Here is a 236759-nt window from a genome sequence, read left to right as displayed (position 1 = left end):
CTTTGAATCTTCCCTTTTCCCTTTGTTCCCCTTCCAAAACATACACAAACAGTGTCATTTCTACCCTCAAATTGTATACCATTTTTCCCACTATTGATTCCACTCAAATCCTATCCAAACTCTACAGCTCGTCTCTCCTTGTTGCCTGAAATGTGGTTGGGAGTGGGGGGTTGTGTTTCAGCCCTATTTGTGTTACAACTCTCAGTCCTACCATTTGGCAGTCCCTGAGTTCTGGTCCTGTGTCCAGGAAGAATGAGGCACGCAAACAACTGGAGGGTGAGCAAGGTGGACAGGAGCTTCACCGAGTGACAGAACACTTCTCAGGAGACCTGAAGTGGGTTGCGCCTTTCTGCAGGGGGGTTGTCCCGACTAGTGTCCTGCCCTCAGTGGAGAGGAGACCCGAAGTGGACAGCTGCTTTCTGTAGGCAGGTCGTCCTGACAAGTTGAGGAGACCAAACCGGGTAACTCCTTTCTGCAGCTGGTAGTCCTGACCTCTGGCTGAGTCTGGGTTTTTTTTTGTTTGTTTGTTTTTTTGTTTTTTTTTTTGAGACGGAGTCTCTCTCTGTCGCCCAGGCTGGAGTGCAGTGGCCGGATCTCAGCTCACTGCAAGCTCTGCCTCCGGGGTTTATGCCATTCTCCTGCCTCAGCCTCCCGAGTAGCTGGGACTACAGGCACCTGCCACCTCGCCCGGGTAGTTTTTTCGTATTTTTTAGTAGAGACGGGGTTTCACCGTGTTAGCCAGGATGGTGTCGATCTCCTGACCTCGTGATCCGCCCGTCTTGGCCTCCCAAAGTGCTGGGATTACAGGCTTGAGCCACCGCACCCGGCGAGTCTGGGGTTTTTATGGACCCAGAAGGGACCCAGAGCGTGTGCTGATTGGTCCATGGGTGGGCCCAGAAAAGGCACCATAAGTTCTCGCTCTGGGCTGCTTGCAGACTCTGCCTGGAATTAGCCACCGGGCCCCCCAGGCTTCAGGCCATCCCTGGCTTGAAGATGGGCAGGGAACTATCCCTTTCCTCCCAGGAAGGTGGCTGCCTGCCAGCATCAACATGTCACCCGTGGCGCCCAGGCTGTTTGTGCCGAGGGGTACCTGCAGGCCCACGCCGAGCCACCCTCAGCCCCACCAGCCTCTTTCTTGCACCCGTCGGTGCCCAAAGTCCAGAGGGGGCCGAGGCGGCAGGGGGCTGGTGTGTCAGTGCTGCCCTGAACACATGCACACCCAGCTGGGTTGCAGCAGTGCCCATGCTGGGCCACAACTTTGCTCTGCCATGGAGTGGGCCCTGGGAGTGGGTGGAGGGTAGATACCTGGCATCAGGCACATTCTTTTTTTTTTTTGAGACAGGATCTCACTCTGTCACCCAGGCTGGAATGCAGTGGCGTGATCTTGGCTCACTGCAACCTCAGGAGCAGGTACTTTTAAGCCTGCAGGGGCAGAGGCTTCCTGGGCCCCCAAGATTGCAGGGATGCCTGGGTCCAGAGCTGTGGCTGGACAACTGCAGCTGTGCCCAGGAACATGGGTCTCCTGCCTTGCCAACTTGATAGGGGACGGGGCTCTTGTGTGTTCCTGGGCCCTGCTGGCTCTGAGGAGTGTTCAGCTCTGGCTACGCCTTCCACGCTGCAGTTGGCATCCCCTCAGTGGCTGCTCCAGATAGGCTGCCACTGCCATCAAGACAATGAGCAAGTGAATATATATTCTATGACGATTAGTGATAGCAGTAAAGCAAGTTAAAGAAGATAGGAAGTACCAGTAGGGTGGATGGGATTTTGTTTTACATATTCAACAATTAAGCAACGTCTTATTAATAAGATGACATTTGAAAAGATCCTAAGAAAATGAGAGCTCTGAAGACCGACTAGGTTATTCCAAAGAATTCTCTAAAGTTTTGGATGTGGGGCACGAGAGTCAGCTAGAAGTCAATGATGACCTTGGGGTTTTTGGTTCAACAACTGTAAGGACAAAAGTAGCTATTCGTTAAAAGGAGAAAGACCTCGGGGGTGGGGGTGGGCAGGATGGTTTTAGAGGGGAAAGTGGAGGAGGTGGGAATGAGTTGTTTTGTTTTAGACATGTTAGTTTTGAATGAGTTGTTTTGTTTTAGACATGTTAGTTAGAATTTAAAATGCAGATTCAGGAGTGGCTGTTGGATTTGAGAGTCTGGCATTCAGCAGAAGAAACTCTAGCTCAAGAAATAAATGTAGCAGTTGTCAACATGTAGATGGTATTTAAAGCCCTGAAACTGAATGAAATCACTAATAGTGAACATAGGTAGGGATGAGATGTTCAAAATCGTACCTTGGCGCTCTCTGGTGTTCAGAGGTTCAAGAGTAAGAGGGGAACCAGCAAAGGAGAAGAGAAGAGCAACTGTAGCCAGTGAAGTGGGAAGAGAATTACATGAAAATTGTGTCCCGGAAGCCAAGTGACAAAGGGGTGTTTTTGAAGGAGAATGATCCACTGAGTCACATGCTCATAAAAGGTCGGGTAAGATGAGAACTGATAACTGACCATTGGATGTTCCAATGTTGTTTTATCAGTGGCATGGACTATTCTGCGGGGTGGTGAGTAGAAAGGTGCCAGGAGTGGGAATACAGAGAGACAGGTAGGCAAAGAATGGATTCAGACACTCTTTCCAGGAATGTTGCTGTACAGGAGAACAAAGAAGGAGCAGTAGTTCAAAGGGAGTTTGGTTTTGAAGAAAGGAGACACATGTTTGTCCGATGATGGGAATGAATTAGTGGAGAAGGGAACACTGATGGTACAAGAGAAGGAGGAGACAGTAGCTGAAGCCAATCTATAGTAGGTAGGTCAGGTTGGGTTCTCTGTAAGCAGAAGCTGAAACAGAATTTGGGACACCAGGTGTTTATTAGAGGTGAAGAACTGTGAAGGGAAGGGGGAAGAAGCAAGATTTGGCAGAGGAAGAGGTCAAACTGCAAAGCTGGCTTGACAGAGCTTCAGACAGCTACGAGGGGTGCTCTGGAGGGAGTGCTGCTCTTCAGGGTATCCTGAGTGGCTGAACTTTTATATCCCCATACTGCTCAGTCACTGCATGCAGGCAGCCCCAGGAAGGTGTGACCTCGACTGAAGTGATTCCACTTTAGTGGCTGTGGCAGATCCTGAAGGAGTTGACAGATGGAGGCTGCCTGCTAACTCTGGGGTCTGCAGCTGGGCAGCAGATTCTTCCTTGAAGAGGCATCTGGGTGACACATCTCCATGTCTGCCACAGGAGATGAGAGGACATGGGATCTAGTGCACAAGTAGAAGAGTTGTCCTTAAAAAGGACAACAGAAAGCTGTTCCATTGTAACAAGAGGAAAGACAGTGGACTTGAGTACCCATGCAGGGCAGGAGTTGGCAGATGTAAGTGGGAGTTTTTGAAGTTTTTATTCCTTTAAGTTTCTCAGTAAAATCCAGGGCAACATTATTGACAGTGAGTGAGTGTGAGAGAGCCTGTTGAAGGTTTTTGGACAGAGGAAATGTGAAGTGATCATGTAGAAGAATGGGAGATGGATGCATTAGGGAATGTTGTAGGCTTGCCATGTAGCTGCAAGGACTCTCTGGGATCAGTGACTGTAAAGTGAGAGTGAGACCAGTCAGCATTATTGTTTTTCTCCAGCCATATTCAGCTACCTGGGAGTAAGTACGAAGATGGCAACAACAACATCCAAAAAATGCATTTAACCAGATGGGGATTTTGCTAGGCAAGTAAGAAGGAAGGAGAAAAGGGTGAGTGAGTTGAGGATACACACAGGACAAGGAAGATAGTGATGGACTACAGAATCTGAGCTGAATAAGGAGGGAAGTAAAGACATGAGAAGGGTGAAGCTTAGTGAGAAGGGTATAGAACCAATCAGTAATAACTTTATTTCTGTTTATTACATTTATCACTACCAGAAAATTTTATTTATTTATTTTTGTTTATTTATTTACTACCAGACATATATATGGAGAAACCTCGTTTCTACTAAAAATACAAAATTAGCCGGGCATGGTGGTACATGCCTGTAATCCCAGCTACTCGGGAGGCTGAGGCAGGAGAAGCGCTTGAACCCGGGAGACAGAGGTTGCAGTGAGCCGAGATTGCACCATTGCACTCCAGCCTAGGAGACAAGAGCGAAACTCCATCTCAAAAAAAAAAAAAAAAAAGTCTGGTAATATCAAGTCAGTAAACTAACGTGGCTTGAATAAGCCGATGACCAGATTCTTTTTAAACCTGATTACACAAATGTAAACTCCCCGAGGCTGCAGGGACTCTGTCTTGTTCTTCACTGTATTCTCAGCACCCAAAGCAGTACCTACCACATAGTAAGTATTTTGCTGAATGAATGAATGCCAGCCAAAATAAACCCTTACTGTGAAGATCCAGAATATTTTTTGGTTAATGTGATGAGAAAGTATATTAGGATAAAACGGGCTATTTCAATGGCCTAACTGCCAAGTTTTTTTCTTGCTCTATAAATCTCTGTCAGTTCAGGCAATTCTCCAGGGCTACCGTTCATGTGGTTTACTCATTGCTCTAGGCTACTTTGATCTTGTAGATCTACTATCTTAACACAAGTCCATCGTGTTCATGGTGGTAGGGGAAGAGAGCAGGAGGAGAACCCATACCTGCTGTTCTGTGGTTCTGCTCATTGGTCAGCTCAGTCATATGATCCCACCTAACCACAAAGAATTTAGACAATATAGGGCACACAGGAAGTAGCTGATGAGTATTGCTGTCTCTGACACAGAAGGGCTAATTGCAACCATATCTGGGACAATTGGGATGAACAGAGGATGTGCCTGAGAATATGTTGGTTTTATTTTGTCAATTATGAAAACCCTGGTTCTTAAAACACTTCCCTCCTTTTGCCTGTGAGAAGTTTTTATATAAACTGCACACACATACCGATCTTTCTCATGCACATAATCTATCTCTTACATACACAGATCAATTTTTCCCAAAATGTAAGTTTCGGCTGGGCGCGGTGGCTCAAGCCTGTAATCCCAGCACTTTGGGAGGCCGAGGCGGGTGGATCACGAGGTCAGGAGATCGAGACCATCCTGGCTAACATGGTGAAACCCCGTCTCTACTAAAAATACAAAAAACTAGCCGGGCGAGGTGGCGGGCGCCTGTAGTCCCAGCTACTCGGAGGCTGAGGCAGGAGAATGGCGTAAACCCGGGAGGCGGAGCTTGCAGTGAGCCGAGATCACGCCCCTGCACTCCAGCCTGGGTGACACAGCGAGACTCCGTCTCAAAAAAAAAAAAAAAAAAAAAAAAAAAAATGTAAGTTTCAAGGGCAGAGGTCCTGTGCTTCCTTTTATTATTCCCTCCTGGTACTTGGCATGGTGCCTGACACATAGTAAATACTTTTAAAATATTTGTTTAATTAAAGTGCACTCCCTTTTGGTTCTTAGACAGTGGCATGAGTTTGTTGTCTGGATGCTATTTAAAGACCATCCAGGCTGGGTGCATTGGCTCACGCCTGTAATCCCAGCACTTTGGGACGCCGAGGCGGGCGGATCACCTAAGGTTGGAAGTTCGAGACCAGGCTGACCAACATGGAGAAACCTCATTTCTATTAAAAATACAAAATTAGCCGGGCGTGGTGGTGCATGCCTGTAATCCAAGCTACTCGGGAGGCTTAGGCAGGAGAATTGCTTGAATCCGGGAGGCAGAGTTTGCAGTGAGCCGAGATTGCACCATTGCACTTTAGCCTGGGAGACAAGAGCGAAACTCCATCTCAAAAGAAAAAAAAAGGTCCAGTGATACCAAGTCAGTAAACTAACATGGCTTGAATAAGCTGATGACCAGATTCTTTTTTAAACCTAGTTATAAATATAAATATACTGACACATTTGGTTCTTCTAAAAGCAAGATATCATACTCTATTTTGGTGGAGTGAGTTAGCCAAAGCGTACAGTGTAGCTATTTAAGATTGGGTTTGAAAAATATCTGAATGCAATAATATCCAGTCAGTTGATAATAAAGTAGATATTGTGACTCGACTATGGTCAGGGAGGACCCTCAAGGTAAGCAGTTGGAGGAGGTAAGGGAAATGGTGGTGAGGCTTAGAAAACTTGGAGAACAAAGGATGAATGGCTAGCAAACTTTTGCTCCTAGTAACTAATTTTGCTCTAACTTTAAGAGTATTATTTGTAACACATTTCTTTAGTATATCTTATCAACTGTTCCATGGAATGAGAATAAAGGAATAGAGAAGCATAGATCCTTGGTATTATTGCCGTTATTTGCTGTTAAAAAACAAAACAGGGAAGTCATCTCTATAGGAGGGGGATTTTCTGCTAAGATTCAATACTCAGGTTATATTTAATGCCCTTGGCCAAATCATAACATCAGAGTCAGAAAAATGATTTCTACTACAAGTTGGCTAGGTATCAACATTGTCCCAAGACTGTCAAAATGGGGTGTCATTTTTGAAAATAGATATGTGTAACTCTAAAATATTTCTATAAATCTTATTTTTTCTATTTTTAAATTTTCTTTCTGTCTTCATTTTTTTTTGGTTTGTTTCGTTTTGTTTTTAGAGGGAGTCTCACTCTGTTGCCCAGGCTGGAGTATAGCAGTGCGATCTTGGCTCACTGCAACCTCTGCCTCCTGGGTTCAAGTGTTTCGCCTGCTTTGGCCTCCCAGGTAGCTGAGATGACAGACATGTGCCACCACGCCCAGCTAATTTTTGTAGTTTTAGTTAGAGATGGGGTTTTACCATGTTAGTCAGGCTAGTCTCCATCTCCTGACCTCAAGTGATCTGCCTGCCTCGGCCTTCCAAAGTGCTGGGATTACAGGCGTGAGCCACCGTGCCTGGCGAAATCTTATTTTTTAATCTGGACTTTAATAAGTAAAACATTTCTTGTTATAACTCATTCTAATTCATTGAGGGCCCAAATAGAACAAAACAGTGAAGAAAGATTGAATTCACTCTGGCTGACTGCTTGAGCTGGAACATCAGTCCTCTCCTGCCCTTGGTGCTCCTGGTTCTCAGGCCTTCAGACCAAGGCTGGAATCTATACCATTGGCTCTCTGGCTCTCAGGCCTTTGAACTACACCCAGCTTTCCTGGGTCTTCAGCTAAAATAAAAAGAGGAGAGAATAAATAGAAATGAAAAAAAAAAAAAATACAAAGGAAATTGAGAAAAACCAAATTGAAATGATAGACAGAAGGTAGCAAATCATCTGAAAGAATACTATGAATTGAGTGATTGAGGGGTGAGATGTTTGGCTGTCTTGCTCTTGCTCTGCCCTCCTAAGGCCAGCCAGCCTTTCCCTCTTCCTTTCTTCTTGGCCTATTTGCTCTGACTCTGGTGGGAGGATCCATCAGGAGAGCCCTGCTACCTCCTAGCACCCTAGCCTGAGCACTCTAGCCTTCCATTAAGTCTTCTGAGTACAGCCCACCGTGGTTACAGTGAGGTAGCTCAGCTCCCAGGGACAGCCATAGCTGCCTAGACCTTAGTGAATCGAGAGAGCATGGCCTAGTGGAAGGAAGAAGCATGAACATTGGTTTGTAAAAACGTTTACATTATTTTTTTAAAAGCTAGTCAAGTGAAGCAATGACAATGGAGAAGGAACAAAGAGATCTGCAACTGGTTGTGATTAATTAGTTATAAACAACAATGCACTTGGACTAACCTAGCGTGGACTTTGACTTCAGACAGATGGGTGCAAATTGAGGAAGACTATAAAATGATTAGAGTGAGGGATAATAGAAATAGCTGGGCACAGTGGCTCACTCATTTACTTTGGAAGGCCAAGGCGGGCGGATCACTGGAGGTCAGGAGTTCGAGACCACCCTGGCCAACATGGTGAAATCTCATCTCTACTAAAAATACAAAAATTAGCTGGGTGTGGTGGTGGGTACCTGTAATTCCAGCTACTTAGGAGGCTGAGGCAGGAGAATCGCTTGAACCCGGGAGGCGGAGGTTGCAGTGAGATGAGATAGTGCCACTGCACTCCAGCCTGGGCAACAGAGTGAGACTCCATCTCAAATAAACAAAAAAAGAAAATAACTGTCTCAAAAGGAGAGGGAGAAGAGGCAGGAGCGTGCTGGTTTGCTTTTACATGGTAGGAAATTGGGGATATATATCAATATACCTCCTGTGTGTCAATTTCCCTTTAATTTATTCCACTACTCAGTTACAAATCAACATTCTTTTATCTTTGAACTGTGTGAGATAGCGTCACTGTATAAATATTTAATTTTAAAAAGCCATTTTCTCTCTAAATTCTATTTACCAATATGTTTCTCAGTTGTTTACCACCAGTGACCCTCCTCCCTCCACACTTCTCTTCCCTTCCAGGAAAGCTTGTCTCAGGAACTTGTCATGGGACTGAATTTAGATTCCACAAAGGTATGAGGATCTCTACATTGGTATTGATTGATTGATTTTTGAGACTGGGTCTCAATCTGTCACTCAGGCTGGAGTACAGTGGCATGATCATGGCTCACTGCAGCTTTGACCTCTCTGGCTCAAAGGATCCTCCTGCCTCAGCCTCCTGAGTACCTGGGGCCACAAACACATGCCACCATGCCCAGCTAACGTTTTATCTTTTGTAGAGATGAGGTATCCCTATTTGCCCAGGCTGATCGGTCTTGAATTCCTGGGCTCAAGTGATCTTCCCACCTCACCCTATCAAAGTGCTGGGATTATAGGCAGGGGTCACTGCACCTGGCCTGGTACTCATTGATTAAGTGTCCTTTACAGAGATACTCTTCCTGATTTATCCTCTTTCCTCTCATCCCTACCTCCCATCCTCATTAGTTCACTGCCTGCAGCCAGAAGTCTTTAAAAAAAAAAAAAAGATCTCATTATTATGTTGTCTATAACACTTAAATGCCTCCCCATCGTCTGTAGGATCAAGTGTAATTTTTCAGTTTTTTTTTTTAGAGACAGGGTCTTTCTCTGTCACCCAGGCTGGAGCATAGGGTGCGATCATAGCTCACTGCAGCCTCGACCTCCTGGGCTCAAGAGATCCTCCTGCCTCAGCCTCCTGAGTAGCTAGGACTACAGGCTCATGGCACCACACCTAGCTAAGTTTTCAATTTTTTTTTTTGTAGAGATAGGGTCTCTCTATGTTGTCCAGGCTGTTTTGAACTGGCCTTAAGCAATCCTCCCACCTCTGCCTCCTAAAGCAGCCTCCAAAGTTCATGGTGTGAAACACTGTGCCTGGCCTAAAGTATAATTTTTATTTTTATTTTTTGATTTAAGAAAAATATTTAAAAATTTTCAGTAGCTTTTGGGCTACAAGGGATTATTGTTACATGGGTGAATTGTATAGTGGTGAAGTCTGAGATTGCAGTGCACCTGTCACCTGAGTAGTGTACATTGTTACCAATATGCAATTTTTCATTCCTGACCCTCCTCCCATCCTCCCCTGTTCTGGGTTTCCAATATCCATGAGTACCCCTCTATATGCATTTGTATATCCATAGCTTAGCTCCCATTTGTAAGTGAGAACCCATGGTATTTGATTTTCCATTTCTGAGTTACTTCACTTACAGTAACGGCCTCCAGCTCCATCCAAGTTCCTGCAGAAGATATTATTTCCTTCTGTTTTTAATGACTGAGTAGTGGTCCTTGGTGTATATGTACCACATTTTCTTTATCCTGAAGTACAATTTTTAAAACATGGCCTAGACGACTCTACATGATCTGACTTCTGTTCATCTCTCTAGCCTTGTCTCTACATTGTTCCTCCCAGTCTCCCTGACTCCCACCCCAAAGAAAAGATCCTCCAGACATAGTGAATGGCCATGTTCCTTCTTACCTTTGGCTTTCTCTCCATGTTGGTGATCCTACTGGAAAACCCTTCTCCTATTTTCCTGTTCTGGGCCAAATTACCCTCACTCTTCAGGTCTCATTTATACTGCCCCAGATGTGTCATCCTCCACGAGAGCATATACTTTTAACAGCCTGTTTTCTTGTCTACACCCTCCCTCCCAATTGGCTTGATGGGAGCAGGAATGTTGTCTTTCTGATAGCTGTTCCATCCTCAGCACCCAGTATTTATTGAATGCTTGCTAGTGTGAGACTGGCAAACATTTATTCTGACAGAAGAAAAAAGAATGCCAGGCCAGGCGCAGTAGCTCATGCCTGTAATCCCAGCACTTCAGGAGGGCAAGGTGGGAGGATCATTTGAGCCCAGGAGTTTAAGATCAGCAAGGCCGACATGACGAAACCCTCTTTTTACAAAAAAATGCACAAATCAGCTGGACATGGTGATGCGTGCCTATAGTCCCAGCTACTCTAAGGCTGAGGTAGGAGGATTGCTTGAGCTCAAGGTCGAGGCTGCAGTGAGCCATGATAGCACCACTGTACTCTAGCCTGGGTGTCAGAGCGAGGCCTTGTCTCAAAGAAAAAAAAAGAATGCCAGCTTAGTCTTTGGCTGACCTCCTTCCTCCTCCCCCTTCACCTCTTCTTACATCAGCTAAGCTGGTTCTTTCAATTGTAGTAACTTGACTGGTGAGTTTATCTTCTGATATCTGCCTTCTATCTAATAGACAAACCTGACAGTTTTTAGTAAGTGCCCATTTTTCAGCCTTCAGATGAGAAACTTATTTGATAAATTTAGAAAAAGACAATGGATTAATATGGTGTCTCTTAATAGATATTTGCATTTTCCAGGGCCCTGTTATAAACTGGTTGAGAAGTTGATTCCTAGCAGCGTTTATAATGACTATAAATAATGCTTTATTGCCTTTAACATATTCCATAAATACATACTATTAATATATTGATAGGTGAATGAATGAGTGATTGGAGTGCCATTTAACAATTCAACTTCCACATTCCCAGCAGGGGTTATGTCACTTTCAGATTCCTGGGAGTTAGTGATACTGTCATGTTTGTTATTTTTAAATTACTTTTTATTTTTTATGTTATTTTTATTTATTTCATAGTTTTTATTAACTTTTAATTTTTTCTATTTATTCTTTTATAATTTATTTATATTATGCCCTCAAACATCGTCCTATCCAAGATTCTGTCATGTTTCCAGGATCCCTTCCCATCGTTCTTTTTCTCTGTATTATTCAGTAAATTCTGCCCTTTGCTGGTTTTCTGCATTAGAACTCTCTTCTTTGAACACATCCACCTGCTTCTTTCCAGAACCTAAGCCTCAGAACTGAGTCCTAAGTGAGAACAGAGGCTCCGGGCATGCTCGGTAACCAAAGCCAGGGTGTAATTAACCGCTCTTGCCCTGACGCAGGGCCCTTACAGGTGGCAGGTAGCAGCGCTGCTGGGAAGAGACTTGCTCTGTCTTGTGCAGCTGAACATCTGCTTTCTGAGGCCAATCTAACGTCCTGGCGACCCAAGTTTATAAAGTGGGGATGTCTGCATTCTCAAAACAATAAAGCGGAAGGAATTATTTTGGGAAAATTAAAATGCCTGGCAGGAGATTCTCAGAGTTCAACCTAAACACGAATATCAAGTGTTAAATAATGCTGTGGTTAAGACAAAAAAGAGGACGGAGCCAGGGAATGAATATACATGGTGCCCTACTTTGAACCTCATTGGGCAGATCAAAGATTTTAAAAGGGTTTTCTGAAGTTGCCCAGCGCCTGGAATTTCAAGGACCGCATTCGCTGCCTCCTTCCTAAAGAGGGTGCGTTTCTGGGGGAGGTGAGTGCGCGCGCGCCGGGGGAGGGCCGGCCGCGGAGAGGGGCCAAGGCTCTCTGGAATCAGCAGCCAGGGAGAGGCTCTGCGGGCGCCCGCGGGGCGGAGGGCCGCCGGGGCGAGGGTCGGAGGAGGGGTCCGAGACGCGCCAAAGGGTTGGTAGTTAGGCGACCTGAATGCCTTTGATACCTGAAGCCGCAACCTGCAGAAGCTGATAGCGGACCCCGAGCGTGCGCGCGCCCTAGCGGGAGCCCTGCGCCTTCCGGGGTCTCCCTTTCCTTACTCGGACCTCGGGCGCAAGGTAAGGAGGGGCGCAGGGTGCAGCGCTCGCCCTCGAGCTGCTTGGAGCCTCTGCGAGGGGCCAGTTCGGCCTCCCCCAGGCTGTCACCGCCTCGCCGCCTTCTCCCTCCCTTTCCTCGTCTCCAGGTCCCCTCCGCGCAGAGCTGAAGCCCCGGCCGGCGGCCCACTGGGGCTCAGACCCTCCGGCCATCTGCGTTTCCACTCCACCGTCCGCCGGACCCCCGCTTCCTCTCCACGCTCTACTCCCCACTTTCTTCCCCGCCCCCGGGAAGCTCCCGAAACCCGCACCCCCGGCTCTGAGGTCAGGGCTGGCAGGAGTAATCCACCCTCTCCAGGTGTGTGGCGCAAACACGGACGCAAAGATTTCCCCTAGGGTCTGTAACAATTTCCAGGCTGAAAGGTCAGAACTCCTTCTCCTTCCAGAACATACCTTCCCCCCGGACCCCCCCCTTCCTTTACTATCCTAACTTTGGGAGGAATATTGACTCTTGATCAAAGTAAATGCACTGTCGTACCTTTCGTATTGGTACAGGCTGAAGTGGTTGGTTTTTTTTTCCCCCTTAAGTATTATGATAAGTGTACAAGATTTTCAGGGTGACTGCGGTGCTAGAACTTTATAACAAAGCAAAAGCGCTTAGGCGCCAGGGAAAAAAGCTGGACCCCACCCTGAAATCCCGATTCAGAAATCTGGTGTGTGTGTGCGTGTGCGTGCATGCATGCGTGTGTGTGTGTGTTAAGGCTTGAGTATATTTAAAAAGCACCTCAGGTGATTATGATGCCCGCCCCTGCAACATACCCTCAAAGTATCTGTAAGGTCCGCAAAGAAGAGAGAGGGGCCACCCACTGTGGCTAAGCATCACTTGGGTCTATTAGTGTGAATTGAGAATAAAAACAGAGTGAAAGGGGTGAAAACCAGTTCCCCTCAAGTTGATTAATGGGATTGGTGCAGTATCATTGGATCTGACAAGGTAATTTTTAAAATTTTGTTTTTATTTTTTGAGACAGAGTCTTGCTCTGTCGCTCAGGCTGGAGTGCTGTGGCCCGATCTCCGCTCACTGCGACCTCCGCCTCCAGGGTTCAAGCAATTCTCCTGCCTCAGCCTCCCAAGTAGCTGGGATTGCAGGTATACACCACCATGCCCGGCTAATTTTTGTATTTTCAGTAGAGACGGGGGTTTCACCATGTTGGCCAGGCTGGTCTCCAACTCCTGACCTCAAGTGATCCGCTCGCCTCGGCCTCCCGAAGTGCTGGGATTACAGGAGTGAGCCACCGTGCCTTGCCCAAGACAGCAATTTTGGAAAGGGAGAGTTAACATTCATTTGAAACTCTGATATAACATTGGGGGAAATGCAGACTTCTAGGAGACCTGGTTAAACAGCTTTTAAATATCAATTTTTAAAATGTAAGAATTCTTTCACAAGTACTCTGGCATTTAGAAAGGGTTGAGGCCCATTCTCCAGAGAATCAGAAAATCTTCCTTCACTGCTCCCTTGACTTTTTGTCAATGATGGAATGCAGCCCGTTGACATTTTTACATTTTTCTTACTTTAAGGCTAAAGACCCAAATGGACTATTATCTCTAGGAACTAGAAGGAAGAGTGATCATATTAATTTAGATCCTGTTTTCACTCCTAATTATTTGAACGAAGTTATTCTATCCTGAATTGAGTAAGAGTCTGTAAATTATATCATATTTACAGAAATACGAAATGTTTCTCCATCTTGAACTTTGTCATAGATGCATGTCTGCTACTTTTCATATATTCGTATATGTACCTGAACCATTGTAAGTACTTATCCAACTACCAGAAGATAACTACCAGGGAAAATAAACATTTTTATTTTCTGTCTTTTGAAAATTGAGGTGAAGTACCAATTTTTAAAAGTACCCTAAAGTAGTTATAACATTAAAACTTACATTTCTTTTTATGAAACCAGATGCCTGTTATGAAATAGGGATGATATTCCATACCCACTTTCAAGGATATTAAGGGCAAGCAGGAGGCTGTCTGTAAAGCATTTTGAACTTTTAAGAAAAGAATCACTGTCTAGAGATTGAGCCAATGTGATTGTTTTCCTGGCAAACTTTTTCTCCTTTCTAAAATTAACTTTCCCCCAGGAAAAATAGTGCAGATGCGCATGATTCAGTCAACCAAGTCCAGAAAATACTGTCTGAATTTTAAAAGTGACCTTAATTCATCCCTATAGATCTAAGGTTTGCAACCTATGCCACAAAATATGCAGAAATATTCCTTGCTTGCTGACCTTTGCAAAGTGTTAGCTTAATAAGGGTAGTTATGGACAGAGCACAGTATACAATTTATTGGTTTAGGCAAAACTATCAACATTATTTTCCTAAGGTTTTTGTGTATGTGTGTACACTGGTTCTGGGACTTCCATAAATATATATGTCGCATATGTTTTTAATAGGAACAAAAACCCACAATATTTTTTATCTGTGGCAGAACACTGTAAGCATTAGGTTTTGATTACTTTTTGATGGCAATTTTAAAATGACAGAACTGAGAGCTTCAAGGAAATAATTTCATAAAGATCTGTTTGGAACAAGAAGTCCTTTTTGAAAAAAAGATGTTTGAAGCCCGAAGTCTGTGTGCTTAGCTTCCATAGAACGGTCTTTTGTGAGTGAGTAAGGGTAGTAGATCCAGTTCTGGCAACCTCAGATGATGGATGATTAGACCCTGCGACTCTTCTCCAGACCTTTAATTTGGTCTGTAACTTGATGCTTCACTGACCCTACACTATCTCAGAGGAATTGTTGGCACTCTGAATTGAATTTTTTCCCCTCCCATCAGTTAGAACATGTTTGCATAGGTTGCAGAATGCAGTTACATTTTTAGCTCAGTATTCTAAGAAATAACTTTGACCATGAAGAGTGTAGCCTTAGTGCAGCCTACACCACAAATTGCCTTATTTCATTGAGCTATGATAATGTACTAATGATTCAGCTATGTAGAAATAATAGTGTTATAGAGTATTAAAATTAGAAGTCACTTTAAAAGTCATCTAGATTTTAATCATTTCTTTATATAGAGAATACCGAAGTGCTTATAAGTATAATCCAAACTGAGAATAGACATTACATTTTATATTCTTTCCAATTCTTGTAGTAATGAGAATTTTGTTCATTTGAAATGAATTTATATATGAGTTTAATAATGTAGCAGTGACAGCAAAGTGGTTACAAATCTCAGCTAGATTTTCAACAAAACTCAGAGTGTGGCATTAGGCTGGGAGCAGTGGCTCACGACTGTAATCCCAGCACTTTGGGAGGCTGAGGCAGGAGAATCGCTTGAGCCTGGGAGTTAGAGACTAGCCTGGGAAAGATGGCAAGACCTGTGTCTACAATTAATTAAACAAAAAATTACAAAAAATGTGGCATTAAAGGCACTGTAAGTCATTTACAAAGGCAGTGAACTACTCTATACCAGCATCCTAGGTTTTTCATTATCTTGAATGGGACTTCTTCAACAGACTGACACAAGAAAAGAGTAGTACACGAAGAGAGGTGAGTGTAGAGGAGGAAGGAGTAAGGTCATGGGTGTGTGAAGAGCATGACTTAGTAAATCAGCAAATCATTCAGGAATGGTTAGCCTTCACACCCTAGCCCAGAGATTTTCATCTGAACTAATGGAAACTATCACTGGAGGTTCTAGCTCTCAAAATTCTATTTCCTTTCCTTCTTCTTCTTTTTTTTTTTTTTGAGACAGGGTCTTGCTCTGTCACCCAGACTAGAGTGCAGTGATGCAATTTAGGTTCACTGCAGCCTTGACCTCCTGGGCTCAAGCAATCCTCCCACTTTAGCCTCCTGAATAGCTGGTACCACAAGCATGTGTCACCATGGCTGGCTATTTTTTTTAAATTTTTTTTTTTATTTTTTGTAGAGACTGGGTTTTGCCATTTTGGCTGGGAGCAAACATGATTCAGCCAACCAAGTCCAGGCTGGTTCAGGCTCCCAGGCTGGTCTCAAACCCCTGAGTTCAAGCAATCCACCTGCCTTGGCCTCCCAAAGTACTGGGATTATAGGCGTGAGCCACTGTGCCCAGCCTCAAAACCTTAGTTAATTAAAGGTTGCCTCGGAAGTAGTAGTAGTAGTTTTTGTTGTTGTTGTTGTTCTTTTCTTCTTCTTTCTCCTTCTTCTCATTGTTCTTCATTCTTCTTCTTCCTCGTCTTCCTTGTCTTCCTCCTCTCCCTTCTCTTCCTCTTCTTCCTCCTCTTCCTCTTCTTCCTCTTTCTCCTTCCTCCTTTCTTCTTCTTCTTTCTTCTTCTTTTTATGTGAGAGACAGGGTCTTGCTCTGTTACCCAGACTGGAGTGCAGTGGCACAATCACAGTTCACTGCAGCCTCGAACTCCTGGGCTCAGGCAATCCTCCCACCTTGGCCTCCCAAAGTGCTGGGATTACAGGCACAACCCACCACACCTGGTCTGGAAGTCCTACTTCTTGATGCTTTTATCTTTCAAGATCATCCGTCTTGAAGATCTACTCTCACTAGTTATAAAATAATTTGTACTTATATACAGACATTGAAAGGATTGAATTCAATCTTGAGAGACCATTTAGAGAGGTATTCTTGCTAGTACCACAATCTGCTACCATTTATTGAGGTACTTTACCTACATTAAGAAAATATCTTCAGAGACCTAAGAAGTAGCGATTATTATTCCCTTTATACAGATCTGTGATTCAGAGAAGGGAACATCTTGATCAAGGATGCATACCCTTCTAACATGCCACATTGCTCCCCTAATAGGTACAAGCTGTAGAGTCAGTCTATAGATGATGATATGCTCATTTTAAGATATGTGAGCTATTTCTTGATTCTGAAAAGACTTTGCAAAGTCTTCATATGTTTTAAAATTTCCGTTTAGGTGTATTTAACATGTGAAACTCAGTAGTCTTGTATCGATTTAATGATTAAAGACAACTACTACATTTAAAATATGTGTTCCATAATTATTATAATATTGTAGAAGATACCACCTAATCAGACCTTTTTTTTCTTAGCTGTCTAACCTCATTTCCTCCTGTTCTATCCCTCATTCACTCAGTTCCAGCAGGAATGACCTCTTCGATGTGCCAATCACATGTCCGCTTTAGGGCCTTTCTCTAATTTTCCCCCCTGCCTGGAACATTGTTTCCCCAGATATGCACTTGACAAGTTTCCTCACTTTCTTGTCTTCACTCACTTCGCACCTTCTCAATGAGGTCAACATCATCACCCTATTTCATACTGCAACCCAACCCCACTACTGTTCCTACCAAGGTCAGAGACTCCTGACGTCATCTCTACTAGACTCTTTATTTTTTCTTCCATAGCACCTATCACCTTACAGCATATATACAACATATATACACACATATACAACATATATGTATATATCACCTTACAACATACAACATATATGTAATATATGATATATAGTTATATATAATATATAACATAGCATATAATGTTATATATAACATGATGTATAACATATATAACATATATGATATATAGTTATATGACACACAACATATGTGATATATAGTTATATATAATGTTATATATAACAGAAGTTATTTATAACATATATGTTATGTAATAATGTATATGTTGTATGTTGTAAGGTGAGATAGGTGCTATGGAAGAAAATATATATATTATATATAATATATATATTTTTGAGATACAGTCTCTCTGTTGCTCAGGCTGGAGTATAACGGCATACAGTGGAGTACAGTGGTGCAATCTTGGCTCACTGCAACCTCTGCAGTGGGTTTGGTGCAGGTGATTCTCCTGGCTCAGCCTCCCGGGTAGCTGGGATTTACAGGCATGCACCACCATGCCCAGCTAATTTTTGTATTTTTAGTAGAGATGGGGTTTTGCCATGTTGGCCAGGCTGGTCTTGAACTCCCTGCTGCAAGTGATCTTCCCAGCTGAGCCTCCCAAAGTGCTGGGATTACAGGCATGAGCCGCCATGCCCAGCTGACATACAACATATTTTCTACTTATTTATTTTTTATTGTGTGACTCCCACTGCTAAAATACAAGTCCCAACTAGGGCAGAGATCTTGGTCTGTTATGTTTGGTGATATATCCCAAAGGCCTAGAAAAGCACTTGACACATTTAGGGAATACTTGTGGAATAGTTTAGTTTGGTTTGATCCTTCCAGATGTTTCTCCATGAATTTCCATACATATACACAATCCTAGAAAAATAATAATAGCAAAAGGGTGTGTTTTTATATCTCATACATGAACTTCAAGACAATTCAGGTGTTACCTCCTACCAACCTGTTCTCAAAATTTCCCTTAATCACAGCACTTAGCTCACTGTATTGTCATTGTCTAATTACTTGTCCATCTCCCTCATTAGACTGTGAGCTCCTTGAGAGTAGAAAGCATGGTTTTTTTTTTTTTCATTTCTGCATCCCCAGGGATGGCTCATAGTAGGACATAATAAATGTTGAATGGTTAAAAAATTAAAAATGTGTTCCAAAGCAAAATGAATCCATAATAATCAAGATGTCTTTAAACACCCATTTTAAAAAGTAATTTCATACACTTTTGGTGATTTACAAGACATCTATAATATGACAAATTTGCACACTCTCAATTGCATTTTTTTTTTTTGAGACAGAGTCTTGCTCTGTCACCCAGGTTGTAGTGCAGTGGCGCGATCTCAGCTCACTGCAACCTCTACCTCCTGGGTTTAAGCCATTCTCCTGCCTCAGCCTCTGGAGTAGTTGGGACTGCAGGCGCATACCACCACACCCGGCTAATTTTTGAATTTTTAGTAGAGGTGGGGTTTCGCCTTATTGGCTTGGCTGGTCTCAAACTCCTGATCTCAAGTGATCTGCCCACCTTGGCCTCCCAAAGTCCTGGAATTATAGACATGAGCCACTGCACCCAGCCTCCATTGCACTTTGCAAGTGATTCTTTACTGCACAATAACTTTTTATTCGAGGCTTTTTAGGAGTTCTATCTTTTAGTGTCGTCATCCTGTCAGAGCAGTTCTAAATTAAAATGTGTACTACTTTATTAGAATTTACTTTATGTCTCCTTTATGTTATAATTAGGATGTTGCATTGTTTTGTTTTTAAAGTATGTATGTATTTGGCTATATTTTCTATGAATTTCACTTCAAGATAAAAAAGGGGTAGCTCACAAAATATTTGTTTTAAAAATGAACGTTAGTCTGGTAGGTTCGAGAATCATTGTTCTATACGAAATATTTCTTAATCTGAGACAAATCTAACAATTTAGTAGTAGTACAAACTTTACCTTCAGTTCCATGAATTTACACTTTTTTTTTTTTTTGAGATGGAGTTTAGTTCTTGTTGCCCAGGCTAGAGTGCAACGGTGCAGTCTCGGCTTACTGCAACCTCTGCCTCCCAGGTTCAAGCGATTGTCCTGCCTCAGACTCCCAAGTAGCCAGGATTACAGGTGCCATGCTTGGCTAATTTTGTTGTGTTTTTAGTAGAGTCAGGGTTTTACCATGTTGTCCAGGCTGGTCTTGAACTCCTGACCTCAGGTAATCAGCCCACCTCGGCCTCCCGAAGTGCTGGGATTACAGGCTCGGCCAGAATTTATACATTTTAATCTGCTTCTTTTGGCCTTTGTTATTTATTGGGCTTGGTTAATATTAAACTTTTACATGAAGAGGTGAACAGTTGCCTCATTACAATGGAATCTTACCGCTTCTACCCTAGGAGAAAGTCTTGCACCTGGAGAAGGCTCTCTTTCTCTTTCACTACGTTCTTCCAATGCATTTGTTTCCGTATCCCCAAAGGCAAAGGCTATTCTCTGATTAGGAGGTTCATGGAAAACCTTTGTAAACACTTTGAAAGGCCCTACTTTGGGCCTAGTACATAAAGCAATTGGCCCTCAGCCATTCTCTTGGCAGGGCTCAGCTTCCTGGTCTGCAGCTTGGGAAGGTTGACAGAATGTTTGCCCTTTCCCACCTTTGCCCCCTTTTTTGGAGAATGTGTAATTAGTGTCTCATGAAATCTTGCTTTAAATTTTCAAGGTAGCCGGGTATGGTGGCTCGTGCCTATAATCCCGCCACTTAGAGAGGCAGAGGCGGGAGGATCACTTGAGCCGAGGAGTTTGAGACTAGCCTGGGCAACATAGCAAGACCTTGCTTTTCACACACACACACACACACACACACACACACACACACACACACACCAGAAAAAAGTCAAGCAACTGCTTGTAACAATACTTTCCCATATAATATTTAATTAGTCATGACATTTTTTTCTTTTAAAAGTCATACTCTCAGCCGGACGCAGTGTCTCATACCTGTAATCCCAGCACTTTGGGAGGCCGAGGTGGGTGGATCATGAGGTCAGGAGTTCAAGACCAGGCTGGCCAACATAGTGGAACCCCGCCTCTACTAAAAATACAAAAATTAGCCAGGCATGGTGGCAATTGGGAGGCTACTTGGGAGGCTGTAATCTCAGCTACTTGGGAGGCTGAGGCAGGAGAATCACTTTAACCTGGGAGGTGGAGGTTGCAGTGAGCCGGGATAAGGCCACTACACTCCAGCCTGGGCAACAGAGAGGGCAACTCTGTCTCAGGAAAAAAAAAAAAAAAAAAGTCATATTCTTCATTAGCATACTTTATCATTGTTTAAATATTTTCTGGGAAACCATGTGAGTAGAAAGAGGTAAGAGTATTTGGAGAGTATTACACTTAAAATTGTTTTTATATAAATTTAAATTTATAAATAGGCTTATGGGCCAGACACAGTGTCTCACACCTGTAATTTCAGTACTATGGGAGGCCGAGGTGGGAGGATCGCTTGAGCTCAGGAGTTCGAGACTGACTTGGGCAACATAGTGAGACCTTGTATCTACAAAATTAAAAAAAATTGATGTGGGCCTGGTGGCTTATGCCTGTAATTCTGGCACATTGGGAGGCGGACGTGGGCAGATCACTTGAGGCCAGGAGTTTGAGAACAGCCTGGCCAACATGGTGAAACCCTGTCTCTACTAAAAATACAAATAAATAAATAAATAAATAAATAAATAAATAAATAAGCTGGGTATGATGGCACATGCCTGTAATCCCAGCTACTCAGGAGTCTGAGGCACGAGAGTCGCTTGAACCTGGGAGGCGATAGTTGCAGTGAGCCGAGATCACACCACTGCACTCCATCTTGGGCAACAGAGTGAGACCCTGTTTGAAAAAAATAAAAAAATAAAAAAGAAATAAATAAATAATTAGGTGTGGTGGTGCACGCCTGTAGTCCCAGCTACTCGGGAGGCTGAGGCAGGGAGATTGCTTGAGCCAGGGAAGTTGAGGCTGCAGTAAGCTGTGATCGTGCCACTACACTCCAGCCTGGGCGATAGAGGAAGACCCTGTCTCTAAATAAATAAATAGGCTTATGAAAAAGGTTAAGGAGCATTTCAGGCAATTACCTTATTTTACATTTTTGGTTGGGAAAATAGAGGACTTTAAAGATGAATATCAAAACTACCTCCAAACCTACCATCCAGAGATAACCACATTTAACAATTTGGTTTTACTTTCACAGTTATTTACTACAGTAATGTGTGTGAGTATATATGTGTACTAATTTTGTTGTTACAGAATTGACACGTTTTTCTATGCATTCTGCTTTTTGACCTACTTGGAAAGAATTTAACAATATATCCTAAAAATTGCCTGTGCTATTGAGACTGTTTCTTTTGTTATCTGGATAATACTATTATATTTGCTCACTTTCCCCGTGATAGTTTGGAAGGTAGTTCTCATATTTTAAATATCCACTACTGCTGCCTTTTGGGTTTTTGTTCGTGTTTGTGTATATACATGTTAATGTTTTTGTTTGTGTGCGTGCGTGTGTGTGTGTATATATATATGCACATGTATATGCATGTTTTCCCTAATCAATGCCAGGAGAAAATGGTATTTATTAACTTTATTTCTGCAAGATGGGAAAGTCGGCACATTTACTACCTCTCTTTCTCCAGCTCCCACGTTTCCTAGTTTTTTGTTGATACAATCTAGAATTATTTAAATCAATTATTATCATTATTAATGAATGCTAAAGTCATATTTTCTTTTTGTATTAGGTTATTTCTTGCTTCTGGCTTTATTATTATTTTAAAACTTTGCAAAATTGACGAATAATTGTAGATATTCATGCGGTACATAGTGCCGTTGTGATACATATAATTTATAGTGATCAGATCACAGTAGTTAGCATATCCGTCATCTCAAACATTTATCATTTCTTTGTGTCGGGAACATTCGGTATCTTCCTTCTAGCTATTTGAAACTATATAAGTTCAATATCTTCCTTCTAGCTATTTGAAACTATGTACTATTATTAACTACAGCCATCCTACAGTGGTATAGAACACTAGAACTTAGTCCTCTTTCTTAGCTGTAATTTTGTTCTGGTGAGCCCAGATCATGCCAGTGCACTCCAATCTGGGTGACAGAGTAAGACTCTGTTTCAAAAAAAAAAAAAAGAAAAGAAAAGAAATGCATTCTGATTTGCTTTACCACTTCAGGGAGAAGGGAGAGAGCAAGACACGATATTAGAGAAGGGAATTTGGACTTTACAAAATTTTCTTTACTATAAAATATCTGAATTTCATTGAAATATAAGCCTTTTGTTTGTTTCAGTCTGCAAATGTTTATACATTATTTTATCCTTAAAATAATTGCTTTAGAGTCAAATAATCATAACCTCTGGATTCAGAAGGTTGTGGACTGAATACTTCCTTAATGATGGAACTTCTTGCAGATTACTTGAGTTTTCTTAGCCTCATTTCCTTCACCTGGAAAGCAGCGTTTGAACTCCGGGAAAAGGTAACATTTACCTCATAGAGCTGTAAATATTGTGGGAGATAATTATATAGGAATTGTCAGAACTCAGACTGATGATAATAGCCATGCCCAGATAGCCCAGAAGGCGTGTGAAGCAGAGAGACCTTCAACAATGGAACCCTGAGGACATAGAGGAGAAGTCAACAGGAGGGTAAGAAGGAGTAGCCAGAGGGTAGAAGGAAGACCATAAGAGAGTGAAGTTGGGGAATTAAATGGAATATAGACATTTAAGATGAAAAGAATAGTCATTAGTGTCATGTGTTATGACAAAGAAATTTCCAGTAGCTTTGGCAATTAGGAGCTTAGTGTGAGCTCAGCCACAGGCAGTTTCAGTGGAGATATGCAGGTAGAAGGAAGACTGTAGTTGGACTGATTAATGAGGTTAAGGAAGCAAGGAAAGTGTAAACAGCCAATAAAAAAAAATATGTTTCTCCCTTAGAAGAAAGGGAAAAGATAGAGAAAGGAGAGAGATGGGTCAGTAGCTAGACAGATACTTAAGATTGGGAAACTGGATTTAGATTTGAAGGAATAGCAAAATTAAAAAAAAAATGTAAGGACTGAAAGTTTGCCATATTTAAATTTTTTCAAGTGAGGATATTAAAAATACTACTATCTAGGCTGGGCACAGTGGCTCACGCCTGTAATCATAGCACTTTTGGAGGCTGAGGCAGGCTGATAGCTTGAGCCCAGGAGTTTGAGACCAGGCTGGGCAACATAGTGAAAACCTGTCTCTACAAAAGATATAAAAATTAACCAGGTGTGGTGGCATGCACCTGTAGTCCCAGCTTCTTGGGAGGCTGAGGGAGGAGGATTGCTTGAGCCCAGGAGGTTGAGGCTGCAATGAGCCATGATCATGGTACTACACTGCTGCCTGGGCAACAGAATGAGACCCTGTCTCAAAATAAATGAATAAATAAATAAATAAAATTACTACCTAATATTATTTCAGAAAAGAAGGAAAATACTAACATTTAAAAATTGAATAACCTAACTTTGTGAGAAAGTTAGTATCTCAGTGAAGATTTTCTTTTCCTGCTTAAGAGTGTCTTTTTCCCCCTGGTTGAAGGTTCCATCTCTCCTTTTATAGGAATTTGGCTTCATCAATTGTCTTCTCTCAGATACTTTTAACCTCTTCTTCTCTATTGACTCTTTTCTATTAGCAAAGAAGCATAGTCTACTCACCTGTCTTAAAAAAAAAAGCACAGGTCAGCTGGGCGCAGTGGCTCATGCCTGTAATCCTAGCACTTTGGGAGGCTGAGGAGAGTGGATTACCTGAGGTCAGGAGTTCGAGACCAGCTTGACCAATATGATGAAACCCCGTCTCTACTGAAAATACAAAAATTAGCCGGGCGTGGTGGTGTGCACCTGTAGTCCCAACGACTCGGGAGGCTGAGACAGGAAAATGGCCTAAACCCGGGAGGTGGAGGTTGCAGCGAGCTGAGATCGCACTACTGCACACCAGCCTGGGTGACAAAGCGAGACTCAGTCTCAAAAGAAAAAAAAAGCACAGGTCAAAGTTAGTGAGAACCTAAATGAAAGTAGTGGCAGAGGGGATGGGAGGAGGGGCTAGATGGGACAGATGGTATATAAATAGTGTGAATGGGACTTGATGACTGATTGAATACGGCAGGTGAGAGACAGACGGAGGAATCTAAAATAAATCCTAGAGACCTGGTTTGGGTGATTATGGTACACGGTGCAGTCATAGAAAAGGATAAGCAGGGCTGGGAGAATGAAAACCTGTAACTTCAGTCCAGTGTGCCGTAGGGTGTGTAGGTCAGGAACTCTGACTCTGCCTTTGAGTCCTGCTCCTGTATCCTCTAAGCCCCCATTCCACCTCAACACCCATTGTCATGACTCCTTTTTATAGCTGGCCCTTAAGCCCTCATTTCTGGGGTTATTTAACTATTGGGAGTTCAAACCCTGCTTCCTAGGGTTTGTGTGCCAACAGAATGCATTTTTTTTAAACTAAAAACAAATAAAAATGAACTAGTTGATAGAAATATGAGTACTCATGTAAACACAGGATGTTAAAATGGAACCGTTTTAGTTTCCGTGTTAGCTGTGGCCTAAGACAATAGAGGCCACATTCCAAAGTCAGGTAAGAACACAAAGCAGGTGGAAAAGGAAGCACAAGAGAACAGGTCAGCATTGTCCTCCAACCAGGTTAGCTCACTGACCACATCTGGCCAATGAAACAAGTAGGAGAGGCCAAGAAGATAAAGACTAGAAGATGATTTTTAGAGAGTTGATGATGGGTTTGAGTCCCTCCCTCCTGGCCACCATGGGAGAGGGGTGTAAGGTCCTTGCCCCTTCAACCCACATCTAGAGATAGCGGTTTTATACAGACCTTTTGGAGTATTTAATGTGCATCCCGCCCCACAAGGAATGAAAGGCATAGTGGACCAGTTTGCATGCCTGAGAAATCTAAAGAACAAGAGACCTGCTGGCCAGCTCCTCTGATGGTGGAGCCAAAGAGATGTAGCACATCGTCTCATAGTTTGATAGAGCACAGAGTGCAGAGATGGTTTTCCAGAGACCAAAGGTAGACCACACAGGTCACTGAGGGGGCCTGGGGTCATCTCAAATCATGTGTAAGCATGCCTCCTGGACCCCAGCAAGAAAGAGCCATAAGTAACCATCTGCAGAAAGCAATCTGCAGGTGAAATATCTCTAGTGATGAGGGTGGGCTGGGAGCGTCTCTACTTCCCAACTTCACATCCCCACCACTACCATCCCACCTGGGGCTCAAGAGAAGTAAGCTTTAAATGCCCACCAAGCCTGTAGATCACCAGCCTTAGGTCACTGAATTGTCTTAATCAAGGAAGAACGTTCCTTCTGCCTCTTCCTCCCCCCACCGCTTCCCCAGAATGAGGGATTAGTATCAGAAACTGAGGTTGCCTAAATTAGCAATCTAGCTAAGGAGAATAGAATCTTTCCATGTCTACCTTTCCCAGTACAAGTGGCTAGTGTTCATTCAGCAGGCCACAGCTGAAGGAGAAAGGTTTAACTTCACATCAAGTTGGAAGAGTTGGAGTGCTGTATTAGATTGGACACATCGATTACAAAACTGGGATTGATTCTCCAGACTTGGGTGACTTGAAGTATCTTTATTATTTAAGAATAATTAGAAAAGTCATGGCAGCCTGGCTGCAGTGGCTCGCGCCTCTAATCCCAGCACTTCAGTAGGCCAAGGCAGGTGGACCGCTTTAGCCTTTAACTCCTGGGTTCAAGGAATCTGCCCACCTCAGCCTCCCAGAGTGTTGGGATTACAGGCGTGAGCCACTGCACACTGCCCAGATCTTCTTTACTCAGATTTACTCAAACTTCAGATGTTAATCGTTAATCTCTCTCTCTCTTTTTTTTTTTTTTTTTTGAGACAGTCTTGCTGTCATCTAGGCTGGAGTGTAGTAGCATGATCTTGGCTTACTGCAACCTCTGCCTCCTGGGTTCAAGCGATTCTTCTGCCTTAGCTTCCCAAGTAGCTGGGATTAGACACCTGCCACCACACCTTGCTAATTTTTGTATTTTTAGTAAAGATGGAGTTTCATCATTTTGGCTAGGCTGCTCTCAAACTCCTGACCTCAAATGATCCGCCCACTGTGGCCTCCCAAAGTGCTGGGATTACAGGCGTGAGCCATCGCAGCCAGCCTCACATGATAATCTCTTCCACAAACGCCCTCACAGATATACCCAGAAATGATGTTTGACCAACTATCTGGGTATCCCATAGTCAAGTTGACACATAAGATTAATCATCACAAAGAGACAATGGAGAAAACAGATCCCTTCAGTATAATAGTCATTTATGTAAAACCATCTATAGATTTTCAGTGATACATGATTAGCAAAAGGATAGAAGAGAAGGGCAGAGATGGCTATTTTGTGAATTAAACGTATTCACAGAAATGTCAGAATAACTATTTTCACTTCTTAAAATGATGCTAGGACTATTGAAATCAATTTACATATGCATTAGGTAATTTTATTTACTGTTTTTTTTTTTTTTTTTTTTTTTTTTGAGATGGAGTTTCACTCTTGTTGCCCAGGCTGGAGTGCAATGGCGTGATCTTGGCTCACTGCAACCTCCGCCTTGTGGGTGTAAGTGATTATCCTGCCTTAGCCTCCCAAGTAGCTGAGATTACAGGTGCGTGCCACCATGCCTGGCTAATTTTTGTATTTTTAGTAGAGATGGGGTTTCACCATATTGGTCAGGATGGTCTGGAACTCCTGACCTCGTGATCCACCCGCCTCGGCCCCTCCCAAAGTGCTGGGATTATAGGTGTGAGTCACCGTGCCTGGCCTATTTACTTATTTATTTAATTTTTTTGAGACGGGGCTCTATCTAGCTTCACCATATTAATCAGGATGGACTGAAGTGGTGCTATCATGGTTCACTGCAGCCTTGAGTTCCTGGGCTCAAGCGATCTTCCTGTCTCAGCCTGCTGTGTAGCTGGGACTACAGGCACGTGCCACCATGCCTAATTTTTAAATTTTTTTTTGAGATAGGGGTCTCCCTATGTTGCCTAGATGGTCTTGAACTCCTAGGGTTAAGCAATCCTCCTGCCTTTAGTGCTGGGATTATAAGCATGAGCCAACATGCCTGGCGTACATTAGGTAATTTTATTTTAAAAAATTATTTAATAAATTATTTGTGAGACAGGGTCTCACTCTGTCACCCAGACTGGAGTGCAGTTGCATGATATTGGCTCACTGCAACCTCTGTCTTCTGGGCTCAAGCAATCCTCCCACTTCAGCCTCCCAAGTAGTTGGGACTACAGATGCACGCAACCATGCCCAGCTAATTTTTAAATTTTTAGTAGAGAAGAGGTCTCCCTATGTTGCCTAGCTGGTCTTGAACTCCTGGGCTCGAAGGATCTGCCTGCCTCGGCCTCCCAATGTGCTGGGATTACAGGTGTGAGCCACCATGCCTGGCCTACATTAGGTAATTTTTAAATGAGGTTTACAATCTGTTCCACAGCTGGGGAAATGATCTGAGATATTGCCTGTGTGTGATAAGCACATAAGACATTCTTCTCCTTCTGTTCCAGAGAATCACAGAAGCAATAAACAGCTAAGATTTATTGTTCGCCATTTGTATTCTGCCACTGGTCAATTAAAACAAAACAAAACAAATGTGTGCGTTCCTGTAAAACAATAAAGATGATGCCCATTAGCCAATAAAATGTAGAATAAACAAGAATGCTAATGCATTTCTCTTTTCAGCTTTTAGGAATTTTAAAAGGGCTTTAAATTAGCTTTTAGGTTATCTTTCCAGAATTTGCAGCGTTATTACTCAATCAAAGTCTTTTAATGGCAAAGGAGTGACAAGGGGACAATCTAAATAACATTTCTATTAATGTGTTCCTAAAAGTTGAAAATACAGCTTGAAAAACATGTGTGAGTTGCACATAAAATACCTACAATGGTGGGAAATACTTGCAATTTATTTCATAGAAGTGGAACTTTGGACTCAGAGGTAGGCTATTAGATTGGCCTGGAAGGATGGAAGAAAGGTGATGACTGGGCATGAAGACATGACTCAGCCTTCTGTGGTTCTAGTATAAAACCTTCCTGTGCCTGTACAATTCTAAGGGCAATGCCGTGTTGCCCTGGTGCGCTGCTGAATGCCTGCTATCCTTTAGTATAGTGGTAAGAGCATGAGTGCTAGAATATGCCTTAGGCATAGTCCCTGCCCTGCCCTGCCCTGCCCTTTCCTGGTGGAGTCTGGCTGTGTCCCACAGCCTGGAGTGCAGTGGCGCGATCTCGGCTCACTGCAAGCTCAGCCCCTCGGGTTCACGCCCTTCTCCTGCCTCAGCCTCCCAGTAGCTGCGACTACAGGCACCCGCCACCATGCCTGGCTAATTTTAGTATTATTATTATTATTATATTTAGTAGAGATGGGGTTTCACAGTGTTAGCCAGGATGGTCTCGATCTCCTGACCTTGTGATCCGCCTGCCTTGGCCTCTCAAAGTGCTGGGATTACAGGCATGAGCCACCGCGCACAGCAAAGCATAGTCCATTTTCTATTACTGCTTTTTCCCTGTGGTAGGCAAAATGCCAAGGTGTGGCCCAGGATTCCCATCTGCTGGTATATATGCCCTGTAAAGGAAGGGTCCCCTTGAGTGTGGGTGTGACTTGTGAAGATGATGGGTGTAAAGACATGGGATAGTGTGACTCCCATGACTACATTCCATTGTGTAAAACTCAGCCAAAGCTCACTGGAAAGAAGTTCTCCCACTGGCTTTACAGAAGCAAGTCATTTTGTTCTGTAATGAACAAATGACTTGAGAGCCATGAGACCAGGACTCTAGAGCAGCCCCTAAGTCCTGCTCTAGAATTCTGTAGCCATGAAACAACTTGTCCTAAGTCGTTTCATGGTTACAGAGAATGAATACGCCCCCTATTTTCTCTAGTTTACACTCTCTGATTTATTGTAAGTGTTACCAGAAATTCTAATTCTGTTCTTGTGCTCCTTAACTTCATATATTTCCCATTAAATGTTTCTTCCTCTGTATTGTGCCCTGGGCTTTCTTCAGCTTTATCTTTAATCTTCAGCTGGCTCTACTGATCAGTCTCTGCTTTGATAATTCAGTGTAACAAACCCCCGCAGTGACTTACAGCCGATCCTGATTTCTTGCTCACTTTGCTCATCAGTGGCTGCAGGTGGAGAGCAGTGTCTCCGCTCCAAGGTCATGTTCAGTTGACCTCGCGTACCTTCTCACTCTGAGACCCAGGCTGAAGGAAGAGCGCGGCTCCTCTCTGGGACGGAGGTTCTCATGGTGGGCAGTAGGGCTGACTGGGGCTTGAAATGCTTCCTAAATCCCCTGCTTACGACTGGGTGCATTGTCATTTAGGCCATTGGTCCAAACGAGTTAGTGGTCCAGCCCAACATCAATGAGATGCAGAACTAGATTCCTCCCCAGGGGAAGAAGATAGGAGTATTTTTGAGTAACAATACAATCTGTTATAATGGCCTACTTTAGGTTTTTTTTTTTTTTCCATTAATGATGTTTTTAATAGATCTCTATTGGTTCTTTTTGAATCTCCTTTTATTTCATAATGTCCTTTTCTTGACTTATGTGTTCTATCCATCCTTTATCTTTTCAACCATTTTAAAGCCATTAGCATTAACATCTTAGTGCTCTATCATTTGTACTTTCAATGGAGTCAATTATCTTTTTTGTTTCATCTCTCTTTTTTTTTTTTTTTTTTTTTTTTTTTGGAGATGGAGTTTCGCTCTTATTGTCCAGGCTGGAGTGCAGAGGCACAATCTCGGCTCACTGCAACATCTGCCTCCCGGTTCAAGCAAATCTCCTGCCTCAGCCTTCCAAGTAGCTAGGATTACAAGTATGTACCACCGTGCCTGGCTAATGTATTTTTGATAGAGATGGGGTTTCACCATGTTGATCAGGCTGCTCTCAAACTCCTGACCTCAGGTGATCCACCCGCCTTGGTCTCCCAAAATGCTGGGATTACAGATATGAGCCACCACACCTGGCCTTCCTCTTTTTTTTTTTTTTTTTGAGACAAGTTATTCCTCTGTCACCCAGGCTGGAGTGTAGTGAGGTGATCATGGCTCATTGCAGCCTCAACCTCCCAGTCTCAAGCAATCCTCCCACCTCAATCCTCTCACCCAGCTCTCAGCTACAGGTGTGTGCCACCAGGCTGGGCTGATTTTTAATTTTTTTTTTTTTTGTAGAGATGAAGTCTCATTATATTGCCTATGCTTGTCTTGAACTCCTGGCCCTAAGCAATCTTTTTGCCTCAGCCTCCCAAAGTACTGGAATTACAGGCGTGAGCCACTGCACCCAACTTCTGTCTTACCACTAATTCCCTCTTTCTCAGGGTGATTTATTGGCTCATGAGCCTTATCATTTTTGACTGTAAGTTCATCAACAAGTTCCACATGTTCTGGGGTGGAGTGGTGTTCCTGTGAGGCAGTTTTATATTTCGTTTGTCAAGGCCTGCATGTTTTCTTAGTTTTGGACCTGGTTTCCAATCCTGTGTAGTTAAGGTGCACTTGAGATCCTTTCATCTACCTTGAACAGGCTTAAATGTCTAATCATGAGTGATTCTTTTTCCATGTGTAGTCCAGTGCAAGTGGCAAGCTTTTGTACTGCTTCCCTCTTGAGAGGAAGGTGGTTTTCTTTTTTTTTATTCCTTCCTCCTTTCTGACTTTATATATCAAAGTAAGAAAAAAAAATATGTATATGTACATATATATACACACACATATACATAGACACACACACATATGCATAGACACACATATAAACATAGACACACACACACACACATATATATATGTTTTCTTTATAGTTTACATTTTTTTAGACATGGGGGTCTTGCTGTGTTGCCGAGGCTGGTTTCAAATTCCTGGCCTCAAGAGATCCTCCTGTCTCATCCTCCCAAAGTGCTGAGATTACAGATGTGAGCCACCATGTCCAGTCTATTATTTATATAAGGTGTTTGATTTCAGCTCCATGTGGTAGATAAATGCCACACTGGAAAGTGAGTATCCTATTGTCATATTTCTACTAGGTCTTCATTCCTACTCAACATTGTGGGTTTTGAGTTTCTTTTCTGTTTCTGAGGGATTGCCCTTTCTAGCTTTCTGCCCAGCTATGCATTTAAAAGTATTTTGTTGGCCAAGCGTGGTGGCTTACTACGCCTGTAATCCCAGCACTTTGGGAAGCCGAGGCGGGTGGATCACCTGAGGTCAGGAGTTCAAGACCAGCCTGGCCAACATGGTGAAACCCCGCCTCTACTAAAAATACAAAAATTAGCTGGGTATGGTGGCACACGCCTGTAATCCCAGCTACTTGAGAGGCTGAGGCAGGAGAATCACTTGAACCTGGGAGGTGGAGGTTGCAGTGAGCTGAGATTGCACCACTATACTCGAGTCTCACTCTGTTACACACAAAAAAAGAAGAAAATTGTGGAACTTTGAGCAGACTTAGGACTATTGGTAGACAGAGGTGTTGAGTTTTAGGCAACAGACATTAAGTGAGCTGGGTGATCTTCATTGTTAGGGTGTGGTTAAGAGTCGAAGACACGACAGAAATTTTAACTTTCAAAGAGGCCTTGTAGAGGTGTCAGTGAAAACTCTCTGCCAAAGACCATCCCCTTTTCTAAACATGAAATGTGTGAAATACCATACGGATCCAATAGTAAAGCCTTCTCAACAGTTGTTCAGAAGATGGCAACCATTGTGTTTCTTCTTTCACTGCAATGCCGCTATGTAATCAATACACTATTATTGCTTACAGAGCCTTATTGATTTAACTCTATAGTGCTCTTTTCTCGTTGGCTCCATTTATTAATATAGACACTGAGAGCTGGAGGGAACTTCAGAAATTTAGAATTTACAAACTAAAGGTGTGTATCAGAATCTTTTTGTGGAACATTTTCAAAATACACACGACACCTTCTGAGTTAGTAGGTCTGGAGTATGGGTGGGTATGTGTGTTTGGAAGAGTTTCCTAGGTAATCTGACAAAGTGTTCTGGTTGGGAATTATTTCTCTAGTCTAACCCCTTAATTGTATAGAGAGTTTACTTGGAAGAAAAATGTTTCTAATTTAAGATTGCCTTCGTTAACATAGGTAGTTAGAAAATTTAGGCCTTAATGATTCAATTTCTCCAGTTCTTTCTGAGCTCCTATTTCACCACCATCAAGCTGTAATTTTGTTTCTGACTTAAGAACTTGGAGTTTAGGTAGATCTTTATTTTCAAAACAAATCTCTTTATTTCTATAACGTGATGAATGAACAATGCTCTATACTGTTTTGGGTTTAGAAATTGTGAGAAGCTCTTTAATTATAATAATTCAAGTTAGTTGTAAACAGGTGCAGCAGGGAGACGGCAGACAGACCCACTGGGCCCAACGCTGGAAACCATTCTGAAGTTTTTACAGTGTCTATGGGACAAAGACTTAGCTCTAGCTGGAGTGTGTGTGTGTGTGTGTGTGTGTGTATATATATACATGAGACAGAGTTTCGCTCTTATTTCCCAAGCTGGAGTGCAATGGCGCGATCTCGGCTCACTGCAACCTCTGCCTCCCGGGTTCAAGCAATTCTCCTGCCTCAGCCTCCCGAGTAGCTGGGATTAGAGTCATGTGCCACCACGCCCAGCTAATTTTGTATTTTTAGTAGAGACGGGATTTCTCCATGTTTGTCAGACTGGTCTTGAACTCCCGACCTCAGGTGATCCGCCTGCCTCAGCTTCCCAAAGTGCTGGGATTACAGGCATGAGCCACCGCACCTGGCCGGGAAATAATTTTTCAAGACCGATGAAGTTTATTTTACATTAATGTATATCTGAAGTAATGAATGACATGTACAATTTATGAGCTGGCATCATCTCCCGCCCTGGACACGTTTAATGACTTTTCAAGTCAGATTTTGGAAATATGGTTAACCAGACTTGGGGTTTATGCAAATATAAGTTTACTTTTTCAGATGGGTAAAGCAGGCTTCTGTAGACAATTGGAAAGCAAGAATGTCTGTCCTTTCCTCACATTGAATATTAGGAAGAAACCCCACAGAGAATCTTAACATTCGTGGAAGAGAAAAGAGTAAACTTTAATCCTGGTTTGGACCATTCACCTCAGTTTATTAGTAGCTAACCAGGCTCTTTTTCACATTGGGCCCCACATTCAGCTTCCTTAACTACACTCGTTGAGACGGGGTCACCCAGGCTGAAGTGCAATGGATCACTCATAGCTCATTGCAGCTTTGAACTCCTGGGGTTAAGTGATTTCGCCTCAGCCTCCTGAGTAGCTGTCACTACAGGTACGCACCACCCATGCCTAGCTGTTGTTTTATTTTGTGTAGAGATTGGGTCTTGATATATTGGCCAGCCGGTCTCAAACTCCTGGACTTAAACGATCCTCCCACATCAGCCTCCCAAACTGCTAGAATTACAGGAATGACCAACGATGCCTGGCCCAGATCAAGACGTTTACTAACATAGGATCTAAATAGAGTGTCTTGGCTTCAAGTGACTTGCTTCACAATCTACCTTTTGTTAGAATGGATTAGGGAGTCATATATCTAATTTCATATTTTCCTTTATCAGACAGGAGCTTATACTATTCTCTTTCCATATTATATAAAACCAAGTTTTTTTTTTTTTTCTTTCAAGATCTGCCTAATGATCACGAATAAATAAGAGTGCCCGTATCTCATAAACTGGTTGGACCGAACGACTTTAATTCACATTAAGAGTATGGGCTGATTCCTATAAGGGAAAAGTATAATGCTACATTATTGCTTTGTAGAATTTAGAATTCCCTCAACCCTATAAGAAAAGGGACAAATACAATTATAGATAAATAAATAATGAAAAAATTGTGTATCAAAACATAGTAAAGCACAGTCAGGTCTAGAATGAACAGAGAACTTTTGCTTTGGCTAGAAAAGCTCCTCCTAGATATTGGTGTAAGAGTCTTTGGTGCAAGCCAAACAACATACTATAATTCCTTGAACAAAGTGAGATTTTCTGCTTCTGTGACTATTAAGAAAGTACAATAAAACAAAGCAACAAAACAAAACAAATGCCAACCAAGAAATAATTATTTTTGCATGGTTTTTAGAAATTAAGACTTTTTTTTTTTTTTGGAGACGGAGTCTCGCTCTGTTGCTCAGGCTGGAGTGCAGTGGTGCAATTGTGGCTCACCACAACCTCCGCCTCCCAGGTTCAAGTGATTCTCCTGCCTCAGCCTTCTGAGTAGCTAAGACTACAGGCATGTGTCACCCTGCCTGGCTAATTTTTGTATTTTTAGTAGAGACGGGGTTTCACTGTGTTGGCCAGGCTGGTCTTGAACTCCTGACCTTGTGATCCACTTGCCTTGGCCTCCCAAAGTGCTGCGATTACAGGCGTGAGCCATCACGAGCCCGGCCTTTTTTTGTTTTTGTTTTTGAAATGGAGTCCTGCTCTTGTCCAGGCTGGAGTGCAATGACAAGATCTCAGCTCACTGCATCCTCTGCCTCCCGGGTTCAATAGATTCTCCTGCCTCAGCCTCCTGAGTAGCTGGGATTACATGCACCCGCCACCACACCTGGCTAATTTTTTGTATTTTTAGTAGAGACAGGGTTTCACCATGTTGACCAGGCTGGTCTCAAACTCCTGACCTCAGGTGATCCGCCCACCTTGGCCTATCAAATTGCTGGGATTACGGGTGTGAGCCACTGCACCCAGCCTAGTTGTTGCATTTTTAAGAGAAAATCTTTTGACTTTAGTATTGCTAATTCAGTAAAGAGTCCTTCTGAATACTCTCATAAATTCATGTAAATTAGGATTGTGGGTCTTTTTTTTTTAAACAGAGTCTCACTTTGTTGCCCAGGCTGGAGTGCAGTGGTGCGATCTCGGCTCACTACAAGCTCCGCCTCCTGGGTTCATGTCATTCTCCTGCCTCAGTCTCCCGAGTAGCTAGGACTACAGGTGCCCACCACCGCGCCTGGCTAATTTTTTGTATTTTTAGTAGAGACGGAGTTTCACCATAGCCAGGATGGTCTCGATCTCCTGACCTCATGATCCGCCCTCCTCAGCCTCCCAAAGTGCTGGGATTACAGGCGTGAGCCACTGAGGACTGTAGGTCTTATAAGGCCAGATAGGACCTCAGAAATCATCTAGTCTCACCCATTACATATTTTACAAATGAGGAAACTGATGTGACCTGCCAGGGTCATCAGTTAGCTGGTGGTGGAACAAAGGGTATTGCAGGAGGCTCTTGATTCTTCGTGACATTCTCTTTAGCTTCTTTTGGCTTATGATTTAAAAATTAAGTATTTCATAAACTGTTGTGTATTCAATCAGAGGGGGTCAATATTCAGTTTTTTATGTTTCAGAAATATAGAGTATGATAGTTACGCTGTTCTCCAAATATGTTCCGGCTTTCTGTCTTCTTGTTTCTGTTTTTTGAGTTTTAGAGGGTTGGGGTCTCACTTTGTTGCCCAGGCTGAAGTGCGGTGGAGCAGTCATAGCTCACTGCAGCCTTGAACTCTGGGGCTGAAGCCACGCCTGGCTAATTTTTAAATTTTGTAGAGACAGGGATCTTGTTGTGTTGCCTGGGCTAATCTCAAACTCCTGGCCTCAAGTGATCTTCCCTCCTTGGCCTCCCAAAGTGCTGGGATTACAGGCGTGAGCCCCTACCCCCAGCCACTGCTTTCTACTATTGCATTTACTGACCCCATGTGGTTGGATGGCACGTTGTGATCAGTTTGACCAGTGATTTGCAAGCAGAAGTGTACGTCACCTCTAAGTTATTTTTTTATTATTTAAATTGACAAATAAAAATGGTATGTAGTTATGGTGTACAACATGACGTTTTGATATATGTATATATTGTGGAATGGCTAAATCAAGGTAATTAACATACACTGAGTAGGGGTTCTTAATCCATGAAGCTTTCTGGGGATCTGTTTCTGAGTGTTTACTTGCCGCAGCATCCCCTGTTGAACCAGCACGGACATTTGGCATGACTGAGAAAGCCCTTTTGGTTTTAAGCCACTGGGATTTTGGGGTTATTTGTAACCTCAGATTAAGGGTGTTTTCTTAAAAGGAAGACAATGCTTCTAATTTAGGCTTTGGCATTAAAGGGAAATGAATTTAGGCCACACATTTGGCAATTTAGGGCAAAAAAAGTAATACGAAAATTTTTTTGCTTATTGAGGGTGTTTTTTTTTTTTTTTTGAGGAGGGAAAGTATCTGTAACTGTTATCTTTATTCTCCACTGCAGTTTTTTTTTTTTTTTTTTTTTTTAAATCTCCTGTAGTAGTAAACTAAGCATGGAATTACTGTCAAAATCAATCTCAAAATTAAAATTACAACCAGGATTCAGTAAATTAAGAGTCAAGGAATCTGGGTCCTGGTTTTCATCTTGCCACTGCATGACCTTCCATGTATCTGGATCTCAGGACACTCACTTATCTATAAATAGGTGTTGAAACAAATCATCTTGAATATCTTTCTAGCTCTGTTAATCTGTAGTTCCAGGAAATCAAGTAACATGCTGCTAGCTATTTTGGGTTAGGGATCTTAAACACAATTTTAAAATATAAGAACTAAGTCTAAAGGTATCTTGGTATAACAATTTAAAGAGTACTGAATACTTGGATTCATCTGAAACTTGAACTGCCCTGAAACATGATGTTTTGTACCTTCAGGGTCCTATGTCTTCTGTGAGTACTAGCCATGAATTTTAAAATGTACTTTCACTGGGCGCGGTGGCTCATGCCTGTAATCCCAGCATTTTGGGAGATTGAGGCGGGCGGATCATGAGATTGGGAGATCGAGACCATCCTGGCTAACACGGTGAAACCCTGTCTCCACTAAAAATACAAAAATTCCCCAGGCGTGGTGGCACGTGCCTGTAGTCCCAGCTACTCAGAAGGCTGAGGCAGGCAGAGCTTGCAGTGAGCCGAGATAGCGCCACTGCACTCCAGCCTGGGCGACAGAGTGAGACTCTCTCAAAAAAAAAAAAAAAAAAAAAAAAAGTACTTTCCAGGTTTTTCTGATATTTAAATGTATTTTTATTGTATTTAATAATTGTTTCTTTTTAGTATTCAGAAAATGTTTCCCAAGGATGTCGTGGAACTGTGCCTGTTTTGTTTAACTTGCTTTTTTAGTCTTATCAACATTTTCTTGTAGAGATGTGGATGAGGTTTTTCAGCTTTATCTAAATGTACCTTAGTCTTACTGAGTTCTAAGACTTTGGAAAAATATTGACAGGTCCAACATTAGCCTCTCTCTCTTTTTTTCTTTTGAGACAGCGTCTCACTGTCACCCAGGCTGGAGTGCAGTGGCACCATCATGGCTCACTGAAGCCCTGACCTCCCAAGCTCAAGTAATCCTTCCACCTCAGCCTCCTGAGTAGCTGGGACTACAGGTCCATGCCGCCACACCCAGCTAATTTTCGTATTTTTTGTAGAGATGAGTTTTTGCCACGTTGCCCAGGCTGGTCTCAAACTCCTGGACTCAAGCGATCCACCAGCCTTGACCTCCCAAAGTGTTGGGATTACAGGCATGAGCCACTGTGCCTGGCCAGCCTCTTTTTTTTTTTGGATGGAAGTGCAAAAATGGCTGCATTTAAAGGTTCAGCTGTTAAATATTTCGGAATGTTTTGTTTGCAAGTAAATTTTGGCTAGAAGGCTCAAGTGAAAAAACCATTAGGATCAATTGTCATGTGTCCTGATGGTAAAGTGGTATCACTGGTTTCTTACTCTGGCTTTTTGACTTCTGTCTTCTTAGAACAAAAAGTAAGCCGGCCACAGAGCCACAAAGCCATAGCCTCTGGCCGAAAGGTGCCATCTTAATTATATTAATTTCATTGTTAACAAATTGGTAAAGGGACTAGATGATCTATGGAAGCCAGTCCAGTTGTTTGCTTTTTTGTAGACAGTCTTCTGGATTGTTAAGTTTTTGCTTATTAATGTTTTATACTGCAGTTCACTACTAGAGTTAGTGTTGTAGCATCATACTCTTTATCAGAGATATTAGATGATAAGGAAAGTTGCTCATAATGTTGTCAGTACTCTTGATTATAAAGTATACTTTTCACAGAATCAGAAACTGCCTGAAAATATAAACCTATTCAATTATACTGAGCCTTGTTTTAATTCAATGGCAAATAAAATGCTGTTTATATAAAATTCAATTTTTAAGAAAGCAGAGCGGTGACATTTTGACTGGTGTTACTTATTTTGCATTCCTTTTTTTTAAATTATTGTGTTTTTTTGAGATGGACAGAGTCTTGCTCTTACTGCCCAGGCTGGAGTGCAATGGCTCAATCTCAGCTCACTGCAACCTCTGCCTCCAGGGTTCAACTGATTCTCCTGCCTTAGCTGGGATGACAGGTGCCTGCCACCATGCCCAGCTAATTCTTTGTAAATTTTAGTAGACATAGGGTTTCACCATGTTGGCCAGGCTGTTCTTGAACTCTTGACCTCAGGTGATCCACCCACCTTGGCCTCCCAAAGTGTTGGGATTACAGACGTGAGCCACCGCGTCCAGCCTATTTTGCATTCCTAAAACATTATTTTCATTTTCTGCTTCATCTGAATCTTCCCTCACCCTGCCCCCCCCCCCCACGCTTTTTTTAAGAGACAGATTCTTGCTCTGTCACCCAGGCTGGAGGTCAGTGGTGCCGTCATAGCTCACTGTAGCCTTGAATTCCTGGGCTCAAGGGATCCTCCTGCCTCAGCCTTCCGGGTAGTTGGGACTGCAGGTGCATGTCACCACACCTGGACTTTTTTTTTTTTTTTTTTTTGCATTTTTTGTAGAGATGAGGTTTTGCTATGCTGCCCAGGCTGCTATCAAACTCCTGGCCTCAAGCGAGCCTCCTGCCCTGGCATCCCAAAGCTCAGAGATAACAGGTGTGAGCTACCACACCCAGTCAGAATCTTAAATGCAAAGGCAGTTTTAGTGTTCTTACCCAAAGAAATAAAAATAACCTAACATGAACACAAACAGTACTCAGCCATAGGAATTCTTATTAAAAATCCTATGTACACCATTCAGTGCCTTAAAAGACTGGAAATGGTTATCTTAGAGATATAATCTTACCATCTTAGACCAGTAATCCTCCTTGCTTTTAAATATTGGCTTGTATATACAAATTATTTATTTCCATAGGTTTTTAGAGAACAGGTGGTATTTGGCTACATGAGTAAGTTCTTTAGTTGTGATTTGTGAGATCTTGGTGCACCCATCACCTGAGCAGTATACAAGGAACCCGATTTGTAGTCGTTTTTCCCTCACTCCACTCCCACCCTTTCCCTGAGTCCCCAGAGTCCATTGTATCATTCTTACGCCTTTGCATTCTCATAGCTTAGCTCCTACTTATGCATGAGAACACTCGATCTTTGAAAATATGGAATCCTTCACGAATTTGCGTGTCATCCTTGCGCAAGGGCCATGCTAATCTCCTCTGTATTGTTCCAATTTTAGTATGTGTGCTGCTGAAGCAAGCATGCTAGTGTAGTGTAGTGCAGTGTTGGAGAAGATGATTCAGTGTCTCCAGATTTCAGTTGACTTTGAAGAATGAACAAATCCCCAAGGCCAAGGTAATGTGCTGTAAGCTTTCTGTATATTTGCTAGCCAATATACAGATCTTGGGGTCACTGGATAGGTATGAGAGGCATGTGGGGTGAGGTATCTGGCTGACTCATCTATGCCACCACACTCACACAGCACTCAGCTGAGCTAAACCAGAATCTGCATGTCACAACTTGGGTGTCTTACTTGCCAAGGAGTGTGAATGGGGTGGAATGCAATAATGGAGGATGCCCTGAAAAATGGTCTGATTTGATGGTATGCAAGATATGTGCATTTTGCATGATTATTTTCAGCAGAACACTTGCTACTTTAGACATTTAATTTTAGCCTTCTAAAAGCAAATAATGTTGTTTGCTTGATTTGTTATCATATTCATTTCTCAGACTATTATTCAGGTTCAGTGAATAATATTAAGAAAATCCTAATAATTACATTATTCTGGGCTTTTAATTAATAGACCCACAAGATTTCTCTTAGCAACTACTCACAAAGGGAATCAACTATATTCTTATAGTACTTAACATCTGAGGTAAGTGCAGGTATTTTTCGTTCACATTTGGGAGTTTGTTTTGTTTTTTTTTTGTTTTTTTGAGATGGAGTCTTGTTCTGTCGCCATACTGGAGTACAGTGGCGCAATCTCGGCTCACTGCAACCTCTGCCTCCCGGGTTCAAGTGATTCCTCTGCCTCAGCCTCCTGAGTAGCTGGGATTACAGGCATGCATCACCATGTCTGGCTAAGTTTTTGTATTTTAGTAGAGACGGAGTTTCACCATGTTGGCCAGGATGGTCTCGATCTCCTGACCTCGTGATCTGCCCGCCTTGGCCTCCTAAAGTGTTGGGATTACAGGCGTGAGTCCCCACGCCTGGCCTGGGAGGTTTTACAACATGTGTAAGTAACTGTACCTAGCACACCCTAAGGGAATGTTGACAATAATAGGTCTGATGTTTGGGAAAAAATGTTTGAGCTCATCAAAATAAAAGCAAATAAAAGAACAAGGAAACAATAATTCTTGCATAAGTGTTCCGTTAACTTGTCTATGTTGGGCTCGGATGGCAAAAGCAAGCCACTTCTCCTGGCTGAGTGCTAGCTGCCAGCTTGCATCTGCCGCTGCTGCTAAATGTCAGTTACGCAGAGCCCCTGACCCTTTCCATTTTCAGAACAAGAATAGAACTAATTGTAGCATCAGGATGCAATGCATTCCAAAATATATTTCCTCTGAAGCAGTAATCTCTTCCACATCCTGCAAAGCAACTGAGAAGGACATTTTTTTTTTTTTTTTTTTTTTTTGTCACTGAGAATATTTTTGACATTGGATTTGAAACTCTAAACCTCAAATGAGCTGGAAAAAATAATTCAAAGAATCCAATTTGTATATACTTCAAGTATTTTAATAATGAATCCATGAGACCATCTCCATTCTTTTGCTATGGTGAAATTGTGCTGTGGTAACTTGCGCTTAAAACAAGAAAACCAGTTTTAGAGCGTATTTCCTCATAACAGTAGTTGCCATACTGGTGTTGGATCTGCATCCACATCTGACTCTAGCCCAAATCACAAACTTGGTAAAGTTTGCATCTTTCTTTCTCTCTTCCTTCCCTTCCTTCCTTCCTTCCTTTCTCTCTCTCTCTTTCTTTCTTTCCTTTCTTCCTTCCTTCCTTCCTCCTTCCTTCCTTCTTTCTCTCCCTTCCTTCCTTTGTCTTCCTTCCTTCCTTCTTTCCTTCCTTCCTTCCTTCCTTTCTCTGTCTTTCCCTCCCTTCCTCCCTTCCTCCCTTCCTTCCTTCCTTCCTTCCTGTCTTTTCCTTCCTTCCTTCCTTCCTTCCTCCCTTCCTTCCTTCCTCTCTGTCTTTCCCTCCCTCCCTCCCTCCCTTCCTTCCTTCCCTCCTTCCTTTCTTCCTTCCTTCTTTCCTTCCTTCCTTCCTGTCTTTTCCTTCCTTCCTTCCTGTCTTTTCCTTCCTTCCTTCCTTCCTGTCTTTTCCTTCCTTCCTTCCTTCCTTCCTTCCTTCCTTCCTTCCTTCCTTCCTTCCTCCCTCCCTCCCTCCCTTCCTTCTTCCCTTCCCTCCCCTCCCCTCTTTTCTTTCTCTTTCTTTCTAATATAGTCTTGCTCTGTTACCCAGGCTGCAATGCAGTGGTGTTGCAATCACGGCTTACTGAAGCCTTGACCTCTTGGGCTGAAGCAATCCTCCTGCCTCAGCCTCCCAAGTAGTTGAGACTACAGTTACATGCCACCCTGCTTGGCTAATTTGTTTTTGTTTTGTAGAGATGCTGTCTCACTATGTTGTCCAGACTGGTCTTGAATTCCTGGGCTTATGCAATCCTTCCAACTTAGCCTCCCAAAGTTCTGGGATTACAGGTGTAAACCTGTAGGGCATCTCTTTTCTTCATTATGTTTGTTCTTTAAGTTTCTCTCCTGCTCAGAAACCCTTACCCTCATTCCAATCAACTTCCATATTGGACAAAGTTCTTCCTTAACCACATTAAAAAATCTGATCTCAAGATAACTGTACCCCCATGTTTATGGCAGCACTATTCACAGTAGCCAAGATATGGAATCAACCTAAGTGTCCATCACCAGATGAATGGAGAAAGAAAATGTGGCGTATATACACACAATGGAGTACTATTCAGCCATAAAAAAGAACAAAATCCTATAATTCACAGCAACATGGATGAGCCTGGAGGACATTATAAATGAAATAAGCCAGGCACAGAAAGACAAACATTGCATGTTTTCACTTATATGTGGAAGGTTAAAAAGTTGATCTCATAGAAGTAGAGGGTAGAATAGTCATTTATAGAGGCTGGGTAGGGGAGTGGGGAAGGGGGGAGAGGGAGAGTGGTTAACAATTATAAAATCATCAGGCCACATGCAGTGGCGCATGCCTGTAATCCCAGCACCTTGGGAGGCTGAGGCAGGAGGATCACTGAAGCCCAGGAGTTTGAGATCAGCTTGGGAAAGATGGCAAAACCCTGTCTCTATTAAAAAGTAAATAAATAAGTAAATGCCGAGACCAGCTCGGTCGTGGAGACCCTAACCTAGTGGCGTTAGAGGAATTAAAGACACACACACAGAAATATAGAGTGTGGAGTGGGAAATCAGAGCTGAAAGCCTCGAACAGAGATTTACCCACATATTTATTGACAGTAAGCCAGTGAAAAGCATTATTTCTATAGATTGTAGATTAACTAAAAGTATTCCTTATGGGAATCAAAGGGATGGACTGAAATAAAGGGATGGGTCTGGCTAGTTATCTGAGACAGGAACATGTCCTTAAGGCACAGATCCCTCATGCTATTGTTTGTGGTTTAAGAATGCCTTTAAGGGGTTTTCCCGCCCCGAGTGGGCCAGGTGTTCCTTGCCCTCATTCCGGTAAACTGACAACCTTCCAGCATGGGTGTCATGGCCAGCGGCACTATTCACAATAGCAAAGACTTGGAATCAACCCAAATGTCCATCAGTGACAGACTGGATTAAGAAAATGTGGCACATATACACCATGGAATACTATGCAGCCATAAAAAAGGATGAGTTTGTGTCCTTTGTAGGGACATGGATGCGGCTGGAAACCATCATTCTCAGCAAACTGTCGCAAGAACAGAAAACCAAACACTGCATGTTCTCACTCATAGGTGGGAACTGAACAATGAGATCACTTGGACTCGGGAAGGGGAACATCACACACCGGGGCCTATCATGGGGAGCAGGGAGGAGGGAGGGATTGCATTGGGAGTTATACCTGATGTAAATGACGAGTTGATGGGTGCAGCACACCAACATGGCACAAGTATACATATGTAACAAACCTGCACGTTATGCACATGTACCCTAGAACTTAAAGTATAATAATAATAATAAAAGAATATTTTATAATATTAACAACAACAACAAAAAAGCATGTCACAGTGCTGTAGAGATTTTGTTTATGGCCAGTTTTGGGACCAGTTTATGGCCAGATTTGGGAGCCTGTTCCCAACAAGTAAAAAGAAAAAGAAAACAACTGATAGGAGGAATGAATTCTAGTGTTCTATCAGCACTGTAGGATGACTACAGTTAACATTAACTTACTGTATATTTTAAAATGGCTAGAAGGGGCTGCGTGCAGTGGCTCATGCCTGTAATCTCAACACTTTGGGATGCCGAGGCGAGTGGATCACCTGAGGTCAGGAGTTCGAGACCAGCCTGGTCAACATGGTAAAACCCTGTCTCTACTAAAAATACAAAAAAATTAGCCAAGTGTGGTGGTGGGCGCTTGTAATCCCAGCTACTCGGGAGGCTGAGGCACGAGAATTGCTTGAACCTAGGAGGCAGAGGTTGCAGTGAGCCAAGATCGCACTACTGCACTCCAGCCTGGGTGACAGAGTGAGACTCCATCTCAAAAAAAGGAAAATAAATAAATAAATAAATGAAATAAATAAAAATAAAACAGCTAGAAGAGAGGATTTTGAATATTTCCAACACAAAGAAATAATAAATGTACGAGGTGATGAATATACTAATTACCCTGAATTGATCATTATAAATTATATACATATATCAAAATACCACTGTGGTTTAAGAATGCCTTTAAGCGGTTTTCCACCCTGAGTGGTCCAGGTGTTCCTTGCCCTCATTCCGGTAGACTGACAACCTTCCAGCGTTGTCACAATATGTACAATTATGTGTCAATTAAAAAATAAATAAAAAGGAAAAATAGCGATAATTACATGGGCAAATAGAGCTTGATAGGGCTGTAAAAAATGTGGTCTTCAGAGGAATGTAAAACTAATACACACAAAGGCGTCATTAACCAATAATAACGAGCAGAAATAGGAAACCTCTAATTTTGATGCCCAGGACTAACTTCTGACAATAGGAAAGTTTTTGTAGTTTTGGCAGGACTTGGATCCACAACACCTGAGTCTAAGTCCTGCTTAGCAACACTCTCAGCACTCCGTCTTTCTCAGCTTCAATTTATATCTATTACTTGGGGGCTGCCGTGATTCTACGAGATAGCAGGTGTTGAAGTGTTTTATAAAACATGAGGCACCCTCACTCTGCCGTGTTTTTAGAAATTGCTTTAAAATCATGCAAGGAACTCCAACTAGGAAGTCAGAGGCCCAGGGTTTAGTCCTGCTTTGCCACTCCCTAACTTCAGAGACCTCAGAAAAATCTTCTAACCATGCCAGGCCTGTTTCTTTGTCATAAAAACCTGCAGGTTAAACCAGAATATCTCTAAAGTTCCTTTCAACGTGAGGCATTTTATGGTGTCATGAATTCAAATTGTTTGCAAAGAAAACACTATGACATCTAGTTCCAGGAACACAGAAGGTGGCATGAGTTTGAACTAGGAGGTGAGTAGAGGGATAAAAGAGATGGTCATAGTGGAGGAACTGGGGTTTTCCTCCCAGAGGAGGCTGATGCGAGCTATAGAACAAGAGATCTGTGTGGCAGGATGCCTAGTAAGAGGGTCTGGATGGGTTCATGGCTTTGGGGCAAAAGGTTGCAGGAATTTGGAAGCTGAATGAACAGGGATTATTAGGCCTTTGCGGAGGTGCAGTGTTGTCCTGTGGGTAGCATATAATGCTGTGGGGATTTTGGGGGTCAGCAATGCAGAGGTGAAAGTGGCAGGAGGAGGGAGTGAATGATGATGACAGTGAAGACAGAGACTACCTTCTAACCTTTTCTCACTCTTGAATCCACTGGGCAGTAAGAGTGATCGAGTTGGCCGGGCGCGGTGGCTCACGCCTGTAATCCCAACACTTTGGGAGGCTGAGGCGGGCGGATCACGAGGTCAGGAGATCGAGACCATCCTGGCTAACACGGTGAAACCCCGTCTCTACTAAAAATACAAAAAACTAGCCGGGCGTGGTGGCGGCGCCTGTAGTCCCAGCTACTTGGGAGGCTGAGGCAGGAGAATGGCATGAACCCGGGAGGCGGAGCTTGCAGTGAGCTGAGATCGGGCCACTGTACTCCAGCCTGGGCGGCAGAGCGAGACTCCGTCTCAAAAAAAAAAAAAAAAAAAGAGTGATCAAGTTAAAAGTGTAAATCTGTAAATCCCATACTTCTTTCTCTCCCATACTGCTTAAAATCTTTTCACGGCTTTCCTTGTATTGAGATTATGCAAATTTCCTTGTATTGAGATTATGCAAATTCCTTATCATTGGTTTTCAAGTCCCCAAGGGATTTGGCACTTGCTTATCTCTCCAACCACCTCCAACCCTCTGTTTCCATTCCACCTCTTCCTCAGTTCCAGCAACACTGAGCAGCTTGAGGTCACCAAGGTATACCTGCAGTAGGGCTGTTTCTCCATGCTTCTTCATAGGATTCACTGTGATTCTTGGGGAGTTTAGCTTAACTATTTCTTTTTTTTTTTTCTTTCTTTTTTTTTGAGAGGGAGTCTCGCTGTGTCTCCCAGGCTGGAGTGCAGTGGTGCGATCTCGGCTCACTGCAAGCTCCGCCTCCCGGGTTCACGCCATTTTCCTGCCTCAGCCTCCAGAGTAGCTGGGACTACAGGCGCCCGCCACCGCCCCCCTCTAATTTTTTTGTATTTTTTAGTAGAGACGGGGTTTTACCGTGTTAGCCAGGATGGTCTCGATCTCCTGACCTCGTGATCCACCTGCCTCAGACTCCCAAAATGCTGGGATTACAGGCGTGAGCCATCACTCCCGGCCTTAACTATTTCTTTAGACAGGCTTTCTCTGACCACGCTACTCTCTTCCCCTTGTCTAAGCCCTTTGTTTCCTAAACAGCTACCGCCACCGTCTGTAATTACGGTACTTTTTTTTTTTTTTTTTTTTTGAGATGGAGTCTCACTCTGTCACCCAGGCTGGAGTGCAGTGGCAAGACGTCGACTCGCTGCAACCTCTGCCTCCCGAGTTCAAGTGATTCTCCTGCCTCAGCCTCCTGAGTAGCTGGGATTACAGGCGCGCCCCACCATGCAAGGAGAATGTTTGTATTTTTAGTAGAGACGGAGTTTCATCATATTGGCCAGGCTGGTCTCGAACTCCTGACCTCGTGATCTGCCTGCCTCGGCCTCCCAAATTGCTGGGATTACAGGCGTGAGCCACCATACCCGGAAGATATACTTGATCTTTTGTAGCTTTAGCTTCACTTAACACATGTATCAATGTTTTTTCCCTCTTCATCACACTCATCCCCCTTCCATACAGCTCAAATTTGAAACATGTGTTTTATTATTCACTGTATTTATTGAAGAGTTTTAAATCCTGTTCATCTCCCTTCCCTGCCCTGCCCTGCCCTGCCCTGCCCTGCCCTGCCCTGCCCTGCCCTCCCCTCCCCTCCCCTCCCCTCCCCTCCCCTCCCCTTCCTTTCCCTTAGTCTCACTCTGTCACCCAGGCTGGAGTGCAATGGTGCAATCTCAGCTCACTGCAATCTCCGCCTCCTGGGTTCAAGCAATTCTCCTGCCTCAGCCTCCCACGCAGCTAGGATTACAGGTGTGCGCCACCACGCCCAGCTAATTTTTGTATTTTTGGTAGAGATAGGGTTTCACCATGTTGGCGAGGCTAGTCTCAAACTCCTGACCTCATGATCTTGCCCGCCTTGGCCTCCCAAAGTGCTGTGATTACAGGCGTGAGCCACTGTGCCCGGCTCTATTTTTCTTTTTGAGACGGAGTTCTGCTCTTGTTGCCCAGGCTGGAGTGACGACAGTGGCGTGATCTGGGCTCACTGAACCCTCCGCCTCCCGGGATCAAGCAATTCTCCTGCCTCAGCCTCCCAAGTAGCTGGGATTACAAGGCCCGCCACCAGGCCTGGCTAATTTTTTGTATTTTTAGTAGAGATGGGGTTTCACCATTTTGGCCAAGCTGGTCTCAAACTCCTGATCTCCAGTGATCCACCTGCCTCAGCCTCCCAAAATGCTGGGATTGCAGGCGTGAGCCACCACGCCAAAAAGCAGTTGAGGGCAGTATTTTCAACATTTAACAAAACCATGTTGCTCTTTCCTTTAAAAGACTGTTAATTAGTCAAGCCTGTGCATCCTTCCCAGGGAGCTTTTCCTGCCCTTGACATTGGTGGTATTCTTCTCTGCCTATGAGTTAGGCCGACCCTGCCTTTTTCAGGCATCATCCGGTATTTATCTTTGGTATAAAAAGTAACTGTTATTCTTGTCGTTCACTGCCAGCATTGCAGACTGGGCATTTAAATGCTTTGGATTGTGTGTTTGGAGAAGCTAACAGCTGCATGTGCTATTTCCAATACTCTTTAAGATCCACCCAGGATGTGACCATGGGAATGCTTATCATTTTTTTGGAGGAGAGAATCGATGTAAAATTGGTGAGTAGTATACAGAGGTGAAAATTAGGTGAGAAATTCTTCAACAGATTGTAGGCTTGCCATCTGATACCTAGAAAAAACTGTATTCCTTTGAGCAGCTCTCAGAATGCTCATCTGCCTGAACTTGGGGGCAGCCACAGATAGGGAGTGCTTTGGAGGCTCAGTAAGTAACATCAGTATGTTTCCAAAACAAGCAAGCAAACAAATCCCACTCTGTCCTGCCTTATGCATATATTGGGGAACAGCACTGTTGCATAGTCTGTAAATTACTAACCAACCAAACAAACACACGAAAACAAAAGAAAAACCTTGATTTTTCTCTTTAAAAAGAAAAAGAAAAAAAAGGCTGGGCGACGTGGCTCATGCTTGTAATCCCAGCACTTTGGGAGGCCGAGACGGGCGGATCACGAGGTCAGGAGATCAAGACCATCCTGGCTAACACGGTGAAACCCCGTCTCTACTAAAAAATACAAAAAAATCAGCCGGGCGTGGTGGCGGGCACCTATAGTCCCAGCTACTTGGGAGGCTGAGGCAGGAGAATGGCGTGAACCCGGGAGGCGGAGCTTGCAGTGAGCTGAGATCCGGCCACTGCACTCCAGCCTGGGCGACAGAGCGAGACTCCGTCCCCCCCCCCGCCGAAAAAAAACCATTTGGATCAACTAGGGAGCAGTGGGCAAAGCCTTCCCTTCATTGAAGCATTGAAATACACAGCTGAATTGCTTCTAGTTGTTTATATGCACCTCAAGCTCAATCAAGAAATGATTCATCGACACTGTTTGTTTGGATTAGGCTGAGAAATCCTTGTTATATTTTAATAGGGCCAATTTCATGGCTTTTTCTCAAATAACTTGCAGCCCAAAGTCTAACAGAATATAAAATATAAAATGTTTACGTATTCTTTTCTTTTTTTTTTTTTTTGAGACAGAGTCTCCAGGCTGGAGTGCACTGCAACCTCTGCCTCCTGGGTTCAAGTGATTCTCATGCCTCAGCCTCCTAAGTAGCTGGGATTACAGGTGTGGGCCACCACACCCAGCTAATTTTTGGAGTTTTAGTAGAGACAGGGTTTCACCATTTTGGCCAGGCTGATTTTGAACTCCTGATCTCACGTGATCCACCCGCCTCAGCCTCCCAAAGCGCTGGGATTACAGGCGTGAGCCACTGCTCCCAGCTGGAATATAAAATCTAGATTTCTGTCCTTTTCATGTAATAATATTAAATTATTTTATGTTTTAAATTTTTTTTTTTTTTGAGGCAGAGTCTTGCTGTCTCACCCAGGCTAGAGTGCAGTGGCGCGATCTCGGCTCACTGCAAACTCCGCCTCCCGGGTTCAATCAATTTTCCTGCCTCAGCCTCCCTAGTGGCTGGGATTACAGGCGCCGCCCAGCGCGCCCAGCTAAGTTTTGTATTTTTTAGTAGAGACGGGGTTTCACCATCTTGGCCAGGCTGGTCTTGAACTCCTGACCTCATGATCCACCCGCCTCGGCCTCCCAAAGTGCTGGGATTACAGGCATGAGCCACCGTGCCCGGCCTAAATTTTTGTTTGTTTGTTTGGGAATGTTTAATTTAGAATTCTCTTCCTTGGCTGTAATTACTTTAAAGCCCATCACTGCTAGACTTTGACCATTATTTGTCTGTTTTTTTGTGAGATGTAGGGTGGGCAGGCAGCATGATGGTATTTACTTAATTACTGGATATGAGAAAGTACTTTAGGCTTGGAGGGATGTAGCAGATGCTCTCAGTGTCCTGCCCACTTCCTTTAAGACCTTGTTATTCCATTGTGTTTTAGAGTTCCAACTGGTAGTATCTGGAAATGCTGGGGAGTTCGCACCAACCCCCAGAAGTCCTCAATCAGGAGCTGATGGGAGTTGGGGTATAATTACTCCAGATCCCCCATCCCTGGAAGGAATGAGTGTAAGGGCTATGTTTGCCTTCAGCGTTTCCTGCTGAGGTTAAATTCTAGCTTTGGTTTAACAACACATGCTTAATTAGCAATCTTCCCTTTCCTGCTCCCCTCCCAGCCATCCCTTACCTCCCTAATGGACTATTTGCAATCATATCTTTGTCTCAAGTCAAACCATATTAGGATTTGGGAGATATCTAAATCCAACACAAACGTCTTACTTTTAGGCAACATTTTATTTATTTATTTTTAATTTCAAAAGTTTTTGGGGAACAGGTGGTTTTTGGTTACACGGGTACGTTTTTTAGTGGTAATTTCTGAGATTTTGGTGCCCCCATCATCTGGACAGTGTATACTGTACCCAATATGTAGTCTTTTATCTCTCACCTCCCTCTGTCTCTTCTTCCCCACCCCGAGTCCCCAACATTTATTATATCATTTTTATTAGGTGACATTTTATTTATTTGTTTTTGAGACAGAGTCTCGCTTTGTTGCCCAGGCTGTAGTGCAATGGCACGATCTCGGCTCACTGCAACCTTTGCCTCCTGGGTTCAAGTGATTCTCCTGCCTCAGCCTCCCAAGTAGCTGGGACTGCAGGCACGTACCACCACGCCCAGCTAATTTTTATGTTTTCAGTAGAGGCAGGGTTTCGTCATTTTGGTCAGGCTGGTCTCAAACTCCTGACCTCAGGTGATCTGCCTGCCTCAGCCTCCCAAAGTGCTGGGATTACAGGCGTGGGCCACCACACCCAGTCTAGGTAACATTTTAATCTATTATCCTAGGTAGTTACATCCTTGGAGTAATCTACTTAACAGGTACTTTATGTATTTTCACTATCTGCTAGCATATATTGCTAATTGTCTACTAAATAATGTCTTTCTTTTTGAGGGGAAACCTTTTGTACATATAAGACATAACTGAAACAATTAAAATACGATGAAAGCATTGGAAAAATAAGTACCTAGGTTAAACACAATGGTATTTTAAGAGTTTACCTGTACAGTGGTTCACACCTGTAATCCCAGCACTGTGGAAGGCCAAGGCGGGTAGATTGCTTGAGCCCAGAAATCTGAGACCAGCCTGGGCAACATGGTGAAACCCCATTCTACAAAAAAAAAAAAAAAAAAAATTAGCTGGGCATAGTGGTGCGTAACTGCAGTTCCAGCTACTTAGGAGGCTGAGTGGGAGGATCACTTGAGCCCAGGAGTTCGAGGCTGCAGTGAGCTATGATCATGCCACTGTACTCCACCCTGAGTGACAGAGTGAGACCCTGTCAAAAAAAAAAAAAAAAAGGCCAGGTGCAGTGACTTATGCCTGTAATCCCAGCACTTTGGGAGGCTGAGGTGGGTGGATCACATGGTCAGGAGATTGAGACCATCCTGGCTAACATGGTGAAACCCCGTCTCTACTAAAAATACAAAAATTAGCTGGGCATGGTGGCACGTACCTGTAGTCCCAGCTACTCGGGAGTCCGAGGTAGGAGAATTGCTTGAACCTGGGAGGCAGAGCTTGCAGTGAGCCCAGATCATGCCACTGCACTCCAGCCTGGACAAAAGAGCAAGACTCCATCTCAAAAAAAAAAAAGAAAAAAAAAAAGAAAAAAAAAAAGAGTTCATAGTCTCAAGAATGACACTTAACGACAGAGGAAGAGGAATATGTACCAAGTGCTAAATATAGTACAAAACTTATACTTTTATTGTTACATTTCATAGCATAGTCTATACTATAGGATAGCCAGAGATGAAGAATTTATAATTTTAGCGATGCTAAGATCTGAGGTCAAATACCATTTAATTCAAATTAATGCAAGAGCTATACATTATGGTCTGCCCCTCGAGTGTCTAGGATACTATTTAAAGTAACAATAAAGAAAGATTTTCCAGAACTGGAGGTTACACATACAAAAGACATGTGTAGTTTGAAAGACATGGGGTAAGCGTGACTCCCTTAGGTATAAGGGTCATTAATTGCTTGGGTTTAGAGCTGTCTACCTAAAATAACCAAAAGGGTCAGAGTTCAAAGAGAGTTTATTCAAGTGCAAACTTTGAGATGACCACTCAACCACCCAAGATGCACATATTCCAAAGAATGGAAGCCAGTGTTCCGAAGTGTAGAATCTTGGTACCCTTTATATAGACATAGTTTAAGGAAACGTAATAGAATTTCGTGATCTTTCTATATAACGATTAATACATAGTTACAATGATCTGATGAACTGAGGTTGTCTTTTTCTTTCAAGAAAGGTATATTTAACATTCCATGCTGAAGATTTTTGCATCATCTGGGTTGAATTAGGTGAAGGACAATAAAGGAGGCAGTTAATCTGGAACAAAGATCAGTGATTGGAAGAGGAAGAGGTCTTGTCTCTGGTCCTTCCCGGTCATTTACAGAACAAGAACAATGAGGAAGAGACATGATGTAATTTAAGAAGCAGAAGTTACAGCTACATGCTATGTGACTCAGATCACAGTCACGTCTCTCTCAAGGTGTTTTCTGGGTTCTGGCAGCTTTTAAATTTTATTTATTTTCACATAGCTATAGTCTGCCTTCCAAAATGTGCTAGCTGCCCTGAAAATGCACAGCCTTGGCACATGGGTGATGGGGTCAGAGGCCAAGATGGACCTGAATTCGTGGTTCTTAACTGGAAGGGCATTCCACCTTTGGTGGGCCAGTAGTGTGTCCTGTTGATGTAGGGAAAGATGTAGTAGAAGATGGTGAGTGGGGAGTGTGGGCTGAGACTGGAGACACATTCTTGTACTGCACTTACTATCATCAGGTGGAGTTTTCTGTGAAACGAAGATGCTCATAACGACCTTTCAGAATGGTTGTAGACAGTAAATTGATTCAAGCACAGTGCCTCATAAATAGTAAGCTCTTAAGAAATGGTAGCTCTCTCTCTCTTTTTTTTTTTTGAGACAGTTTCACTCTGTTGCACAGGCTGGAGTGCAGTGGCGTGATCTTGGCTCCCTGCAACTTCCGCCTCCCCGGTTCTTTTCCTGCCTCAGCCTCCTGAGTAGCTGGGATTACAGGCACCCGCCACCATGACTGGTTAACTTTTGTATTTTTAGTAGAGACAGGGTTTCAACATGTTGGCCAGGCTGGTCTCAAACTCTGTACCTCAAGTGATCAACCCATCTTGGCCTCCCAAAATGCTGAGGTTACAGGTGTGAGCCACCATGCTCAGCCTGGTAGCTCTTTTTAGGGTAATTTATTTTCCAAACCAGTACACTTAGAAAAAGTACTAAAATAATACATACAATATAATTTACATATGTTTGAATATAATTTCTAAATTATTTATATATTGACTGATAAATTAGTTTTATTATATGCATAGGCCAATAAAATATAGTTCTATTTAAAAACTTTTGAAAATGAAATTCTTTCTAAAAAGTAACAACTATCTATGTATATTAAAGCAAAATAAAAAAATCTTTAGTCTTACCAGAATGAGGAAAATAACATAAGTGGTATGATTATTTTTGTTACATAGCAGATGCTTAATCAGCTTCTTAGTCTTTGTTTTTGTTACATAGTACATGCTTAATCAGTTTCTTAGTCTTTTTTTTTTTTTTTTTTTGAGACGGAGTTTTGCTCTTGTTGCCCAGACTGGAGTACAATGGCACAATCTTGGCTCACCGCAACCTCTGCCTCCTGGGTTCAAGTGATTCTCCTGCCTCATTCTCCTGAGTAGCTGGGATTACAGGCATGTGCCACCATGCCTGGCTAATTTCGTATTTTTAGTAGAGATGGGGTTCCTCCATGTTCCTCCAGCTGGTCTCGAACTCCCAACCTTAGGTGATCTGCCCTCCTCGGCCTCCCAGAGTGCTGGGATTACAGGCTTGAGCCACCGCACCCGGACTTTAGTCTTATCTGTCTCAAATATCATGTCATTTTTCTGACGCTGGCATTTTTTGGAAGAATGCATTTTTTTTCTTTTCTTTTTCTTTTTTTTTTTTCCAAGACACAGTCTTGCTGTGTTACTCAGGCTGGAGTACAGTGGTGCAATCTCGGCTCACTGCAAACTCCACCTCCCAGGTCCAAAGGATTCTCCTGCCTCAACCTCCCGAGTAGCTGGGATTACAGGCGTGTGCCACCACACTCAGCTAACTTTTGTATTTTTAGTAGAGACGGGGTTTTGCCATATTGGCCAGACTGGTCTCGAATTCCTGGCCCCCAAGTAATTCACCCACCTTGGCCTCCCAAAGTGCTGGGATTACAGGTGTGAGCCACCACGCCCAGCCAATACTGCTTTTTTTCTAAAATAGACTTATTTTTAACTTCTCCTTATTCAAGGAGTTTTTTGATGCTCCTTGAATTCTTTGATTAAAATTTCTTTTTTTTTTTTTTTTTTTTTGAGACGGAGTCTCGCTGTGTCGCCCAGGCTGGAGTGCAGTGGCCGGATCTCAGCTCACTGCAAGCTCTGCCTCCCGGGTTTTTACACCATTCTCCTGCCTCAGCCCCCCGAGTAGCCGGGACTACAGGCGCCTGCCACCTCGCCCGGCTAGTTTTTTGTATTTTTTAGTAGAGACGGGGTTTCACCGTGTTAGCCAGGATGGTCTCGAACTCCTGACCTCATGATCCGCCCGTCTCGGCCTCCCAAAGTGCTGGGATTACAGGCTTGAGCCACCGCGCCCGGCCCTTTGATTAAAATTTCTAACTGATATTGAACAAAACGCACCCTAAATCTAGAGGACTAATTTATGAAAAAATTCAGTATCATTGGTCAGACAACAGCTGATTTACTAAATAGTTCCAATGGACGATGGGTAGCAGAAAGGAAATAAAGCTCAGTACTGCCATGCTGAAGTGTTTTGGTTTTTTTTTTTTTTTTGCAATCAACATCAACTTATCAACTTTATACGAAAATTTTGTAGTTTAGTTGGCATCTTCAAAATTTGTAAATTTTTACAAATATGGTTTCATTGCAATTGATACAATAATGCAACTTCTTTGGAGAAATTATGACTCTGTTTACACTGTAACCAACTTCAATTATAGTTCTGCATCTTTAAAATTAGATGCCTTAATTTTTTTTTTTTTTTTTTTTTGAATCGGAGTCTCAGCTCCGTCGCCCAGGCTGGAGTACAATGGCACGATCTCAGCTCACTGCAAGCTCCACCTCCTGGGTTCACACCATTCTCCTGCCTCAGCATGCCGAGTAGCTGGGACTACAGGCACCTGCCAACATGCCTGGCTAATTTTTTGTATTTTTAGTAGAGATGGGGGTTTCACCATGTTAGCCAGGATGGTCTCGATCTCCTGACCTTGTGATCTGCCCGGTTTGGCCTCCCAAAGTGCTGGGATTACAGGTGTGAGCCACTGTGCCCCACCTAGATGCCTTAATTTAAGAAGATTTTTTTTTTTCCCCAGAGACGGAGTCTTGCTCTGTTGCCCAGGCTGGAGTGCAATGCATGATCTCGGCTCACTGCAACTTCTGCCTCCTGGGTTCAAGCAATTCTCCTGCCTCAGCCTCCCAAGTAACTGGGATTACAGGCACGCACCACCACACCCAGCTAATTTTTTTCTGTATTTTTAGTAGAGACAGGGTTTCACCATGTTCGCCAGGCCAGTCTTGAACTCCTGACCTCATGATCTGCCTGCCTTGGTCTCTCAAAGTGCTGGGATTGCAGGTGTGAACCACTGCGCCTGGCCAAGATATTGTTTTTACCATGATATCATGTTCCACCAAAATGTTTATATAGATTATCACTGCAGAAATAAATACTTTTATCTTAAATATTGAAAATTTAAACTAAATTTATAGCAAGATTCACAATTATGTCAGATATGTTTCATCTTAAACAGACAACAATTCCAGAAGCTTTACATTGATTCCATGAAGTAGATAAAAAAGTTAAACCATTATTGGAATTAATTGATCTTTCTTTCTAGGTGAAGCCTTAGTAACACTGTATAGAATTCTGCTATCAATCTTAACACATTGTAGGTTTTGCTTCACTTTTGGTACATGAACACAAAAGCATGAAATAAAAATTGGCAAAGTCAGTGTAGGACAATAATTACTGGATTGAAATGTCGTATGATCACCTTCCATAGCTGCATGTAATAACTTGTAAACTTTAAGTACAGGGTTTCCAAAATAGCTACTAATTTTATTTTTCTTTTAAAAATAGAAACAGGGTCTTGCTTTGTTGCCTAGGCTGGAGTTCAGTGGCACAATTATAGCTCACTGCAGCCTCGAACTCCTGAACTCAAGAGATCCTCCCATGTCAACTTCCCAAGTAGCTAGGACTACAGGTGTGTATCACTACACCTGCCTAGCATTTTTTTTTTTTCTGTAGAGATAAGGTCTTGCTATGTTTCCCAGGCTGGTCCTGAACTCCTGGCCTCAAGTGATCCTCCCACCTCAGACTCTTAAAATGCTGGGATTGCAGGTGTGACCCACTGCACCTGGCCACTACTAATTTTTGATGTAGATTATAACACTTCAGGCCCACGCCTGTAATCCCAGCACATGGGGAGGCCGAGGCAGGTGGGTCACCTGAGGTCAGGAGTTCAAGACCAGCCTGGCCAATATGGTGAAACACCACCTCTACTAAAAATAGAAAAATTAGCTGGGCGTGGTGGTGTGCGCCTGTAATCCCAGCTACTTGGGAGGCTGAGGCAGGAGAATTGGTTGAACCTGGGAGGCAGAGATTGCAGTGAACTGAGCCCAGTTTACGCCACTGCACTCCAGCCTGAGCAACACAGCAAGACTCTGTCTCAAACAACAACAATAACAACAAAACAAACAAAAAACAACCCAAGAAAACAAAAAACTTCTTCAGATTTGTGTTTTGGGGTTTTCATTTGGTTCTGGATATCACTTTGGTGATTTCATTTTGTTCTGGATATTCATTTGGAGGATATCACCATATGTCCTCCATGGGTGTGGAGAGTAGCAAATGATGACATTTTATGCAATTTCACATTCATCAACTTACTTGAGGATAGAAAAATTCCTCACTTAATATTTTATGAAGTGTAAACTTTCACTTTTATTTATTTACTTTAAAAAATAGAGACGGGATTCTGTTATGTTGCCCAGGCTGGTCTCAAACCCCTTGGGTCAAAGAATCTTCCTGCCTTGGCCTCCCAAGTGCTGGGATCACAGGTGTGAGTGATTGAACCTGGCTTAAACTTTCACTTTTGAGTATATTGTTATTGAAAGATTTCTTGCAAAATAAAAAATCACCACCAAATAATAACACAATACTTTTAGATGCACCTCATAGAAGAAATGACCAAATCATATTGGCCAGATTGGTTTCTCTATGTCCTAAGGCAGTACTTTCAGCCTTGTTTCCCTGCACATATTCCTCACACCCCTAACCTATGATTTCTCACATATCTCAGGGACCCCAGCAGCTGTGCCTTGGCAGTTGTATGCATTTTATAAACCTGAGCATGGGCCATGGCAGACCTAGTCGGTGAGTCCCAAGGGTTCAGGGCAGCAGCTGTTGGAGAGCTCTCTTGCCACCGTAAGTGCTGTCCTTGGACACAGAGTTGAACTTGGAGGCTCTTGTCTGAGGGTCTTTTTTTTTTTTTTTTTTTTTTTTGTAAACAGTGCCTTGCTGTTTTTGAAAGGGAAACGTGTTAGTTCCATTGCATGTGGAAAGGACTGGGGAAAATAGAAATGGGTCAATACTAGCCGCCTTACAGATTTAACCACATGTGGCATCTTGGCTTGTGTCTCATACAATACTAGACAAGACCATGGTAGAAGCTGAAAATATAAAGGGCTACTAAACCAATCCTAGCTTATTTTAGTGCAGATATTAATGGTGACTCTCCATCAAAGTGAAACAATCCAGGGAAATGTTAAAGCAGACAAAACAGCAGGACAATACCCCTAAACCAGTAATGTCCAGGGCAGAAAAAGACTCTAGTTGTAAGGATGGCATATTATCCTGGGAGTTTTTGCATAAGAACACTAGAGGGCGCTTTAGACTATAATTAAGAATCCTGCTTTGATTTACAGAAGGAAACTTACTGTATCAGATTGACGTTATAAGTTTCAGCAGTGGATGGTTTATACATTGGTATTCCTAGAACATGGAAAAATGCAATACAAATGTCTTCGTGTGGCCGGGCGCGGTGGCTCAAGCCTGTAATCCCAGCACTTTGGGAGACCGAGGCGGGCGGATCACGAGGTCAGGAGATCGAGACCATCCTGGCTGACACGGTGAAACCCCGTCTCTACTAAAAAATACAAAAAACTAGCCGGGCGAGGTGGCGGGCGCCTGTAGTCCCAGCTACTGGGGAGGCTGAGGCAGGAGAATTGCGTGAACCCGGGAGGCGGAGCTTGCAGTGAGCTGAGATCCGGCCACTGCACTCCAGCCTGGGCGGCAGAGCGAGACTCCGTCTCAAAAAAAAAAAAAAAAAAAAAAAAACAGATGTCTTCGTGTTCCTGCTTCCCATGCTGGAGTGGCTACGATAATACTGTTTGTTTTACTTTAGATTAAAATCTTCAGAAGTGCCCTTTAGTTGTCAAAAGTGTCAAACATTTGGGATAAAAAAGTCACACATTGTTAGTGAGCAATGAAAATTTAGTATGATTAACGGATTCAGATAACAACTTATTTTGAGTGCTCTTGATGTGCTAGGTATGTTTCCTAAACCTTTTACACAGGACACACTTAATTTTTTATTACAATTCTATGAGATAGGTATGACTGTTATTTACACTTTGTAGATGAGGAAACTGAGGCAGTTGGTGTTGAAAAGACTGCCCAGGGTCACACGTGTTGTGCATAGATAATGTACTGTTAACCATTGTATTGTGCAACTATGCAACACAGTTGCGTGGATAATAATTAGTGAATAATATCTCTATGAATGAATGAATAAATATTATGTTACAGGCCGGGTGTGGTGGCTCACACCTGTAATTCCAGCACTTTGGGAGGCCAAGGTGGGCGGATCACGAGGTCAGGAGATCGAGACCATCCTGGCTAACATGTTGAAACCCCGTCTCCACTAAAAATACAAACAATTAGCGGGGCATGGTGGCAGGAGCCTGTAGTCCCAGCTACTGGGGAGGCTGAGGCAGTAGAATGGTGTGAACCAGGGAGGCGGAGCTTGCAGTGAGCCGAGATCGCGCCACGGCACTTCAGCCTGGGCCACAGAGCAAGACTCTGTCTAAAAAAAAAAAAAAAAAAAAAAAGAATTATGTTACATAGATACTAAGCATATGGGAAAGGAGTAGGGAAAATTGCACTTCATTTTTTTTATTTTTCCTAGAGGCTGGCCCAATTATTTAATGAATCCCATTTCAGCTCTCAAGAGTCCTGTAGAATCTGCTCAGGGTTGGAAATGGATTCGTCTATGTTACACTATGGTTTACCTGAAAATAGTGAATGGGGGTTCACGGTCACTCAGTCATCCAGCTCTTGAGAGTTTGGCGTGGGGATGGAATAGAGGAGCATGAGGAACAAGAGTGGGAGGAATGGGGTCCACTTTTGGAGAAAACAAGAAAAATGCAAGGAGGAAAAGTTGCTTCAGCTCCCTGGTGGACTCGTTCTCTAAGACCAACTCAGGAGGTGGCGGAGGCTCTCTCTGTGTCCCTCCAGGGGCTGCTCCAGGAGCCAGGCTCCTTTGGGGTGATAAATATGTCCACCCCAGTAGAACCAGAGAGAATGAATAGATACTGAAGTCCTAGGACTAAAACCGGTTTCAGTGAGGAATGGGGAAGGTAGGGGTTGGGGAGGAATGGGTGAGATTATCCCCCTATGTAAACATTTTCTTTTGTTGTATTTTTTTTTTATTATGGTAAAATATACATAATATAAAATTGACCATTTCACCAGTTTCACGTGTGCAATTCAGTGCAATTTTCTTTTTTGTTTTTTTAGACAAGGTCTCGCTCTGTTTCCTAGGCTGGCGTGCAGTGGCACTATCTTGGTTCACTGCAGCCTCGACCTCCTAGATTCAAGCGATCCTGTCACTTCAGCCTCCTGAGTAGCTGGGATCACAGGTGTGCACCACCATCCCTGGCTAATTTCTGTATTTTTTGTGGAGACAGAGTCCCACTTGTTGCCCAGGCTGGTCTTGAACTCCTGGGCTCAAGCAACTCTCCCGCCTCAGCCTCCCAGAGATGCTGGGATTACAGGCATGAGCCTCTGTGCCCAGCCTGTGAATGACTTTTTCATAATCACAAATAGCAACTCTCCATTTCCTTCTCTCCCCAACCTCTGGCAATCACCATTCTACTTTCTGTCTCTGATGAATTTGACTACTCTAGGTACCTTGTGTAAGTGGAATCATACAGTATTTGTCCTTTTGTGACTGGCTTATTTCATGTAGCCTGATGTCCTCCAGGTTCATCCATGTTGAAGCATGTGTCAGAACTTAATTTTTTGGTCAATGTTAGAAGACTGGAGAGGAGATGGGAGGACATGGTCGGGCTTGCACTCCTTGGGTGGCAGTGGGAGAAAGACAGTAGGTGTGGGATACCTTTCTCCTGCCCTTCAAGAAATATCGTGCTTCCTTCCAAGGCCAGCAAGTGGTGTGACTGATCAGGCAATAGAAAACCAGCCTCCCATTCCCGAAACCTATCCCCCATTCCTTCTCCATACTGCCTAAAATACACAGACTTGGAGACTGGTTTCATTTAGCAATGAGAGTGCATGGGGAATTGAGGTGGGGAGAAGATGCTGTCAATTATTTACTTTATTAAGTATTACTGTAATGTGGATTAGAATATCAGATCATTTTCCAGCTCTGTCCACCCCAGCTGAACTAATGAAGCAGGAATTATAGAGTTGGAGTGGAGAGTAGAGAAGGGATGCCATTTTGGGCGTGTATATGGCAGGCTCATACCACACCATGTGAGCCCCAGGAATCCGGGGAGAATGGGAGAAAGAAGGAGAAGCAGTTGTTTTTGACAGCCCCCAGCTAACTTGGGGTTCTAGTACCAGAGCAGCTAACAATGCTGCCCTTATGGGAAGTGAAGGGGAGCTGGGTGTGAGTGTTCACTGTGTGCCTTTCACAGGATACGTCTACTTGGCGGGTGGCCTAAAGCCTACTTGTCCAATCTGTGACCAGGAGGGTTCTCTCACGGGAACCTTGTTTATACTGGCAGATACCCACGTGGCTCTTGTCTGATTGGGTCCAGTTTATGCCTGTCTGACTGTCACTCTGGTGCTGGGAGCCTGACTTTGTGTTCTCCTTGGTGTCCTGGAGAAAATCAGGCCTGGGGCAGCCTCTAGTTCTTCAGATGGAAGGTGCAAATTCAGTACAGCACCCTAATAGGAAACAAATCCAAAGATTTTCACTTAAACAGTTCCTGGGCCGGGAAAGCACCATGAGTCTTTGGACTCTTGGTCATGTGAGGCAGGAATGAAGGATCAGGTGGAGAGAGAGAGAGAGAGAGAGAGAGAGAGAGAGAGAGAGAGAGAGAGAGAGAGAGAGAGAGCGAGCGAGCACGAGGGAGCAACTAGCAGTATATTTTGCATAATACAGTGTGGGTCGTTTTCAGTTCGAGGGTAAATGCATGAATGGTCCTTTTACACGAAGCAATGGGAAAGTGGGGAGCCCAGTGGGCTAGCGGTGGAAATGTCTCTAAGTTCTTATCTCTGGCCACCAGCTCCAGCCATTTGGGTGTGATGCAGAAAAGAGAAAAAAGCAAGGACAGAGGAGCGCTAGGACCAGATGGGATACGCCCCCTTACGCACCCAGCTGCTGTCCTTGAACGCATTTAAGGGCTCTAGCTCACCTGGAGTTTTGAAGAGAATGGGGAAGAGCTAGATTTTGCAGCCTTCCTCTCTCCTTGGCAGAGTCTCTGGTGATAGAGACATAGAAGAAGTTTCGAAGGCTGGGGTAAAGCAATGCAAAACATAATTTATTTGTGGAGACAGTTTATGTTCCATTCAGCTATAAGTCATGATGGCCATGACTCTGAGAGGCTGTCTCATAGGTTTATATAATTTGACACTCATAGAAGGAGGGGCCTCCTTTCACCCGAATGTTGTTCTTTCCTAGCATTTTATCCTTGGATTGGTTGGTGAAAAAGCAGCCAGCATTGACTGAATTGTGTGTGGAGTTGGGAGACAGGAAGGAGGTTTCTAGGTCTGTATTGCTGACCTAATTCTGTATTATGTTTTCAGCTTTGCTGACCTAATTCTGCATTATGTTTTCATTGAATGAGCTGATTATTTTTATATCCCTTTCTGGTAACTGAATTACCTTTACTACTTTCAGTTTTTCCATGTCCCAACTTGCCACATTTTACATGCACTTGAAAATTCACTCCTTAAGCTGTTTTTCATTCTTTCAACCCAGTAGGAATAATATTACCTGCTTATTATTTGAATAGCAGCGTTGCTGCTGGTATTATGAACTTGCTGGTCTTGAGCATAATTTGTATGTGTAATAAGTTAATATTTGTTGTCAAGCCTTTAAAGGGGCTGTGTCTTTGGTGTTGCATTTTAATAGTTAATGAACCAATGGAATCTTTTTACTTTGATTGCTTTCCTTGGATAATTAGATATGCATCATCAGACCTGGTTTGCTTTCACCAACCCTGAAAACAGGTTTCTTGTTAAACAAGTCAGTTACTTGTTTCTGAAAGTTACATTTACCACATACTGTGATGACTGGCATTGTTTTTTGGGTTTTGGTTTCAATGTGAAAAAATTACTTAAAAAAATGTTCTCTTTACATTTTGAAATTGTGATACTCAGCTTGTGATTAGCACTGGCATTTGAGGAACATTCTAAATTCAATCTCTGAGGCATGTTAGCTTCTTTGTTTCTAAAACTTGTCCAATTATGTCTGATTTCCACTGGTAAGACATAATAACTCTTTTGTGCAAATTGGATGTTTGTATCACTTCCCTGCTTTTTAGTAAACTTTGAAATTCTTTTCAATTCCAAAAATAAGTGGGAATGGTAACTGGATTAAGCATGGCTTTTTTTTTTTTTTTTTTGGTGTTTGTTTTTTTTTTTTTTTTTTTGAGAGACCATAGCCTTGACCTCCCAGGCTGAAGTGATCCTCCTGCCTCAGCCTCCTGAGTAGCTGAGACCACAGGTGCAAAGCACCAGCCCAGCTAATTTTTTTTTTTCTTTGTAGACATGAGGTCCTACTGTGTTGCCCAGGCTGGTCTTGAACTCCTGGCCTCAAGCGATCCTCCTACCTCTGCCTCCCAAAGTCCTGGGATTATGGGTGTGAACCACCATGCTCAGCTAGCTTTTAAAAATTATGAGCAGGAGGCAGGTGGATCATCTGAGGTCAGGAGTTCAAGACCAGCCTGGCCAACATGGTGAAACCCCATCGCTACTAAAAATACAAAAAGTCACTCGGGAGGCTGAGACAGGAGAATTGCTTGAACCTGGGAGGCAGAGGTTGCAGTGAGCTGAGATTGTGCCATTGCACTCCAGCTTGGGAGACAGAGTGAGACTTCATCTAAAAATAAATAAATAAATAAATAAATAAATAAATAAATAAAACGAACAGGACATCATTGCTTGAAAATTATTTTCTAAAAATCAGGACATTCCAAAAATAATGGTTCGTATGAAAGTATTAAGCCCTTCTTGTTGCAGGCCTTGTGGGTGTGATTGGTTTATGTGTGAGAAAACCATGCTAAATGTAAATAAGTACATTGAGTAACTCTTTAAGGAACAATTACTTCCTTTTCCCAGGACAAATTTATTTTACAAGAAGTGATAAAGTGAATATTTTGTAAGAAGTATAATTTTAAAATTATTTAGTGTGATTTTTTGGCACATCAAATATGCAAATATAGTATTTGTATTTCTCTTTCCTGTTACTAAAGAGAAAAATAACTGTAGTGAAGAAAGCAGGAGAAAGGTCTTTCTGGTCTCTGCCCTTTCCTCTGACGGTATTTCTTTGCTGTAGCTGTATTAACTGAGTAGTTTGCTCTGATTACATAGTTCATCTTTGCAGCAGCCTCAACTGATTCAGTTTAAAATCAGATTAAAACAAAACTTCCTTCTCCTTGTGTGTGCAACCCCATCATTTAGACTGTTCCGAACTTTTAAAAGAATGCTTAGCCAGTTTTTTTCCTCCAACCGTAATTTGATATAATTTCCTTAAAAAGCAAGAAAATTGTGCCGCATTTGAAGATCCTAGATGTCGTTGTCCAGGGGCTGTTTCTGATGATCAGGAGAAATTCAGTGGACCGCCGTGTAGTGTTTTCTTGTGTGAGAGGTGGAGAGAGCCGGGGAGGGAGATGAGGGGTTCGTCTCCAACAGCTCAGCAGGAAGAGCCGGCAGAACTGGGATTCCGCATCTTTGACCTTTTAGCGTTTCAGTGGGTCTTTGTTTTCATACGGACTTTTCCCTCTACTTCATTTTCTTCCCGCTTTTTTATATAAACCTTTACAAAAAATTGGTAATATTTAGATGCCCTCTGAGCTTTGGAAAGGTATTTTTGTTTGTTTGTTTCTGTCCCTTGGGTACATTTAGTTCTGCTGTATCTACATCAGAAAAACCCTAAGTGTAATAAAGCACGCGAAGTATTAAATTATCTCAAGTTCCTTCTTGAGTCACTTCAGCTGTGGAGTTTCTCTTCCTTTTGCTACTTAGAAAATTGGGGCCTTTGGCTGGAGAATCACTTGAACCCGGGAGGCGGAGGTTGCAGTGAACTGAGATTGCGCCATTGCACTCCAGCCTGGGCGACAAGAGCGAAACTCTGTCTCAAAAAAAAGAAAATTGGGCTTTGGAATCAGAGTCCCCAAGCCGCAAAAAGCTCCACCATAGCTCCAAGTCCTGCAAACCAAACCAGTTTCCACTTCCCCATGTAAGTCCAGCATTTGGTTTATGGTTTGGTAAATGCTGAAGGGAGGAGCTTTGGCGTCAGCAATTGTCAGAAGGAAACTTAGCACTAGCTCCACAGCGTAGCAGAAAGAGAACTATGTCAACATGAAGATTGATATTAAATAGAGAAGCAAGGGACTGGTTTAGATATATAGGTGACTTGCATAAAGGAAGTTTGGGGTGGTGATTAAGGCCAGATCATTGGCTTTAGATAAACCTGATTCAAAATCTGGATGAGCATTATTAACAGTCAGAAAAACAGTAGATGTTGGTGTGGATGTGGTGAAAAGGGAAGACTTAGACACTGCTGGTGGGAATGTAAATGTGTATGGAAAACAGTATGCAGATTTTTTTTTTTTTTTTTGAGATGGAGTCTCGCTCTGTCGTCCAGGCTGGAGTGCAGTGGTCTGATCTCCGCTCACTGCAAGCTCCACCTCGTGGGTTCACGCCATTCTCCTGCCTCAGCCTCCCGAGTGGCTCAGACTACAGGCACCTGCCACCACACTCAGCTAATTTTTTGTATTTTTAGTAGTGATGGGGTTTCACTGTGTTAGCCAAGGTGGTCTCGATCGCCTGACCTCGTGATCCACCTGCCTCGGCCTCCCAAAGTGCTGGGATTACAGGCATGAGCTACTGTGCCCGGCCGCAGATTTTTTAAAGAACTAAAAGTAGATATATCATCTGATCCAGCAATCCCACTACTGGGTATCTACCTAAGGAAAAGTAAGTCATTATATGAAAAAGACACATGTACCATGTATTTACAGCAGCACGATTCACAATCGCAAAGATGTGGAACCAACCTAAGTGCCCATTGACCAATGAGTGGATAAAGAAAATGAGATATATATACACCATGGGATACTACTCAGCCATAAAAAAGAATGAAATAATGTCTTTTGCAGCAACTTGAATGGAGCTGGAGGCCATTATTCTAAGTGAAGTAACTCAAGAATGGAAAACCAAATACTGTATGTTCTTGTTTATAAGTGGGAAGTAAGGCATGTTCACACAAAGGCATACAGAGTGGTATAATGCACTTTGGAGACCCGGAATGGGGAGAATGGGTGTGGGGTGAGGGATAAAAAACTAGATATTGGGTACAATGTACACTACTCAGGTGACAGGTACACTAAAATCTCAGACTTCACCACTATACAATTCATCCATGTAGCCAAAACCACTTGTACCCCAAAAGCTGTTGAAATAAAAAAAAAATAAAGTGAGAAATGTAAAAAGAAACACAAAACAACACCCCACAAGATCTGGCTGAGTCATTGACTAGCCAGGTGACCTTGACCTAAGAGTTTTTCATCTATAAAGATAATATATAATGTTTAAAGGGGTTATTGTGGGAATAACATACCTATTGTGATGTCTAACACAAAGTAAGTCCTCAGTAATGGGTTATTTTTCATCAATATTTTGTCTGTGTGCAAAGTGAGAAATAGACATTGCAAATTTCTTTGTGGCTGTCTAGTTGAAATAAGAATGATGGATATTGTCTTCAGCATTAAATGTACCCACGGATACGGTAAATTGATGTGATATTCAGTGGTGTTGATATGCTTTAGGCAATTCTCCCACCTCCTGCCTGATGAACCCCTGGTTTTCCTTTAAACCCCACTATTGGTCAGTATCCCTGACCCTCCAGATAGCTCTTTCGTCTCCTCTGTGTGGCCTTTGTGCCCAGGCCACTAGTCTGTTGTTACCTTTATCATGGAGTTCCTGTGTTCTTCCTCCTGGACTGTGAACATTTGAGACCGGGATTATTTTATCCATATTCTCCCTCCTCCTACCCACTGTCTAGCACAGGACCCGGCATATCCATTAGTTGGATTGAAATGGATTCAATTTAATGGAATCAAATCCTGTGTAAAAAACAGGGTCATACCAAATATTTGGGGCTCACAAAGGTGTTGGCAGAGTCTGTGAGGTGCCCCATTTTACAGCCTTGTTTTTGATTCCAGGTCCCAATCTTAGCCAAGCACCAGATTATACCTCACATTTGATATCATTCAAGACTCTTAAATGTCATTGCAGACAAACAACGTGGTGGCATTCAGCTGCCAGCAGATGTCAGATTTCTTGAGGCTTTACAGTTGGATTTGCTGTTCTCTGGGATATGAACAGCTGTATGGTTCAGGCTTCTGGAATTAAGACAGCCAATGTAACAATAGGGAATAAGAGCTCAGGTATAAGTCAGGAATCATGCTCAGATGTCATGGATTGCCTGGTGAGAATGTCCAAATGGATTTAATACTTTATCTTGACCAGGTGCAATTCCAGCACTTTGGGAGGTTGAGGTGGGAGGATTGCTTGAGCCCAGGAGTTCAAGACCAGCTTGGGCAACAAGGTGTGATCCTGTATCTACAAAAAATAAAAAATAAAAAAATTAGCTGGGTGTGGTGGTTCATATCTGTAGTCCTAGCTACTTGGGAGGCTGAGGGGGGAGGATCGCTTGAGCTTAGGATTTTGAGGCTGCAGTGAGTTATGATCATGCCACTGTGCTCCATTCTGGGAAAGAGTGAGACCCTGTCTCAAAAAGAAAAAAACAAACAAACACACCTTTAACTGCCAATAGGAGTATTTCTTTATTCACAGCCTCTATCGATGCACAGGATTACCTTTGTATCCTTTAGTATCCTTTTTAATGAAAATAAGTTATTCCCCTTATGGTGCCCATTGCTATTATTTCCTTTTATAATTATAACAAAAATAATTTTGTCATATAGAGAAGGATGGTGTTACAAATTAATTTACATGAGGTCAAATTTTCTAGATAGGCTACTGCTTCTGGGATAATTTTCTGCATAAACTTTGCCATCTCTAATAACTTCCCTTGTACTCCTATACTCAAGTAAGCAAATCCTGCTTTTATATAATAACATGTTTCTGGAAAACTCGTATGTAATCAGAATCTTTGGAAAACATTTAAAATACATTATTTTGAACATGTGAGCTATCCGTTTTCTTTTCAACAGGCTTACACCCCAGTTACTTTCTCTTCTTTTTTATTCTTTATTTTTATTTTTATTTTTTTGAGACGGAGTCTCGCTCTGTCGCCTAGGCTGGAGTGCAGTGGCCGGATCTCGGCTCACTGCAAGCTCCGCTTCCCGGGTTTATGCCATTCTCCTGCCTCAGCCTCCTGAGTAGCTGGGACTATAGGCGCTCACCACCTTGCCTGCCTAGTTTTTTGTATTTATTTAGTAGAGACGGTGTTTCACCATGTTAGCCAGGATGGTCTCAATCTCCTGACCTCGTGATCCGCCCGTCTCGGCCTCCCAAAGTGCTGGGATTACAGGCTTGAGTCACCGCACCCGGCCCTTTTTTATTCTTAAAACAGAAAGAAGCGAGAAGCTCCCATAAAGGGATATTTGGTGTTCTGGGCAAAGGATGTCAGATGCTTCTCCCACCCATCAGATACCTTGTTTTGGTTAAGGGAGGCATAGCTTAGCTCCTTTCATCCCCAGAATAACTTGGTTCCAACCTCATGGGTCCTCCTTGGTCCTAAAGACAGTTTTAGATGCTGTCAGTTAACACCACATGTCAGACTTCTGCTTGCCATAACTTTGAAGTCACAGGCCAGCTTCTACCCAGCTGGAACCAACATAGCAAAAGGTTACCTGCCAAAGGCCATCCAGGAACCACTTAAGCCAAAGATAAAGACATGGTTTCTCTGATGCAACCTGAGGACAGGGTAGATGCAAATCATATCAAGAAACAGGCTTTGGGCATTGTGACTCACGTCTGTAATCCTAACACTTTGGGAGGTCGAGGCAGAGGATTACTTGAGGCCAGGAGCTCAAGACCAGCCTGGGCAATATAGCAAGACCCCATCTTTACATAAATAAATAAATAAAAAGCTGGGTATGGTGGTACATGCCTGTAGTGCTAGCTACTCAAGAAGCTGAGGCAAGAGGATCAGTTGAGCCTAGGGATTCAAGGTTACAGTGAGCTATAATCATGCTGCTACACTCCAGTCTGGGTGACAGAGCAAGACTCTATCTCTAAAAATATAAAAAATAAATTAGAAACAGGCATATAATATGTGCTTGAATAATATGTGTCGGCTAAATGAATGAGTGCCTCACTGTTACTGGTAAAATCAACTAGGAATTTCTGAATGTCCCTTAGACTGTTCTTAAGGAGTCATATCATCAAATTCTTAGATTCCCTTCATAGCCACATGCTTAGATATAGTCACTGCATTCAGTTGTAAATTTTCCCAAATGTATTTTCACAAGAGCTCTTTTAAGAGTGGTTTAGACAGAACTTCTCTGTAATTCATTCTAGTTGTTCGAAGTATGAAAGTAGTACCTATAATGGGATGCCTTGCAATCTGGATATCAGTGCCACACTGTTATAAGCCAGCCTTCCCCCAGATCCTTTCGTTTTGCTTGCTTTGCTTAGTTCAGGTGAAGCATCCCTGCCTCTTCCTGCAGAGCCAACTTTCTGCTGGATGGCAGTAAGAGATATGCTCTTCTGAGCACAAGCATCAGCCGAAGTGTGTGCCACTGTCTCACATAAAACCAAGATGTTTCCTGAAGATGTTTAAGGAGAGCAATTAATTGTGTGAATTTCAGGCTAATGGGGGAAAACTGTGTGGCATTTTCAGAGGAAATTTTGGCTTTGGCATTAGAAAGATCAGGATATACATCTGGCTCCTGAAGTTTATTTGCTAGCTGATCTTGAGCCCAAGCCTTCTGAGAGTCAGTTTCCTCATCTTAAAAATGGGAATGATGATTCTAATTGGCAGGATTAATTGTTTATTTATGTATTATTTTTATTTTTTTGAGACAGAGTCTCTCTGTCTCTCTGTAACCCAGGCTGGAGTGCAGTGGCACGATCTCGGCTCACTGCAACCTCTGCCTCCTGGGTTAAAGCGATTCTCCTGCCTCAAACTCCCAAGTAGCTGGGATTACAGGCATGTGCCACCACACCTGGCTAATTTTTGTATTTTTAGTAGAGACAGGGTTTCACCACGTTCACCAGGCTAGTCTCAAACTCCCAACATCAGGTGATCCACCTGCCTTGGCCTCCTAAAGTGTTGGGATTACAGGCGTGAGCCACTGTGCCCAGCCAGGCAGCGTTGTTTAGTTTAGGTGGAATAACAGATGTTAGCATGCCTAGCATATTATAGGCTCTATTGATTGGCAGGTATAATTGTGGTGTATAGAGCCATTTTAAGCTTCTCTGAAGTTATATTCTGTACATGAGTTTCTGCCTGGATAGCTGATGCCAATAACTGGTTTCCCTTGGAGTTAATAGGAAAACTCTTTCAGTCGGAATTGGTATCCAGACACTTAAGGATCATTACTCTGGATGTTGGTTTTATTATTTGCTTCATGTAGGTTGTTTTATTATTCTAAAATTATCTCCTTTGGATTTATTGGCGTCTCCTCCAGTGTATGTGATGCTGACCACAGAGTTACTTGATGGTTCAAGGGATGAGGCATTCACTTGGAGGCAATAGCTTTTCCCTGAAAGGAGGTCAATGTTTATTCTTAAATAAAGGGGTGGTTTTACATATGTTCATAATAAAGGCAAGAAAGTATTATTTTGGATGTATATTGAAAGTATATATTTGTATATTGAAAGTATATATTCAAAGTATATGTGAAAGTATATTTCTAGACCCTTACATTTACATGTACAGGGCCGAGAAACTACCCTAAAAGAGGCACACAATTATAACTTGAATATATGTTAAGATGGTAAGCCTTAGGTTTTTCTACTTGCAGGGCTTGTGGGTAGAGGGGGGAACTATTATTTCTCCTTACATGAAAAACCCCAATTAAAATGTTAAGGAGCTTTAGAAGCCCCTGCTAAAGGCTCTGAGAAGATGATCTGGACTGTTTGTTAACCCATTAATCCAGTGTACTTAATTCCTTTTGGCTAAGGGGGAATTTTTTTTATCCTTAATTTCCACACTAAATGAAACACTTCGACTCTGGTATCTGTTTTTCATGAATGAATATGACAGCTGCAAAAGCCATTTAATTTGCCTGTCAGTTTCTTTATAAAATGAGGGAGCTGGACCAGGCGGTCTTCGGCGCCACCATTCTCTGAATTATAATGCAAATCGGAAGGATTGAACGACTCTGCAACATCTGTCAGTCACTCCACACGCCTCAGACGTCTGGCCTCTAGGAAACTGTAAACTTCTAATATTCAAAGGGAAGAAGTTGTTTAAACTGTCATACATAGGGTGAAAAAGCAGTAAGAGAATTTTGAGTTTTCACTTTTTTTTTTTCTTCTCCACCAGCAAGTCATTGCTTCTTCATAAAGTTTAGAAAATGTTTCTGTTGAGTTGTTCTGGATGCCTTCTCAGGAACGTTGTGCTTTTCTGTGATAGAGAATGTGCTATGTTGGCTGGGTGCGGTGGCTCACACCTGTAATCCTAGCACTTTGGAAGGCCAAGGCAGGCGGATCACTTGAAGTCAGGAGTTCAAGACCAGCCTGGCCAACATGGTGAAAACCTCTCTCTACTGAAAATACAAAAATTAGCTGGGCGTGGTGGTGTGCGCCTGTAATCCCAGCCACTCAGGAGACTGAGGCAGGAGAACTGCTTGAACCCAGGAGATGGAGGTTTAGCGATGCCGTCTCAAAAAAAAAAAAAAAAAAAGGAAAAAAAAAAAAGTGAGCGAGAGAGAACATGCTGGGTTAAAAACTTTTTCCTGTTCCATGGAGTTTTTGTTTTTGAGATGGGGTCTCTGTCACCCAGGCCGGAGTACCGTGGTGCGATCATAGCTCACTGCAACGCTGAACTCCTGGGCCAAAGGGATCCGCCTCCTGAGCAGCTGGAACTACAGGTTCATGCCACCATGACTGACTGATTTTTAAAATTTTCTGTAGAAATAGGGTCTCGCTTTGTTGCCCAGACTGTTCTATGGAGATTCTTAAAACTCTGCCCACTGGCAGCCTACTACACTATTTTCTGTAGGTTTTGTTTTTTGTTTTTTGTTTTTTGTTTTTTTTTTGAGACGGAGTCTCGCTCTGTCACCCAGGCTGGAGTGCAGTGGCGTGATCTCGGCTCACTGCAAGCTCCGCCTCCCGGGTTCACGCCATTCTCCTGCCTCAGCCTCCCGAGTAGCTGGGACTACAGGCGCCCACAACCGCGCCCGGCTAACTTTTTGTATTTTTAGTAGAGACGGGGTTTCACCGTGGTCTCGATCTCCTGACCTTGTGATCCACCCGCCTCGGCCTCCCAAAGTGCTGGGATTACAGGCGTGAGCCACCGCGCCCGGCCTTTCTGTAGGTTTTGTTACAAATTTGCTTCATAAAGCTTAAAAATGCAAAGATCAAGTAGTCTGGAATTAATTTGTAAGTGACATGTAAGTTCAGACTTTCTATCAAATTTGACTTCCTCTTCTATTTTTAAAATGTCACTGGTTTTTACTATATATTTTGGTGGTAACTTTGAGAGAAACCCTTTGAGGAGAACATAATACCTCTCCCAAGAGTGTACAAAGAATACGTATATCACATTTTAACAGTTAAGGAAATGCTTTACTCATACTTTAACTCATTTAACCTTCACTTAAATTGATTTAAAGCCTCACAACACGTTTATAAGGTTAAACATTGTTATATTGATGAACTTTTTATGGATTAGGAAATGGAGATGTAGGAAGGTTATGTTAAAAGGGAAACTTTAGACAAATTAAATTTAGCAGAGCTTAATTGAGCAATGGATGATTCGAGACTAGGGCAGCCCCCAAAACCCGAACAGGGTCAGAGCACTCTGGCCTGCAATATGGTCAGGTGGCATTTATGGACAGAAAACAGGAGTGAAGTACTGAGACCACTGGATTGGTTGCAGCTCAGCGTTTGCCTTAGTTGAAGATGGTCTGGTTAGTTGGTTCCCTGTGATTGACTGAAGCATGGTGGTTGTGGTTGGCTGAGACTCAGTCATTTTTTTATAAAAGTATACAGATGAGAAAATGAGTCTTAGAAAGGCCAAGCCGTTTCCTAGGAAACCATGGCTAGTACGTGATGGCACAGTGATGCTCAGTAGGAACTGTGACACCACTCTCCTGGGTTTCTTTTTTTTTTTTTTTTTTTTTTGAGATGGAGTCTTGCTCTGTCGCCTAGGCAGGAGTGCAGTGGCACGATCTCAGCTCACTGCAACCTCCACCTCCCAGGTTCCAGTGATTCTCCTGTCTCAGCTTCCTGAGTAGCTGGGATTACAGGCGTCTGCCACCATGCCTGGCAAACTTTTTTATTTTTAGTGGAGGTGGGGTTTCACCATGTTGGCCAGGCTGGTCTTGAACTCCTGACTTCAGGTGACCCACCCGCCTTAGCCTCCCAAAGTGCTGGGGTTACATGCATGAGTCACCGCACCTGGCCGACTCCTGAGTTTCTTAGATGAGTGTCTTTAAGTGAGATGCCTCTCTTATGTCTTTTCAACTAAGCAATGTATATAAGTACCAGATGAATGTGAATGTGAAAAGACACTTGGGTGTTTGCTTGAGTGTCTAATCAAATTCCCTTTATTTGTATGGCTTTAGACAAGGATGTTTCACAAATGCATGTAAGTTTGGTTTTCACCTTAGGCAACTTCCATTCTTTTCACAAATGTTTATTGAGTATTTATGTTCCATGCAGCATATTAGGCACAGTAGTGAACAACTGTAGACACAATCTCCCCTCCTGTGACATTTGTCTAGAGTCATAGACAAATAGGTCTTTAAATACCATGTACTATTTGCTGTCATGAGGATTTGTCCAATTTGGGAGAAAGGTTAACTTCCTTAAGCCAACAAGTGTTTTCCACAGCATTTTTTTTTTTTTTTGAGAATTCACCAGATTTATTGCTCATGGATGTACATCAAATAGTTCTTACAAACAATAAATGTGTTTTTCATTAGATATGCCTGGGAATGTACTAAACATTTGGTGGTGTTTCTTGCTTTGAACATTCAGTGAGTTGCAAGCAGGTATTGCGTTTTTTGCCAGCAGAGAAGTCATCCTCAGCAGAGCACATAAAGGAGATTATGACTTTATAATATATGAAGGGAAAACAATAGGTATGGATTTTAAGTAGATTACACTAAAGGTGGGAAATGTGAGTACAATTCCCCTTGAAGCAATGTTAAATTACAAATGCTGTCTACTATTATTTCTTGGATGAAGGAAGTTTAAAAAAAAACTTGAAACATTAGTTCTGATTTTTCTGGTATACATGGTCTACTTAGCCCTACATGTCCAGGGAAAATAAAACATATAAAGGAAGGTTTGAAAAATAATAAACTCATCCATCAGCTTCAATCAGGCTTTTTTTGGCAATGCTTTACAAATTTGCAGATAAATCATGGTAGGAATCAATAAGAAAGAATGAAGTGCAGGACAATTTTAAATATTATTATTTATTGCCATCAGTGAAAGTCACTGCCTGTGTTTCCTTTTGTTCATTGGACCCTCTTTTAGGCATGACTGCATTTCACCTCCTTATCCACTCTCCTCACTCCTGTGATGCTGTCACTCACACTTGACCTAACTTACTTGCTCTTGGCGTTGTAAGGGAATGCATGTCTGGTAGAAATCCTAGCATCTCTATCTTTGCTTTGGTTAAGGGTGGAATTCATCTCCAGAACTGTCTACCTTCCAGTTCCAATGCCGTTGGGCCCAAAGCTGTCCGAAACGCACACAACACCACCCAGTAGCTTATATTCTAGGATCAGAGCTATAAAATCCAGAAGGCTCATGATGCTGCAAGTTCTCTGCCAGCCCATCTAGACATCCCTGCTACCGTCTGAAGTTTTGTGTTCTTCCAAAAATCTTATTGTTGGCTGGGTGCAGTGGCTCATGCCTGTAATCCCAGCATTTTGAGAGGCCAAGGCTGGTGGATCACTTGAGGCCAGGAGTTGGAGACCAGCCTGGTCAACATGGCAAAACCCCGTTTCTACTAAAAATACAAAAATTAGCCAGGTATGATGGTGTGTGCCTGTAATCCCAGTTACTCAGGAGGCTGAGGCATGAGAATCGCTTGAACCTGGGAGGTGGAGGTTGCAGTGAGCTGTGATCATGTCACTGCACTGCAGCCTGGGTAACAGAGCAAGACTCTGTGTAAAAACAAAACAAAACACAAACAAACAAACAAAGCAACAAAACACCCAAAATCTTATTGTTGAAACCCTAACCCCTAAGGTGATGGTATTTGAGGGTGAGGCCTTTGGGAGTTGATTAGAGTATAGGAGCAGAGTCCTCACGAATGGGATTCATATCACTATAAAAGAAACGCCAGAGAACTTGCTGCTTCTGTCTTCTGCCTTGTGCAAACACAAGAAGTCAGTACCTATGAGCCAGAGATTGGGCCCTTACCAGACACTGAGTCTGCCTTGATCTTGGACTTCCCAGCCTCCAGAACTGTGAGAAATAAACTTGTTGTTTATAAGCTACCCAGTCTGTGGTATTCTGTAATAGCAGCCTGAATGGACTAAGATTCTCTCCTTCTCCACTTCTCTGGGATTTGTCTTCATGCATGTAGTCCTGGGTTTTTTAGACCCTTTCTGTTTAGCCATTGGGCATAGAGTCCAGTATTGCTAAGGCCTCATTCAGTGTGTGCCCTGTGCCCTGGACCTCCAGAACCCTGGAGCTTAGGCAAACTTCCTTGAGGCTGAACTATAGTGTGGCTCTTCTTAGACAGATGGGTTGTTTGGGATTGGTATCATGTGATGTCCCTAAGCAGGTAGATAGGAAAAAGCTGGTGTTTAACAGCCACTTACCATTGTTTTCCCTAAAGACAGTCTCTTCAGGCCACTGGCCAAATGCTTAAAGTCCTTGGAGTAAGGCACTGGGTTTGTAACTCCTTTCTCCCCCTGTGCCACTACTCAGGAAGAAACCTAAGGCAGGACAAGGAAATTGTGTTGTGTTTCCCTGTATGAGTTAGAGACATCAGATTCTTTTTAAAGGCAGCATCATGTCTTGTCATTCCTTAAACTGGGTGGACCTCAGCTATTTGTCTTGACTTGTTGAGATTTGCCCTGAGAAGCAGTATGTCTGAATGAAACTCCTGTCCCCTACTGAGACCTCAGGAAGCCCTGTCTTTTCTCTGAGCCAAAGATCTTCACAGCTCCACCACCTCCAAAAATCCTTTTACAGCCAGCCACAGTCACCCTCTGCCCGGCCTCCTCTCGCCCCAGCACGTACCCCCACAACTGGCTCTTTCTTCAGTCTCCAGCCTGCCAAATCAACTTGGAAGGTTTCTTCGGCTGCTTTATTTGTTTTTGTTTTTTGCATGGTGCTCTATGCCATGCAAAACAGTTTGGTTCTCTCCATCACTGAGGCGATATAGTGTGTTCATGACAATAGGGATTATATCTGACTTACAGATTAAGTGAAGTAATATCCGTAAAGCCCCAAGCCCAACACTTGGTATATATGGTAGGGATGTAATAGACACTAACTTGCTTGATCCTTTCTCTCTCTCCCTCTCTCTCTCTCTCTCTCTCTCTCTGTGTGTGTGTGTGTGTGTGTGGGTGGGTGGGTGGGTGGGTGTGGGTGTGTGTTTCTGGCAACAAGTGATGTGTGGACAGGCTCTTCAACTTTTGCTTGGTGAGCAGCATGATAGTGTTACGGTTAAGAGAGCAGACCTTGGTCCTCCACTGTTTGGGTTCAGATTCATTCTCTAGGTAACTTTAGCTTTGACTAAGGAAACTTAGCCAATTTACTTAGCCTGTATGCCTCCATTTTTAAAAAAGTCTGTAGGACTAGCACTAAGAATAGTTCCTAATCATAGCACTGTTATGAACATTAAATTAGTTAATAGATGAAGTGCTTATGATACCATGTCCCTGATATGTAGCGCCAAGTGTTAAATCTGGGAGAAATGTCCTGTTATATTAGCAATAAAAGTGGGGCCACAGCGACCATGCTGTATAAAGCAGTGGGCTTTCAATCCTATGCAGCATCAAGGGAGGTGAGTTCCCTCTCTTGGGGAAGACCAGGTCAGATTGAAGCTAAATTCATGGAATAGGGGCTTCAAAACTGGAGTCAAAAATCCCTTGAGTTGTCTCAAAAAAAAAAAAAAAAAAAAAAAGCCTTTGAAGCAGCTTTGCTGGGATCAGTATTTCTGACTCAGTTGAGTTAGACAGACACATTTCTCAAACCCCATCATAAGAATCACCTGGGGCACTTGTCAGACACACCGACTAGGGCCTTGCCCCAGACCTACTGAATCAGACTTCAGGGAGGGGCCTTGGAATCTGATGTCTAACAACCTACACAAATAGTAACACCTGGAAACACTACGTCACCTGGGAAGCTTAGGAAAATGCCTGTTGCCTGGGTCTCATGTGCTGGATGTTCTGATTTGATTGTTTTGGGGTTTTCGCATACAGGCATGGGAAGTTTTTTGTTTTTTTTTTGTTGTTGTTGTTGTTTTAGAGCTTCTCAGCTGTATCTAATGTGAGCCAGGTTGAAAACCACTAAAATCATATATAAGTCAGTATTTTTCAGAATCTGTTGGGGGTGCGTGTTAAAAATGTAGATTTATAGCCCCAGCCTGCTGAATTGGACTCCAGGTAGTTGGGGTAGAATGAGGGTGGGAATAGAAGGAGTGAGGCCTTCGAATTTGCATTCGAAACACTTTCCATATGATTATTCTGCATGCAGGACTTTGAGAGCTACCTGCTGAATAGTGGTTTCCCTTAGTAGGCCTGTGTGAAAATAGCTGAATGAATGATACCTAATCATTGCAGTATTTCCTTTCCTTCTCAACCAATCTGTTAGAAATTTCTTTATTCAAGTCAGGTGCGGTGGCTCACGCCTGCAATCCCAGCACTTGAAGGCCGAGGCAGGCAGATCACTTGAGGTCAGGAATTTGAGACCAGCCTGGCCAACATGGTGAAACTCTGTCTCTACTAAAAATACAAAAATTAGTTAGGCGTGGTGGCAGGTGCCTGTAATCTCAGCTATTCAGGAGGCTGTGGCAGGAGAATTGCTTGAAACTGGGAGGTGGAGGTTGCAGTGAGCCGAGATCAGCCACTGCACTCTAGCCTGGGCAACAGAGCAAGACTCTTGTTTCAAAAAAAAAAAAAAGTGTTCATGTACTGTAGATAAATTTGTTACTTTCATTACTCGCTCTCTTTTGATTGGTATAGAGTTTCTAGTAGTTGCTTCATTTTTAATATATTCGGATTTACCCTGGCGGAAATATATGGGAGTTTTTTATTTACGTTCCTGGCCGTGTGAATGTATCAGTTCAGATGATGAAACCTGATCAACATACTGCAGAGCACAGTTGACTGGATGAACAGGTTGTGTAGCTTGGCACAGAGTAGCTGTGTTCTCAAGGCTGTTAAAGCAAGGGTCTGACACCACTGAGTGCTAGTTGATATCTATTATGGAAATGGATATATAGAGCAGCCAAAACCTGATGGCATGAAATAGTTCCATAGTCAACCTCTCTTGAGATCTAATTCGTATTCTGCTCACCAATGAGCTCTGATACTTGGACTTCCCATACAGCTTGTCTAGACCGTTGCTGTTTAAAGTGTGGTCCATGGGCCGGCAGCACTGGCATCACCTGGAAACTTGTTAGAAATGGAGACTCTCAGACCCCACTCCAGCAAGCCTAGCATGTTGGGTTTTCCTGATGATGTGGCATCCTGTTTTTCTATATCATACGCATTTCTATTAGTCTGAATCAGCATCTATGAGTTTGATTAACATCAAGACACGGATGAAGTCATTGCTGAGCTGAGAGCTGACCCTGGGCAGAGGTGAATTTACCAAGAGAATATCCCTAAAGGGGTGGCCAGTTGGCTGCCTTCAGGTGACCTCCCTTCTTGTGGGGTGTACTTTAATTTTAGCATCGAGACCCACTAGAAGTTGCCTCAGATAACAGCAGGGAGCTCATTTCCATTCTGGCACGTGCTCGCCAGTGAACTCCCCTTGTTCCCAGATGCATGAGCATGCTTCCTCCAGCTGCTTTTCAGCCAGCCTGGACTTCAGCAGTTGGTGAGAGTCTTTGCAGATGGTGGAGAAAGAGTCTTGTTGAAATCCTGTGAGGTACATCTGTCTGTGAATTATTATAATTTTTTTTTCAGGCTGGGTACCGTGGTTCACACCTATAATCCCAGTACTACGGGAGGCTGAAGGTGGAGGATCGCTTCAGTCCAGAATTTTGAGAGTGGCCTGAGCAACATGCAAAACCCCACCTCTAAAATTAAGAAAAAAAAAAAAAAGCCGGGCATGGCAGCTGTGGTCCCAGTTACTTGGGAGGCTGAGGCAGGAGGATCATTTGAGCCCAGGAGGTCGAGGCTACAGTGAACTTTGACTGCACCACCGCACTCCAGCCTGAGTGACAGAGCTAAAAACAAACAAAAAACAAACAAACAAAATAAGGATTTTTTTTTTTTTCATTTTAACGACTATTTATTCTGAGCAGTTTTAGGTTCACAACAAAATTGAGAGGAAAGCATGTGGGATATTCCATATACTCCCTGTCCCCACACATTCATGGCTTCCCCTGTTCTCAGTATTACCCACCACCTCTGGTACACTTAATGGTTTTCAATTGAAGTACATGATTTATTCACACTTCCTTAGTTTTTACATAATATCCTTTTTCTTTCTAGAATCCCATCCAGGGTACCACATTCTATTTAGTCGTCATCCTTCCTTAGGCTGATCTTGGCTAAATTCTTTTAGACTTCCCTTGTCTTTGATGACGTTTTAATATTGAGGAGTACTTTCAGACTATTTTTAGACTGCCCTTCCATTGGGATTTGGAATTTGTTAGATGTTTTTCTCATGATTAGATTGGGGTTCTAGGATTTTAGAAGGAATACTGCAATAGAGTGCCTTCCTCCTCACATCATATCAGGGGTACAGACTACCTCTATAGAGACCATATCTTCAAGTACAGTCACATTTTGTGGTGCTGGGGGTTAGGACTTAAACGTGTGTATTTTGGTGGAACACCATTAGGCCCATAACACTCCTCGAAGGAGTCTCGGATAGATACACATTTTTGCAAAACATTAACTAGAAAGGGCAATCATTAGTTATTTATTTTTTTGAGAGAGGGTCTTGCTTTGTCACTCAGGCTGGGGTGTAGCCTCAAACTTCTGGGCTCGAGTGATCCTTTCCCTGCTAGCCTCCCGAGTAGCTAGGACTATGGGAGTACATCATCATGCCTGGCTAATTTTGGTTTTTGTTTTTGTGTGGACATGGGGTCTCACTATGTTGCCCAGGCTGGTATTGAACCCTTGGGCCCAAGTGATAATCCTGCCTCAGCCTCCCAAAGCACTAGGACTACAGGTGTGAGCCACTGAGCCTGGCCTGGTTATGTTCTTTGGTTTGCCTTACTGACACTACCATTATTGCCATGAGGCAGAAGTCTGACCCCTCTAGGACAGTCTAAGACACGGGCATTTGGGGATGGGAACTTGGAAAGCAGCTGCTTTGCAATGGGAAAGCTGTGACTGAGGACTCTCGGCTATGGGCAGCATAAGAACACTGGGTACCCAGTGGGTATGAGGGAAGTGAGAAGAGTTTCAGGGCAAGCTGTATAAAAGAGGTTATGTGACATTAAATAGGAGGTTTGTAGTAACCTACATTCTATGCAACATGGCTCTGCCTATTATTGAAAAGCATCTTACTTTAGCTGCTTGACCACTGAGAATCTATAAGAATGACCTCAGGGTCAAATATATGTAAGAAAATTGGGTGATTTATATTGCAACAGTGACTACTTCTTTGCATACCTGCCCCTCAGTATGAGAGAGAAGAATCTCTGTCCCTGTTTTTAGCTTCGGATTATTTAAAAGAGACCTCCTGGCTTGATGCATGCCTCGCCAGAAAGGGAATGACTAGTGTGCACTGAATGCATATCCCTGGATCATCAGTCCAGTTTCTGAAGCGACGTTTGTTATGACCTCTTGGACAACAGATCCCGCCAGTAAATGTGGTTAAATGTCTTTAGCTTATTCAGCCATGGCAGAATGGTGTCGAGTTGTTTTGTGTTTGATGTCATACACTCGTCTTCTAAGGCCGGTAACAGCTTGGGACAACATACAAAAATGAGGTTGATTCAAGTCACAGAAAGTTTGAATGGAGAGAGCCTGAACTATGTTGCTGATTTCTTTTCATTTCTTTTCTTTGCTTTCTTTCTTCTTTCTTTCTTTTCTTTCTTTCTGATGGAGTCTTGCTCTGTCTCCCAGGCTGGAGTGCAGGGCACGTTCTTGGCTCACTGCAAGCTCTGCCTCCTGGGTTCAAGTGATTCTCTTACCTCAGCCTCCTGAGTAGCTGGGATTACAGATGCCTGCCACCACACCCAGCTAATTTTTGTATTTTTACTAGAGATGGTGTTTTGCTGTGTTGGCCAGGCTGGTCTTGAACTCCTGATCTCAGGTGATTTGCCTGCCTCGGCCTCCCAAAGTGCTGGATTACAGGCGTGAGCCACCGTGCCCAGTTGCTGATTTCTCAGTCTGTGGCAAGGACTACTAGTTGCCTTCCCAAATTCCATTTTCAACTTTTCCTTTAGCAATAGAACGTTAGCTCAGTTAAAGGCTATACTCAGCCTCCTTTGCAGTCAAGCTGATGTAAGTCAAAGTGTGTGGGAAGCTCCAGAAAGGCTATTGAACTTGGCCCTTTAAGAAAGGGCAGACGTTTTGTTTCTTTCTCCTTTCCTCCTTCTGCTGGTCCCAGACGTAATGGCTGTGGTTGTAGCAGGCATCTTGGACCATGAAGTGATATTGAAAATAGAAGCCTGATGTGAGATCACAGAGCGGGAAGACAGAATAAGCTCAAATCCTGAATGACTCAAGGAACTGCAATGCGTGCATGATTGTGTGCGGACTTGAAAAGTTTGTTTATTTAAAAGCTTTATTTATTTATTTTTTGATACAAGGTCTGCTCTCTTGCCTGGGCTGCTGGAGTGTAGTAGTGCAATGATAGCTCACTGCAGCCTTAAACTCCTGGGCTCAAGCGATCCTCCTGCCGCAGCCTCCCTAGTAGCTAGTATTACAGGCACACACCACCATGCCCAGCTAATTTTTGTAGTTTTTTAATGTAGGGATGGGGTGTTACTGTGTGGCTCAGTATGGTCTCAAATTCCTGAGCTCAAGTGACCCTCCTGCCTGGGCTTGTTAAAGGGTTGGGATTAAAAGCATGTGTCACTGGGCCTTGCCAAAATTTTTTTAATATGAAAGAGAAATCCCTCCTATCTTAAGACATTGTTCTTTTTTTTCTTTCTTTCTTCTTTTTTTTTGAGATGGAGTCTCGCTCTGTCGCCCAGGCTGGAGTGCAGTGGCACGATCTCCGCTCACTGCAAGCTCCACCTCCTGGGTTCATGCCATTCTCCTGCCTCAGCCTCCCAAAGAGCTGGGACGACAGGCGCCTGCCACCACGCCTGGCTAATTTTTTGTGTTTTTAGTAGAGACGGGGTTTCACCATTATTATCCAGGATGGTCTCGATCTGCTGACCTCGTGATCCACCTGCCTCGGGCTCCCAAAGTGCTGGGATTACAGGTGTGAGCCACCGCGCCTGGCCCTTTTTTTCTTTTATATGCAACCAAAGCTTTTTTTTTTTTTTGAGGCAGGGTCTCGCTTTATCACCCATGCTGAAGTACAGTGGCATGATCAAGCTCACTGCAACCTCTATCTCCTTGGCCCAAGCGATCCTCCCACCTCAGCCTCCTAAGTAGCTGAGACTACAGGTGTGTGCCATCATGCCTGGCTAATTTTTAAAAAAATTTTAGTTTTAGTAGAAACGAGGTCTCATTATGTTGCTCAGGCTGGTCTTGAACTCTTGAGCTCAAGCAATCCTCCCGCCTTGACCTCCCAAAGTGCTGGGATTATAGGCAACTGAGCCCAGCCAAACCTAATTCTTAATAAACCTTGGGTTTACATTAAAAGCATCTGGGGAATATATTTTAAAATTCTACTGCTTGGACTCTCACCTCCAGAGATTCTGATTTCATTGGTTTGGCATAGGAACTAGGCACATGTCCTTCCTAAAAAGCACCCTAAGTGATTCTCATGTGTGACCAAGTTTGAGAACCCCTCTTCTAACTGATACTGTCTCCTCCAAGTAACTACTCGGAAGAACTGTGGTTTCCGATACCACTATGACACTTGTTCTACTTCTGTAGCTCTGTTAGGAAAGGGAACAGTCCTCAGGATAACCCAAAAGAAAACTAATGGAAACAATCTGTGTTTTAGCTATTGAAGTAATTTTTTTTTTTTTTTTTTTGAGATGGAGTCTCGCTCTGTTGCCCAGGCTGGAGTGCAGTGGCGTGATCTCGGCTCCCTGCAACCTCCGCCTCCCGGGTTCAGGTGATTCTCCTGCCTCAGCCTCCTGAGCAGCTGGGACTACAGGCAGGCACCACCACGCCCAGTAATTTTTGTATTTTTAGTGGAGACAGGGTTTCACCATGTTGACCAGGATGGTCTCGATCTCTTGACCTCGTGATCCGCCAACCTCGTGATCCACCCACCTCGGCCTCCCAAAGTACTGGGATTACAGGCGTGAGTGAACCACAGCGCCTGGCCTGAAGTAATTTTTGAGATTGGAATGATAATGTGGATATTAGCAGATTCTGAGACTCAGAAAGCAACCAGATAATGACACTGTCCCTGAAGGCTGCACTCTCTGGCTTTACTTCTGAGGAAATAAATGGAACTCCAGCCTTCCACACTTCCCTCCCTCCACCAAATTGAACGGTACTTCTCAGAGTAATCAGCGGAGATTACAATGAGCTTAGCAGCAGAGAGCTGGGGGCTAAATAAATGTGCCTTTAAATTTGACCTATAGGTGAGCTGGATTGAGGCAGAACAAGGGTGGCTTTTAGATTTTTATTTTCCCTGAGCACATTTAATGCATGAGTAGCTGGGGAGAATCAATGGGGGATAAAAACCCAACCTGATTTCCCAGGCTATCAATTACGTCTACTTGACAGTGATTTCTCCCTTCCCTATAGTGTTCTATAGTGTTCTGTTAGTTCCAACCCTTTTTTCAAAGTCTTAGAATACTAACTTTTAATTTTATTTTAGAATGCATACTATGGATCAATGTCTCATATTTGGCCAGGCATGGTGGCTCACGCCTGTAATCCCAGCACTTTGGGAGGCTGAGGCAGGTGGATCCTGGCTAACATGGTGAAACCCCGTCTCTACTAAAAATACAACAAGTTAGCTGGGTGTGGTGGCGGGCGCCTGTAGTCCCAGCTACTTGGGAGGCTGAGGCGGGAGAATGGCGTGAACCTGGGAGGCAGAGCTTGCAGTGAGCCGAGATTGCGCCACTGCTCTCCAGCCTGGGTGACAAAGCGAGACTTCGTCTCGAAAAAAAAAAAAAAAAGGTCTCATATTCATTAATAGCACTAGTGCATGGTATTAATGGGGAAAGGCAGATGAAATGGCAGGGAGCCGGAGGGTAGGCTGTGGTGGGGCACACTATGAGGGACAGAACTCGGGAAGCGGCCCAGGCGCTGAGGTCTTACCATGTGCTCCAGCAGTATGGACGTTCAGCCTTCACTTCAGTGTCTTTGATATGTTGGCATGATTTCCTATTAAGAAGACCTAAATCATTTCAAATGACTGTTGATGTGTGTGAGACTTTACAGAACTGTATGTGTCTATGGCTATGGAGAAAGAAGGGGGGGACTCGCTTCATTAATATTTTACATTAACAACTACTTCTGAAAGGTTTTAAATGTAACTATGAAAAGCACCAACTTTCGTACATTACATTTTCTCCTTTTGAGATTGCTAATTTGTGGTGCAGTTTGCTATAAGAGCATCTTGTTTCGGCCTCCTTTTAATCGCACTGTATCAGTTTAATTCTGTTCTTTTATTTAAATTGCTCTGGTTCCTCCCTGTCCTTCAACAATCATTAGGTTTATTAGTAGCCTAACCACAGGTATATATCTAGATTATGTTGTCTACTCTAATTAAAATACACACTTGTTTTCATGTTTGAGTATTCATGCATCTCATATAATTTATTCCTTTGGAGTCTATCCAGTTTGCAAAACAGACAAAATTTTGAATGATTAAGGGCTGAATAAAATATTTTCTTTCTATTGCAAGTTCAAATTATGTTTTGTACTTTGCATTGGATAACAAGTTTCCTAAAAAGGCAAAAAATTTCAACACATCAGTAAGCTGGACATGTACTGCATGACATTCCAGGTTCTTAGAAAATGAGACTGGAAATAGAACAAATGAATTGTGTCATTAGCACTGCCTCTTTCTGGTGCCATGAAAGGAATAAAAAGGACTGCTGCTTTACTCAGTAAGGGGAAAACTCTGAGAGTTAGAACTTAAGGTGGACACAGCCTCTCTTCATTTCAAAGAAGCTACATTTTGAGCCAGATTTAGTGTGACCAGTTGTTCCAGTTTGCCTGGGATTGGGGGTTGGGGGCGGTGCTTTTTTGAGACATAAGGCTTGGTCTTTCTGGTCACCAGCCCCCAAGCTACCTAGAAACTTGTATGCTCCTGTAACCATTATCACTCAAGAAATTCCAAAAGCGTTTGGAGTTCTGTGCCAGGACCCGGGGACATAGACCAAATATATTGCTCATTACACCACAGCTCCAGATTAGACTCATTCTCAGCAGCTCCCATAATAAGTATGACAACACTATTTACGAATATCCCAGGGTTTTTCATCACTGACCTAATGAAAACACTCAGAGAAAGTGAACACAGGAGTGTGTGCTCCACTACAAAGTCTTACCCATGAGTCTTTTATCTAAGGAATATTGTTCCTTAGGTTAAGTCGTGCGAATTGTACCCTTGGACTCGTGGTCCCATCTGTTCCCTCTTTTTCAATGGCCTCGTACTGTAATTTATCCCAACTCTCTCAAGTATCTTTTCTCTCTCTGCCTTTTCATTTTGCTCTTAAATATTCATTAAAGAGTATTCATTTATTTCCACATCCCTCTCTAGGTTCCCATTGATTTCCTCATCTTTAGAATCAAATTTCTTGACCATGTTGCCTACTAGTCATCCTCATTTTCTTATCTCCAGGTCACTTTTCAGCACTTTTCAAGCTGGTGTTCATCTCTTCCACTTTGTGAAACTTCTCTTGTCAGTGTTTACCTCTAACATCCTTAATCCAACGGACCCTTTTGGTCTCTTCTTGCTTGAACTTTCACACTCTGTGATCCTCTTTTTTCCTCTTAGAGCTTTCTCTTCACTTGGCTTTCATGTATGACACTCACTTGATCGCTTGCTTTTCCCTTTACTGCTCTGACCATTCCTTTAAAAAATGCTTTTTTGGGGCTGGGCATGGTGGTTCATGGCTGTAATCCCAGCACTTTGGGAAGCCAAGGCGGGTGGATTGCTTGAGACCAGCCTGGGCAGCATAGGGAGACCCTGTCTCTACAAAATATTAGCCAGATGTGGTAGCATGCGCCTGTAGTCCCGCCTACTCTGAGGGCTGAGGTGGGAGGATTGCTTAAGCCTGGGAAGTGGAGGCTCGTAGTGAGCCATTTTCGTGCCATTGCATTCCAGCCTGGGTGACAGAGCAAAACCCCATCTCAAAAAAACAAAAACAAAAACAAAAAAAACAGAAATTATTTTGTATTTCTTTCTCCTTTATTCATTATTGTTCTTAAGAGGATAGGTTCTAAGCTTTCTTCACCTCAAACTTTCATTACTCTGTAGGTTAAATCACATTTACGGCTTCAATAACCATAAATAAGCAGACTACTACTAAATCAGTATTTTTACAGACTTGGTGTCAAAAAGCCTACTAGACATTTACACTATATATTTTATCTCAAATCCAACATGCTTAAGTCTGGATTTGGATTTTTTCCTCCCAAACCACTCAATTGCTTTGATCAGAAACAAGGAAGTAACTGTTGAGTTCCCCAACATCTCCAACATTCTGCAGATTCCCCACAAATCATTGAAAAGGAAAGCATCCTGTGTATTGCTTAAGAGAGCAGTTTTCTCATAAGTAATGTGTGAAGCTGTTCACTTCTCTCCAGACTCATTGCTACCATCTGCTCATCTCTCACCTGTACTGTAACAGGCTCTCACCTGGAAGCACTTGCATTAAATTTTGCTTCCCTTCAACCAATTTCTTCACTGCAGCCAGGATGATGATTTAAAAAAATACAGGTCTGGTAATGTCAGGTTGCCTAAAAAAGCTGCTCATGGTCCCTTAGTTCAACTCTCAAATTGACAAATTCCTTCTTTATTATCTGGCCAACCCCTTCACCCTAGTCTCAAAACGCTCTTCCTCAACCTTTCTACGATCCAGCCCTATTGAATTTTTTAAACTCTTCAAATGCAGCTGCCTAATGCCCTTTAAATATGCAGTTATCTCTGTGTTGAAACTTTTTGATTCCTACTCATCCAGGTGTCAGCTTAAATGTCAGTTTGCGGGCCAGTAGTTGTCAGCTCTTGGCTCCAAATTAGAATTAGCTGGGAAAGTTCTTTTGTTTTTGTTTTTTTAATCAATGATCCAATTTAACTGCTTTCCGATGGGGTGTGAATCAGAATCACCTAGAAGGCTTGTTAATCCCTGTCACCAGGTAATAATAATGCTGCTATCTGGGGACCACACTCTGAAACCAGTGCTCTAGATTAGACTAAGTTTGAGCTCAGGCAAAGTGCTTCCACAGCACATGTGCAGCCTTTAGCACACCACCTGTCATACTTTATTATTGGTTTTAAAAAGTTTGTCTTTCCTGCTGAAAAGAATGGCAATTCTTCTTTGTTTGGCCAGGCACCCCAGCTTTCTTGTTTACCTTGGTATCCCTTAGGGTCTAGCACTATGGCACATAATAAGAATTTACTTAATATTTGTTGAATGAATGAATAAAAGGCTAAGTTTGGGGAAGAAAGTGGTGTCTAGATTATCCATCAATCAATTGAGACAGTATATATATATATTTTTTCTGAGTCTGCTTGCTAGAGAATAAAGCAGTAATTAAATAGAGGTGAGACTAGGGTTTGGTATCTATTTTTATCTAGTTTCAAGTTTGTTTGATTTTGGTTTATTCATTCAAAATCTGATTGAGGGCAGTACACGTGTCTTGAGATGCCTCTACACCCTAATTCTCACTCTCATCTCCACCACTATGCTCCACGTATGTGAAGGGCAGTAAAAGAATATATTTTGGTTGGTTATGATGCAAGACAATCCCACGAACATCTGGAACTTATTTGTGGTGTGTATATGTGTATGGTTACATGTTTGTGTGTATGGTTGTGTATATTTTAGAAATGTCTTAAGCAGAATCATAGAAAAACAGAAGTTGTAATTGTATAGTACTCCACTTCTAGACAATTTAATTCTTTAGAATTGACCATCCAGAAACTTCCTTCAGCCTCGATAGGGTTGTTGTGAATTGAATTGCTTTTTTAATTTTTATTTTTTATTTTTGAGACAGGGTCTTGCTGTGTTACCCAGGCTGGGGTGCAGTGGTGTGAAAATAGCTCACTGCAGCCTCAACCTCCTGGGCTCAAGTGATCCTGCCTCAGCCTCTTTAGTAGCTGGGATCACAGTTGTTCACAACCATGCCTGGCTAACCTTTTGTGTTTTGTAGATATGGAGGTCTCATTATGTTGCCTAGGCTGGTCTTGAACCCCTGCCCTCAAGCCGTTCTCCCACCTCAGGCTCTCAAAGTGCCAGGATTATAAGTGACCAAGACCAGCTGAGTTACATTTTTGAGGGATGTTCTAAGGTAGACCCAAACCCTTTAATTGCCTGCATACTATCTTGAATGTGTTATTTATTGAGTGAAAGACCATTATAAATCATAGCTTGTATTTACAAACTATTATGTGCTTATTTATAATTATATTTATTGAATACTTTCTATATGAAGCATAATCTTAGAAAAGACACACATTTTCTGCCCTCCTTCAGTTTTGTATGAGAGACGTGCGAGTAAGCCAATGATTACAATACAGCAGTGTAAGTGCTGGAGTAAGCAGAGTAAATATGTAAAGACTACCTTGAGAATACCCAGGTCCTACTCCCAGACAAGCAGGGACCTGCCGCGTTGTGTTTTAGCAACACAGGATGTTAGTCTGAGTGGCAGTGGGGGTGTTAAGGCAGGTTATTTCTTGTCTGTAGGCCACACCCAGGGGCACATTCCGAGATTTAGAAAATGTGAAGAAATGCCAAGAAAAGAAATAGATCAGACTGTTCAGTCCTTGGGGATTCAGAGATGTGGTTCGGCAGGACCATGCACACCAGAAAATGTGCAAAACTTCATGTGTATGTACTTGAATCTTTTGAAATGAAAGCTCATGGTTTGACCATGTTCTCAAAGGGGCCTAGGATTGCCATAAGAATTAGAACCGTTGTTCTAATGTATACATTGATGGAGGAGGGAGATGAATTGGTGAAGTGATCCTGTACCAGGATTTCCCTAGGATTTTCTCCCAAAATACAGAAGTCATCTGTTGCAGATGATAAATTTAAAAAATTTGTAATGTGCTAGGTTAACTCACTAAGGAAACGGGTTGAGTTATTTTGTGAAGTAAGGAATTTAAGAAAAACATCTTTGAGTATTCATAAGTTCTGTTTTTTTTTTAATGTAGCCCTCCTATTAAGATGGCCATAGCAATACCACTACTGCCACCATGATTACTACTCCAGTGAATTGTTCTAGAAGCTATACTTCATGTTTATTATGTGCCAAATGCTGTACATATGTTATTCTGATTTCACAGCAACTATTTATGACAGTTGTTATCTACATTTTCTTTCTTTTGTGTTTTTAATTATACTTTAAGTTCCAGGGTACATATGCACAATGTGCAGGTTAGTTACATATGTATACATGTGCCATGTTGGTGTGCTGCACCTGTTAACTTGTCATTTACATTAGGTATTTCTCCTAATGCTATCCCTTCCCATTCCCCCCACCCCACGACAGGCCCCATTGTGTGATGTTCCCCACCCTGTATCCAAGTGTTCTCATTGTTCGGTTCCCACCTATGAGTGAGAACATGCGGTGTTTGGTTTTCTGTCCTTGTGATAGTTTGCTCAGAATGATGGTTTCTAGCTTCATCCATGTCCCTACAAAGGACATGAACTCATCCTTTTTTATGGCTGCATAGTATTCCATGGTGTACATATGCCACATTTTCTTAATCCAGTCTATCATTGATGGACATTTGGGCTGATTCCAAGTCTTTGCTATTGTGAATAGTACCACAATAAACATATGTGTGCATGTGTCTTTATAGCAGCATGATTTATAATCCTTTGGGTATATGCCCAGTAATGGGACAACTGGGTCAAATGGTATTTCTAGTTCTAGATCCCTGAGGAATCGTCACACTGTCTTCCACAATGGTTGTAATAGTTTACAGTCCCACCAACAGTGTAAAAGCGTTCCTATTTCTCCACATCCTCTTCAGCACCTGTTGTTTCCTGACTTTTTAATGATTACCATTCTAACTGGTGTGAGATGGTATCTGATTGTGGTTTTGATTTGCATTTCTCTGATGGCCAGTGATGATGAGCATTTTTTCTTGTGTCTCTTGGCTGCATAAATGTCTTCTTTTGCGAAGTGTCTGTTCATATCCTTTGCCCACTTTTTGATGGGGTTGTTTGATTTTTTTCTTGTAAATTTGTTTAAGTTCTTTGTAGATTCTGGCTATTAGCCCTTTGTCACATGGGTGGATTGTAAAAATTTTCTCCCATTCTGTAGGTTGCCTGTTTACTCTGATGGTAGTTTCTTTTGCTGTGCAGAAGCTCTTTAGTTTAATTAGATCCCATTTGTCAACTTTGGCTTTTGTTGCCATTGCTTTTGGTGTTTTAGTCATGAAGTTCTTGCCCATGGCTATGTCCTGAATGGTATTGCCTAGATTTTCTTCTAGGGTTTTTATGGTTTTAGGTCTAACATTTATGTCTTTAATCCATCTTGAATTAATTTGTGTATAAGGTATAAGGAAGGGATCCAGTTTCAGCTTTCTATATATGGCTAGCCAGTTTTCCCAGCACCATTTATTAAATAGGGAATCCTTTCCCCGTTTCTTGTTTTTGTCAGGTTTATCAAAGATCAGATGGTTTTATATGTGTGGTATTATTTCCAAGGGCTCTATTCTGTTCCATTGGACTATATCTCTGTTTTGGTACCAGTACCATGCTGTTTTGGTTACTGTAGCCTTGTAGTATAGTTTGAAGTCAGGTAGTGTGATGCCTTCAGCTTTGTTCTTTTTGCTTAGGATTGTCTTGGCAATGCGGACTCTTTTTTGGTTCCATATGAACTTTAAAGTAGTGTTTTTCCAATTCTGTGAAGAAAGTCATTGGTAGCTTGATGGGGATGGCATTGAATCTATAAATTACCTTGGGCAGTATGGCCATTTTAATAATGTTGATTCTTCCTATCCATGAGCATGGAGTGTTTTTCCATTTGTTCATGTCCTCTTCTATTTTGTTGAGCAGTGGTTTGTAGTTCTCCTTGAAGAGGTCCTTCACATCCCTTGTAAGTTGGATTCCTAGGTATTTTATTCTCTTTGAAGCAGTTGTGAATGGGAGTTAACTCGTGATTTGGCTCTCTTTCTCTTATTGGTGTATAGAAGTGCTTGTGATTTTTGCACATTGATTTTGTATCCTGAGACTGCTGAAGTTGCTTATCAGTTTAAGGAGATTTTGGGCTGAGACTATGGGGTTTTCTAAATACACAATCATGTCATCTGCAAACAGGGACAATTTGACTTCCTCTTTTCCTAATTGAATACATTTTATTTCTTTCTCTTGCCTGATTGCCCTGGCCAGAATTTCCAACAATATGTTGAATAGGAGTGGTGAGAATACTGTCTTGTGCCAGTTTTCAAAGGGAATGCTTCCAGCTTTTGCCCATTCAGTATGATATTGGCTGTGGGTTTGTCATAAATAGCTCTTACTATTTTGGGACACATCCCATCAATACCGAATTTATTGAGAGTTTTTAGCATGAAGGGCTGTTGAATTTTGTTGAAGGCCTTTTCTGCATCTATTGAGATAATCATGTGGTTTTTGTTTTTGGTTCTGTTTATATGATGGTTACATTTATTGATTTGCATATGTTGAACCAGCCTTGCATCCCAGGGATGAAGCCAACTTGATCATGGTGGATAAGCTTTTTGATGTGCTGCTGGATTCGGTTTGCCAGTATTTTATTGAGGATTTCTGCATCGATGTTCATCAGGGATATTGGTCTAAAATTCTCTTTTTTTGTTGTATCTCTGTCAGGCTTTGGTATCAGGATGATGTTGGCCTCATGAAATGAATTAGGGAGGATTCCCTCTTTTTCTATTGATTGGAACAGTTTCAGAAGTAATGGTACCAGCTCCTCTTGGTACCTCTGGTAGAATTCGGCTGTGAATCCGTCCGGTCCTGGACTTCTTTTTGGTTGGTAGGCTATTAATTATTGCCTCAATTTCAGAACCTGTTATTGGTCTATTCAGGGATTCAACTTCTTCCTGGTTTAGTCTTGGGAGGGTGTATGTGTCCAGGAATTTATCCATTTCGTCTAGATTTTCTAGTTTATTTGCATAGAGGTGTTTTTAGTATTCTCTGATGGTAGTTTTTATTTCTATGGGATCGGTGGTGATATCCCTTTTATCATTTTTTATTGTGTCTATTTGATTCTTCTCTCTTTTCTTCTTTATTAGTCTTTCTAGCGATCTTCAATTTTGTTGATCTTTTCAAAAAATCAGCTCCTGGATTCATTGATTTTTTGAAGGGTTTTTTGTGTCTTTATCTCCTTCAGTTTTGCTCTTATCTTAGTTATTTCTTGCCTTCTGCTAGCCTTTGAATGTGCTTGCTCCTGCTTCTCTAGTTCTTTTAATTGTGATGTTAGGGTGTCAATTTTAGATCTTTCCTGCTTTCTCTAGTGGGCATTTAGTGCTATCAATTTCCCTCTACACACTGCTTTAAATGTGTCCCAGAGATTCTGGTATGTTGTGTGTGTGTTCTCATTGCTTTCAAAGAACATCTTTATTTCTGCCTTCATTTCGTTATGTACCCAGTAGTCATTCAGGAGCAGGTTGTTCAGTTTCCATGTAGTTGAGTTTTTTGTGAGTTCTGAGTGAGTTTCTTAATCCTGAGTTCTAGTTTGATTGCACTGTGGTCTGAGAGACAGTTGGTTATAATTTCTGTTCTTTTACATTTCCTGAGGAGTGCTTTACTTCCAACTATGTGGTCAATTTTGGAATAAGTGTGATGTGGGGCTGAGAAAAATGTATATTCTGTTGATTTGGGGTATAGAGTTCTGTAGATGTCTATTAAGTCCCCTTGGTGCAGAGCTGAGTTCAATTCCTGGATATCCTTGTTAACTTTCTGTTTTGTTGATCTGTCTAATGTAGACAGTGGGGTGTTAAAGTCTCCCATTATTGTTGTGTGGGAGTCTAAGTCTCTTTGTAAGTCTCTAAGGGCTTGCTTTATGAATTTGGGTACTCCTGTATTGGGTGCATATATATTTAGGATAGTTAGCTCTTCTTGTTTTGAATTGATCCCTTTACCATTATGTAATGGCCTTCTTTGTCTCTTTTGATCTTTGTTGGTTTACAGTCTGTTTTATCAGAGACTAGGATTGCAACCCCTGCTTTTTTTTGTTTTCCATTTGCTTGGTAGATCTTCTTCCGTCCCTTTATTTTGAGCCTATGTGTGTCTCTGCACATGAGATGGGTCTCCTGAATATAGCACACTGATGGGTCTTGATTTGCCAGTCTGTATCTTTTAATTGGAGCATTTAGCCTATTTACATTTAAGGTTAATATTGTTATGTGTGAATTTGATCCTGTCATTATGATGTTAGCTGGTTATTTTGCTCATTAGTTGATGCAGTTTCTTCCTAGTATTGATGATCTTTACAAGTTGGCATGTTTTTGCAGTGGCTGGTACCAGTTGTTCCTTTCCATGTTTAGTGCTTCCTTCAGGAGCTCTTGTAAGGCAGGCCTGGTGGTGGCAAAATCTCTCAGTTTTGTTTGTCTGTAAAGGATTTTATTTCTTCTTAACTTACGAAGCTTAGTTTGGCTGGATATGAAATTCTGGGTTGAAAATTCTTTTTTTTTGAGAACGTTGAATATTGGCCCCCACTCTCTTCTGACTTGTAGAGTTTCTGCCAAGAGATCTGCTATTAACCTGACCTTTCTCTCTGGCTGCCCTTAACATTTTTTCCTTCACTTCAACTTTGGTGAATCTGACAATTACGTGTCTTGGAGTTGATCTTCTCGAGGAGTATCTTTGTGGCGTTCTCTGTATTTCCTGAATTTGAATGTTGGCCTGCCTTGCTAGGTTGGGGAAGTTCTCCTGAATAATATCCTGAAGAGTGTTTTCCAACTTGGTTCCATTCTCCCCGTCACTTTCAGGTACACCAATCAGATGTAGATTTGGTCTTTTCACATAGTCCCATATTTCTTGGAGGCTTTGTTCGTTTCTTTTTACTCTTTTTTCTCTAAACTTCTCTTCTGGCTTCATTTCATTCATTTGATCTTCAATCACTGATACCCTTTCTTCCAGTTGATCAAATCAGCTACTGAAGCTTGTGCATGCGTCACGTAGTTCTCATGCCATGGTTTTCAGCTCCATCAGGTCATTTAAGGACTTCTCTACACTGTTTATTCTAGTTAGGTATTCATCTAATCTTTTTTCAAGGTTTTTAGCTTCTTTGTGATGGGTTTGAACATCCTCCTTTAGCTCAGAGAAGTTTGCTATTACCGATCGTCTGAAGCCTTCTTCTCTCAACTCGTCAAAGTCATTCTCTGTCTGGCTTTGTTCTGTTGCTGGCGAGGAGCTGTGTTCCTTTGGTGGAGAAGAGACACTCTGATTTTTAGAATTTTCAGCTTTTCTGCTCTGGTTTCTCCCCATCTTTGTGCTTTTATCTACCTTTGGTCTTTGATGATGGTGATGTATAGATGGGGTTTTAGTGTGGATATCTTTTCTGTTTGTTAGTTTTTCTTCTAACACTCAGGACCCTCAGATGCAAGTCTGTTGGAGTCTGCTGGAGGTCCACTCCAGACCCTGTTTGCCTGGGTATCACCAGCGGAGGCTGCAGAACAGCAAATATTTCAGAACAGCAGATATTGCTGCCTGATCCTTCCTCTGGAAGCTTCGTCTCAGAGGGGCACCTGGCCGTGTGAGGTGTCAGTCAGCCCCTACTGAGAGGTGTCTGCCAGTTAGGCTACTTGGGGGTCAAGGACCCTCTTGAGGAGGCAGTCTGTCCGTTCTCAGATCTCAAACTCCATGCTGGGAGAACCACTACTCTCTTCAAAGCTGTCAGACAGGACATTTCGTTATTTGCATTTTCTAGTAAGGAAACCAAGGCTCAGACAGGCTAGGAAACTAGTAGTGTCCTTACTGTCGACTAGACAGCTGATATTCAGGGGGGCCATGGTTTGAACCCAGCATTGGTAGATTCAAAAGTCTATGCTCTTTTCATTGCAGAATCTTCATTTAATTTTTGGTAATGTGATTTTACTCCAGGTGTTTCTAGTTTCAAATAACTGCAACAAATTTGAACTAGCTTTTTTAAAAAAGGAAAAGTTGTTTTAAAGGCAAGGAATGTCTTGAGGAACCTAAAGATAGGACTCCAGCTGGCTTCTGGGAGGAACTGGAACTGAGAACTGTTTAGCTAGAGTTCTCTTCCTCTGACTCTTCCCTCCTGTCTTGCACATCTGCTTTATGTTCTGTCTCTGGCTTTCTCTGCTGCGTGTATAGATGATGGAATATGGCTGATGCACAGCTTTGACCAAGCACAGAGATGAGCTGTCCCTAAATCCAGATTCCTAGCAGGGAAAATCTGATTGGCTCTGTTTCATTTGTATTTTTATTTATTTTTAAGACAGGGCCTTGCTTTGTCACCCAGGCTGGAGTGCAGTGGCACCATCATGGCTCACTACAGCGTTGACCTCCTGGGTTCAAGTGATCTTCCTGCCTCAGCCTTCTAAGTATTATAGCTGGGACTATAGGCACATGCTACCAGCTAATTTAGCCCAGCTAATTCTTTTCTTTTCTTTTCTTTTTTCCTTCCTTCCTTCCTTCCTTCCTTCCTCCCTCCTTCTTCCTCTTTCTTTAATTCATTCATTCTTTCCTTTTTTTTTTCTTCAATGTCTTGCTCTGTTGCCCAGGCTGGTCTCTAACTCCTGGCCTCAAGCAATCATCCTGTCTTAGCCTCCCAAAGTGTTGGGGTTACAGGCATGAGCCACTGCACCTAGCTGGCTCTGCTTTCAACAGACATCCATCGTGGATCCAATCAGCTTTTAGTCAAGAAGGCAGAATTACATAATCTAAACATGGCTGCCACTCATGGCACCAGTTTTTACTGGTAGGAATGTGTAACTCTAATCTTTCCTTGCTCATCTGGTATGGCTGCAGCCTATTCTGTGTACTCTGTTACATGGAGAAGTCTAATAGTTTCCTTTCTGGTTTGACCCATGATTATAGCTCTTTGAAGAGCAAATAAGACTAGGACAGGCATGGCCAATATGCTGACATGACAGTGATTTTCTTCTTTGGAAACACATCCTCATTGTTTCCACAATCTCATTCCTTATAGCCTGATTTTCCCCCACCCCACCCCACCTCTTTCATATAGGAATACAGTTAGAGTATCTGCTCAAAAGAAATCACCCACTTTCTTTGGAGCTCAACTTTTCACTTGGGCTACAGCTCCAACTGACTCCCTTTGCCAATATAAAACCCTCCCCAAACTTGTTGAGCTTATTCTCTATGATAATGTTGAGAGTCCTTTTCCCAATTGTCACTACTTATCCAGAAGTTGGTCCAGTTATTCTCACTGGGCACACTGAGAGGAATAAATTTATGAGGGCTCTTAGGAACAAATGGTGGTCACCAACTCTTTTCTCAATTGAAGTTGATCCAATGGAAGGGGGTTCAAATCTCAACACCCAGTTATATACATGTATACTTTCTGTTTTCTTCTGCAGCTGTAAAGAAAAAAACTCAAGAGGAAAAGAATTATTGTTACATTTTTTGTAGGTGGTCCCAAACTTATGAATGTTTAGGGTTCCTAAATGTTTAGGGTTCTAGTTGTTTAGAACTTGGAACTTATTTTATTTTGGAAACAATACTGTACTTGCTGGTTTAGGTTTCTAGCCAAACTGCAAATAATAATTTGGCCTACAACATAGCTGATTTGACCTTTAATTATGACCTTGAAATTTTCCTTACCCTTAAAATTAGAGTCTGAACTCTTCTGGTCAGCAGCCTGAATTCATTAGCTTTCTAAATACTCATTCCCCTAAGCTTCTCTAAAGTATGGTACTCCCTGGAATCTCTGTTATCCTCTTACTGTAGAAGAGGTAGGGGAACAACATAGAGGTATGTAAGTGGATGATGAATGTTGACTCCAGGTATTCCAGTGGCACTAGATGATACAAAAAGAAGGATAGGACTGAGTAGAAAGTAGTGAGTTTTATGACCTTAGTGATGCTCAAAAAAAGAGGAGGCTGGTGAAGAGGAATAGGGAGGAAAGAATGGCTGGCTGCAATGGTTGATAAATAGATATTGTCTGTAGTCAATATCTGCATTTAAAATATTAATTGTTTTTCGTATGCAATTCTTTGAGTTGCTCTTCCCCCCCATTTTTTAAATTTAATTTTATTTATTTGTTTGTTTGTTTTGAGACAGGATCTTACTCTGTCACCCAGGCTGGAGTGCAGTGGCGTGATCATGGTTCACTGCAGCCTCAACCTCTCGGGCTCAAGCAATACTCTGGCTTCAGCCTTCCAAGCAGCTGGAACCACAGATGCATGCCACCACACCCAGCTAATATTTTGATTATTTGTAGAAATGAGGTCTCCCTATGTTGGCCACGTTGGTCTTGAACTTCTGGGCTTAAGCAATTTTCCCACCTTGGCCTTCCAAAGTGCTGGGATTACAGGTGTGAGCCACTGCGCTGTGCTTATCTTTCTTCTCCATTAGCCTGCAGTAAGTAGAGAATAAATTTTACAGCATTTATCATTTGCTTAGCTGGATCCCTGAACTTGCCTCCCTGGGATAAGACACCATGACCACACAGAAATCCAGCCAGATAATGGGAAGGTGTGCGTTGGCCTCTCACTGCACGGCTATGGGGCTCCTGTTTATGTGGCTTTAGTAGATGATTTCATCCTCTTTTCTGACTTGGAACCAGACAACTTTACATTCTCAGCAAACAGATGGACAACAGGGTTGAAATAAGATCTTGTACTGAAATAGTCCTTGAGTCATACTCCTTGACTGTTCTCTCATACGGGAAACTTGCCTCTTCCTTCTTGCAGAAGGCCAAGGCTGAGAATTCAGTGTACTCAGAGTTCTTGGACTCTTTTCTCAATATATGTTATGTTGGATATTTTTCTTCTTGGTCAAGATTGAGAGTCTGCCAATATAAGAATATTATCTAATTTGTTTTGGCAGAACACCTGGCCTTTTGCCCTAAGTCGATGTTTAAAAATAGAACTAAAAGTTTTACATTAACTTGTTTTTGTCCTCTTTCCAGAAAAGATCCTGACATGAGAAAAAAGGGGAGCTTGATTTTACCTATAACTTTATTTGGGAAGCAGGGGTGCTGTAGTTCAGGGGCGTCCAATCTTTCGGCTTCCCTGGGCCACACTGGAAGAAGAAAAGTTTTCTCGGACCACACATAAAATACACTAACATTAATGACAGCCGATGAGCTAAAAAAAATTGAAAAAAAAAAATCGTATAATGTTTTAAGAAAGTTTACAAATTTGTGTTAGGCTGCATTCAAAACCATCTTGGGTCACAGGGCTAAAGGCTGTACAAGCTTGCTCTAGCTGAAACTCACTTGACTTGGTCATTGGGTTCTAGTGCACATTGTGCCAGTAACTGTGTGACCTCGGAAAGTCAGTTGTCTTTCAATGCTCAGTTTCCCCATCTGTAAAATGGGAATGATAAAACCTCAACTGAAGGGTTGTTGTAAGTATTAAATGAAATGACATTTGTAAAAGTATTCAGATGAGATAACATTGCTGTATTAACATAGATTTTTTTTAAGGTACAAAAAGAATTATATTAAAACAGTAACATACATTTGTATGTATGAGGGAGGGATATTTAAAATTAAAATATTATATAATCACAAGAAAGACCAGATATTCCTTGCTCTGCCATTGGGCATCCAAGAAAAGTAAAGCCTGTTTTATATCCCCAAAATAAAAAAGAGACTTGATAGAAGTAACAGTGCTTGGAACCCAAGTCAATTTATACTCTTGTTAGATAAGTCCAAATCCTAAAGTCTACAAAAATCCTGTTAAATCAAGGGGAAAATTCATTTTAGGATAAAGTTATTCAAGATGAAAGAAAGGCATGTCTTCAGTGAGAGAACTGCCTGCTGTCGGATGATTTCTTGCTAATGTGTTTGAAGATTTTGAACTTCTCAATTTTCTTGGTTTTCCGGTAGCCAAATCTACCACCACCCCCTCACTTTTTCTGCTTGCCTTCATTGCAGTTGATGTTCAGATCAACAAAGGGAGGTACCTTGAAACCAAATGACAGAGCAACTGGAGGCAAATTTAAGTTATTAGCATTAAAGATCTGTTTCAGAGAATGGGAATCATAGGCTCATATGTATGGCTTATATGCTTCCTGGGCTGACTTATGAAGAAAGTAGTTCTTTTCAATCAGTTTCTCAAGCTGGGACTGAATGTCAGAAATTTTAGACCAGGAAAAGTCAAGTTCACTTAATGGAACCTTGGATTGTTTCAAGTAGCGAAGAAAACCCAATTATTCTGGGCGCAAAATGAGCAGGGCATGCCCTCTCCCAATTCAGAATCAAAAAACACAAAGAAGAAGAAAAAGAGGAAAATGCCAAATGATGCTGGGCCTGATACAAAAAAAGCAAAAACTGCAAACAAAGGGGAATCTGAAGAAGAGAGTGCAGAAACTCCTAAAGAAACAGAAAATAATGTGGAGAAGCCAGATAATGATGAAGATGACAGTGAGGTGCCCAGCCTACCCCGGGACTGACAGGAGCTTTTGAGGATACTTCATTTGTTTCTCTATGTAATCCTGTCAGTGAAAACACTCTGAAGGCAATAAAAGAAATGGGTTTTACAAACATGACTGAAATTCAGCATAAAAGTATCAGACCACTTCTGGAAGGCAGGGACTTCTAGCAGCTGCAAAAACAGGCAGTGGTAAAAGCCTGGCTTTTCTCATCCCTGCAGTTGAACTCATTGTTAAGTTAAAGTTCATGCCCAGGGATGGAACGGGAGTTCTTATTCTCTCACCTGCTAGAGAACTAGCCATGCAAACTTTTGGTTTGGTGTTCTTAAGGAGCTAATGACTTGCCATGTGCATACTTATGGGTTGATAATGGGTGGCAGTAACAGATCTGTTGAAGCACAGAAACTTGCTAATGGGATCAACATCATTGTGGCCACAGCAGGCCGTCTGCTGGACCATACGCAGAATACCCCAGGGTTTATGTATAAAAACCTGCAGTATCTGGTTATTGATGAAGCTGATCATAGCTTGGATGTTGAGTTTGAAGGGGAATTAAAGCAAGTTATTAAACTTTTGCCAACACGTAAACAGACTATGCTCTTTTCTGCCACCCAAACTTGAAAAGTGGAAGGCCTAGCAAGGATTTCTCTGAAAAAGGAGCCATTGTATGTTGGTGTTGATGATGATAAAGCTAATGCAACAGTGGATGGTCTTGAACAGGGATATGTTGTTTGTCCTTCCAAAAAGAGATTCCTTCTGCTCTTTACATTCCTTAAGAAGAAACGAAAGAAGCAGCTTATGGTCTTTTCATCTTGTATGTCCGTGAAATGCCACTGTGAGTTGCTGAAGTACATTGATTTGCCCGACTTGGCCATTCATGGAAAGCAAAAGCAAAATAAGTGTACAACCACATTCTTCCAGTTCTGCCACCCAGATTCAGGAACATTATTGTGTACGGATGTGGCAGCAATTAAATAATTTTGTTTAATTTTCAGAGATTAGAACTATCCCTCCTCTATAACAAAATAGTTTGTAATGAGCAAGAAGTAATTAATCTACTTAAAGATTTACTTATTCTAAACTAAGTATATTTGCTCACTGCCTTTTTTTTTTTTTTTTTTTTTTTTTTTTTTTTTTTTTTTTGAGACAGAGTCTCGCTCTGCCGCCCAGGCTGGAGTGCAGTGGCCGGATCTCAGCTCACTGCAAGCTCCGCCTCCCGGGTTCATGCCATTCTCCTGCCTCAGCCTCCCGAGTAGCTGGGACTATAGGCGCCCGCCACCTCGCCCGGCTAGTTTTTTGTATTTTTAAAGTAGAGACGGGGTTTCACCATGTCAGCCAGGATGGTCTCGATCTCCTGACCTCGTGATCCGCCCGTCTCGGCCTCCCAAAGTGCTGGGATTACAGGCTTGAGCCACCGTGCCCGGCCTGCTCACTGCCTTTTATTCAGTCCTTGCTGGAGAGGGGTAATAATGTTGACCTGTGATTCCATTTTTTTTTTTTTTTTTTTTTGAGACCTGCTTGATTTATTCCGATTTTTTAATACACAGTGACACAACTGTGATCCCAAACTGTGCAGAGTTAAAGCCTTCAACTGCAGCTGAGGAGAGGGCAGGAATGGTACACCTGCGAACAGTGGTGAGTCAGGAATGATGGGCAGGGGGCCATGACCAGGGCAGCCTCCTCCCCAGGGCCAGGGACAGGGGAGTGGCCTGAGGAGCAGGACCCAAGGGTAGCCCAGGGCCGAGGAAGGGGTCAGAGACCTCCCCTTGGCCTAGGTCTGGAGCTCAAAAGTGCCACATGGCTGAGGGGGCAGCAGCCCGGGAAGGACCAGAGGCAGGGCCTGGAGAGCACCATTTCCTGGGGGGCTGGGGGCAGGGAGGTGCCCTACAGGTGAAGCCAGGAGGGGCTGCCTGCCCCTGGGGTGGGGGCCGGGCTGGAGCAGGCTGCAGCAAGAAAGACCTGAGGCAGGCACAGGGCCTGAGAGCCTGGGGGGATGGTGTGGGGGGGCTCCCAGGGCAGCCTGGCCCAGGGAGCAGTCCTGACTCAGCAGAGGATGCCCAGGGAGGGGCTGCAGAACCCTCAGGACCTCCCCTCGTCTCTCCCTGGAAAGTAGCTGGGGAACCTATAGTGCAAATCTGTGGACCACTCAGTTATGGAGGGAGGCTGTGCCTGAAGGGGGACATTGGGGTGTGCCCTGTCCATCACCTCGGCCTCCACCGTCTTCAGTACAGCCGCTTCACGTAAGAGTGCAGGCCATGGATGCCATCCTCGATCTGGGCCGACAGGGTCTGCTTCTCAAACTCGAGCTCTCCTGAGTACATCATGGACCAAAGGACAGACAGACTGTGGCCCCGATATCCTGGCAGCTGTGCTGGATGCCCGCTATGAGGTAGGGCATGAACTTCTGATTGGAATCTTTGTCTTGGATGGAACATGAGACACCCTGCACGATCTTCACCTTATCCCCCTCGCTGACGTATGGTTTCTGGCTGCTGCTGCTTTTCTCCATGGCATCCGGTGAGCCCATGCCCCGGTACTTCTTAAGCCACACCCCGTCTGAGAAGTACTCGCAGGGGGCCTCCATGGTGGCAGCCAGCAGGGAGCCCATCATCACTGTGGAGGCTCCAAGTTCCAGGGCCTTGACCACATGCTCCACGGTCTGGATACCGCCATCCGGCTATGATGGGCACACCAAAGTGCCGGGCATACTCGACCACCTTGTATACAGCAGTGCCCTGGGGCTGACCGCAGGCCATCACTTCCTGGGTGATATAGATGGAGCCGCAGCCCATCCCCACGTGCAGCCTATCCACACCAGCATCAATCAGTTTCTTGCCCTGGGCTGCTGTCACCACGTTCCTCCCAATCACCTGGAGATTGGGGTACTTCTGTTTGATGTAATGCACTATGGCAATCTGATACACCAAGTTCCCTTGGGATGAGTCCAAGATTATAACGTCAATGCCCACCTGGGTGAGCAGGTCCAGGTGGTATTTGCCATCCTTATGGGTGCCCACAGCTGCCCCCCACAGCAGCTGCTGATGGGAATCCTTGGAGGTCAAAGGGTAGTCTCAATTCTTCTTCAGGTCGGAGCGGGCGATGATGGCCACCAGTTCATTGCGATCATTGGAGATAAGCAGCTTCCCTTTCTTGCTAAGCTGCAAGATCTCATTTGCCTCTTTCAACCTCAGGCCTGCTGGAGCCACCACCAGCTCGATCCTTGGTGTCATCACCTCACTGAGGAGGGTGCTGTGGTCCTTCTCAGCAAGAAAGTTGATGTCTCAGGAGGTGACGATGCCCACCAACTTGCTGCCCATGATGCCCGTCTCAGTGATCGGGATGCCAGAGAAGCCATGCCACATCTTGGCCTCCAGCACATCACCCATGGTGTGCGAGGGGCTCAGCACCACGGGGTCGGTGATGAAGTCCCCCTGTTCAAACTTCTTGACTTTCCACACTGCTTGGCCGGGAACTCTGGGGTGTGGCTGTGGTGAATGAGACCAACCTCTCCCATTAGAGCCATCGCAATGGCCATGTCGGCCTCTGTCACAGTGTCCATGGGGGAGGAGATCAGAGGCATCTTCAGTGTGATCTTCCAGGTCAGGACTGAGGTCAGGTCTACCTCATCAGCTGTGAAGTCTATGAATCCTGGGAGAATCAGGACATCGTTGTAGGCGAGGCCCTCAGCGCTGGTGAAGAGCTGCTGCAGGGTGAGCCCGTCCTCAGGCACGTAGCAGGTGCCTCAGCTGATCAGATAGTCCACCACGCTGCCGCGAGACCCCGCGAGCCCACGTAGACACCCGCGCAGCCGCCGCCGCTGCTGCTGCTAATGCCGCCATTTTAAAAATACAATATAAAATATATTCTAATTCAGGACATGCTGTGGATCACAATGCCTCATCCTGCTCACTTGGGGTTATTTATTGCCGGCACACTTTCTGGTAAGAGGCATAAACTGATGTAATATCAAAGGAACACCATAAGCCATCTGAACTGTTGAGATAATAATGAACTGGGCAGGTGGCCATCCAAGTTTACTGCATTCTTTTGGGCATGATGGTATCTGATTTCTGCTTCCTTATCTCTCTCCAATTTTGATACCCTCAGGTATGTGCTGCAACATATATATTGTCCAAGGTCCTGTAGAAGTGTGTGTAAAAATTGCAGATTGAAAAGACTGGAAGATATTTTTAAGGATTAAGTAACCCTATGTAGTAACGTTGTTCACTCCCAAAAGTTTTGTCTCTGTTGGTCGGTTCGTGGATTACTTCCGTCAAAAGAGGATTTTGGATTGGTTATTTTCAACATAACCGCTGAGAATGAGAGCTTCAGCCTGTGTATGCATTAGGTCCTACGAAAGGAAGACAGATACTGGGCAAGGACCCCCTCATCCTGCTAGAGTGGTCTGGGAGCCTTGCACCAAAGTTTCTCTTATTTGTTTTGATTTGTTCTCCCTCTTACATGGGGAGGTGAGGGTGAACTAGTTATGACTGAACTACTTATCTTTATTCACAGTGCTTATCAGAGGAGTATAAAATACTTCTTTTGTCTTTTGATAAAATTAGAAAATTAGGTGTTGTTAACACATAAGTGATAATTAATGAGCCTTCTTTGGGTTTAAGAAAGCACCAGAAATTAACAAACAATTAGGAATAAAACTAGGGTTTACTTTCCATGATTATCTTTTGCTTTTATTATAGCTTGAAAACGTTTATAAGTAAGTAGTTTTAAAGTTTTTTAAAAAAATATTTTTTAAGACCTGGGGTCTCACTATGTTGCCCAAGCTGGTGTTGAACTCCTGGCCTCAAGCAATCCTCCTGCCTCAGCCTCCTGAGTTTTCAAGTTTTTTTGTTTGTTTTTTAAATGAAATGCCTGGGATGGAGAAACTTGTTTTCTGCCATCAACAAAGCTTACCTCTTACCCACCTCTCTGACTTTGCTCATGTAATTCCTTTTGCCCAGAAGGCCCTTCTTCCTCCTTCTCTCCATTGTCTTCCCACATTTCTACCCACGAAATTCTCCAGGTCTTACAGGGCTGGGCTCAAAATGCTGAGTGCTTTCCTGAAACCCGGTGCTACTCTGACCAGCTGACAGGCCTAATTGTCTTTTTTGACACCACTTGAAGTCTTATGTTTTATTTATCTTTGTATTCCCAGCACCTAATAAAGAACCTGTAGATAATAGAAGCTTTAGAAGTGTTTGTTGAATAGAGCAATGAAAGTAAGAGCATTACAGAAGAGAGGAAGCCTAGAAGAGGGTGTCTAACTATATGATGGGGAAAGGTGAGTAGGAGGGAGATTACAGAAAAGATAGACCTTGAGTGACATTTTTTTCTGTGTGTGTGTGTGTTTGTGTGGAATGAAGAGCTATTGGTCAGGTGGAAAAGGTAGGGAAGAATGGCCTTGGTAAATGGAGAACCAAGGAATCTGTGAATGTGAAATTTAGAGTACTTAGAAATATTTAGCATGGCTGAAACTGAGATGCAAAGTGAAGATGGATGAAAAGAAGATGAATCTAAAATGAAAGGCAGGTTGTATATTTGAACTTTGTGCCAATTAAAAAATCGTTTAGGTGAGTAGTTAGAATTGCCTCTGTGGTGCTCAGGTCAATAGTATAAATAAAAGTCAGGTGTGGGATTAGATTTCATGAGCTCATTTGATTAGAAGAGCTTGAATATTTTGTTCACTATGTAACAATTACCTCAGAGTAAATGGACTGGACATGGTGGCTCACACCTGCAATCCTAGCACTTTTGGGAGGTCAAGGCAGGAGGATCACTTGAGGTCAGGAGTCTGAGACCAAACTAGGCAACATAATGATATTCCTGTCTCTATAAAGAAAAAAAAAGTAAATGGGTGGGTATAACAGTTTGTGTTTGAAACAAATGTTTGCTGAAATCACAAACTGAAACCATAGAAATTTTAAGGTAATTTTTCCTGATGTAGAGGCAATTTAGGAGTCTCAATTTAACCCTAAATGGTTAAATAGTGAATGTCCCATTTTGTGGGACAACTTTATAGCTAATACTATGCCTCAGTGAGGCTTTCCTGTTGTATCAGTTACTAACCATTTAAAAATGTGATACTTATCAGCAGTTTATAAGTAGGTAAGCCTTTTTTTTTTTTTAAATAATGACTACTTTTGTAAACATAAAGGAAATAATGCATGTAGAATGCTTAGTACCAAGTACCATGCCTGGCACAATAGGTATTCAATAATATAATATGTTTTTTTCCTCAAACTCCCAGACAGCTGAGGAAGCTTCCACTTTATCATTATGAACTTTCAGAAGAAATAACATCCTGCCTCCAAGTGTACCCTTGCTAAAATATCCGCTAATTCTTTTGTAGAAGTTTGGAATTTCCTTGGTGATTTTAAACAAGATTTCCGCTCTTAAGTGTGTTCATTGTATGAGTCCTGTATCACCAAGACTGATCTGAGTACAGAATCTTCAAACCTCAGTGGAACTAAATATTTCAGGATTACTTGTATTTGAAATAGTTCTGGCCAGGCACGGTAGCCCATGCTTGTAATCCCAGCACTTTGGGAGGCCGAGGTGGGTGGATCAACTGAGGTCAGGAGTTTGATACCAGCCTGACCAACATGGTGAAACCCCATCTCTACTAAAATTACAAAAAATTAGCCAGGCATGGTGGCAGACACCTGTAATCCTAGCTCCTCGGGAGGCTGAGGCAGGAGAATCACTTGAACCCAGGAGGCGAAGGTTGCAGTGAGCTGAGAAAAAAGAATTAGTTCTGATCTCTTTCATCTCAAGGGTTCAGTGAATCATGTTGAGGCCTTTCTGAGGTATGAGATAGATGGTTTTGTTTTGGATTTGTGGGTGGGCAGCAGGTTTGCCTGAGCTACTAATACTGAGTAGGAATTGAGATGCCAGGTTGGAAAATGAAAACTTAAACCAAGTTATTGCTGGGCATAACTCAGGAGTATTGCATGCCTTTGGTTTGTTTTAATTAAATTCCAAGATGATACAATCATCAGGCTATTAAAAATAATTAACTGACTATTAAAAATAATTAATTGCCTTGTTTTCTACTTAGCGGTATAATGGTTCCAGATTTGCAAGTTAGAATGCATTTTGCAATGGGGCAATGAAACAGGGGCAATTGTTACTGTGATTTAATGTTTAGGGGGCAGGGCAGGTTCCCTGGCCACATCACCATGAGGCTTTTCAGGGAGCATTTCTTTGGATATGTGTAATTTTCCAAGCCCCAATAACTAGAAAAATAGACTTACTAACCTACTTGGCCAAAATAAAGTAAAACCATAACAAATATAAAAGTAGGGATTTTGTAGATCACATTTCTTCACCACAACCCAGTTAAATTAGAAACCAATACTAAATATATGACCAGAAAATAACTACTTGGAAACTAAGAAACACTCTCCCAGATAAACCTTTGATCAAAGAGAAAATAAAAGAGAAGCAAAAGGTTCTTTGGAAAGGAATAAAAAAGTATACTTTATACCCAAATCTTTAAGGCATAGCATACACTCAAAACTGTACTTAGAAAAAAATTTATAACAGTAAATATCTTTATTATTCATGAAGAAGAGGACAGCAGAACACCTACCTGCCTCCAACCCCTCATAAACCAAACAAACAACGTACACACAAGGTAGGAAGAGGGGCTGATAAAGTTACAAGTGAGAGTTAATGGAATAAGGAAAAAATGTAGGAAGGCTAAATGAGACAAAATACTGGAAAAAGAGCAAGAGTATAACAAGATTAGGAACAAGGAAACAAATGCATTACAGATGCATGAAAGATAGAAAGAATTATACACGGACACTCCTGGCTAACATGGTGAAACCCCTTCTCTACTAAAAAAACACAAAAACAAAATTAGCCGGGCGTGGTGGCGGGTGCCTGTAGTCCCAGCTACTCGGGAGGCTGAGGTGGGAGAATGGTGTGAACCTAGGAGGTGGAGCTTGTGGTGAGCCAAGATCGCGCCGCTGCACTCCAGCCTGGGCGACAGAGTGAGGCTCCATCTCAAAAAACAAAACAAAACAAAACAAAACATATATATATATACACTTGCACACTAGGAGCAAAACTCTATGGAAACTAATATGAAAATAGGGAAGAAGCGGATAACTCATAAGCAAAATACAAATGACCAAAATTGATTCAAGTAGAAGACTCAAAAACATCAATTACCGTAGAAGTCCCAGCCTCTTGGTGTCCCATTTGATATTTGCTCTGAGTTTCTTATTTTTAAGGAAGTATTATGCTAACAAGACATTAAAATAAGATGGGATGGTGGCCCTCCACTTTGTATACTGGGTTTTGCTGTGGTCTCTTCTAGTGGTGTGTAAGGTGCTTGTGTTGTGAAGAGTAATTTTACTCGTGTTTAAATTTGAAAGGTGTGATGCGTATAACCCTGCTTTCCCCCCATTTCTCTTTCAATGCAAGTTAACTTACACCTCCCTTTAAAGAACAGCATGCCAAGAACTGGCTGATAAAATGAAATACGTTCCTACCCTGCTGGCTAAGGACAGCCAACTCCTTCCAGTCTAGATGGTGCTGGGAGAAGTATCTGATGCTGCCACCTCTGTGAGCTACTTGGTGTGCCAGTCAGTTGTGCCATGGTCCCCACAGGGACCTGCAGAAAGCTGGAAGTGGCCAGGCTGACTTGGTGGGTCAGTTGGAAGTATGTGAGGTCTGAATGCTCTTGGTATGGTTTTGCCATTTTTGTATGGTGTAAATCTGTAACTGTTGTTTTAACATTTATTTTGGAATAATCCCTTTTGTCAGGAAATGAGCTAAAAAAGGGAAAGTTTAATAAAATTAAGTAGCAAATTTCTGTTTCTCAAGGATGTTGGTGATGAATGTGTAATTCACAAATCTTCTGAAGCTGCCTCAGTATCTACTTCAAAAGTTTGTCATTGTTTTTAAGAATACTTTGCTCAAAGACAAAGATTTAACACATGCTGGCTGCAGGAGGTGCCATTTTATTTCATTCTGTGAAGCATGACTTTTCATTTAAATCAAATGACTTTTCTAAATAGATTTTCGCCATTTTCGATTTTAAGTTTTCTTATGCATATATAAAAAGTGAAGTATTAGCTGTTAAAGTGGTTTGCTCCATTAGCAGAAAAGGCATTTTTGGTTTTTTTTTTCTATAGTGCCGAGGTCTTACTATGTTGCCCAGGTTGGCATTGAACTCCTGGACTCAACCAGTTCCCCCACTTTGGTCTACCAAAGAGCTGGGATTACAGGTGTGAGCCACCATACCTGGCCTGGAATTTTTTTTTTTTTCTGTCACCCAGGCTGGAGTGCAGTGGCGCCATCTTGGCTCACTGCAACCTCTGCCTCCCAGGTTTAAGCAATTCTTTGCCTCAGCCTCCGAAGTAGCTGGAATTATAAGTGCCCCCCACCACAACTGGCTAATTTTTGTATTTTTAGTAGAGACGGGGTTTCACCATCTTGGCCAGGCTGGTCTTGAATTCCTGACCTGATGATCCACTTGCCTCGGCCTCCCAAAGTGTTTTTTTTTTTTTTTTTTAAATCAAGATATGTGTGGGGGAGATTTATGGTAAATCAATCGATGAGACATATGACTCATACTCAGGGATGTTACTGGAACTGGCTATTTGGATTTTGCCATCACTAGAGGTAATGCTTGATCTTTTCACTGATCATAGAGATGTTTCAAAATCAGTGACATATGCTGCTGTCTGTGATAGAGTTCACTGAGGCCAACTGCAGCAACAAATGTATTGAAGTATTCAGTCCAGCAAAGATGCATGTTCCTCTGGCTTTGACTTTTGCTGTAAGGGCAGAAGTAAAGAAACATTTATTTTGGCTAACATAAAGCCATTATAAATGAAGCAGGAGGGCTGTGGAGGATAAAGAGCAGTAGCCCGATCATATTAGTGGGGAAATTAAGAAATGGTGTGTGCTTCATGTCGGCAGAGGTGCCATGAGCAGGATTCACACGTGCATCCATTGTGGTCATTTCTGGACTGTCTGGTGGGAACCCTTGAAGAGGGGACTCCTCTCCAAGTGCATGAAATTGTTGAGCCCTGAGTGCCAAAGTGGGACAAAAATGGAGCATAAGCAACACTGACAGGCTTCAGGTTCAAGTCGAGGACAAAGAAACAATTGGAACACACTGTAAAGGCAGGCCTTCCAACCTAGATTTTCCCTCAGTGAAGAAATCCCTTTCATTGTGTCCTGAAAAAAAGCACAGTCAGTAGGGTATCCCCATGGAAGCTTAATGTCAATCTATGGATTGGCTTCATCACAAAACTTCCTAGGAAGCTTTAGATATCAACATCTCCCAGAGATTTTGATTCAGTGGGTCTGAAGTGGGGCCTGGGATTCTGTATTAAAAATATTTCAGGCAGGCACAGTGGCTCATGCCCGTAATCCTAGTACTTTGGGAGGCCAAGGCAGGAGGATCACTTGAGGCCAGAAGTTTGAGACCAGCCTGGGCAACATAGGGAGACCTCTGTCTCTTCAAATAACAATTAAAAAAAAATTAGCTAGGCATAGTGGTACCTGGTGGCACTTGGGGTCCAAGCTACTAGGGAGGCTGACGCAGGAGGAGCGCTTGAGCCTGAGAATTTGAGGCTACAGTGAGCTGAGATGATACCACTGCATTCGAGTCTGGGTGACAGAATGAGACCCTGTCTCAAAGAAAAAGGAGCAAGATGAGCAGAGAATGGGAATAATGAAATGACCCAGATTTGGGGATTGGAGTGCCGATGGAAGATTAAGGAATTGAAGGATCGTAGGATGCTACATTCCAAATAGGAAGACAAAAACATATTTACTATTGATTAAGTGGAAGTGGATCATCATAAAGGTCTTCATTCTTGTGGTCTTCATGTTGAGTAGGTTGAGGAGCAACGGATTGGTCTTGCTGTCTCAGGGGTGGCAGAGGTGGAAGAAAATCCACACATAAATGGACCCGTGCAGCTCAAACCTGTGTTGTTCAGGGTCAACTGTAATTCAATATAAACATTAATCAATATAAAAATATTTTAGGTTGGGTGTGGTGGCTCATGTCTGTAATCCCAGTGCTTTGGGAGGTTGTGGTGGGACTATTTCTTGAGACCAGCCTCAGTAATACAGTGGGACCCCATCTCTACAAAAAATTTAAAAAATTAGCTGGGCATGGTGGCATGTGCCTGTAGTCCTAAGGCTGGAGAATTGTTCAAGGCCGCAGTAAGATGTGATTCCACCACTGCACTTCAGACTGGGCAACAGAATGAGACCCCATCTCTTAAAAAAAAAGTTTAAGAAAAGTTTTATTTTTGAAGATCATTTTTGAACTATTTTATTAGTCCACCAATACAGTAAAACTAATTATTTTGTCAGTTCGTCTATATTTTAAAAGTTCCATCATTTCCATTATTTATTAGCATCATCTTTCATTGTTAAAGTGTCCTGGTTTGAATGAGAAATTTATGGTCATTCTGTCTTTAAAAGTCAGATAATTACAATGTTATTTAATCTATCCCAGATTATAGAAAAAAATAAGTATTTCCCCAATTCACTTTATGCAGCGAGCATATCTTGAATACCAGTATAGGATAATACAATATGATCAAGAAAGTATTATTCTAGGATTATGAATTTGGTTTCATATCAGAAAATCCAGCCACTTAGTCCATTATATAAAAACTATAAAAGATGAGTGACATATGATTATATCAAGTCTCTGAAAGCCATCTGATGAAGTTCTATTCCTAATAAAGTACTATTCCTAATAAAACTCTTAAGGAGGAATAGAAGGAAATTACTTAAACGTAATAAAGACTGTTTGTGAAAAAACTAGCAAACTTCATTATAAATGATGAACTATTAATTACATAAAAATCTAGATAGGAAGGCCTGTGATCAATTTTTTTATTTATCATTACCTTTTGTGTTCTAACAAATGCAACAAGACAAGAAGTTGTGTTTTTGATATATTTACTGGAAAATAAAAAATAAAAGCATCTTTTTTGTTGTTTCTGACATGATTGTGCACACACCACCAAACATAAGACTAAATTTAAAAAGCCACTCTAGTAGAATTAGTAAAATATTTGGGAAAATGGCTGGATGCAAGATAAATATATGAACTGAAATCTTCTATTTTACCAGTAAGCACTAAGAAATGGGGATATGTGTTCCCTTAAATGATATGATAAAACTCTAAAAATAAACATAATATATAAAGTTCTTACAATTCAGAATAGAATAGCAACTTAGTGTTCAAAAATTACATAAAATGACTATATAGCTTTATATTGCCAAATGCCCTATTCAAGAAAAGTATGAAATATAAGAATGCTATAAAGTCACTGTAATTAAGATAGTATTGGCCTAGCAATACACAAACATTAGAACAGAATAAATTCAAATATAGATACTTCAGAATAGATAAATCAGAATACAGATAATATTTGAAACATATTATAGTCCAATTCAGTGGAAAAATCGTGAGTTAACAAATTATTCTGGCATAGGTAGTTCTCTATCTGGTTAAAATACAACAGGACTCATCATAAATGATATAAAGTTAATTCCCTGATGGATGAAAAACAAATTTAACAAATTACCATTTCACAGGAAAATCCAGAAAAACACACATGTACAAGCTAAAGCTTAGGAAACTTTTTAAGGATGGAAACCCCAGAAACTATATAAGAAAAGGAATAAATATCAGACATATGCAGTCAGAACCCATTGTGTGGCAGCAGTAATGTTTAATCAATAGACATCAGCTCTGTCTGGAAAAAGTATTTGTAAAATATACTGCAGGAAAAGTACTATTAACGATAATTTACAAAGAGCTCTTATACATTGACAGGAAAAAATATAAGCTATACTAAAGCAAAATGGATAAAGGGAATAAATAGATGATTCACAGAATTAATATGATAGGGGTGTGTGTGTGTGTGTGTTTGTGTACACCATACGTGGTCTGATGAAGGAGCACAGAGAAAAATGCAAATGGTCAGAAGACTCTCTAGGAAAAGAGGTGAGTGAGGAGCTGATGTGAATAGAAAGTAAAAAAAAATATATATATATATGATGACACTCTTCTTGCAGGACTATTGAAGGAGATGGGCATGTAAACAATGAGAGTGCTTTATAAGTGCCACAGAAGAGGAATACCGGAAGCTGTGTTGGAGGAGGGAGGAAAAGACTGTGCATTGGAGCGGAGATGACCCTGGCCAAGAAGGTGTTTTCTTCACTTTTGGCCTTCCGAGATAATTCCTTGCATCTAGGGACATGGTGACTTTCCTGAGATTAGCATAGTTTTGTTGATCAAGCGTAATAAGAATTTAAAAGTTATTTCTGAGACCCCTGGAAAAAGGCGCTTTGCAAAGACACGTCACGTGACTGATGATTGCTTATTTAAACCCATGGTCATGTGTTTAATCTGAATGTGACTCCTCTCCAGGAGAAGGAGAAAGATCTATCTTAGGACTGCTGATGTATAAGAAGGACCTCTCTGAGGTTCCATTTTGTTGGAGATGTAAACATGGTGGCACACAGAGTCTGTGGTTGTTACTGCACTAGCTAAGGCCACGAGATGTTTCTCGAGGGCTGTCCTGTGACATGCGCTTTGGGGAGATGTATTAAAACAACAGCCAACCCCCTTGAGACATATTCTCAAGGTATGGGTATGGAGGGTATGGAGGGCTGCAGGTGCCCAGTAGTAACTGTAGAAGGGAAATAGACTTTGCCAGCATAGGGGATATTGTTTCTCCTGTAGGATCCAGGACAGGGTCCCTCCTCCTTGAAGTACCTGCATTTATTGCCCCACGCAGTGGTTCTCTGCTCCTCTCCATACTCCATGCATCCCTGGCTTCCATGTCTTCACTTTTGTTTCTTTGATCTGTTGCAGATGGTAGTGTTTGTTAACTCCGTCTGGTTTCCTGGTTTCACTGGGGACTTGGTGATTCACTATTTTGTGGGAAGAGGAAGGAGATGGGGAAAGGAGAAGGTGGGGAAAAGAAGGACGTGACATTTCCGTCATAGAGAAAACAAGTTTTTAAGGTGCCTTTCAAAATAAAGTCCTGCTGGAAAGTTAACATCTATAATATTCCTATCTGTGAGTAATTTGGTGTCTGTAGGGTGGAGTCTGAATTCCAAGAATTGAATTCCCCATCTGTTAAGCCAAGAAGTAATTTGAATCTTAATTCAGGGCAGTCCTCTGTGTCAATGTTGGATGCAGATGCACATACCAAGTGCTTCATTTCCTGTAAACTAGTTAATACATTGGCTGTGGTGATGACTATGGGAACATTGGGGATTTTTTTCCCCCCAAAATTGATTGTCTTATGCAGGAATTTGGAGGTGACAGTAATAGCAGGATTACCATAAACCTTGCAAACATAAGGATTATCAAGACAATTTCATATGACTCTCTAGTGGAGAATTTTAATTCAGGGCTAGTGCAGAGTCATTTTTTTTTCTGGAGAGAGTGAGGTGCTGAACTCCGCGATCTCATTGGTCCTTAACTGTAACTTGCTAGTGGTGTCATATAGGATATGAGAGTCCTGGACAACACAGTCCTGTGGAGTCTTGCTCTCTCATTCAGCTCTCTGTCCACAGTCATTATGGGCTCTCATGTGGAATAATGGCAGTGGCAGTTGGAGATGATTCTGTTTTTTCTTGTTGGGTCCTAGTTGGTTTTGACTTGCTCTGTAAGGCATTGTGATGCTTCTTGTTAAGTGTGAAATAGAACCAAGATGACATGTCTCAAGTTTTGTGAAACTTATGTTATACTACGTGACTAGATGTATGTCCTATATGTGTGTATGTAACTGGATGATGTCCTCCGGTCACAGTTTCACTTTTTTTTTTTTTTTGAGACAGAGTCTTGCTCTATCACCAGGTTGGAGTGCAGTGGCACGATCTCAGCTCACTGCAAACTCTGCCTCCTGGGTTCAAGTGATTCTCCTGCCTCAGCCTCCGGAGTAGCTGGGATTACAGGCATGTGCCACCATGCCCAGCTAATTTTTGTATTTTTAGTAGACACAGGGTTTCACCATGTTTGTCAGGCTAGTCTCGATCTCCTGACCTTGTGATCCACCCGCCTTGGCCTCCCAAAGTGCTAGGATTACAGACATGAGCTACTGTGCCCGGCCCGCAGTTTCACTTTCTATGTAGTTTGATATCTGTTCTTTGACTGCCGTGCTACCTGAATACATCTCTGGCATAGATTATATCATACTATTTTATAATAGTCTTATTTTGTATTGTCTTACTCTTAGTTCTAGATACAAAACACTCAATAATGCTGAAAGAATAAGATCCATGCCGCTAGATGCAATAGAAAAATGCAAATGAAATTGTATTTATTTGGAAATGAGAAATGACCAAACTGTCAGAACACCATGACCTTTGTCTTATAGCTGTTACTGTGGGGAGAGATTTGCATCTGTTGCAGAAGCTGATTTCCCAATACTTGGATTCTTACATCTGATTTATTGAGACCAAACAAACCATTTAAAAAATTATGTTTTAACCACAGGATGTAATGTCTAAGGTATGTGTTTCTAACGTAGGTACTAAGGTAGAATAGAAGGATAATATCAAGAACAACTCTAGACTTTTCTTTATTAATTAAAGAGAATGATTTTCCAAAGAAGAAATTCTACTTGTTGATTCTTATGTAGGGGTATAATGCACTTTATATTATATACCTATTATATATTATATATTATGTAGTATGCTATATATTATTTCAGTATCTTATACATATATAGGATCTGTAAATTATATTTATTTTTTGGCCTCACATGCAGGGAAAACTTTAAGTATGTTTTAGATTTATTTTGATTTGTTGCTCAGGCTGGAGTGCAGTGGTGCGTGATTGCAGCTCACTGCATCCTTTGCCTCCTGGTTCAAACAATTCTCCTGCCTCAGCTTCCTAAGTAGCTGGGATTACAGGCATGTCCCACCATACCCGGCTAATTTTTGTATTTTTAGTAGAGATGGGGTTTCACCATGTTGGCCAGGCTGGTCTTGAACGCCTGACCTCAAATGATTCACCTGCCTTGGCCTCCCAAAGTGCTAGGATTATAGGCGTGAGCCATTGGCCAGGCTAGTCTTGAACTCCTGACCTCACATGATTCACTTGCCCTGGCCTCCCAAAGTGCTAGGATTACAGGCATGAGTCACCTTGCCTGGCCACTGATTAATACAATTTGGATGGCTTACTATTAATGTTAAAATTTTGTATGCTTTTTTAAAAAAAGGTCTGGAATTCAGATTAGGAAATAATTCCCTGTTATGATGAAGGTCAACATGATTGCAGTCTCTGGTGAACAATTTGTAATATGTCATTGCTCAGAAAGTTAAAAAATATTTTTGTAGATTGTAGTGTCTGAATTTTACATCTCGGTTTGAAATATGAAATGTTACATTTATTTATTTTTTAAAAAATATATGTATTTATTTATTTATTTGAGACAAGGTCTCACTCTCTTGCGCAGGCTGGAGTGCAGTGGTGTGATCACAGCTCACAGCAGCCTCAACCTCCTGGGCTCAAGTGATCCTCCTGCCTCAGCCTCCTGGGTAGCTGGGACTACAGGTATGTGCCGCCATATCTGGTTAATTTATTTCTTATTGTTTGTAGAGATAGGCTCTCACTATCACAGGTGCTAAGGCTAATCTTGAACGCCTGGGCTTAGGCCATGCGATTTTCCCAAAGTGCTAGGATTACAGGTGTGAGCCACTGTGCCTGGCCTACCTTTATTTTTGTAGTATAAAATAAGCAATTTTTTCTTAGACTTATTTGAGGACTCCTTTTTAACCTACCCTTTAAATACTGATGTTCTTTTGGGTTCTCTTTTTTAACGCTTTCTTTTCCTTCCCCTTTCCCTTTCTTAGATAAATAACACTGACTGAGTTCCTAATGTGTATCAGGCCAGGACCATGGTGTACAGCTGAGCAGGTTGTGCAGTACACAATTCCAGGAGCTGCCAGTAACTGCCTCTACCCCAACCACCACCCCGGCCCATCGAGATTTGATTTGTGCAGGCATCTCCGTGTATCAGGCACTATGGTAGCTACTTAAAAAACCACTTTTACCCTCACAACAGCCTGTGAGATGAATGTCATCATTCCTATTTTATAGATGAGAAAACTGAGTTTCGAGTGTATTAAATAACTTCATTAAGGTTACATAATAATGAATGGGTAGTGGAGTTTTCCAAGGACCAAAGCCTCTGCTTCCCTCTATAGCATGTGGGTTGTCTTAGCTTTTGGTAATCTCGTCTGTGGCCACTACCTAAATGATGGCAATGCCCAAATGACTCTCCACCCTAGATCTCTCTCTGTTGGTAGCCTACTGTCAGTTCTTCCAGTATTCCCCGGAGGCATCTCTGATTCTACAGGTCTTAATTTGAATTATCTTGGTTTCCTTACTATCACTTCTCTTTTATTCCCCCTCTTAGTGGTGCCAGCAATTGGGGCTATTCTTTTTCTCTTATCCCCCTGCATCTGATATAGTTTGGATGTGTGTCCCTGCCCAAATCTCATATTGAAATGTAATCCTCATTGTTGGAGGTGGGGCCTGGTAGGAGGTGATTGCATCGTGGGGGCAAATTTCTCATGAATGGTTTAGCACCATCCCTCTTGGTACTGTCCTGGGGATAGTGAGTGAGTTCCTGTGAGATCTGGTCATTTAAAGGTGTGTAGCACCGCCCCCCCAACTCACCCCGCAACTCGCTCTCTTGCACCTACTTTGACCATGTGACAGGCCTCTCCAGAGGGCCAAGCAGATGCCAGCATCATGCTTCCTACAAAGCCTGCAGTACTGTGAGCCAATTAAATCTTTTTTCTTTATAAGTTACCCAGTTTCAGGCATTTCTTTATAGCGATGTGAGAATGGACTAATATAACATCTTATCAGATACCAAGTTCCATCACTTCCATTTCTGAAATCTCTCTCCATTGGTTCTCTTCCTTTGCAAGGCAGTTGTCACTGCATTAGCTCAGACCCTCATTCATTTATTCTGGATGTATCAGCTCTATCCGAATTATGAAAAGCTTCACCTGGAGTCTTATGTCTAAGCCTTTGTTTTAGCTGTTTGCTCAGTCTGGTTTACCCTTCTCTACCACCCCTATTGGGCTACTTGAAGACTCAGATTTAAATCACTGATATGGTTTGGATCTGTGTCCCCAGCCAAATCTCATGTTGAATTATGATCCCTGATGTTGGAGGTGGGGCCTGGTGGGAGGTAATTGGACCATAGGGACAGAGTTCTCATAAATGGTTTAGCACCATCTCCTGGTGCTGTTTTTTGTGACAGTAAGTTCTTGAGAGGCCTAGTTGTTTAAACATGTGTGGCATTTCCCCACCCTTCCCCCCGTGCCTTGCTTCTGCTCCAGTCACATAAGACATGCATGCCTGCTTCCCCTTCACCTTCTACCATGATTTTTACCTCCTTGAGGGCTCCCCCGCCATGCTTCCTGTCCAGCTGCAGAACCATGAGCCAATTGAACCTCTTTTCTTTATAAATTACCCAGTTTCAGTTATTTCTTTATAGCAGTGTGAGAACAGATTTATACAATCACCTTCTCAGAGAAGACTTGATTCTTTTCATCAAGACTTGATTCTTTTAAATTCAATTTAAAGAAGAATTCTTTAAATTCTTCTTCTCTGTATTCCCAATAGCACATCATGCTTAAGTCTGTCATATCACACATCATGTGTCACTCACACATTGGGTACAACTATCAGTACCCTGATAATTGATTTGCTTGTCTGACTCCTTCCCTGGGTTGAGAGGTCTTTGAGGACAGGGAGACCATCTCTAATATCATTATCGTCATAGCACCTAGCAGCATGTCTGGGAGGAGATCAATAAATGCTCCAGAGAATGGATATCCATTCACACTGTAGACCCCTTAGGAAGATCTGAGAGAGTTTGTTCACATAATATTATAGCATTCATCATGTTTAGTCTTATTAAATTTTGACTGCAATTTTTAAAAATTTGCATAGTTGCATGGTTGAAAATAATCAGTGGTGATGTTACTCAGTTGTACAAAATATTTGGGATAATAGGCAGCACTATTCATGCTTAACCTATGTTCTCATTCATATTGGCAGCAGCTTCTTCCCTTACCCTGTTAACAAGAGATTATCATTTATGAATGGTAATTTGAAAAGTGGACTCTGTATTGAACTTTGGTTGAAGGCTCAGGAGATTTGCGTCAACACCAACGAATAAACTAACCTCTTAGAGGATGCTTTATCTTTCCTAGTTCCTGTCCACCAAAATGGTCACTATGCCAATAAAATGCCTTGAAATAGATTATCCTCAGAAGCTAAGCCATTGCTCAGCCTGAAGGTTGGACATCGTTTGGGATGGTTTTCATTAACATTCATCTTCCTCATTAACTCAGATTTAGGTTTCATTCTAGCTTGGCCTGTGTCTCATTTGGGCCAATCTCTTAAAAATCTCCCTGGACATCAGTTTCCTTATTATTTTTCTTTTTTTTTTTTTTGAGACATAGTTTCACTTTTGTTGTCCAGGCTGGAGTGCAGTGGCACAATCTCGGCTCACTGCAACCTCTGCCTCCTAGGTTCAAGTGATTCTTCTGCCTCGGCCTCCCAAGAAGCTGAGATTATAGGCGTCCGGCTAATTTTTTGTATTTTTAGTAGAGACGGGGTTTCACCATGTTGGCCAGGCTGGTCTTGAACTCCTGATCCCAGATGATCTGCCCGCCTTGACCTCCCAAAGTGTTGGGATTACAGACGTGAGCCACCATGCCCAGCCCAATTTACTTATCTTTAAAATCAGATTATTTGCTAAAATAGCTAGGAAGACTTTTCAAGCTCAAATACCCTACTGTGGGTTCTCTTACCATCTTATTGCCCCTGTCCTTTTTCTCTTCCTCCCTGACTGGTGAGCTGGTCCTCCTGCCTGTCCTAGCATGGCACATGTAGATACACTGTGTTCTTCAGCCCTTCGCTTTGACCTAGAGGTTTTCTTCAACTTGGAGGGCTGAGAAGCAGTGTTTGCTTGTGTCGTTTGGAATGGTGCCCGTTGGCGCACACAGATCCTTTCCACAAAGGGCCTGTGAGTCCTTTCCTTTTAGGAAGCACATTCCTGACAGTGGTTGCAAAAGTAGAGAGGGGTTGCAGAGTGAACACAGATTCCTGTGTCAGAGCGACATTCCTAAATGGCAATGCTCAGCAGACTTAGGTGATTTTGATCTTAGTGAGTAGGTATGCGATTCATTATGAAGGTCACACAAATGAAATGTCCAAGGTTTTGGAGCAAGGAAGCACTTCATAATACCTCACAGCTTCTAGATTATTTTGTTACATTTCTGTTTAATTGAGGGTACCACCAGTTAAGTTACAAAGCACTTCAAGTGAAATCATTGTTTCATCAAGAAGTGTCTGTATTTTATGAGGTAAACTAAGATTATTCCCGATTTGATTCACAGGTATTCTAATTTCATCATTAGATGCAAAAGGACCAGTCAGATACAAGCTGTTTTTTGATGAGATGTGCATAGGAAGTGTTTCTATAAAACAGTTGTCTGCCATGTGGGAAGGCAGGTCTGGGCTGTTAGAAGTAGAAGAAAGAGATTTAAAGAGCTGAGAAGGAGGGAGAAAATAAAGAAAGGTGGCCTGTGAGGATATGTACAGACAGAGAGGTAGCAGGCGCTGAAGGCCAGGAGGTGAGCTGTCCCTGTCTGGGCAGGAGAAGGGCGCTAGGGGCAGCTGCCTGCACCCGCTGCTCTGAATTCCTGCAATAGCGGTCTCCGGAGAACAAGAGACAGGTCCTGACAAGTAGTAGAGCCGGTGCAGCGCGCCCGGGTTGGGATAGGGTTAAGGCCATCACCTGCAGCTGAAGTACGACCCAGATGGGAAGTAGGAAGTGCGGCGCCTGAGCTTCCTGTATAAATAAACGCGCTGCTACCGCTGCTGCTGGCGAGCTGTGCCCCATGCTCGCGCTGCAATGTTCCCGGGCATCGCAGCTGCCAGTCAAGACTTGGAGGCAGTCGGGGACTCCGCCTCCTCCCGACCCGTAGGTCTGGGAGTGCGAGTCCTGTTGCAGTCTTGCAAAGTGTAAAGCCGTCAGCCGCAGAGCGCGGAGGAAAGACGGAGAGAATGAAAGAGCTCCTCCTGTCCAGTGTGCCAGCAGCCCGGACTGGCGGTGAGCTCGAGGGAGGCTACTGAGAAGCCCGGCGGCGGAGGAACGCAGGTCTCCTGCCAGGTAGGTTTAGCGAGCTTTTTAAAGGCTACAGGCGTTGCAAGACCGGAATGGTATTGCTGGACTAAGGGAAAAGGACAGGAGACTATCTGTGACACCATGATTTTTCGATTTTCTGTCTCTAGTGCTCAAACCATACAGAACTGAATTCATTCTGAATGCCTTAAACACCTGTTAACTTAAAAGAAAAATGCCTTTGTTAAAGGAAAGTAGTTTCATTTCTAATAAAACAGTTTCTATAATACAATGTATTATAGAATCCAAGATTAGACCAGACCTCTCCCTAGGTCTTAAGGGGAGACCAAAAGTTGGCATAATCTCGGATTATGCATTATAGTGCTTATTTTATCAGGTAATTGCTGATTAAACAGTGAAACTCTTGATTCTACAAGAGCCATTCTCAAATTTAAGTTAAAATCGAACTGATTGTCGTTTCTACAGGGAAAAGGTATCTTTTACTTATTCTTTCTACAACATATTTTGTTTTTCTCATGAGTTTCAAGGATCCTGCTGTAAGTCTACTCCTCAGGCATATATACTCTTCACATAAAGATTTCCCAGAAATTAATTCCCTTCTCGGGGAAACGTTCTTTCTTCATGTTCCCATAACAGACTGTCAGTTTCGTATTGCTTTCTGCCACATGTATCTTATCAAAACATTAGCTCTGAGGTTCTTAACAGGACTATCTCTGCTCTTCCGATTTGGCATTTCTGGACGTTTATTTGAACATTGAGAGGTATAAATTAAATGACAATGTATGTAACATTTCTGAAGAAGCAGATTAGGGGGTGTCTTTGCCCAGAAGCAAAATAAATGAACTTTGGGATGACTCAGTTTTTAGGGTGTGGGTAAGAGGCAAAAGGAACCTAGCCAGTCCTAACTGAGTTGCTGGCTAATTAGAGTATCTGTCTGCCGCAGCTTTCACTGAAATGAGCCTCTTGGTCCCTTTCACATCTAATGCCTCTGTGAGTCCCTCCTTCCCTTAGTTTATCTTTCCTTCACAACCTGGGTCCTTTTCATGGGTAGCAGTGCCTTAAATACTTCTGAAACTATCTTGAGGGGGAGAAAAACCTATAGCAGATCCACAAAGCCACTTGTAGATAATCGTATTATGAAATCCAAGGTCATGGTTTCATACAACTCCTACTCTGCCCTTGCACACCTTTGACTAGCATTTTTATTTTATTTTTGATTTTTGTAGTGGGCATAAACTTAGAAAAGTGGGAAAGGGTAAAACCTCAGTTTCAAAAGTAGTCTCTGACTAATTAATGATCTTGATGATTCAAAAAAAGGTAAACATGTATAGTGAATGTGAAAAAGATGTTGAGTAGTAGAATTGGGTTGCTTGGCTTTTTATTTAAAACAAACAAAACTCAACCAGAAAAACCCCCCAAAACCCCAAACCAATCGCCCTAGATAACTTTCTCCTACACTACTGTGCTGGAAGTAGGGCTTGAGTGTGGTCAAATCCTGCCCATTTACCCAGAGTTTTACAAATATTTACAGTCATCTATGCCAAATATCTTTGTGCTGAGCCCCAAAGAACATTCTCAGCATTCAAAAGCCCCATTCTCATGAATGGTTTCAGTTCATTGGCAATTTAAAGGCATTCAGGCTTCCAAACTAGGTCAGCTTAAGACATGTCTTTTTAAAATAATCAGTTTTTGGGTCTCAGATTGTGAACCAGGTTTTCGGAGCCAAACTCTACAGCAGAGAGAAAAGTATGCTCTCTCTGGGAAGAAAAAGCTTATTTTATCTGCCTGGTATGACCATTTAACTTCCTGAAAAACATCTTTCTCTTCAGTAGTATGAATATTTTTCATCTGAGGAGGTGCACTTCAAATTTCCTTCTTGAAAAGTCATTTCAATATTTTAGACATTTAGAAACATTTATATGTATGTCAGAATCCTTTCTCTGAAGTATTTCTGCTAATCCTGGCTTCTTTGTTTCCCCTGGCCTTGACTATGACATTATTTTCTTGGTGAGTGAAATTCTTAGTGTTTGAAATCTCCAGTTTGAGATAGAGGTCAGGAATCATGCTGAACCCAGATGTTAGTGAAGGAACAAAGTCCGAGCAGTTTTGGGACTAAGCCTACTTTGTGCAACTGATTATTTTGGGTGTGGGAAAAGGGCCAAGCTGCCAGACAAGTCATGCTTTTCACTTGGGCTTTGGGGAATAGGTATCTGTGGCCATTGCCCCTAAGTACTGAAACATTTCTTTCAGAGGTGCCTACCTTAATTTATAGAAGCTCCTTGCCTACAACAAATGGTCAATATTTTCAGCTTGCGAATTTCTGGAAGTGAATACAGATGAGAATCAGGCCTTTAATATTTTATCTCCTCCACGTACAATCAGAAAAATTATCCACTCTACTACTGAGTGACTGTGATTTGCTAGGTGCTATGTTAGATGCTGAGATATAAAGATGGCTAAGATGTGGTCTGTGTCCTGAAGAAATTCTTATAAGCTCAGAAGTGACTTGGGTCTAGAGTGGTAGTTCTTAATTCACGTTGCTTTGCCAGATTATAAAAAGTACTCTGATGTTTGTCACCTCAATCATCTTAATTTTCTTGGTAGTGTCACCTTGACCATTTGACCATTAAGCAGCCAAAGAGGTATATGACACCTAAGTTAATTTATATAAATATTTTAATTCATATTTTTTACCTTTAGGTGTATGTGGGAGGTCTTGGACTAAAGTTTTAGTTTCATTAACTTTGGCATTTGCTATTTACCTAGTCGGTGAGTACTTTGGAACCCAATGCATCATATCGTAATGGTTATTAAAAAATGGATAACTATGTATTAAATGAGTAAAAATGACCAATGCTTCTGCAACATGGAATGAGGAGCTTCTCATCTATGATCAGATCTCTTTCTTGAATGCAAAACACAACAATCTAAGTGAAATACACTTTTCTTATTCATAGCTGGAGATACTTCTGATCACATGGTTTATAGTATTTATTAAGAGCATACTTTGAAAGCCATGTCCCATTGTTTTTTAAATCTTTTGAAGTCACGAGTTTGAGTCCCAGCCCTTCATCAACTTGTTCTTTGTTTTTCTTGGGAAGATAGAACAAGACAATTCATTTCTCTCTGTTGGACTTGTGGCTGAAACCTTAAACCCACACATTCTCCTGCATATGATTATATGAAATCCTCTATTGAAAACCTCCTCAACTAGTTGACTCTTAATAAGTAGGAGCTGGGTGTAATCACCTTTACGTCCTTTACATCCCTAGCACCTAACTTTGTGTGTTGACTTTGTTTCCTTCATGATAAATTCCTGTTATAGGAAATTAATTGGCAAGGACATACAAAATTCTACACCTGCACTTTGCTCAGGTGGGATGAAGATTCCTCTTCCAAACTGGTTTCCAATTTGTTTCTAATTAAAATTTCTATATGAAACTTTTAACTTTCACAGGAGGGGGTAATATTGGCACATGCTTTTATTCATTTGAAAAAAATTTTTTATTTAGATGTTCGTGCTTTAGCGGCTCCGGTTTTCTGGTAATGTCCTGACCCAAGAAATCAGCCTGGGTCTTGCTCTGTAAGGCTCTTTGAAATACCACTTCTCCTTGATCGGTTAATTACATCATTGTCTGACCTGCCTTTAAGTGGCATTCCTTCCTGCTTCTGAGCTTTGTTGTTATGCCAGGCAGAAGGAAGAGAATTATTTAGCAGGGCTGTGTGAATAATTGTGGGAGGCAGGGAACCACTGATTAAAACAGGAGTGGGCAAGGCACAGTGGTGATATTGAAGAGGTAGCTATCATGATGAATGCAAAGTTGCCATGCCAAAAATATCATTGAGCTATTATTCTCATATTCACTCCTACCTTCTTTGATAAGTTTATATTGTTTGGAAAACTGGATTTGGATTTCTGCCTCTTGGGCCTTACCCTGTAGTGTAATGAGAACATGGAAAGAAGGAAAGAAGAAATGTGCTTTTAAGAAAAAGGAGCCAGGTGCGGTGGCTCACACCTGTAATCCCAGCACTTTGGGAGGCTGAGGTGGGCGGATCGCAAGGTCAGGAGATCAAGACCATCCTGGCTAACACGGTGAAACCCCGTCTCTACTAAAAATACAAAAAATTAGCCAGGCGTTGTGAAGGTCACCTGTAGTCTCAGCTACTTGGGAGGCTGAGGCAGGAGAATGGCATGAACCCAGGAGGCGGAGCTTGCAGTGAGCTGAGATCTCGCGGCTGCACTCCAGCCTGGGGGACACAGTCAGACTCCGTCTCCAAAAAAAAAAAAAAAAAAAAAGGAACAGCATTTTGCAAATGTTAAAACTCGATGTGCCAAGGGCCAGGCTCAGTGGCTCACGCCTGAAATCCCAGCACTTTGGGAGGCTGAGGCAGGCAGATCACGAGGTCAGTAGATCAAGACCATCCTGGCTGACACAGTGAAACCCCATCTCTAATAAAAAAAGAAATACAAAAAATCAAGCCAGGTGTGGTGGCAGGCACCTGTGGTCTCAGCTACTCAGGAGGCTGAAGCAGGAGAATGGCGTGAACCCGGGAGGCAGAGCTTGCAGCAAGCTGAGATAGCGCCACTGCACTGCAGCTCTGGGCGACAGAGCGAGACTACGTCTCAAAACAAAACAAAACAAAAACAAAAACTAGATGTGCCAGATGTTCTGTCTTCTGGAGTTAGCTTATCACGACGTCATGTACATCGTTGGCCATGCTTGGATATCAGCACCAATATATATTTTGTGGGAAAAAATATTAGATCTCACTAAATTAGTTGTAACAGACTTCATTCATAACCTAATTTCAAGAAGCAAAGGCACTGTTCAGAAAACAGTTCTTGCTAATACCTTAAGATGCTTCTCCTTCCTGATGAAGTACCTGCTTTTTTTTTAAACCTACAAAAAGGTTAATAGGGCTATATTTGCATGTCAGTTCCATTTTTAGAAGGTAATAGTCTCCAAGTTATAAAGTTGTGATCTCATTGCCATCCTAGAAACTGTTGAGATGACGATGTTAAAAGTAAGGAATTGTAGACTAAAGTGGTTTTGGAGCACTTTAAGCCATGAAACAGTGTAGAGAAATCAGAAGTCCTCTTCCCTACTACAGGAGGCACAGCAATACAATACTGCCACTTCACAGAGCCTGAATAGGTGAATATTTACTTTCTTACGTCTAAGACCTAAATATTTCCTGGGTTTGCTTATGCTCGAGGATATTTTCTAATCTATTTTTTCAAATAATGACAACTTATCTCATGTGTGATACCATGTATGTACTCATTGGGTTTCAGCATTATTCTTTTAAAAAGGGCAGATCATGAGGTCAGGAGATCGAGACCATCCTGGCTAACACGGTGAAAACCCGTCTCTACTAAAAAATACAAAAAATTAGCTGGGCGTGGTGGCGGGCGCCTGTAGTCCCAGCTACTTAGGAGGCTGAGGCAGGAGAATGGTGTGAAACCAGGAGGCGGAACTTGCAGTGAGCCAAGATCACACCACTGCACTCCAGCTTGGAGACAGAGTGAGACTCCATCTCAAAAAAAAAAAAAAGTAATTAATAGATATACAATATATTTGAGTAATTGCAGTTCCCTGACTACGAGAGGGGAAGCCTATGTTTTCATTTGTTCAGGTCCTCTCAGGGCATACATTAGAACTGTTTTTGTGATTGAAAGGATGGTTCATCTTGTCCTTGAATGACCAGTTAGGTGGTTGGTGATACAAGCAGAGAGTAGAGCTACAACACTGACCACAAAGGAGGTCTATCATAAACCCTCGCTTCCTTCATTGCTTTTGCTACTGCTACCAGCCAGCAGGTCACCCTGCCATTGTATTTAGATTGTATTTAGGGTAGAACTTCAGCTAATGGCTGATAATGGTCAGCACTTTACTAGACTCAATTAGGACCATTGGGTTCACTAATAGTTTCTGTTAGGAAAAGGAACCATTAGGTAACTAAACCACTCTATTGGGCAGAAGTACCAAGATCAACATAATGCGGATTTTCAGATTGTGTTGAGTGGAAACTGGTTGCCTGGTGTGTTCTTAGCTGGTATGAGGAGAGCTTTCCTAACAAGGCAAGGATGGGACCTTTAGATTGCTGCTCTTTTTTTCTGCTTTATTAGAATATTAGCTTCCCGAGAATATGTCTCCATTTTACAAGGCAACACTTCAGCCTTTCTTCATCACCACCCACCCTTCTTGAAAACTTTCCCCTTTGCTACCTCACTTTCATATTTATGCATTCATATCTGTTATTCTAGCTACTTCACAGCGATGACTCCAAGTCTCACAAAGGCATATAAACACGTTGAAAGTATTCATATGTCTCCTCTTCTGTTTTGTCCCCTGTACTTGAGTAACTCTTAGAATTTCATAGCATAGCTTGGAATTAAGACCTCAGTGCAGATCAACTGGATTTTTATTTACATTAATATCCTGTGACATCAGTAATATCCAGTTGATTCATTTTAGTAGCTTTCTATTTCTCTTAGTCTCCTTAGTTGTGCTTTAGCAGTTTCTCCAAATGTTAAAGCTTTTGCATAATAATGTAAAAATTCCAAAATAATTAGGGATAAGTGTCCTAATAATAATTAGGGTAAGTATCTTAATAAAACATTATCCCTTCCAATTACACTGTCTTTTTGTGTAAGGGAATAACTGTTAATTTTGGATAATCAAACAGACATAAACTAAATTGGTTAAAAATACTTTGAATGGCTGGGCACGGTGGCTTACACCTGTAATCCCAGCACTTTGGGAGGTTGAGGTGGGCGGATCATGAGGTCAGGAGTTCAAGACCAGCTTGATAAATATGGTGAAACTTCGTCTCTACTAAAAATACAGAAATTAGCCTGGCATAGTGGCGGACACCTGAAATCCCATCTACTTGGAAGGCTGAGGCAGGAGAATCGGTTGAACCCGGGAGGCGGAGGTTGCAGTGAGCTGAGATTGTGCCACTGCACTCTGGCGTGGACGACAGAGCGAGACTCCATCCCCTACCCTCCCGCCAAAAAAAAAAAAAAAAAAAAAAAAAAGGCTTTGAATGTTGGCTCTCCCATCATTTGCATTTTTGTAGCAGATTGCTTTTTCAGGCCACCAGCAGAATATGAAAATTCCTTGTGCATCCTGTGCTGAAGTATTCCTTTCTTTGGCAATTCTAATGAAAACACATGAGGGAAAAGGTGACTTTCTATTCTTTCCTATCAGATAGTACTTGCTTCTCAAATAATGAACACTCTATAGTGCAAGAGACACATAGAGCACATAGAACTAACTGCTGGTTCTCCTTTCCTGGTAATTTAGTGCAAACTCAGACATTTTAGAATGGCTTTCCTTCCTTACATGGCCCAACCAATCTGTCTTGTTGTATGATTGGGACTATGTAAACAAGTGATACCTGCTACCAACCTTAGAATGCCTAAACTTGAAAGGCAGCTGTCAGATTTCTTTTCTTTCCAGGGTGCCCCTTGCATTCTCTGCCAAAATCCTTTTCACAAGGGGTTCTTGACACTCAGTGAGACGCACAGTCACATCTATAATCACTGTAAAAGTAATTATAATTGTTAGCTTTTAAAATCAAGTGGTAGGGTGGATAATTCAAGTCACTTTCTTATTTTTGATAGAAATGTGAGGTATGAGGCAGTAAGAGTGAGTTAGCCTCTCTCTGGAGTGAAGACTTTTCTTGAAACCTGGAGGGGAATGGATGTGAATTATCTGTGCCCCTGTGAAGCTGTGGCCTGATGGGAGGGACAGGAGGAGCTGGGAGTGTGTTATCAAATGTCCTGAGCTTCCTGAGGCTCTGCTGTTGGGGGTTTCATGCTGTGAAGACTGGTGAATCTTAACATGACACAAAGGAAGAAAAGCAAGGAGACCTTGGAGCCATTCACAGGCATCTCAGGTGTGAGGAAATTCATGAGAGGCTTTCAGGATTCTCCTGTTTACTGCTTGAAGAGCTCATTTTGCAATGACTCAATGGTGAAAGGATTTCTTGTTTGATATTCTTTTTTTTTAAATGAAGTCCTCACTGCATTTCATTTTTTCAACATTCATTGTTGGTTTTGCCCAAAGTGAAAAACGAAAGGTTTGGTTTTTAATCTGTGCATGGTGCAGGTTTAGGCTTCTGTGATGGTGGCTGGGGGGCTGCTGAGTGGGGAAGGTCAAGGGCACTGGCTCTAGACACCCACTATTGGGTGCTGGCACTTGTCTACCTGAATCTCTTTTATACAGTGGTGGTTTGACTACGATTTTTGTTTTTTCTGAAAGTTTATTGCTTGAAAAATGTCTGAGAGCCATTGCCTTAGGGAATTGGTGTTATTCCTCTAAATCACTCTTTGAAGAAGCATTTTGAATTGTTCACATCTCAAAGAGATGAAATATGTGACTTTTTTCCTATATGTCACTGAGTCACAAGTCCTGCCTGTTTGGAATGCTTGGAATTCTTAAAAAACAAAATGCATCTCCGCTATGTAAAGGTTTTTCTATTATAAAAATATTTTTACATTATATGTATATTTTATAACTTTGACTTCATAGCCTATAGGCATGTAACTCCTTAGTTTTAAGGAGTAAAAACTTTCGTACTGTTTATAGTAGAGATAATTATGTTTCACATGGTCTTGATTACCACAATTTTTAGTTCTACCTTCAAAAGAAGACTATTTCTAAGAAATATCTAATTATAGGTATTCAATTATGGATAATAATTGAGGTATTATTCGAGGAATCCAATGTGTCTTTCAAGAGTATCCAATTAATTTCTAAGAGGTATCCAATTATGTCTTTGTTTTTCAAGAGTACATTAAAACTTTGGCCTGTTTAATGTTTCCTTCTAAAAAAAAATATAGAGTAAGACTGAGAAATACTTGGATTTCTTGAAGAGTACCTAGATCTCTTGCTAGGTCAGAACATCAGGATTGACTATTCACACCAGATACAAATGGCTAAGCGTATTTGACATTTGGGGTGTGGAGTGGTTCTGGCCTGTGTTATTACCCCTTTTCCCCTACTCAGGAAGCATTTACTACCACGTTTATTCTTGTTGTTTTACTTGGGATTTCTTTTGAAAGAAAGATAATTCAGAATAGGTTGCATAAGCAGTGAAGCAGTGTTGAGAATGTAGAGATGAGAAGACAGCAGTTGGGGAAGTTGGTGGGACTGTGTGCCATGAGCCGCGGAGTATTGGAGACACAAGCTAATGATAGTTGTTAAGCATGAACTGGGAGGAAGGAAAAGGTAAAGTCATTCATTTTTACCCCTACGTTTATCATAAAGAGAGGTTTTTTAAAAAAACTCAAAATCCTGAATTCGACGTGCAGGTCTATTTGAATTTAATTTGCTCTTGGATGACAGCTCCTCAGTAGTTAATGGAATATCGCTGTGTCTTGAACTTTATCAGGCCTTTGCTGAGAAAAAACCATGCCTTCCACATGGAAACTAACCATTAGTTAGCTTCCTATTTAATTATTTTGAATCAGGTTTTCTGGTACTGAGTGCTGGGAGTAGGTGAAAAACCTTAAATGCTTCAGGTTGCTAGAGTTAGTAATTGTTGACTTTCTGGTATGACATTAAGAAAGTGAATGTGGACAGATTAACAAGCAAATATCTCATTTATTTTTTTTTCTTTCCATCTAATCAAATTTGATTTTCCTCTACTTGTTTTAGTACTTTTCTACTTACCTATTGAGACTTAAGCTGTTGTGGGACTAGGTAGCAAATGGTTACATATAATTTCTTTTGTACGAAAATTAAGAGGAAAAGAGCTTGGTTCTTGTAGGGGGAGGTATATTTGCAATTATTTCTATGGTAGAATTTATTAGAATTGGCCACTCTTTAAAAATAGTAAGAACTATAGGATTTTGCTTTTGTTTAATCAGAACATGAAATTTCCTGATGTGATATGAAATATGAATATGTAGAGAAATTATTTTCACAATTATTTAGTCTCTGTTAAAGATTCAGAATAAAAGCAATCTAGTAGAGGAACTTTGCCAGCAGTTTTTATTTTTCATCTAAAGATATATTTTCCCATAGTCATGCCATGTGTAGAGACAAATTTTGTTCCTGTACAGCTTTGACCTTAAGGATAACTGTAGTCATGGACTTCCAACTCTTTTCCTCTTTCTATCCCCCTTCCTCCTTTCTTTCCCTGCTTCATCTGTTCATGTGATATCCACGTAAGGCAGCTCTGGTGTAATGGATCTGGCACTGGGCTTGGTGGCCTCAGAAGGTTGAGGATTGTATTCTGCTCTGCCATGTACAAGCTCTGAGAACTCTGGCAGATTACCTAACTTCTCAGTACCACAATTAATCTATAAAATGAGGAAAACAATTATTTCATCACCTCAAGCAGAAACTCTGTACCCATTGAACATGCCAGGTGAGGAAGCGTACCCTGACTCGGGAGGTGGAGTCGGGAGGGTAATGTCAGCCCAGGAGTTCGAGGCTGCAGTGAGCTATGTTTGTTCCACTGCACTTGAGCCTGGGCAACAGAGAGAGACCCTGTCTCTAGGAGGAAAACCCCACAAACAGTAACTCTTCATTTCCCCCTCCTACTGGTCCCTGATAATCTCTATTCTACTTTTTGTCTCTCAGAATTTGACTACTCTAGGTACCTCATTTAAGTGGAATCATATAATATTTGATTTTCTGTCTGGTTTATTTCAGTTAGGCGATGTCTTCAAGGTTCATCCATGTTGTAGCATGTGTCAGAATTTTATTTCCTTTTATTCCATTGTATGTATGTATATATACCACATTTTGTTTGTTCTTCTGTCTTTTTAATTTTTTATTTTTTGAGATGAAGTTTCGTTCTGTCACCCAGGCTGGAGGGCGGTGGCACAATCTTGACTCACTGCAACCTCTGCCTCCTGGGTTCAAGTGATTCTCCCACCTCAACTTCCTGAGTAGCTGGGATTACAGATGTGCCACTGTGTCTGGCTAATTTTGTATTTTTGTATTTTTTAAAATTTTGTATTTTTAGTAGAGACAAGGTTTCACCATGTTGGCCAGGCTGGTCTTGAACTCTTGACCTCAAGTGATCCACCTGCCTCAGCCTCCCACAGTGTTGGGATTACAGGCGTGAGCCACTGCGCACAGCCTCATTCTTCTGTTGATAGACACTTGGATCACCTCCACTGTTTGGCTATTATGAATAATGTTGCTATGAACATGGGTGTACGAATATCTCTTTGAGACCTTGCTTTCAGTTCTTTTGGATATATACCCAGAAGTGGAATTGCTGGATCATATGTTACCTCTTTGTTTAACTTTTTGAATGACATTCTATTTTTAAGTACTTTTTGAGTCTGTTGAATTGATTGTAGTGATGCAACTCCTAAATACGTTTGCTCATAGTGATATTTCCCGCCGCCCACCTTTATTAAGGTATAATTGATAAGTTACATTTGCAGTATACAGTGTGATGTTTTGCTATATGTATACATTGTGAAACGCTTAAATCAAGCTAATGAACATCATCATTTCACATTGTTTTGTGTATGTGTGGTGAGATCATTTAAAATCTCTCGGGCATTACAGTGTATTATTACTAACTCTGGTCACCATGTTATATGAGAGCTTCCCAGAACTTATTCATCTCATCTAAATGAAACTTTGTAAGCTTGACCAACATCTCCCCATTCTCACCCCACCTTAGTGATCTTTTAATTTCCATAGCTCATATGATATGAATCAGGACAGTGAAGTCAGCTTAAATTTCAGGACTTCAGGGACACCTTGCTGAGGTAGGTGAACCACTCTCTAGCCCATGGTTCCCAGAAGTGCATTAGCTGTAAGTTTCGGGATAACTGAGGGTGAGAATTTGATCAACTGACCTCCAGATGTGTTGGCTAAACAATAGCTTTATCAATCCATATAGTATTTTCTGCTTTGGACCTTTCTATAGGGATTGAGGAGACTGAAGAACGCTGAAGACAGGCTGATGGGCTCAGCTGGTAGGCTCCACTATCTCGCCATGACTGCTGAAAATCCCACTCCTGGAGATCTGGCTCCGGCCCCCCTCATCACTTGCAAACTCTGCCTGTGTGAGCAGTCTGTGGACAAGATGACCATACTCCAGGAATGCCGGTGCATCTTTTGCACAGCTGTAAGTTTTCCTTGATGCTTTCACTATGAGAAAATACAAAGGGAAAAATTATAAAAGTAGGATATATTTCTGTGGTTTACTGAGAAGCCAAAGTTTGCTACAATATGATCCTGCTTTGGAAAGCATTTCATCTTTGAATCTATTTCCAAATAGTATCTTAAATGGTAAATCCTGGGTTTACTTGTTTTAGCTAAGTATAATGTATGTTTGAAATTTAATTATTGGTTGAATAAATAGTGTTTCTGATAAGGTTCAAACTATGGAATAGAATAGAAAAATTTTAACATGGTGGCTGGGCGTGGTGCCTCACACCTGTAATCCCAGCACTTTGGGAGGCCGAGGCGGGCGGATCACAAGGTCAGAAGATCGAGACCATCCTGGCTAACACGGTGAAACCCCGTCTCTACTAAAAACACAAAAAATTAGCCGGGCGTGGTGGCGGGTGCCTGTAGTCCCAGCTACTCAGGAGGCTGAGGCAGGAGAATGGTGTGAACCTGGGAGGCGGAGCTTGCAGTGAGCCAAGATCACACCAGTGCACTCCAGCCTGGGTGACAGAGCGAGACTCCGTCTCAAAAAAAAAAAAAAAAAAATTAACATGCTGTAGTTAACTACCACCTATAAGAAACTCACCAGGTATTTTAAATGATAAGAGAAGTCAGGTAGTAATTTATGTACTGAATTTTCATTCATATACTTGTTCATCTTCTACAACGCACAAGGTATAAATTGTACTTTGTCATAGCTTCTTTTATTCTATTTTCACAATATGCTGAATGCTTCTTATTCCACTTAATGAGAGCCCTATAGACCTGCAGAAGTGGGCTTTATCTCTTTTAGTGTGACACCTGGTATCGACACTTGTGACCTTTACTGCCGCTTTTCCTCGAAGGTTGGTTGGTTAAGGTATAAAGGTAGGAAACAGACTGAGTTCCTGTAGGATTTAGTGATGACAGAGACTAGCATTGTTCATTTAATCAACAAATACCTATTGAGCAGGAACTATGTCCCAGGACTGGTTCTAGGCACCGGGATTTATCAGTTAAGGAAACAAAACCCAGCGAAGTTTCTTGCTTTTAGGAGCTTACATTCTATCCAAGAACATTATGTAGGAGTTCAGGGCTGAGAGGATGTTGCTGTTTTAGGTGGGGGGTCAGAAGTAGGCTTTGCTGAGGAGTAATGTTTGTGCGGCTTCTCCTTCCTCTTGTTGTTAGTGTGTGTTGCTTTATAGGAAGTGAGGAAATGGCCTTGTTGTCTGAGAGTAACTTCAGTTTCCTTTGGTCTTGCTTTGTTTCTGAAGGCTGTCCTTCAAAACAATTATTTCTCTGACTTTCTAACCCTTGCTAATCCTTGAAACAAATGAGTCAGAAACAACATTTGGTGAAAACCAGGATGCACATATTTTGCTGAGGGTTACTGCTGTTTTAAAAGAATTCAATTTTTGCTATGACATTTAATAGTGCAGAATTTAAGTGTGTGCGTCAACATTGGGGAAATAATACACGGTGAAGGTTGTATTTCATCTTCACAGGGAGCTAACCCTGTCCTGTTACTGTTTCAATAGATTTTAGTTCCTGATTCAAAACAGCATTGCTACTTCTCATTTCTCTTTCAGCAATTTGAGGGTAGGAGTTAGTACCGTTAGCTTATTCAGTCATCTAGATTCACACTTCCTCATTGTTAGGGAGTGCTCAAAAGCAGAAAGTCAAATGGCTTAATATTTTTGGTATCCATCAATTTTGGATCTTTTTGCACCTAGAAACATTAACTTTCCCTGGCATCCTGTTACCCTATTACCTGTGAGCTGCCAAAATAGTAAGCAATGTATGATTACCTTAGCGTCTGTAAAATTGTAATTTGAATCAGACTCGCCTGAAATACTACTCTAACTTTCTTTTGGTTAGAGATTTATTTCTGCTTTTTAAAAAAATGACTTAAAATGTATCTTACACTTCCCAGACTTTATTTTGCATCTGTATTACAGTGTCAAATGTTTTGTGTTTTTGAGACTAAAAAGAAATTTGTAACTTTTTAATATGCCACATACTACTGACTTCTACTTTTAAATAGGATTGGATGACATCTCCCAATTGCTTGTGCCTACCATATATTTAAAATGGCTTTACTGAGAACCACCCCCCTGCCCCAGGGAGTATCCACATGTAATGATCTTCCTGCTAGATTTGATGTTATGCTGGTATATACTGGTATATGTAATGTGTGTATTTTTTCTTTTCATGTTAGATGGATAATGTGCTTACTGTGTAACAAGGTTTTGCATATCTTACGTGACTGTGGGAAACAAATCATCACTCTTATGAACTACAAAAGGATCTATACTGGAATAGTTTCTTGGATTTAATAAAGCTTTAACAACATTCTGTCATTGTTCTGTCTTCTGTAAGAGGCATCCCTGGCCATTTTGCTGCGAGCCTAGCTTTTTTTTTTTCCCCCCAGGATTGCCACACTCCAATTCCAGCTGTACGCCAACTCAGCTGTGTAATTGGGCACATGGTAAATCTCTTTGGGCCTCTGATTTTTCATGTGTAAAATGAAGGTGCTAGGATCCTTCACAGTGCTCCAAAGAGGGGGCAGTATACTCTGGGTATGCAGAGGGACAGATGTGGAATATTTGACTTGACCATTGAATGTTAATCAGTTATTTCCTTATCTTTAGAGAGACCTGGCCTTTAAATGGATGCCCCCACCCCAAGTGTGTTCCATAGACCACCAGCTCTGGGAAACAGAGATATCCTTGAATGAAATGTTCCATAGTCAAATTAGCTTGGGAACTACAATGTTCTTCTGTTCCTTTCTTGGAGGGATGTAAGGCACATTTGCATTTTAGAGGCTCTGTGAAATCTTGTAGTTAGAGGGAAAGCAGGGGAATCTTGCTTAGCTTCTAGGATGTGAAGCATTTCCATTTGACCCTGCCACCCTTTTGAGTGGAACACCTATTGCCCACAACCGATGCTCTGAAGAACACTGCTTTAAATTATTTCATGTAGGTGATTCTTGATTTAAATAACATCCAGGGAAAGGAATGTGGTAGATGTTGTTTCACATAAACCATCAATATTATCTAGGTTCTTGTTAAAGGATGTTCTAGCTGTGAAGATGGTTTCTGCTAGACTATTTGCTCAGCTTTAATATGGAGAATAAAGTGTAATATAAAGTAAGAGAAGCTGCATATACAGGAAAAATGGGGCATAGTTCTTACTGGCATGACTGACGTCATAGAACATGAGCTGTATTACAGAACCAAAGAGGTTGATGTCTTGGGGTTACAGAAAAAAAGATGTAGCATAATTACTTGTTCTATTTTGAAGGTTAAATATCTTAGGGATGTTTGTCTATTAATGACATGGAAAGAGTATCTGTCTCTCCCTTCTTCTCTTTTGCCTGTATATTTAAATAACCCAAATATGACAATTCTAACTTTCCTTTTCTGGGTTTGCAACACGTTCTTTCAGATAATGCCACACAATGTTAATTCAAGCGAAATAAATTCACAAGTCAGTTATCAAAGTAATGGAAATTTGTGGGTTTGCTCCCTTATGTACAATATTTGCTTCTGATTTATTTTAGAAGTGATTTCTGTCAGCCGTGAATTAAGGAATAGTGAAAACACAGTTGTTGCTTGTTTTTATAACCTAGATAATTTCACCTGAAAAGAGTCGGTATGTTGGGCATGGCCTATTTACCTTTCAGATTAAATACAGGATGTGCTAAGCAAAAAGAAAATAAAGTCCAGCCATATTCTTGCCTTTTTTCCATTACGTTCTATTGGCTCTAGGTAGTTAGAACTTCTTTTACTATTCATTTCTTGGAGCCAAATGGATTTTCCAATGTTTAAAAAGTGAGAGGAAATATAAAACATTTTAGACCAAGCCCTTCTTTCCCTTGGGGCCTGTCGGGTGACCTTTAAGAAAAGCCCAGAGTTGGTTTGGGAGACTGTCTTGGTCCATTTTGCATTACTATAACAGAATACAGAGGCTAGGTAATTTATAAAGAAAAGAGATTGATTTAGCTCACAGTTTTGCAGGTGGGAAGTTAGAGAAGCATGGTGCTGGCATCTACTTGGCTTCTGGTGAGGGTCTCATGCTAGGTCAAAACACAGCAGAGAAGGTCAAAGGGAAAGTGGACATGTGCAAAGAGACAAAACCCAAAGGCCATCCTGGCTTTGTAACAACTCACTCTGGCAGGAACTATTAAGAATTCATTCCCTCAAGAACTAATTCATTCCCAGCAGAGCACGAACTCAGTCACTACCCAGAGAGTGGCACCAAGCCATTCCCCAACTAGGACCCACCTCCCAACACTACCACATTGGAGATCAAATTTCAATGTGAATTTTGGTGGGGACACACAAACCATATCCAAACCATAGCAGAGACATCTACCATTTGGGAGGATTTGCAATGTGTATGTGCACACACAGTTTGGTAACTCTCAAATGAAGCATGAATCCGTGGTGGATCTTTCCTGGGTTCTAACTGTTATCTACACTAGGAGAAAGGAATGCCACTTCCTGTTTCCACCTCTGTTTCTCCCTTGCAGTATACCATAGTGTGTTAGAATGCAGATATGGAGATGAGAAGACCCAGGCTGAAGTTCAGGCTTTGTCATTTGATGGTGTATGATTTGAGGCAAGTTGTTTGCCTTCTCTAGACCTTGGTTTCTTTGCCTGTAAGATGGAGGGAGGGAGGCGTTGAGAATACCTACCTTTATTTCCTAAGATCCATCAGTGTGCTGAGCTGTTATGTTCTTCAAAAAGATTTCAGAGAAGGGAAAGCCTATAATAATTTAACTGGCTTCCTCACTAGCCTTTAATAAAAAAGTGGTTATATGGGTAATTACAACCTCACTAGTATTCTGAGATACCCAGAGATTAGCAGTTAAGATAGAGAGAAATGTCTCTTTTGGATTTGTTCAAAGTGTGGCTTTGAAATATTTAAACCAAATATCTAGAATTAGAACTTACAGGGAAAAAAAGCGTCAGTACCGCTTTGACAGTAAATAGATGAGCACATTTCTGGTGGGTATAAAAGATTCAGATGAAAGGATGTTTCAAAGTACCATATATTTAAGAACTTGCTTACTTCCAATAACATAATAATATAATTACTTGTTGGCTTGATATGTTAGTCTAGTATCATTTTAAGTACCTGGTATTGAGAACTCTCTGGAACCACCAGAAATAATGAGGGATCTTACTCAAGGCCAATGTCACAGAACGATTTTCTGTCCCCTTTTCTGGTCATGAGACCTGCCAACCTTTCCCAAAGCTTTTAAATTCTCCAGCTCCAGATTCCCATGTCTTCTACTACTATTAAATGGGCCGAAGTAAATTCTGCCAGTTCAAAGCACTGTATTATTCTGTTAGTTTCTGGTACCCAAATATGCTTGCTTGCAAGGTTACTTTTTTTCTTTCTTTTTTTTATTTTTATTATTTTTGAGACGGAGTCTCGCTCTGTTGCCTAGGCTGGAGTGCAGTGGTGCGATCTTGGCTCACTGTGACCTCCGCCTCCTGTGTTCAAGTGGTTCTCCTGCCTCAGCCTCTGGAGTAGCTGGGATTACAGGCATGTGCCACCACGCCTGGCTAATTTTTTTTTGTATTTTTAGTAGAGCCAGGGTTTCACCATGTAGGTCAGGCTGGTCTTGAACTCCTGACCTCTTGATCCGCCTGCCTCGGCCTCCCAAAGTGCTGGGATTATAGGCGTGAGCCACCATGCCCAGCACAAGGTTAGTTTTATGCTTTCCCTTAGCTTTGCTTGGGGTGGTTAGCAGTGAATTTATCTTTGTTTGTGAAATAACTTCAATATACTCACTGCTTATATCTATTAAGAGATTTAATGACAATACTATGGTGACTTTTGTATTTATCGGTCAAGTCATAGGTATACAATGCCAATTTTATTGGCACTATATTTTTCCACTGACAACGGAGCCACTGCAGGGTCAGATGGCATCTGTGGAAAAAGAGCAAACAGTAACAGCATGAGAAATGGATTAGAGATGACTCAAGGAGGAGCTGGCTTCCTGGACCTATGATCTCATCCATGCCTAATGCTTACCACTTACTTATTCAAGGAAAGTAGTAAAATGTGGCAAGAGAGGAAAGAACAGCAGAAGAAAACCATACTATTAAGGCCCTAATGTCTTTGTCATAGCATCATAGTCCTAGAATTGGAAGTGACCTTAGATCTTCTAGTTCCCCCACCCTCCTAATGAAAGAAGTCCTTTCTGGGATGCCAGTATGGTTTGGCATTTAAGAGAATGGGTCTCGAGTTTGGTAGCTTAGGCTTTATTTATTCAACAAATATTTGCTGTGTCTTACATAGTTCTGATGGTTTGAATATAGTGGTGAACAATCAGATTAAGCCCTGGTTTTCAAATAACTCAACTTTTAGTATGTGACATAGATGCTAACAAGTAAATACAGAAATCAGGTAATGGTATGTGCTATGGAAAAATAGGGTGAGGGGGGTCGGGAGTGCTGTGGGGAAGGGGGGCTTCTACTTTGTTAGATGATCAGGGAAGTCTCAGTGATAAGGTATTATTTGAGCAGAGACCTGAAGGAAATGGGGAACAAGCCATAAAAATATCTGGGAGAAGAGGGTTGTCGCCAGTATGGAGGTCTTAAGTTGGGAGTGTGCTTGGTGTATCAAAGAGGCTGGTGTGGCTGGAGAAGTGTGTGTGTGTGTGTGTGTGTGTGTGTGTGTGTGTGTGTGTGTGTATAGGGGGAGTAGTAGGAGATGAAGACTAAGTCCTGTAATCAATCTGCTCTTTGAAAGCTGGAGACCCAGGAGAACCAGTGGTGTATTTCCAGTCCAAGTTTGAAGGCTTGAGAACTAGGAGAGCCAATGGTATAAGTCCCAGTCCGAGGGCAGGAGAAAACTGATGTCCCAGCTCAGGCATTCAGGCAGGGAGATGAATTCTCTCCTCTTTTTGTTATTTTTAGGCTCTTAATGGATTGGATGATGCCTGCTCACAATGGGGAGGGTAAACTGCTTTACTCAGTTTACCGATGCAAGTGCTGATTGTATTAGTCTGTTTTCACACTGCTATAAAGAATACCTGAGATCTATAAAGGAAGGAGGTTTAATTGACTCACAGTTCATGGGGAGGCCTCAGGAAACTTACAATCATGGCGGAAGGGGAAGCAGCCACATCTTACACAGTAGCAGGCGAGAAAGAGAGCACCACACTTATCAAACAACCGGATCTCGTGAGAATTCACTATCATGGGAACAGCATGGGGAATACTGCCCCTATAATCCAGTCACCTCCCACCAGGTCCCTCCCTCAACACCTGGGGATTATAATTCAAGATGAGATTTGGGTGGGGACACAGAGCCAAGCTGTCTCACTGATCTTATCCAGAAACACTCACACACACATGCCCAGAAATGAGGCATATAGGAGGCATCCTGTGGCCAGTTTAACACACAAAATTAACCTTTATGCATAGAGAATACACTACAGGAGCCAGGGTGAAAGCAAGAAGACTACTTAGAAGGCAAACATAGTAATCCAGGCCAGAGATGATAGTGGCCTGGAAGCTGGTAATGTCTTTGGGCAGTCTATTGGGTCATTTTCTTTAATATAATATAGGGAAAAGAAATCATCTCATAAGATTATATAGAAGATTACAGTAGATAATCTAGATAAATTACTTAGTACAGTGCCAGAATACAACTAGCATGTATAGCTCTACTCTTTTTAGTGTGGTCATCTAGCTTTTGACTGATAATTTCCAGGATTGGGCCATACTATAGTACTGACTATTCAATTATTGGAAATTTCTAAATTGAAACCGTCTTTTGCTCTACATTCATTTGAAACTGGTTTCTATGTAAATTCTGTTAGTGTTACTTCCGCTCTCTAAAATAAAATTGGTTAGAATCTAATTTTACTATTCCTGGTTGAAATCTAATTTTACTCACTAGCTTCATATTATTTGAATGAAGGTTATCTTTTTTTTAGAGGGTGAACGTCAGATGACTCATGAAAAATTCTCCTATAGTGCTCAGTCCAATGTAGGAAATAGTGAGCTATCTCTAGTAGTGAGATAATTAGGCCTGCCTCTAGTTCCAATTCTGTCAATAACTTTATGACTCGAATCAAATAATTTCTCTAGAATTTCCTCATTTGTAAAAATGGTGGCTTGGTTTGGAATTTTTCTTTTTAGTTATTTCTTTCTTTTTTTTTTTTTGTTTTTTTGAGACGGAGTCTCGCTCTGTCACCCAGGCTGGAGTGCAGAGGCGCGATCTCGGCTCACTGCAAGCTCCGCCTCCCAGGTTCACGCCATTCTCCTGCCTCAGCCTTCCGAGTAGCTGGGACTACAGGCGCCCGCCACCTCACCCGCCCAGTTTTTTGTATTTTTTTAGTGGAGACGGGGTTTCACCGTGTTAGCCAGGATGGTCTCGATCTCCTGACCTCGTGATCCTCCCGTCTCGGCCTCCCAAAGTGCTGGGATTACAGGCTTGAGCCACCACGCCCGGCCTCTTTTTTTTTTTCAGAGTCTCATTTTGTTGCCCAGGCTGGAGTGCAGTGGTGCAATCTCAGCTCACTGTGACCTTTGCCTCTTGGGTTCAAGTGATTCTCCTGCCTCAGCCTCCTGAGTAGCTGGGATTATAGGTGCCTGCCACCATGCCTGGCTGATTTTTGTACTTTTAGTAGAGATGGGGTTTCACCGTGTTGGCCAGCCTGGTCTCAAACTCATGACCTCAAGTGATCCTCCTGCCTTGGCCTCCCAAAGTGCTGGGATTACAGGTGTGAGCCACTGCACCCAGCCTGGGATTTTTCTAAAACCATGATTTCTTTTTCTTCATCATTTTCTCTTCTTTAAGCTGAGAATCCTCAATTACTTTAACCAGACAAATTATTTTCCTATGGGAGGTTTCAGTTTGCTAAGGAAGATATATCATTCATCTTACTAGTTACTATTTTAATATGCATTTATCTTCTACAGTTAGGTCCTGTAACCAAATTAGCATGATCTTAGTCCGTTTTGGATGGAAACATGACTGTCGTGGAAACTGTGGCATTCACTTGGATCCCTATTTAGGGCAATGTTTCTGTCCTCCCATTTCCCAGGGACTAGCTTATGGAACAATGACTGATTGCTACAGGGATATAAAGGTCTTTCCCTTTCAGCTTAATGAGGTGCAGATGCAAAGGGCCCTGCCTACCTTCAGAGTACCCTGTTGGATTGTAGGACCAGATGAGGCCCTGGCTGCAGCTGCATGGCGGGGCAGGATCTCCCTCTGCCCACTTGTATTCTCCTTACTTCCTTATAGGCATGACTTTGGTGAGAATATACCCCATAAATCTTCTAAATGGAATTCTCCATCCCTGAATCAATTTCTAGGGAACACAGTTGAAGACACAAATCTGTGAATTATTATTTTTCTTCTGGTAATGCCTCTACCTATATAGTCCAGAAAAGTGTTTCCTTTTTTTTCTCTGCAAAATGAGCATTTCATGACTTTTACAGGGTCTGCCTTTCATCCCATTGCCTCTAAGTTAACTAACAAAGTATGCTATATTCCTTAAGTGTGTTACATTCCTGCTTTATTAGGATATTTACACAATTCTATGTAGAAACTGGAAAGTTTGGCCAGGTGTGGTGGCTCATGCACTTTGGGAAGCCGAGGCGGGCGGATCACTTGAGGCCAGGAATTCGAGACCAGCCTGGCCAACATGGTGAGACCCTGTCTCTACTAAAAATATAAAAATTTGCCAGGCACGGTGGCTCCCAGCTATTTGGGAGGCTGAGGCACGAGAAGTGCTTGAACCTGGGAAGTGGAGGTTGCAGTGAGCTGAGATCTTGCCACAGCACTCGCACTCCAGCGTGGGCACCTGAGTGAGACTCAAAAAAAGAAAAAAAAAAAGACCCTGGAAAACTCTTCTTTTTCTGGGTAGATCTCTTTGAACATACTTTAATATAGTTTACCTTCTTGCCATAGGTCTATTAAGAAATAGTAACTTATGCCCTCCCCCACCCTCTTGGGTTGACAGAATTCCTTTGGGACAAGCTTCACTTGCATAACTTTTTTTTTTTTTTTTTTTTTTTTTGAGATGGAGTTTTGCTCTTGTCCCCCAGGCTGGAGTGCAATGGCATGATCTTGACTCACTGCAACCTCTGCCTCCTGGGTTCATGCAGTTCTCCTGCCCCAGCCTCCTGAGGAGCTGGGATTACAGGCAGGTGCCACCACGCTGGCTCATTTTTGTATTTTTAGTAGAGATGGGGTTTCACCATGTTGGCCAAGCTGGTCGTGATCTCCTGACCTCAAGTGACGTGCCCGCCATGTCCTCCCAAACTGATAGGATTACAGGCGTGAGCCAGTGTGCCCCGGCCTACATAACATTTTTTACTTTGATCATAGACTTCACAAGTACTTTAGGCTTGGTATCAGGAAAAGGAGTGATGTTATAATGTGGAACAGGATTTTATTTCTTTTTTACAAAGAAAGTTATGAAAAGATAGTTCGGTGATGTGTGCTTGTATGTTGTGTAGACTTTTTCACCCCTTAAGCGTGCCTTTGCTGAAGTTTAATTCTTCAAACCACATATCAGAATGTAATGGGCTGGCCAAACATGCAAATGATGACCAGAGAACAGACAAAAGTTGGTTTCTGATGAGAGAACTTTTCCGCTGTCGCCACTAAGTCACCAAAGTTTATGTATTTATTCTTTTGAAGTTGCACTCTTATTCCAATATTCCACCTTTTTCCAGGCTCTACTGATCCATTTGGTACTAGTGTGTGCCAGGCATGGTGTTAATTGTGGAGCAAGTGGCAATCATCAGACATAACCAGCCCTGCTGTTATGTGGGCAGTAGACCCTCTGATAAGGGAAGTACAGTGTGTTATAATAAAGCATACAGGAGACTCTAAGAGGTCTTAGGTTTCCTAACGGCTGAGACTGAAAGATAATAGGGATTGCTTGATGGCATTGTTGATGGGGCTGTGGGTGAGAACAGTGCTCCAGGGAAAAGAGTGATCTGCTGAGGAACCAACCCGGAAGATGTTCCTGGGACACGTTGTTGGAAGTGTGGGTGTGCTCAGGCAGGAGGCCGGAGAGGCAAGAAGAGACCAGATGGAGGGCCTGGTATGCTGTGTTCAAAAAACATTATGGAGCCACTGGAAAGCTTTGTTTGGGAGTGAGATAGGGAGAATAGCGTCGGTACAGGATAGAGAATGGACTGAAAGTGGACAAGACCAGAGCAGGAGGAGGGAACTGTGGCAGGCTGAAACAGAGCTCAGAGAACAACGTCCTTATCACCTTAGGATACATGTGTACGGCAGACCGCAGTTTTGATGTCTGGAGTATTTAAATTATTTTTATGCCCCAATTTCTCTGGTTTCCTATCCTTTTGGGATACTGTCAGATTTCTTTTCTTTTTTTTTTTTTTTTTTTCTTTTTTTTGAGACAGAGTCTCATTCTGTTGCCAGGCTGGAGTGCAGTGGCGTGATCTCGGTTCACCGCAACCTCTGCCTCCCGGGTTCAAGCAATTCTCCTGCCTCAGCCTCCTGAGTAGCTGGGACTACAGGTGCCTGCCACCACGCCCGGGGAATTTTTGTATTTTTTAGTAGAGATGGGGTTTCACCATGTTAGCTAGGATGGTCTTGATCTCCTAACCTCATGATCCGCCCGCCTCGGCCTCCCAAAGTGCTGGGATTACAGACGTGAGCCACTGTGCCCAGTGAAAGTGCATTTTTAAAAGTCATGGCTAGTACTCACAGAAGAAATAGGACCCCGAAAGTACAAAATATCATGTTTCAGGGCTCTCTCGGTTTTTTAAATTGAAGATAATTTTTAATTATAAATGTAACGCATGCTAATTTAAAAATAAACCAAAAACCTCAAAAAGTGTGTGCATGATGACTCACCTATACTTTTTTTGTTTTTTTTTTTTTTTTTGAGACGGAGTTTTGCTCTGTCGCTCAGGCTGGAGTACAGTGGTGTGATCTCGGCTCATTGTAACCACTGCCTCCTGGGTTCAAGTGATTCTTCTGCCTCAGCCTCCCAAGTAGCTGGGATTACAAGCATGTGCCACCACGCCCAACTAAATTTTGTATTTTTAGTAGAGAGGGGGTTGGCCAGGCTGGTCTTGAACTCCTGACCTCTGGTGATCTGCCCGCCTCAGCCTCCCAAAGTGCTGGGATTGCAGACATGAGCCACCGTGCCTGGTCCACCTGTACTTTCTTCTAGACTCTTTCCCTGTGTACTTATGCACATCACTTAATTAGAGAAATGGGATCTTTACCTACGGATACTTTTCTTTAACTTGAGTTTTACAAACATAGTACATTGTGGACAAGTTTCTGTGCAAAAATATACAGACCAACCTTCCTTTTTAAGTATTGTATAGTGTTCTATGATATGGTTGTATGAAAATTTATTTAACCGGGCCCCTCCTAAATAATGGATTTTAGGGTTGTTTCCAGTTTTTGCTATTACGAATAAATTTTTTAACTTATATAAATGTGAAAATACCTGTCCTTAGGATAACTTTTTGGAAATAGAATTGCCTAACCAAAATAGATGTACATTTTAAATCAATATGTGTTACCAAATTACTATTCCAAACTGTTGCACCAGCTTAGCAACTCCACCCACCGAGCAGGAACAGAGGCCTCTCTTTTGACACTGGGTATTTTCAAACTTTTCACCTTCTCTAATCTGGTATGTGAAAAGAACATATCTCATTGTTTAATCCATACTTCCTCTTTTTAGGAGGAAGCAAACTGTTGTAAGAGAAGCTCATCTCATGAATCCATCTTTAAAAAACATACAGTGTGTTCAGTGCCAGTATAGTTGCAACTGATTTTATACGTTGGTATTAATAGTAATCAAGTTAGAAAAAAATGGGCCATATCTAGAAAAGTATATTACACATAGAAGACATGAATGAATGAAAAAATATTGGTGTTCAGACTGTGGGAGATGCCTCATCACAAAAAAGAAATTCATGTCCAGTGACAAAATGTTACTAAGTAGGAAAAGGAGGTTTAAAACATTTAGGCAAGTTGAAAAAGGGTGGTGAGTTAACTAGAAAATTCAGTTTTTAAAAATCCCGTCTGTATATTTCAGTTCATTAAAGACTGGTTATATCAGGCTTATCTATGTGGATTCCAGATATGCAGTGTACCCCTTGGAATCAGGTGAGACACGGTGCCTCATTTCCAAGGAAATACATGGCTCTGTGTTAACTGAAAGCCTGGGTGGTTTTGAATCGTTTCCCACCCACAGTAAGGAGGTCTTTTTGGTTTGACTCTTCTGGAAAATATGTGTGAGGTATGTACTACATGAATGTAGGGTGTTTTTTCAATCTGCTTAAACCTCAGTTTATTCATCTGTTTAAAAAAAATTAAGGCAGGAAAAGCAAGGGCATTTGAGTACCTTTCATATAATATGTCATATGCAAGGGTACTATTTTTTTCCCCATTTACTCTTCCAGTTTACAGATAAAGAAACCAATTCAGAGTTAAATAACTTGCCCAGGATCTATAATATTAATTCCTGCATCATAGCTTCATTTGGAGGAAATAAAAACTACCTCTGTGAAAATATATAATATACGGCCTAGCACATAGTATGTGGTCCCTAAATTTTTTGTTAGCATGAAAGTGGATGAAAGCTCATATAAGGCTTTTGTGATCTTAACCTGAAATGTCTAAAGCTTGACCATGTCCTATATAATGCAAAATTGACAGCTGGCTACTGATTTTATATACATAAAAGTTTAGTCAGTACAAAACAAATGTAAAGAACTACTGGTTTAAAAAATCCAAGGAGTTTTTCGGAGAACAGAAAGTATGTAATCAGAATATAGTGGTGGCCATGGCCTCAGATTAGAAATTGAGCATGAACGGGAGTGTTCTGTGAACTTTCCACTGTGTGATTTCGGGTAAGTTATTTGAGGAAACCAAGGCCGAGACATTCAGAGGTCTGATTTACACAACTGGAAGTTCCCAGTGCATTTAGCATATTTTCAGATGTTGAAACTGAAGTCAAGGTTCAAGGCCAGGCCTTCTGCCTCAATGACTGATGTTCTCCCACCCTCCAGGCGCATTGTGTCTGGAAGTTACTGGTGTTTTTAAGAGGACCTCAGTCTGACGGTTGTTTCCAAGTGATTCCTCTGTGTTGAGGGTGTTTAATGCATGGGTTACTGCAGAGCACAGAGAACTTTTCTGCAAATGGAAAAAAAAAATTATAGCTTAACATCTACTTTCTCTAGGTAGTGTGTTAATTAAAGATTGTTTTAATATGGAATGATGTCTAGCTTTTGAAAAACTTTATCTTATGGTTTACGGTATTGATAACCTTCAGAAAAGGAAGACTGGTTCAAATTATAGCATTTAATATGAAAAGCCCACTCAATATGAAGGCCCTTGACTTCTAAAAACTTGCTTTTTAGAAAATGTTTTTAAAAAATTCCAGGTTTTGCAGGATAAAGCCTCAGGGGAATATTATGAGATAAGGAATAGTCGCAGTCTTGATGCAATGTAAATTATAATTAGAAAGATTCTAATTTTGCTAGGGACTCATTGCATATAATTATTTCAAAATAATTTTGAATAAAATGAGATTTCGAATAACCAACCTATTCGAAATCTTTTCTACTTTTTCAGAGTTCAGTTTTCTTAAATCTAAGAGATTCTCTTTTGTAATGTAGCTAAAGAGGAAGTTTAAGGATTAAGTCTATTCTTAACTGATGTCCCTTGTTCCTATCATTCCATGTATGGAAACAATATCTTCTTGAGGAAACTGTAAAGCCTCACTCTTTCTCAACTTTTGGGTCATTAATATGAGCTATTTTGCATGCTAGCTTTGTAGGTTATATCCTGTAGAAAAAAGTGCTGGTGACGAGTTAGCTTTATTCTGTCACTTATACAATGTTAATATTCTTTTAAAATTTCAAATATTCAGATAGTTATTAATATTGCTACCACTAGTTTTATTTTAAAATGTTATAATTTATATAGATACATAGTAGGTATATATATATTTATGATTAGCTTTAATTAAGACATTATTTCATTATAATTTATTCAAACTTTGGTTTAAATACTGAGACAGATTTTATTTAAAATATAGGATTTCTGCTTTTAAGCAGTATTAAAATCTGAGGTTTGATGAATGGTATAAATTTTATCTTTTGCTTTTAGTTTTAAAAAATTGTACAACATCCTGTTTCTATTCTTGAAGGTGAAAAAGAACAAAAACTTTTAAAAATATGAAAAAAATATATACAACAGTTTGTTATAAAACAAGATAAAAGATTTTTACCACAAATACCTATAGAGTTATCCCTTGGTATCTTCAGGATATTGGTTCCAAGCCCCTTCCTACTGCCCACCCCAAAGATACCCAAATTCATGAATGCTCAAGTCTCTCATAAAGAATGGTGTAGTAGTTGCATGTAACCTGTGTACATCCTCCCATATACTTTAAATCATCTCTAGGTAACTTACAATATCTAATACAATGTAAATCCATATAAATGGTTTTTCTACTGTATTTTTTGTGTATTTCTTATTGTGTTTTTAAAAATATATTTTCTATCCGTGGTTGGTTGAATCCATGGATGTGAAATCTGAGGATAGGGGGGCTGACCGTATACCAACTATCTCTTAGGCTCTGCCTAAGTCCTTTTGTGTTGATATAACAAAATATGTGAGACTGGGTAATTTATAAACAACAGAAATCCACTTCTCGTAGTTCTGAAGGCTAGAAAGTCCAAGATCAAGGTGCTGGCAGGGTTGGTGTCTGGTGAGGGATGCTCTCTGCTTCCAAGATGGCGCCTTACTGTTGCTTTCTCTGGAGGGGAGAAATTCTGTGTCCTCACATGACAGAAGAGATGGAAGGGCAAGAGAGCACTCCCTTTAACCTTGAGCTCTTTTATAAGGGTGCTAATTCCATTCACGAGCGTGGGGTCTTTGTGACTTAATCACCTCCCATGGGGGTTCAGTTTTAACATAAATTTTGAAGGGGACACCATCATTGAAATAATAGCGGATTCTAACATTAACTTTTTGCTTGCTTTATCACACATCTCTCCGTCTATTTAGCCTGCTGTCCTTTGCGTGGTGTAGTTTAATATTCATTCGACATTCTCTAGTGGAATGTGAGTACTCAATGTGTTTGCTTATTTTGGGTTGAATGGTTATATTTTATTCAAGTAACTAGCATAGCCATACCTCATGGTCGAAGGGGTTTCTTGAACCTTTACTAACTTGAGGTTTTTTTTTGTTTTTTTTTTTTTCTGTGTTGCTGAGACCTTAAGTGCACCTTTTAGAGATTCAGAAATGCTAACAGTTCAAGCAGAGACTCTAACAGTAGGAGGAAGAATGAAGTGGCAAATGAATTCAGTGGAATCTGGCTATGCTGAATCCGTGGTATGCTTATTCTCACTGCCTGTGCTGGGTCTGTGTGCTAAGGCTTTGGTGTCAGCTGAGGGCTTACAGTTCTGAAGGCTAATGTTTCTTTGGAGGAAGTAGAAGGATGTAAACTTGGCAAGTCTTCTTGTTTTCTTTCTCCTGAAATGGTCAGTTGCTTTTCTGAGCATACTGTGTCATAAGATAGCACCTAGGCCAGAGGGATCTCTTTGAGACTAGTATAAAAAGTGGTGCCTCCTTCTGTTAAGAAAGGCAGCACAAATGGGACAAAAGAAAACTCCTCTGAAAGGTTAGCGGACAAGTGATTGAATTACTTTGGAAGCAGATTTTTCCAACGCTAATGTCGGTTCACTGCTCTGATTGGAATGTTCTTCCATTTTAGCAAATTTATTTGGCTTTTTTTGTGAAGCCAGGACCGGGCTGCAGCATTTCCAATGGGTTTCTCTTCAGAGCTATTTCTGTCATGGAGTTTCTTAATTTAGATATTTCATGATCACTTGAGATAAAGATAGACGCGTTTGATCACTCTTGGTTGGTGGGAACTGGAGGTACTTTTGATGGGAGTCCAGATTTAATCTCCCATACTGAATGACTGTTCTCAAACTTACAAGGTGGATCTTAGTAATCTCTTCCAGAAAAAGTAACGGCACTATTTTGGGCTAAAGTATTTAAAGGCTCTCAATCAGAGTTTTAAATTTTTGCATATATAATTTCCCCCTTAAGCTTCCTTTGCTGTTTCTTTTGGAACTAGCTGAATGCATGTATTCTCCATGGAGAGGTTGGGTAGAAAATAGTGATGAGGGACATAAAAGTATCTTCCCTGATTAGAATGGAGGGCATGGATGGTACTGAACTAGTGGTGCTTAGACTTGGTTGCAAATGGGAATCACTTCACTAGTTTAAAAATATTGATAACAGTTCAACAAGGTGGCAGAATATAAGATCAATGCACAAAATCAATTGTATTTCCTTATACTAGTAAGAAATAATATAATTGCATTAATAAGAAAATAATTCTATTTACAATATCAAAAGGAATAAAATAGGGATAAATTTAACAAAGTACAAAATTCTCTGAAAACTGCAAAATACTCTTGAAAGAAATTTTAAAAGACTAAATAAAAGATATCCCATCTTCATGGATTGGAAGACATTAAGGTGGCAGTACTCCCCAAATGAATTTATAGATTCAACACACCTCTCATAAAAATGCCAACTAAATTCTAGGCTTATCCTAAAATTCCTGTGGAAGTTTGAGCAACCTAGAATAGTGAAACAATCTGGAAAAAGAACAGAGTTGGAGAGCTCTCTTCCTGATTTCGAAACTGATGACAGAGTGACAGTAATCAAAACATTGTGATACTGTCATGAGGCTGGACAGATAGATAAATGGAATAGATTTGAGAGTCCCGAAATAAATAAATAAATCTTACTTTTTGTCAGTTGATTTTCAACAAGGGTGCCAAGACAATTCAAGGAAGAAAGAAATGTTTTTCAACAAATGGTGCTGGACAACTGGATATCTGTTTGCAAAAAAATAATTAAGAATTAAGATGTCTGTGATCTTCCTCATACCACAGGCAAACATTAACAAAAGTGGACCATACACCTAAATATAACAGCTAAATCTATAAAACTCTTAGAAGAAGAGAACATAGGAAAAAGAAAAAATTTCATTATCTTGGGTTAGGCAAGACATTCTTAGATGTGACACCAAAAGTTGAAGCAACAAAAGAAAAAGATAGGCCGGGCGCGGTGGCTCAAGCCTGTAATCCCAGCACTTTGGGAGGCCGAGACGGGTGGATCACGAGGTCAGGAGATCGAGACCATCCTGGCTAACACGGTGAAACCCCGTCTCTACTAAAAAAATACAAAAAACTAGCCGGGCGAGGTGGCGGGCGCCTGTAGTCCCAGCTACTCGGGAGGCTGAGGCAGGAGAATGGCGTGAACCCAGGAGGCGGAGCTTGCAGTGAGCTGAGATCTGGCCACTGCACTCTAGCCTGGGCGACAGAGTGAGACTCTGTCTCAAAAAAAAAAAAAGAAAAAGATAAATTGGACTTTGTCAGAATTAAAGACCTTTATGCTTCAATGGACATCATCAAGAAAGTTAAAAGATAACTCACAGAATGGGAGGAAATATTTGCAAATCATATCTCATAAGGGATACAGCTAGACTATATAAAGAATTCTTACAACTCAGTAATAAAAGCACAAATAACTCAGTTACAAATGGATGAAAGTATAGATAGTTCTAAGTAGAGGCTTCTTCAGAGATGATGTAGAAATTACCAATAAGCACATGAAAAGATGCTCAAAATCACTAGCCAACAGGGCAGTGCAAATCAAAACCACGATGATATTCGACTTCACATTAAGATGGCTATAATAAAAAAGACAGAAAATAACAGGTTTTGGTGAGAATTTAAAGAAGTCCAAACTCTCATACACTGCTGGTGGGAATGGAAAATGATACAATTGCTTTGGAAAATCGTCTAGCAGTTCCTCGAAAGGCAAAGATAGAGTTACCATATACCATACCTACTCCTAGGTATATATCCAAGAGAAATGAAAATGTATGTCCACATGAAAACTTGCTCATAGCAGCATAATTCATAATGCCACTCAACTGGAAACAACCCAAATGTCCATCAACTGATGAAAGTATAAACAAAATGTGGTATATTCACACAATGGTATACTATTCAGCAATAAAATAAATGAAGTACCAATACATGCTACAACATGTGTGAATCTTGAAAATATGCTAAGTGAAGCCATTGATAAAGGACCACACATTGTATCATTCTATTTATATGAAATGTAGAGAGTAAGAAAATCTATACATACAGAAAGTTGGATGGTGGTTGCCTAGGGCTGTGCATGGAGGATCTGGGGAAGAAATTGGGAGCATGTACTAATGGGCACAGTGTTTCTTTTGGGATTATGAAATGTTCTAAAATCAAATTTGGTGATAGGTATACACTGTGAATATACTAAAAATACTGAATTGTACACTTTAGATGGGTGCATTGTATGGGTACGTGAATTTTATCTCAATTATAGGTATCTGAATTATATCTTAATAAAACATACATGACATATATAAGATATATAATTACATATTATATATAATAATACTATATATATATAATATAAACCGACACTTGGATCATTCTCTTAGAGAGTCTGAATTAATTGGTCTGTGGTATGGCCTGGGCATTGGACTTCTGGAAACCTCCCCAGATAGTTCTATGAAACAGCTGATGTGGAGAATCTTTGACTTGGGTCTTGGTACTTACAAGTGCGGTTTGTGTGCCAGCGGCACCAACGTGACCTGGGAACTTACAAGGAGGGAAAAACCTCAGACCCCACCCAAGATCCACTGAATCCGAATCTGCATTTTTGATGGGATCCTCAGATAACTTGGATGAATATTCAAGTCTGAGAAACATTGTCAGTAAGGTAGTTGAATAGTAAGGCAGGCGGATGTTATCTTTGAAGTTCCTTATCCTCTGTCCATCCACCCCTCCTCCTCCTGCCTGTGGCTTTTTATTAAGGATACTCTTCCCAGTAGTGTCCCATATCTTCCAGTGTTTCTTGTCTATAAAAACATACCAAGCTTAGATCATTTTCTTTGGGGGCACTGCTCTCTGCCAGGGAACCACTGGCCTTTTGGAATATGTTCTCCTGAGAGCAAATAGGCAGTGGACTAGCACAATTGGTTCTATATAGCGAATGAGGTGACCCAGGAAGAAAGTGTAGAAAGAAGAGAGTTTAGGTCCTTTCCTGAAATTCCAGCATTTAAAAGTTGAGTTGAGGAAAATGCAGAAGATTGAGAAAGCATGACTAGAGAGGAAGAATGAAAACCAGAAGAGTATGGAATCCTGAAGACAAGGGGAAAAAGGATTTCAGGAAGCTGGGAATGGTTAGCTGTGTGTGATACTGCTGTTGAGAGGTTGGGAAGGAAGGAATGTGTACTGGATTCAATGACCTAGAGCCACTTCAGTTGAGTGGTAGGGAGAGGTTGGGATGGGATTGGCGAAGGAGTGAGGGAAGGCAACTCTTTCAAACATTTGATTGTGAAGAGCTGAGGAATGAAGGCAGTATATAGCCAGAAAGAGGAGTAAGGGAGGGCTGTTGTTCTTTGCTGGTTTATTACGACTTTTCTTTGATTAGGATATTTTGAACATGTTCAAGTTTAGACAGGACAAAATTCAAGGCATAGGAAAGAAAACAGATAATGAATAAGTTATTTTCCTGAAAGGCAGGAGGAGATGGGAACCAGAAAAGCAGAGTTGGGTCCTATGTGTCAAGAAAAGAAGAACAGAGGATGGATGTGTGTGTGGGTGGGTTTATATGTTTCATTATCAGAGGTGAAGGAGCTTGGCCACAAAGCTGAGCACAGACTGAGTATCCGTTATCCAAAATGCTTGGGACCAGTAGTGTTTCGGGTTTCTGAATTTTTTTTTTTTTTAATATTTGCATTATACTTACTGGTCTACCATCTCTAATCTGAAAATCTGAAGTCCAAAATCCTCCAATAAGCATTTCCTTTGAGCACCATATTGGTGCTTAAAAAGTTTTGTATTTTGGAGCATTTCAGATTTTGGATTTTCAGATTAGGGATACTCAACTGGTAAGTGCTGAATTCAGGCTTCCAGCTCCCAGAGAAGCCTGAGTGTCTACTACGTGCCAGGTCCTGTGATTGATTAGATGCTTGTAGGGAGCACGAAGAGGAGCAGATATAATCTAGATCCTGAAGGAGCTTCTAGGCTATAGAGGAGGCAGGCAAATTGATAGTCATTTGTAACGCAGCATGCTGGGCGCTACATTGCTCATGTGTACAATAAACATCTGGTGTTACCTACGGTCAACATAGAAAGGTTGGCAAGTAGAGGAGAAAAAAACCAAGTCTTCTGGAGAATTTGGGGAGGGGGGAGGTTGAATAATTTGTAAAACTCCTTCTGGATCGTCTGATATTCTAGTATGTCCCCAAGTGAGAAGGCAATACCACCAGCCTCACTGCTATTGAGAATCATTCCATTCTCCCTCTTTTTGATGATTTTATGTGGCTTCCTTTTGAAGGGGAAAAGAATTGGAAGTTAATATCAAACTATTTTAAAATTTCCTTTATTAGAGTCTTACCAAAACTTATACAAACATGATACAAGGTACTAAATAAGCATATTTAGGCATATATCTCTTAAAGAATAAGAACACCACAATAAATACACAAACTGAATATTGATTAAAATTACAGACCGATAAGGCCAGGTGTAGTGGCTCATGCCTGAAATCTTAGCACTGTGGGAGGCTGAGGTAGACAGATCACTTGAGCTCAGGAGTTCGAGACCAGCCTGAGTAACATGGCAAAACCCTGTCTCTACCACAAATACAAAATAGCCTGGCATGGTGGTGCATACCTGTGGTCCCAGCTAGAGGCTGAGGTAGGAGGATCACTTGACTCCAGGAGGCAGAGGTTGCAGTGAGCTGAGATCGCACCACTTCACTCCAGCCTGGGTGACAGAGTGAGACCCCATCTCAAATATGTGTGTGTGTGTATGTGTGTATATATATATATAAAATAAAATTACAGACCAATAAAATTTAAGTTAACATTAATGTGATGAGTGATGTTTAACTTTGGTTAAATTGCTTTTTCCAGTTAGGCTCTGAGTTTGATGTGTTCCAATGACTAAGTGGTAATTCAGTTATCTTGTCACCTTTCTCTGTTGGAATCACTAAAAATTTTGATGTGTTCAGCATTCACTGGGCCCAGATTCTTCTCTTTTTTTTATTTGCCTGTGACAATGATAGCACCCCTATCTGGCAAAGCAGGATGGCACCACAGACCGAGGGTTAGCACGGACACTGGGTGGAAATAGGGAATTTCCCGAGGTGGTCCCAGGCATGCTTTTAGTAAGATCATTGAATAAACATAAAATGGGGAAAATCTTGCCATGAAAAACTCTTGGGTTCCCAATAATACACCCTTGCACCCAGTTTGAAAAATACAGTGCGAGCTGGGCCTTAGGATGCTATGAGGGCAGACGGGCTGGGTGTGCTGCCTCACTAGGGGATGAGGCAGGGAAGGCTTCTGGAATAAAAAGGGCTGAGGGAGACTACTGTCAAACCAAGGTCTCTTTTAAACCGTGCTTATATGGCTTGCTGTTTGATTTGGTGCTTTTTCCTTTAATCATTTGGCGCCAGGTTTTCCTATCAGTCCTCTGATGTCCTCTGTGGTTGGCAAACACCTACAAGGGGGAGGTTGGTCACCTAGGTAATCTCATATTGGTGAAAAACCCAAGGTATCTGAAAGGGGTTTGTAAGAAAAATTTTAGGATCAGACTATGCCAGGAAACAGCTTCGTGCCTAGCTGTAGGTTGTTAATTTGTTTGAATGTTTTCAAACCAGGTTACTTTTGGTGTGTTGGATAGGCTTTTGAGTAGGGAGAGATACTATCTTGAGTTGTACTAATAATTTAACTCAACAGCATCTAACAAAGGCAGCTTTATTCTTGGATCATGTATACAGATCATAGTCTGAAGTGGAATAAACAGAATATTGGCCTCAGTGTGAGACGTTATTTAGAACACACTGGAAACATTGTGATGTCATTGTGCACTGAGGCAGGGAAATGTGAGTCTACATTTTATGGAATATCTACTTCAATGTTTGCATTGTACCTGGAGTGATAAAAAGCAAAACAGGTACTCAAGGCCTGTCTGGGTTTTGGCCTTTAGGCACATTCCCCCTCATCACCTTCCTTCCCACTTGGCTGAGCTATGGATGAGAAAACCTAGGTCAATAGTTCACCAACTCAGCTTCAAGCCAGGTGGGCTGACAGTCCTCCTTTGACCACAGGACCCCAGTGCCCGTATCCAGAAGCATCTAAGATCCTGAAAGTCAACTTAAATTTTCAACGAATGGGCCAGCTGTGGTGGCTCATACCTGTAATCCCAGAACTTTGGGAAGCTGAGGCAACAGGATTCTTTGAGCCCAGGAGTTTGAGACCAGCCTGCTTGGGCAACATAGACCCCATTTCAGTCAATCAATTAATAGCTGAGTGTGGTGGCAGGCATCTGTAGCCTCAACTACTCAGGAGCTGAGGTGGGAGGATCACTGAGCCCAGGAGTTTGAGGTTTGCAATAAGCCATAATTGTGCCACTGCACCCTGGGCAACAGAGCGAGACCCAGTTTCAAAAAAAAAAAAAATCAACTAACGGCACTCATTACCTCCTTCCTCTCAACAGTACCTATTCTCTTACCTATTCACCTCACCCTCAGGAAGCTTTTCTAAGGTTCCTATTTGTCTATGGACTTTCGTTTCTGCTTCCTGCCTACTCAGAAACATCTATTCCATTCTCCAAGTATACTTTACGTTTGCATACCTCTTTTCACTTTTCTCCATTTTCCCTGAGATCAGCCTAGACAGGTGAGATTGTCCCATTTTATAAATGAGAGCACTGTAGTTCGAGAGGTTAATGACTTGCTCAAGATGCAGAGGAGACTTTAGAGCTTGTGCTTCAACCTGGATGGTTGGAATCCAGTTCCACTGGCTATTCATTAGAATGCTTTATTTTTTCTTAGAAAAAAACTTTAAGAAGGGCATAATTTAGTGATAGAGAATGAGGAACTATACAGTAAGTTTTAAAAAATATGCATATGTTCCCTGCCCGCTCCTGTGATTTGTTCTTGGGTGGGTACATAGTAGCTTTGTCTTTACACTGTGACCCTTTTTGCCGCATCCATCATAATAGGTGAGAACGCCTTATATGAAGGATGCCTGTGACTTCGGTACGTCGGAATCTAATACCCTTGAAAGGGGTCTAGGAGACACCTGTTTCTGAGAAGATTCTATTGCATACAATTCATAGATTCTCAGAGTTGGAAGAGACAATATGAGTCATCTGGTTCACCAGGTGTTTGGTTACATTTTTGGTTAGATTCCATATGAGTCCTTAAAGGGTTGTGGAGTGAGTTTGATGAACAATCCTTATTGTTTTGCATGACCCTTCATGGCCTAAAAATAATTCTGTGTTTTACTAAACTAATTAAATGTTGACTATTCAAAAGAAAAAGTTTTTTTTTCCTTGGGTCATTTGGGTTTTGAGATGTTCTATTTGAAACATTTTCCTTAAAATTTGTTACCTGTTAAGAAAATTGCATATTTAAATATCTGTTGAATGCTACTTAATAAATGTAATTTTCAAAATGTAACTAAATGATGGTAGTTTTTAAAAAAATATTTATTATTTTATTTTGCTGTTCTTGCATGGCTATAATCTGTTTTTGTTTTCTGTGTTTCTCTCTTTATAAGCTAGATGCCAGTTTTCTCCCTAGAATTGTTCACCATTTACCTGTGTTTTGTATGACACGCACATCGGATGCATGTGAATGTTTTCAGTTATTTTGCACTTTTTAGCCAGAGATACAGAAGAAGAGAGGGACACTCGAGATTAAATATTTTAGTGAAAGTTAATGGATGGCATTTAACAAGCCTGGGGTACTTGAAAATTCAGTAAAAAGCAATAACTAGGGCTGGTTGTTTCCCCTCTTTGCCTTTGAATAGAAGTGCATGCCCACACTGATGGAGTGTCAAGTGCCTGTGCTGTAGGACTACTTAGCAACCTGCCCTTACAAATCTCTATCTTGAACCACTGTTTCTTAGCATTAAAAATAAAGGGTATATGTACTTAAACCCTGGAGTCAGTGTACAGAGGTCTAACTTCTCACCCCAAAATCATGGGTCATATAATATTGTGGTCAGGAGAGTGCTTATAGGAAGTTTCAAAATTCATTTAGTTGATATATTGTGGTTTGTAGTGTACCTAGGAACATTACATTATTAGTAAGAGGCACATCCATTATAAGTTCTTGGGAAGGTGTGTATTTCAACTTAACACATTTGCAGTTATATTTGAAATGAATGTGTTTGCCTAAAAGGACTCACATAGTATCTTTAGTTCCTATTTAATGCTAAACTTATTCTGTAGACCCAAATGTTTCTAAGAAGAGCCTTGCATAGAGGCACCTGGGATATTCTGTTACAAATATCTGTTCTGTCTACATAGCTTCTCCACCTTAAGTGGTTTAACTGGTCCTTTGCAGGGAGTGGAGAAAGGATATCTCAGAAGGCCAAAGGATTAACATTTTCCCACAAAGTCTTTCATGGAAAGTCTAAAAACAGGAGAAGAGAAGTAATAACATGACCTATTCTTCTGTAATTTGCAAACTCATGAAGAGCTTCCGTATATAAATTTCACGTGTGTGTGTGTGTGTGTGTTAAACCCTGTGAGGTCACTATAACAGGTATTATTGTCCCTACCTTTTAAATTAAGGAAAGCAAGTCTAAGTAATAGGCTAAGTCGTTTTCCCATTGTCACCTAGTAAAGTGGACCCTTCACCCTGGTATTAGGATCTGAAGTTCTTTGCACTGTTCACATTGTTTTCCTCAAACACCTTCCCCTTGAGCCTGGAAACCGTATCTTCCAGTCTTTTTACTTAAATTTATTTAAGTGGCTGCTGGGGGTCAGCGGGAAGATCAAGGCAGTAACAATGGAACAGGTGTGGCTGATGGAAGGCTGAGATGTCCTCAGCAGCAGAACAGGATGGACAGGCTTTCACACTGTTTATTCATTTGTCCCCTTGCACGACACTCCTTTTGGTGAGCCGCCTTGATGGTTCCCCTGGGTGTTAGCCTGCCCATTGACATTCTTCCTCATATTTCCTTTCTGCTGCTCTCTTCTATGTCCCACTGCTGCCGCTGGTGGATACCATGTTTGGCACAGTAAATCCCAGAGCAAGTGATTTTTCACCCTTCTGTTGAACAAGAAGGTCAGGGTTAAAACACAGTATCTATATGGCGGTCGAGTGCAATGGAGGAGTGACCACAAAGGATCCCTGTTCCCAGATATCTTTTATTCCTCAGTTTATACTAAATCATGAGCATTTGTGCATGTCTTTTGAACATCATTTGAAGACTCTTTTCATGATTCTGCACATTCTATCGCATAAATTTAGCAACATTTATTTCAGTGTTCTATTTTGGGTCTTTAGGTTATTTTCTAGTTTTTGCTGTGGTGAATATTATAGAAAAAATTAACTCCTTGGAGAAAAAACCTGTTAACTATTAGAAGAGATACAAGTCTGGTTTAAATGGTTTGCCCTAGTCATTGATTCATCAGTACACTGTAAGTTATTTATAATCAGATAAATACATGATTAGTTTTCTGAAGTAATATAATAGTGATATTAGTTTTATTTTCAGATGGAAAAAATGAGTAAAGATGGTCAGTAACAGGGATAGATTTCATAATTACATCATCAGTATTCTGACCCTAGAATTTTACTTTAGGCTCGTGCTTTTTTAAAACGTTGGTGCAACAGCAATATTTTTAATGCAGTAAGTTGATACATAAATGTATTAGTTTGAAAAATGTAAGCCCAGTTGTAAATAATCACCACTTTGTAAGAGTCACTGCTTCAGTGGCTGGCTTATGTATTTTTGGTGGAAGGTACTCCTCAAACATTTGAGCTTGACTTTTTTTTTGTCATGCATGTAGAAAAGGTTTACCAATTATGAGCAAATTAGTGGAAGCTGAAGAACCAATTTTGGATTACTTAGAGGTTTATTTCCTGGAACTACTGCCTTCAATTTCTTGTGCGGACGGGTAGAGAGGGATGGGGGAGGCATTAGAGGTTTCCATAAAGCTATCAGTCCCTCTCCTAACTTCTCAGTCAGACTCACATCTCCACCCACTGTCCAACATCCAGACACAGCAGGCAGTGAGCAGACCAACTTTGTTCCTAGTGTTCTCCCTTTTCTCTCTGGGTTTCTTTTTTCTTTTCGATTTCTTCTCTGGGCTTCTTTTTTTCTATTCAATTTCTTCTCTGGGTTTCTTTTTTTCTATTCAGTTCCTTCTCTGGGTTTCTTTTTTCTATTCAATTTCTTCTCTGAGTTTCTTTTTTCTATTCAATTTCTTCTCTGGGTTTCTTTTTTTCTATTCAGTTCCTTCTTGGGTTTCTTTTTTCTATTCAATTTCTTCTCTGAGTTTCTTTTTTCTATTCATTTTTTTCTCTGGGTTTTTTTTTTTTCTATTCAGTTTCTTTTCTGGGTTTCTTTTTTTTTCTATTCAATTTCTTTTCTGGGTTTCTTTTTTCTATTCAGTTTCTTCTCTGAGTTTCTTTTTTCTATTCATTTTTTTCTCTGGGTTTCTTTTTATTTCTATTCAATTTCTTCTCTGGGTTTCTTTTTTCTATACAGTTTCTTCTCTGGGTTTCTTTTTTTCTATTCAGTTTCTTCTCTGGGTTTCTTTTTTCTATTCAATTTCTTCTCTGGGTTTCTTTTTTTCTATTTAATTTCTTCTTTTCCCTGGGGACCAGTGCCTTTTTTCCTACTCAAACCTCCTTTACATGGCATCCACCAAGGCCCATATTTTTGGGAAGGTCTCGTTGTCTTTGAGATAATGTCTTTGGGACAGTGCGTCATTGTCTTTGGGAAGCAAATTATCTTTGCTGTCCCCAGTCAGCAGGAAGTCACCTGACTTTCCCAAATTTGACATTATCTTTTCCAGGTGCACTTGCTCTTAAGAGTGGTCCTAGAAATGTCACTGCCTTAAGCTTACTTTGATTGTGTGGCTAGCTCAGTGCAAGGGTCCCAGCATTCTGTTCTAGTTTTGGGTAAACTTTGATGGAGAGGACCACTAGGTAAAAATGGACTTAGGAACTCATACAGGATTTTTTCAAAAAGGAGGAGGCCTTTAGTGTTAGAAAATAGTGTTTTTTCTTTTCCTAATCTATGGTGGCTGAAATGTGTGAGCATAGGGAAATCTGACTTGAATAAACTCTTAAGATGAAGTAATGCATAATTAATTGCCTGTCTGCATTCTTTCCAGAGTGATGGCTCTTAGTATTCACACTTGTGATAACTTAAGTTTCTTGAGTACAAGAGCCTCAGGACAGCCAATTAAGGAAGAAGAGGCAGTGGTGGTTCTGTTATGTAACCTTTCTGCTACTGTAATGGGATAGGTAATTGTCTTTTTTTTCTTAACTTCCAGTGCCTGAAACAGTACATGCAGCTGGCAATCCGAGAAGGATGTGGATCTCCCATCACTTGCCCTGACATGGTGTGCCTAAACCACGGGACCCTGCAGGAAGCTGAGGTATGAATGACTGCCATTATCTTCCCTTCTTTCCTATTTATGTTATTTATTAGGATCTTGAGCCCTGATGTATTTCCCTACCAGGGAGTCTAGCAAGAAAATACAGAGGTTAACTTTTTAAAGGAGCACTTTATTGCAACATACCTTTGGATTTTTTATACAGACTGTTAAAGCTGTCATTTATCTCAGTTCTATTTACATATACCATCTTGAGTATTGAAGAAGCTGTAGAATAGGCAAAAGTGCCAGAAATCAAATTTACCAAATGTGAAGTTTGGAGGCTGATATCGTTTGGCTCTGGGTCCCCACCCAAATCTCACCTTGAATTGTAATAATCCCCACATGTCAAGGGTGGGACCAGGTGGAGATAATTGAATCATAGGGGCGGTTCCCCCATGCTGTTCTCATGATAGTGAATTCTCGTGAGAACTGATGGTTTTATAAGGGGCTTCTCTGCCCTTTGCTCAGCTCTACTCCTTGCTGCGGCCATGTGAAGAAGGACGTGTTTGCTTCCCCTTCTACCATGATTGTGAGTTTTCTGAGGCCTTCCCAGGTCTGTGGAACTGTGAGTCAATTAAATACCCAGTCTTGGGTATTTCTTCATGGTAGTGTGAGAATGGACTCATACAGAGGCTGAATAGTGAGTCGTCTTGTAAATTGTAATACCCTAAAGATAAATAGGCAATAGAGTGAGATTTCATCTCTCAAAGAAAAATGGGAGTGGGGGCATAGAACTAGGTAGGTAGGTAGAATGTATGATAAACGACTTAATAATTGGAAGCTCAGTTTCAAAAAAAGCCCATGAAATTTATCGGATACCTGTATTCTAGACCTGTGCTGACTAATCCAGTAGCCACTAGCCACATGTGGCTGTTTACACCTAGATAGATTTAAATAAAATTAAAAATTTAGTTCAATCATGCTAGTCAATAATTGCTGAGTGTTCAGTCACATGTGGCTAATGGTTACCAGACTGCACAGCACAGAATAAAATATTTCCGTCAGTGCGGAAAGTTCAAATGCATAGTGTTTCAGAATTTTCAGTAAACGGTAGCCACCAGGCACTGACATTTTGAGGTTCTAATGTAAGGGACCAGTGTACCCAGACAAGTGGATCAGGACGGGCTGTAGTGTCTGTCTTGCAATTCTTTAGAGCAGAGCTTAAGTAGTCTTCTCATTTTCTTTTTTTCTTGCTTCTTGCTTTCTCTCTCTCTCTCTTTTTTTTTTTTAAGACCTGGTTTTCCTCTGTTGCCCCCGCTGGAGTACAGTGGTGCAATCACAGCTCACTGTAGCGTCAACTTCCTGGGCTCAAGCGATCCTCCCACCTCAGCCTCCCGAGTAGCTGGGACTACAGATGTGCACCACTATGCCTGGCTAATTTTTAATTTTTTTTTTTTTTTTTTTGAAAAGACAGGGTCTTTTTATGTTTTCCAGGCTGGGCTTAAACAATCCTACTGCCTCAGCCTCCCAAAGTTCTGGGATTACAGGTGTGAACCACCACACCTGGCTTCATTTTCTTTGAATAGACATTTTCTCTTTGTATTTTCCCCCTCCTTTGTTCTCCTTATCCTTTCCCCACTCTATACCTTCTCTGTCCTTCTGGTTCTCTTTATCCAGTTTTACTCTAAAAGCAATTTTACTTTTAGACATTAAAACCAGATAAACCCATAATGAGTCTTAAAAATTACAAAAGGAGGCCAGGTGCAGTGGCTCACACCTGTAATCCCAGCACTTTGGGAGGCCGAGGTGGGCGGATCATGAGGTCAGGAGATCGAGACCATCCTGGCTATCATGGTGAAACCCCATTTCCATGAAAAATACAAAAAAATTAGCCAGGCATGGTGGTGGGTGCCTGTAATCCCAGCAGGAATTACGCCTCCCAACCCAGGAGGCAGAGGTTGCATTGAGCCGAGATTGCACTACTGAACTCCAGCCTGGGCAACAGAGCAAGACTCTGTCTCAAAAAAAAAAAAAAAAAAGAATCAAATGTTCTCTATCAACTTGCTACTGTCTTTTTCAGTGATAAAAATATGTGGTAGTGGTGATTGATAATCATTTTGAATTGAGAATGGAATAGAAGATTATATTGGAGATGTAGGTAGCTGCATCAGTTTACATAGGCCTCCCCCTTTGAAAGTAAATACCACACACATGAATTGGACTGTACCACCTTCATTTCTAACTTGCTTGAGATCAAGATTTTATTGCATACAATTATAACATGTGGCTTATAATGTATGTATTATTGAATATACCACAATGGGGTTCATTCACAGATGCTTGACTAGGTTCTATCTCCACGACTACTACTTCCTTCCACCTTTTAAAAAATGTTTAATTACACAGGTAACACATAAATATACTTTGCTTGTTAAAAATAATTCCGATTAAGCCTGGTTCCCTTTGTCCTGCTGCTATTTATATTACAACACGTGATTCTTCATTCTTCATTGTCTTACCAAATGCATTTAAGTCTAACATTTCTTCATCTTCAAAGGATGGCAGGAATGTAAGCTCTTTCCTCTGAGCACTTCCTTATGCAGGTCTAACTTACAAAATTGGCTGTGCTCCATGTATCTGCCTTCTTGATTTTTCCAAATTGGCTCAGCTGTGATTATGCCTCCTAACTTTTATCAATCAAGAGTAGCCTCCTTAGTGACGCACTTAATGCCCAGTTCAAGTACAATTGACCCTCAGTGTCCGTGGGTTCTGCATTTGGGGATTCAACTGCACATGGAAAATACTCAGAAAAAAATATTTTTACTGAACATGTACAGACTTTTCCTTGTCCTTATTCCCTAAACAATACAGTATAATGATTTACCTAGCATTTGCATTGTATTAGGTATTATGAGTAATCTAAAAATGACTTGAACTATACAGGAGAGAGGATGTGCATAAGTTATATTCTAATACTACCCCATTTTATTTCAGAGACTTAAGCATCTGAAGATTTTGGCATCTATGGGAGGTCCTGGAACCAGTGCCCTTCAGATACTGAGGGATGACTCTACTGTTCCCTTGTATAGGAAATGGTAGAAAATGGCAGCTTCCCTTTCAGTGTCATGGAAGCTGTTGAGAGATAGTGACTCAGGAGGACTTGTGGCTAGAGGTGAACCCACTAGGAGCCAGGGAAAAGTAAAACTTTCCTCTATTGCATCATCTGGTACTTTTAGCTTTTGCTCTGCAGAGCTTTTCCAATGTACTTGATCTTGTAGTTGTGTCCAACATGAAATTATGAAAAGCAGGACACAGATTGTTTACTCCAATAGCATTACTTCAGGCAAAGCCCTTACTTGAAGTTAGTAGCCCTGTTAAAAAAAGGTGATGTCTAATTTAAGCAGTTCCCGTATAGTTTATTGAAGTAGCATCCATCACTTCCTGGGAAAGCCTGAACCATTTGTCTGGCCTGTGTAAATTTTGAGTGGTGAGTGCATATACCTATTTGAATAGTAGCTGCCATTACATGTTCTGAGAATTTTAACTTCTTCCAATTGCTAGGCGTCAGTGGAGGGCAGGGAAGAGCTTGTCACTCACTAATCTTCTTTCCAAGCCCTGGAACACTGAAATGACCAGCCTGCCTTTTACTGCTAGTGCCCCAGTGTGCACCAGAGAAAGGGTGGGTGCAGCTGCTCTCCCCAAGAATGGAGGCTTCAGAATTTCTGTAGGAGGGGATTTAGGGCAGGGCCCTCTGGAGACCTGGGTTAGAGGTATGGTGGAGGAGGGATCGAGTACTGGGGAATTTGAAGTTACGTTTGCAAAATAAATATAGTTTTTACTCAGATTGCATGTTTATTTGGGTGGCTTTGGGAAAGTTGGCTACAGTGATAGGGAATCCAAGTGTTTTTCCCACATCCTCTGCCTCCACTTGCCATCTCTTAACATTCTTCCTTCCCATTATCATGGTGGGAAGCTGGGGCAAAGGAAGGATGAGAATGCCCAGGCAAGAGGCCATATTCCTGTTACTGTGGTGTAAGGATCTGAATGGGAAGGGGTGAGTGTGTCTGTAATAACCTTTGGCTGCAATATGTCTTGGCTGGAGAAAAGTAAACCTTTGGGATGGTGGGGATAGAGGAATCCGCCAAGCCAGAGTTAATAGATATTTTTGAGTTTCCTGGCTGAATTACATTTTAGAAAGTATTTAAAACTTTGTTTTAAAATGTACTTAAAACTGTATAAGTGGGTAATAAGATTTCTAAGATTCTTCTTTAACTAATGGCACATAGAAAACTAAGCCACAATGGGTTGAATGTGTCACGTGAGTGTATGGATGTGTCCCTTTTACTTATGACTGAGTGGAGGGAGAAAAGGCAGGGGATGATATGTGGAAAGATGATCTTGGTTAGATCATGTACAGAGACTTCTGTAGCACATGTGAAACAAAGAACAGCGAAAGCTGCCCTCTACAGTGGACTGCGAAGATCTGTGATCCTGGAATTCCATTTCTTGCCTTCTGCCTCTCAGACAGTGATGCCCACATGTGGTTTCTAATCAGGACTTTTTATCTAATATTCAGTTGAGAGACTTCACCTTGTTAGTTTCACTCAGGTGAATGGGCGAATGTGCTGTGTTTCTTCTCTGTTAGGAAGACCAGCTCTCGTTCTCTGGGTTATGAAAACATTTTTAGTTCCTATGTTAATGTGATTAGACATTGATCCGCAAGGTGAGTGTTATTTCCCCTGCCTTGCATTTTGCAAGTCATAGCATCCTCCAAATTGCCCAAACCTTGACAGGTTGTAATGATCTAGTTACTAGTGGTCAATTCCATCTCCAGATGCACTGATATGTTTTATTATTTGTTTGCCCTGTTTAATTTTTTAAAAGCAACTGTAGCAGAGGCATGATTTGAAGGACCAAACCTAAGTGAAGTCTGGGCGCCTTTTCCTTCTGTCCAGGCTTTCCAGACTCTGATGGGTAACATTTCCCTAAAGCCTATCCCCAACTTCTGTTTCACTTTTGAGTGTTTTTTTCCTAACTAAAATGCAGTATACATTGTATTTATTAACATTTCTTATGGGAACTCATACCACTTTTGGCATCAATACTTTTGTGGTGAGCAGGCTCCCCTTTCTGCCTCTCTTTTTTTTTTTTGCAGGGGGATGGGGGGAGGTGGGTAAGGTCAGTGTTAGTGTAGATGATGATGCTTGTTTAAATATTATGATCGTGGTTAATACTGATTAACAGGGTGTGCCTCACTTTTCATTTCTTCTTGGTTGTGTACGTTAGAGAGATTAATTCACAGTTATGTGTAACTGTTACAGCACTCCCATGTGTAGGTGTGGTCTGGCTTCCCTGGATATGCTCTGCTAGGGATGGAATGGAAAAGGGAAGACATTCAGCTGAGTAGGAACTGAGTATTTTTTTTTTCTTCTTTTTATTTATTTATTTATTTATTTATTTTTGAGGCAGAGTCTTGCTCTGTTGCCCAGGCTGGAGTGCAGTGGCATGTTCTCAGCTCACTGCAACTTCCACCTCCTGGGTTCCAGCAATTCTCCTGCCTCAGCATCCTAAGTACCTGGGATTATAGGTGCCCACCACCATGCCCGGCTAATTTTTGTGTTTTTCATAGAGATGGGGTTTTACCATGTTGGCCAGGCTGGTCTCAAACTCCTGACCTGAAGTGATCTGCCCGCCTCGGCCTCCCAAAGCGCTGAGATTACAGGCATGAACCACCTTACCTGGCCGGAACTGAGTATTTAAGAAGGATCATAAGGTTCATTTTTATCATAAATGAAACAAAACAAAATAGTGATTGTGAGCTAAAGTTAGTAACTTTTGTTGTTATTATTCTGATATTATTGCTCTTACTCTATTAACATGAAACTGAATGTATTTTATCTTTGAATTAAAGTTTGGGTTTTTCCCCCCCTTTGGAAAGAGTTTCTAGAATGATGATGAGGAGCAAAAGTTGTCTTTTGTGCTTGGATGGGAGGAGAGATAAATTTCTGTTTAACATTAAATTAGCACAGCTTTCAAAGGAGAAGTAGCAAAAATTAACTTTGAAGACTATTAAGTAGTTGATCTGAGTATAGTGGTCTCATGATAGCTGAGAATTACCTAGAGAGCTTTGCTTTTACTGCTCGAACATGGATTTGGTTAGTAATGAATTAGAAACCACTGAATAAAATAAATGTCTGTAGTCTATGCTGACTGAAATTTAAAAAATGAATAAATAGAGAAGGGACAGCTTTCTCTTACAGTGGAATTTTAATCACCAGTACAAAATGAATGATGGAAATAGAAAAATCACTAAGCAAATATTACAGTAATAACTATTTTTGGCAAGAATTGTCAGTAGATCAAAAATTAGTGGGCAAAGTTTGATTAGAAACAGGATTTTGCATAGTTTCAAAATATCTCCCTACAAGATACTTGTTAATTCCAAATGATGGAGAAACTGGCAGATACCACCTTAACCACATTAAAAAGTTAAAATCATCAATAATGAGACATGTTGTCCTCATGTAACTCCTGATAGCCCCAAGGACACATCTGTGATATTCTTGCCAAAAATGCATAGCCTCAGTCTAATCATGAGAAAACATCAGACAAATCCAAATTAGGGGAACATTGTACAAATAACTGGCCTGGACTCTTCAAACTCATCAAAGTCACGAAAGGCAAAGATAAATTGAAGAACTGTCCCAGATTGGAAGGTCAAGGAGATACCACAACTAGATACAAGTTGGTAACCTTGATTGGATCTTAGACTGAAAAAAAGACCTTAGTGGGACAATTAGTGAAATCTGAATAAGGCCTGAAGATGTTTTAATTCCATTGTATCAAAATATAAATTTCATTATTTCAGTACTATGATTATCATTAGGGAAAGTTGGAATGGCATTTAGGAACTAAATTTAGAAAGTGTTATTAGGGGAAGTTGAGGGATTGGCATTTAGTAACTCTATACAAGTTTTGCAACTTTTTACATAATGGTCTGGTGTGATTTTGAATGATTCGGAAATTCTCGGTTGGCAGAAAGAAGATAAATGTATACCACAAGATACCTCTTTATAATCTCTCTTATTCTCTAGGATTGTCAGATGTAGCAGTCAATTTTAGAGTACTTGTGAATATCCTCAAAAAATTGGTTGTAGCCCGTTTACCTGCAGCCTGATTTAGTCTTCTAATCATCATCCTAATGCAAGAATTAATATTTCAATTTTACAGTAGTAGAAATGGAGGTCTTGAGCAATAGTGACTTAGCTCCAAATGACAGTGGAACCAGGGATTTAACATTTTGTATCATTTGTTGTTGTTGTTGTTGTTTTTGTATAGCTCTCATCTAAAGCCAAAAGTATAATAGAAATATTTCAGAAAATTAGTTCTATTCTGCAAAATCCAACAGACAAAATCAAGGGGTAGACCTTTTGTGAATCTTATGTTTATTGCTTTCTAAGTAATTTCAGCCCCTGGAGTGTAGCTTCTGTATGTCCTGCCTCACTGTATGCCAGGCTTCCAGACCAAAGCTTTACTCATGGTAAGCTGTCAACAGATATTTAGAAAAAAATGTGACTGGGTGCAGTTGGCTCATGTCTGTAATCCCAGCACTTTGGGAAGCCAAGACAGGAAGATCACTGGAAGCTGGGGGTTTGAGACCAGCCTGGGCAACATAGTGAGATCCCATCTCTTCAGAAAATTAAGAAATTATCCAATTATGATGGTGCATGCCTGTAGTCTCAGCTACTTGAGAGGCTGAGGAGGGAGGATTGCTTGAGCCTGGAAGTTTAAGGCTAACGTGAGCTATGATTGTGCCACTGTACTCCAGCCTGGGTTGACAAAGTGAGACCTCATCTCCTAAAAAAACAATAATAGAAAAGATGTAAGTCTAAATGAGGGGAACTGGGGAAGAGAATGGTGCATTCTGTGGGTGTCTTCATTCCAAAAGGACAAAATAGAATGAGAAGCAATGTAATTAACTTCTTGTAATCACAACTTTCAATTAAAAAATTGATTTACCTTAGTAAGTCTTAGTTCCATACAACCTTTGACTTCAATGAGAAATCCAAAGTAGCATAAAATGCCAAAAATTAGAAATCTATGACTTCCCTGTTGGCAATAGTGTGTACTCCAATGAAATTTATTTTTCTAATTTAAAATTAAACATCCATCTCTACAGTTGTTTACTTTTTACTGCATGAATTTCTGTCATTTTTCACATTAGCATTTCATCTGTATCTAAAACATCTTCTGTTTGCCTTGTCTTCCATAAGCTGTATTTGACTTTTATATAAATTGCTCATCATCGAAAAGAGAATCAGAATTTTTAGGGGTTGACTTTGAAGGATTTAAAAGGAGGTCATCAATCCAAAAACTATTTTAGATGAGGGTGAGTGGGGTACAGGACTGTCTTCTGGAATCAAGGAGGGTGGTTGGTTAAAAAAAGATTCATAGAATAGTATTGAAGTCTCTTGGGCCCAGGTGGTATCATCCCCAAGTCATGTTGATCCAGCAGTTGACATAGCATTTGTTTGTCTTCCACCCATGATGCATTAGTGACAAATTCAGGAACTAAACTCTGGTTCCTAAATGCTTCCTATCACTTCATTTGCCTGTACCTTCTGTCTCCAACTCTGAATTTTATTTGAGACACCTTTGTCTTTCAGGAAAGATGTCTGGGTAGCATTATAACAGATGAATAAACCTGACTTTCAATGTGATGAAAGTCCAACCATACCATTGAAAGAACTATGGTAAAATACATATAACATGATATTGGGCATAATTTGTTTTTTTGTAAAAATGCTAAGGAGCTTTAATTTAAGGTACCACATGAAAATGCAACATTTTCTCCCCAATTGGAGAAAGAAAATTTGGATAAAAATGTTTTTATAATTAAAGTTATGTTTTACCATACTTTATGTGGAATGAGGAAGACCAAACTTGTTTTGTGGTCCTTTATACATTTTAGCTAACTTAGATTCATTTGTGAAATGAATAAGGGAAAGGATTAGATTTTGAATGCATTATAAAAGGTATAATATTTGTTAAATACAATTTTAGCTGCATCATTTTCTTACTCCAGTGTTCTCAAAGCAGATGTCCTTTCCTTAGTTGCAAGAATGTCAATGTAGGTATATTTTGTGCCAAAAAAAGTTGATGGTTTCGAGTTGGAATTGTCAGGGCTAAAACTCTGTCCTGTATCAACTCACTGGATGTCTGGAAGGCTAATATCAAATCCTTTAATTTTCTCATATGTGAATCTTTAAGTTATGTCAATATGTTTACATTTGATGTCAATGGAATTAAAATGTTTAGAATGCTGGTTTAAGAGCAGTTAGCTTTTCCTGCATCTGCCTTTAAAAATGAGTAATTTGAAATGTCATTCAGTTAAGTATGAATTGTTGTTTACTAGTAAACCTTTGGTTTATATTGCCATCTGAAATGGAATAGGGGTCTAGTTGCAAGAAATATTTTAGGCATTTCTTTTCTACCAGGGTCTGGGATGTCAATGTCCCATAACCGGGGGCTCCAGGAAGTGACTCTTGTCAGAATAAATGATTTTTATATTGTTTAAAAGGTAATCTTTCCTAGGTGACAAATGACATTTGCATAATTCCTGAGTTGCTGTCTACCTGACTTTAGTTTTTAAGGATTCCAAAGCTAGAACTATACTTCAAAAAATTATTAAATGAAGATATAGAGAAAGGAAGCATCTTTAATATATAAATATGAATAGTGTTAGAAGTCCCTGTAATAACATTTTGTTGTCTGGTCTTGGTAGCTACTGACTGAAGGATAGAAGGTGATCAATGAGAACCCTTGAGCAGTGATTCTCAACTGTGGTGGTGGAGTGGGGATGACTTGAAAATTGTTGCATGTGTTTTACTACATGAACAGTGTAGAGAAAAAGAGGTTTGCAAACAGTTGGTGTAGAGGAAGTATAATAAGCAAAGCCAGAAAGAGAAATCAAAAGGCTGGTAACTCAGGGCCCTATGATGACTGAAGTCTCAACCTTTTATGTCTCTGGTTTCAGATTGCCTGTTTGGTACCTGTGGACCAGTTTCAGCTTTATCAGAGGTTAAAATTTGAAAGAGGTATGAACTCTTCTTTTTTTCCTGATGGTGAATGTGGTTTTACATGTGTCATTTTTACACTAACCGGGATGGAAGATAAAGGCAGCTGTCGGCTGTCAACAAAGCCACACGGGTACTCCGAAAGGAGGATACTGTAGTTGCAACATAAAATTTCAAGCCTCTCAGCTACCACCAGAAAAAAAATGCAGAATAGCAGGAAACAGAATTTTCCTTATGTTGTTTGTTTTGTATTTTTAATTTGGCTTATGTAAGAAAGGTTTTGCGAAATTTAGATGGCTTTGTAATCACAATAATACAAAAGAAAGTGACTCTCAAAATGGGTTTTACCACTAATTTTCGATTCTTGAAGATCACTTGGAAACATTACCAGCCAAAACATCTTTACTGCTCCTCAAAATACTCACCACCTGCTTTTTTGATACTACTTTTGTAATCATGTAATAACAGACTGTGGATATGTATCATTCTTGTGCAATTTACAATGTATTGGACTGATTTTCTTTCTGACTTTGGACTTGGGGGAACTTATATAACTTTTCTATTTAGCTATAAGAATTATGTTTTTACTTCATTTGGCTTTTGACAGGTATTTTTTAGGAGCCATTTCCCTCTTGTCATACCCTAATCTATTTTTGAGGTAAATGGACTATTTCTTAGTATCTCAGAAGTAGGAAAAAAATTGTTTCTCCCAGAACTCATTGGACTGGTATAGTCTCATTGAGTATATTAAACTGAAGCCTAGCACGAACATAAAGTTTTCTGATTGCTAACTTTTAAATATGGATTAGTAAAGTCTAGAGGTGAGGGTGGCGGGGGGGGGGAATGAATATTTGTCATGTGCCAATAAGTTTGGTCAGTACAATTATTTTTATCTCATTTACTTTTTACAACTACCCTGAAAAATAATTCTTACAGGAAAAAAGAAAAAAAACATAAGAGCATGAAGAGGGGTAGAGTAGGAATGCTTGTTGGGGATTCATAGGTTGTTAATCGCAACCTTAGATCTAGATCTGGCTTGGTCTTATAGGAGAAGAACACTGACTTTGTTTTTGCATGTGTGTTTTTTTTTTAATCCAGCAGCCAAAACCAGATTCATCTCATGGGTGGATTACTTAACTCATAAGGCTGATATATTAAGCTAAATTTACAGGAAAAAAAAAAAATCTTGGACTAGGTTGTTTGAATTCCAAACGGTGGGTACGTTTTTGCTGTATATCCAGATGGGAAGTAGGAATAATAGTTTATAATGTTGAACATGGAATCAGAACCAGGGAGTCAGACGGATTTTAGGTTTAATGGATGATGATGTAATCTGATGCTTCTGTCCTGTGATAAGTTAATGATGGGGGTAGTTAATATTGACCCTCTCTAATCCATCCACATGGGCTGATTAGATTGTGTATTATAACGCCAGATGTGATAGCTAAAGATAAGAGCATCAACCATCTGCCCTGCCATTTTCCCACTTTATCCCAATATCCTCCATATAAAAATCAATTATAATTAGAACATGGACATTCCCAGTATTCACCCTGTGGATGACTGGCTGTAGCAAGTACCATGATTTGAGGGCTTTTACCTGGAGAAAGCCTAAAGAGTTAGGTTGGATTTTCAGGCTGCTGCTTAAATGGTGAGATGTGACCTATCAACCATGTCAGTCCTACTCAGTCACTGGGACTCAGTCTATTTATAGTATTCTCATGCCTCCATCAGCACTTCTCCTCTCCCATGACTGCCTGTTACTTCTCCGGCTAACTTCACTGCCCCATATGTCAGCAACAGGCCTTATTCCTAATTGTTTTACATTTTAGGTAACACATCTGTTACCTCAAATGGCTTTTTGTAATTAGAATATTCTAATATTACCAGGAATTACAGCTTTCTGTGGGTTGCTTCTCACTGATGAATATAAAGTTTTGGTTTATTTTAGAATGGTAGCTAAGAGCCTGAGTGCAATTGCAGGCTCCACCACTGGTAAGCTGTGTGACCATGACAAGGTCCTTAATATTTCTGCATCTCAACTTCCTCATCTGTGAAATGGGGATAACGAGCATCTCTAAACCATAGGGTTGTGATGAGGATTATGGGAATTAATACTTGTAAAGCACTTCCGGTGAGTGCTTCCTGTGTCTCAGTGTTCAAAATTTTAACAGTCGTTGGCAATAAAAATAAGTTAAAAGTAGCACCTTTAAATTAGATTATTCTCAATGTTCTTCTCCTGTACACTTTTTTCCCCATGAGATAACCATACTGTTCTTCAGGAAACATCATACTGAAATAGATATTATTGATTGTCTTGTTGTCAGTGGGATTAGAACACTTGAAGTTAATTGGCACCATCCATCTTTATGTGGGGCAAGGTAGATGTGGAAAATCATTGGCCAAGATTTTCACTCTTTCCCCAGATAGTGGTTGGCTTTTTGAGTTTTCAAGCAGTAGTCAAACCTACTTGTGACTGGCTTATTCCTTCATCAGACATGATAATATGTTCAGTCTGGCTACAATTAAGTTGGGCAGGCCTCTGAGCCAGTCTGTCTGTCTTAGGTGGTGATGGCATATTTCTACTTTGCTCTGTTACAAATTGATCAAATAGTTTTATTCATACATGGAATTTATTTTTTTTTTTTCTCACGAGTTCTAGGCAGATGCCCCACTATGGATCCCATGCATTGACAATTCATGTTGCTGTTCTTACTTTATAGATGAAGAAACTGAAAACAGGGCAGATTGAGACTTGCCTAGGACCACGTAGACTGTGGCTAACCTTCCTCATCTATACAAATGTTAAAATTCTCTACTTTTCTTTTTGTTATTAAACATATACCTAACATAAAAGTTGACATTTAAACCATTTTTAGATGTACAATTCAGTGACATTAATCACATTCATACAGTTAGGCAGCCATCACCACTGCTTCTAAAAGCTCTTTCATGGTCCCAAATTCTGTAGCCGTTAACCAATAAGTCCTTATTCCTCTTCTCTGCAACCCCTAATAACCTCTAATCCACTTTCTCTTATTTGCCTATCCTAGATATTTCATGTAAGTGGAACCATACAATAGTTGTCCTTTTGTATTTGTCTTATTTACTTAATAAATGTTTTTCAAAGTTCCATTCCTGTTGTAGCACATATGAGAATTTCATTTTTTAAGGCTGAGTCATCCATTTTATGTTTTTAACGTCATTTTGTTTATTCATCTGTTGATGGACATTTCAGTTGTTTCCACCTTTGGCTGCTGTAAACAATGCTGCTGTGAACACTGGGGCGTAACTATCTGAGTTTCTGCTTTCAGTCCTTTTGGGTAAAGTAATAGAAGTGGGATTATGGGATCATATGGTAATTTTACATTTATTTTTTGAGGAACTGCCAAATTGTAAAACCCTATAATTTAAATATAAATTTAATTAGACATCTTACTGTCATAAAGTATTGCAATGTGTTAAATTTAGTGACCTTTTGATTTAAACCCCTCATTTTATGAAAAACGTAATTGAGGCCCGGAGACAATTTCCTCTTAGGTGATTTTGTTTTTGTTTTATTTATTTTTTTTGAGATGGAGCCTCATTCTGTCACACAGGCTAGATTGCAGTGGCATGAACTTGGCTCGCTGCAACCTCTGCCTCCTGGGTTCAAGCAATTCTCCTGCCTCAGCCTCCAGAGTAGATGGGATTACAGGTGCCCACCACCACACTTGGCTAATTTCATATTTTAGTAGAGATGGGGTTTTGCCATGTGGGTTAGGCTGGTCTCGAACTCCTAACCTCAGGTGATCCACCCACCTCGGCCTCCCAAAGTGCTGGGATTACAGGCATGAGCTACTGCGCCCGGCCTCTTAGGTGATTTTGGAAGGCAATTTGTAATCATGTAATTCTTCATTACCATCCATTATAATTATTATTGGAAAATGGACATTTCAAGTAAGAGTAAATTTAAGTTAATAAAGTGCTACATAATGGAATTTACATGGTTGGGATACACTTTATCTAATCCTATCTAAACTTTATCTAAAGTATATAAAATAGACTTCTTATCTACCTCAAACTCAAGACCTTCATCAGCTAGGTGACTTTGAGATCTATGTTGTGAATGTATATTTAATGTGAAACCGTTTATAAGGGGATATGGGGGTGCATTAAATACCCACTAATACTGTTAATGAGTTAAATGACGAATTGACTGAAAGAAAATCTCATTGCTGGACTGTGAGACAGAACTGTAGAGATAGCTGCTGCTCTGGAAAAACGTAGAATCAGAGTAGATGCAGCACTATTTCTTAGTTATGAAAAATCATCCTTAGTTTTTTCCAATTAGTGTCTGCCAAGTTCTTTTAGTCTTTAGCTTGTTGTTCAGTGTGTGAATTGTCCTCTGCTTTGTGTTACGTATTTGATTAGCTTGTCCTTTATGTCTTTGTCTTCAGCTAAGTCTGACAGAAAATATTTTGAATAGGATTGCACAAAAATCATCCTGCTGCTTATGCAACTCGAAGAAACACTATCTGATATTGGTTGGTTATTCTACCCACTTTCCACCCATCTGCGACTTTTCCTCTGGCTACCACTATGTTTCTGGCTTTCTCTTTCTGCATCAGTTTTCCAGTATTAACAAGGAAAAGGGAATGCTAAGTTTGGCATGGATTAATGACCACTGCTTTACTTTCCAGTGGTTCTCCAAGTACATGCCTGATGATTAATGCTAGAATTTTTCTTTTTTTTTTTTTTGAGACGGAGTCTTGCTCTGTGCCCCAGGCTGGAGTGCAGTGGCGCGATCTCGGCTCACTGCAAGCTCCGCCCCCCCGGGTTCACGCCATTCTCCTGCCTCAGCCTCCCGAGTAGCTGGGACTACAGGCGCCTGCCACCTCGCCCGGCTAATTTTCTTGTATTTTTAGTAGAGACGGGGTTTCACCGTGTTAGCCAGGATGGTCTCGATCTCCTGACCTCGTGATCCGCCCGTCTCGGCCTCCCAAAGTGCTAGGATTACAGGCTTGAGCCACCGCGCCCGGCCAATGCTAGAATTTTTCTTGCCTCTTGTTTCCAGAGTCTACTTTTCCAAAATAGTTTTTTTTTTTTTGAAAATTGGGTTAAGATGATCCATCTCGAGTTCTTAAGCACTTTTCCTTTTTTTGTGACCCTGTTTGACTTTCTGTAACTATTTCTCGCTAGGGTGATGTATCTGTTCTTGAATATTTATTTATATTATCATATAGCAGTTTAAGAACTCTTACAGAGGGGTTGTGTCATATTGTTCTCCTTCATTAAAAAAAGTGAAATAGGAAGTTGTCTTTCTGTTGTTGTCTGTTAATATTACTGGCTTCACTCCTGTATTCATTATGTGCTTACTGATGTATTGCGTGTCTATCCTATGCCAGATGCCGTTCCAGTGCTTCTTCAAGCTGTGATTCCATCTTTCTTTGAAAGCCCTTTTGTTCTCAGCATTCTCCTCAAGCCTCCTTTCATTTCGTGTCTTCACATTTATGACATAACTGTAGTTTCACCTTACTCTTTTATTTCTTCTTGGTGACATGCTTCCACCCCAGCTTTTGTATCTGATCATAAAAGGTTTTATTCCATCAGAGCTCCCTATGTAGTTATGTAGTTTCTTTTAGTGATTTTTCCCCCTATTTTTAGACTGTGATGCTTAAGTGCTTTGCTCAGTTTGATTTTTTTTTTAACACCTCCCATATCTCAGTCTACTAAAACAGTTTTGTTTATTACAACTGATAATTAAATTAAGTGCATGGTGTTTCCCACAATAATAAAAGTTCGTGTGATGTCTTTTTTGGCACAACAGTGGAGAATGACAGAAAAACCACTCCTGCTAGGAGAGAGAATGTACAACAGAATCAAAAGCAAACTCAGCATATGTAATGGGGATGGTGCCAGGTGGGAAAACCAAGGGTTTTAGATTAAGATTTTGAAAACTGAAAGCAATCATTAAGGTCAGATATGGTCTTTAGGTCTCATGGCAGTTTTAATTTCCCAGAATGTTTCTGTTTCCCAGTAATAGTTAGAATACAGAAGTAGAAAATAGTTTTAAATAGCATTTTCTTTGCGTTGCATAATTTACATGAACATGCAGAGTCTCAAGATCAAATAGCTGTGGGGCTTTGCTTCAGTAATCAATTTGACTTTTTGTAAGTAAATTGCAGTTTACATCTTTCAATTTGTCTCTATCTCTGATGTAAATATGTCAGAGTTAATCACTTCTAAATCATGTATAGTAATATAAAATTTTGAGGGCACTATTATTTAGGGGCTGACTTACAGGTCCCTGGTTTCTCTTTTACTAGATTTCTGAACTTTCTCCCATCTCAAAGCTATATGATGTTTTCATCACTGCTGATGCAGAAGTAATTAGTTGACTAGGCATCAGTTCACTTTCTTCCAACATTGGAATAGAAATTTGAAGGGGGAGCAACCGGACCTTCAACTTCTGGATAATTGTACATTTTGTATATCTATATTATAACTGTGTTTCCTAGGCCAAAAGCCAGGAAGTAGAATTGAATTTACAATAAAAGTAATAAAAAGTGCTGAAAAAAATATCCTGTGACTCCTATGGGGCTCCACTTTGTCTCAAATTCCTTACAGATCATTGGTGTGAGGAGAGAAGGAGAAGAAGAACAGCTTTTCATGTGATAGCAATCTGACTTCCCACTGGTGTCTACCAGTTTGTTGCTTTTAGCTTGGGTTCTGTGTAGTCCCATTAGATGCCAGGGCTGTTGGTGTCTGATGACTCTTCTGCATTTTTTCTATTTCTACTAAACCTGGCCTCTAGACCACTTGTATACCTTACATTGGCTTTTCCTTGTATCTGCTCTTCTAGGAGCTGAACTGAAGGGCATTCTGAAGTGTAGGTGCCATGCTGTGCTCGGACGTCTTTTCAGTGGAATCTGGCCAGACTTCTATGTCTGGATCCCTGTTTTTTGGGGGGAAGCACTTCTTCAAAAGTGCCCTATTGCAAATATCTCTCTGGGTTGTTACTGCTGTTCTCTGGAAATATCTGAATGTAGGGCTGAACAATCTAGAACTTGGCTACATATGCTATCATTATCTTTTTTATTATGGGAAATTGATTTACTGATGCTGTGTCTTATCTTTCTGTTATGCCACTCTATTTATTTACACAAATGCATCATTCTAGGCATCTTGCTAGGTCAGTGATTGTCAGAGAAGGGTGAATGTATCTCCCAGGGACATTTGGTGATGTCCAAAGACATTTTTGATTGTTATGACTTGGGTGGGAAGCTACTGGCATCTAGTGGGTAGAGGCCAGGGATGCTGCTAAACATGTAATGCATCATTCATAAAAGTTGTATTGGTTCTATTTTAGGGTGTGTGTGTGTGTGTGTGTGTGTGTGTGTGTGTGTGTGTTGGCTCAACAGATATGTCAGGACATCTCCATGACAGTAAATTATCCAATCCAAATATCAATAGTGCTGCTGTTGAGAAATCCTTTCCTAGCTGATGGGGAATACAGTGATCATCAGGACAAAATCCCTGCCCTAAAGGATCCTGCATATGTGCATGTGTGTATGTGGGAGGTTAGATAATAAATAAGTAATATTAGATGATGGGGATTATATCCTTTTATATAAATAAGGGTAAGGGGAAAGAGATAGATGGGGGAGGCTATTTTGGATAGGATTTTCATGGAAGACCTCTTTGACGAGGTTATATCTGAAAAAGGACTTGATTTGATGTGAGCAAGTCATGCGAATACTTCTGGGAAGAGCATCATTTCAGGGAGAGGTAAAGGTACGTACAAAGCCCCTGAGGCAAGAACGAGCCTGATTTCTGTTTGGGAAACAGCAAGGAGGCCCTTGTGATGGAGCTAGGAGAGCAGAGGGGAGAGCCATAGGAGGTAATTTAGAAGTGGTAGTCAAGGGCCTGATCCCACAGATTATTAAGATGAAGTCCCAGTGTGATGGGAAGCTACTGGAGGGTTTGGATCAGGGGAATGTCATGATATGATTTCCATTTTAGAAGATTACTCTGGCTGCTGCACAAGAATGGATGGTAATGGAATGACATGGCAGCAGAGAGATTTATTAGGAGGCTGTGGTAGTGATCGAATCCAAGACAGTACAGTAGATTATATATTGAAAGCAGAAGCATTGAAAATCCCCAGATTTGGAGTCTATTTTGAAGGTGGAACTGTCAGGATTTCCTGGTAGAGATACGTCTGGATTATATGAGTCAGGATCAGTAGTATAAACTTTGGAATCATCAACATAAAGGTCAGGTTTAAAGCTGTGACATGGGATGAGCTCATCTAAGAACCGAACATAGATAAAGAAGCAGTCTCAGGACTGAGCCCTGGGACACTATAGGTTTTAGAGGTGGGGAAGAAAAGGTGGTCTGGCAAAGGAGACTGACAAAGGATGGCCAGAAATATGAATCTAGAAGCTGGGTGAAGACAGTGTTTAAGGAGGAGAGTGTCCACTGGGTCAGATGCTATTGACAGATGAGGAGAGATACGGTCTGAGAGTTGGTAACAGAGGTCTTTGGTGATCTTGACAAGTGGGTTTTAGTGGAATGACAGAGAAGTACCAGCTTGGAGAGGGTTCAGGGTACTATGAGAAGAAAAATGGGTGCAGTGAATATTCAAGGAGTTTTGTTTTATTTTGTTTTTCTCTTGAACTCATGATCCAGCAGAAAGGGATGATACAGGAGAGGGATGGGGGAGGTAACTGCAGAAGCCAAATCCTTGAGATTGTGAGGAAAATGGATTTCAGTGCCAGGTGGAGGGATTGGATTTACTAGGGGGTAGGTTTAGGTCATCTTCTCTATCAGAAAAGAAGGTGGAGAGGTTACAGACATGAATGCAGATGGGCTGGTAGATTTGTTGTGCATGGGTTCTCTTCTAATGCTTGTTTCCTACGTGAAATAAGGAGGGTCAGCAGCTGAGAGTGAGAAGAGGAAAGGGGTAATGCAGATTTGAAGCAAAAGGAAGAGTTTTACGTAATATGAAAGTATAGTGAACCTAGCAATATCGAACATGAAGTTTACAGAATACCTCCCAGGTTGCATCCGTTCCTAAATCATCCAGCAGATATTAATAGAGCACCAACTTTGTGTAAGTTACTGTTTTTCAAAGTATAGAACTGTGACCCAGAATAATAAATGCATTTTACTTTGAAAGCCAGCACACACGTGCGCTCACACACACACACAAACACACACACACACCAAGATGGAACCAGCAAAAGTTTCATGAAACTAGTGTGAGATACACTCTATTTTCTTTTCTAATCTATTTCATTTTTATGCTGGTCACAACCCATTAAACTGGTATCTCAATCCCCATTGTTTGAAAAGCATCATGATAAAAAAATACAGATTTGTGTGTCCCCTTTCAAAGAGTTTAAAGTCACACATGAAGGTTGAGGATTGGGGGAAATTTCACTAGTTCTTGTGTAGAACCTGCTTCGTGTCAGGCACTGTGTTAAGTGTCTTATTTACAGTGTCTATTCAATCTTGAACATCTCTATTTTATAGGAAAGAAAGAAGTCTTGTGTTAGACGGTTTCTCTAGCGAGTAAAACCACACTTTCTTCTATGATAACCCTAGCTGGATTCAGTGAAAACGAAAGGCTACTTCCACTCTGGGTTTTCCTGCTTTTGTAAAATTCAACTGCTTTATTACATGTGAGAATCTCATTTCCGTTTGCATTATTTGGATAAAATGTGGAAATCTTTCAGATCGAAACTATCTGTAGATTGGTTGCTTATTCATGGTTCTAACCTATAGGTTTAAATGCAATGTTAAAAAATGTGCAACTGTCAGTAACTCTCAAAAGCTAGACTTAGAATTGGCTCAGTGTCATCGGGTTCTCACAAACGTGTTCATCGCAAAGGCTTTATCTCTGGCATTTTTTATCTTTAAAAATTATAAAGGTTTTAACATTTTTATTTCACAAAAATCAATAATACGTAGACAAGAGATAAATCTAGGAAATATACAAAAGTAAAGAGAGAATTAAAATCCCTTTGTCTAAAGACCAGTTGAAGCTTGCTTTACCCTTAGTATTTTTAGCTCTATTAATTTGTATTGCATGTATATTTACTAAAAACAAAGAACTTATCTTATTTGTTCATGTATTTACCGAATTTTTAAAAATTGACAGATAAAATTGTAGGTATTTACTGTCTACAATGTGTTTTGAAATATATATATATATATACACACACACACACTGTGGAAATAACTAAAATTAACATGTGCATTATCTATCTTATATAGTCATCGTTTTGTGATGAAAACATTTTACATCTACTTTCTTAGCATTTTTCAAGAATGTAATACATTAAGTATAGTCGCAATTGTAGTTGTACAATACTGTCTAGCAATTCTAAGTTAGTAGTTACCCATTTGAAAGAGCAAAACATGTACTTTGAGCTCAGAGGTCCCTACCGTGAATCAAAAATAGAGAAAGACGGAAAAACAAATTGCATAAGTATTCTTTGTGCCTTCAGACAGAGTTACCAATTTCCCTTTTCTTATCCAAAAATGCCATTTATGAATTTCTGTAAATGATCTGTGTGTAGCTGTTTGACTGTAAGGGATAAGTCAGCTGTCGCTGTTCCAGTTTTGGTTTCTCCTCTTTTCGTGCTGGGCAAATTCTGCACTTGACTTTCCCAGACTTGTCTGTGCCGGGTGCAGGTTTTATATTAATATATTGGTATGTTTACTTCCAATTCATTACTTCCATGGTCTGTATTTAATGAGGTGTTGGTCAACAGTCTTTGGCGGGATGAGGGGAACAACTCTGATTGTAGTGCTTGCTGGGTTTTTTGTTGTTGTTGTTGTTTGTTGTTGTTGTTGTTGTTGTTTTAGACGGAGTCTTTCTCTGTTGCGCAGGCTGGAGTGTAGTGGCAATGTTTCAGCTCACTGCAATCTCTGCCTCCTGGGTTCAAGCGATTCTCCTGCCTCAGCCTCCCGAGTGGCTGGGATTACAGGTGTGTGCCACCACGCCTGGCTAATTTTGTATTTTTTAGTAGAGAAGGTGTTTCACTATGTTGGCCAGCGTGGTCTCGAACACCTGACCTCAGGTGATCCACCCACCTTGGCCTCCAAAGGTGCTGGGATTACAGTTGTGAGCCACCACACCCGGCTGAGTTTCTACGGTGAAATATTAATACTTCCACTATGGCTAATTTTAAGCTACCAAGGTAATGTCACTGAACTTGGAGTTGGAAAGAGAAGCAATTGGTTCTCATGAGCTGGGAAGATCCCACTTTGGGATGTGAATGCCAGTGCCCTTGTTCAGTGTTTTCTTTAAGGACAGAATTTTAATTCTAATGTCCGGAAAAAGTCTGTTCTGTCTTCTACAGCTTCCAAATGCTGCCTGCAAAGTTGCTACCTCGGGGATGTTTTTAAAAAAGATCTGTTTATATGGTGCTTTATCTCTTTGTAATGTCATGTCATTGTAATTTGTCTCAGGATGTGTTTCCTGCTTTGTTTTATGATTAGGAAGGACTAGTTTTACTCCCTGTTTTTAGAGTTGATTAAAGGGAAAAATTCATTCGGATATTTGGATAAAAAAAATCATAAGAAACTTTCCGTATGTAACTATTAAATATTTCTTTCCTCTTCCCCTAAGAGATGCTCATCAATAGTTGTTGATACTTTCATTTTTGTTATCTCATGGGATGCACTGTCATTTATTTGCATTGCTTGGTTTCCCTTTTTTTTTTTTTTTGACATTGTATTTGTTTTAAACATCTATTTCCCTTTTCATACTGTGAAGCTTCTGAAGAAGAAAGCCTCTATTTTTCATCTTCATATGCCCAGGGTCTCTAACAATTACCTGAAACCAGTCCTTTGTTGAATAAACAATGAATAATTGACATGTATTTAATTTTCAGTCTTATAGTCACAAGAGGTCATACCTGGAGAAGTCATTTGGACTAATCCAAATTTAATTGAAGTTGAGGCTTAGTTATGATATGAGTTCCGTAAATAAGCAAGAAAGAAACCTAGGAGTAAGGCCTGGATACCATCCGTGGATGGGAGAAAGAAAGCAGTATTGACGATAAAGGAGAAAGGACCATGAGAAGAGAAGAGAGGGCAGGGCCTGACACATAGAAGACAGAGTGACGAGAAGAGTCCAGGGTCAGAGATGGATTTGGAAACATTCGCTGAATGTGACTATAGAGGGATGTCACTTGTACTTTTTAGACAGCAGTTTGTTAATGTGTTTAGAGCCAAAGTTCATTTCAGATACTTAAGGATTTGAGTGGATAGGAATGAGAACCAGTGAATGTGAATTGCTCATCCAAGACTAAGCTGAGATAGGAAGTAAAATAAAAGTTATATATTAAGAGTAGAATTCTAGAAGGGATAGTTATTTGCTTTAATGTTAAATTTTTTTCATTGTTGCCCTTATAAGTGACACTTCATAAAGGAGGTTTAATGTTTAAATGCTATACGGAAAGTTCCAAGTCTTACCAAATTGACGACTCTCCAGATTTGAGAACCCTAATTGAGGTGGGTGGAGATCTATGGTCTAATAGAAATTATAAAATACTTTCAACAATAGGATTGATATTGAATGATTTTAATATGCTGTGCACGTCTGTTGATGAGAGTACTAGAAGTGAATTGAAAAATTCTAATACAAGGCAATTCAAGATGGTATTATTGGTATATGCATTATAAGTCAATTGTTGGCATAGAAATACATCTATATGCTTTTGAAAAACCCAGAAATTACTGCCCTGAATCAATAGGTAGGCATCCCCTCACTGTGTCAGGTAAGTAGGAGCACACAAATATTTTAAGAAACAGCCTTGCCTACAGTCAGAGAGGCCATCTCCATGAAATGAATAGAGAGCAGCAATTAACAAGATGCTGATTCTATGCCCCTCCCCCAAATTAAGGCCTGTGCACAATAGAAGGTAGTTCCCTTAAGAATGGATAGGTTGGCCGGGCGCAGTGACTGACGCCTGTAATCCCAGCACTTTGGGAGGTCGAGGCGGGCGGATCACGAGGTCAGGAGATCGAGACCATCCTGGCTAACACAGTGAAACCCCGTCTCTACTAAAAATACGAAAAATTAGCCGGGTGTGGTGGTGGGCACCTGTAGTCCCAGCTACTTGGGAGGCTGAGGCAGGAGAATGGCGTGAACCTGGGAGGTGGAGCTTGTGGTGAGCTGAGATCGCGCCACTGCACTCCAGCCTGGGCGACAGAGCGAGACCGTGTTTCAAAAAAAAAAAGGATAGGTTATGACCTGGTGAAGAAGAAAGGGAATTTTTAGGGCAAAGTAAAAGCATGGGATGAGAATTGTATATACGGAGAAGAATGTGAAACAAAGGGGAAATTTGAATGTGTTTCAGTATTATAAAAAAGTAAATGATTTTCCAGGGACAGCTTAGTTCCAGAATTGCTTTATCTGTGCATATGCCGGATCAAAAGTAGCTTTTTAAAACCAATTTTAAAAAATTATGAAAGTGATACTTGAACTTTTTTTTAAAAAATTCAAATTTAGTGATGAAGTAAATCTTTGTCTCCTCCCCTAACCGCTGCCTTTACTCGAGAGTAACTTATTAATATTTTTAATATTCTTCTGCAAATGTTAAAGTATATTTCTATATACACATATTTTTATTTTATTTATTTTGAGACAGGGTTTCTCTCTGTCACCTTGGCTGGAGTGCAGTGGCATGATCTCAGCTCACTGTATCTTTCGCCTCCCGGGCTTAAGCAATCCTCCCACTTAGCTGGGATTATAGGTGTGCGCCACCATGCCTGGCAACTTTGTTGTTGTTGTTGTTGTTGTGGAGATGAGATTTCACCACTGTTGGCCAGGCTGGTCTTGAATTCCTGGGCTAATGTGGTACGCCAGCCTTGGCCCCTCAGAGTGCTGGGATTACAGGAGTGAGCTGCTGTGCCTGGCCTATATATACATGTTTTTATAAGCATGTTTCATTTATACTCTTTCTGTCTCCTTTTTTTACACTTTTTTTCTTTTTTTGAGATGGAGTCTTGCTCTGTCGCCCAGGCTGGAGTACAGTGGCACGATCTTGGTTCACTGCAACCTCTACCTCCTGGGTTCAAATGATTCTCCTGCCTCAGCCTCCCTAGTAGCTGGGATAACAGACACCCACCACCGCACCTGGCTAATTTTTGTATTTTTAGTAGAGACGGGGTTTCACCATGTTGGCCAGGCTGGTCTCTGAACTCCTGACGTCAGGTGATCCACCTGCCTCAGCCTCCCAAAGTGCTCAGACTACAGACATGAGCTACTGCACCCAGCCTGCTTTTTTTTTTTTTCTTCTTACATTTAATATATCCTAGAGGTCTTTCCAAATTGTTATATTGATTTCCTTTAAAAAAAAAAAAAAAAAAAAAAAGCTATGTGGCGTTCAACTGTATGAATGTATATTATTTGCTCACCTACATAGAAATCTTATAGACTTGGTATAGCATGTTAACTTTTTACAAAGGTGTATAAATTTTTTATTGTATACAATGTTTTCTACAGGATAATGTATGTGGATGCATTTTTAAATTTCTACTTACATACACATTTCCATGTGCCTCACATTTAGAATGATAAAATCATTGGTTTGAAAAAGACTTTAAAAGTCATCTTGGACATGATGCTTTAATCTCCTTGATAAAATATCTACCACATAGGAGGAATAGTCCTTGTTTGAACTGGGTACTTGCTTGCCATTACCAGAAATAGCCACATCAGCTAAGATGCTTTCAGATGCAAGGAACAGAATGCCTGCCTAAAAGTGGCTTAAACAGCAAGGGCATTTCAGTACCTCACTCATAAGAAGTCCAGAGGTCGGCTGTCATGGGTTTTGGTTAATTTATTAGGTTCATGCAAAAGTAATTGCTGTTTTTGCCATGTTTTTAATGCTTTTAATTAAAACAGCAATTATTTTGCACCAACCTAATAGCATCTCTGAATCACTTAGCTTTCCCTCAGAGTTGCAAGATTATTTTGGTGGTCCAAGAATCATAACCTCATATAGTTGTGTCCAAAGGCAGACAAACAGAATGGCCTTTCTTTCCTACATATCAAGGTGGAGATCCAGTCCCAGAAGCCCCTTGGTGGACCTGCCTTTCCCTCTCATTGGTTAGAATCATGTCACACACACGCCCAAGAGTTAGTTTCATGGAATTGTGGGAAAGAATATCTCCAGAATATCCAGATTTTATAGTGATAGGTCTTCTTCATAAGGAAGGTTCAGGGGGGTTGGGAGAGATGTAGAACACGTACTGTACAGAGTTGGCTAGAGTAGTCAATTTCCTTTTTGGATAGAGTCAAAATCTGTCTCTTAGTAACTCCACTATTGCTCTTAGTTAAGCTCTGTAACCCATTCCTAAGGAATAAGGACTTCTGATGAAGGAATTGTGTAGAAAACTGTAATGTTTTCCCCATTTTTCTTTTTCTACACTCCTTTGCATGGTCCTTTATGTGCTGTCATAATAGTGAAAAATACAGAATCACTGTTTTCTGTGGCTCAAACTCTTTCCTTGCTTTCATTGGACTGTGCCATAGCTGCACTGCACCATAGCTGCACTGCTTACTTTCTTTTTAGTAATTCATCAAAACCTATCATTGCTCCTTTATTTATTGTCTGTGCTTCCATTTTGTCACCCCAGATACCTGAAATAATAAGCTGATAGAAACAAGTCAGAACTTGTACCAAGTAGTTTTAATTGATTAGAGCTACGAGAACAAGTTGCATCCTTGTATCTTTTTAAGGTGATCACTAGGGATGCTATACATTTTAACAGTAATATGTGTTTTAACTTTCCTTTCCGTTTTCCTTCTTTTTCATCAAACTTTTAAAAGACCTCTGATTTAGAAGGGATGCTAAGTAGATATTTGATATGGGAGTCTCACTCTCAGTTACATACTAACCTTCATTTCTTTGGGCTTAGTATTTGTGAAGCGGTTGTCATAGTTTGGAAGAAAATATTAAATGGTGTAGAAATAAAAGACCAAGACCTTAGATCCTATGTGTGCCACTGTTTCCTTGACTTCTTAAGGTTTTAGGGATCTTGGAGGGTCCATCTCTGTTGGGGTCTGAGCATCTGTGAATTACAGGATTTTCCTCCTTGTGATTGCATTTGTGTGAAAGGCTCATTGTTCTTTGACCCCCACCCTCCAGAATTCCTAGATAAGACCATATGTTTAAGGATACAATTTTTGAATGAAAACTTATAACAACCCAAATGTCCATCAGTGACAGACTGGATTAAGAAAATGTGGCACATATACACCATGGAATACTATGCAGCCATAAAAAAGGATGAGTTTGTGTCCTTTGTAGGGACATGGATGCAGCTGGAAACCATCATTCTTAGCAGACTATCACAAGAACAGAAAACCAAACACCGCATGTTCTCACTCATAGGTGGGAACTGAACAATGAGATCACTTGGACTCGGGAAGGGGAACATCACACACCGGGGCCTATCATGGGGAGGGGGGAGGGGGGAGGGATTGCATTGGGAGTTATACCTGATGTAAATGACGAGTAGATGGATGCTGACGAGTTGATGGGTGCAGCACACCAACATGGCACAAGTATACATATGTAACAAACCTGCACGTTATGCACATGTACCCTAGAACTTAAAGTATAATAATAATAATAATAAAAGATAGATCCAATTATTTCATTTCTAGGCGAGACATCAGTGGAGACAGTAGTTTACCGGAACATTTCAGACTTTCTCCCTGATATTGAATGTGTAAAATTATTGACTTTCGAAACTAAATTCCTACTTAATACCTTTATTTTCTTTTTGCACCATCCTTTGGATTTGTTTGCCTCATGTGTGTACATTTCTAGGAATCATGAAATCATGAGCCCTAGGAGGTTTAAAACTAGAATCTCGTCAGTTCAAAATTTGCAAAATACATGAGTCCAGAGAAAAAAGGGGTACTCTACCCCTCAAATAACATTTTTTTACATGGTATGTTCCCTTAAAGGTCACAGTATATGGAAAGAACGTGGGGTCTGCTACTGAGTAAAAAAGAGATACCAAGCAAGATTTTCAGATCCTTGAATAAATGGCTGTCTATTCTCCAGCTCTACCTTCTTTCCTGCATGTCATATGGAACTAGCCTATGTGTTATGACTGGCTATTATAATGGTCTGTGAAAGTCTCTACCTTTTGTTTCTAGAACACGTGGGTCTTTTACACATTGTTCCTAACTTGCGTATTGGTGGGGAAGCAGAATATCCAAACTGACAGGTAATCCGACTTCTTGGTTAAGCCACACGAAATACTGTTTGGTCCCTCAACTATTTGATTATTTTCTTCCTTGTTCTTTAATTTCCTGGGAATGTGGAAGAAATCTCACTACCTGTTTCTCAGTGCCTGAAAGGACAAAGTCTTTTTGGAAAAATGCCTTATTAAAAATTTGCTTTTTATGTTCAATTCTCTTCCAGGATAGTGCCCAAATAATTGTAGAAGGGATTTGGGATTTTTGCCTATTTTACATGCTCAAAAGTGGGAAATATTCTAAAAGTTTTGTGAATTTTGTTTATAGAGAACACTTTTTATCTGTTCATAAAGGCAATGGTGAACTATTCCATTAGTACCTACTTGGAGAAATGTGGCAGGGCTTAGCGACCTTGTAAATGATAGGTTTGGATCCATTATGAAGACTAAGAGTCTTATACTTCTATAAACGTCAGTTTAAAAAACAGGGTAAATGGGGCAAGTGCGGTGGCTCATGCCTGTAATCTCAGCACTTTGGGAGGCCAAGGTAGGCAGATCACTTGAGGTCAGGAATTCGAGACCAGCCTGGCCAACATGGTGAAACCCGTCTTTACTAAAAATACAAAAATTAGCCAAGCATGGTGGTGTGCACCTGTAGTCCCAGCTATTTGGGAGGCTGAGGCAGGAGAATCGGTTGAACCCGGGCGGGGGAGGTTGCAGTGAGCTGAAATCGTGCCACTGCACTCCAGCCTGGGCAACACAGTGAGACTGTGGTTCCAAATACATTATATAAATAAAAGGGCAAATGAAGGTGAGAAAGACTCAAACGTGAATCGGGCAAACCATCACATTTTCTTTCTTTACACTTTAGAAGTTCATCTGGACCCCTACCGAACATGGTGTCCTGTTGCAGACTGTCAGACAGTGTGCCCTGTTGCATCGAGTGACCCAGGACAGCCTGTGCTGGTGGAATGCCCTTCTTGCCACCTGAAATTCTGCTCGTGTTGCAAGGATGCTTGGCATGCAGAGGTCTCCTGTAGAGACAATCAGCCTGTTGTCCTGCCAACAGAGCACAGGTAAGAAAGGAAACTTTGTCTTTGGGATTATTCACTAGTTTTCTTAGAAACTCAACATACGTTACATGTAGAAGGAATTACGTTGTGATGGCGTTTAGAGATTGGTTGTTTTCTTGCAGAACTTCCCGTAGAAGTGTCTCAGAATTGGTAAGTTGCCAATACAAAAGCATTTCTAGTTGTTCGCCCCAGAGGAATCTTCCAGATATTGCTGGAATTAAAGTTTGTATGAGTTTTGCTTTCTCTTTAGGTAGCAAGGCACTGTGGTCTACTGGTTCTCAGTAGGAAATCGTGACTTGTCCCAGCCATTTGCTCAGATGCCGTATCTGCCTGTATTGGGATATATTATTCTTGTTGCTTGCAAAATGAGACAGAAATTTTCTTAGCTGACTAAATTGCCAGCTCATGATGTGTGACAGTCATATTAGAAAGAATGCAGGAATAGAAACAATGGTCCTAAATTATTTCAGCACATAGAAAGGAGGGTTCTCTCGTGATACTTTATGCTCTGTAAAGGTTGAGATTTTGTTGTGATAGGAAGCAATTAAATCTGTACCTTTTTAGTACAGTGGGGTTTTTGTTTTGTTTTGTTTTGTTTTTGAGACAGAGTCTTGCTCTGTTGCCTAGGCTGGAGGGCAGTGGCATGATCTTGGCTCACTGCAACCACCGCCTCCTGAGTCCAAGCGATTCTCCTGCCTCAGCCTCCCGATTAGCTGGGGTTACAGGCACTTGCCACCACGCCTGGCTAATTTTTGTATTTTTAGTAGAGATGGGGTTTCACCATATTGGCCAGGCTGGTCTTGAAATGCTGACCTCAAGTGATCCACCCACCTACGCCTCCCAAAGTGCTGGGATTACAGACATAAGCCACTGCACTTGGACGATACAGAGGGTTTTTATGGCAGCAGCAGTGCCCAGAGTGAGAGACCTCTGTATTTCATTCCTGCTTTGCTTGAGGCTATAGTTGTTCTGCATCAGCAAGAACAAAATACCAGTGTTGTAACCCCACTGGCTTAATCACACGGTGCACCCAGAATGTGTAGAACCAGGCTTCAGGAATAGTAATGCTACCTGGCTACGATGCTGTGCTTGAATGTCACAACACACAAATGGAGAGGAATAAAAGAGCTAATACATGTGGCACGCGTGTGCCCTCTCAGCCAGATTTAAACCAGTGTTGCCTACATTTTCGTGTCCGTAGCAGGAAGCTCCGCGGGTATCACAGGGCAATGTAAAGAACTCAGAGGATAGGAGGGTTTGCATTCTGACATTGTCACTTAGCATCTGTGTGTCTCATAGAAGTCACTCAGCCTCTGTGAGTCTGTTTCCTTATCTGAAAATAAGGGAATTAAGATACAAGTTGAGTGTCCCCTATCCAAAATACTTGGGGTAAGAAGTGTTTCAGATCTCAGTTTTTTCAGATTTTGAAATACTTTCATTATAGGTTTATTGGTTGAGCATCCTTACTCTGAATATCAGAAGTCAGAAAGGCTCCAATGAGCATTTCCTTTCCTTTGTCATGTCGGCACTCAAAAAGTTTCAAATTTTGGAGCATTTTGGATTTCAAATTTTGGACTAGGGATGCTCAACCTGTAATAACTGTCTTATAACAATATGAGGTTATTGTTCATATGAAATCTGATAATAGATTTGACAACACTCTGTGAATTGGCTATGTCTGTGTGCTGGGTGGTAGGTTTGATGGGCAGTAGCTAAAGTGTTACCTGGTGCTATCGCTCACCTATCCGTCTCTCCCACTCCAATTCCTATTGCTTATTTTCTGTGCCCCTTGGGGCTGTGAGCCTGTATTGGTCTATTCGTCTGTTTGGAGAAGGTCTTTTGAAAGTATTGGACATTATTTTAAAGTGTCGATATTTGAGACCCCCTTCTCCATTTGTCTAATGAACAGACCATTAGATTATATACGCCCAGTTTGACCCTAACCTAGTTTCTCTGCTGTGTAGCCAACTCCTTGCTGTTCTTATTTAGGCAATGTATGCTTAGGGAATGAAATATTAATTTGACAAAATAGTGAGTTAAATCAGTGGTGGAAACTGTAATTATATAATTCACAGAAAGCCAAAATAAATATTCTTTCTTGTATGAGTTGTCTGTACATCTAATGATGTTTTTGCCCACACCCTGTCTTTTGGAAGTGAATTAAGCATGGATAACTATGAGTTCATTATCTAACCATCAGGAGCCCTGGGAATTCAACTGATGACCATTTCTCATCCATTTTGTTTCTAGAGCCCTCTTTGGGACAGATGCAGAAGCCCCCATTAAGCAATGCCCAGTTTGCCGGGTTTATATCGAACGCAATGAAGGCTGCGCTCAGATGATGTGCAAAAACTGCAAGCATACATTTTGCTGGTACTGCCTCCAGAACTTGGATGTAAGTGCCACCTAGGTTTGTTGTATGGTTTTTTGTATACTGTATCTGCACCACAGCCGATATCCTACAGATATTCCTTTAAAATATTGAGATGATTTTTGTCCTGCAAAAGGAATTTATTTTTCTTAATGAGACTTCCTAAGTCTGCTACTTTAGATATCTAAAAACATCTTTTTGATGACCTTACATATGCCACCTTGGTGTTAAAGGCAAGCTTTTGTTTTAGGGGCATTTCTTGCTATTTGGACATTGTCTCTATTATGTAAAGGACTATTAATGTCTTCATTTTATATTGCTGTTGTAACTAATTAGCACATACTTAGTGGCTTAAAATACCACACACACAAAAAAATTATCCCACAGTTTTTCACTTTGGAAGTCTGATATAGGTCTTGCTGGATTAAAATCAAGGTGTCAGCTGGGCTGCATTTCTTTCTGGAGGCTCTAAGGGAGAATCTGTTTTCTTGCCTTAGAGGCTGTCTGCTTTCTTTAGCTTGTGGCCTCTTCCTCCATCTTCAAAGCCAGCAACATCAGATCTCTCACTCCCTTCTTTCTTAGTCATTGCTCCCTCTGACCACAGCTGGGAAAGGTTCTCTGCCTAAAGGACCAATGTGATGAGATTGGGCCTATCAGGATAATGTAGGATAATCTCCTTTATCTCAGGGTTCTTAATTTAATCATACTTGCAGAATCCCTCTTGTCATATAGGGTAACACATTCACAGATTCTGGGGATTAGGCCATGATATCTTTGGGAGGTAGTTATTCTGCCTACCACTATTAGGTTTTTTTCTTCTTTTTGAATTTAAAGGAAAATGGTTCAAATCAATGGTGTCTCTTAACTCTCTTCTCTCCCTCATGCTCTCTCTCTCTCTCTCTCTCTCTCTCTTCTCTCCCTCATGCACGTGCTCTCTCTCTGTCTCTCTCTCTTCTTTTGTTCATGGGCATGCAGCATTATCACTACTGTTTTGACAGTGTTCCCTTCCCAGATCAAGGGGCGTGGCTTAATTTTTTCTCACCATTCATGAATCAAGTCTTCTCACATTCAGGTGCAGTTTTATTCAGCCCTGTGCCAAGGCTAATGGTAACTTCAGAGTTAAAAATGCAGTGTGAAGGGTTAGTGAGTTGGTCTTACTTCACTTCTGGTCTTTTAAAGTTTGGGGTAGCATAAGTTGTTTGTAGATAACACTCTGTTTTGGCAATTTGGACCTCTGAAATATGTCCATATCAGTGTAAGCCCTCAGTTACCATTGAGTTGCTATTCTTTTCTCACTCTTTGTTTTGATTGCTTGATTTGCTTTAATCCAACAAGTGATTTGTGTAGTGCTTTAGTTCAGACAAGCTTAGTGAGTAGTGAGTGTGCAGTTAGCATGTAATGTCTGCTGGCCACCACCTGCTTGATTTTTAACTGAAAACTTGATATGTTGTGTAAGATGACATGTATGAATAATAATAATAACCTCCATCTTAGTGATTTAAGAAGAGGTATGAACTGGGGGGAAGAAAATGGACATTTTAGACTCTAGAAGTTCAGCAGCTCAGGTTGGAAGATATATTTTCCATTTAGAAATTGATTTGTCATAGGCCCTTGAGTTACAATTTTGTTTGATATTTAAGACCTAGCATGCACCTAAATGAGTGATATTCTGGATGAGGATTTTATTGACTGTACATTACACATGCATTACAAGTGAAAAACAGTTTTTTTTTTGTTTGTTTTCCTTCAGGTTTCACCAGATTATTAATTGGGTTCATATCCACAAGGAGGCCGAGCCCATGAGGTTCTCTTTAGGAGGCCAGAGTATAAGGGAACAATTATGTGCACCAGATCTCCATCCTTTGGCTGAAATGTGTTTGGGGGATGGTGTTACAAAGAACATGCTGTTCTGTCTCTTGTGCTGTTCTGGTTCTGGAGATAAAATGGTGCAGATGTTAAATGGCTGAATACACATACTTCAAATGTTGAAGCATCTTTTTTCTGGTGACTGTTTTCTAAGATCTCATTTTCAGTTTTAGCCAGGGGCATTGGATTGTTGGTAATTATGTTTTTCTCTACGCAAGTGGAGTTCTACATCAGATGATGTTGTGGATCTCTGTTTATAGAAAAGTGGGAGAGCCTGGGACCAGGACAGGGGTGACTGTCTAAAATCCAGGCCTGAGACCGACACGAAACAGGAATTTTGAGTGTTGTTGGAGTTGAGCTTGTTCCTGCCTTGATTCTCACCCCTGTAGTTTCAGAGGATGAGTTATGCTTAATTGTCTGCTTTAGAATTCTATTCCTGTCCATAGCCTTAGAGACTTGAGCTGTTCAGTTATCTCTTTCCTCTCCTGTGGTTTCAATTTCCACTCTACACTCTCTCAGCATATCCATGCATTCGACTGTGTCACATTTAAACGTTAACACAAGTAAACGTTTTTCTTAAAGCCTGCATCTTTTCCTTACTACCCCTCTATTTATCTTTCCTTTAGAAGCCAAGCTTCAAAAAAAGCCTAATCACCTCTTGCTACTGACATTACTTACCTTCCAAACACTGCAATGTGCGCGGATGGCCATGTAGTCATACCCCGACTGTACCCCTTTCCCAGATTTTGAGTGATTTCTTACTGGCAGAATCCAATAATACTTGTTCTTAGTGTACCTAGATTCTCTGCTGCATTTAACATCTTGACCACATCCATTTCAGTGATATTACCTCTGTTGGTTTCTCTTCTACCTTTCTGGTCATATCCCAGTTCCCTTTCTAGCCTCTTCTTTGACCCAGTCTTAAATGCCTGTGTTCAGCAGCCTCTTTGCTTCTCAGTTTAGCCCTCTTCCTAGTTAATCTCAGTCTCTTCTATGGTTTCTTCTGTCCCACGTACACTGATGCCCAATTGAGAGCCCTTTCTCCATTTGTCTAATGAACAGACTATTAGATAGATTATCTACACCTAATTTGGACCCTGAGCTAATTTCTCTGCTGAGGTTCAAGTTTTGTTTTTATTTTTGTTTTTGTTTTTTCAGTGTAGTTCTATATGATGAACTTTTTGTTTTTGTTTTTGTTTTTTTTTTTTTGAGACAGAGTCTCGCTCTGTCCCCCGGCTAGAGTGCAGTGGCGCGATCTCGGCTCACTGCAAGCTCCGCCTCCCGGGTTCCTGCCATTCTCCTGCCTCAGCCTCCCAAGTAGCTGGGACTACAGGCACCCGCCACCGCGCCCGGCTAATTTTTTTGTATTTTTTGTAGAGACGGGGTTTCACCGTGGTCTTGATCTCCTGACCTTGTGATCCTCCCGCCTCGGCCTCCCAAAGTGCTGGGATTACAGGCGTGAGCCACCGCGCCCGGCCCATGATGAACTTTTTGAACAGCCCTGCTTGGATGTCTCAACCATCTCTCAAGTTCAACATGTCCAAACTTACCTTCCCAACAAACTCCATCTCTGTGTTGTCACTTCTCTCAATAAAGCCACTGCCTTCTTTCAACCCAACCACTTTCCCTTCTCTGTGATTGCTTCTCCTTGTTTCTCTCTAGTTACTTTCTTAATATCTTAGGACTGTAACTTCCTCTTCTCCATCCGTCCTCAGTCACTGGTGTGTTCTCTCTCCTGGTTTGCCACGCCAGCCTTTCAGCTACCTTGTTCCTGGTCTTCCCATTCCACTGGACCTCTGCCAGAGCCGCCTTGCTAAGATAAGTAGTCAGGTCATTACTACTCTTTTTTCTTTTTTTTCTTTCTTAAAATTAATTGAGATTCTTATTGATTATGATCTGTTTTCACTTGGTGATTTACATAACTACCAAGATAAAGATTATGGGCTTGGAATTCTAGAGGGAGTCACTGATATCACCAGAGAAAAACTTTGCCTTCCATTTGGTGATCTGATGTGGTTTGTATTCATTTCTCAATTTAAAACTGCATATTTACTGAAACCAATCTTTTTATTTTTCAGAATGACATTTTCCTCAGACATTATGACAAAGGGCCATGCAGGAATAAACTTGGCCACTCAAGAGCGTCAGTGATGTGGAACCGAACACAGGTACCCTGACCTTACAGGGAGCGTGACATAAACCAAAACCGTGATGGCTTAAAGAGCCCCCCTCTTCCTCTTCCCTGCACTGTTCCCTCCTGGGAGGTCCCATCTCAGCCTGGGAGCTTCTGGAGAGTGCCAGGGCAGGACTAGGGAAAAGTAATGGGGTAACTACCTAAAGTTAATTCATGAGCACGGTCTCCTTAAGGACAAGTGGAGGAGCAGGGGCACCAGAGCTGCCAGGCAATCAACAGTGACATGCAGAATGCAGGCAGATATTCTTTCCTCTTGAGAAACAGTGGAATGACTTTCCTAAAGCCCTTTAAGGCATATTACCTTTCAAAGGTAGTGTATTAGTCTGTTCTCACACTACTAATAAAGACATACCTGAGACTAAGCTAGTTATTAAGGAAAGGGGTTTAATGGACTCACAATTCCACATGGCTGGGGAGGCCTCACAGTCACGGCAGAAGGCAGAGGAGGAGCAAAGTCACATCGTAAATGGCGGCAGGTGAGAGAGCTTGTGCAGGGGAACTCCCATTTATAAAACCATCACGTCTCATGAAACTTATTCACTACCACAAGAACAGTATGGGGGAAACCACCCCCATGATTCAATTACCTCCACCTGGCCCTGCCCTTGACACATGGGGATTATTGCAATTCAAGATGAGATTTGGGTGGGGACACAGCCAAACCATATCAGGCAGTGCTCTGAAACCCTGTGAGCCCTTCCTGGGGCTTAGATCCCTCTGTAGATGCCATTGTGTGTTTATGTGGCAGGTTCAAAAGGAGTCATGGTTTATGTTTAATAGTGTTTTATATTTATTAAAGGTCGTGTTCCTTTGGATGGAGTCAGTGCTAATATCCTAGTAATCATTAACATCCCCATGAGCTAGTTGAGGAAATTCAGGTAGAGAGAGCACCAACACTGATAATTCATGACTATCCTGAGCTTGCGACAGCTTGAGTTGGCATTTGGATGGTTTCCATCCTTGATGTGGTCCTTTGTATCTCTCTGGCTTCTCTCCAATTCAGATCAATCCTGGGCACTAGCTGAAAGATCCCAGAAATGTAACTGTTCTATGTGCCTGAGATGATGTCTTGTTCAGGCTGCTATAACAAATGACCATAGACTGGGAGGCTTAAAGAACAGAAATTTACTTCTCATAGTTCTGGAGGCTGAGAAGTCTGAGGTTCAGGTGACAGCATGGTCATGTCCTAGCAAGGGCTCTCTTCCTGGTTTGAAGATGGCCATTTTTTTTTTGCTGTGTCTTCACATGGCATAGAGCCTAGAGAAAGGAAGCAAGCTCTCTGGCATGTGTTCTCGTAAGAGCACCAATCCCATCGTGAGGGCCCTGCCTTCATAAACCAACTAGCTTATAAAGGCCTCGTCTCCAAATACCATCACATCGGGAATTTAAGGTTTCAACATATGAGCTTCAGGGGGACACAAACATTTGGCCCACAGCAGATAGTATAGTTGGAATAAGTATACATATTGAAAGACTTAATTGCTGAAATATGCTTTTCTTTGAAATTTCCAGGTGGTGGGGATTCTCGTAGGCTTGGGCATCATTGCCTTGGTTACTTCACCCTTGTTACTCCTGGCCTCCCCATGTATAATCTGTTGTGTCTGCAAGTCCTGTCGGGGCAAGAAGAAAAAGCATGACCCGTCCACAACCTAAAGATCTCCGTGTTCGTTTGCCCCAGATGTGTGAGTTACGTGAGATGGCACAGTGATGAAGCCCCATTTAGTGACCTTGCCTCCTTCTCCTTGCCAACTTTGAAAGTGCCTCTGTGCCCAGACTTCGAACTTGCCTGCCCGCCTTCAGCATCAGGAAAGGCCAAGTCCTGGGTGTGAGCGTTCCTGTGTAACAAGAACTGGGCTCAACAGTCCAGCTGTGTCTATGGAGCATGTCAGGAGCTTTGGGGTTGCTTGAGATGAATGCACATACCATTTTATCTTCCAAAGGATCTCACTGGACTGTTCAACTTCCAGCCAAATTCACGGAGCTTGAGGGAACATTTGATATAACAAGCGTGTTGTCATGGTTGGCAACATACAAGATAACCAAGAAGCCAGAGCCTGTTCTGTGTTGATTTGACTACCACGAGAAACACAGGGGAAACCTGATGAGGAGAAGGATAAGACTGTGTGACGAGAAATCCTCATAGGAGCTGTAAAGCGGGCTGCTGATCTCAGCAGTTGATATGGTGGTTGTGCCTCTGCTGGCTACTGGGTGTGCTGTCCCCAGTGTTCCCGCTGTGATTTGGCAGAAACACAATAGGGTTCTCTTTGTGTGATCTCAGCTTCAAGCAGGAGAAACTGCTGTGCAGGGGGAGTTGCCCCTTCCCAGTAAAAGAGTTGCAGCCTGTTAAACAATATGTTCTAATTTAGTGTCTCTCCCTTGGCAAATGTAAGTTTTCTAAGTTGGCCAATTTGTCCCTTACAGCCGGTAGCTGTGATCTACAAAATTGTTTCATATGAAATACGGGTAGAGTGGTAGAGTTTCAAAACTTCCGTCATAGATAACTGGGACCTTTCTCAGGATCTGTGTTCACATACCCAGTAGATTTGGAATCGGGCCTAAGAGTACACATGGAGAGTAAATATTAAAGTGTATATTATGTACATCTAGAATCCATGTGACTTGCAGCCTGCCTGTAATTTCTATCCATTGAGCATGCATGGATACACCCAATAGTACACACAAAATAAATGTTTACTTAAGAGCCATTCTATCCTTCTGTGACTGAAATGGTTTATTGTAAATCTGCCTAAAGATTTTTTGCATATTATATATGTGAATTTTGGTTGTAAGTTCATAACTTACCCAAGGGTATAGACTCATAACTCTTTTAAAACAGTACTTAGTACAATATCCTGCCATCTCTGTTTGTAAAAACACTAATTGATAACCGAGTCATTTACATATTTTCAAACACAGAGCAGCTCTTTTCTCAGCATAATTTATTATTGCTGTTTCAGCATCTGTTAGGACAGTCTGAATACTTTGTTACAAGGCACTGATAAAACAGCAACAAAAACATGTAAGAAATAAAACAGAAATGCTTTATATACTTTAGTTTAAATTTATATATCACCTCATTGTGACTTATTTTTTCCATTATACCCTTAGTCAGATTTGAATAACGAGGTTTTGAAAGGATAAAACCTTTTCTCCAATGACAGGATTATATAATTGCTATTGACAGTGTAGCCTGGTGCTTCATGAGACCTATGCTAAATGTTACTGTAGAGTTCTTGAAGCCAGGTACCATATCAGGAACTATTCAGGATCTATATTTTCTGAGGTAACTGGGTAATAGAATATCAAATTGCTGCTATCTTGGACCTATTATTAAAGGATGATGCTTTGCCTATGTAATAGGATATATCCTAAGTGGGGATGTGTATATTTAAGGAACTTTAATTCACGTGTATATATTGATATCTGATGTATGTGTAGTACATCAATTGGTCATGTACATTTTAATTTACACATTGTATAGAACATAGATGAGAACTCTGGGAAAACCTGGGAATGGCAACCAACCAAAATCCTTTTTAATCATCTATTAGAAATTTCTTAATATTGTGTCTTTTTCTTTTGAAACTCTAAATATTTCAGAGAAAAAAACACTGTCTTCTATCAGTGTAGTTCATGTTAGTATAATTATAGATTTACATATATTTGAACAGTTCTTTGCTTTGTTTTACACATAGCCTACTGCCTCATTATAGGTAAAAGGCATTTATAACTGCTCAGGGGAACTCAACTGAAACTGAATTTTTGTAACAAGAATGTTAATAGTGGCGATGTCCTCTGTCAGTAAACTCTTTAAGCTTGGTGCCACAAAGAGTCTTTTAAATGGGGGCTGATTTCAAGTAACATAAAATACTGTGTTACCAGAGGAAGAGGTCCCAAATTTGGAGTTAAGATGGAAGAAAATATATATGCTATTTCCTTGGAAAATTGAAGGAATTTGCCGCCTTACAGAGATCGTATCACCGAATTAGCTGCTTATTTTTTTTGGCCAGGGCTACGGAGTGGGGGTTGTTTGTCAAACTGATTTTCAATAACTGGATTTAATTTTTTTTAACGTTGAAAAGTGCCTGAAAAATGGTAAATTCTTAAATGTGTGAGATTGTCAGAATCAACAAAACTAGGTTGGTTAAACATATCTGGTGCATCAAAGGGCATGATGCAAACCAATCTAGAGACTGTTTATAGAGAAGACAGCTGGCAACTTTTTGTTTTTTTGGACAGGGTCTCCCTTTGTCACCCAGGCTGGAGTGCAGTGGCATGATCATGGTTCACAGAACCCCTACCTCCTGGGCTCAAGCATTCCTCCCACCTTAGCCTCCTGAGCAGCTGGGACTACAGGCACACACCACCACACCTGGCTAAGTTTTGTATTTTTTGTAGAGATGGAGTTTCTCTGTGTTGCCCAGGCTTGTCTTAAACTCCTGGGCTTAAGCGATCCACCCACCTTGGCCTCCCAAAGTGTTGGGATTACAGGTGTGTGTCACTGTGCCTGACAGCTGACAATTTTAACTGGCAACTTTGATAACAGAGGCTGCTATTCTTGTTTTAGATAATTGGCCAGTGACAGAGTTTACTCTTGCCTCCTTTCTCAGTCTGCCAGCTTTGTCCTTTCTGAATGATTCTCTTTCTGTATTAGGGATATTTGGATTCTCTGCTATGGCAGGAATCTTTTTGTGTTTGGAGTGTAGTCCATTTGCAATAGATATAAAAAATCCATCCCCAAATTGTAACCTGGATGTAATAGTCCAGCATCCAGAAATCCTATGGAATGTATTAGCACAACATCTTACCATTGTCCCATCTAGGAAATTTTTTCTTGTTATGAAGTAGGGAAGTGAGGAGGAAAGCCATGCAGAAGCAAATGTTAGAATCTTAGGCATCCTATTTGTTCATGCTGTGGGTATTTGCTTTGGACTTGGAGTCTGTACTTTGAAAGAGGCCTTTGAAAAACAAATAATTCAGTGTGAATTTTCTAGTAGCGTGCTTCATGAAAATATTACTTATCCAGGTTTGCAAATGTACATGTTCATTTGAATGTAAATCACCGTTTCTTGGAACCCCACGTTTTTTCTTAAAAATTATTCTGAATCTAAGTATGTATTACTTTAGCCTTCCCTACACAGTACTTATAAAAGACTTTTCTTTCTGTTCATGGATGGATGCCTTTATGTGATATAGAGTCATGTGTGTATGTGTAGCTTTAAGGGCAATTTCAGAAATGCATTAGATGAATGACATTTTATAAAGCGATCACAATTGATATATACAGGCTATTATGTCTCATGTCATGATCTGGGAAGTTTTATGTATTTTTAAAATTGCTATTGTGTTATATTTTTCCAATTTTTGGAGAAGAAAATAGGCTCTCTAGCCACAATAAATGTGAGCAGGAAATCAATTGTGTTAACCTTTGTTGCGCTGCACAATTCTAAGCATGTTCAATTTTATCCTCTAAGAACCAACCAAGTCACTGTTAAATCCTAGGTTCTGAATTTACAAAATGTACCAGAATTTGCAATACCATCTATGGAAATAACTCTTGCTACTTTACTTCTTAAAAGAAATGGGGCCAGGTGGGTGTGGTAGCTCACGCCTGTAATCCCAGCACTTCGGGAGGCCAAAGTGGGCAGATCACCTGAGGTCAGGAGTTCGAGACCTGCCTGGCCAACATGGTAAAACCCCATTGCTACTAAAAACACACAAAAATTAGAACCCTGTCTCTACTAAAAATACAAAAAAATTAGCTGGGCGTGGTGGCGCATGCCTGTAATCCCAGCTACTTGGGAGGCTGAGGCAGGAGAACTGCTTGAACCTGGGAGGTGGAGGTTGCGGTGAGCCAAGATTGTGCCATTGCACTCCAGCCTGGGCAGCAAGAGCGAAACTCCGTCTCAAAAAAAACCAAAAAAACAAAAAAAAAGGTGGGGCGGGGGTAAATGTAATGTCTTTGTTACACACTTTCTTCTTTGTAGGTGTGGTAGTTCACACTGCCCGTGCACAGGAATTGATCATTATCCAGAGAAATAACGAATAATACAGATCTTTGATCATTCTAATAAAAAATGCTGCCAAGTGTCAAAGCCGTTTGTTCTGTAAAATGAAGTTTGGACTAAATGCTAAGGTCAGTTCTAACCTTCCAAAAGGGTAGAGGAATGTGTTTCCTTGTTACGATTTTTTAACAAAGGATTTAGAGTGTTAAGGTCATTTCCATTTGAATTAGTATTCAAGGCAGGCCTTAAGTTGGGCGCCAAAGATTACTTAACAACTAGAGCTTGTGTTTCTACAAAACCGAAAGCTCACTCTCCTGTACTGGTGTAGAAGCCTTTTTATTGAAGGCGAGATGCTTCTAAAATGGTACCTGCATACAAAGGTTTACAATTGACGTACAATTCAAATTTCATTTTCTAATCATTCAGTTTTGAGGAAATCAATAAGATCATTTAAAAACACTTTTGGGTTGTGGTTTCTTAATTTTCTTAATCATCTCCTAGAATGTCAACATTATTTCATTTTGAAAGTGTGCTTATTGTTTGCTAAACTTGAATTTGCATTCCCAAAGAAATATTGAATGAACCATTTTATATAGCAGTGATTTTAATCAGTGCCCTAACCAGGAAACTCATTGCAATGTAAATTATGAATCTGGTGATTTGGAGGAGAATAATAATTAGGTTTTTCTGTAATTCAATTATTTTCATTTGTTAGATAATAAATCTAGTTTTCTTTAGACCCTAAAGATAATGCCCAACTCTATGAGAAAAAGGAAACAAATCTGCTTAAATGTGTTCATAGCAATTATAATGTTTTATTTGTATATTTTTATGTAAACTAAAGAACTTTTGAGAACAATCCTTTGAGATAAATGGAGCAGATTAGATCCATTTTATGGAGAAAGCAATGTTTTGTATTCATGTCTTGCTAAGAGTCATAATGATGAGTGACAGCCGGGAAAAGAATGCACTAGGACTTGAAAGTTCTATAATGCTCTTTCATTAGTAATTTTGAGTCTTTCACTCCCAAATCTGTGAGTCCCAAGAGAACGTAGTACCCTCTCATTTATCTGTATCAGTGGAGATGTACGTAAGAACATACTATTTCAAATCATCACTTAGAGGCTGTGTTTTGGTGGGTACCCCTGAGATCCCCTCACCTCACTCCTTTAGGTTTGGCTAGAGAAGGACAGGAGGTGGAAGGTAATTAGAAAGATAACACAGTGGTCTGCATCTGACTTGCTAATATTGGAAGCAGAATTATAGCTGAATCTATATACTCACCCCAAATGCCCCAGTGCTTGCCTCTCCTCTACAAAGTACATTCTCAGAAGTTCCAATCAAGACTCAAAGGGACTGTTAACTCAGATCTAACTCCTTTCTTCTTAACATTACTAATTTGTACTCAAATGTATATTTGTAGCCTACCATTAAATAAATCAATTGGCAGTTTCAGAAGCTAGAAAGGGGACTCCAAATAATGAACTTAATTTCTCATCCATAAAGAAGTCCTTTCAATCCCATTTTCTGCCTTTATGATTTGCGATTTTTGTCAGTGCTGTATTTGCCCTCAGTTTTGCTTTTAAGATGTTAAATATGGAATTCAGGCTTTGGAGGAGAAGGAAATTAAGTCGAATGTTGGTCGTTTTATCTTGTAGTTCCTTAAGGACCTGACATGATTCAAGAAGATCTGTTTTCTTTTGTGGGGAGTGGAGGGATGGTTAACATCAATAGCACTGAACACATTCAGATAAAATGAACGTGAAGGTATTTTTGAGACAAGTTGTGGGACTTCTGATTATTGATCAGCTTTGACCTGCGTTTTGAAGACAAGCCAATTCATTTTAAAACAAGTTCAGAGATCCACGTACCACCCTGCGTGGTGTGTCCTGAATTCCAGCCTGGCCCTGGGACTTTGGCACCACCAGGACATGTGAACAGGGTGCTGGGAGAGGGCTGGCAAACCTGGTGCCACCCTGGCCACAGAACAAGTGCGCAGCGTCCTCTGTCCTCCCGGCCCTCTGCCAATCCAGGTGGTGTGCGGTTGGAGGCAGACACCCAGCTGGCAATAAGATGGCTTCAGCTCTAGGCCTGGCTGTGTTCTTGACTGGTGGTATGGTCTGGGGCCAGCCCTTTATTGTATAGTGTCATTTCATCCCTATCTCAGGTCAGGCTTAGGTGGATCCAATAAAATCCCGAATGTCAAAGTGCTTCTAAGTGTTGGTTGTTAGGGGGGTGTGAGGAGAGCGAGCCACTGACATAAGTGTGCTTGCAGCCGTAAGTGTAGTTGATCCGTTTTTTGTTTGTTTGTTTGTTTTGAGACGGTCTCTCTCTGTCGCCCAGGCTGGAGTGCAGTGGTGCTATCTCTGCTCACTGCAAACTCCGCCTCCTGGGTTCAAGCAATTCTTCTGCCTCAGCCTCCCGAGTAGCTGGGACTACAGGCGTGCGCCACCACACCCAGCTAATTTTTGTATTTTTAGTAGAGACAGGGCTTCACCATGTTGGCCAGGCTGGTCTTGAACTGCTGGCCCCAAGTGATTCATCTGCCTCGGCCTCCCAAAGTGCTGACATTACAGGCATGAGCCACTGCGCCCTGCCGAGGCAATCAGTTTTTAGCCAGTCATTGTTCCGAGAGGAGAAGAGGGGACACAGTTGGGGCAGGAGGAGGGTAGTCCTGAAATACATTTCAAGCTTGTCTGTATTGAGAGAGACATGATCCCCTCAGTAAATGTATTTTCTTTTTAGGTTTTAAAAAAAATCCTATGTCATTGTTTAACAAGTATTTCACAAAATAGTGATCTAAGTTTATGCTTCATTAAAATGAGGGGAATATGTGAAGAGAAATGCAGAATTTATATCAACCCATTGATTTTGGGGGGAAGGTTTATGGTAAAAACTTAGTATTTACATAATGCCTTATAGTATGCTAAGTGTTTCCTTTTGCTCTTCATACTACTCTAGAAAGTAGATACTACTATTCACACCCCACACCCCCAATATACAGATGGGAGATGAGACTCAGGTTAGAAGACATGGTGCAGGTCGTATAGCAGGTGAGTGGCAAAGCTAGAACTTGAACCCACATCTTGCATGAACTAACTCAGGACCTCGTAGCATTATTTTAATGTTTAAGAGCATCTAAAAACAACACATTTATTACTTCAGTTTCTGTAGATCAGAGGTCTGACATGATGTGGCTGGGTTCTCTGCTCAGAGTTTCACTGGGTTAAAAAGGTGTTGGCCAGATGCGGTGGCTCATGCCTGTAATCCCAGCACTTTGGGAGGCCAAGGTTGGCGGACCACAAGGTCAAGAGATTGAGACCATACTGGCCAACATGGTGAGACCCTGTCTCCACTAAAAATACAAAAATTAGCCAGGCATGGTGGTGGGCACCTGTAGTCCAGCTACTGAGGAGGCTGAGGCAGGAGAATTGCTTGAACCTGGGAGTTGGAGGTTGTAGTGAGCTGAGATTGTGCCATTGCACTCCAGCCTGGTGACAAAGTGAGACTCCATCTCAAAAAAAAAAAAAAATCGAGGTGTTGGATGGGGCTGTGTTCTCCTCTGGTGGGAGGCTCAGGGTCCTATTCCAGGCTGTCTGGGTGTTGTCAGAATTCAGTTCCTTCTCACACCTTCCACGTGGCCCCCTCCATCTTCAAGCCTGCAACAGCTCATTGTGTCTTTCTCATACTTCAGATCTCGTTGGCTGCTGCTTCTGACACATCTCTGGCTTCCATTTTACATTTTCAGTGGCTATGAGAGTATGTATATTTGTCATTTTCAAAAGGAAATTTAGCTTTTTAAAATCTATTCTGTTTCCCAGCCTCATGAAGGCAAAGAGTTTTCACAGGTAATAGAATCTGCTTGAAGACATACAAACTTGGGGAAGAGTTAGCAAAATCTAACTTCTATCTGGGAACTGATGACTTACCATTGCAACTGGGTCTAGTATAGCCAAGGAGACCAGCAGTTCTGCTTCTGGCTAGTGTCCTTGGGAGGTCCACTTGGTCTATATGTGGCATAGATTTTCTTAAATGGACTCTGAAGAAAACCTGATCTGAGCTTTCTAAACAAACCTTCAGAAGATTCAGGATTGGATTGAATCTTGTTTTGGATTCAGGAAAGACAACTCTTTCAAGAGCTGGCTTGAAGTACAGGATGGTGTTTCCATTCAAGTCAGACCAATAAAGCAGACAGATCTGAGTTAACCAGTCACTGCCTATTGTTGAGGGACGTGCAACAAAAGTCAAGGTCATTGCCTCTTCCCCTCTCCCACCCCCAGTGCAGCAATACAGACCCTGGGCAGATGCTCTAGATGTTTTAAACTAGCATAGTCATACTTTTGACCAGAAATGAAAGACTGGAGGGAAGTTTGATAGCTCTCCTAGTCTCTTGTGGACGAGTTACTATTTCTCTTGGCTTCAGTTGCCTCATCTAGAATATTAGGAAGTAATTGTTTTCTAGGATCAGTACAAACCTAACATATTGACTAAGATGGAAAAAACCTCCAGCCGCCACTGTGAACTCTAGATGCATGAGAGTAGTTAGCTCAAGGGAAATTCTCCTTCTTAGACAAAGTAATCCTCAGAAGCACTTCCGGATGCTGTTATGGATAATGCCAGAAGCATATGAAATGTATTGCCAATTTACTTAAGATGAGCAAATTCAAAGAGTAATGGTTGAACCTCATGGTTTATCTACAGCTCTTGGTGGCTAAAACGAACTATAATCGAAGTTACTTGGGGAATTTCCAGGGACATGTTTCTTCTAGTACCTATACGAAAAATATCAGGACCTCAGTCTTCTCATTTGAAGCACACCATGAATTATTATGAGTGTGTTAGTCTAAGTGGCTTGTTATTAATTTTTTGTTTTCAGTATACATTGTATTTTCTGTGAATTGAGTTAAATTTAAGGTACATACATTGATAGCATATAGGATGGTATATATATGTATATTTGTGTGAATAAGAAGATTAATAGGCACATCGACTTTGGTACAAAATTTTTATTCAGTCTTTAATGACTTCGATTTTCAAAAGTAGACCACAAAACTACTTGTGAACTTTGAAAACAGTAAATTAAGAAATAAGTTAATTAAAAAACAAGTTAATTAAATATTCAAAGAATGCTTTAAAAGTTTTAAGAGTGGTCATACTAAAACTCAGTCCTCATATTTACATCTGATATCACAAGCGTATCATAGCCAAGGAAGTAAAACAAGAAAAAAATCTTCAGGCTTAATTTCTGTTATCTATCTTAAGGAAAACAAAAATGTGTGTTGATTGCACCTTAAAATGAAAATGATAAAAATAAGTGATTGTATTTTTCCCCTACTCCCCATTCATAACCTGCAGGGTATTTCTCAAACAGTAAATATCCTCAACTGGTATAAGAATGTTAATTTACTACTACAAGGAACAGAAGATGACCTGGAAGCATAGTCCCAAGTTAACTGCTGATGGTTAGACACTTATTTGAGGTCTCCGGTTTTATTTTTCAATTTTATTGTTCATTTAAAATTCATTAAAAATTACAACCTCCATACTATTTTGATTTCAATTAATTTTGTTCGTAGAGACAGGATCTTGCTTTGTTGCCCAGGCTGGAGTACAGGGGCACGATCAGGACTCACTGTAGCCTCAAACTCCTGGGCTCAAGCAGTCTTCCCACCTCAGCCTCCCAAAGTGCTGGAATTACAGGTGTGAACCACCACAACTGGCCTGATTTTATTTGTTTTTATTTTTGAGACAAGGTCTTGTTCTGTCGCCCAGGCTGGAGTACAGTAGCGTGATGATCTCGGCTCACTGCAGCCTTGACCTCCTGGGCTCAAGTGATCCTCCCACCTCAGCCTCTCAGGTAGCTGGGACTACAGTGCATGCCACCATACCCAGCTAATTTTTTAATTTTTTTGTAAAGACAGGGTTTCACCATGTTGCCCAGCTTGGTCTTGAACTCCCAAACTCAGGCAATCCTCCTGCCTCAGCCTCCCAAAATCCCAAAATCACAGGTGTGAGCCACCAGACCTGGCCTGATTTCATTTTAAAGATTACATTTTAAATTACTGAAGTAAGACTAACTTCTTTGTTTTTTTCTTTCTTTCTTTTTGTTTTTGGAGACAGAGTCTTGCTGTGTCACCCAGGCTGGGGTGCAGTGGCAAGATCTCGGCTCACTGCAACCTTCACCTCCTGAGTTCAAGTGATTGTCCTGTCTTAGCCACCCAAGTAGCTGGGACTACAGGTGCACACCACCATGCCTGGCTAATTTTGTATATTTTAGTAGAGATGGGGTTTCACCATATTGGTCAGGCTGGTCTCGAACTCCTGACCTTAGGTAATCCACCTGCCTCGGCCTCCCAAAGTGCTGGGATTACAGGTGGGAGCCACTGCACCCGGCCAAAATTAATTTCTTAAAGATACTTTATCTTTGTCTTGTATCCTCCAGTACCCCAGAATACCTTGGGGTGCACATACACCTGTTTGAGAAGCATGAGCAAGTCTACTATTTTAATCACCAAGCATATATTGAGTGCCTTCTTTGTACAAAGAAAATGTGTCTCAATTAGTTGTTTCAAGCAGCTTAGTTAGGGTTAGGAGAAAGAACACGTTGATCTACAGAAAGAGGAATGACTGCATTGGATCATGCCTGGTACATGCCAGGGGATTGGTGTAGACAGGTGCCATGAACCTGTGGAGAAGGAGTGAGATTGTTGGAACTTTTCAATTTACACTTCATGGAGATGGTGCTGATCAGGGTGTTGAAAGACAGGATTGTGATCAGCAAGGGCATTACAGAGAGGAGGCATGACAACAACAGTGTGGCATGGGGAGTGAGAAATAACGGAATGAAACAGAAATAAAGCACCTGTGGGATGCGGAAACAGAGAACCTGGAGTGCCAGGCTCCTATGTTGACAGGTTCTTTTTGGGGTGAGGAGCTATTTCAGGGTTCTGCGCTTGAAAAGTGGAGGAAGGTGCAATGACTCATGCCTGTAAACCCAGCACTTTGGGGGGCTGACATGGGAGGATCACTTGAGCCCAGGAGTTCGAGACCAGCCTGGGCAACATGGCAAAACCTCGTCTCTACCAAAAGTTACAAAAATTAGCCGGGTGTGGTGGCATGCACGTGTGGTCCCAGATACCCAGAAGGCTGAGGTGGGATGACCACCTGAGCCTTGGGAGGTTGAGGCTGCAGTAAGCCGTGATGGTGCCACTGCACTCCAGCCTGGGCAACAGAGTGAGACCCTGTCTCAAAAAAAAAAAAAAAAGTGGTATGTGCAAAGTTACATTTTAGCAGGTTAATCTGACAATCTGACAACTGTCTGTTGGTTAAATTGCAAGGGGAGAAGCTGGAAGTGGTATAGCCAATTTGAGGACAGTACTACAATAGTTCAGGTATCATTTAATGGGAGCCTGATCCAGGGTGGTGTCTGCAGGGAATGGTCGGGGGAAGGCAAATGAAAAAGATCTTACATAAAACAAAACCAAACCCAATGACACTTTGGTAACTATAGCATCCACCAAACTAGTGCTTTAAAAAAGTTTTCCATTGTAATGTTATTTTGTACTCGAACATGTTACTGTATCGAATCTTAAAACCTCCACACAATTGCTATCAGTCTTTACCCAGAGCCAGCTTAGAAAGGGTTTCATTAATGTGAAGCTTACTCATAGGACTCACCCTTAAATCATTTTTGGAACAAAGCAGGGAATAAATACAATTACTCATAGGGTATGTTGAAGGAGCAGCCAGATTGGATGCATAAAAACTGAGTGGGAGATGCATTTCTACTTGGTTTTATAACTTTAGTTAATTCTTATGAAAGTAGGGGGTAGAGGAGAGTTTCTTAGAGTGATGAATTAATTCATTTAAGAGATGCTTTCAACCCAAATGCCTTCTCCTTTTTGGGGGAAAGCCAGGAGCACTGAAGTACATAACTAGCTTGACAAAGACGGGAAATGGAGTTGAGTTCTGACAGTGCTTTGAGGAAGTTAATTGACCATGTTGTTTTCATTAACTTGGAAAGAAATTCTCTTTGAAAGTGTATGAGGTGTGTCTTCCCCTCCGCTGCCACTCTGTCTGCTCGTAAGATAAACTGATGCAATCTGATATTATATACTTCCATCTTGTATGTGAAGAACTAAAGCTTGTCACGAAACCGCTGAACATTTCTGCTATAACTGATGATTAGCTTGTCCTTATTAGAATATTCTTTTGCCCTATGCCCATGGAAACTTTTTGCTCTCTGTATGTCTGATACAGTAGCTGTTAGAGCTCTGCTTAATGTGATTGAGCCCAGAGGCCCGGGAAGAGAGAGGAGGAACACTGCATTCTGGCCAAATTGGCCTTCTGTTAATCAATATCCATTACTTTAGGAGGGGAAAGAAAGGAGAAGCTGCCTGTCATATCAGAGACCAGCATGGCATTCAATGCAACAAAAAGTGTAAGAAAAGCTCAGCCTTCCTAGGTTTCTTGTGTGCTGATCAGTTAAAGCTCAGGGAGGATAAGTGAAACTTGGAGAAATGCTTGAACAGTTTTCCTAAATTATTCCATAAATTTTGGAAATGTTCCTCTATCAATTCTGTTAATACGTACATGGGTTATATATATGTATATGTATGCGTTAAAACATGTGCATCACTTCTATATGCAAATATTCCTCTATCCATTATGTTAATACTGTGTGTTGTATTGAGAGGGTGAACATTTTAAGAATTGAGTTGTGTAAAGGTCTTTAACAAGTAAAAACAAACTCTGAATCTCAGAATGGTGTTTTTATCTGGTTTCCTCATAGTTGTTTCTTCATTGCCAGATATTTGTCTATTTCTTAGCCTTTTCAGATAATGAGCTATTACATTTATTACTTTTATGTTTGCTTTCTAATTCACTAATTTGGTCTTAATCTTTATTAATTTTTCTTGGTTTCCTCATAGTTGTTTCTTCATTGCCAGATATTTGTCTATTTCTTAGCCTTTTCAGATAATGAGCTTTTAGATTTATTGATTTTATGTTTGCATTCTAATTCATTAATTTGGTCTTAATCTTTATTAATTTTTCTTCCTGCTTTTCTTGTTTTTTAATTGCCGTTTTTTAAACTTCTTGAGTTGACTGCATCACTTATTTTCATTCTTTCTTGTTTGTTTAAAACTGAATTTTCCTTCCAGTATAATTTGATAGCCTTGAATAAATAATGTTATTATTGGTCGTTTCTGCAAAATAAGTAACCATTATATTGATTTCTACTTTCATTCAACAACTGTTTTGGTTATATAGGCTTTGGTTTTCAAGTATATTTTGCTTTTCCATAAAAAGATGACAAATTTCTAATTTCGTTCATTTTTGCATTGGAATCTTGTTGCCTGTACAAGCTCTAGTTTTGGAAATTCACTGAGAATTTATTTGTGGAAAAAATTAGACAATATTCCATAAGTAAGTATCTTCTGTGACGCGCACACAGTTTGACATATAAACATTGAATCTTGCTTATTAATTCTATTATACAATTCCATGTTGTCTTTGTTTACTCTCAGCTTTATCTACATGGAAAGAAGGTGTTGGTCTCTCCATATACTCTCACTTTTATTGATTTCATTGTATTTCTAGTGTTTCTTGCTTATGTGTTTTAAAATTATTTAATTTCAATCAAAATAACATTCACATTTTAACATATTAGGATATTTTGTTAATACAAATTTTAAAAATGATAGGATAAAATAAAACAAGAGCCTCTGACCTCTTCTTTGTATTTTTAGTAGACCCCAGGAAACCCCTTTTAACTATTTTGGTTTTGAGTTTATTTGGTGGTGCCTTTGCATATCTAAATGGCCTTTGCATATCTAAATGGTATGTATACACCACAAATTCTTGCTTGGGAAATTTAAATTTGACATAACCACCATATCAATTGATTTCTTGCCATGAGTTATGAGGATTTAGCTCACTTATACACTCTCTCCTACTCTCCTGGCTCCTCCCAGTGTTGTCACATCATTACTTACTTTTCATTCCTTTCTTGGCCATCTTTCCAGTCTTAGGAATTCCTAAGACCTCCATTCCTCTTTCCATCAACTGTAGACAGCACCTCTTGACTCCGTACTTTATAAAGTTATGCGCATCCCTATCCTTTTCTCTACCTCTCTTTCCATCCTCTCCCCATTTTAATTTGTAAAGTTTATCAGTTGTACTTGAAAAAAATTTTTTAAAGTAAAAACAGAATACGAAGAATCAGTATCTAGTACATACTAAAATGCTCATTAAATATTTGCTGTTAATGTTATGTTTATTATTATGAACAGGCCAATGAAAATACTTTGTATGATATTATAATGGTAGATACAATAATATGTTATATCATTAATATATATTGTTATATAATAGTATTTATATATTAATATTTATCTCAAAACATATTATTGTATCTACTCATTGTCCAAACTCATAGAATGTACAATAAGAGTGAACAGTAATGCCAACTATAGACATTGGGTAGTCATGATGTGTCATTGTAGGTGCATCATTTGTAACAAATATACAACTCTGGTGGGAGTGTTGACAATGGGCCAGACTATGCATGTTTGAGTGCAGGGAGTATACAGAAAATCTCTATACCTTCTGATATGGTTTGGGTGTGTCCCTACCCAAATCTCACCTTGAATTGTAATAAACCCCATGTGTCAAGGGCAGGGCCAGGTGGAGATAATTGAATCATGGGAGCATTTCACCGGTACTGTTCTCCTGGTAGTGAATAAGTCTCATGAGATCTGATGGTTTTATAAATGGGAGTTCCCCTGCCCAAGCTGTCACTTGCCTGCTGCCATGTAAGACATGTCTTGCTTCCCCTTTACTTTCTGCCATGATTTTGAGGCCTCCCCAGCCATGTGGAACTGTGAATCAATTGAACTCCTTTCCTTTATAAGTTACCCAGTCCTGGGTGTGTCTTTACTAGCAGCATAAGAACAAACTAATATACCTTCCTTTCAATTTTTCTGTGAACCTAAAGCTGCTTTGAAAAAAAAGCTGTGAAAAAGAAGTGAGTAGGGTGTATAGTATAGTAACTAAGAACTCTGCCTCAAGAGCCAGACCATTCCTATTTTTGACCCACTCACTCTATTGTCTGTGTGACCTTGGGCAAGTTATACAATCTCACTGTGCTTTATTTTTTTTTCTATCTGTAAATTGGGAATAGGGGTTGTTTCTAAGTTCAATGTCTGGTACATAGTAAATGCTTATTAAGGGTTTGTTGCTTTTATTATTATCCATACATATCAAAGTAGATTGTATTTATTTATTTATTTATTTATTTTGAGATGGAATCTCCCTCTCTTGCCCAGGCTGGAGTGCAGTGGCATGATCTTGGCTCACTGCAATCTCTGCCTTCCAGGTGCAAGTGATTCTCCTGCCTCAGCCTCCCAAGTAGCTGGGGTTACAGGCGCCCACCACCATGCCTGGCTAATTTTTGTGTTTTTTGTAGAGACAGGGTTTTGCCATGTTGGCCAGGCTGGTCTCAAACTCCTGACCTCAGGTGATCTGCCCACCTTGGCCTCCTAAAGTGCTGGGATTTCAGGAATGAGCCACCGCGCCCAGCCTTATTTTCTATCTTGTAATATAATTTGATCCTTTACACTTACATTGTCAATTGATTCTAAAAGGAAATATTTTCATTTTATGAATATTTAACTATACTCATTATAGAGTCAAGCTGTGTTCTATGGTTATGTTTCCTTAACTAGATAAACATTTAAAGGAGAATGTCGAACTACATTGTTATTTCTGACGCTCATTAATTGTTCAAAATGCTGTATCTTGGACCATGTCTTTGTTAAAAAGCTTTTTGTTTATTCTGGATTTTCTGATTGCCTTTTCTTTTTCTAATTGAGAAAAGAAACATTTATCTTCAGTATTAGATCATTATAATTTTTTAAATTCCTAATTATTCTATATTTGCTTGAAATTTATTTTTTGTTTCAGAATCCATTGAGGTGCTTTTTTATTTTTTTTGAGACACGGTCTCTCTCTGTCACGCAAACTGGAGTGTAGTGGCGTGATCTCAGCTCACTGCAATCTCAGCCTCCAGGGTAGCTGGTATTACAGGAGTGCACCACCATGCCCAGCTAACATTTGTATTTTTAGTAGAGTCGAGGTTTTGCCATGTTGGCCAGGCTGGTCTCAAACTCCTGACTTAAGTAATCCATCCGCCTTGTCCTCCCAAAGTGCTGGGATTACAGGAGTGAGCCACCATGCCTGGCCAAGGTGCTGTTCTTATTGGTTAATTCCTTTTATATTGATACCCTGAATTTTTGTATAACTTTTTGCTTTTCTCTGAGTGTTGCGTATCTTTTTTATTGCACTTGTGATTTTATCACATATTCAGGTACTTCCCCTTCTCAAATTCTATCTAGTCAATGGTATTTTCCTTTTCCCCAGTGACTTCCCACCCAGAGCCCTCCTTCTTCCTGCCTCCATCTTTACCTCTAGGTCAGTTCCATAGCTGTCATGCTGAGACCTCCCTTCCCTGCTCCTGGTTCTGGTTCACTGTCCCCTGGATCCTTTCTTTCTTTCTTTCTTTCTTTTTTCTTGGTTTGTCCCCTTCTTTGCTTTGCTGGAATAAATCCTTCACTGAAATGTGTGTGGGAGGCAAGTGTTCTGGGTCTTTGCTTGGGTGACTTTTTTTTTTTTTTTGTCTTCTTTCACATTTCATTAATTATTCCATTAAGTATTGAATTTTAGACTGAAATCTAAAGATATGAATTCTGTATCTTTCAATATCTAGTTTGTTTGCAGGGGATTTTTCTCTGTTCTTAACTTTCAAAGTAATGTTTATAGCTGCGAGCCCTTTTCCTTTATCCTGCTTATTAACTGGTAAATCTTTTCAATTTGAAGTACAGTTTCTTAATAAGCCCTGGAAACCTCCTTTTATTATTTCTTTGCCTCCATCTTCTCATTATAAAAGCCCTATTAAATATTGAGTTTTCTGAGTTGATCTTATGTGTCTTGCCATTGCGCTCCCATTTTCCATTTCTTTGTCTTTTTGTTCTCCTTTATGACAGACTTCTTCCTCTGTTGTTACCTTTTAGCCCTTCTATTTTATTGTGTATCTTAGCAATCCTGTTTTTAATCTCCTGGAGCTCTTTTTAATTTTCATATTCTCCATTTCCAGAGCATCCTATTATAGATGCAATCTCTATTCTAATTTTTCTAAAGACACGAACAAGAATTTTACTTTTCAAAAAGGTTCTCCACAGTTCTTTTCTTTCATATTTCAGGCTTCATCGAAATGTTTGATGTCTCTTGGTTGTCTGGTTATGTTTAGAATGAGTGAGTTGAATGGTCAGGAGCGCTGTGTAGACAGTTGGGTTCTGTTGACTGGGAGGCTTCTCTTTGAGCTGAGTGGAAAGGGAATTTATGCCTTACACAGTAGCCCTCTGAGTGTCACAGTTAGGAAGGATTTTCTCTAATGTGCCAATACCCATGCTAATTGCCCTAGTTTCCTCCAGACATTTTATCGATTTTCTTTTGAAAAGACTATTTATTTATTTATTTATTTATTTATTTATTTATTTATTTATTTTTTTGGCCTAGGAATAAATGCCTTGTTTCAGCTTCTGCTGAAAGAAGACAAGGAGGCAGATAGGAAGCTGTGGTTGGCTATTCCTTGTATAGACCTTCAACAAATTCCCCTGTTTTCAGATCTGGTTCTCACTCTTTATCTCTGTTGTATATACTCAGATTCTGGAGTAGGAAGCCAAGTAAGTTAATTCCTTCATTGCAGCAGTACCTTCCCCTCCTCGTTTATACATAAAGTGGCTACTTTCTTTGCTCTGCTTTATCCATTGGTCAATGTTTCTCCATCTGTGTTCTGTATTCCAGCAATTTATTAAACTCTTTAATCCACTGATGGCATGGTCTCATTATTCTTTATTTTTGGAGGTTTATACTTTTAAAAATTACTGTAGTTAGAGTGAGGTATCATAGAAAGAAAATAGAAACTTTTATTTCTTCAGACCTACCATTCAGAAATGGAATTCTGTTTTATATAATTAAACATGAATGCTCTGTTGTTTGATGCAGATATGTTCAGGACTGTCATACCTACATTTTACATTCTACCTTGTGCAAAAAGAAAATTCCTTTTTTTTTTTTTTTTTTGAGACAGAGTTTTGCTTTTGTTGCCCAGGCTGGAGTGCAATGGCACGATCTCGGCTCACTGCAACCTCCGCCTCCTGGGTTCAAGCAATTCTCCTGCCTCAGCCTCCTGAGTAGCTGGGATTAAAGGCAGGTGCCACCATGCCTGGCTAATTTTTTGTATTTTTAGTAGAGATGTGGTTCTAAGTTTTTGTATTTTTGGTGGAGACAGGGTTTCACCATCTTGGCCAGGCTGATCTCAAACTCCTGACCTCAGGTGATCCACCTGCCTCAGCCTCCCAAAGTGCTGGGATTATAGGCGTGAGCCACCATGCTTGGCCAAGAAAATTACTTTCTTTGTCCCTTTTAATGCTTTTTGTCTTGAATTTAACTTTGATATTAATATTACAGCTTTCCTTATCTTTTTAACTGCTGTAATTTTTAAATCTTTAGCATTTATTTTATTTAATATTGTGAGCAGATAGTACAGAGTTCTCATAAATCCTTTCTCCTTCACATGTGATCTTCTCTATTATTAATCTTTAGAGTTTTCATGCTAAGATAAATATAACATCTGGTCAAGGCGGAGAATATGATTTCTAGTAGATTACCAGGAAAACTTCAGTAATAGTAGTCACAGCAAAGAATAAACCCAAAGCAATCTGGAGAAAGAGTTCAATATTAATAATAGAGAAGACTGACTTAATAGGTCTCTTATCTCAGAGATACTTTCGTTATAGAGGGTTCTGGAATCCCTATCACTGGAAAAACTTAAAGGATAAATATTAATATGGCTTTGGAAAGAAAAACTACATTAGTTCTACAATTACCTTGTTTTACCTTGGACAAAATGTTTATGAAGCTCCTACTGTGTACTAAAAACTTTGGTGGGTGTATGGAGTACAAAGACAAATGAAACATGAGCTATGCTTCGATGTCTAAATAAAGAGATAGACATGCAACCAAATAATTTAATACAGTGTTCTAAGCATAATAACAGAGTCTATTCCAAGTGAAGTCCTGGAACATAAGAGGGAGTGAGCAGTTTTCCTTAGGTGGGCCCAAAAAAGGTTCCAAATAATTGTGGCTTCAATTTTCTATCTTGACTACAAAGATTCATTCTGTGGTATTTATACCTGGAAAAACAGCATTTTACTTTTCTAAAACAATGGCCTTTGTGCATCTGGAATTTCACAGATGGTTCTCAGGTGTATAAGTCAGAATTCAATCAGAAAATAAAAGCCACACAGTCATTAGAATAAGGCAAGTTTAATATGAAGAATGACTATCCATGTGGGATTAGAATGATAAGAGACTGGCTAGTAAAATGTAAAGAGAACTCTAAAGAATTTAGGAACTGCAGATACAGGGAGAAGCCATTATGTATAGGACTGAGATAGAGCACCCAAGGAAAAGGATTTCCTTTCTCTTAGGACTAAGATACATATCTCATTGGAATGGGCATAGCTGTGGCTCACTGGATAGTGGAGGAGTCCCTGAAATACCCTGACGAACTTGTTGGAAATCTTTCCTCTGAGGTGCTTAGGAAGACTTTGACAGGGACATACTGTGCCTCGCAATTCATTGCAACGTTACCTGAGGAATGTTGGGGGAGGTATTGGCCATTGAGTGCTTCTGGCTGCCATATGCTGCAGGAGCCAGGTGCTAGAGGAGCTCTTCACTATAGGAACTATTTATTGTAGGTGTCAGTGGCAAAGCCATGATTGCGGAAGCCTAGTGCTAAAGAAATTGGGTGCTGTATCAGCCAGAGAAGAGGAGCATATAAGAACCACCAAGAGAACAATACCCTTTCTCCTCCAATGTCTCTCCTTCTCCCTCCACCAACAAAGCTTAACATGTGCTAGCTGGCAAAAAGAAAGTGTAAAAGACCCATATGCATTTTTACAGAGCAGGATATGAAAGATGGATTTTGAGCCCCAAGGCAAATAAATTGATAACTGACACAACAGGATAAATTTTTGTGACTTTCTCTAAAATGAATCATCTCTTTGAAAGTTCATATCATATTCCAGTGTTCATCTTACTGATGTCTTACTGATGGTTTACTGGTTTTCTTACTTGCAATATTTGCTTAGTAAACTTTTGACACTTTCATTTTGACATTTCTCTTGAGGTCTAAAATTTAGAAGCATGTCTGGCTTCAAGGTGTTGTTTCTCTGCCTTGACAGAACAATGGCATTTTGTGGTTTTCTATCTACAGAATTCTAAATTTGTAGTTCCTTAGTTAATTAATCCAACCTTTCACTGAATCTTTCTATGGTAACTCTAGTCATCATTTTCTTTCTCTGGTTGCTCCTTTCTCACTTTATGAAGAAGACTAAGGCAATAGCATAAAGTGAGAAAGGAGCAACCAGAGAAAGAAACAGTGATCCAAAAAAGGCTGAGAGAACTATAGAACTGTGCCCAAACCTTCTTTTTGGAATTCTTTTCAATGCTTGTAGAGATTTTGGAGAATGGAGATTTTATAAGACCTTTTTGCTGTGATACATAATCTGAATAATTAATGCTTGTCACATAATCTTATTTTTCCATAGCAGTGATATATTTGAATGTCTACTATGGGCTAAGTACCATTTAAAACAATATTTACCACCACTTATAAGATGCAAGTTATAATCATTTTTTATGGGAAAACTGAGTCTTACAAAGTTTAGATAATTTGATGTAGGCCAAGTCTTGGACCTGGGTATAAGTTCTGTGAAGGCAGATATTATAACTGTTTTGTTCACTTGTTACCCCTGGGGGCTGAAGAGTGTCTATCTATCACATAATAGGTGCTCAGTAAACATTTGTTGACTGGATGAATGATTCCCATATCTCCCTCTTTTTCAGTATTTCATATTGAGATTATTTAAGAGTTTGGGCCATGGCTCTCCTAGTTCTCTATAATGGATATTCCAATGGGTTCTGAGAGTAGGAAGATATTAGATGAAGGTAGTAATGTTGAACTGGTAAGCCAGAGGTCCTTGCAGGTGGGAATAGGCTAAGGCTGGCATAATCATACAGAACTCATGGCAGATCTAGAGAGAGGTAAGTCATCATTTAGTAAATGGCTTTGTCCTTCCATTTAATAGATTTCATACAGGAATCTTTAACCTAGGAAGTATCGTACCCAAGGAGTTCATGGGAGGTCCTCAGGAAGTCCACTGATTACTGAAATTGCATGTAAAGTTGTATTGTGATGTATTTTTCTGGGAGGAGGGTACACCATTTCTAGGGGACTGTGACACTAAAAATATTAACTATTCAATGAGAACACATCATTTACCTTTTTCTTGACAGGTATTTTTGTGTGATATTAGACTTGCCACATTCTTTTTGTTGATTTTTATTAAAAGGAGAAATTTCATTTTGTCCTACAAATAGTGAATTTTAAATTGTTTTTAGGTATAGTTGACATTTCTGAGCTTAGGCCTGGGGCACTTCTCTTACTGAAAAACCTATGTCACTCAGACGCCCGGAGAAAATATTAATTAATTTCCAATTTACTTGGAGGCAGGATGAAAATAATAGGTTGGGCTTTCCTTCTGACCACCCAAGATGCCAGCCACCCTGAATGCTTTTTCTTGTCCCTTCATGTTTTGAATCCAAACTAGCTAAATCAGGGTCTTTTAGAGGTTTTCTCTAAATAAGCTAGCAAGCATTGACCTGTTTCGAAACAAAACCCACAGACCTGCTTGCCTAATTTTGGCAACCAAAACCCTGTGGCTGCGAGCAAGTTTGCCTCCGCTTTGATCCATGATGTGTATGACAATATATTTTTTGGCTGTTCTAAAGCAGACTGCCAATTAGATCCAAATGTGTCAGACAGACTCAGAGAGGGTACTAGTGGCCAAGTTTCCATTAGTGGTTACTAGTGATTGATGCCTGCAGCTTTCTGTTCATGTACAAATAGAAACCTATTCTCATCTTTAATCTTGGGGTTGGAAGTTGAGGTAATGAGGAGAAAGTCCCAGAACACAATTAAATCTCTTTGTATCTCTCAACTTGTAACTTTTGTTTTCCATTTAACACAAGAAAGACTGAATATTAGGAAGTTGTGATTCTCTGGTTTAGACTAGGGCATGCTTTTCATTTGCTCCGATACAGAAGGATGAAGGGAGAAGGAAAGAAACCATGTTTATGGAAACACAGCTCTGTGCCTGTAACAGTGTTAGATGCTTTCCCACGTGACCTCATCTAATTCTCTAACAACTCTAGAAATCGAGGATTCATATTCCACATACTCTTAAGGAAACTGCAGTTCAGAGGAGAAGGAGAATACATTCTTCTGTGTTGTGCACATTGTAAGTGGCAAAACAAGTTGAAACAGGCAACTGTTGGCCTCAATGGCCTGTGGTATTTCCACTCCACGGTATAACAATGTAAGTGATTATGGTGTTAATCCTCCTGATACTGCAAAGGAGCTTTATGAAAACCTTGAATGCACAATGGGAATGGGAACTATTCTGAACAGCTTATTTAGTCTAAAAGCTTATCTGTGAGTCATCATAGACCAATACAAAAAAATCAGAAACCTAATTTCTAGATTTTAGCCTTTGCATTAAATACTTAGAAATAAGCTGGTCGGTCGGTCGGTCGGTCTATCTATCTATCTATCTATCTATCTATCTATCTATCTATCTATCTATCTATCTATGTCTCTGCCTATAGTTTCTGAAACCAGAACCTTGTTCTGAGAAGTAAACTGTGCAAGAGGAAAGGATGAAGGAGAAAAAAGCCAAGCAAACCTCTTTTCTTTGTAATGAGTCATATTGCCTGCACTTGCATTTTCATTGACACCAGCTGGGACCGTTTCTGCCCCCTCCTCTCTCAAGGAAGACCTTAATGATGGTTCACAGGGCCTGAATCTTATTTGTGGTACCAATTAATTCTGGAAACTAAAAGTGCACTCATTTGAATGTATGTTTAATTTTTTTTCTTTCTCCCCCCTATACTTATTTTCTAGGGAAGTAATTTGACATTTGGGTCTGCATTACACCAAAGCGGGTGAAAGATACTTTGCTACAGTTTTTCAGGGAAGGGAGGTTTATTTAGCTGTGGTAAATAACTTAGAACAGAGGTTGGTAAACTTTTTCTGTAAATTGCTATATAGTAGGTACTTAAGGCTTCACAGGCCATATGGTCTTTGTGGTTACAACTCAACTGTGCTGTTGTAGTGTGAAAGCAGCCAGTCAACACATAAATGAGTCATTATGGTTGTGTTTCAATAAAACTGTATTTATACAAACAAGAGAGGGGCCATATTTGGCCCCTGGGCTGTGGTTTGCCAAACTTTGGCCTAGAACATATCTCAGGTTTTTCTCTGTTTGACACCCACTGCCAAGCACACAGTAAGTGCTCAATAAATAATAAATATTTTTAAATAACTGCACATGTAAGGGAACAACAGAACTCTTTCCAGACTTTGTAACTAGCAACTATGTTATACATTAAGAAATGAGTTGGTAGGAGTAGAGTCAATCTATAGATAGAAGAATAAAGCATGAGAGGTTAGGGCCTCAAGAAGCTACAGGAAAATTTTCATGCAGAATTCAAGCTTTCTGACTCTAATCAGTGGTGCATTTACTGAGCTCCTTTGATGCATGCAATTTTATATTATTTTACCATTTATTTTAAAGAAATCTATTTCTTTCAAAGAGAGTATTAATTTCTGTTGCATCAGATAAGCTCCTCTGGGTTGCAAGAGATAGAAAACCCAGTTCAAACAAGCTTACACAATACAAGGAAGTTGTTGGCTGATGAAACAGAAAAGTCTTGATATAGAGTAGGCTCCAGGCAAACTTGACTCAGGCACCCAAAGTTACCAAGAATCCAGTTCCTTTCTGCGTCCTCGTTCTGCCTATCACTTGGTCATCTTCATTGTCAGATTCCACCCTGTGGGGTGCTCCTTAAGGTGTTCTTACTTGGGATGGTAGAATAGGGAAAATGAACTAATTCCTCCTCAAACTTTTGCTGACTTTGGCCAATTGAAGAAACAGAGCACAGATAAAAAATGGACTAACGTGTCCTGGCTGGTGAGTGGGAAGCAAAATGAAACTGGGCAAGTCAACTGAATATTTGGCAGTCCTGAAGACGGGGAACAAACCAGGGAGTAGATGCATTCTAGGGAGAGAGACATGTTTGGAGGTATGCAAGAGCCCAGCAAGTTTGCTTAGTCCAAAGTTGTTTAGTATCACTGGAGTATAACGGGTAGCGGGGATATAAGGATGGATGGACAGGTAGGAGACGATCAAATCCGGAAGTGACTTGAAGAAATCGGCTTTTATCTCCAAGATAATTGAAGCATTGCTGAAGTCTGAGCAAGGAAGTGATGAGATGAGGCTTACGTGTTAGAAAAATTATGCTGATAGTTTTGTGGAAGGAGGTTGAGGGAGAAGTAGGGAGAAAATCAATGAACCAGATACAATTAGTTGGATGTAACATATGATGGTGGGTATGAACAAGAGAAGAGTAAGAGAGCCATTTAGATAGAATGAACCTGCTGGATATGGGGGAGAGTAAGTCAACCAGAATGACGCTAGTCTTCTATTTCAGCAGCTCTGTGCGTGGTAAGGCCACAGTCCATGATAAATAAATAACATATTTTGGCCGGGCACGGTGGCTCAAGCCTGTAATCCCAGCACTTTGGGAGGCCGAGACGGGCGGATCACGAGGTCAGGAGATCGAGACCATCCTGGCTAACCCGGTGAAACCCCGTCTCTACTAAAAAATACAAAAAACTAGCCGGGTGAGGTGGCGGGCGCCTGTAGTCCCAGCTACTCGGGAGGCTGAGGCAGGAGAAAGGCGTAAACCCGGGAGGCAGAGCTTGCAGTGAGCTGAGATCCGGCCACTGCACTCCAGCCTGGGTGACAGAGCGAGACTCCATCTCAAAAAACAAAACAAAACAAAACAAAAAACATATTTCTCTGTATTTCCTTTTGAGGGCATAGACATAGGAATCTGAGATGTCTTGTTTATTTTTCCAGATATGCTGGATGGGAAGAACCCAAATAAAGGTGACAGTCTCCAAACAGTATCCTAATTGCTCAAGTCATGATAGGCTCTATGCAAGGTCTGTAACCAGTTTTTACCCATGGTCCATGGTCTGACTGTCCGAAGCATAAGTGAAGATAGAATTCAGATAGAATTCAGATGTAGCCCCAGAGCCCCTGGATACTCAGTCTTTTCAAATACCACTGGGTGGAAACCATTGTGAGGGAAACTTTTCTGTATAACCTTTTTTGGCTTCTGTTGCTAATGGAACATACTCTAGGCATCAAAGCCATTGTCAGTTCTGAAGGAGAAAAATGCCTCTCTTTGGCTTTTGTAAATATCTTGGCTGGGGGATTCACCATATGCAAATGCCTTAGGCATCCTGGCGGTGAGGGCAGAGAACACTGTGTCCATCTGTGACTCAGCCAGGCCCCACAAAGAGCAATCACCAAACCCGTGGAGGGAGAAGGAGAATTGGAAGGAGCCTCAGCATTGTTCTGGCCGTGGGAACATATGTTGGGAATATTGTTCCAGCCACTGCAAAAGGGCTCCCAGCATTGCTTCCCAGGCAACATCATGTGTTACACTGGCGACAGTAGCAGCCGCACAGGTTGAATGACCACTGCGGGGGTGGACAGATGCTCAGAGAGCAGTGTGGGCAGTTAGGCTTTGCAGGACACCATCCCCTTCTACAGGGGGTCAGAATGGAAAGAATTGTGGGTGGGAGCCAACGGAACGTATTATTTAAGAGAGATTGGTTCTTTAGTTAGAAAATGCTTAGAGATATGGCAGAAAGGATTCTAAATTGAAATGCAATGTCATTGTCATTAGATCCAGGAAGTCTTTGAAAGTTGAGTTAGTTGCTTTTCAGGTAAAACCAGTCCCCAAATCGTAGTTGAATCGGTAGTGCAGGATTAGGCAAATAGGCAGATGTGGCATACAAAGAAATAGAAAAGACAGCTATGAATGTTGGACAAGAAAGCTTTTTTGTCTACTCTCCAGCTTCCTTACTTCTCTGGATCCTTCTTTCTTGTCTATTAACAATGCTGTCTCTTGGCCGGGTGCGGTAGATCACGCCTGTAATCCCAGCACTCTGGGAGGCCGAGGCGGGCGGATCACCTGAGGTCAGGAGTTCAAGACCAGCCCAGCCAATATTGTGAAACGCCGTCTCTACTAAAAATTAAAAAAAAAAAAATTAGCCTGGTGTGGTGGCAGGCACCTGTGACCCCAGCTACTTGTGAGGCTGAGGCAGGAGAATCGCTTGAACCCAGGAGGCGGAGGATGCAGTGAGCCGAAATTGAGCCATTGCACTCCAGCCTGGGCAACAAGAGTGAAACTCCATCTCACAACAACAACAACAACAACACCTCTCTCCTGATATTATGGCAAGGAAAGAGTTCCCTGAGACTTGGTTTTAGACACAAATGAACAAATGAAGTAGTAGGAGTTCTGTTCAATCTAGTTCAGCATCCTCTGTTGAATGTTCACTATGGGTGGGGCGATGTGCTATGGATGAAGGTCAGGGGAGGTGGTGAAAACAAGACACAGTCCGTATTCCCAAGGTGCTCACGGTCTTTCGGGGAAGACGGGCATCTTTTAAAGTAACTATTACACAAATCAAACTGTAGTAAGTGCTCTAAGAAAGGTATAAACAAGATAGACAAGTGAAGGTATTTTGACTAGAGACATAGGAGAGATGCAGGAAAGAACTGACCTGGGTAGAAAGATGGAGTAAGAGACAGTGCAAGAGCAAGATGGCCACAGTGATAGACAAAAGCACTAGAATGTTCCGACAGTAAACGTCCCCACATAAACACCGCTGGGATAGGTGGCATGGCAGAGAGCCCCCCCATGATTAACTTGCTTCTCTGAGGGTATTGGAATTGGGACAGTTGCTTTTTCAGGTTTAGGAAAGTTTAACACCTGAGAGTCTGAGACAGACTAAAGAAGGGCCACTCCTCTTTGGGGATGGGTGATTCTCCAGGAACAGACTAAACACAAAGGCTCCTGTGACCTTTCACAGTTAAATGACTGTGCCAGGACGGGAGAAAACTAAGAGTTTTTCCTGGTCTGTCTTTCCTTAGTTAATATTTATCAAGAGTCCTTCCTGGGTGCTGTGGAAACCCCCTGATCACAAGGAATGTGAAGTCAGATGGAGAAGATACAGAAGCTGCTTTTACTGCTTTAAATATGACACTGATGTTTTTCAGAGACCCTGGAGATACTAAAACCATTCGTCTATCAAAGCCGTTATCTTAGACCTCTATTCTGTGCAAGCCATGAAAGAACAGGCCTTCAGGAAGTCCTGCTTTATGTATTTTTTGAGACATGCATTTCTGAAAACTTGACTAAACTATACGCTTACCTGATTTTGATTCAGCGACTGCCTCTAGAGAAGATTGGGTTAGAGTATTACGCGGAATTTTCACAGTCAACAAAGCCCATCCTAAGAAAAGTGGAAAAATGCAGGTGCCAACCCACAAGCCCTACAGAAGACGAGGGGTGGCGTGTGGAATGTGGACAGGGCAGAAAGTCACATTTCTTGAAGAACTTTATTCACCGGGCACTGTGCTAGGTACTTTAGAGGCAATCCTTAGTCTCCACTATGTCCTAAATGAAAAAAATAGGTGGCATCTCTAAATAACAATGAAGAAACTGAGACCTGAGTGGTTAAGCAACTTGCCTAAGGCTCATCTACTCAGCAATGATGCAGCCATTATTTGCAGGCCAGAATCCAAGGTTTACTCCCTGCTCAGCTGCCCTGGGGAGAGTGCTGCTCTATCAGAAAACAATGCTGTTCTTTCATTGTGCTAATACCAGGAAAGGAGGAAGTGCAAACAGTACTACCACTCGGCTAGGGCAAGACTTCTCATACTTTTTTTGTCCACCACTGTAGTAAGAAATACATTTTAAAGGAAGACCCAGTGCAGCTGTATATATAAACCTTCACATTTTTATATATGGAACTGAATGAAGCAAGTCTTATGTTTAGTAAGTGGGAAGTGCTCTGACTTCTACTGAAGTAATCTGATCTATTAGTTCATAAAACAAACAAAATGCTGATCCTGATCCTGCAGGTTGGGGGTGGTCTGCACAGCAAAAGCATTCTTTGGGTGTTTCAGACTGGAGATTTGTTTGCACTTTTGGACAAAGGAATTTTCACAGCCTCTTTCCTCTTTTGCATTCATTTCTCGGGCTAAGGACCCAAGGTTACCATTTTATGACTTATTTTTCCTGTAAAGGCTCTCTGGTTCTATGATCTCCAAGAGGCTTTCCACTCTACTTGTGTGTAGGGTTACATCCCATAATATATTCTACATCTTCACCTTCCTGAGAACAAAGGACTCTACTGTAGCCCTAATCTGTTGACGACATTTGCACAGACACAGCTCTGAGGGTGTGTGCGTAACAGGCAGGTTAACGCAGGAGGAGGGCTCCCTGGTCCTACCCCTACTGTGGGGCATAGACTATTTTTAGATGCAAAAGTTTGGAAAGGCATTTGCTCATTCCTGTTAATTATATCAATTTTCTTTTTCAAAGAATAGTTAAACTACAGTTATTCTCTACTGTGTACACAATCATAGAGGAGTTTCGAATGTGAGAAAGTTGATAATGTTTGCTTTTTAAAAAATTCCCCCTTATCTAGGTTAGGTATATAGATTTCCCCCTTATGACTTCTATTTTTAAATCAGCGCTTTTAAACTTCATCTGCTGAATTTTTTGCTAGAGTTGGTGGTCCCTGGTACTGAGATGACAATGTGCTAGCAGCCACTCTGGCGGCGCTTGAAGAGCCCTTCAGCCCGCCAGGGCACCTTGGGAGGCCCTCTCTGGCCTGGCTGAGGCCGGAGCCTCCTCCCTCTGCTTGCGGGGAGGTGTGGAGGAAAAGGCGCGGGCGGGAACTCCGGCTGCGCTCGCGGGCCGGTGTGAGTTCTGGCGGGCGTGGGCGCGGGCTCAGCGGGCCCCGCACACGGAGCGGCCAGACTGCACTGCCGGCCCAGGGCAGTGAGGGGCTTAGCACCCGGGCCAGCAGCTGCGGAGGTTGCGCCGGGTCCCCTAGCAGTGCAGGCATGCCGGTACCACACTCAAATTCTCACCAGGTCTTAGCTGCCTCCTGGCGTGGCAGGGCTTAGGACCTACAGCCCGCCATGTCTGAGCTCCTCTCCCTGCGGTGGGCTCCCGCGCGGCCTGAGCCGCCTCGACGGCCGCCGCCCCCTGCTCTGTGGCGCCCGGTCCCATCGACAGCCCAAGGGCTCAGGAGTGCAGGTGCCGCTCAGGATTGGCGGGCAGCTCCGCCTGCAACCCCAGAGCAAAATCCACTGCATGAAGCTATCTCGCCTCCTGAGCCAGACGGCGACTTGGAGGACTTTTATATCTAGCAGGAGGATTGTATGTGCACCAATCAGCACTCTGTGTCTAGCTCAGGGTTTGTAAATACACCAATCAGTACTCTCTGTCTAGCTCAAGGTTTGTACATACACCAATTGATACTCTGTATCTCGCTAACTAGCACTCTGTGACTCTGTGTCTAGTTTAAGGATTGTAAACGCACCAATCAGCACTCTGTGAAAACAGACCAATCAGCTCTCTGTAAAAGAGACCAATCAGCTCTCTGTAAAATGGACCAATCAGCAGGATGTGGGTGGGGCCAGATAAGGGAATAAAAGCAGGCTGCCCAAGCGGGCAAAGAACTACCGGGTGGGTGATGTTGCTGTTTGCCGTTAGTCTTGCGGGTGGTCATTTTTTTGGGTTTTTTGTTGCTTTAATGAGCTGTAACACACATTGGGAAGGTCTGTGGTTTCATTTCTGAAGCTAGGAAGGCCGTGAAGACACTGGGAAGACTGAACAATTTCAGACAGGCTGTTTTGAAGAGTTGTAATACTCACCAGGGAGACCGTGAACCCACTGGAAAGAAAAAGGTCCAGACCCTGAAAGCAAACTTCAGATAAGCCATCTTTAACGATTATGATACTCAACTGTGCGGATCCATGGCTTCATTTTTTTTTTTTTTTTTTTTTTTTTTTGAGACGGAGTCTCGCTGTGTCACCCAGGCTGGAGTGCAGTGGCGCGATCTCGGCTCATTGTAAGCGCCGCTTCCCGGGTTTACGCCATTCTCTTGCCTCAGCCTCCGAGTAGCTGGGACTACAGGCGCCCGCCACCACGCCTGGCTAGTTTTTTGTATTTTTAGTAGAGACGGGGTTTCACCATGTTAGCCAGGATGGTCTCGATCTCCTTACTTCGTGATACACCCGCCTCGGCCTCCCAAAGTACTGGGATTACAGGCTTGAGCCACCGCGCCCGGCCGGCTTCATTCTTTAAGTGGGTGAGACCAAGAACGCACCAGTGCGGGACACTGAAGGACCACGAATTATGCATCTCCATGTTTTAGTCTGTTCACGCTGCATAACAAAATGGCTGAAACTATAGGAATTTTACTTTTTTTTGGTTCTGGAGACTAAGGAAGTCCAAGATAATGGTCTTGGCTAGGAAGGTTTTATTCTGTGGCTGCTCTTGTAGGCAGCTGCCTTTTTGCTGTGTGCTCACATGACCTTGTTGAGAGAACTCTGGTCTCTTCTTTCTATAAGGGTACTGATCCCATCATGGGGGTTCTAGGATGACCGCATTTAAACCTCCCAAAAGACCCCACCTAAAAATACCAACACATTGGGGACATTAACCTAAATTTCGGAGGGATGGAAACATTCAGTCCATAATACTTTGTACGCTCGAGTTGTATGATGGAGGAAGAGAGAAGCTTGTTAGAGGGCCCACTTAAGTGAACTTTGCTCTAGAGAGCGCATCCTAGCTACTCTTAACTTACCCTTTGTGCTTAGTTCTTTCAAGGGCACACTGATTTCAGCATCTTCGTCATAGTTGAAATTAAAGCTCTGAATGTTAAATTGGAAGGCTGCTGTGCACGAATTTTTGTGTTTAGTATTAAGGCCTCTTGAATGCATGCACTTGAGAAATGTACGCTGCTCTGTGCAAATCATACAATTTATCCATCAGCTTCCATCGTTAATTTAACATACTGGTAGCAGAGAAGGCACTACTCAGTTCTCAAGTGACTGCCTTAATCATACTCTCCCCTTTCTTTGGTTCTTCCACTTAGTATTTCTAGTGTCATCTTCCTCCTCTTTGATTCTTCACTGCCTCTTCCTTCTTGCTCAGGAAGACGTGAATAAAGGAGCAGTGAGCTGTTTACTTTTCTGCATGTGTACCGGAAGGAGCCAGACCTGGTACATTCATTTGAGATAAGCAGAGTTGGGTTGTAGTTAAATGTTTGCAGAGAATGTTCCAAGGAAAACAGTGTGCGGGTTTAGGTAGGGAAAGTGCCCTGTGAGTCAGTATCAGATGAAGCCTTTGTTGTGGTGCTGGGAATGTGGTACTTGGGCTATGGAGAAAGACTCCCACAACCTGAATAATAGCCTGTGGCCAAGAGACTTCTTTGTCTTCCAAGTAAAGCGGGCTACTGGGCAAATTCCAACTCTGGTGATCACATTTTTTTCGACATTAATCTTTCTCAGAAATACGGAGTTTTCTAAAGTGTTTTGCCAAGGCGTCCCTTGGAAGCCTGTCTATTCTTCTGGCTGAACCAACCTAAGTCACATCACTCCAGATACCATGGAGGATATCCATATAGTTATATGGAATCATAGAAATTTGTAGACGGATGAACCTTAGGGATTATCAAGTCCAACCTTCTTGATTTCAGGTAAGGAAAGCAAAGCTCCCTGGCTAGTGTCTTTTGCCAAGTGGCAAAAGAACTGGGCCTCTGTCTGGGCTTCCTGACTCTCACTCAATTCATGATTCTGTTGAATATGCCCCGGTTGGGAAAGTCTATGTTTTGTTTTGTTTTTCGGTTGCGGTAGGCTTCCTTTGAGGATGGCTTGGTATTTTAGCAAAATGCTGGGAGTTTTGCAAGCTCATGGTTTAATAGGCAGGGTTGGCATTGATTTCACGTCTAGCCGAGCTAGTAGTGGATAGAGAGGTGATAAATAAAGCTTAGAAAATGTGCTGGGATAAAATCTCTTAAGTCAACAAAACTAAAGCCATGTTGCATTCAAGACTGAATTTTGTTATTAATTCATTCTGGGGTCGGACTGGAACATTAGCTTTCCCTAGGCAGTTTTCATGGGCAATTGTATGAAGAGCTTCTCTGTCTTTAGGCATTGCGATCTATACTGAGGGAGGGGAGGGTGTGGTATTACAGAGGAGGACTGAAGGAGTGAGCTGTGTAGCCAGGAAGGAAACGGCATTTATGATTTGAAACATATTTTTCTTCTCGGTTATTTTCTTCTCTTTTTATTGAAATACAGGTTATCTAACATCTTAAGGCTTCCTCTGATAAGACGGAAACTAAAGATTAATTAACAATGTGTTTTATGGCAGGTTATGTGTTCATAAAAGGTCTTTTGATGGGAAGCCAGGAGACCAAGTAGCCTCAGTTGTGCCACTAAGAAGTCAAGAGCACCCAACAAGTCACTTCTACCCCTTGACCTCCACTTTTTTTTTTTTTTTTTTTTTTCTATGTTGCTCGGACTGGAGTGCAGTGTCACGATCTCAGCTCACTGCAACCTCTGCCTCCTGGGTTGAAGCGATTCTCGTGTCTCAGCCTCCTGAGTAGCTGGGACTACAGGCGAGTGCCACCATGCCTAGCTGTTTTGTATTTTTAGTAGAGATGGGGTTTTAACCATGTTGCCCAGACTGGTCTCGAACTTCTGGCCTCAAGAGATCCTCCTGCCTTGGACTCCCAAGGTACTGGGATTATAGGCATGAGCCGCCATACCCAGTCAAACCCCAGTTCCTTTATCAGTGTCATGAAGAGGTGAATTATTAATAGATGACTTCTTGGATTTTTTTCTAGCTTTGAAATTCTATATTATCACTTAGAGCGAGAGACCTTGTTCCTGAAACCGTTCTAATTGGGTTGTGTATTCTGCCACACAGTGCAACGGCTGCTAATGCATACGGTCCAGAATTGCCTGGTTTGCTCATTAGCACCCTGAGGATCCTGAGTCCAAGGCTGCCTTCCTTTCCCTACCAGAAGCTGATTAGGAAGATTTCATAATCTGGAGATGGATGGGATGTCCCAGACTGCAACCTCTACCTCCTGAGTTCAAGCGATTCTCGTGCCTCAGCCTCCTGAGTAGCTGGGATTACAGGCGTGCGACACCATGCCCAGCTGTTTTGTATTTTTAGAAGAGATGGAGTTTCACCATGTTGCCCAGACTGGTCTCGAACTTCTGGCCTCAAGAGATCCTCCTGCCTTGGACTCCCAAAGTGCTGGGATTATAGGCATGAGGCGCCATACCCAGCCAAACCCCAGTTTCTTTATCAGTGTCATGAAGAGGTGAATTATTAATAGATGACTTCTTGGGGTTTCTTCTAGCTTTGAAATTCTAGATTATCAGAGCAAGAGACCTTGTTCCTGAAACCGTTCTGATTGGGTTGTGTATTCTGCCACACAGTGCAACAGCTGCTAATGCATACGGTCCAGAATTGCCTGGTTTGCTCATTAGCACCCTGAGGATCCTGAGTCCAAGGCTGCCTTCCTTCCCCTACTAGAAGCTGATTAGGAAAATTTCATAATTTGGAGATGGATGGGATGTCCCAAAGACATCTTGTCCAAAGGATTCTTTCATCTCTTGTCTTGAAGGCTTGTTGTGCTACAGGTACTTTACTCAGTGTCTGCCCTGGGAGGGTAGTCCCCTTCCTCTCACAGGATCTCTCATCTGGTAGAGGTCATGAAGGGCTCTTGGCAAGTATCTTTGATTGTTTGAGGCAAGACTCAGGTGATGGTAAATGAAACTCGCCTGGGGACATTCCCTAATGGCTCAGTGCTCAGCCACTTCACTTCTGGGCCACAGATCAGCCTTTTCTGACTGCCCCCTTGGAACTGCTGATCCCTCAGGCTGCTTCTTCAGGTCTTAGGGCCAGCCCTTCTTTCAGGGAGTCTCTACCCCTTGCCCAGCATGTGCTTTGTTCACGTAGGGTTCTAACCACTCGTCTACATGGCATCCGATGGTTTTCGGCCCCTAATCTTACATCTTACACACACACACACACACACACACACACGCGTGCGCGCGCGCTTTTTAAGTAAATTTTAATTTAATTTTTTTGTTTTTGAGAGACAGGGTCTTGCTCTGTCACCTAAGCTGGAGTGCTGTGGCATGATCACAGTGTGCGCCACCATGCCTGGCTAATTTTTAATTTTTTTGTAGAGATGGGGTCTCACTGTCTCACTATGTTCCCCAGGCTGGTCTTGAGCTCCTGGGCTCAAGGGATCCTCCTGCGTCAGCCTCCCAAAGTCCTGGGATTACAGGTGTGAGCCACCATGCCTGGCCAGGAATGTGAGTTTTCTTGGGTCATAGCTTGGTAGAAAGGTGGTGAGGACCCCTGTGACTATGAGAGGTGGGAGGATAGCAGGAAAGACCTCTTGGATATTGAAACATAGAAAACTGTTGATGACAATTAAAAAAAAAAAGTGAGAATCCTCTGGGGCAGAAACCTCGAGAACAACATTGCCTAAAACTCAATGGTAAGTTTTTGTTTAGGAGCTGTAGTTTTCTATTAAACCTAAGCTTTTAGTAAAAGTTTGTTTCATGAGGTAGTAGTGATAGAGTGTTGCTTTGAATGCTGGAAAGGAGGAGGGAAGGTGGTGGCCAAAGGTGTGGGAATGGGATGAGAAATCAGAGCAGTATCCACAGGAAGCAAAGTGAGAAGTAAGACTGAGAAATCAGCAATAGCAGGAATTCGGAGTGGGATGAACCAGGAGAACATGTCTTCTGGATGCCTGGAAAAATTAGGGAGGGTATTCGATGGAAGATGGCAGATAACTGTGAAAAGGGTGACCCTAGGTAGACCTGGGGATGTTTGGTTTATCTAAATGTGACATCCACACACACAATTGTGTGCAAAATGATCTGGCATCATGCAGTACATTGGATGAGGCTGTGCACTCCCGAACCATGTAAGTCCACGGTTGCACATTAAAATCTCATGTTGAGCTTTAGAAAATACTTTGCCCTGTTCCCTCCCAGGTAGTCTGCTCTAATTGATCAGATGTGAATCCTAGACACTGAAGTTTTAAAAAAGATCTCAGGTGATTCCTAGTGTGCAGGTAGATTTGAGAAAAATCAACCAAATTGTAATTTTAAGGTGAGTTGCATCCAAGTGATTTTTACTCATTTCTATGTTTATTTCAATTATAGAGACTTAAGGGTAATCTGGGGGGTATTGTCAGCAAAAGTAATTCCCAAGAAAGGTTTATAAAACATCAAAAGTTTATACTCCGAACTATACAACATTTTAAAGCTATGTGTCAGGGACATGAAGATATGAATAAAGCATTGAACCTAGAGTTTCATTTTGATTCAGACAAACACTGTATTGAAAGTTTAATTTCCTTATCTGTCAAATAGAGCTAATCATGGTATCTGCCCAACCTCACAATTTTGGAATTAAACAATAAAGTAATAGATGCAAACCTACTTGACAAAGTTAGAAAGTTTTATTTCTAATACTGTGGGGTATTGTTTTTGTTTTTATGCAGTCCCAGTCATGAAGGATTGTATATGTGTGTGTATATATATACGTATACATATTTAAAGGTACATATGTATTTATAAAACACCTAATTATATAAACATAACATATTTATAAATGTGTGTTGTATATTAGGTATTTATATGTATACTGATAGGTACATTTATATACACAAAAATATATAAAAATATATGTCTGCATATACACGTGTATGTACATGTATACAAGGTAGCCACTGGGCCTTTGGAAGCAAGGCCTTTGGAGCCTAAGGAGTGCTGTGCCATGCACAGAGAAACCGCTCAATCACAGGTGCTGATAATTCCCAGGACTACCACCAGCCTCGCCTTTGTGCTGACAAGACTTCCTGATATATCCTCAAGAATGATCAAATGAACTGCATGCCTTATTTCTGTTTCTGCTCTTGGATGACTTCTGTGAAATCATCTCTAGGTAAGGGATTGTTATAATTTAGGATCTTTAAGATGAAGGGCAGCCCTTCATTGATTAGGGGCACGCAAGATGGAAATAAAGGTTTTATTACTTACAGGTCCTGGAGGTTACATGTCATGCCCAGAGGACACACACTGAGGTCAGGGAGCACATGAAGACAGAGAGAGAATGGAATCCATGCACCAATGACTTTACTGGGTCCAGGGTGTTATCCAGGCAGGTTTCCAGTGGGAGTTTTACCTGGTGGGTTTAGCGCAAGCAGGCATGAGTTCAGGAGGTCATGCTGTGATTGAGTGGTGGTCACTGTGACACATCTGCAGAGTCTACGTGGGCTGTGGGAGTCAGCAGGGCTTGTCCAGCACACTGTATCTAGCTGTCACTGGGCAGGGGGTCACCAGGAGGAAGTTGTATAAGGCAGATATCTGGATGGACCACATTGGGGGATTAGGTTTGGGAGTATAGAACTAGAAACTGTGCCAAGGATAACTAAGCCCTGCTTCTGGTATGAGAAAGTTAAATTTATATTCAAAATGGATGCTGAGACAACATAAAATGATAAGAATTCACTTCAGGGATATAACCTGGAGATTAGCATGGGGAATGGGATGCCCTGGAGAGCCACGGCCACTTTCCCAGCTCTCAGACAAAAGCATTCACAAGGATGTTATAGAGTTTCTTAGAAGGGCCACTGGCAGGAATGGCCCTCCCTGTGCCCCCGCGCCCCCCACCCCCCGCCCCAACCCATGAGGAATGGCCCTTCTCAGTAGCTCTTTTCAATTCCTCTCCATCCCAGGTTACCTCTGCCGCATGTTGAAACTCTCAGTGACAGAGAAGTTCTGGGCTCTTCATCCCTGTTTTGGGGCAGGGAATCTCTCTTTTGGCCTTGGGCTGTCCCTAGTAAGGAAGGAGCTCTAACAAGGCTTTTGTGTGTGTGTCAGAAGATGGCCCACCCAGTGGGAGCGCAGCAGCTCTGTTCTAGGCCCAAAAGGAAGCTCTGTAAGAACAGTCTGAGGGGAGGAGCAGCGGTTGGTGGGCATGCTGCTAAGTCACGTTAGGGGATTCCAGTAAACACATAAAAAGAATGTGGTGGTTCCCCTTCTTACACAACAGCCTAGAATGTACTTTCCATACAGTGCATCCTCAGGGAGGATTAAGAAATAAGGAATTAAGGACATGGTTTTAGGCCCTGATTTCTTTGCTGCTTAGAGCTCTTCTTTCCTCCCTTATCTTGGGGTTTTTCAAGGTATTCAAGGTCCAAGATTGAAGCTGGGATTTAGGAAGGTCACTCTGAATTTTGTTCAGCTCAAGGTACACCTTGTTTTAGGTATTCAAGGGAATTCAAGAGAGGGCAGTGGCAATGGACTGAGAGAACATCTACCTTCATCCTCATTCCCCTGTTGCCAGCAGCGAGACGACCAATGCTGGCTGTAGATATGATTACCTTTGGTCCCCATGGAAGGTCTGTGGGCCTGGAGGTGCAGGTGGGACATCAGGGCACCCCCCTGGCAGTACCATTTTGTTTTTCAAGGCTCCTTTTCCACAGCTTCTGGAAAGCTCTTAATGTTAGAAGGGAATGGTCTTCGGACCTCGGAGAGACAGGGGTCTGCATTGAAGTCTGAATCCTGCTTCTGGTTAGCCCTGGGACCTCAGGCCATTTCCGACATGTCATCCCCTCCCCTTCCCCTGTTTACCTGTTGAATGGAAACACTCTGTCAATTATAAAGTAGTACACAGAGTTAAAATATTATTGTTAAGATTTGGTGCTTACATGGAGGCTAGCTTGATTTCTATTGAGCACATGTATGTGTGGTGGGAGAAGAACTTCAACAGGGAGGTAAAGGTCAGAAAATGTAGTATATGTGCTGTGGAAGTGAGCACAAGTTCAGAAAATTTAAAAGTGCGGCTGCTGGCCGGGCGCAGTGGCTCACGCCTATAATCCCAGCACTTTGGGAGGCTGAGGCGGGTGGATCACGTGAGGTCAGGAGTTTGAAACCAGCGTGGTCAACATGGCGAAACCCTGTCTCTACTAAAAATACAAAAATTAGCCGGACATGGTGGCAGGCGCCTGTAATCCCAGCTATTTGGGACACCGAAGCAGGAGAATCACTTGAACTCAAAGATTGCAGGGAGCTGAGATTGCGCCACTACACTCCAGCCTGGGTGACAGAGCAAGACTCTGTCTCAAAAAAAAAAAGTGTGGCCTCTTGACAGGCATGGAGGGAAAAAAGAGCAGAGTGGACACTTCTCACAGAGTGTGATCAGTTATATAGACCAGAAGGAAGAAGTTGGGGGGCAGAAAGGGTGAAAAGCTATCTGGGCCATGTGTTAAAATCTATGAGAGATGACTTTTTTTTTTTTTTTTTTTTTTTTAGTGGGAGGAGCTGGTGACTT

General features: G+C 41.3%; 1 protein-coding gene, 1 long non-coding RNA gene, 1 other non-coding gene and 3 pseudogenes across 4 annotated transcripts; 3 read left to right on the top strand and 3 right to left on the bottom strand.

Annotated features, from left to right (window-relative positions):
- The first annotated feature begins 11608 nt into the window (after positions 1-11608).
- Positions 11609-201667, top strand: RNF144B (ring finger protein 144B). Of its 2 annotated transcripts, none has more exons than XM_005553941.4 (8): positions 11609-11901; positions 132741-132941; positions 161410-161514; positions 171491-171551; positions 189619-189823; positions 192071-192215; positions 196136-196225; positions 197764-201667. In XM_005553941.4, the coding sequence occupies exons 2-8, from the start codon at positions 132777-132779 to the stop codon at positions 197902-197904; spliced, it is 912 nt and encodes a 303-aa protein (XP_005553998.2). In that variant the 5' UTR covers positions 11609-11901; positions 132741-132776; the 3' UTR covers positions 197905-201667. The 2 variants fall into 2 exon arrangements, with proteins under 2 accessions (XP_005553998.2, XP_005553997.2); XM_005553940.4 differs by lacking the exon at positions 11609-11901 and adding an exon at positions 120571-120857.
- On the bottom strand, positions 39620-39722 carry LOC123573133 (U6 spliceosomal RNA). The gene has a single exon (XR_006697882.2). It is a non-coding gene; the product is annotated as a U6 spliceosomal RNA (small nuclear RNA).
- LOC107129617 (ATP-dependent RNA helicase DDX18 pseudogene) lies at positions 99451-100623 on the top strand (annotated as a pseudogene).
- On the bottom strand, positions 101766-103399 carry LOC107129616 (inosine-5'-monophosphate dehydrogenase 1 pseudogene; annotated as a pseudogene).
- Positions 135177-135272, bottom strand: LOC123573268 (small nucleolar RNA U13; annotated as a pseudogene).
- A 28046-nt stretch (positions 201668-229713) lies between the features above and the next one.
- LOC123572899 (uncharacterized) lies at positions 229714-233863 on the top strand. The gene is made up of 2 exons (XR_006697446.3): positions 229714-230082; positions 231318-233863. It is a non-coding gene; the product is annotated as an uncharacterized lncRNA (long non-coding RNA).
- The last annotated feature ends 2896 nt before the right edge of the window (positions 233864-236759 follow it).

This window comes from Macaca fascicularis, chromosome 4 (assembly GCF_037993035.2).
Source record: "Macaca fascicularis isolate 582-1 chromosome 4, T2T-MFA8v1.1".
Lineage (NCBI taxonomy): Eukaryota > Metazoa > Chordata > Mammalia > Primates > Cercopithecidae > Macaca > Macaca fascicularis.
Note: the sequence above shows the minus strand (reverse complement) of the source record. Positions and strands in the feature narration are given on the sequence as shown.

Bases quoted from the DNA above. Each gene is read 5' to 3' on its own strand.
- RNF144B (XM_005553941.4), top strand. From the start codon at position 132,777: ATGGGCTCAGCTGGTAGGCTCCACTATCTCGCCATGACTGCTGAAAAT. The intron at 171,552-189,618 runs GTATGAACTCTT...TTTACACTTTAG, and splicing joins GAGGTTAAAATTTGAAAGAG to AAGTTCATCTGGACCCCTAC. The intron at 196,226-197,763 runs GTACCCTGACCT...TGAAATTTCCAG, and splicing joins TGATGTGGAACCGAACACAG to GTGGTGGGGATTCTCGTAGG.